Here is a 244,963-nt window from a genome sequence, read left to right as displayed (position 1 = left end):
AAAAGTAGTTAAATATATATGTATATTAATAAGGAATTTGAAGGAGGGTTAACATTTTAATGGCATATGCAATTAATGATGTCTTGCATAAAGTCAAAACAAGAAAAGTCTGTGAATGACCTTTGTATTAAAAAAAGGCAGGCTGAAATGTCTTCAGTAATTATGTTGGCTGCATAAAGTCTGAAGCAATGAAAGAGGTTTCAAAGTGCTTTTACAGAACCCATGGGACTCAATATAATTCGCAAGCAGTGAAGTCTTGGGAAGAATTATGGCAAATTATTTAGATTGAAATACGAAAACTTGTAATGACATTATTCTAGTCGTAGTGGTCATGCACAGCCCACCTTCATCAACTTCGTGAAACAATTAAAAAACAAAAACTTTATCTTGAGTTATTCTAATAATTTTGATCAGCTATCACTAGTCTATAGGAACACAAATTTTTTCCTAAGGTATTTTATCATGGCCTTTATTTATCAGCCAGTAAATATTCCTTATATTTACATACCAATTAATCTTTCTTATTTCTTAGGAATATGAATGCAACTAGATAGGCCATGACAGTGCCAAGCTTTTCACACTGTCCCTTATTTGTTAATCACGCCTAAGATATTTTTGCTAGTTAAGAGCAGCACTTAGGTTGAATCCCTGGCCTGATTCATTCCCAAACAGAAGAAATGTAGAGCACCCCGGACCAAGCATTTCTCCCAGCACGTTAAGGCCTGTTGTAGCATTCTTGTAGCTTTTGTTATTTGTTCAAATATATGCAAGTAAGTTGTGGAGTTTAGCTCACATGTGTCCTTGGCCAGTTTCCTTTGCCCTACACCCCTCTCTACTACTTAGAGATTCACCTCAGCTGCCTCTTCCAACTCTAGTCTGAGGAGTGCCCTTTGTTGCCCTGGCTGTCTACCAAAGAAAGGCCAAGACAAACAGCACCATTGACAGACATTACAAAATGGCTGTCGCTTAGCCAGGAGCTCCAGCAGACTCACAAGCCCTCAGAGGGCCTCTAGGGGTGAGATGAGTCAAACATATAAGTCTCCAGACTTTCTGGAACTCTCTGCTGCCTAAGGACCAATGCTCTTCTCATAAGCGGGAGGTGAAGATAATTTCAGGGTAACTTTTCTGACTCATTTACAGAACTTGCCCGTGATCTCTGAGTATAAGAGAGGTAAAGACAATGTTCCTTCAAGAGGAGACAGGTAGGTAAACAAATGGCTGCCCAGTCTTACCAGGCAAGCAACATCTCTCCAAAAGCACTGGGCTATGCCTGTCCACTAAAAACCCACGGTGTAGTGTTTTTAAGTAATGTTGGACTTTACCAACAATGGAAAACCATTGGAGGGCTTTAAGAAGAGGAGCTGTGTTTTTAGAAGTTATTGTGTCTGCTCTACTGAATATAAACTGAAGAGGACAAGAATGGGAGTGAGCGGATGAGTCTGGAGTCCATTGTAATGGTATAGGTAAGAGAAGATTGTGACTTGGTTTAAGGTGCTGGCATGTGGGGAATTTCTATAAGAAAACAGTGTTCCATGTTAGAAGGGCTTACCTGAGGACCATCTTTGTGGCAATAATCACATGGCAGAGCTGATTAAAAGGCCACTTCTAATACCCCAAAATACAACTGTGTCACCAAATATAACAGCGTGCCGATTAGCTAACCACTCTGTGCTTCAACTTCTTCTTCCATAAAATGGGTTGATAGTAGTACTTACCTCATGAGGTTGCTTTGTGAATTAAAAGCATTAATACACATACAGGTCTTAGAATAGAGTTTTGCACATAGAAAGTATAAATAAATACAGCTATTATCATTAACTTTATATTACAGAGAGACAAATGGGAGGGCACAAATCAAAGTCTCTCAGAATTTACATTAAATCATTACATTTTACATTATAATGTAAAAAGAAGGATAAAAAGATAACCTTGCTTTACCCCACAGGTAAATATCTGATCTATGATAAGCCAGTCCTTCTACTTCTGACTCCGGTCTTGCAACATGATGAATGTCTCTACTGAGCAAAATTCAGTATAGCTCATGGCTGATTCCTGCCCTCAAAGTCAAACACAGTCAAAATAGTCAAAGAGGAGGCTTTGAAGGACACAAGCAAGATTTTGTTATCCTACCAGAGTTTTCCTCACAGGGAGAAGTTAGGGTATTTCTTCCCTTCTCTCCTTGTGTCCTAAGGAATCTCCGACAGTGCCCATGGCTCCAGCTCCTGTTAAGCAGCACACCCACCCCTTGCTCTCAGCAATCACTGGTCCACTTCGCATCATGGTTCTAGCTCTAACCTGAGCACAGCCTCTAGTTTCTGGTAACCACACATTCATCTGCTGTCCTTCTAATCTGAGGGTGTTTAGAGTTTCTCTGGGTTGCCTCACCAACCCATGTTTAGCTTCTTTGTTTTCTATCACCTGGGTGATCAATTCCCTGTATTAATTCCCTCTGTTTGAAAGATTGAGGGTGGTTTCTGTTTTCCTGGCCAGATACTGAATGATAGACTATTCATGGAGTTGACAAAGGGGAACACATTGGCAAAGATCAGAGCCCACTATTCACAGCATTACATAAACATTTGGAGGCAGAAAATTTGGGGGTGGGTGCTTTATCTACCAAGGGCTTTCAAGATAATTTTAAATGATGATTCAAGTTTTGTTATAAAGATAATAGCTACTTATTTTAGGAAAAAACAGAAAAGTGTCAAAAATAAAACCTTTTCTATTAGTTACTGTTAATATACTTCTTCTGTATTGTACTTGGCCGCTTCGCAGTAGTATTTGGGATAGGGGGCAGGGAAAGGTAGGCAGTATTTATGTTTAACCAACTAAATTTCAGCTCCTTAGATTTGAGCCATTTAAGATAGCATAGATACCAATTTAACATTAACTCTGTGACAGCAGAGCTTGAGAGAGGTGGGAAGGAGTGGAGTAAGGATCTATTAAGACTCATTTGACCCCCTTTCCTGCTAAATCAAAGACCAGCAGGAGACAGTGACAGTTACTAAGGAGGAACAAGCAGTCTTTGTAATCCAGGACTTTCTATTAGCATGGAATAAGAAAACACAGAGGACAGAGAGAAGATAGTTCCTTCCAGGGCCAGAATGGATATATTCCTTTGAAATACACTGAGATATCAAACTTCATATTCCACCTTAATTCCTAAATAATTTTCTTCAAAGACCTTTCTCTTGAGCTTTTTTTTCTTATCCATGAGTGCAGAGCACTGCTTGTACACTACATGTGATAAGAATATCAAGATGTCGTTCACATGACTTTAATTAAATCTCACAAATCAATTATATTCTTCATGATAATTGATACATTCCAAAGACCTCAAAAAATATAAATTAAATGTTCCAGAATCACTCAATTTGAAAGAACTTACCTCCAAAAATATAAAATATTCTAGAATTTGAAAGAATGTAAAGAGTTGATTACATCTATCATTAGCCCACCAAGAATGTCTATACGCCAACCAGCCATCATCATGAATTCATCTATAAAAATCATCATTAAAATGCATTCTTTAATTTCCCTTCATTACTTGCTTTCTTGTTAGTCAGTGTCTATTCTACCACCTTAAGATTCCAGGAAGGGATCAAATGGCAAATGAGGGTTTTGTCCTCAAAGGCAGAACTACCTTAAGTTTTACAAATACTATAGGCGGCCCACCTTCTGTGCTAGCGGCTAGAGGAGACCCAGGCAAAGTCATTCCCCTATTGGTAAGGCAGAGCTGGCAGCTGTCTCTTAACAACTGAATTCTAAGGCCACATAGATCTACAATCTCTTGTTGCATCAGCCTTAGTCCTGTGGAGCGTGTTTGGACTGTCCCATTTTTAAAAAGTGGTAAAATAATAATATATTTTACAACTTTCTACTGTAGTCATTTAAAATCAGAATATATTATCAAAGGCTACCTTAGTTTGAGGATGACAATAAAGCATCAAAAAGTGTTGCAAAATTATAAAGGCCAACAGGATGTTGAGGAAATATATATACGGTGTAGAGTATTGGCTATGTATAAAAGAACCGAGTTTAATTATATTGCTCTTGTGTCTGAAAAAATACTTGATTTTAAATGCATTACATCTTAATTCCTAAATAATTTCTCTTTGAAGACTTATCTCTTGAACTTTCTCTTCCTATCCATAAGCACAGAGCACTGTTTGTACACTACATTTAAGAATACCAGGATATTACTCACATAACTTTAATTAAATCTTGCCCCAAATCAATTATAATAATTAATATTTTCTACTGGAAAGGTTTTTCTCTCTGTCTTCTTCTTCCCTTCTCTTTCTCCTCTTCTCCTTTCTCCCTTTCATTCTACTTCTCTTCCTTTCTGTCCTCCTCTCTCTTCTTCTTCATGTCTCTTTATTTAGCATAAACCTGATCCTAACATTCCCTCAAGTTCCAACCCCAGTGCTGATATCCACTCCTCTCCTTCTCCACAAAATACCTTAAAAACTTATCTACACTCACTTCCTAGCTCTTTAAACAACTTGAAATCGAGACTTCACCACCGCCTCGTAAAATTTCAATTGTTATTTGTGAAAATTAGTGACAATATCCCAGTGTCACCAGCAATTGACAAAACTGACAATAACAATGTTAGAGGATTATTAAGAAAATTCTTCAACTATTGGAAACAAATTTTGATGTACAATATCCAAAATGTAATCTATCCACTATACTCAGACTATGATCAGGTTTGTATTCACATAACAAAGTTTCTGCAGAGTTCAGAATAACTCAGATCAAACCAAATTTGAGTTATTTTGTGGTAGACTAGTCAGGGCCACAGGCTCACGATGCATGAGGCTTAGGCATCCCTCAAAAGAAATTAATATTTCCACTGTCAATCATGGGAAATGAGGAAGTGAAGCCTAGGGGAAGGAGGCCTTATGATAGGGTGAGGCAAAAAAATCTTTACTCTTTCTCTGGGGCTGGTGGTCTGTTTGGACTCTCAGCCTCAAAAAGCCATGGAAATTTTGGTGGTGAGGGGGAACTGCCCTGGTCATGTGGAGGCCAGGAAGGAAAAAGCTAGAAGCCAGTGGGTCTGGGCCTAGAATAGTTGTAAATATTCTGTGTGTTTACCTTTCATTGCATCATGCCCTAGTCTTTTGTTTCCTTTAAGGGTATAACCTTGTCTCAGTTGTACAATGAGTAATTAGAAAAAGATCTGTGCCTGGGTAGGGAGTAAAGCAGTGAGATCAGCGTTTCCTCCCCTAAGTCTGGAATGAGCCGAGTGACAGTCTCAGCAGCATGAGAAGCAGCAGCTCAGGGGAAAAGATGAAGAGACAGAGCAGAAGAACCTACTGGAGGGCCTGGTTTCTAAGCACCCACAAGGCAATAAACTGAGAAAGTCTCAGAAAGAGCTGAGGGAGCTGGTTTCTGACAGGCCCAATAGGAGCCCAAATTGTTGCGTTGGGTTACATTTACGTCCAGATCAAACTTAAAGAAGATTAAAAATAATTCGCAGAAGTCTCGATAATAGAAAACTATACAATAAATGTTATAGATTTTAATCCAACACTGTAATCATTCATTCAACGTTTTTTCTGTATAGGGAAGGAAGTTACAGACCATGTTCTTGAGGAATTTACAATCTACTAAAAAAATTCCAAATAAAAAGAGGAAATCATAAGCTCCTTAAAAGGAGCCCAGAATTTTATGGAAGTACATAAGAAAGAAAAATTTATTTCTGAGATGGGGATTCAAGGAAGGTTTAGTTTTCTCCATGAAGGACACAGTGATGATGTAGTTTAAAGGAGAATCCGAGTGACACAGATCTAGGTATGAAATCCATTTCCATCAAGAACCAGTAGAAATTATGACAAGTATGAGCAACAGAAAACCCAATGTATAAGTTAACCAAATTAAGCTTTAGTCTTTTTACCCAACAAGAATTTCTCAATAAGTGACAGTACATCAGGTTCCAGTACTGTCAACGTCCCAGGCTCTTTTCTTGTTTTTGCTCTACCTTCCTTAGTGTTCAGCTCTCAACTTGATAGTCCCAAGATGGTTCCTGCTTCACCAGGCGCCTTAGCCCTGCTTCCTGAAGAATAAGGGAGAAGGAAGAGACAACAAAATATTGCCAAAATCCCCAGCAGACGGCCATTTAAGTCTCCTTGGCTAGAACTATGACAAAAGGCTCACTCCTTGCTATAAGGAAGGCTGGGATATGTTTTTTGTTATCTTTTTATTTTAGCTGGTCACACTGTTACTCCCCTTCCAAAAAAAATCAGGGTTCTGCTAAAGGAAAAAAGAAAGAGCATTAGCTTGGTAACTACCAGGATGTGCCACCTACCACTTATGAGTTGTACAGCCTAGGGTAAAAAAATCACTAACATTCCTGAATGTTAGTTTCTTCACCTGTGAAATGGTTATCTTCCTGGTAAGTGTCTAGGTGGGAATTAGAGATTATGTGTTTGCGAGGTTCAATACGGTCCTGACGTGTCAGGAGTGCAGGGCACAGTGTAGCTGCTGTTATTGTTGTTTGGTTGGTTGGGTCATTGGTTGGTTGATTAGGAATTGAAGGAGGAGTCTGATTTCAATAGGTAGATATTGGAAGAATAAAATTTGAAATGAAGGAAACAAGTTTGCAAAAACATGGAAGTAGGAAAAAAATATGTAAGAAAATTGAGAGTGTGTTCAGGAAATTTTGTATAGTTTAGGAAGACTGTCATCCATGTGAAAGCGAAAAAAGGGATAGTAAAGCTAGAAAGTCAGGTTGGAACTGGGTCATAGGATGAGTGTTGGCAGGTGGGGGGAGAGAGGGCTGGAAGAGGCAGGTCAAGGAGTTTGGACACCTCGGCAGATAGTGTAGAACCACGGAAGCTTTCAATGAACAATTAAGTCCAAGCTGTGCTTTGTGCTGACCACTCTGACAGCAATGCTAAGATACTTGGGAGCTGGAGAGAAACCAAAGTGGGGAGAAGAATAAGGGATTTAATTTATATCCAAGCAAAACATAATAAAAGCCCGAAGTAAGATAGTAGCAACAGGATGGAGCAGAGAGACTGATTCAGGAGTCATTTTTAAAGCATTAATTACAGACTTCGGCATCCAACAGAACATAAAGGTCAGGAAAAAGACGGTGCCAAGATAGTGAGCTAAACTTCAAGTTTAGTGGTGTCATTACCCAGGGCGGAGGGGAGAGAGCAGGCCAGGAAGAAAGAACTGCATTAAAAAAGTGAGAGCAAAGAATGGAGAGGGAAGTTAAAGGGAAGAGAGAGATGGAAAAATACTGAGTAGAAATGTTCATTCATGTAAAATAAGATGTATAAAAACGATTATATTCTATGGGGTTGTTTAATCCCTAACAGGGGTTTTCTCAGGCAAACTAATGAGTCTGTAACAGCTAGACGCCTAATCCTAGTCAGGCGCTAATCTGGCTGTGTGGGGAGGCACCACCCTGAACACTTTAGAACATTTACTTGCTGTTGCAAGTGCATTAGCATAGAAATAGTCCAAAAGTATGCAAACCAGTTTCTGAAGGAAATTCCTGCTCCTTAGTTTTTCACTCTCATTAGGATGCAAAATTATTCCTCTGGAAATACTTGGGCACAGCCTGCCCTTCCTAGAGGCAGAGCGATGAGTTCCTTTACCTCTTGGGTATGGCTTCTTGCAAGGTTCAGATCGTGTGATCACGGACTCTGGGCTCAGTTTCAGCAGTTAACGGTCACAATGGAAACCCAAGGAGAAAGCAGACCGGGAATCGCGGCTGGAATCAAGGCGCTTTGTCACTTTGAGAAGAACAGAGTAAGGAATATAAAGCGGTCTATTGACGGAATTGTTTGCCTATCATTTTTAGCACTAGACATTTAAAACTGGGCAGGAAACACCTTTGACAAATGATAATTCCAAATAGTTCAGAATTAATAGAGAGCTTTCATCTTTCATTTCTGGGATTTGGGGTCATTTTCAATTTTAACATTGTCTACAGCCTCAAATCATCTAAATACATTCTTAAGGTTGCAGAAAGGGGTTATTAGATTCTAGAATCAAATTTTTGAAGAATTATTCTGAAAATGATCTTAATGAAAGCTTTTATACATACAGAATTCTTTTCAGTGATTATTCAGTATTATTTCAAGTAAAATATTAGTTCATTTTAAGCTTCAGAAACCCCTTTTAAAAATGTCCTATGTGTTTTCTTGCAATATTTTGGTTTACCTTAGAGATAATCATTTCTCTCTAAATGAAGACATGGGAATTTACTACACTACTATTTAATTTGTTAGCTTCTCTGCCTCAGGCACTTAATTAGCACTGATATGAAAAGGCACAATTTTATTATGCTAAATCATCTCACTTGTAATGTGTAATTAGGACTAAATTGTCTTAGGAGTCAAAGTGGTTGTAAATAAATTCGTGTTAGAGAACTGAATGATTGGAAATCATGTTTTTCTCATCTTTTTGAATTTTATTACATGTGAGGTTACAGCACCCATGAGGTTATGGCACTTAACCTAAAAGCACTATAAATGCTAAGCTGGGTATATAATGATGTTCATTAGTCACCTTATAATAAAAAAAGACTGTGGCACATCCTCAAGTTGGCAGCTGTCTGGAATAAAACTAAGCACTTCTCTTTCCTCTTTCATATTCTTAGAAGTACTCTGTTGGTCTGCATCTCACTCTGAGTTTCCTAACTGCTAAAGTAATAATGTCTTGAATGTATATACAACCTTCCTTGAAGAGTTTTTTTTTTTTGTCATAAATACCCATGAAGGAAATAGGAGATATCTGTTAACAATCTCCTTCTACGTTCCTATAACTACATATTTTATAGACTTAAAAAGTAAGGGTTAAGTCAAGGTCATGCAGTTAGAGATTAATTTTTTAACACAAAGTCTAGTGTTCCATTTATTACCTTATCTTTATTACCTTAAAAATCACACGGCGTGCATTATAAGTTTAAACTTTGTAAAACACTGGTTAGTATCTGATTCAAGGTATCATGCCCCACAAGCAGCTTGCTTAATAAACCCATTTGCTCAGGACATAATGCCAAGTTAAAAGAATTCAAAGAACTCGGATTAGATTGCTTTTAGTAATTCTTATTATGACCTACTAAACTAAATTACAAATTGAAATGCAGCTGAAATAACTCTGTAACTGGTGGTGTTGTGGCTAGTGAAAAGGTTTCAATCTCTAACACCCGTCTCTGGAACATTTATTTTCATGAAAGTGAGCTCCAGTCACCCAGTACTAATGAGACATTTGTGAGGCTAAAACTTTGTGCTTGAATTCTTAAGAAAATCACAGCACCAAGCTCAGGGAGGTGTGGGATATGCATGGGATTCCAACTAATTAGCACCAGTTTTCGTTAGTGCTATTGATCTCCAGCCAGAGCCTATGCAAGACCCATCATGGACGTTATGACATTTAATTCTCCCTCAAACATGGTGGGGGAGGCATGGCAATCTCCACTTTACACATGATGAAATTTCACTTAGTCTGATGTTTTGTCCATAAGCTTCAGAGTAGCAAAACAGGTTGATGTTGTCTGTACCTTGCATTGTGGCCCATGGATAAGCCAGTAATGATGAAATTCTAATATTTATCATGAATTGTTTAATTCTTTTATAAATTGGCTGATATTATTAGCAAATCAATGAACTTACACTTGAATAACATGAAACTTCAGCTGAGCTGTGGCAGTGGAACATATTGTGGAACTTTTTATGTTTTTATATTGTTTTTTTTTGTTTGTTGGTTGGTTTTTGTTTTTGTTATTTGGTGAGGAAGATTCGCCCTGAGCTAACATCTGTTGCCAATCTTCTTCTTTTTTTGCTTGAGGAAGATTACCCCTGAGTTAACATCTGTGCCAGTCTTCCTCTATTTTGTATGTGGGTTGCCACCACAGCATGGCTCACGAGTGGTATAGGTCTGTGCCCAGGATCTGAACCCTCGAATCCCAGGCCACAGAAGCGGAGCATGCCAAACTTAACCACTATGCCACGGGGCTGGCCTCTATATTGTTTTAATTGTTTATTAGAGTAAATATTAACTGTAACTAAAAACAAGTAAACTATAAGAAAACTTTGGTTAGAATTCTTTAAAATCTGGCAAAGTCCACTTATTTCAATTTGATTCCAGGTCTCCGTAATAGGTGTGGCAGAAATCAATAAGAATAATAATAGCAAACATGTGTGTTCTATATATTCAAACATGTTACTACATGCCATGTATGTTCTGTATATAAGTCATTTAATCCTAACAACTCTTTGAATTGGAGTTTATTATTATCTCCATTTTAGAGATGAGGAAATTGCAGCACAGAGAGGTTAAAGAACTTCCCAAATTTATAGATATAGAAAGTGACACACAACCCAAGCAGTATGCCTCCTGAATATAAGCCATTTAACCCCTAATCTTGTTTGCCATAACTGTTTGAACTCCCCTATATTCTAGTTAATGACCTGTGAGGTAATCTATCATTTTAATAGTTGTACTTTGGCATTGAAGTCCCAAATTTCTAATCCTTACCTGATTTGGCAATTAGAGAACCAAATTACATTCAATTCAATTCAACACATATTTGTTGAGAGCCTGTCAGATACTAGACAATCTTCTGGATGCTTAAGATATATCAGCTACGTTTGGGTAGCTGAAGTGGTAGAAGACAGAGAGAAAAAAATTCTTCATAGAGCAGAGCCTGTGACCAAGGCTTAACTAAGTGCAAGTGGTTAATTTAGGAGTGTGATCTCAGTGCAGAGGGGTTAGGAACGGGGGGAATGAAAGAAGAGTGGTGGAAGACTCCGTCAATGGAGGCATTAAGTTGACCACTACTCTGAGTAACTAGCTGTTCTATCCCATGGGATGCTTGGTGAAAAGCATCCAGGAACATCTGCCTGAGGGAAGAGAATGCCCACCTCTCCTTTGCCAAGGGTAGCCCTGCGAGATTAACTCCTCACCTTCAGGTTACACTAGTTTTGTACCCAGCATGTTCTGAAAGGCAGTCTGCAATATCAGAGGAGCCCTAAAGCAGGAATTTAAGATGTGGGTCTGAGGCGAGGCACTATCAGTGTATAACTGCTTGCAGCTGGTCAAAACCTGCAGGGGACCAGTGGCCACTGCCAAAGCTGGAATCCTAGGTGGGGCCAGCAGGATTGAAAGCTGTGCACAAGCTGTGTTCAATACAACAATGAATAAATGTGAGTCAATCACATGGTATTTGAGAAAGTGACAAATGCTATTGATAAAAAATAAAATAAAGCAGTTTAGAAACAATTAGGCTGGAACTTAAATACATTGGTCAGGGTAGCCTTTGTTAAGAGGAGAATTATTGAGCAAGAACTTGAAGGAGGTGAAGGAACAAGACAGATAACTGAAACTTAAAAATAATCTGAATACTATCAATTATTAAGAACCGCTGAATAATTTCCTTCTGTAATCTTTTTACTTCAACATTTATAGTTGGGGAGGGATTTTAAGTGCTCATTAAAATCTATTATTAACTAGAACTTTTGGGTTGTTTTCCAGGCATTCCATTAACTTCTTTCCATTTACTCTGTTTTTGTTTCTTTCCTGTCAAAAAGACAAGGTTTCATTGATCCCCGGTAACAAATTAATGTGGTAATAATGTAAAGAATGTATCTTTCCAACCCAGACCTCTCCCTTGGACTCCAGACCTACAGACCTAACTGCTGACTTAACATCTCCACTGGATGTCTAACAGACATTTCAAACTTATCATGTCCTAAATGAAGGTGCTGATATCCTCCTCATCCTAAATGTGCTCATTTTTATTTTTCAGTTCAGTACAATTCCATTTCTCAAGTTTTTGGTACCAAAATCTTGGTGCCATCCTTGATTCTTTTCTTTCTCTTACATCCCACATCTGGTTTGTTCTCAAATCCTGATGTCTCTAACTTCAAAATGTATCCAGAATTTAGCCACATGCTCACAGCCAAAGGCTTGGTTGAAGCCACCACCATCCCTCACCTGTATTACTGCAATAACTTCCAGTGGTCTCCTTACTTCCCCGCTTACTCTCTTCCAGACTGTGAAAACTTGCTTCAGATCACATCATTCCTCACCTAAAAGCATCCAATGGCTTCCTGACCCACCCAGAATAAAAACCAAAGTCCAACTCGGACCTTCAAGGCCGTGTATGTTCAGACTGCCCATTGCCACTCTGACCTCATCTCCTACTCCTTTCTTGTTCCAAGCAGACACACTTCCTGCCCTTAATCCTTTGAACTTGATATTTTTCTCTGCCTGAAATGGGCTTCCTCTACATATTGGATGACTAACTCCTTCAATTCCTTCAGATTTTTCTCAAAAGTCACGTTCTCAGTGAGGCCTTCCCCACCTATGGAGAACAGCACAGCTTCCCCACCCAACTCTTCCCGTTGCTCTTCTCTGCTTCATTCTTCTCCTTAGCATTAATCACTTTCTCATACCTGTCTTATCTCTCTCATTTATTGTCTGCCTCTGTCACTAGCATGTAAGTACCTGAAACGGTACCAAGCACATAACATATGCTCAATGCATTTTTGCTGAATGAAGGAATAAACAAATGGTTTCAGAGGTATCCATTTGCCTCTAGGATAGTTACAATGAATACAGTAGAAATCCAAAGAAAAAGAAAACTTTTGGTCTCTATTTCATTTATTTCTGCTCTGATTTTTATTTTTTCCCTTCTTCTACTGATTTGGGGCTTTGTTTGTTCTTCTTTTTCCAGTTCCTTTAGATGCATTGTTAGATTGCTTATTTGAGATTTTTCTTGTTTGTTGAGATACACAATGGAATACTACTCAACCATAAGAAACGATGAAATCCAGCCATTTGTGACAACATGGATGGACATTGAGGGTATAACGCAAAGTGAAATAAGTCAGAGGGAGAAGGTCAAATACCGTATGATTTCCTTCATTAAGTAGTAGACAATAACAACAATAAACAAACACATAGAGACAGAGATTGGATTGGTGATTACCAGAGGGGAAGGGGGGAGGGAGGAGGGTGAAAGGGATATTTCGGTACATGTGTGTGGTGATGGGTTATAATTAGTATTTGGGTGGTGAACATGATGTAATCTATGCAGAAATAGAAGTATAATGATGTACACCTGAAATTTTTACAATGTTATAAACCAATGTTACTGCAATAAACAAAAAATTAAAAATAAATAAATAAATAAAAAAGAAAACTTTTGGCTTTTGACGACCAAGGCATAATTTTTCAGCTAGTCAATAGTCTTCAAAATCAAAATTTATTGAGAAATAAAATATTTTCCAAATTACTTTAACTCTCATTAATGTATTAAGAACGAAGTTGAGCAAATTGGATGGCAGGGTTTTATTATATACCATAGGGAAGAGGAAACCCATGATCTAGCATCAGCAAGTTTCTTTCAGAAAGAAAGAAAGAGCAGAAAGCCTTTCTCTTCCAGGAGAAGTGATATTGGGAAGGAAAAGAGAGGCAGAGAAAACACTCCTTCAGATGTATGTTATGATCTGCCTATACCTCTCAGGATTAAAATCATGGGAGATGGGATTAGTTGGGTTGACAGGAGAGCCAGAAGCAGGAGATTTGGCCCGCTCCCACTTAGTACCCTGGGAGTAGGTGCTATCAGATCGTCCTCACACTGATACTGGGGCAGGGAAAGGAGAGTTGTAGCATTGTTGAGGCAGTGGAGAGAAGCGGTTAAAAAGGTGGTTACGATGAGGAACTCACAGCACTCCTATAGCAAAGAACTTTGAGGCATGCACTTAGACGAGGTAGCAAGTGGGAAACACACCCAGAACAAATGGGGGATCTGTAGTGCTGGGATCAAGATAGTACATAGTTAAAGGGAAAACAATTAATTCCTGACTTAGTCAAGGTAGATCATAATTTCTTAGCCATAGATTTCACTCATGAAAACTAGCAAGACACTCATGAACTGGACCAGACTGACCAAAAGTCAGTGGTTATTAACCACCAACCATTGCAAATCCAAGAGCCAGACCATCACAAAGGCCATCATGAGGATCCTAAACTCTCCCCACCTCTAGATGCCCTCTTATGAAGGAGGCAGGCACAGGACAAACAGTCCTGATAAAGAGTTGATCTTTGAATTGATTAAATGTTTACCTAATAAAATTGTTTTAACTAGAAAGAAACTGTCTAAACTGAAAGAAAATGATACACCTTGAATTGGCAAATTGACATTTTATTCCCTACCCCAATTAACTGCCCCCCCACCACGCCACAACCTGCCCCCCACTCCCGCAGCTGAGTGAATTGAGGTCTCAGGAAAATTTTACCAGTTATAGATAAATAAAAAGCCATACATCCTTTGTGTGTCTGTATAATAATGAATTTTTTACCCTACGACCACAGGAGGTTCATCACCCCTTATTTCCCTAACCAGTTCTGGATTAAAATACTATGGCTGATCCCAAACCAACCTAATTAATCAATTCTTCATGTGTTACTTCATACTGATCATTATAGGGACCAGATAGAATTTCAAACCTGTCCAGGGTCTTAGAGTCTACACTTCTGAGAAAAGTTATGTAGACAGGAAAAATAAGCTTTCATAACAATGGAAATGTTGATTCTTGACATAATCAGAAGTGTTTCAAACACAAAATTATATACGTATAAAAAAGATATACACATAGTTTAGTCTACTTTCTTCTTCTCCCATGGTTCCAAGGAGATTCAGGACATACTTTCCTCTATATTCATCATGCAGTCAATCAATATCCAAAGTAGGAACTGACACCCTGAAGTGTTTCCAAATGGAACACCAACCAAAAATATGGTTGTGTGACTTCAGGTAAAAAGTATGAATCAGGATATCCCTTAACAAATGTAATACTTCTGAATGAAAACATTTTCTTTGAAAACCATGTAAAATATCTTGTTTTTATTTAATGGCAGTTTCTTCCTTTAACTCCATGTTTATCTGGGAAAGTCTAGTTCAATGTCATCTGTAATAGAATCTCAGCTTTTGCATTGATCATGTAATAAAGGAATTTAACCTGTGATTTGCTAAATTTAATTGCTACTTTGAAATAAAAATAAGGAGTTATATCCTGTTGTTGTTTTTATTTGTCAGTAACTGATTAGGAAGAGTTTCCTGGCTAAACAATTAAGCTAATGCCATAGTAATTACTTAAATTATAGATTGGTGTCTAAGACCTGCTGGGGAAAATTGATGGTCATGAAGACTTATTGACTAACCAAGATCAACTGTTCTATCCATCTTATAAAATCTCTCTCCAGAATAAGACAGGCAAGAATAATTGAAATATCATTTGACAAAATATAATTTGATCTAAGTATTCAAGTCATTTAAAATACTATAACTGGTTTTAATGTGTATATCAAAATGAAAGACATTCTATAAGACATCCAAAGGTAAAGTGGAAATATACATATTTCAATTTTTTCCCATGTGCAGTTTACTAAAAACAGTTAGCTCATTTGCCTTATGGAAAATAATTTTTTTTTAAATTTCCTTTCATTGCTAATACCGCTATCTACCTATTGTTCCTACTGACCACAGTCTACACTCAACCGTTGATATTTACTCTTCTCTCTTCAGTACCAGCTCTCATTTACCAGTTACAGTTGGTAGCACATCATAAATAGTAGCACATCATACTCAAAAAGCATGCTCTCTCAGGTTTCTTTAATGTAAAAATGACTAGTAGTGAATGTAGATATCAAAGTTAGCAATGAATTTACTGATTGGAAAATACTGTTGCAAAAGACAAGTAAGGAAATAGTAAGTTACCAAGAAATAGATCTGGTGATTTTTATGTTCGAACAGAATGATAATCTAAATTAACCAATTGATTTAAAGAAATACAATATTTTCCTCTCATTTAACATTACAGAAATTTCTGAGACCAAGAGCAAGGTAATCATTAAATTATAGCAGAGTGTTTCCTTTAAGATTTTAAAAGTTAATAGTTTAAGAAGAAAAGTTAAACAAGCTTTATGTTGGAATAAAATCCCAAAGTTAAAAATTATCAATCACAGTAAAATTATAAAAAGTTAAGTATAAAACCTAAAGTGGATTTAATTATATTTTTGATAGTGTGTAATTTTCGAAAAGCTGAAAACACAACTCTAATACAAATATAGAATAAACATGTGTCAAAGATTTATTTAGCTCATCAATGAAGGAAACAGGATGTTAAATCTGGTTCCAAGGGCAGAAATACCAAAAATTACTGGTCCAGATCTCAAAAACTTGCTCTTTTCAGTGGGCAAAAAATATTTTCCAATTCACTTGAATTCACAAATATACAAACAAACACGAAACAAATAATCCCCAAAGATTATTCTTGGAAACAAAAGAAGGCTGGTCTCATTCTATCTTGACATGTGAGTTTAGCATGAGGCACTAATTAACCATATAAACCTTTCTGCTGAGGTCAGCTCATCTACAGCCATATAGTGTTGAACAATTACATTGTAAAATTAACTTCTGTGAAAATTTCATAAAGAATCTCAGATTGCATTTTCAATAGCCTCTATTATTCCAGGTACAGTTTTTAAATTTTTCTTATTGGCTGTTTTATTCTGAGACTAAGAAACCAAATCCAAGAAATTCATCTCAACAAAGTTTACCTGTAGGATCTATAAATTTGGGTAAAGTCTTCTATCCTCAAAGCCCATAAAATACGAGATTTCTGACTTGCCAAGAAGTGGCATTATTTATAGCCTATAAGTTCTAGAATGCATATCAGACCAATTTCTTGAGACTGTTTTATGGACATTGGTTTCACCTATGAAGTATAACGTTTGTTCCTTCATGGTGGACTGATCAGAACTGGTGAAATGAGCTTTATTCTCCTTTATGACGCTTCCAGATATGGTCTTGGTTGCACAATCAATTTATCCAACTATGTCCTGGTAAAAAGGAGGACAGATACCAATTAACTATCATTGCCATAAAAAAAAGCTAAAAGACTTGGGAAAGTATTTGTTTCTGAATTCTGAAGCCTCAGGGAGAATAAGTTTCCATTTAAAGAATGTTTCATTTCAAATTGCAAAAGCGTAGTCTCCTAAATTGAGGGCCAGGGAGAGATCAAGAAAAAAGAAAAAAGCTTCCCTCATATACCCAGTCAGGAAAAAAACATGAAAAATAATGTCAACAATTAGATTTCCCTCCTGTCTGAATCTTAGATCTTAGGTCAACAGTCTGTTTTGTGCAGTTGTCCTTCTCAGGACTAAAAGGAGTGTTGAAAATCCTGACGTGGTCTTTTAGTGTCATCTGACAGTTGTCTAAGTAGTGACAGTTTAAGATCCATATCCTATTCCTATAGGTCTATATCTTGAAATGTCAATAGTTAAGAGTACATGGTATAGTCCGTATTTGTTCTCTACTGCTGTATAGTAAATTACCACAAATATAGCAGCTTAAAACAACTTCCACTTATTATCTTATAGTTCTGTGGCTCAACTGGGGTCAATACTCAGGGTCTCACATGCTGAGATCAAGGATTTAGCTGGGATGGGTTCTTAACTGGAGACGCTGGGGAAGAATCCCACTTCCAAGCTCATTGAGGTTGTTGCCAGAATGCACTTCCTTGCAACTGTAGGTCGGAGGTATTTTGTTGGCTGTCAGCCAGAGCTCACTCTCTGCTCTTAGAAACTGCCTGGGTTCCTTCTCACCTAGTCCCCTCCATCTTCAAAGGAGCGACAGTGAGTGGAATCCTCCTCACACTTCAACTATCTCTGGCTTTCCCTTCTGGTACCAGCTAGAGAAAACTTTCTTCTTTACAGAGCACAAGTGATTCAGTTAGGCCCACCTGGATACTCTCCCTATGTTAGCTCAACTGATTAGTAACCTTAATTACCTCTGCAAAATCCCATTTGTCCTGTAACATAACTGAATCACAGACCAGATAGCTTATGACATTCATAGTCCTGAGGATTAAGAGGGAAATCTTGGGGGTTGGAGGGGTAGCACTTTAGGCTTCTGCTTACCACATAATCCTTTTCACAAGGCTCTGGGACTTTCTTCCTTTCATTCTTTCTAGCCTACACTTTAGAGCAGAACTAACTTTCTTCAGAGAAGGAAGAGAGGAAAGGAGAAGCTACATGTTGATTATATGACAATGTTAGAAGTTAATATCAGAATGGAAAAGAGTAAAATCTTCTATTTAGGTGTCACCTATAACTATTTCATATGGATTTGATCAATGGATTTCTTCAGAAAAAAACGTTATGGACAATGTGGGAATTGACAATTCTGCATAGAATTATTCTGAGTATTACAAATGAATTAGTACTTCATGATTTCACACTCAATACTCCTTATCTATAAATGACATTACCCGAGCAGTTAGAATCATTAAAAAATAGCAGTGTGGGAGATTTTTACATGTTTCATATTGTTCTTAAACCTCTCTCAACCACATAGAAGATGCTGAGTTTGAACACCAACCTCTTTCCCAATTCACAGCTTCCTTTCTCCACACCCCACAAAAGATTTTAAAAGAGAAAAAGTAGTTGAAGGTTTAGCTACACTCCATTTTCTTTTTTGAGTTCTTGCTATTAGAGTCACACCAAATCTCTATTTTCTTTCGAAAAACCAATCAGGTAACAACGATTTCTGTTCGGGAATAGCTTCTTTGTTAAAAGGAAGAAATGTTGCCCCCAACGCTCCTATTTTATTGTCCTTCATGCTCTTCTTTTCCTGTCTGTGTCTCTAATTTTTAATTCACAATTGTATTATCCCTCCACATCATCCACAGAGCACAAAATGCCCTATATTAGAATAAAACAAATACTGTTGTTTTTTTTTTTAAAGCCTTTAAAAATGTTTGAAATGCTCAGATTCACTGAGAGCCCACAAGGTAAGAGGTGCTTCAAAAAAAGGTGTCATCTTTGTTTTCAAAGATGGTGCTACTAATTACTCTCAGTGGGACAGTCAACAATAAATTGTTACTCCAACAGTGCTGACGAAACTACATAAACCCACCTACAGTTTATACCCTATATTTTTATGACTGCTGTCCAGAAGTCACCATGAAGTTAGAGAACATGAAACAAAGTGATCCATGCGAAGTAGAATCTATAGCCTAGTAAAACAATATGTGGCGTTGGACTTCTTCATTGTCTTTCCCCAGACATGTATATTTTAAAACATTGCGCCTATGAAATTGTATCAGATTTACACAATATAAACGTTAAAAGAGAAGATTTGATATGGCATATTGACATGATAATTCACTATACCAGGGATTGGCAAGCTTCTGTAAAGGGCCAGATAGTGAATATTTTTGGCTTTACAAGTCATAGTTTCTGTCTCAGCACCTACTTGATTCTGTTGTCCCATGAACACAGCCTTAGACAATATGCAAACAAATCAGTATAGCTGTGTTCCAAAAAAATCTTTTTTTATGGACACTAAATGTTAATTTCATATAATGTTAATTTCATATAATTTTCACACATTACACAGCATTATTTTTCTTTTGCTATTTTTCAACATTTATTTTTCAAAATATAGACACCAATCTTAGCTTGCAGTTTGTTCAGCCCTCCACTATACCATCTATTAGGCAAACTGTAAGAGTGCTTCTCAAGCCAGCAACGAGGAGTCAAGGGGACAGGGAATGGAGCATTGCTCTCATGGAACATTGCAGCCACAAATCCTCTCTTTAGGATTGATATAAGAAGGGAAGTCTGTCATCTCCATTTCTTGGGTCATTTTCTTACACGGAAAAGTCAGTAAATGTTAGTAATTGCTATTATTATATATGTACGTCACTCGTTCCCAGATGTTATTAGCAGCTACTATGTACAAATCAGTATGATAGGTACTTTGAGTGCCTGACGTCTAGGGTATATATATCAAAAAGGGATAAGAGAAGCAAAAATAAAGACAGTACAAGACATAATAAACTAGGAGATCGTGCAGCTAACAATAAGGCAAGTTCTCATCTGTTTGGGGTTGGGGAGTGGATTTTAAGGAAGGCTGCCTGACAGAGGTACGATTTGACCTGAGCTCATAGGAGAGGTACGATATCAAAGTTAAATATTGAAAAAGGACGTTCTAGTTATAATTTAACTAACGAAGTTGCATAAAAAGCCCTGTGCACATGTCCCAATCCCCTCTTTTTTTAACAAACCATACTTATCCATTAATGATCTGTGAACTCAAATATTAGAAAGCGCAAAGAGAAATACTTTAAGCACCCTAAAAGCCCTGAAAAACCACTGTATAGTCACAGAAATACTAGAATTTATTAATTACTAAACCCAGAAAAATCCATCTACCTTTCCGTTCAATTCAACCCAGTGTCTAGAGCAACGAATTTCCATTTTGCGTTTATCTGTGTAATACTTCCACAGTGGTTAGATTTGTGCTGTGAGCTTAGCATGCAAATAATCCTAGCTATATGGGGACGTTTGTACCAAACGATAACAATAAACTAGGTGCTGTGTAAATAGATAAGGGTTTTCATTTGTACATTGTATATTTGATTTTGCTCTACGCATTAGATGTATTCCATTAACATCTGGGTATGATTTCACATTTTTTCACTGACTTATAGCAACGTTTAAGAGACACTTAAACACTGAAGAAAATTTATCCCAAAATATTGTTACAATACATTTAATCCTAGCATTTACTTTAAAAATCCTTCTTTATACACATATTGTACCCATTCTCAAGATTTGCCTACATTTCCGCTGACATTTTTCTCTAAATTAAAGAAAGTAGCTAACCTTTGAAAAATCTGATTAAAATCAGTCACGCTAAGTTATGTAACAATGTTAATTTCCTATAAGCACTGCTTTAGCTGCATTCAACAAATTTTCAGCTGATATATTTTCATTAACAAAGTTTGAAATATTTTCTAATTTCCCTTTTCATTCATGATTTCACTTTTCACCCATGAACTATTTAGAAGTATATTAATTTCCAAATATTTAAGATTTTCTTTAAGTATTTTACTGTTACTAATTTGTAGTTTTATTCTGTTGCAGCTGGAGAATATACTCTGCATGATTTCAAATCTTTTAAATATATCAAGGTTTATCTCATAGCTCAGTATATGGTCTAAATTGGTGAACATATCATGTACATTTGAAAATATGTATTCTGCAGTTTTGGGGTATATTGGGCTATAAATGTCAATTAGGTATTAGTGGTTTATAGTATTGTACCAATCGTCTATTTTTTTTTTTTCGCCTAGTTAATTAGAACTACATGTAATACATCTCCCTTCTTTTGCCCCAGTCAAGTTCTTATAGGTGCCATGTTAAAAAGGAAAAAAAAAGCAATATAAGAGAGCAATAACTAGCTTTGGAATGAGTTTAGAATAAAAAGGAAAAAGAAATGATTCATACATTTGTTGAAAAATGGCATTTTGGTTTTGTGGTTTGGTTTTTTGGTAAGAAGCAAGCAGCTGTTGGAGTGTTTCTGAACTAAAAAAACTCCAACAACCAAAGACATCAAAGAAAGCCACCCTTGCGTTCTCAGCCAAACCTCTCCCAGTTTACAGCCAGCCAAACCATGTCAAGTTGAAAGAGGACAGTTGAAAAAGGAGGCTGAGGATGGAAACAGCTGCACACAATCAGAGGGTTGGGTACCAACTTCCTCGCTCTTTTTTCTCTCTCCAGACTGCAGCAAGCCGTGGTTGATCATCTCTTTCTCTGCCCTGTCCAGAATAAGCACATTCTGCTTGATGCCTCTGTGGAGGGATGGCTGAATCATTCCAATCCTCAAGGACTCCCACCTGTGAGTGACATGGCAGGAGGATGATGAAGTAATTTTGCTACTCCATGATCACTTTTAAATGATTCCGTCTCTTTCAAGTAAATGTTCAGTTTTTTGTATTTCTATCTCTACAATGTGGCCTCTAGACATATAGGGGCTTATGTGAACTCATGGAGGAAAGGGACAATAGTGCCAGAGTTGCACACATGTGCTGTCTTCTGGATTCTGCTGGGCCAGACTGATCTCTGTACTTGTTAGTGCTATGATGCAACTGGATGCTCATTGCATTTGAGGCATCCTCATACACTAGCACTCTTTGTCCTGACCCCAGGTGTTGAGAGAGCTAGCCTCATAACTCTCACAACACCTTCTAAGAGCTTCTGGCCAAGGAAGACTGTATGAAGGCAGGAGCACTGTGTTGAGCTCACTTATCTCACCAATCTCTTACACCCAGGACATGCCACGAAGCTGGCTCCTACTGGAGGCTTCAGAATGCAGGCCACATGCTTTAGTTTTCTCAGGCTATCTTGTACTTATATGAGTATTTCTAATGTATTCCCCTTTCTGGAATTTCCACCTTTCAAGAGGGTTGCTGAGGACACACATATCTGACTTTCTCCCTCTGCTTCTATCAGTTTTCCTTACTTCCCGGGCTGGAAAAGCTAAGTTTTCTATTTCCTCTTCCTCTCTAGCAAGCACTTCCATCTAGTCATAGCTTCTTTCTTCAAGGAACACTTAGCTTTTGGCTTAGCCTTAATGGTAGGTGTTGTGTTTCTCCACTCAGTGGAAGAAACCCTATGATCTGGGCACATTAGGCATGAGCTCAAAACACAAGCTGCTCCATCACCAGGATCTGGAGGTGACTAAGCATGAAGATACATTGGTCTTATGCCAAATATAATATTTCTGTTACAGATGTTTAAAGTTTCCAGCATCTGGGAACACACTTGCTTTTTAAAGTAGGGTGAAAATATTTGTTGGGGAGACTATACCGTTGACTCTTTCTTTTTCTCTTAAAAGAGGAGGTTATGGATTATGTGAGAATGAGAGCTATTTGAGTAAGTATGTATCAATATGCCTCAAGTAGTTAAATTATATGCAATAGAAAACCATACTCATTCACATTTATTCATTCATTTCTCAAAAACGTATTGAACACTTATGAATTTCAAGAAAATTTACATTTCTTTAATTTTTGTGAACTGAATTGAACCTCTGCCAACATTCCCCAGCCCACCTGGAGGGAAGCCCATCACCAGCCAACTGTTGGGTTACCCTCATGCCATCTCCCATTAGCTGGAGCAGAACACATGGACTTAAGCAACCCAAGAAAATTAGGGGAGGGCGCATCCTTGGTTTGCTTTGGTCAGTGGTGTTCCTGTAGCTTCTTTCTGCTCAGGATCCTTCTGTTGTACAGGACAGTGGTTCCTCAGTGTGAGCCAGGGGACAGACTCACAGGTTCTTTCCAGGTGCTATTTGAAATGCTGGAGGTAAAGCAGTGTAAAAAGCAATTAGAGCTGCTGCCCTTAAGGAGCTTTCATCATGTGAGCCAGGGAGGTGTACACTGAACAAGCACAGAGGCATAAAATATAATATCCTTAGGACTTCATTACGTTACTGTAGGAACCATGGAGAGACGATTTCCAAGGCAACTTTATATTATATGGCCTTATAGGAGACACAGCGATCCTTCTAGGGAAGTTAAGTTGCTATCAAAAAATATTTTTTTATCTCCTCCCTTAATGGGAATGAAGATGCTAAAATGTCTTTCCTGACCACTGTAATAATTGTAAAGTCATTTCCTGTCCCCGGGTGAAGAGGCTGGCAACAGGTTTTACTAAAATTAATTTTTAAATTAATTTTGGTGAGGCATGCCCTACTACTACAATAATAAATGTTTGCTAAATATTAGCTTTAATTATTTGTTCAATGCCATCACATGCAAAGTGATGTGAACCAAATATCAATAGACGTAAGGATTAAAAACTTGAAGTATTCCTGAGAAAAGGGAAGAGTCAGCAATAGTTGATAAGAAATTGGAAAGAGAAATGAAGACATAGATTTCAAAAGCTGGAGGTCTAAGTTATTCAAAGGACAATGATTTATTGGTAATGGGACAAATAAGAAAACAGTGATGAACTCAGATTTCAACTTGTGAACGTTCATAATTTCAATATGCAATATATTAAATAATTTAAATTATTGTATATGTAGACGTAAAATTGGGAGAACTATTGGTGTTGATTTGGGAGTTATTAAAAAACAGATGCTGGGTGAAGCCATGACAGTGGATGAATTTCCACAAGAAGTGTATATGAAACTGAAAAATATGAGTCCAGTATTAAAATTGAATCCATACATGGGAAAAATAAAGTCAGCAAAGAGATTTTCATTTATTTAGAAGTAATTCTTTCACTCTCTGTCAAACAAGGGTGGAAGTGCTCAAAATTATTAATTAATATTGATAAATATTAGATGTAAATTATTAATGAATTAATTTATGCCTTTTTTCTGACAAGGGTTCATCAGCAAAAAGAATGTATATTTATTTTCACCTTCTTTCTAACAAGGAGTGTTTCTAGACTCTTCATGATCTTCCTCAGGTAGGGTGGGGAGGAGATGCTATTATTTTGTTCTGGAAGATTATGCCTGTCAGGGAATTAATTTGAGTTGGTCAAGAAAGGGAAGGGCATGGATGCTGGTACATTGAATTGAACTGGATAAGTAGCTCAAGCCCATTAGCCTCTAAAATAAGAGAAGGGCTGGGATCGCGAGATTTATTCAGGTGCCGGGAACCTGGGAGTCACTCAAAAAGATGATGCCAGAGGAAGCATAGTCTTTGGGAGCTGATAGTGCATCCGACTTGCTGAAAATGGAAAAGAACCTGTGGGTCTGTCCCCTGTCTAACACTGAGGAACCACTGTCCTGTACAACAGACGGAGCCTGAGCAGAAAAAGCTACAGGCACACCATTGACCAAAGCTAGCCCTTCCCTAATTTTCTTGGGCTGCTTAGGTCCATGTGTTCTGCTCCACCCAATGGGAGACGACATTAGGATAACCCAACAATTGGCTGGTGATGGGGTTCCATCCAGGTGTGCTGGGAAAGGTTGGAAGAGATTCAATTCAATTCATAAAAATTAAACAAGTGTAAATTTTCCCACAATTCAGAGAAGCTATACAAAGTGATTTAAGATATAATCTCTGCCTGCAGACAAGTATGGTGCCTAGACAAGTATGCGTCTGGACAAGTATGGTGTGATAAATGCACAGGATACAAAAGAAGAAACATGTCATTGCTTAAGAAAATTGCAATGAAAAATATCAAATACCGAAAACGATGACTGTTAACATTTTGATATATTTGAATTTTAAAGAGGAATCTGCTTTTTCTGGCCCATTCTCCCTATAGTCTTCTTGCTCATGATAGTAATGGTAGCCAAGGAGGCAGAAAATTTTTTTGCAACTGTATCTGCTCTTTGTAATTTTGAAATATGTAGTAACTCAGGGCACAGGCAGAAAGAGAACTCACTTGTTCTGAATTGCATCACATTATTTAAGGGGATAAATATTTCACTTCTTTAAATAAGATTCTAAACTTCAACTAGCATTTCATTTGTATCTTGCATACTAAAAAACTGTAAATCTTTTAGATCTCATCTATGATTGCAAACCCTGAAGCAAGGGATAAAAATAAGAGGAAAATACTGGAAAGAAAACTCACCAAAGAGCCTTGTGTAATGCCATAAAAAGGAAATATGCAAATTGTATCTTTGCATTGAAAAATTCCATAAATTGCACAAAGCACATATTGACTCTTTTACGGTCAACTCCTGGCCCCCAGTAGCTAAAGGAGATTAGAATGGAGTTTATGGACACTAAAGAGAGGAAAGTATGGGAAGGGGTGATTTCTTAGGAGTACAGAATTGATTTATCTCTTTTGTGTCCTAGAATATGAATACTTCTACCTCATCAAGGACCAGGTCTGGGATTATAGAGAGGAGGTAGAAGACTTCAGTGGGTATTAAATTTATGAGAGAGTGATTAACTCCCACTACTATTAAGCTCACTTTATACATATTTTTATATAAATGGGAAATAATTAACATAAAAAAAACTTGAGACACATGAGGAGCTTTAAGCCATCTGATCTGAAAGACGATTTCCCAGTGCCACTGGATCTTTTTGTTTCATTGACTTGTCAATTATTTCATCTTTATATACAACAGCACAATTATATAGTCAACCAGTCCTAAGAGATAGCAGCTATCTAAACTGTGTCACCTCCACATTCTGTTTGTTGTTCTTGTTGTTACAAAACAGAATAAAAAACTGAGTTTAAACCAGGGTAAAGGATCTAAAAGTTGCAGTTATGCTGATATGCCATATATATCCTATACGTAAATATATATGGCATAAGCTAGGCACCTGGTTTTGGCTGAATAGAATATCCAGTTTTATTCTCACAAGAAGTAAGTTAATAACTAAGCAACGTGGATAATTGTTATAGGGGAGATTATTATCCTAAACCATAGCTAAAGTTACATCAGGGTTAGCTTTTGGCTGTATTAGAGTTGTTTACGGAGTAAGCATTTCCATAACCAGTAGGAAAACAAAAGACTGGTTATCTTGGTTACATGTGATACATATCAGAATTGGCTTGTTTACCTTTTCACATTCTGAATCACAATTATTCATAATTATGTTAAATACTAGTAATCATAAATTGGCAAGTACAAACCAGTAGTGGCATGACCATGACTCATTTTCACGTGTACTTCGAATACGGCAAAAATCTTTTGGTGGAGGGAAATGTTTAAGTTGCCAGAAACAAGGTATTAAACTTTAGAGTCAGAAACATCTACCGGAATTTGTCACTAACTTGACTTTATTTTTAATCTTATGATGGATCTTGGGAATTAGACAGCTTTTCTTATTTATTCAGTGTACAACAATAAACACAAAACAATATTTGCACAACTTTGCACTCTTGAGTAGATTGATACCTCAGGTGCAGCAGTACTACATGAAGAAAAGTTATAATCTCTCTCAAGGAAAACTCATGTCTCATATATATACATAGAATGGTGCACAAGTATAGTCATTTATGCATTTTTTGTTGAATGAATGTTACTTCTTTTAATAAGAATGATTAATATTACACATTTCCTTACTGAGAAAAATAACAATCAGAGCAAGAAGATATCTACGTGGGTTTTTGTTTGTGTTAGAAAGAAATCTTTAAATATAGTCACAAAATAATGTAACACACTTTCTTATAATTGTACAGTATAGTATTGAGACTGGTGGACGGAATTTAGACTGCTTGGTAATAGAATTCCCACAAACCCCTATCTTACAGGGTAGTTGAAAAGGACTAGGCATCTCTTCAATAAAGACCAATAATTTTGGTAACAAATCAATACAAATAGAGACCTCTCTGAAATTTTTCTTTGGGTAACCTTTAAACTTACTCCACAGTAAAAGTGTGGGCTACGTCCAGTAAAAAATGGACAGCTATAGAACTCATCTGAGGGCACTAAGCCCAGAATTACACAATAAAAGTTCAATTACATATTTAATTTAATAAGAAGTTGGAAAGGAATAAATGTCATTTGTTTCCATTTTGTGTGACCAAAACTTCCTTTACCTAAATATCTTATGTGAAGGCAATCACAGATATTTGATGAAAATACAGTTGGATGAATGTGGGACAGAAATGAAAAAGGTTAGTGAAGGATCTGTCCTTTATTTGCCTGTCATGGGCCATAGCCTTCTTTTCTTGAATATGAAATGCTCTGAGTCAATATTACTATTTATATAAAAAAATCAGTAGCATCTTCTAATAAGAGCCTATTATAGCTACCCCACCTTATATTTGTGAAAAAAGTACTAGTGGTTCATCCATATTATACTATAATATTCTGAAGTGCTTTTTGCAATAGTGATTATGAGTTTTCTCATCAGTAAAAGAGGTAATAATAACCATGCTATATTTTTTTGACTTTTAAATAATGTCTACAAAGTGCTTAATACAGTGCCTGGAACATGGTAAGTCTCAAATATATGGTAGATAGTTGCTATTATTTTCTTGGCTTCTTGGCAGAAGACAGATGATTTGAGATTTGTTTGAGGAAATCCAAAAGACTGCTTAAAAAGTGACTGTAAAGAAGCCAACTTAGAAGATCTAAATAGTCTTTTCGAGTCTTGTCCTCCCGGCACTGGCTGGCACTATCTATTACGATTCATTATGCATTCCTATTGTTCACGGTTGCATCAGCGCTCTCTGTTCCCACACGCAGCCCTTTCAAGTGCCTCAGCAGAATCTCTCTCAGAACAGAGTCCTGTGAGTGCAGCCACAATCTTCGAGCACAGAGTGGCCAAAGAGGACAAGTCTGAGTTCTTTAAAGGAGTCGCAGCTTGCAAAATTATTTGAACTTAAATGGAAATTTCTTAAATGAAAATTCTCCATTATTTTTCCAGGTATTCAAATATGATAAGGTAGTGATATCCAAGAAATAAGACTTTTGTGAAAATGGGTTCACTTTTTTTCCCCTAGGAATCATAAATGTGTAATTTGAGTCAGAAACTAATAAATGCATGTGATTGCCTGTCTTAGCCTCAAGTTCATTTCAATTTCAAGAGAGAAAATCTTTGCAGAATCTTCATAGCTAGTTTTTAGTACCCTGTGGTAAAGCAAATGTGAGTTTGTGCCTGGTGAGGCTCATCTCACGGAGCAGTTTGCTTAGGTATCGTCGATGGCGATCCAGAGAGGAGAGGTAAATCTGCCAACGTGAAAACTAGAAGAGACATTGAGATGAGGAAAGACCCAAAGAGTGTGAGATACAAAACATTACAGGGCACATCAACTTCCATTTTAAGGCAGGGTGGGAGAGGATGAGAAGACTAGGAATCAATATTTTTAACATGTACACCAAGGGAGTATGTTGCTCAGCCAGGTATGAAATCCTCCGTCTTTGATAAAGACCAAATCCTAGAAATGTCACAGGATTATTAAATTCCATAATTGTGGCCTTATCTAGATCCTTCTTTTAACCCCTGCTTTAAGCAAGATTTTATTAACATAATTAGTGGCCAATGATAAATTAAACATTTTGAATTTATATTTAATTACCAGCTCTGCCCCTTAATCTGGGAGGTTGGGCATGGTATTCTACCTCTCTGAGAGTCAAAATGGGGATTGGAATAATGACCCTTCAGGATTTTTGCAAAGACGATACTTGAATCTTGACATTATTGGTGTAAATCATTATAGCAGGTATTGATCAAATACCAAATAGGGTATGTGGTTCAGGTCTGGATATTAATTTTCACTAATATATTTTTATTAAATAACTAAGTAGCAAATGTAAATAAATAGTAAGTATAAATAAATAGTAAATGCATAATACTAAATAGTAAATGTATAATACTATTATAATACTAAAATGTAGGTAAAACCAAATGTATAATACTAAATAGTAAATGTATAATACTAATAGCATAAAAATAGTTACCAGACCCTGCAAATATTCCCACTCACCACCCAGCTGTGGTTTTAACAGCTCCTCAATCTATCTACGTTTAGTAACCAAAACCCCCCAAAAGTACTGGGTACTTGTTATCATCTCCTACGAGCTTTTACTCAATGAAGATAGCTTTAGTAAACTTGAGTTAAGAGAATTAAAGAAAAAAATATTGTTTGTCTAAATGTGCCATCTACTTATGAAGATAACTAATATGACAAGTGAACAGCATTTTGATATATTCTTTTAAAAAATGATTTATCCATTAGTTCTTTCCTAAAGGATTTCAAAATATGTAGTTGATTTTGAGATCTAGTTTAAGGTTTAAAAGACTTTAAATTATCTGCATATTGTACTTTTCTTTTGATTCATCCTGAGCTAATATCAGTTGCCAATCTTCCTCTTTTTGTACGTGAACTGCCCACCACAGCATGGTCACTGACAAACAAGTGGTATAGGTCCATGCCCGGGAACTAAACCAGGGCCGTCAGAGAGGAGTGAGCTGAACTTAACCACTAGGCCACTAGGGCTGGCCCTATTGTACTTTTCTTATAAAATAGTACATTTGGATAATGCCATCCTGGAATGATTGATTATTTTTATAAGAGAAATTTGAAGAACATTCTAACCCATTTTTACTCTGTTTTATTAGTTTTACAGTGATTCTAATATCATTGATTAATTATTATTAATTAGAATAACCTTAATCTGATATTAAAAATGACTGAAAATAATACTTTATTCCTTAAGTAATTTAAAAATAGTTCTTGGTGTTAAGGTAAGCTAACATACTGTGTTCTTTACTAAAAATGTGGAGACTTAAGCACTACTCTTCCGCTAATTTGTGTGTCCTTGGGGTAATCCTATAATAAATTTGAGCTGCATTTTATTCATCTTTAAAATAAGAATAATTATGCCACTTCTTTGCCTTACAAGCATATCACAAGAATTAATTACATCTTTAAAATGTGTAGAGCTCTTTACCACCTTACAAGTAAATATAACAAATACCAAACATATTATTACTGTAACATTAGTAAGAGATTTTCTCTTTCCTTATAGCTTGCTGGAAGGCACCGTATGTTGTAGTTTGCATTCTTAATCAAATCTCTTCTATAGAATTTTAAGATCTTTTATTTTTGATCATGTTTTATTATTTCATATTTCTAAGGAGTACTTTTATAAAAGAAAGTTATAATTTGGAGTTAGCTACAATTACTAAATATACACAGCTCTCAAAAACAAAGCTTCTTAAATTTGGAGGGTATCAAAAACATTGGTCCAACTTCCCACTAATGGAAGGTATCATCTCTATAACCTGCCCGATAAATTGACTTCTAACTCCACTTTAACCTTTTCCCAGGGATCACTTCACAGAGCAATGCATTGCATTTTAAAAATTTGGAAATAAATATGCAGTGGAGATCAACAAAGCCAAAAGTTGGTTACTAAAAAACTTTTACAAAATCAACATAACTCTGACAAGATTAAAAAAATAAAAGAGAGAAGACATAAATAAATGCATTTGGAATGAAAAATGCAATGCAATTACAGCTTTTTAGAGACTAAACAAATAGGATATTATTAATTTTATGTTGATAATTTTTTTCCCCTTTTTCTCCCCAAAGCCCCAGTAGATAGTTGTATGTCATAGTTGCACATCCTTCTAGTTGCTGTATGTGGGACGCGGCCTCAGCATGGCCGGAGAAGTGGTGCATCGGTGCGTGCCCAGGATCGGAACCCCGGGCCACCAGTAGCAGAGCGCACGCACTTAACTGCTAAGCCACGGGGCCGGCCCCTATGTTGATAATTTTGAAAATCTGTATAAAATGATTAAATTAGGAATTTATATGAAAAGGATAAATTTACTCAAGGAGAAATGGAGAAGCCTAAGAATTTTGGTGACCTCACTGGGTAAGGCCAACTCAATAGGCCCTGCCTCAGTTTCCAGGAAGTCCCCTAAATGACATCCCTGTCTGCCTCTGCAACTGAGGCTGGTTAGTACACTAGCATTTCAGTGCTAAAGTCTTGGATTTGTTTATGTTACACACAAAAATGAATAAAGGTAGCTTGTAGTGATAAACAAAAATATATTATAAAATAAGTGACAACAATCTAAAACATCAAGTTCAGATTAGAAGAGAGCTATAAAATGATTATAAAGGATTCTAATTCTTATTTTTTCTTAGTTAAGATTTAATTACACTTAAAAATGACCTTAATTATTGCCTAAAAGTATTCAGAAAACGTGCCTTAAGGAATGGCTACTATTCAGTTCTGGTTAACAGTGATGTCCAATTGAGCAACTCATGTTTTAGCAAAAATAAAAAAAGAAACTCTGATCTTTAAATGTGAGCACTTTTCAAATTCTGAGAGAATAGAGTTATTCAGAGCTTGGTAACTAGAGTCAATAGATTCAGAGGTTTCCATTTTAAATGATTAGACTGTTTTCAGTTTCCTATGAAGTTAAGGTTATGAAATATGGTTATTTTGCTTTTCTAAAACATTCTAGTATAGAACTTAATCCCTTGTAGGAGTGATCTGTAAACTCCTTAACTATTCAGATTCTATTCCTGCATCAGCATATAGTTAGCTACACGCCCTTTGAAAAGAATTGTGATACCTCTATGGGTAGTGTTGCCAGATAAAACACAGGATGCCCAGTTAAATTTGAATTTCAGATAGACAATAAATAATTATTTAGTATAATTAAATGGCATGGTACATACTTATGCCAAATATTATTCATTATTTACCTGAAATTGAAATTTAACTGAGCATCCTGCATTTTTATTTACTAAATCTGACAATCCTATTTATGTCTCAATTTTCTAATAAATGTAATGGATGGCCTCTTAAATCTTTCTCAGATTTAACATTGTACGATCCCTATCTGTTACAGTTAGAATTTTTTTATAGAGTACAATCATTTGTTATATATATTTGTAATTCAAACCTTGCAACATAGAATATCAGCTAGTTTATCACCATCTTATTGATGAAGAAACGAAAAATTACAAATTACTTTCCAAATTTTCCTTCAGATATGGGATTATGAATTCCCACTAATAAAACTATGGTAATTGTAAAATGATTAGCTTCACTGAATTGACTTAACATTGCAGTTTAAAGACATGTTAATGCTGAAATAATTAGGTAATTGATTGTTTTTGCTAGCCTTCTATAGACAATGTCAATTGAAACACAGAACTCACTAATAGAAGAATTGTATTCCAAAACCACCACTAACATATTCCACCAACTTACTTCTTAAGTTCCTCAACTTCCTCTAACATTGTAAAAATAAGATGAGACATATCAGAAAGAATTAGAAGAAAGCACTTGGGTGTTGAAATAGTGTTAGTAATAGCTAGGTTTGTTCTATAGCATTGACAGATTGCAAAATTTAATTTATAACATGCATAAGAACGATGCCTGGAGCTATGAGGCAATACTTAATCCAAATCAAAATATATAGAGAGGAAAGTAGCCTTACATTTGCCAGATGTAAAACTATGTTTTAGTAACATTCCAAATAAAAGGTCACTGATTGCCGTAAATAGTTCCTACGAAGTCAGGGAATTCAGAGGTTAAAACGGATGTGGTTGCACGTCATTTCCTTTAGCACCCTCAGAAAGAACATCTTAACCCCATTTTTATGTTTTTATTCTAAGGACAACTATATATTTACTTAGTACATTCTTAGATCTCTGTGTGAGAATATTCGTTCCTTGCTGACCAAAGTCATCCACTTTATTTATTACAACAGAAAATCATAATGATCTGGAAATAGCTAATACTATCCCTGAAATTTACACAATAGCTCCTATAAACATGTAATCATATAAAAACATACCAAATAGGAAAATCACCTTACTCAAGTAATTTTATCTTTTATCTTCTTGTTCTGTGATGTCTGATAAATACTGTAAGCCTAGAAGAAAATATTTCAGTCAACAGTGATCTGCAAAACTCTTTCTAGTACTTTTAATTGCAAACTTGGACTCATATGGCCAGAGCTGCCTGAGTGTCCTCTGTGTGCTAGAAGTTCTTCTCAGTCTGTTAATGAAATAGGCATTATTTTTCCCATTTACTAGGTGAGCTTAAAAAAAAAAGACTCAAAATTGACATACTCACATATATACAATCAGTTTTTAACTCCATTCTTTTCTGCTTTCCTACCACATCTTTCCACTTCTATTACAGTCACCAGGGCAAAATAGCTAAAATAGCCAATAATTAATATTCAAAAAATTATAAAACAGTACCTGATATGTGCCAGACATAGTAATTTCTACACACTAGATGGATGTTTGGTGCTGTGCTCTTTGCATCCTAACATCAGTATTCCAAATATACATTTTGTGAGTTATTTTCCTTGTCTGGCTGCCTTTGTGTATCCAGAAAGATTTTTTTTTCTTGTAAAGAGAGAGAAATATGCAGTGTAAGTAATTCAGCTACAAATCCCTCAGACCTCAATAGGAATACAGAGGGATCTAATTCAACTCAACCCTGTTCTGTAGCATTTTCAGAGTGTCTTGGGTGGTTCTGCGATCCCACAGTAGAACATGGATTATTAATAACAGGATTTCACATTTTATAGCACCTTTGTTCTTGGTTTGGTCAAGGGTAGCTCACTCCAGAATGCATCTGAATTTCTGATCATCCTTGAATTTTTCTGTTTTGTTTCACTGACCTTCATATTCCTTGTGTGAAACTGGAAACACCCCCAATCTCCAAGTATCCCCACAATAAAGTGGCTCCTTTGGGACAAGGCAGATTTAGGTAGCCAGTACGTTTGACGCTGACTTGCAGTTCAGAGATGGGAAAAGATGTTCAGCATGCTGTTTACACAATAGTGTTAATTTGCTTAAAGAAAAATTTGCTGTCCTTGCAGCAAGGTAGCTGTAACATCACCAAAAAAAAAAAGAAACTAGAGACCAGAAGAAATAACTTTTGATCCTGGTTTTGCTACTTCACTAGTATCGAGGCTTCAGGCAAGTCATTTGCTCCAGTTTCCAAAACTGTAAAGTAGGGATTTGAGTGTCTATCTCTGCAGGCTCTTAAAGGGCTCAAACTAAACTCAGTAAATGAAAGTACTTTGCAAGGTATTATAACATGAAGTCTTGTAATTAATTGTCTATATATATAAATTCAATAGTTTTTAACACAGTGAGTTTGATTATTTAACGTAGAAAAAGAACTCAGAGATCATAGAATATTTATAGACTTATTATAGAGAGAAGAAAATTGAAGATTCCATGGTTGAGTCACTTGATCAAGGTCATCACAGGCACAAGAAGCCAGAGCTCCCAGCTAGGTGTGGGAAGACTTCTGCTTCACAGCCAGCGCCTTAACCAAGACACAGGTGGATCCCATTTGTAACATTCTTTAAAAAAAGGGGTCTCAGGGCCAGCCAGTGACATAATGGTTAAGTTCATGCACTCTGCTTCTGTTGGGCTGGGGTTCACATGTTGGCATCCCAGGCACGGACCTACGCACTGTTCATGGAGCCACACTGTGGCAGGCATCCCACATAAAGTAGAGGAAGATGGGCATGGATGTTAACCCAGGGCCAATCTTCCTTAGCAAAGAAGAGGAGGATCGGCAACAGGTGTTAGCACAGGGCTAATCTCCCCCCCCCAGCCCCCGACCTCCCAAAATGGATCTCCATTACCCTCTTCGGACGCTTTTTCTTTGCTAGGAACAGTAACTCCCCTAATGTCACCCAGATAGTAAGTGGCGAAGCCAGAGATGTATACCCAAATCTGTCTGGCTCCAGAAGCTGAGCTCTTAACAGCTGGGGTACTTAGTTAGCCACACACATGCTCAGCCTCCCAAGAGAAAAGGCAGAGGAGGGGAGGGGGGCCCTGTCAGAAGGAGATATGCTGAGACTTGTTAGGTTTTATGCCTGGAAAGCCAGAGTCAGCGGCTGCCTGGCTCAAAGTTGTACATTTTGAAATACATGAAAACTGACAAGCACTTAAGAGTTTACCAAGCTCTTTAAGACTTATAAAGGGAGAAATGCAGCTCCCAGTTGTAGTTACAATTTAATAGGCAATATTAAAATGCTAAACACCAAAACTTAGTTAATTGTATCATATCAAATAGATATAACTTGAATTAATTTTTTCATCTTTACGCTGTTCGGGTTTTTTTTTTTTTTAAGAAAACAGAGGAAATATCCATATGTGAATGGTGTTTAAATTTTAAATCACGAAGGTACTTTTAACAGAGCTGATACTATGACAAAAAAGGGTTTATTCTCTTCCAATGAGTAAGAAAATTACTGCCAACCAGAACAGGATTATAGAATCCAGAAACAGAAACTCATTTTGACAGAAGGACATCTTAAAGAGGGAATGAGAAAGTGGATTTTGGACAAGTTGGTGCTGATATATCAGAATCTGTAGCCTGGTATTTGAATGGGCACTGAAAGCTCTGCCCTCCTGCGTGCCCATAGTACTATATAGTTTACCTGTCTGCATGCCCATGCACGTTTCTCCAGGCCTCACCTCTATCCTGGAATGTGTGCATGTTAATAAGAGTGTCTTTGCCTAGAAATGTATATGATAATATAGAACTATAGTGCCGTTTATAAGAGATGTAGCCGACTAACTTCAGGCATTTCTTCGTTTGAAAATTAGGATTGAAAAAATGTTTAATTTTATTTTTTGGAAAAGAGGTAGAGGATCCTACACTGATTGCTGACCAATTTCCTTTAGATTTTCACTTGGCCAAAGTGCCACAAAAGTATTATTGATGAGCCCAGTGGTCTTTGAGCCCCTCCAGGGAAGAGGCAATATCTCTGCCATCTTTGTTTCCCTACCCCAATGCTTGGTATTGAGGACATTCAATAAATATTCCCTTTATTGAAATAAAATGTAATTCATGAATATATAATCCACTTGGAAAGTCTATTCTAAGAAAATGCACAGTGGTTGTCCCAGTTACAATACATAAAATCTGATGAGTTAAAAGCTCATTAAAACTAACAATAAAGCACATCTGTTTCTACTTTTAATCTCTAGAATGCTTGGTTATAAATGACCTCCCACAAAAGATAAAAGGTATAACATGAAAATACAATTATAATTCCAAACATAGGGCCATGAAACGTGCAATTTACATTTTTACTTTATAAATAGTATTGTTTTTATTTTCTTCAAACTCCAATATAAGTAAATATTAAATTTCATAGAGGAAAAACAGGGGTTTACTTATATTTTAGGAATTTAATAGACAAATATGACTTCTCTTTCTTAGAAGAAAGTAAAATAGTGTAAAAAACAGTGTAAAAATAATATACAGAAATAAATATAAAAATATAACATCCTCCACACTCAAATACTCTCTAAAAACATACCTGTGATCTACAATAAAAACTAAAGAGGAGGCATACAGTATAGTAAACACTTAATAATATGAATAGTTGTATTACCATTTCATTTGAGAATGTCATTTATTTTACATATTATAAACTTCATGAGCATTCTTTACATATAAAAATGGCTATGACTACCATGGTTGTTAAAAAATACATAAACAATATAGCCTTTAGTTATTTTATTTGCCTTTAAATAAATTTAATTAACAATTACTCTTGAAGGAATTTCAATAGACAAAACTAGTTCTGTAAGTTTTTATTATAATTACATACATTAGACATTATACTAAACGTGCAATCATTTAAAAACTGTTAATAACTTTTCATATTTTCCCGCATATATTTCTTTCTTCAATGTAAAGAGGAAAAAGTTTGCCAACCAAACAAAAAAAATCAAGAGAATTTTTCATAAAATAGCTATTTCTGTATTAAAGAAACTATAATATTTCAACAAATACGTGCCTATTGAATTTATTTATTTACACCTATGAAACAATTATTGAGCAGTTTGAAAGTAAAAAACATTAAAATAAGATTATAAATAAAAATATGAGGGGATCCAAAAGTAGATATGCCAATCTTTGTAGATAAAGATAGAGGCAGTAGTGACTAAGTAAAAAACCTGACCCAGGATTCCTGGCAGCCAAAGAAAAAGAAAGATTTTTGGTACTTTGGGATAAAGCTCTCTCACTGAGCTTTACAGGGAACACTGAATTCTAACAACGCTTTCTATGTTTTAACTCGTGTAAGAGTACTCTGTAAATTATAAAAATATTATATGAAGATGAACTGGTAATAAACTGTTATGTATAGATTCCAGAGTTGGGAATAAAGCCACAATCCTGACTTTTAGTTGCTGTCATCAATAAATTCTTATACATAAAGACTTTAATAAAAAATATGCTTGCCTGAGATTAAGTAGCTTCTGTGAAATACGAAGTCTGAAGGAAGAGTTTCATTAAAATTGAACACTACCATGCAACATCTCTGATCTTGCTATGTAAAACCTCACACACACACATAATCTAGGAAGACACAAAATAAGCACTTCCTTTAGGTTGTAATATGCAAAAGTGAAATATATAGGAAGATATTCACCACCATCTTTTCAGTGGCACTTATACTTGAATAAAAACTTACTTAAATATTAAAAAAAGTTTTTCATTGTTCCAAATAATTTACGAAATATTTAGACAAACCCCAATTCTATTTTTCCAACAATTTTTGCATTGCCCGCTTTAACCAGTGTATGTCTGCTTCTTTTTATATAAGCACATGCCTATTTAAGTATGTAAAACTTTTTCTCTTTTAATATTCTCTAGCAGAACTCTGAGACCTAAATTCTCATTCAAAGAGTTATATAGCTAAATGGACCTTCTTTCTACCTGGTGACTTTGAAACCAACCCCATCAGGTAACCATGCGGAGAATAACTTCTCTCTCTAGGAGGACAAACTCACCTTCCATCTGTTCCACTTAAAATGGTCTACCAGGCCCTTTGAATTGAAAACCCCTTCCCTGACTTAAGGTTCCACTTCCTCTTACAATTCCCCTGAGGCGTGGAGTCCTTAAAGATTCCTTCACTTCTTTCATTCCACAAATATTTGTAGAGAGCCTCCTGTGTTCTGGGCATCCTTTCAGGGCACAAAGGATTAGACATGGCCCCTTAAATTCAACCTCTGCCCCCACTCTGTTACTATGTAAATAAAAAACTGAAACAAAGTTTTCATGGGGCCTTGCCCCACCTAACAGAATTTACTGGGGGCTAAGAAAGGGAAGGGCTACTTCTGTAGCCCTGTAGTCAGGAAAGTCTTCCAGAGGAGATTATATTTGAGCACATGCATACAAATTATTGGATGGAGTGGGGGAGGGGAGATTTCCAAAGAAAGAGAAATTAGGAAAAATCTTGGAAACTTGGTGAATTTTGCTATAGTTCAGCGTAACTAGAGGGAGGGTGCAGTTTTCTACCATTATGCAAAAAGATTTATAGCAACTTCAATTACTAGTTTGCTAATGAACTATGTAACCAGCGGACTGCAGGGGAGATAGTTTAGCAACATATGAGAAGAACACCAAGTCTAGCCATTAGTGATTCTGAAAGTTGTCAAACATTATTATACCTAAGGTAGGCTAAGTCACGCTTGGCAATAGACTGTTACCCAACCAAAGTGGGTTCACTTCCTGGCGAGTTAAAATCAGACTCTCCACCAGAAGTAGTTGTCACACAAAGTAGAGTTTATTTGCAGCAAATAGGAGACCACGTGGAATAATTTCCAAAGTCATGGCTCTCCCCAGGCAGGGGACAGCAGGGGACTTTTATGTTGGATGGGGAATGTATATTCAAAAGAGAGAGGTGAGTATTGGCTTGCGCAGGCTCAGTTGGAAAATATGCTTCCACATAATATGGCAGGTTATGGTAATAAGGCCTAAGCTCCTCTTGGAGCAGAGATCTTAGCATTAAAAATAAGGCAAAGGTCATCTCTTGGGCACGGTTCAGCCCATCTTTTTTTGCATGTGTGTGTGAGGAAGGTTGGCCTTGAGCTAACATCTGTGCCAATCTTCCTGTTTTGTATGTGGGACACCGCCACAGCATGGCTTGAGTGGTGTGTAGGTCTATGCCTAGGATCCAAAAGAGCAAACCCCAGGCCGCCAAAGCAGAGTGCGTGCACTTAACCACTACACCACCAGGCCGGCCTGCAGGCTTTGTTCTTGTGGTGTTTAGACTGGTTCAGGGTGGTTGCTGATTGCATCTCTTAACATAACAAAAAAGAAAAAAGAAACAATTTAGAGAAACAGTTAATTGCTTCCAAAACCTCCCTTGAGTTCCTCAGGGCAATTAGTTGGTGACAAGACCACTCCAATATTTCAGTGACTTATCCCAACACAAGTTTATTCTGGCTTATGCAGATTCTGTTGCAGGTCCTGGGGCTCTCCAGGGCAGCTGTGCTCAGGGTAATAGTTTAGCATTCCAGGATCCTTCAGTCCTGGGCCACCTCCATATTAATACGCACTTCCGAGATTGCAGCCAGGGAAAGGAGCACAGAGTCCCTGTGCTCTGGCCAGAAGGGCCACATCACAGAAGGGCACTGGTCCTTAAGCGATTCCACCAGGAAATGAAAGGTTTCACTGTCTGCTCACATTTACTTATCAAAACAAGTTACATCACCACACCTAATTTCAGTGGGGTGCAGAGTGCAATCCTCCCCTATGCCTAAAACCAGGAAGGAGAGGAAAAATTGGTGAGCAATGAAAATGCCTTTAGCAGTTATAAAGTGTTATGAAAACGTATGATGTTTCAGATTAGCCTAATGGAGTCAATAATATTACTAACTTGTCATAAATTAAGATTGAAACCAATTAAAGGTTAATCTTGATCTTGTGATTGAAAGTTAGACTTTAAGTAGTTTCACTATTACTCAATGTTTGCATTATTGTCTGTGCAAGCAACTGTAAAAGCTAGTCTTTTAGAGGCATAATTGATTCATGAAATTGTTTAACCTGAATTGTTTAAAGACTAAAATCCAGACACATTTATTTTTTTTTATTTTTTTATTTTTTTTTGTGAGGAAGATCAGCCCTGAGCTAACATCCGTGCTAATCCTCCTCTTTTTGCTGAGGAAGACCGGCTCTGAGCTAACATCTATTGCCAATCCTCCTCCTTTTTTTCCCCCCAAAGCGCCAGTAGATAGTTGTATGTCGTAGTTGCACATCCTTCTAGTTGCTGTATATGGGACCTGGCCTCAGCATGGCCAGAGAAGTGCGTCGGTGCGTGCCTGGGATCCGAACCCAGGCCGCCAGTAGCGGAGCGCGAGCACTTAACCACTAAGCCATGGGGCTGGCCCCAGACACATTTAAATGAATTGATTTGATTAATATTAGGTAAAATATTAAAAAGCAACTTTTTCTGATATGGTTCCAATATTGTAATCCAAATAAGCCACTTTCTTTTTCCTTTTCATATGTAAAGACACACTAAAAGAAATATGTTACGCACAGGAAGGAATAAATACTAACGACTGCCAATAACAAACGGCATATTACTAGGTATTTTATTTATTTATTTATTTAGAGGAAGATTGGCCCTAAGCTAACATCCACTGCCAATCTTCCTCTTTTTCCTCCCCAAAGCCCCAGTACGGAGTTGTATATCCTAGTTGTAGGTCTTTCTAGTTCTATGTGGGATGTCACCTCAGCATGGTTTGATGAGCAGTGAGTATGTCCTGGCCCTGGATCCGAACCTGAGAACCACAGGCCTCAGAAGCAGAATGTTCAAACCTAACCACTGTGGGCCATCAGGCTGGCCCCTACTAGGTATTTAGTATGTTACTTAGTTTCAGCAATCTTTTTGGTTGCTACAATGCATAAATAACTAAAAGAGCATTTAGTCAAGTATTGGTTCTAAATATCAATTTAATTTTTACCACTTACCAAATGTTACCCTATCAGTAGGGTGAAGTGGCTAACACAGATTTCTTACTTGATGCTAATACAACAGTAGAGGCCTGCTTCAGCATGCTGTTTCACCTAACCTCTCTGTAAGAGTTTATTGAAATATTTTTATTTTTAAACTGTAGTTTAAATTTCTTAATTAATTTCACGTTATTTTCCTGAAAACAAGGATCCTCAAAAATGGCATGCACCTTACAACAATCGTCACTTATAATAATACACAAGATATGCAAATACATCTGTTCTTCAGGCGTAAAGAACCATCTAAAGAGCATGCACGTGGGAATTAAAACATACAAACAAGCACGCAGCTGTGTGTGATTCTTTATTCTTGTAAAACTTCCCAGAAGTGAAGAAATGTTTCATTCGATTCTTAGTTTATAGATCGTCATCAGACATAATATCGTTCAATCCTCATGTCACAGCTGTTACAGGCTTAAAAAAGAAAATATTCCTCTGAAGACAGGGCAAGCTTAAACCTGCCACTGATTAGAAAGATCAGTATCACAGGTACGCTTTTAACAGAACAGCAATCTTAGAGGTCAGGTTGAAAAATAAAACATCCAGAATGTGGAAAGTCAGACTGCAGGAAGGGCAAGCAGCAGGCCCCGTTCTGCGAGTTTCTCTCCCCACTTCCGCGGCGGCCCGGGTCCTCCCCTCCGGTCCTCGCAGGGCAGGTACCCTCCCTGCCTCCCCACCTGTCGGGGTTGGGCGCGCCGGGCTTCCCGAAGCGATGCCCTAGCGGTGGGAATGGGAACACTCCCCATGAGAGCTTCCTTTCCGTTCGGCTGGCCCAGCCGGACCCCAAAAACCCGAAGCCTTGGGAGAAGGAAATTCCAACCCGGTCCCCGGCCACCCCCGCCCCGTTTCTCGCTCCGGCTCGCTGCCTCTCTCGCTCCGATGCCGCCGAGCCTCGTCGCCACTTCTGAGTGGCCGTCTGGCGGAGGTGGCAGCGAGCTCCCGGGCTCTGGGCAGGGGAATGGGGCAGGGTGAGTGAGCCAGCCTGGGATGCGGCCCCGCAGCGCTCAGCGAGCGCTCGGCAGCCCGCCCGCGGGGCGGGAGGAGGCGCTGCCTCGGCCGGGCCGCGCTGGGCTGAGCCTCGGGGAGGTTGCCGCTCTCTCCTGCGTTCAAGTCCAGGCTTGAGAGCCGCCTGCGAGCGCGCGGCCGGGGGAGGGAAGAGTGGGAGAGGAAGCCGCGGGAGAGAACAGGCGAGCCACTGTCTCCTTTTGAAAAGAAAGTAGGAGCCCTGGGTGGGAAAAGAGAAGTCAGCCCTCCCGACTTTTCTCCGCGAAAAGTTTTCCCAGGGCGTTTTGTTTGTGCAAGCTGGGCCGGAGGAGCCCTAGGGGTGCGCTGCCGGCGTGGCGGCCGAGCTGTGCGCCTCGCCCCTTGCCCCGCTCCTCCTCCTCCAGCCTGGGCAGCTCTGTTCCCTCCCCGCAAGGCGCCAAATGGCTACCCAGTAAAGCCCACGGGGCGGGGGCTGCAGCGCCGCCTCCTGCCTCCCGCAGCTCCAGGCGGCCGCGAGAACCTGCGGCGGTGGCGCCCGCCAGCTGGGAGCCGGGCCCGCAGGTGGACGCGCACCCGGGAGGCGGGCCGGCCCGGGGCTTGGGTGGCTCGGGCGGGCTCTTGACGCGCGCCAGCCGCGCTCGGGCCTGGGGAAGGCGCGCGTCCCGCCCTGACCGCCCGGCCTCTCCCACTCCAGCAGTGACGCGCCGCCTCGGAGCTGGAGCCCGCGCAGCGCCCCGCCGGGCGATGGACGGCCGAGCCCCGCGCGCGCAGGACGTCCCGGCGGCGCCCACGCCGCCCGCCGCCCCTGCAGGGTAAGCCGCGAGCGCCGCGCCGCCGCGCCCCGGGGAGGGCGAGGGCAGCGAGGCCTCCACCCGGTTACCTGGCTGGCGACTCGCTGCCCTGCCAGCGGCCTGACGCCCTGGCCGCCCGACACGCGGCCGAAGAGGCTGCTGCTTCCCGGCCTCCTCTGAGGCCGCCCGGGGTGGGGGCTCTGGCAGTGTTTGATTGCCTTCCTACTGGGGCTGCCCTGGGTTGCTGAAGGGCAGCTGAATGCCAGGAATTGGGTGAGGAATCTGGGAGCAGAAAGGGTAACAAAGGGCCCCTTTGTTGGGGCTCTGGAAGAGCGGCGGGCGATACCTGTAAGTGAGCTCCTGGAAAGGGAGGAAAAAGTTTCCTTGGCCATGGGCTGAGGCCCAGGCAGGTGAGCAATGTCAAGGTGACTGTAAGGAAGGGGCTTTTTGCGGGCGGGTGGAGGGCGACAGGAGGGTGTGCCAGCTGTCAGCCCGCTTGACAGTTCCGGGACCCGGCGGGCTGCGCGCTCTGATTGGGGGTGTGTGTGCCTGTGGCCAATTGCTGGTGCCAGAGCCTAGCGCAAAGTCAGACTGCAGACAACGAGACTTTTCTTCGTATCCTCACGTGTTTGAGGAGAGCCTGAAGGGGAAGGTGCTGTCACATGGTGAGTTAATATTAACTGAAGTATGTCTTCCTGCCAGATATGCTAATAATCACCTTGCTAAGCGTTTGGGTAAACAGTCATGAGAACAGGTAGTTCTGCAAGAGATGGAGAGAACCTGAAAATAACCTCCGTCTTGGTTAACATTGAAGACTTAACCTGGGTGCTAGCTGAGCTTCTGAAGTGGGAAACCCCTTTGATGTTGCATAACTTTTTCCTACAAGTGTTGCCCCAACTCTCTTTCTTTTCTGATAATCTCAATGCAGAAAAGCCCTAAAGAGAATACGAACATTCCAGAAAAGAAACGTTAAGGAAAAATCGACTCTGTAACTAATGAATGAGAGTGGTTGTACAGTTTTCCTGGTTTAAGAGTAGAGAAGTAATTTTTCCCTGGAACATGACAGGCATTTCCTTAGGAGCAAGTCACAGCATGTTTATTCATCAGAGACCATGTGAACATTGGCAGTTGTCTAGGGGAAACATGGAAAAGTCTCAAAGAAACATGACTAATATAAAAGATATTTCATATAATGCTTAGATAGAGGAAACATGTAGTGTATGAATTAATTCTTTCATTTTGTTCCAATTAGTTAACTTCTCCCCTCTGCAAATAGCCTTATTACTGTTGACTTCCGACCCCATTCTTCCCCAGTTTTTTCGTTGTTTAGACATTATCATATATTCTTCCATATATTCTCACATTAGGATGTAAGAGTAAAGAAATACATTGGTAGAAAGACATAAATGATAAATGTGTGGGCCTGTAAATGGCGCTGCAGAGTTATGTAAATGGAAGATGAGAAAACTTTCAGAAAGACTACTAAAATGTATTCAGGTACCCCAAAATAGGATAGTGTTAAATTGGTGGATTTGAAAATGGATTAGGTTAAGGTACTATTTGAAAAAAAAAAAAAAAGAACCTAGCATATGCACAAACATGAAATACACAGGGGTGTTCAAAAATCAAATAACAGTTTTGAGTAAAATAGGTGAGATCAGGTGGCTTTCGAATGAAGGAAATGGAAAGATCTTTCTAGTGATAAGCACGACTATAGTGAGATACTTCGCATTTTACTGTTGAGAATTTGAAGGTTAAACTGATAAATTCTTTACTTCAAAAGAATGTACAAAATTGCTTTATCTAATTTCTCCAAGATGAAGAAAATAGCTTTAAGGAAATTTTGCCCTCCTCTCTCCAAATTGAAGGAGGGACATCTGGAGATGTGCTTCTACATCTTACCTAAAATAACACCCCCCACCGTGTCATTTTACCTTGCATTATTCTATTCAGAGAAGTTATCAATATTTGAAAAGTATAAACATAGAAAATTACTTCTCTACTTTGTCTTCTTTGACTTGTCTATCTTGTCCCTTGGTATATCCCAAGTGCCTATGGTATGATATTTGTTGAATATTCAGTATTCCTTTTGTTCTTTTGCTCAAAGACCCAGAACACTAAAAAGATTTTAACTGTGGAAAAAAAATTATCCTAGATATGAGTATTTGGGAGGCGGCAGGGAGCAATCTCAATCAATATGTTATAATCAATTGTTAGGTTTGGAAAGTAAATTTCTTACTATAAAAGTAATTAGGGGCCGGCCCGGTGGCGCAAGCAGTTAAGTGCGCGCGCTCCGCTGCGGCGGCCCGGGGTTCGCTGGTTCGGATCCCGGGCGTGCACCGACGCACTGCTTGGTAAGCCATGCTGTGGCGGCGTCCCATATAAAGTGGAGGAAGATGGGCACCGATGTTAGCCCAGGGCCGTCTTCCTCAGCAAAAAAAAAGAGGAGGATTGGCGGATGTTAGCTCAGGGCTGATCTCTTCACAAAAAAAAAAAAAAAAAAATAATAAAAAAAAAAAAAAAAAAAAAATACACCAAAAACACTAAAAAAAAAAAAAAAAAAAAAAAAAAAAAGTAATTAAACCATGACTCATTACTCTAATAGCCTCTGAGGCCTAGTTTAGTCCTTATCCTTGGATATTACTGCTCTAAGGAATCCTTTGGTAATTTTCCAGGTTTTACATTGTTGTAATGACATTTCAAAGAAATTTAGTGCAACTCCATATTTTGCAAATGAGAATCTGAAGCCTAGAGACACTGAGTGACTTTGCTGAAGTCCCAGATCAAATTGTGGCAAAACCTGATGGAAAACCCAGGACTGTAGTTGCCTAGTTCCTTGCATTAATTGCTTTTAATCTTTTCTTGACCACAATATGATACACTTAAATTTCAAAGAGTCAGCGTAGGTACCTTATCTTTAGAACTACTAGTGCTTGAGTTTTTTACTTGCCCAGACAGATAAGCTTTTTTTTTTTGTTTGAACTCTTTGAAATTTAAATGTCAAGAGTGTAGTTGACCTTGCTTTGAGGGACTTGAATGTTTTGATCTTGAAACAATTTTTCAAGAACGGACAGGTGAAAAAAGCCTACTTCTTGAAATTTTTGCGGCTTTGGAGCTATGGAGTTAATTGAAGCTGTGGTAAAAATTAAGAAATGATTTAGCAGCTGCTTTCTGAAGCTTTTATTTGGATGCATTATTGGTTCCAAAGTTTTGCTGGTTGTATAAACTGAGTTCTCGTTCCCTAACATTTATTGAGTACTTAGAAGTTGAATGCCTTAGTTTCCCTTGAATGCTGAAGTTTCAACATGAAAATTACCTGGGGATCTTTAAACTATACCCACCCTCTCACACCCCTACATATTCTGATTTTAATTGGCCTGGGCTGGGCCAAGGGCATGGAGAGTTTTAAAATGCTGCTAGGTGATTCTAATATACAATCAGAGCTGAGAACCATTGATGAAGTAGATATCAACAGCTGAGATGGAGATGAAGCCATAAACGAAATGGGGGCCGCTATTAATCATTTTTAGGGAACTCAAGATCCTAAATTTCACCTTTATTTTGCTTTTCTAAAGATTCCGTTTAGGTGCTTTACAGTATTATTATGGAAAAAACTTTTGCTACTCTTTTTGAGGAAGCATATTAAACTTCATCATGGAAACTGGGGTTCAGAGAGCTTAATTTTAACATACTCAAGGCCACATAAATCTAAGGGATGAAAGAGTATTAGAAACAAGGTCTGATCCCCAAGCCTATGTTCTTTATCACTAGGCCTGTTGTCTCCCAGGGTGTTTGCTACTATGGATTATACTGCATGGCTAAAGAGTATTTTTATTTAAAGTGGCTTTCTAGATGCATTGTCTTGATTCTTTTTAAAATCATGTTTATATTATATTTTTTAGAACTCCTACAAATTCTAATGCATGTGAAAAAACCCAAAGCCTAGCATTTAAAGGAAACTTAAATATTTGGTTTATGTCTTCAAAATCATATTTAACATTTTCATGTGTTTGGGTGATTTAATTTAACTCATAGTAAATGGACAGCCTTCTTTTGTCATATGACAATCTGTACTTATTTTTGCTATTAGGCAGCTATCAAATTTATTTATGGCATAATTTCAAAAGTATGATTTGAATACCAAATAAGAAAAATGAAATTGTTTATTAAGATAATGCTAGACTTTTTGTTCAAAGTCTAATTTCCTCTGAATGTGTTAGAGGATAATTGAATAACATTATGACCTTACCTTATTGAAATGCCAGGTGCATTTATATAATAATAAATGTCAAGCTTCCTGTTTTTGAGACACCTTTTTTCATTTAATTATTCAAAACTTGTAGCCCTTATTTTATGTAAAACACATTTTTCTAGGCACTGGGAGATTGGCTTCTGATCTTAAGAGGTTTACTAAAGAAATTATCTGTAATTATGCAGGAAAAAACAAAGGAAAATGTTAGTGTAACAGTGGTACTTTGATGTCAACTTTAAAACATTGTGTTTACACTTAGGACTTAAAGTGCAATAGCCTAACTCACCGGTCAGCAAACTATGTCCAGAAGGTCGAAGTGGGCCCTCCACTTGTTTGGTTTTTTTTTTCTCTAATTATTTTTTTATTGTGTACATTTTATAACATAAAATTTACCATTTTAACCATTTTTAAGTGTACCATTCAGTGGTATTAAGTACTTTCATATTGTTGTGTAACCATCATACTATCCATTTATTTTTTCATTTTGCAAAACTGAAACTCTGTAACCATTAAACAATAACTCTTCATTCTCCTCTCCCCCCAGCCCCGGTAAACCGCTATTGGACTTTCTATCTCTATGATTTTCACCACTCTAGGTACCTCATATAAGGGGAACTGAACAGTCTTTGTCTTTTTGTGACTGGCTTATTTCACTTAGCATAATGTCCTCAAGGTTCATCCATGTTGTATCATATATCAGAATTTCCTTTTTAGGGCTGAATAATATTCCACATTTTGCTTATCCATTCATCTGTCAATGGACGCTTCGTTGCTTCTGTATTTTAGCTATTGTAAATAATGCTGCTAGGAACGTGGGTGCACAAATTTCTCTTTGAGACCCTGCTTTCAGTTCTTCTGAAATGGAATTGCCGGATCGTAGAGTAGTTCTATCTTTAGTTTTTTAAGGACCGCCATACTGTTTTCCTTAGTGGCCGTATCATTTTATATTCCCAACAACAGTGCACAAGGGTTCTGATTTCTCCACATCCTCTCCAGCTCTTGTTATGTTCTGTTTTTTTGATAGTAGCCATCCTAATGAGTGTGTGGTGGTGTCTCGTTGTAGTTTTGCTTTGCATTTCCCTAATGATTAGTGATGTTGAGCATTTCATGTGCTTATTGGCCATTCGTATATATTCTTTTGACAAGTGTCTATACAAGTCCTTTGCCTGTTTTTCAGTTGGGTTTGCTTTTTAAATGTTGCGTTTTAGGAGTTCTCTATTTTTTCTGGTATTAATCTCTTATCCTCTACCTGTTTTTGTAGTGTTTTATTGACGCACAGCCATACCCACTCATTTGCATATTGTCTATGGCTGCTTTCACATTATAGATGGGTAGTCCAGACAGAGATCATATGGCCCACAAAGGTAAAAATATTTGCCCGCTGCCCATATATGGAAAAAGTTTGCTGAGCTGCTGGCCTAACTTGTGAAATCAGTAAATGAAGCAGTGATTATTTAATTCAAAATTTATTTACGGGGGAGGACTTCTAAGTATTGAACTTAAAATATAAATCATAACAAAATGATTCATATTATGCTTGCATAAAGCAAGATATATCTTACAGTAAGAGATTCTGCAGAATGGTGATAGTGATTGATTTTTTTTTTTTCAAGTAAAGACTTAGGCTTGGCCCCTTGGCAAGCATTGTAGAATTGAAACATTTATATGATATTGGAATATATCTTAAAAAGAAGTTCTAAACTTCTGAGCTAGAGACACTTTCACAAAAAATGACTGTACACGGTTAAGATGTTTAGAAACAAATGTGCTTAGGAGGAGCTGGACCACAGGTGGAAGGAGTTCCTCTCTAGTTTCTTGAGTCTATACCTCTTTTATGAGTTAAGTCAAACTGTCTTTATAATTTCCAGCAAGTGTTTTTGTTATTGTTATTAAAGATATTTCATATCCTTAAGCTTTTAGTGTTCTAACATTGCTATGATTGTTGTAAGACCTTCTTTTTTTTTAATAACTTTGCTTTGCTAAATTTTTTTCCCATCTGTTACAGTAAAAACAAACTAAAAGTATGGGAGAAAGAAGTTTCCCATGACTATTTATAAAGGGCCAAATGTCTTCAGTTTTGCATATAAACTTCATATCTGAGGAATGAATCCCTTGGAAAAAGCTCTCAAAGACTGACTAGTCTTTAGAAAAATGCTAGAGTGAACTTGGGTTATTATTATTTTTTTTCATATAGTTTAAGTTCACAGTGCGCTTATAAATTTAAATAAGTTAAAACTATTAACTGACTTTAGACATAAAAAAAAAAACCTGTGAGGCTGAATTATGGAGTAGTTTGACAAAGAAAATGCTTTAATTGGATGGTCATCTCAGTATGAAGACAGCAAAGAAGGTAAAGGCAAGAAAAATAGTTTAAGCTCAAATCATAGAAAGCTGAAAACTTAGTATTATTTGTAATTTTTAACGCATTTTAAGTAGTTATAAATCTTACAAAGATGAGAATTTTCAAATTTCATAGGCGATAAATGAAGGTATTCGGGTTTCCTATCCATGGGGTGCCCTGCGTTGAGCAATGTCCTGGTTACATCTGTGCCTTTTCATGCTCTATAGCTAAGGGATCTAGTTCAGAGGCAGGCCTCCAGGAATTGGGTGGGAGGAAGGCACAATACACTACAGAACTGGGTTGCTGCTTAACTGCCTACTCTCTAGAAAAAAATGTAGCCTATTAGGACTTTCAGGTTTGTGGTTGTGAGGCAGTGAGAAAGGGGGTGCTAGGTGAGCAGGGAGAAGATTTACTTCTGAATCCCTCATTTTAATTTCCTCTAGTTACTATTGTTCTCTCCCTATTGAAACCCCCCATTGAAATCAGAGCTTTAGAGATAATATAAACAATTATTTTTAAAAAAGTATGAGTTAATAAGACAGAGATTTTCCTTTGTAATTGCCTCAGACTTGTAGAAAATTGCTTTGGAGGGAATTAAGAGTGAGAATGCCGTATTTGGGGGGATTTGATTTTTTTAAATAACCAAAGTGGTTCAGAGGCAAGCCTCTGAAATGGGGTTGAAAAAGAACCTAAGTTATAATAGTTTGTGTCCAAAATATGGCTGTGCCTATAAAATAATGATTCTGATTTTCTTGTGTGGGTTGTAGGTTGACTTTGAATAGGGTTCAATGCCAAAGGAGTCAGAATATGTTTTTAAAATGATAGTATCATTGGAAAAAGTGCATTATTTCTCAATGTGATTAATTTGAAAGATTAACACCAAGTAATTTGTATGCATTTTGGTATATTTGTTGAAATTAAGTACACCATTTCACTTTGTAGACTAACATTACAGCTTCTGTACTTACACCAAGATGTATTTGTAAGGAAGTAGAGTTAAGATGCTCGAACCCAGGTGGGACATTTATTGCCAGTCCTTGAGGATTTTTGTCTCTCTAACGTACACACATGCCATTACATGCACACGCACACGTGCTATGATTTCAGGAAGAATGGAAGTGAGGAAGTATGAGATGTGCCCAAGGGGATAGTGGTGACAGGAGCCAGAGTTTTAACAGCTGCTACAGTCATGTATCAGTTCAGATATGCTGGAAAAACAGGAAATTGAGTTGCTAAATCTGAAAATGGCTACCACCCTGCCGTTCCCAGGTCTGATGGATGTGCCGTAGTTTCTAGACCAATCGAGTCAACAGTTATCAAGATAATGATAAGAGCCATTGAATTTATTTTCTCCGTGCTGAAGTGGATGCAGGTTTATACACAAAGTGGAAGTGTCAGAGAGAGGAGCAACACTTTGTTTCTCCTTTTTTTATGCCTGATAGTCAAGTATCACTGCTTTACTAGAATTAGGAAAGAGACGGGCTCACTGTCTTAAAGGATGGCATCTGTATTTTGTGGTCTGAGGCAGCTCTAATTATTCTTAGGTATTCATGATTCGGTTATTAGTTGGCAGCAGAACTACTGAGCAAAGTGTTGTACCGAATGGTGGGAGTGGTTTCTTCCTATGTTTTGCCTACATATGATGTCCATTCCCAGAGAGCAGCTAGATGTTTTAACTTAAAGCAAACATCGTTTTTCTGTGCTTCAGGAGAGCAAAGCTGAAAGTGGCAGAGAAGAATGTTAGCAGGTGAAAAGAAACTAATTTTTACATTTTGTGTTGTGATCCTTTGCTACCAGGCTTCTATCTTCAGTTTTCTTTTTCTAAAAGACGATAAGCTTGACTGTGATAGTTTATTACCTATGAACTTTGTTTTCCCCCTCTAGGAAAGTTAAGTGTGACTTCATTTGAATGAAAAATATTTGACACTAGTGACCTGAAAGGGGAAATATATGGATTTTTTTTCCCCTCACAGTTTAATTGGGACAAATTTTGTATCTAGAACCTATGCCAACCTGTAATTTATTCTAGTTTATCATATATCATTTTTGAAATACAATCTGGTTCTAAAGGAGCAATATCCAAGAGTAGTTCACATTGTCTGTTTGTGATCCTGTATGTATGTAGAAATACATGGGAAATTCACTCTTAGATGATGCTAAGAAAATGCAGTCTCAGGGCTGGCCCAGTGGCTTAGTGGTTAGGTTCCCATGTGCTCTGCTTTGGTGGCCCACAGTTCACAGATTTGGATCCTGGACACAGACCTATGCACTGCTTATCAAGCCAAGCTGTGACAGTGTCCCACATATAAAGTAGAGGAAGATGGGCATGCATGTTAGCCCAGGGCCAATCTTCCTTAGCAAAAAGAGAAGGATTGGGAGAGGATGTTAGCTCAGGGCCAATCTTCCTCACCAAAAAAAAAAAAAAGAGAGAGAATTCAGTCTCGAAGTTTGTGCTGGTATCTTTGTGAAGCCTAGGAACATGTTTCCAACTAAGTGAATGGTTATAAATGGTATAGCCTTGAATTTACTTAGGGGCATTTTAAAATTTTGTAATCAAATTCAGGATTTCGTATATATATTTGAGGTGCAAGACTTTGAGATTTTCATTTTTTTTGTGAATCTTAGTTATTTAAGACACTAAGCAGATTATACAAGCTAGACTTAGTGGCAAGTCTAACAGTTATCTGAAGGTGTTGAATATTTGCTATAATTTTTGGTAACCCAAATCCATTCTTTTTTTGTATTCTTCCAGATACTAAGCACACCAAAAGTTGAAGTTGGCAGTAATGAATATTTGAATATCGTGGGTTTGGGGCCTTCACAGTTTCCATATATCACTGTAAAACCTAGGCAAGGTAGAGACCAAGTTTCTGGAACCCCACAGATAATTGGAATGATTTGAACACAAAGGTACCCAAATACCATTGGTATTAAAGGAACAGCCCTGGGGCACCAAGAAATGATGTGCCATGCTGAACCATACACGGTTTAGGAGGCAAAGAGTAGAACAGTGATAGCTACTTAATTCCATCACCGACACCTTTTACCACCTATCTGTCTTCACAGAGTATTTCCTAAGATTTCCCATCAAGAAGCAATTTTTAAAAATTCTGGCACTTAGCCATTCTGTTTTAATTAGTTAAAGGCTACCTAGCATTCTTTGCTCTCTGAATCAATCATTGTCAAAGCCTCTGTTTATCATGATGATCATTCATTCCGGCGCGTGGTTTGCATGACTGGTGAGGAACCTGTCTCACTCAGGGGCTGAGCTGTCCTGGATGGCTTTGCACCTGTTATCTCTGTGGCCCGAGGAGTAGTTCCTCAGAGTGGTACTCCCCAACGCAGCCCCGTGTCAAGCATTCTTGTGGAAGTGGAAGGTGAGTGAGTGAGAAAAGGGGGGAGCGCTTTGCAGTTGAGAATGAGGCTTTTTTCTTCCTTAATCCTGGAGAACCAACCAGCTTTAAACTTAACACTGCTAATGAGAAACAGTTTTTGTTGATATATGCATTTTAAGCTCTAAAATTGGCTATTGTCAAAGCAGAAAAAATTTTTAAAGTGTTTATTTTTAAAATAAAATGAGAAAATTTGGAAGAAATGGTAATATCCTATGCATATGCAATTTGATTTTTCATTTTATATTTATATACATAAAGTATATCTCAGTTGTGTATATAATATTCATTTACTCCCTTTCCTAGAGGCCTTTGTGATCTGCTTAACGTTTTTACACTACTGCTTCATGGAAAAAAATTAAATTTCATGGGTTGTGAAGGGGAGAATTTTCCTGGCTTTTTTCCTTCTTTGGTTAGCCAAGTAGATGCATCCTGTGCTAAATGGAAATGTAGAGATAGTTAAATTTTTATTTGGGGATGTAGATGAAGAAAGGAACAAGAAAACAGGCAAAATATATTCAATGAATGGGCAATTGCAAAACAGAACAGTCTCTGATGGCAGAAGAAAAGGCGGCCGTGCTAAATGCTAGACTGTGCTGGCATTCATCTAGCAGTATGAGGTTGGAAGGCTTTAATCTCTTATGTTCAATTTGTAACTCTGGTACTGCTAGTTTGTGAAACACTTCTGTGATCTTAGGTTATTAGAAAGCATTTTCTGCCAAAGGCCATATATAGAACCTCTTCAGAAGTACCATAGATGCTTTTTAGGGGAGAGATTCCATCCAAACGTACATGGATAATTATGTGATGACAGTAATTCTTTTTTTTTTTTTTTTTAATAATTTTATTCATTTATTTATTTTCCCCCTAAGCCCCAGTAGATAGTTGTATGTCATAGCTGCACGTCCTTCTAGTTGCTGTATGTGGGATGCGGCCTCAGCATGGCTGGAAAAGCGGTGCGTCCGTGCGCGCCCAGGATCCAAACCCTGGCCCAACAGCAGCTGAGCGTGCTCACTTAACCGCTAAGCCACGGGGCCGGCCGGACAGTAATTCTTTATAGTGGTGTTTATAGGTCAATCATTTATCTATTATTTTTCTAATAGGCAGTATAGTCAAATGGCACAAAATTCAAAAGCAAAAAAGGACAACACAGTGAGGAATCTCTCCCCAGCCCCATGGCTTCTGTCCCCCAGGTGTTCTCCCTAGAGATAGTGTTACCAGTTCTTGTGATTCCTGCTAGGGTGCTCTATACCAGTGCTGTCCAGTGGAAACAGAATTGCCGCAAATTCAATTTTAAATTTTCTAGGTGCTACATTAAAAAAATCCATTTAAATAATATATTGCACGATGCAATGGTTAATGTGATTCTAGTTGTACAAAACAATGAAACTGTCTTTAATACAAAAATATTTTATACTGAGTCAGATTTGAAATTTATATTAATTATGTAAAATTTAAATTTCAGTTTCTGAGTCACACTAGCCACGTCTCCAGTGCTGAAGAGCCTCATATGGCTGTGTGTATGCGTATTGTTTCTTCCTCTTTTACACACAATTAATGCCGCTTTGTACCTTGCTTTTTTACTTAACAATATAACTTGGTGATCATCCATTTCATTACATAAAGGGCTCTATTTTTTTTCCCTGGCTCTGTATTATGTCTCTGTAGGGATGAACCGTATTTGTATAACCACTCCCCTATTGATGGATACTGGATTTATTTCTCTCCCGCCCTCACCCCCTGTGCTATTATTAAGTGGTCATTTTAGCATCCTTTATGCAATTTACAATCTACTGTGCTAATACTCTTTCCTGGTATGTTTGATTAAATTAGCTAGATTGTGAAACCCTAAAAAAGCAGAGGCCATATTCTTGGCTACTTCTTTTGTGTATACTGCTGGGATTAATTTAATTTCCTGCACATACCTAGACACATAATTATCAGTTATTGGATAGATATTGTTTGAATTTGTGAGAACTTGAGCAAGATGTCACTACTGGAGATGGAGACCTGTGAATTACTCATCCACTAGCGTAGCAGGTCAGTTACGCCAAGTATCGAACTGAGTATTTAACATTCATTTTTGCAGCCATTAACCAATGAGTTGTTGTTAAGCCACCATCAAATGCTACACCATTAAAAGGGCTGTTGTAAATCTCTCAGCACTCTATTATAAAATTCCATTCGTGGTTTGAGATTCTCTTTCAAGATTATTCCCTGCAGTGGTATTTATAAAAGAAATGTGCATTTCATTAGTAGTATAAGTGAAAATTCTGAGTAATGTCATTACCATCTCAAATTTAGAGGAAACAAAAAGTTTGCCCATCGCAGGCAGGGTTGTTTAACAGGACATAAGTGCTATATTATTATTTACCGCCTAAATATTCCTATTTGAATAGTGATAGCAGAGTAACATTTGATTTATAGAAAGTTATAGGTTTTGAGAACAGAGCAATTAGTCATTAATTGATTAATTGGTGCATAAGAATTCTACTCATTTGTGTCAACGCTCTGAAATCTAAATTGTCAAGACCCTTGCTATTTTGATCTGGTTCTTCTATTGGTAGAAGAAATTAGACTTTTGATGTGAACAACAACCGTTGAAGAACAAGACCAAACAATAAAGGGTATTTTCTTCCAGCTCATGAAAGAAGAGATTGAGAATTGAGAGTTAGCATGAATGGAAGAAATTAAATTGTTAAATAGGCACCTAAGAAAGAAAAATCAGTCTGAGTGTTCCTTCTCCCAAGTATTTTTGGGAGTTAGACTTGAAAATAGGTACAAAACTGCAAATATTATAGTAGGAAACAAGTTTGTCTATTTTTTTCCTAGGAATGTTTTTGGCAACAAGTTAGCATTTGGCTAACTTGTCCCAAAATAAGATAAAATTTTGAGTCAGGACTCAACAGAAAAGAAAGACTTTAAAAAATGATCATTTAATGTAAGGGCAGGTGACACAGCATTCCATAAAGTGAGCCCAATACTCTCCATTTAACTGCAGTCTACCTCACAGTTGTCCCCTGCAGTGAACCAGTGCACTTGGCTCTCAGGCATTTAACAGCATTAGTTTTGGTTTCAAATAAAACTGGTCCAGGCAGAAGTCAGAATAGCACTCAGCAGGCCTCTGTTGCAGAATGGATTTGGAGACAGAGGACCTGGAACGGAATCTCGGCTCCGCCACTCACTGGCTTAGGCACCTTCTTTCCCCTCTTTGGGCCTCAGTTTCCGCCGTGGTGGAAGAAGATAATTATACAGAATGAAAGTGTGGAATTACCACCAGCACATATCAAGCATTCGGTTTATTTAGTTTGTTAAATTTTAAATATTGTCGGCTTTGTTAGAAACAGCCTTTTGTAATGCTGGCATCAATATTATACTAATCGGAAACCAAGAAGGGAGGGAACACGCCCTGTTCTCATTTTCCTCTCCCAGGAAGTGGAAAATGGGGTTGATTTTCTTCATAAGTCCACTGTGCAAGTCCCCGTGCCAGGTGCAGGGAAGTTTTCTTGGAATGCTGAATACAAAATGGGTACTCATCCCAATGAAAATCACATTCCCTTTTAGAGGAGAAAAATGCCCCCTCTGAGATTAGGAGTATGCTACCAGGGTGATTGTAATTCTGATTGTTTCCTCAGTTCACCATTGTGCGAATTGCCTTATGTTTTAATATTTCACTTTTCTTCTATGTAAGATGAGAGTAACTCTAACTGCATTTCTTTGTCTTTCTTAGGACTGATAGGTGGTGACTGAAAATTTTCAGTTGTAATGTCATACACAAAAGCATTATTTAGAAGAGGGAGTGGGAATTTGAGTCACTGTTCTAATCACAGGCTATCATATATTGAAGAGAACTGGTTTTTTTACACATAGATCAAAATCAGATCTTCCACCTCCTATAAATAAGATATTGAAGTATTATACTTTACCACAAATGCTATAGAATTAAGTGGCAATCTAGAAACTAACTTTAGTTATTGATAAAAGAAAGAGAAATCCATACGTCCTGATTCCTTCATCGTTAAGGATGACTGTGACTGTATCATTTAGCACAGGGGAGGCGAGTGGGCACGTGTCGCAGGTTGTGTAAAGCTGTAACTCGTTAGGTTCTGATAGTAGCATAATGACGTAGTCTGAAAACTAACCCTGCACACCCTTGAGTGAAAGCCTTTATTACAGCAAATACAGGTAAATAGTCTTATTTATTTATATTTTCTGGATATGCATTTGTAATATAGGAATATTTTCCACATTCTTGCAGGTAAGTTTTGATGTCAAAGAGGAAAAAATAATTCAAAATTTCTTAACATAATTAAGACCTACTTTTTCTTAGTAAGTATAATGAAAATTTTCAGGCAGAATGAATTATACCCATGCACAGGCTCTGCACTTGGAAAGTTTCTTGAGCATTAAGGTGTTCCTGGTAAATTTACTTTTAAATAATGTGTTTTACAAGATAGTGTGTAAAGTTGTGTGGAGCCTTAATTGCTTCAGAGATTGAATGAATATTTGTAAATTCATTCAGATTTCCACTAATTAAAAGGATCAGGGTCACTGTGATTTAAGAACAATGGGCAGTGGCTTGTATGATTCTGGTCATACAAGTAACAAGCATTTACTGAACACTGTCTATTCACCAGGTACTGTGTTAAATGCATGACTTGTGCTCATGCATTTAATAGTCAACAAGCACTCTGTAAAGTAGATGTGGTCATTATCTAGATTGTGCAGAAGAGAAAATGGAGGCTTAGCGTGTAACTCGTTCAGGGTCACATGGCCAAGCAGTGACAGGTCTGAGATTGGAACCCAGGTGTCATTCAAATCTGGTTGCTTAGACCACTTTGCATTCTACTCCTCTCTCCCTTGCCCTGTCCCCTAGAACTGCCAGGGGTGGTGAAGCCGTCATAATAAATAATAGTAGGAATGACATTAAATGGGACTAAACATTTTGTTTTGCTGTTTTTATTTTATTTTTTTGATTACAAAATTGACATGCTTATCACAGAATACTTGAAAGCAATAGGAATGTGTAAAGAAAAATAATCATTATCTAGGCTACCTGGAGATAACAACTGTTAACATGATTTGCATTTTAGCATTTTCCAAGGTGCATTCTTAATAAGATACAAGTTAACATGTTTTCTGCAAAAACAACTTCCATGGTCAAATAATCTTGCGAAAGTCTGGGATAACAAAATTAAACTGTTTTCTTCTCTTAAGGTCTTTTAGGGATTTTAATATGCTAATATGCATAGTGGGATTCCACAATGGAAAAATAGAAAGTAAAAGTTTCCAAACTTATTTATCAGAAGAACACTGATCTATATCTTGAAACCAGTGTTCTTTTAGAAATAGTTTAGATAATGCTGTGGATAGAATGCATCCTTCTAGACTTTTAAATAAGCATTTAGATTTTTAACTACATACATTATTTTTGTAAACCTTTTCTCCAGGATTATATTATAGGTTCTTTCAGTTATTTAAAACTCATTTAAAAATGCTTTTTGAAATAGTTATATAACAAACCATATTGTGTGTCTATGTGTGTGTTTGCGTTTTTTTGGTTTTTTTTTCACCTTTCACCTGTTGTTAAACATTTGGGCTATTTCCAATGAAATCATTAACTGTGAAAGAGTATGAGTTTTATATTTGGGTGAAGGTGATTCCAGAACTGAGGGACTGCAAAGTCTGCAGCAGTGAGGAAACTAGCCCCAGGGCTTGTTACAGCTAGAAACTGTGAATGCCATCACAAGTCTCAGAGAAATCTGTGTGGGATGGCTCTGTGACTTGCCATCAGGGAGAGACATGCCAAAGAAAGGACATTCTTAGGGAAAAGTAGGAGTAGTCAGTTATTAGAATAAGCTGGGAAGTTAGGTGTCTGTGTGTGTAATTAACTGCTTGGTTTGGGAATATACATTTCTTCAAATGCAGCCTGTGTGGTCCCCAGGCCAGGCTTGGTCTCCTCCCAGGAGCACTGGGGAAGCCTGGAGGCCTGGAGAGTTCTGGTTATTAATCTTTGCTGTGGTCAAGGAGGATAAGAGGGCTGGGAGTCTTAGGCTCCGTTGAGGAGTGAAGCTGAGCTTGTGGATGGGTATGGATTTTGAGAAGGGGAGTTTTAGACTTGGGTTAGTTGGGGAAGATTGGGTTTGAAGCTACTTAATAGGTAACCCATTGTAACAACAAGAAATCTTCCTGAAAGAATCAACAGTTCATGGGTTTTTTCTTTTCATTCAACAGATATTTTTGACAGCCAGCTATGTGTCAGGGAGTGGGCTGGGCACTGACAGCTAATTGTATTGAAAATATTACTGTACAGTACATGGAAATTATATTCATGGAATAAAATCACTTTGGCTGGAATGAAAGCATGATTCAATCTTATTAAAAATACACATCTTTGAACCTCCAAGGCAGTGTAAACAATACTCTCTCTGTTTTGAAATAAGGAAAGTCCAAATCTCTGAAATGCCAGTTACTATGCAGCTTCAAATACTTTTTTTTTTCCCTTGGTTAACATTACATCTGGTCCCTCAGATATCTTAACATTTTCAGAGTGTTTACACGAATATGGAACTTGTAAATGTGTATGTGCTCTCTGCCTACCCTCATCGAACTTCTCCCTGAGATTAGTTCTTCTCATTGGGCTCCGGGAAGTTGTTAGCATTGACTTTTCTTGGCCAGAGCTGAGTATCAAGACTGCCTCTCTCAGCCTAGGATTATTAATGGCAAGTCTGCCTCACTAGGGCAGTGGACTGCAAGGTCCGATGAGGTGCCAAAGGGAAAATTCCAAAAGGGAATATCCAACAGCCCAGCAAGCCTGAGGATCATTGCTGTGACAGCAAGAGGTGGTTGGCTCTGGCCTATTGCTTCCATGCCTGGGGTCTCAGGGCCCCCAGCTCAGCAGGCATGGGGGCAGAGCTGCCAGTTTGACATCAGGCAACAGTGGACATTATTCTTCATCTGACTGGACTCCAGCAGTCACCTTTGTTGCCTTAAACTTGTGACTTATCTATGTGGTGACAATCAAGAAGCCCCGGGAATAGTTTAAGGGGCACAGACTTGGCATTTCAGGAAGACCTGGTGTTGAATCCTGGCTCAGCCATTGAACAGACAGGAAATTTTGGCCACATTGTCTAAACTCTTTGCATCTGTTTTTTTTTTCTTTTTTTTCATTTGAAAATGAAGATAGCTATCTAATAGGCTCACGCCTGGGATTAATTGGAAGTATTCCATGAAATATTGACAAAGTAATAAAACTCTCATTGACTATGATTTTAATTTCACAGTTAAATGTACCTAAATTATTAAAGTTTTTGAATATCAGCCATATGAAAAATTCACAAGATTGGTTTAAGCTGTCCACTCTTGGTTTCTATTCAGTAAATTAGTAGTTGCTATTTGGTGATGGATCATTGTTTCCTAAATATAAATAATGCTGTTTTGTAACTTCTTAGTTCATAGGAGGTGATTCTCTGTAAGCAGATTTTCTGGCCCTTTACAGTCATTAGAAAAGGCTCTACCCAGTAAGATGTGTCGATAGTGAGCACACAATGTGTATATTGTAAACTTTTATTCCTTTTTCTTCTGGGAAAGAAAATAATTAACCAAGTATATTCTCTCACTGGACTTTATTGTTGGCAATGGTGCCTGATGAAAAGACCTTATCTTTGAGCCTGTAAGACAGTCCTCTCATGTATAAGAAGACTAGATTTTTATTTTGTACCTTCCTATCCACAGCTCAAGTTCCATCCCTTTTTCAAGAAGCTGCAGTAACAGAATATAGGCTGGGAAACTCTCACCATGTGGTCACATACTTTCCACATCTGTAAACTACAAATAGCCCCTTTACATTAAAAGTGATATGTTAGATGAGAACTGCTTATGACTTTTTTGTTGATAATACATGTCTGGAAATGAAGTGATTCGGTTTGAATAGGTTATGCATTTCCTTTCTAAATTCTTGATGAGGTTGGTTCTCTTGACAGCACAGATTCTCTTGGGTATGGAGTGTGAGCTGACATCTGCATGAAGACGTTCTTTCTCATGGAGCTTGTTGGTGCCATCTTCATGTCATGCCAGATTCATTTCCACATGGATACTCATCCAATTAAAAATTGTCAATGCTATTTCTGAAGGAAGGCAGGTTGTTACTTTGGTCATAAAGCAAAAAGCTGCATTTTGTCCTTAAAGGTATCCCAACCAGGTTACTACTGGTCATAAACGGTTGAAAATCAATGTGAACCCTCAAGGTCATTGAGAAGGAAGATATCGTCATGGAAGAGGGTAGACTACTAGAGTGTGTTCACATTTTGAACTGGTGTATTTTCTAATAAACGCAAGCATTCTTATTGAAACTGGCTGTTATTTGAACTGTGTAAACACTTGTCATACATAACTATTTTGTGGTTTCAGCGAAGTAGGCAATTTTAAAGATTTGTCAAGCGTCATTGACTTTCCTGACAGGACTTGTATATTTTATGAAAATAATAGCATTTTACTCTTTGCACTAAACTGTTCTGAATAGAGAAAGAGTTCATGAAGTTAAAAAAAAAAGAGGCAAAACTAGCTGTTCCTCCCCACCCCCCCAAAATAACTAAATAAAAACCTGTAAAATTTTTCCATCTTTTTTAGTCAAGGACCCACTTTAATGAGAGTGGGTGAAAATCTGGCCTCAAGATTATAAACAGTAGAAACATATCCAGTTTCTGAACAACTGTTTCCATCTCCACTTAACATTCATGTTGTGTTCGACACTTGGGCACATTTCCTAACATCACTGAGTCTTCATTGCATTTTTCCAGTTTTGAGTTTTATTAAAAAAAATCACTTTCTACATTGTCAAACCTTGATGGTTTCCAGTCTGATAGGGGAAAATGATTATGATTATTTAAAGTTTTTGTTTCTTACATCATTCATGATGTATGAGAAGCTCTTAAAATGTTTAATTTTCATTTGCTTTTCTCTTAAAAATTCATTTCATCCCCTTTATCTCTTTTATGTTTTTATATTCATCTTTCTCTTACTGATTTTGTAAAAGCTCTTAATATGTATTTTTCTCTGAATATGTAAAACCTATTGACTTTTTATGTTTTATGTTCTAAATATTTTCCCAGTTTTATCATTTATCATACAGTTTTGTTTTTGGAAACATTTTAAGCATTCTAATTTCATATTATTTTAGAGACAGTTCCAAGGGTTTTCCTTTGTCTTGCTTGGAAATGTATGTACATTATAAGTCTTTAAAATATTCCCTTAAGTTTATGATAGATTAAGTATTTGATGAAAACAAACTGAAGTTTATTCTTTTATGGTATGAGATAGGGTCTAAATTGAAAGAAAGGTAATTGCCTCAGCATTGTCTATTGAACAATTGATCTTTTCCCACTGATTTTAAGTGGCACCTTTATTATATATTTATTTTTATTCATGTGTGTGTTAGTGGGCTTTCCATTCAGCTCCATTGATTTTTCTGCTTTTCTATCAATCCAAAATGTTTTGCTTGCAGTGTCTATCAAGTGTGTTTTAATGATTTGGTAGGGTAAGTCATCATGGCCAGTGTTCTTTTGAGAAATTCTCCTGGCTGTTCTCAGGCATTTGTTTTTCCATGTTGAATGTAGAATTGGGAATGAGAATTGATTACTTGCATTCAGTTTCCATATAAATTTTTAAGGAGTTGGTATTACTACTATACTGGATTTTCCCATTCAGGAAAATGTCCCCAGCACTATTTTCTTCCCCTGAGTCTCAGCTCTCTGTCATAGAACATAAGATTTTAGGAAGGTATGCCTTCATAGGTGCCCTCTGTCAAGAGCAAATCATCTTGAGGGCTGTTGAATTAACCAGATGTCTTCAATTAAGTAACTTACTTTATCATTGTGGTTTTCAAAGTGCGGTCGCTGATGAGCAGTGTCAGTATCAAGTGTGAATTTGATAGAAATGCAGATTCTCAGACCCACTTCAGACCTACTTAATCAGAAAGTCTGGGGATGTATCCCAGCAATCTGTTTAAATCACCCTCCAGGTGATTCTGATACATGAGAAAGGCTGAGAACCTCTGGTGTAGTGTATAGTGCATAGGCTTTGGAGTCATATAGTATAAAATCCCATTTTAGCCCTTTACACCAGTGTAATTTTGGATGTTACTTTTATATTTAAGTCTTAATATCCTCATCTGTAATGTGGGCTGTATCATAAAGAAGGGGTATAGATACTGAGTAGCTGTTACTGTTTCTAATAAGCAAGGACTGAAGTAGCGCACAAAATAAGTATTAGATAGTAGAGGTGGTGTTTAGAGGAATGGAGGGGAAGGTCTGGAAAGTAAAGGGTGTTGCTGGTTTTGATGGGTTCTAGATAATGGATGATGCCAAGAAGGGCATAAAAATTGCTGGTATGGGACGGTGAGAATAAACACTTTCAGTCTTGTTCAGGGTTGGTACTTTTTAAGTGGGCAGACACACAATAGCCTACTGTTATTGAAATCCCTGAATTTCATGTTAATGATAGGTAGACGATTAAATTATTCCAGTTCCACTGTTATATTGAATAAAATAAAACACTTCTGTCATATTTCTCTAGTTTTAAAAAACTATCATAACATATTTCTATGAAATTGGGGGAAGGGTAACTAGAATATGCAAGTGAAATAAGGACTAATATCTTCATTCAAATGGTAAAGGTTAATATGATGCAAACATAAATAAATACATAAAACCTTATCAGTTATTGTGAAACTAGGAAAATGTTAATTTCATCAACATATTGATAAATTATTTTATGCCAGAAACTGGGATCTAAGTGGTGGGCATAAAATAATAAGTTTTAGATGTTGCTCATGAGTGGTTCATAACTGGGTGGTAGAAATAGCCAAGTGATGTGGTACTATCAATGGCAAGACTAGGAATAAAGGCAGACATGGATGGCTGTGAGAGCCCCAAGCCTTCCTGGAAGAAGAACTCTTGAGCTGATCTTGAAGGACAAGTAAATCTGGGAGAGGTATGTAGAAAATGCTGAAGGAACTCATTGGGTGATTAGTTCTGCTTGAAGGCACCAAGAGTCTTACAGTGGAGGTGACTTGAAGGATGAATGGGAGTTACTGAGCCAGAAAAGGATGATGGATATTCTAAATGGAGACATAAACACACCAGAGTGCCCTGAATATTGTAGACTATGGAGGAATCCAGCATGAGTAGAGCATATGGGCTGGGCAGGGGCAGATGAGGCTATGGGTGAAGCTAGGCCCAATTGTGCAAGTTCTCCTACGATTATGGTAGATTGAAAGACCTTTTGTTTAATATTTTGTCTTGTTTTTGGATAAAAGTATTTTATCTCAATTGGTGCTAACTCTTCATCTTTCTTTTTTTTTTGTAACCTATGCCATTACACTCATATCAGATAAGGAATTTAGGTTAGGAGTTCAGAAAAACATTTGTGTTACAAGTTCATGTTCGTATAACACAATTTTAGCCTGAGTCCTATTCTGCCTTTCTCAATATAAATGACTTTCAACCTGTGGGTTCAAAAGTTTGTTAGTTAATTTAGACAAAGCCTCTTCCACCAGTGTGTGTGGCCTGGAATTATTCTTGCTACCTGAAGCTTCCTTGTTAAGTGTGCTCTCAACATCCATATATCCAGGACTTCCCCACTGAGCCCATGGATGTTTCTTATGCTACACTGGAGTCCTGCCCTGAACTTCTGGTCATTTGGTTGGGCCCTGACTCCCTGGCTAGCTAATTTTTTCCTCTTGTGGCCTGGATTTCTGTGGCCTCAGTAACCAGTTGTGAGCCTGCTATGAATCTGAGAGACCCATTGGGAACCTTCACATCCCCAACCTGACTTCTACACATAGCACAAATGCCTTGAGAGCTTGGCTAGTGTGTTTCATCCACCAGCTGATACCCCTTTACTATAGTATAGATACCCCTTAAAACCAATATTGAACCTATACTTAGCAACTGTTGGGGGTTATTTTGACTTTTGGTTACACATGACTGGTCAGCCCCTCTTCTCCCAGCCCCACTCAGCCTGCTATTGACTTGCACTCTGAGTAGAGGAAATGTATTTATGTATTATAAGCATTATAAATTGCTAAATCCTGTGGGCTCTTAAAATATAATGTCCTTTTTTATTTCCATTTTTTGATGTCCTAGTTTAGACTTGGACTGTTTTGATAACCCCTTCTTGCCCCTAGTTTTTATTTTTTAAGATTTAATATACTACAAGGTTATTTCCAAACCATGAGTCAATTCATATCAAGCTCCCCTGCTCTCCCCAAAAAAGTCTTTGCTGTCTGTTCAATAAATGCCAGACTCTGTGGTAGGCATTGAGAATGCATGGATGCCTGGTCCTAAGTTTCCTTTCTGGCCTTGTCTCCTACCTACATTCTTTTTTTTTTTTTTTTTTTAAAGATTTTATTTATTTATTTTCCCCCCCAAAGCCCCAGTAGATAGGTGTATGTCATAGCTGCACATCCTTCTAGTTGCTGTACGTGGGACGCAGCCTCAGCATGGCAGGAGAAGCGGTGCGTCGGTGCACGCCCGGGATCTGAACCCGGGCCGCCAGCAGCGGAGCGCGCGCACTTAACCGCTAAGCCACGGGGCTGGCCCCCTACCTACATTCTTTTCAGACCTGAGAGACAGCCTGTGGCATCTCCTGAACTCTGGGGAGTTTCAACCTCCTTGCTTTTGTCTAGTGTTTCTTCAGTGTGGAATTCTACTGGCCCAACTCACTGCTCAGAGGAATCCACACATTGTTCAAGGCCCAGTTCCAAATTCCACCTTCTCCTTGAAGCTTTTATAGATCCTCGAGCCAGATATATTTTTTCTTCCCTTTTGCTTTCATGGTACTTTGCCTCTAACTCTGCCAGAGCATGTATTACTGTCTATCTTCTGTTTTGTTTGTTTATAAGCTCATTTTCTCACTAAATTGTAAGCTTTTTAAGAGCAAGATTTAGTTAATCTTTTTATCCACAGCAGCACTTCCTCACATTATTTTGTCCATATGAGTTTTCAATAAATGCTTTGTCCATATTAGGATTTCGATGGTCTAAGAAACTTTGCTTTTTACAAAGAGGGGTGCAGTGAAGGAATTTGTGTTTTTCAAATAGTTACCTATTTCTTCTAGCTCTTTCTTTCCCTTTCTCCCTCTTGTACATGTCAGATAGAGGAATTGGGTGAATGCTTGTGAATGCTTGAGGCTGTGTGAAAAGGAATGGTTTGGGAAGGAACACTCTCCATGGACCTTTAACTAGTTAGGGTAGTTGTAATGCTTTGTTTGAAAATTGCTTGAAAATAGATCATAATCCTTGTCATTTATTGATATTATTAATATAGAGTACCTATCTTGGTTTACTTAATCCTCCCAACAACTCCACGGGGTTCATGTTTTATCCCTTTTTATACAGAAGGAAACTCTGAGGCTCATACAGTTTTCTTAACTGAGATTAAGGAAGGAATAGAACCAGGTTTACATGTCAGGTCTGTCTGATTCCAAAGCCAATGTTCTTTATCACTGTGCTCTCCTGCTTTACCTCAGCATTTGGAAAGTATGCAATTCTGATCCCACCTTCCTGCTACAGAGATCAAATCAAGTTCAGCTTCAAGATCAGCTCACAGTAGAAAAAGTGACTTCAGTGTGTGCTGTTCTCCAAACTAGTGCTTATCAGCTTTTAGATGCTTAAGATGTCAACAGGGCACATTAACCTAACAAATTAAATTATAAATAAGAGAAGGAAGTTAAAAACATAAATATTGGTATAAAGACATTTATGTCATGTGTAGTCAGTCAATGGACAAATAGAAAGAATTGATTGATTTTGGCTCTTCTTTGTTGTATGGTTAGAAGACTGGTAATTAAAAGGGCCTGTTGGAGGGTGGTAGAAGATTTCAGAGGACATTAAGAATTTATACATTTTTCTAGAGTTGGGGGTGATTTACTTTCAAGCGGAGAAGAAAAAGCTGTGAATTGAGGTATTTTTTGCATGTCTGCCTGGTTTTTCTTTACATGTTGTATGGACATTCTCGGGTTGTTTTTTTTGTTTTTCCCTCTCTCTCTAACCAAGTAGGACTTCCTATGAAGGATCTTTTGTCCTTAAAGAACTTTTGAATCCAGGGATCATTGTGGAGAAAAAGAAAGATCAGCAAAAGGGATAACTTCTTAGTTAACTGTCCATCAATATTTATACATTGAGATAAATGTGAATGGAAAATTATTAGTTGATTTATTTATTCAATGACTATTGAGCACTTACTATATTCCAGATTCTCTATTAGGACAGGGGATAAGACAGACCCAGTGACTTTCTCAGAGAAGTCTCAATTGGTGACCCGGCAGAGAGTAAAGTGTCTAATTTTACATATGACAACAAGAATAGTAATATAAAAGTTGACTAATATTATTAAGACCTTATTAGATGCTAGGTCTTATGCTCAGTGTGTTAAATGTATTAGAGCATTTTGTCTTTACCTTGCGTGCGAGATACTGCTATCTTGGTCCTTATTTATCAGATGGAAAAAAAACCTGAAACAATGAGAGAGGAAGCAACTTCTCCAAGATGGTATTTGGTAAACTTACTACTGTGATCCATCCATTAAAAGTAAACATATATGATTTTAGTATGTACCATGTGAAAGTGAAAGACTTTCTTTAAAAATTAGTTTTCTGAAACTTCTTAAAAAATAGCATTCTGTCTGCCTGTTCTGACTTTGTCATGTAGACTTGGATCTGAACCAAAGATGTGCCATTTTCTTATTGGTTAACTTGGGCAAGTTACTTAACCTCTCTGAGCCTCTGTTTCTTTGGCCATAAAATGGGGATTAAAAACACATTTTTCGTGTGTGTGTGTAAAGAGCATGGTAGTAGGACCCTAAAATCTTACTTCCCATTTCTTTTCCTCTTTTACTTTTGCATAAAATGAAAGATAGTACTGAATTTTTCAGCTTGACCACTAACAGTTTTCTTGTAAACAGCTTGAGGAGTTCCAGCAACTTAATAAGTTCAGTTGTGATGTTGGAGAGTAAACATGGGACTTGAAATTGGAAGTCCTGTATTTAGTTTGCTACTTTGTGGTCCATTCCTTATTTTAAGGGGGATGGAAATGCTTTCATTTAATAATTAGCTCATGACTTTTTACTACTTGTTGATGCTTGAAAGGGCTACTGACTCTGCAGTCAGGCCAAGAGCAATAATCAACCCTTGGATGTTCCATTTGGATAATGGGAATTGGTTACATAATAGGAATAATGCTGTTTCTATCTCTTTAGCTAAACTAAACAACCATGATTCTAGATAAAATCTTTCCTCACAGATAAGTGCCCAGTTTGACTTTATAATTTCATAACATTTGGTTACCCCCACGAGGTCTTTTGAAGGTAGCTGGTTGTTTATTCAGTGGTTAAAGTAAATGCATGACTATGAAATCTTTGTTGTTGATTAAACAAAGATGTCGTATGACAGTGTGGATTCTTTTAGGGTATTGTTCCCTGTAGCTGGGCTGAGAAACTAGATTTAAAGTAGCAACTGACTACAGTGAAGTTGTGTATTACCACATTAATTTAACGTTTCCACGTACGTCAATCCATTTGATGATATGTGCATATGAATCATAATTAGAAGTATATACCACTTTCTAAAATACAATTCTGGAGAAATTGCTTAAAAATCAAGTTTATTAAAGTTTGGAAATTTAGTTTTGGTCTTATATGGACTGAAAGAAGTTGTTATTTAAAGGAATCAATGGTGAAATCTTTGATGAGGTGAATAATCAAGTCCTAATTTATTTGAGTTTGCATCAATGGACTTCATTTTGTTATGCCGTATTTACGGGGAAAATACAAAAAAGACGATTTACTTCTATCTTGGTATACAATGGATTGCAACTGCATAATAATACTTAAACAATGACTTTCTTTTTTATAAGGTCTATTCTATATTGAAATGAATCCAGGCCCTAATTTTTAACATAAAAATCAGCTAACAGTTATCAAGTGTGTACTATATGCTAGGCACTGCACTAAAAGCATAATGTGTGTTTTATTTTTGTAGCAACTCAGAGATGGGTGCTAAGATGCTTGTTTTACAACTGGAGAAATCCAGGCAAAGAAAGGTGAGATCTTGCCAAAGTTACAGGTTTGGAAGGTGGTGGAAGCAGCAGTATGGACCCATTCATATTCACTTAACCACTAGTCTACCATTGCTTCTGTAGTATTACTAAAATGTTTGTTCACCTTTTTATGAGATTTTTTGTGTGTGTGTAAATGAAATTTATCTTTAATATTTTATTCTAGAATATAAATAAATAATAGATGTGAACTAAGTAGATTATAAAAGCCTAGGAAGACAGGAACAATGTATCCCTTACCTATTGCTCTACGTAGATCACACATGCCTAGCACACAGTAGGCCAGTTAATTCCTTTTTTAAAATTGAATCAATTAAAATATGTTCTTTGTAGAAAAGTGATGTGGAAAAAAATCGTATATGATGATTTTAATTTTGTCTGTAAAACAGGCATTCACTGCTGAAAGGCGTTCAGGTGTTCTTGGGTGACACCTGATCTAGTTTCTTATATAATACAATGAGTGTTAGAAACAAAAATGGTTTTGTTCTCTTTTATTTGTAGTGCTGGATGTTGGTGAAAATACATCTCAAAATACCTCCAGCTAGTTATGATGTCTGACGAAAATGCTACCATAGAGGATTATGAATTTAGATTAATAGTTGTGAGTAGATGTGTCTAGAGTTTGACTTGGAGAATATAAATGAAAACATTTTTTTTCCTGAACTTTTGCAGACTGTTGCTCGAGTGCTTCATTTATTCTTAGTCTTAATGACAGAAACCTGGATTTACTTTTTGAGTGTGCCATTTCTTAAACTTCTCTGTTATTGATTCTATCCTTAATGTCTTTCAGATAGGGATTTTTGAACATCTAACTTTGATTTTTTCTGTAAGTCAGAATACTTTTTTAAAAACAGTTGTCATAGAGCCAAGGAAATTGAGAGAGAAACTGGTGCACGTATTTGCATTTTGGTATGGAAAGTAGAACCCAATATAGAACACTGGTCACACGTGATGGATTTTAGCTCTCTAATAGAGCCAATCTTTAGACATACTGTACTTCCTTGAATCTAGGATGCTATCAAATTTCAGATTCACCATTATATTATGTACCAGTAAAAGAAAAAGCTCTTCCAATTAAATTGATACAATGCTCTTAAAATTTTTTTGTTAAGGCATAATTTATATATGCTAAAATTTATCTAGTTTAATGTGCAGTTCTGCACATTTTGACAAACCCATGTGGTCATAACACACCATCACAGCCACCATCACAACTGAGATATAGAACAATTCCCATATACAATGTATTATGAGTTAGTTTTTTATATTACATTTAATGAAATTGAAAGGGATTTTAAATTAATTTCACACATTTTCATTGTATTATTCTCGTGCAATCATAAAATAGGAACATATAAACAAAATAATTTTGAAGTTTTTCTTAAACTTCATAGTCAGAGTATGACTCTTCTTTTGACCTCAGAGTTGTCAGTGACTGTTATTTCACTCAATCTTGTCCTCTGCGGTAGAAAGCATGGAAGATATTACAGCACTTCTGGAAATATTTTACTATTGCTCCTGGGATTTTCTTTCGAGTTGATCATGTCCATTATACAAGTTTCAGCTCCCATTTTCTCATTTTAACAACTTGAGGTTGTTTTTTCCTCAATTGAGTAACACGTCACTGGAAGTTAGGTAGCTTCTATTCAAAGTCAGTAGGAACTTTCTGACAAATTGATGCTTGAAGCCTTAACATTAGCCTTGCTGGACTTATGAAATGATTGGTCTCCTCATCAGCTGTTTGTTGCTTTCAAATATCTTCATATTCTCCAAAAGATTTGGCAGTTTCTTTGCCTCTTGTTGTTTTGCTTGGTTGGCAGTACTAACGTGTAGCAGCAACGATGCACATAATTCTCTGGGGTTGATGACAGCGTGGACACCTGGGACCAAATATGGGCGTGCTTGCATCATGACTGTCATCTGGGCAACAGCAATTGAAAGATGTCACTGAAAGTAAGATACAACTAGATTTCACCCTTGTTAAAAAGTGTGGCTTAGAATTGGTAAAATATGGTTTTTAGGTCCACCACTTAACATTTTTATGCATGAGGAGATTTAGGTACCCAGGGATTAGTTTGGGGTGAATAGAACTCTTTGGAAGCAAAGCTGGGACCAGACACTGGGTTTCTGTCTGCTAGCTTGAAGTGCTTTACATAATACTCCTGGGAGAGATGTTTTGATCTAACAGGAGGTATGGTGTGGTAGCAAAAGGATTGGCTCGGCGGTTAGAGAGACTGGTTATTTGCATTTTGGTTCTGTGCTTACAGACCTGTGACTTTGGAAGTTATTTACATTCTGAGTCTCCTTTTTCTCATCTGAGAAAGGGGATGATGATGATATCTACCTCAGAGGATTGTTACGATTAAGTGAGTACTTGCAGAAAAGATTTCACGCATTATCTCTCTTTTAAATCAGTATTAAAAAAAATATTCTCTTTTCTCTACATGTCTTCCTTTATATGAAATTAAATCTATTACCCCAAAATGAATGGTTTATAACTCCTGAGACTTTTAAGCTTCTCTATCATCTTCTGAAATTCTGTGTCCCTGCGTGTGTAATGATGTGTCCTGTTACGACAGAAAAGTCCAAAATGAGTTTGACCATTGACATGAAATATACACGTGGAAGTTCCTTCCTCAAGTTATGGCAGCTACCCGATTCAGTAAGTGGCTTTAGCAAAATACTTCTCAAATGTTTAAAGGATTTTTAAAATGTTACACTCTCTGTATTTGTTCAAAATTAAAGGCAGATAAATTCAGAAAATATAAAACACACTCAAATTTCCACCACCCAGAACTCATTTAACATTTTTTTACATCATTCTATCATCTTTCTTTAAGAAATAAAATATTACAGATAAAGCTAAAGTCCCCTTTAACCACCACTCCTGTCCTATTCACCTTCTAGGAGTGACCAATATCACTTAATGGCGTGCATCTTTCTGATCTACTTTTTATACTTATATAAACAATATATGACATTGAATGCTTTTATAATTTACTTAATTGGTATATGCTTTTCATATATTTATTTATTTTCCTTTATATTTATTTTCAAACAACTTTTGTTTAGGATAGAATTGTTTTTTTAAAGCTCTCACTGTGAACCAGATCTCTGACATCTGAATTCCGTTTAGAGAACTGAAGAAAATTTAGCAGTAAGAATTTTGAGCTTTGGTGGTTTGGAGAATTATAAATTTTTAAAATCTATTCATGGCATAAATAACAATAAGCAATTAACTTCAAGGTTACCATTAAAAGATAACCAACTATTTTGATTTTAAGGTGTTTCCTTTACTTGTTTTAAAATTTTAGAGCCTATATTTTTATTTTATGACAATCATAACTACTTCTACATTGCTTCAATCTTCATCAACATTTTAATAACTACATCATATTCAATTGCATTGATGTGTCACTTATTTAACTCTTATATGACACATACGTCATTATATAATTACTTTTGAATTACTTTCTAATAACTTGGATTTTTAGAAATCAAGCTTTTAAGGTTCCTGATAAATATTTGCTCCGGAAATATGATATATAAGGCACACATATTTTTAGAACATAACCCCCTGAACCCAAATCTAATTTTCAAATCTCTTGTTAAGAAAAAAGATCTTGAATTGAATATATCTCAAATACTAGAAAAGGAAAATATTCCATAGGCGAGCGTCCAAAGATATGTTTCTTTTCATTAGAAGTATAGGTAATGAAAATCTTGATTATAAGATGATATCCTTTTAGGTTGAGATCAATAAAAGTGAATAATTCATGTTTTTCTTATCCAACTATATTTTTCGCTGTTTCTAAAAATGAAAATATATCTAGTGATATTAAGTTGATATTTTACTTTTTTCTAAGACAGGTAAAATTTTCTGAACATCTCAAAGTGAAATGAGATACATGATTTTCAATGAATTATCTGGCATTCATTTTGAAGACTTTTTGTTAAAATTGCTTACTAGAGAGTTTAAGTGAATATTATTAGAATTTTGTGGCTCTTTAAATACAAAATTCTAGTTATATGTTGTTAATGTCATGTGAATATATTTATTGCATAAAGTATTGAGCTGAAGTGTGTAAGGTACTTACGTTTGAAAGATGATGTATCATGATCAGCACAACTCAGAGTACTAGAAAGATGCTGACTGTGGGTGTTTAAAAAGTAATAAATAGTTTTGTGGTATATTTAATGAAAATGACTGAGTATTATAGTCTGAAATTGGACAATTCATTCATATACTTAAAAAACAGTATTTGTATATAACTTTGAAGTTCAGTTATGTAACAGTACAAGAATATGCTGTGTCCTCTTCTATTATAGGTACGTCAATACATTTATCTTAAAATGATAATAAGTGACATCTCTGAATTAAAGAATTGCAAGTTTGTTTTCTCACTATTTATGTTCTTTAGAACCAAATACATGAAATTTACTAAATGATAAAGTCAGTTACTTAAAAGTTAAATATCTTTGTCATTGTTGTCTTTGGATTTCTTAACACTCAGACTTGGCTGTTAATTTCTGAAAGACCAATTCCGTAATTTTGAGCTGTTTTACATTTAGCTTAGGCACCTAATCCTGTAGAATTTTATTTTATTTTTGTGAGGAGGACCAGCCGTGAGCTAACATCCAATGCCAATCCTCCTCTTTTTTGCTGAGGAAGACTGGCTCTGGACTAACATCCGTGCCCATCTTCCTCTACTTTATATGGGACGCCGCCACAGCATGGCCTAACAAGCGGTGTGTTGGTGTGCGTCCGGGATCTGAACCGGCGAACCCCGGGCCGCCGCAGTGGAGGGCACGCACTTAACTGCTTGTGCCACCGGGCCGGCCCCCTGTAGAATTTTAAGCCATGAAATGATTTTTATATTAATCTTCTGATTTTACAGATGAAGAATAGGGACTTCCCAGAATGACAACTTTGGAAACAGGGATTTTGCTGTGTAGGGGCATTTTATTATATAATGCAGAAATAATTCATCATCAGGTGCTATTTAATAATGAATATTTATTTCCATTGTAGTTGGGTATTTTTTAAATGACTTATATAAACATACCTACCAGAATACTAAAATATATAAACTTCACATATCTTTCAACTTTGTGATTTCTACAGAAATGTGGGAATAAATTGCTGAAGGTTAATTCTTTTCTTAAAATTCAAGTACAAATTTTATTCATATCTAATTTAAATGATAGAATTTATCTTTAAGTCAACAAAATGCTGTTTTAGACAAAAATAGAAATATTTAAGGTATTTAATGTATTGGTATTTTTTGAAGATGACTTTGATGAAGAAAGAGTTACAAGTGTGGTCTAGTGCTCTTGTCTAATGTACGTTGAGACTATTTAGTGAATGTTGTAGAAAGTGCCACATTGTTTAGCTATAAAAAGAAACATTGTTCATACTTTTTAAGACTATGTGAGTGGGGCAGCAAACCAGCTATTTCTGATTTAAACAACTTCATTTTAGTTAGTGATAGTCTCTTTCAAATGAAGTGATATAGAAAAAATTATACTTTAAAATACTGTGGACTTTTGTGCTATATACTTAACACAAAATTTTAAACTTTTTAAAAAACAATAATGCAGTATTTTAATTTTTTCAGTGTACCTAAGTACTTTAAAAACCTTTAAAAATGAAGTACTTTAAAGTGTTTTGCTGATCTTTAAATACTAGTTAAAGTTACACTGTGCCTTGGAAAACTAAACTGAGAACAAGGAAGTAAGTAAATAGCATAAGGTCAGAGTAGCTAAAAAAGATATTACAAAGTTCAAGTGTTTTTCTCAAAGGGCACTAGCAGATTCCTTACTCAAACTTTATCAGATTTTATTTAACATTTAATTCTTTTTTATTTTATTTTTTTATTTTTGTGAGAAAGATCAGCCCTGAGCTAACATCCGTGCCAATCCTCCTCTTTTTGCTGAGGAAGACCGGCTCTGAGCTCACATCTATTGCCAATCCTCCTCCCCTTTGTCCCCCAAAGCCCCAGTAGATAGCATGTCGTAGTTGCACATCCTTCCAGCTGCTGCACATGGGACGCGACCTCAGCGTGGCCGGAGAAGCGGCGCGTCGGTGCGCGCCCGGGATCTGAACCCGGGCCCCCAGTAGCAGAGCGCGAGCACCCAACCGCTAAGCCACGGGGCCGGCACTTAACATTTAATCCTAATAGATATGACTATTTGATTTCAAAACCAAAGGCACATGCTAGAAGTAGTGATTTAGAAAAGTGGAGATGGACTGCTGAAAGGGTGACACATTAACAGCAAGTAGTGATGGCTGAAAGAAAGAGAGGAGACAGAAAAACTATTAGAATTAGACCCAAGAACTCCACAAACCTTACCGTGAGGGCCCATACACATCAGTAAACCCCTAACGTGTTATGTAATCCAGCAAGGACTAGCACTGAAAATAATATTTACCAAGTTAAAAAAGAGACTATCAGGCACCAAACTAAGGTAAAATGTCTTAGTATATTTAAGAAGGTTGTAAAATTAATTATAGACTGGGCCAGAAGGAAAACCTAGTTCATTTCCACAAATATGAATTGTACAGAGACATTCTTTGACCCAAAGATATTATTTAAAACAAAGCTAAAACAAAAACCACTCAGCCACATGGAAATAATAATCAAATTATCCTGAACTCAGAGTAAGAAAGAAGAAATAAAAATAACAATTACAGACTATTAAGAAAACAATGCTAATAGAATAGTAAGCTGTATTCAGAAGAAAATACGTAAGTATATATACTGTAAAGTGAAAAATGAGAGAACATGAACTAAGAAATTCAACTCATGATGCTAAAACAAAACAAATGAAAGGAGGAGGAAGTAAATAATACATATATAAGCAAAAATTAATGATTTAACAAATATAGAAATGAAAAACTGTGTAGTTATTCTTTTGGAGAGAAGGGCAACACAACTCTCTTGCAAATTTGATGAAAAAAGAGGAGAAAACAAAAATATTATAGATTCCAAGAGTTTTTAAGTTATAAGAATAATAGATATAAATTATGGTAATAGGTTAGAAATTCCAGATGAAATGGATGACTATCTAGAAAATATATAAATTAAAAATTTGAATCAAGATTTAAAGTTGTTAAATCAATTGATCATAGAAAAAAATGTGAAAAAGTTATCAGAGGGCTATCCTACAGAAGGTTCTGGGATTACTCATGGAGGCAAGCCTATTTGGTCTTCTAAGGAATAGGTACATAACATTCTTTGGTTTTATTTTTTTTTTTTTTGGTTTTCTCATTGAGTCTACTGGAAAGAAATTTTTCTGTGTTTAAGGTGTACAGCATCATGGTTTGATTTACATATATTGTGAAATGATTACGGCAATAGGTTCAGCTAACATCCATCTTCTCATATAGATTGAATAAAAAGACAAAAGGAAAAATGTTTTCTCCTTGTGATGAGAACTCTTAGGATTTACAATCTTAACAACTTTTCTGTGTATCATATAGCATTGTTAGCTGTAGTCATCATGTTGTACATTACATCCCTGATACTCATTTATCTTATAACTGGAAGTTTGTGCCCTTTGACTACCTTCCTCCAATTCCCTCTCCCTTCACCCTCCACCTCTGGTAACCACAAGTCTGATCTCTTTTTCTGTGAGACTAGGATAACATTCTTTAAAGCTTTACAGAGCATAGAAAAAACTAGGACGTTTCTGAGTTTATTTTACATAGTGAGCACATCCTTACTGACATTTTGCAAAGAAATTGCACAAAATGAAACAAGCCATCCTCTCTTATGAGTATAGCTGTAAAAATGCAAAGTAAAATTAAATTCATCAGGAGGCTGACCCAGTGGCATAGTGGTTAAGTTTGCGTGCTCCGCTTCTGTGGCCCGGGGTTCATGGGTTCAGGTCCTGGGCGCAGAGCTACACACCGCTCATCGAGCCATGCCGTGGCAGTGTCCCACATAGAAAATAGAGGAAGATTGGCATAGATGTTAGCTCAGTGACAATCTTCCTTAAGCAAAAAGAGGAAAATTGGCAATAGATGTTAGCTTAGGGCCAATCTTCCTCACCAAAAAAAAAAAAAAAATGCATCAGCGATCACTCTGTCATTAAGTAGGATTATTGTAGAAATTTAAAAATGGCTTAATAGTAGGAAACTTCATATATCACATTAATAAATCAAAGGAAAAGTCACGCTCAAGGTTACAGAGTTTGTTTGTGGCAAAACTAGATGTCAAACTCAGTTTGTGATGCACAAATCAGCCAGTTACTATGCATCCCTGGAAAGTCACTCTTATTTCTCCTTACAAATTCAAATACATACCCTAGGCTTCTCTGAGGTCCTCTACCTGCCCTGTCTCCCAGTTTTATCAAATGCTTATCTCATTCATGCTGAAATGACTCCAAGACAAGGGGCTCACAACCTTCTGAGCCAGTCTAGGTCCATGATTGCATGGTTGTCCATTCATCCTGTGACGGGTTACTGAGTGCCTGTTCAGGACCAGCCACTGTGCTGGTGTCTGGGGAGACGAAGGTCAGTAAGAGGGTTCCTGCCTGGAAAAGCACTTGCTCTATCTGAACTTCTCAATACTGTAATAAACCGTTTTTGAGAGGACATAATTTTTTCTTTTAATGGTCATTTTTATTCTACTCCATTAGAAAACAATAATGTCTATCAGTTCATGGGCTTGATATGTTATTGCTTAAAACAAAAGAAATTAATTTGATTAAAATAGATAAATATTACTATTACACTAATATGGCAAAAATTTTGAAAAGAAACAAAGATTGGGAAAGGTTATATGGTATAATAGGGCAGCTTAGAGGGTGAGAACACATTCTTTATGGAACTGAAGTGTGTGTTATTATAACTTCTGCTGTATAATTATATATAGTTATATAGTTACATATAATTCTTTCCTCTAGAGAGATAAAACATTAAATCTGGTACTTCTGGCCAATGAATAGCACTTCTCAAAAGATGATGGAAAATTGAAAACTTAGAAACCTAGAAATGGAGGGATATTGATTAAACAATTAATTAAACATTATGTATATTAAGCCAATAGAAAACATTGTAGTTAATGATGAAATATTAGCAGCTTTGTCTTTTAAATCAGGAATGAGTCAAAGATGCCTGTCATCATCATCACTAACTTTTTTCGTGAAAGTTCTAGATAATGCCATTAGATAAGATATGTAAATCTGAGATATACAAATTTCAAAGGAGTATACTTTTTTCCCCTCCCCTTTCTATTTTCTTTTTTTTCCCCCCCTTTGGTAAATAAGCTGCCTAACACCTAAGATAATCAAGGGAAAAAATTTACAACCCCATGAAAAGATTTAGAAAGTTGTCTGGATATAAAAATTAATAGGCACACACCTTTTAGAACGGCTAAATTCAAAATACAACACCAAATGCTGACAAGATTGTAAAACAGCAGGAACTCTCATTCATTGCTGAAGGGAATGCAAAATAGTACAGTCACTTTGGAAGACAGTTGGACAGTTTCCTACAAAACTAAACATTCTTTTAACCATATAATCCGGTCATCACACTCCTTGGTATATATGAGTTTCAAATGAGTTCAAACATTCTGTCCACACAAAAACCTGCACAAGATTGTTTATATCAGCTTTATTCATAAATGCCAAAACTTGAAAGCAAACAAGATTTCTCTTAATAGGTTAATGGATAAATAAGTTGTGGTATACTCATTCAATGCAATATTATTCAATGATAAAAATAAATGAATTATCAAACCATGAACAGATATGAAGGAAACTTAAATGTATATTGCTAATTGAAACAAGACAGTGTGAAAAGGCCACATACTATATGATTCCAACTGTATGACTTTCTGGAAAAGGCAAAACAATGGAGACAGTAAAAAAAAAAATCAGTTCCCAGAAGTTTGGGATGGGGGAGGGAGGAATGAATAAGTGGAATATGGGATTTTTTAGGGCTGTGAGACTATTCTGTCTGATATAGTAATGATGGATACATGTCATTACACTTTTTGAAACCCATGGAACTGTACAACACAAAGAGTGAACCCTAATGTAAACTATGGACTTTAGTTAATAATGATGTATCAGTATTGGGTTCATCAATTGTAACAAATGTACCACACTAACACAAGATGTAAATAATAGAGGAAACTGGTGGCAGGGAGGTGGCACAGGGTATATGAGAACTCTTTGTAATTTCTAATCAATTTTTCTATAAACTTAAAATTGTTCTTTAAAAAACTCTGTTACTTTAAAAAATTAATACGAAAAAATCTGCGTCTTTGCCCCTTAGCCACTTTAGGCCGTCAGCATCTGCTTCCAAATCACTGGAATCTGTAGGGAAGAGGGGAATAGAACATGACTCACTAGTGTGAGAAAGAAAATATTAAAACTTCTATTAATATATAATTTAAAAAAAACAGAAGTTAAGCTTTATCAATATTTAAAACATGAATAGGCACCGAGGACATTGCTCAGGTTGTGGGTCAGAGAGTCTGTGTGGGTGTTGGAGTCATGGCAGCAAGAGAGGGTGAGCATGCTGTGCTGGGGCCACCTTGTTAACCTCACCTGATTATTACCTTTCAGCACATTGCAATTTACATGTGCCTGGTAAATGTTTTACATGTCATGTTCTTTATAAACTAATCTTCATGATGGACAGGTGTGCATGTCTGCAAAGAAATCGCACATTGAATATGATAAAAATACAAGCACAATGAACTACAAGGACATAAAAAAGTTGACAGTTATCATCTTAGTATAAGCTTTTTGTCAGCCATGTTATAAGAAACAATCAGATCTGATAAGAAGAAGCCCCAAAAGCAGTTTCAGACTACTTGAAATAAAGATTTGCATCCACTTTTACTAATAATATACTAAAAATATATATAATATATTTATTAATAAATAAAACATTTAATGTTTGTTTCATTTTATCATTTATATTTTTAATTTCCACTTTTAAACAAGTGCTCATGAATGCAGCAACACGTTACTTATACTTATGAGTTGCTGAGTGAACTTTTTCCTTTCACTGGTAGAGTTGTGTGATGATAAAAGTTTGGAGATTGCTGGTCTGGATTACTCCACCTGGTTTTCCTGCCTCTGGTCTTGCTTTCCTCCAATCCATCCTTATCAGCCAGGGGAAGCACCCTAAATGCCACTCTGATTCGTCACTATTTTGCTTAAAACACTTTCTTTCTATTTTTTTTATGCTAAAGGCCAACTTTGGTCCTGTAAGATAAGGTGGTAGGGGTCCTGTCTTCCTCTTCAGGCCTTACTCCTTCCCGTCTGTGTCCCTAAAGGATCTTTCTCTCCCTTACCTGTGCCTCCAGGACTTTAGTCCCCGCCTTCACTAGGCTGTGTCTTTCTCATTATTCGGGTATGTTGAGCTGTCGCTGCTTCCAAAAGACCTTTTCTACTTCAAACCCAGGTGAGGTGCGCCATTATGCAGCCCATTGTCCAGTCAGCCTGGCCTAGACTATTGCTGTTTGCTGGTCTCCATTGTGACACACTTCACCGAGGATCTCTAGGACTTACCACCATGACTGTCCTAGTATGTGTAATGCAAATTTATAACTAGATAAATTGATTAAAACCATGTTTTAGAAGGGAAATGATATGGGAAAAGGACCCTGTACAATGTTAATTGATAAAAGACATTATAAGCCTGTTTAACCCAAAATGTATTAGATGAAGGATTACAAATAATGCTAGTTTTGTTTGCCAAACTTTGTTTCTTAATTCTTTTATGACTGTTTTATCACTTTTTAAAGACAACATCACATATTGTTACTAATAATACATTTTTTGAAAGGCAGGGAAATGTGCAATAACTTAACTTACTTAATGTAAAATAGTTAAAATAAGAGTTACTTTCTAACTTCCTCCAAAAGTTTCGGTCTTTATTCTATGACCAGCTTTACAATCTATGATAAGATTACTAAGGCTTTAGATAACGAGAAACTTTTTTTCTTCTATTTAAGGAAATATTTTTGTCAGAAAAACTGAATTAAAACTCTGTGTTGTAGCCTTTAATCCTTGATTGAATTGGCAATTTCTGTTGTTCAGAAAGGGAAGGACCATTTAGCACTATTCTGTTGCCTGATAATTATTTAATTTTGGACAACTTCTAGTCATGTCTTTCCTTAATTATTCATTTCTGTTTGCCTTCCTCTCTCCTTCCTTCCCATTCCTTCCTTCCTCCCTCTCTTCCTTATTTTAAGTTTGAGTTGATTTTAAAATGTTATTCCCAACTTGTTGGTAGTAAATCTAATTGGATGTTTCTCAGGGAATTGTATAGACCTTAAAAATAGTTACATATCAAAATACTGGTATTTCAAAGAAAAAAACCTGGTAATATTAAAATAAACCACCTCTGAATTCTATTTTAATTTGTTGCAATTTCCTATAGCCTACATCCCTGAACGTATTTATGCTCTGATGTCCTCCATCACATCCTCCAATGGACCTTACTTGGAAAGTAAGGCAACACCATCTGATGAATGATACAATGGAAGCTGGGCACACAACCTTCTCTCGACTTCAATAACCCCCATCCCTTGCTTTTTCCTGCTCTACTGGGCCAAGTGAACTCAGTTCTTCCACATTTAGTTCATCCTCTGCCCCTAAATTCATTACTGGCAGGTGCATGTGCATGTTTATATGCATGAATTATTAAAGCTTAGCCTTCAATATAGAGGTTCATGTTTGAGCTATGGGCTCTACGTTGGATATTCCTATTCAGTGCTGTTAGATAATGTCTTATGGAATTATGATGAACACATCCCATGTGCCATCCCATAGCTGAATGCTATGAGGTCTACAAAAATACAAGTCTTTTTACTCCCTTTTTGCAGATTCTTAACTTTAATTTCTCTAAAATTTTACTTTTCTTTTTGGTGCTAGCATTAATTTGTGGATGTTAATTTGCTGTCTAGATAGTTGAGAGTTGACTATAAATAACAAATATAAAAGATGTTAAATATTTTATGTCCATTTTTTTGCATAAAGTTTGACTTAGTTACTAAACTCTATTTCTGCGTTCTAAGCTAAATTGAACTTTCAAATTTACTTCAAGTGTTACTAAAAAGAATCAGGAAAATACATTATTATGTTCTTTTTTTTTCTTTTTGAATGCTCAAGAAATAAAATATGTGATTCAAATGACTAGCAGTGTCTGTAGGAGTTGGTACTATAGCCCAATCTTGTCCTTTCAGCCTCTGGAGCCCATCATTCTGATAGAAATATATAGCATGTTCACAGATAATGGAAATAAATGTGTTATTTGCTTGTGCAATTGCCTTCTCCTGCCATGGATATTTTTAAAGTGGAGTGGAGGCAGAAACAAATAGAAAATCATATGGCAGTCTGGATATCAATAAAGGCCATTCTATTAAAAATTTTTGATTAACATACAGTAAAATTGACTTTTATTGGGAGTATAGTTCTAGGGATTTTGACCCATGCACAGATTCATGAAAACTCCTCCCCAAACAGGACACAGAACAGTTTCATCCCTCCAGAAAAATCCCTCTTTGTAGTTAGACCCTCTCCCATCACTAACACCTCGTGACCATTGATCTGTATTTTCTGTCACTATAGTTTGACTTTTTAAGAATGTCATAAAAATGGAATCATGACCTTTTGAGATCATCTTCTTTCACTCAGCGTGATGCCTTTGAGATTTATCTAACTTTTACCTGATTGGTAGCTCCCTTCTGTTGCTTAGTGCAGTATTCCCTGGTATGGATGTGCTACAGTTTATCTCTTCACCCATTGAATGCCATTTGAGTTGTTTACAGTTTCGAGTCATTATGAATAGAACATTTATGCACAGGTTTTTGTGTAAACACTGAGTTTTCATTTCTCTTATGTCCGGGAAAGTGATTGTTGAGCCATATGAAAAGTGTGTGTTTAACTTTATAAGAAACTTCCAAATGATTTTCCAGGGTGGCTGTACCATTTTGCATCCCACCAACAATGCATATGAGTTTTATTTGCTCTATATCTCATCAGCACTTGGTATTGCCATATTTATTTTAGCCATTCTCATAGGTGTGTAGTGATCTCTCCTTTTGTGTTTAATCTGCATTTCCCTAATGGTGCTAGGTGTTAAGGAGCTTTTCATGTGCTTAGTTGCCATCTGCAGATCCTCTTTAGTGAACTAAGTCCTTTGCTGATTTTTAAGTTGGGTTGTTTGTTTTCTTTTGGTTGAATATTCAGAGTTATAATATATTCTGAATATAAGTTCTTTGTCTAATATGATCTGCAAATAGTTTCTCCCAGACTGTGGCTTGTCCTTTCATTCTCTTAACAGTGTATTTTGTAGCACAAACGTTCTTAATTTTGGTAAAGTCCAATTCATAAAATTTTTCTTTTGGGGGTTGTTCTCTGCTGTCTTATCTAAGAACCTGTTGCCTAACCCCAGATCGTGAAGATATTCTCCTATTTTTTTTTTTTTTTTAAGTTTTACAGCTTTTCATTTGTATTTAGATCTAGTATTCATTTTGAGTTAATTTTTGTTAAAGGTGTGAAGTTTAGGTCTAGATTTCTTTTTTTTTTTTTAGCATACAGATGTCCAATTAGTCACACATCATTTGTTGAAAAGACAATATTTTCTCTATTGAATTTGAACTTTTGTCAAAAATAAGTTCTTCATATTTGTGTGGCACTATTTCTGGGCTCTATTGTGTTCCATTGATCTATATGTCTATCTATTTGTCATTACCACATTGTCTTGATTACTGTTGCTTTATAGTAAGTCTTGAAATCAATAGTGTGGGTTTTCCAGCTTGATCTTCTTTTTTAAAATTGTTTTCTGTTTTCCTTCCTTTGCCTTGTCTATATCTACAAAAATCCTGCTGGGGCTTTTGTAGGTAAAATTGGAATTGTGTTAAATGTATAGATCAATTTGGGAAAAATTGACCTCTTTACTGTGTTGAATCCTCTAATCCATGAACATTGTCTGCCTCTCCATTTAGTTAGGTCTTCTTTGATTTTTTTTGTTTATCAGTGTACTGTAGGTTTCAGAATACAGATCCTGTATTCTCTTTTTATTTTTTATTTTGATGGAGTTATACCCAAGTAGTTCATTTTTGTGGTATTTTTAAATGACTCATTCTATAGAAACACTTTTGGTTTTTGCAAAATGAAATAAAAAAGGCATTTTCCTTCTTTCAGTGCATTAAAAGACTCCTTTCCTGCTCCTTGACCCTGAACTACAGGGCTGCTCCTTGACCCTGAACTACAGGGCTGCTCCTTGTACTCTCTCTTTGTACCCATTGTCTGCCTCTGAGCTTTGGGCTGCCTTGAGTCCTGGCTGGGACATAGTGGAGGGAAAAAATGGTTAACTCACTGCCAGTTCAGTGGTAATTTGAGTTCTGATCTTCCCCAATCAACCTGCTCCAATTTACTTTCAGAGTCCTCAAAGGGATGCTTCGTGCCTTCTGTCCGAATTTTACAGCTGTATTCTGTTGGAAGAGTGTGCTTACCTCATGTTTCCTGAAACTAGGACTAAGACCAATCTCTTTTGCAGTGACTGAAATTAAGTATGTTTAATCACATCTCAGATTTTGTTTGCTATTAGCAGACAATCCCCCTACGTGTTGAGATCTTGTAACATTTCTCCCTTGTCTGCTCCTTTTCAGGAAAGTTACAGTACAACTCTTTGCCCAACACTGAATACGCAGCTCCTATTTATAGTCTTAAAATATCTATTAGAGGAAAATAAAAATTTTTGGTTTGAAGAATTATAGTTGAATATATGATGCCAGTGTAACATATTTGTGACAATTTTCCTTATAGAAGAGAAGCCATGGTAGTATCTGAAAAATTATGTTTCAGTTATTTGAGACTGCTTCTGCTGGCAGCCTTGGCAAACTTAAGAGAGGATTGGAGGATTGATATTTTAAAAACAAACTTGTGTATGTGAAACAAATTATGTGAAATTTTATGTTACACATCTAAAAAATTTTATGTAAATGATGAGATGTAGAGGCAGATATTTTACAGAAGGAATAAACTTTCCTAACTTGCATAAGAGTCTCAGATTTTATTTATTTTTTATTCACTGCTTTAAAAACTGCTGATTTATCTAGCCAGGAATTCTGCAGTGAGAGCATTGACAATTTCTGTGTTGAAATTAGGGCAGATACATTTTCTTTTCAATTTGTTGTTCACTTTTGTGTTTCAAGTTTGTTTTAGCTATGCCAAGCACAAGCCAATTTAATCATTAATTTCTGACCTCATCTCTAGTAATAACTGATCCTTTCAGTGTAAATTTTAATAATGCTGTAGCCCAGCATAATCATTGGGGTAGAGTTATATAGTTTCAGTTTCAATCTGGTTTCGTCTGAAACTGAAAATACTTAGTAACATTTGTATCTGTATCTGTTACAGCATGTTCTTGCATGAAGAAAAAGAAAGCAAAGGAAAGGTCAATTCTGTCATGGGAGAAGAAAGTGCTCACCTGCTTTTTCAAAAGTGGGTAGAGCCTTCTATATTCTTTCTTGCTTTTCTTGGAAGAAAAATGTACCATAGTCTAAAAAAATATAATCAGAACTTCTTAAAAAGACTAGCTGACAAAATATTTGTTATGCCTCATTTTGATGAAGGATAGGAGTCTAAGGGAGGAATGGGTGTAGAGTCATGATGAAATGAAAAGGCATAGACTTTGAGATTAGAAAGACTTGGGTTTGAATCTAAGCTCTGTCGCTAAAATGATGGATATGTTGCTTAACAACCAAGTTTCTTCTCTTGCGTACAGTTGATTTACCTACTTAATTCTTGGACTTGTTTGATGAATTCAAGAACATTTGTACAGGGACACAAACCTGTACCTGCCATGTGGTGGTATACTCATTAAGAAATAGTGCCCTTATTGTGCATTAGCTACAGCAAAAGAGTAGGTAGTACAGCTCAGAGCTTTCTGAAAGATCAATTGCTCATATTCAACTTTGATGACTAGCAAGGAAAATGAAATGCTTATTTAATAGGGTGCCTAGTTTTTGACCAGAGTATCCCAATTTGCTTACATTCCTTAAGATCGAGACACAGAGCAGTAACGGGTTTAGAGTAAGGTGTGGGCAGGATAGTAGCCTTGCATCTGCAGGTTAGCAGGCTCTTTTTTGTTCATCTTCTTTTAACTTTTCTCTTGTGTGACTACATGAATGCCATCTCACAAACACAAATGTTGTAGGCCCCCTCTCATCTGTATCACATGATGGTGTAATTAGAGACCCACAGAGGATTTATTTAGACATTTTAGTCTTTAAGGTGAGCTTGTGACGATATTAGACTGATACGAGAAGTGGCAGAATAAAAAGTAATAGGCCAAATGGTGATTATATGATCTTCTCACTTGCATGTGCCTGAGAAAACTGACCATATAATTTGGCATCTCTAGCTGTTTCAGTCCAAAAAGGAGATAGAAAACACATAGTAGGTTGAATGGGAAATGTAATAGAAAGAATTATTAACTATGATAAAAGAGTAACTTTAATATATAAGGAAACACTATATGGTATCCTAGGACAAGGAAGAGTCACCGAGGAAGAACAAACTCGCACAGGGTTCAGCCCTCCTTGGAGGAGGTGTGGTTCAGCCCACTAGAGAGCAGAGAAGCTTGCTGGTTTTGCCAGGCTGGAGCTGGCCTGGAGTTGTTGGGCGAGTAGTTCACCCTCTGCAGTGCAGGTGGGGAGCAGGCGTTCACATGCAGTGGAGTCTGACCGCTGGAGAGGACAGAAGTCCTTCCTAATGCATGGCATGGTGGGGATGGGAAGGGTGGGGGTGGTGAAGGTTTGTGGGGGTTGTAGAAGTAGCTGCTGCTCAGAGTGTGACCTTCCAGGCCACAGGTGAATTTGTGCAGGCCACGAGGTGCCCTGCCAAGAGAGTACAGACACCAGCACAGGCAAGAGGCCTTCAGAGCATTTCTATGCTCTTCAGAGCATTTCTGGTTTCTATGTCAAGAGGGCCTTGGAAAGGTTATTTCCAGGAGGAGGCTGCAAGATCACAGGGGTAGTGTTTTATGCCTGTGGCTGGGGCTGGTTCTACCAGATATGTTTACCCCTATCCCCTGACCCCCCAGCCCAGACTGGAAATTCCAGGAAGCCCCTGTCTTTGCAGTGTCCCTCCAGTACCTTCTACACAAAAGCTTAACATCATGCCTACTTTAAGGGAGAGATGCTTAAAGGAATTCTGTCGTTTATTACAGGGCCTGCATTGCAGGGTACGTTTGGAACTGAGAGGTAGCAAACTGATAGCTCACATAGCATTTTTCACTTTGAAAAAGTGAGGGGTTTTGCCAGCATATTGAATCTATAAACTATGCAAAATGTTAACTTGATACTCATTTTGCCTTGCATAGAATTTCCTATCTTCTGAAGGAATGATTTATAAAACTGATGCGAACTTAAATCATACCAATGGTACATGAAAGACTTGCTGAACTTGGATCATAACATCCCTGGCATCTGCTGGAAGCTGTTTAGGTTTGCAGCAGCTGATCTCAAGTTATCGATGGTTATCTTGGTGGCAGAGGGTGTTTTGGTGCGTGTTTAAGGGGAAAAGCTTCAGGTCCATCTTTTCCTCTCTGTTCCCTCTTATCAGCCCCTCTCCCACCTCGCCTGGCAGAATTCAGCCAGCAGGGACCCAACGTTGCCTACCTTGGTAATGCCTGCACGTGAAAAGACTTTTAGTTACATTGGCATTTTATATGTAACTGATAACATCAACAAGATTTCTAGAAGTAATGCCTCATTTTCCTTCTAGCCTTGTGAATAGCTTTGACTTTTAAAAGCTTTATGGGCAATCCTAGATGTGAAATGATTTCAATTAATTTTTTTCCATCAGACAATTTTATTACCAAATCCTTTTCCTTCTTTTTGGAAGGCCAGCAACTCCATCTGTCATCATGCACCATAAAATTTTATAAGAGACTGGTTGCCTGGACAGAAACTCAACCTCTTTTTAAAGTTTTTATTCATTATAATAAATTTATATTAATATTACTTTGTTATAAATAGCATATATCCAGTGTAGAAAGTTAGAGGATATTAATAAGCAAAAGTAAGATAAAGCAACATTTTCTTTCTTTCTTTCTTTTTGCTGAGGAAAACTCGCCCTGAGCCATTTGCCACCAATCTTCCTCTTTTTTTGCTTGAGGAAGATTAGCCCTGAGCTAACATATATGCCCGTCTTCTTCCACTTTGCATGTGGGTTGCCGCCACAGCATGGCAGATGAGTGGTGTAGGTCTGCACCTGGTACCGGAACCCGAAAACCCAGGCCGCTGAAGCGGAGCATGCCAAACCCAACCACTAGGCCATGAGACCAGCCCCAACGTTCTCTTTTCTAGAGATTATTTTATTTGTACGTCAGTGTGTAGAATTCTAGATCCATTTATTTCCACATAATTTGTTTTTAGCCAAAGGAAATGCTGTTTTGGTCATGCTGATTTTTCAACTGCTTTTTTCTGTTAATGCTCTTCACCTTTCCATGTCGATACATTTTCATCTTATGTAATACCCAGTTCAGTCTCACTTTGACTCAATCGCCCCTAAAACATTTACAAGTACTTTATTCTAATTAGGATCTAGTTAGGAGTTTGGTTTGCAGCTGGTATGTCCTGTAAACTTCCTCATGTAATGACACACTTTTTGAAGAGACAGGGCCAGTTGCCCTACAAAATATTGCACTTTCTGGGTTTTTCTGTTGCTTCCCTGTGGTGGTGTTAGCTTGTTCTTAAATCCTTGCATATGGAAAAGTTGGATGTAGGCAATGTAGATGCAAGTTAAATGGCTTTTGACTAGAATATATTGTAGGTGGTGTCATTTTTTTTCAGGATATCACATCAGGAGGCACAGTCTCCAGAGGGGCCACCATTCATGTGGCGTACTCTTTAGACCCCAATGTCAGTGCTGCTTTCTAAGTCTGTCAAGCTTCTATTTCTTGTATTTGACGTTACTACATATTAAAGATCATAATTTTTCAACCTTATAAGACCTTTATACATTCCCTTTAAAAATTTCTTTTAGTGTCTCTTGAGTGAAACTGAAATTTATTTAAAAAAAATATACATGTTAAGGTTATCAATACACTATTGCTTCTCAAAGCTTGCTCTAAGATTAGGCATGTATTATTTTAGACTTCTTCACGTGAGATCTTTGGTCTCAAGAAAATAGTAAAGTGTCTTAGATATTTTAGATTTATGTTCTGTATGATTTTTAAAAAAGACATAGTATGGCAATTTAAAGCCCGTAAGAGGCTATGATGAAGATGTTGCATACAATCCTGGAGAGAATTAATTTAACTGGGAGGTAATTTATTTGTCAGTCTATCTACTCCAGGGGCAATAAAGGTTTAAAAGATATTTGCAGTGATAAGTTTAATAAAATATAATGAATTAATGTAAAAAATTAGTAGTAATTCCATGAAAAAAATTTAAGTGGCATTTAATTAATTTTCTAAACCTTGAGGAAGTTGCATATTTGTATCATAAGTAAGGTATCATTTTTCCGTTGCAATTTCTGTCTCTGTGTGTGTGTGTGTGTGTATATATATATACACACACACACACACACACACACACACGTATTCCTCTTTTGTTGAAGAATTATCAGTTTATATCTTTTTAGACTTGTGAGTGCTTCAAAATACTGTGTTGCTTTTTAATAACATTTTAAAGGATCTTCTTTTAGAATGTTGTTAAAAGAAGTAACTTGAAAAGAAACATCTAGGGTAGTTTCCCTTTCCAAATGAACGTATTTGATTACTTGATATGTAGAAGCAACTTTTCCCTAGAGATGAAGATGAGAAGAGTCCTAGAAGGAAGTGGGCTTAGTGAAGACTGGTAACTGTGATAAGTATTTCTCACAATTCACTTTTGTTTGTATTGGCTCTCACTGTTGGCATTGATTTAGAAGCTTAAAAATTCATATTCTTTGATTTTCTTAACAATACTAGGCCTTAAATACTAGTACTTGTTGGGTGGGGAAAGGATTTGTGAGTTTAACAATGTCTTTTGCTCTTATGTATAAATGGTGTTGACTTAATAAGAGAACACTAGAGCAACCCCGGAAGGGGAGGGTGGGAAGGGAGGTGGAGGGGTGCCCATGTCTTTGAACCATCAGCCTTTGTGTAGGGGGATGAAATTTCCTTGTGATTCCTGGGGAGTTCAAGAACCTGTGCTGTACATGTACTGAGCCCCAGTTAGTCCGGTTCTTTCTCCTCCCTTCTGTGCTCACTGCGTTGTTCAGGAGCTTGCACCTGACTGAACAGTGGAATTTGCCAAATGGCATGAAATTTGCTGGACCACCCCTGTGCCTAGTAAAGGGTCATTGAAATGTCAGAATTCTAAATATGGCATTGTATAATTCTTCAGGGTGTGTCTGCATTTGCCCTCATCTGATTTTTGTCTTTGTACCTGCCTCACCTCACCCCACCCCCTGAAATGACCTGAAATGAACTTTTATTTGCATACTTCTGAAAATTCTTACCAGGACCTCCCCCAGGTATAAGATACCTCTCAAACATAACGGCATTCTTTCTACCCTTCATATGTAGCCTTTAGACAAATGCAGTTTTCTTTTATCTTATATCTGTGAAATGATTTAGGGTATGCGTAATTTAAGCCTTACAATACCGCTGTAAGAATAGGTGCTGCTATCACAGGATGCAGATGGGAAGCCTGTGGCTCAGCTCCCACCCCTTCAGTTTTGAGGTTTGGGTTTTCCTTTCAAAGAGATTGGCACATTAAAAAGGCAATTTTTGTGCTTAACACAGAGAGGTCTGCTGTGTCTTCCTTCAAATTCATTCTTCCTCTTCTAAGTGTATATGACCTTGTGCTTGTGAATAGAAAAACATATCATTTGAGGGGGCATGGTTCTAATTATAATTAAATAATTAAATAAATTATGTAAAACCTGTTTTAACCATCCGGCAAAACTGTCCATAATATGAATTTTAAGACACACACACACACACACACAAATCTCTAATCTGTAATTGAAAATTGTTTTTCTAGGGGCTGGGCTGCTGGCGCAAGTGGTTAATTGCGCGCGTTCCGCTGCGGCGGCCCGGGGTTCGCAGATTCGGATCCCAGGCGCACACCAACGCACCATTTGTCAAGCCATGCTGTGGCGGCGTCCATATAAAGCAGAGGAAGATGGGCATGGATGTTAGCCAGGGCCAGTCTTCCTCAGCAAAAAGAAGAGGATTGGCAGATGCTAGCTCAGGGTCAATCTTCCTCACAAAACAAAAAAAAAAAGAAAATTGTTTTTCTAATAAATGACCCTAAGGATTTTCGTGGTTTATAACAGTTTGCTAAGGAAAATATTTATGGGCTTATTAGTTTTCCAGATAAGCAAAATGATACTAATCTCAGCCTACTATAAAATAGACACTTATGCTTGGTTTCGAATTGCTGAATGGTTCCTTGTACAAATGTCTTTTTTATTCCAAGACATACTAGGATTTTTTTTTTTTTTTTTTTGCATTTTATTTCTTGTCACCTGTAGACCCATTAATATTGGAAGGGAATTTCACATACAACTTATCATGGAAGCTATAAAAACAAAAGTCTCTAAGTACAACTTGTTTCCAGGTCACTAATGATTTCATCCATAAGGATCAGGGCAAAAACATAGATGCATTAGGACAAAACATTATTGTAATAGTATCTCACTTGTTTTTCCTTTAGTATATTCCAGCAAAAAAAAAAAAAATTTGTCAAAATTACATGTGGAAATACTTGAAATTAAGTTTTGTTAACTGAAATATATCACTTTTGTAAAAAAGTTCAGTTTTGGTAGTACTGGAAATCTAAGATGGTAGGAAGTCTCTTCTTTTTAATTTTTTTTTTAAAGAAACGACCTGAAACTCTTTCTTTAAAAGAGTTTATATAATCACTATCATGTAGCAGAGTTTTATTCCAGCTGAAAAAAATGATCCATTTATTTCTACAATTTAAATAGTGTACAAGTCACCTCAGAAGGAATAAATTGGGTGTTTCAGAGATCTGAATCATATTTAACTGGGAGGTGGGTCTGGCCCCTAAGGGTAAATTTAAGAGGAGCTCTAGGGGTTTATTATCTCAGGACTGCCTTTTGGAAGTAAGAAGCAGATGAGGTTGGTGATTCTTTTTCCCCAGGCTAAATAGTGCTCCCTGATTGGAAATTTAGTGGAGTTTTATGGTAAGAATGTTTATGGGTGGGAACTGTAGGGTGTGTCTTCCCATGGAATGTGCACTCCAAGGAGAGATTCCGAGATATAACAGGACTGGAAGGGAATCAACCCTGGGATGGAGCAGCAGTAGGTCACTTAATCTTCCTAAATATTGATTTTAGGGCAGGAGTTTTTGAGGGACAAGATTTCCACAGAGAAAGAATATATGCCTAAAAGTGTTCTCTCTCTATACAAAACACTTGTAAAAAATTGATGTTTCAAAAATTTAAATACTCCTAGAAGTCTTATTGAGCCAAAAACTTTTAAATGACTTGAAAAGAGAATTTTTTTCCCCATGACATCTAGTGCTTGTTCAGGCACTTTGTATATGTAATTTTAATACAAACACTACATGATTGATAATACTCAATTTGAAAATTGAGGAAATTGAGGTTTACAGAGGTTAAATAATTTGCCCAAATTCACATAATGAGTAATGGAGTCTGGAATTGGCTCTAGTCTGGATTTGGCCCCTTTTGAACTTGGGTTATGTTTCTTAGTCATGACCCTATTGTGAAAAGCTGACCATTTCCAGTTATGAGATAACCGAGATCCTAACTCTGTTCTTTCAGGAGCCAATGGGAATTGGTTTGGGAAGTGTATTTACTCCTTACTTAAAATAGCATCTTTTATTGTGTTTATCAAGGAAAGATTTGGATTAAAAAAATAAAATGAGCACTTATCTGATCCTTTTTGATATCTTACTATAAATGTGTATCATCAGTTTTTAGTTTCAGAACATAAAAAACTAGCTGTTTTAAATAGAAAAGAATTTAATACAGAGAATGATACTTACCAAAATGTTGGCACTTTGCGGCCGCAGGGCCTCGGCTAGCCCTGCAGGTGTGGTAACGCCGTTCGTCTGGCACTGCCGCCTCTCTGCCCTCGGGAAGGTGGAGACGCTGCCCTAGAGCTTAGCTTAGACCCGCGAATCGTGAAGACTTCATCCCGAATGGTGGCTCCGGAGCCACTCTGTGCATGTTGGATTCATTTGCGCGAAAAAATGAGTGCCTCATGCTTGGCTTTTTTACACCCGTGAAATTAGTGACTGGACAACGGAGTGCTGCTGAGGCGAAACCCAGTGTCTTTGTGAACCCCCCTTAGCTCGCTTTCTCCTTCCTAATCTCACGCCTGCGAGTCCAAACCCCTAGTTACAAGGGAGCCTGGAAAAAGAAACGTTTAGGGTTTTGACCTCTGTCATACAGGAAGGCACACAGGAGGGAAGTTGCTATGAGGGCTGAGCACCAGTCCACTCTATCCACCCTACCATTACAAAAATTATTGCAATAGATGAGACTTTGCTTTATTTTCCATGGTCACATTTCCTGACTTTCTTCACCTCCAGCCCTCATTAAAATGTCACCTTTGGCCTTTCTGGTCAGGTGTCCTGTGGAAGATTTTTCGACTTTTTCCTTTCTAATGTTTTGAGTGTGTAGATATATAGGTGACAAGAATTTTTTTTTAACCATGCCATTAGAGACATTCTCAGTGAATAAACACTTTTAAAATAAATGTTTGATTAATGTATGTAGTGATACTTTTTTTTTTTAATTTTGAGAAGTTAGATATTATAGCAAGTAGAGAAAGGGATGCTGGAGGTTAAGCTCTAGCTCTTAATGCCAAAATATCAGGAAAAAAAGTAGTTAGTGGATATAACTCTAGGACAGTGTTCTAAATCTGTTATATCTCTGGGAGAGTATTCTGCAGAGTACTTTTTCAAAGGTAAGCTGCAGAGAATCAAGAGTGTGTATACAATATAAACATATGTTTATATATTTTTTTCTGAATGGAAAGTAATTTAGATGTGAATTTTCCTGGAGATTTCTGATGAGAGTTATCCTTTGGAGAAAACATGAGGGGATATGCAGAAGTGTGGAAAGAAAGGAAGTTATTTCTAAGCTAGAGTTGTGTCTTTTGGCATTGTTTTTAGATCAGGTGCCTAAAATTGTCAAAAGTTGAGTTGGTTTCTAGAGAGAAGTAGAGTGTCTTCCAAAGCACTGTCTCTCAATGGTTGATGCTATATTATGTAAACCATATTTTCTTTTCTGGAGTTTCTTGTGTGATCTTTCCATTTTCCTATCTTCTTAAAGGCTTTTATATTTAGTGAGCAAATACATGATACCAGTTTATAAGTTAAGAGAAAAAATTGAACTAGAAGTCTTTGTTCATGTTTAATTAGAAAGAGTATGTGTATTTCATATTTTTATCTTGATATTTATATTTTTATTTCCTTCATCTGTTTCCTCTCAATGCATTTGAGTATAAGGAGAAAAAAACAACTGGGAAGCGAAAAAAACCAGCTGGCTGTTTTGGAAGTATTCACAGTGATGTAATCAGCTCAATATGTGTAAAACATCCATCAACTTAAGGGCAGGAAAGTAAGTAGTAATCTTAGCTGAGAATTATCCAGTTGCCCTCAATTATTACTTATTTTTGAAAATGTTCTATGAAAGGGGTAGTTGCAGAGAGACTATCTGCAATTACAATCTAGATTTTGATATGAGAAATAGGCTTGCTGATTATAGGTTTTCAGGTAGATATTTAAGTAGTAATTAAATTAATCTTAAATTCTCACCTATTCTGAAATCTGAATAGAAATAATACAATGCTAAAAATATAGGCTTTTGAGAATTAATGGATTAGCTCTGTATTCAGCTGTACCCTGTGGACCTCTACTATATGACAAACGCAACTTCAACTTCACACCTCCCTCTGCTTCCTCACATTATGCTCATTCTTCAAGAACATTGCATTTCTTTTGGAAGATATTCATTGTCCTGAGCACAGAGGTAATATTAATATTGGCTTTTCCCTATGTCCTGTTTTTGCTTCATATTATTCTATATTCCTGTAAGACAAGATATAATAGTCAAGAATTCTCACTACCCTGGAGATTGATAACATCTGGCCAAACACTGTTGATCACCTTCAGAACTGCCCATCCCCTACCAGTTTTTTCTCAGACCCCTTGCTCAACCCGTCATCATGATCTTCATTAAGATGGGGTGTTTGACTCATTCAGTACCCTATCTCAATGTTTTGTTTATTAAAAAAAAACAACAAACCAAACTTCTATTATATTCCTGCAAACTATCTCCCTTGATACTAACTGGAAATTGCTTACCTCTGAAATGATAAATTCAGAAATGCTACTCACTCTACAAATTGTTATCTTCTTCCCTTTCCTACTAAACCTATTCTACTGCTCTTTACAGCTCTTGAACATTTTTTATTTTTCTGCTTATCTGGGTTCTCTTGCATTTATTTCCGTGTTCTTTCTAAACTCCAGGGTCAGTCATTTTAACTCCTTGCAATAACTGGCTCTTCTCCCTAGACAGACTTTTGCTCAACATGCCTCTGACCATAAAACTGAATCAGCCTACTTTTCAGTTCTCCAGCTGATGTGTGCTACTGGAGAAAGTGGGCCTGGATAACCTGGTGGGAGAGCATTTGTATCTCATGTAATTTTCATAACCTCCATGGAAGCTATTGCTATCCCCTTTTTTCAGATTAAAAAAAAAAAAAAGTTGGTGTAAAGTTGGATTTGAATCCAGGCCTTCTGATGCATGACAGCGCAGTGGAGACAGTTCCAAATGTCACATCCGTACATCAATCTTTCTTGAAGAAGAAATTCTCTCTTCTCCTGGGCTTCACTCTGGGCCAGCTTTGAGCCAGTTTCCATAGCAGTTCCTATGGCCAGAGTCATGCCAGCCTCTAATTAGTTTGGTCTTGAGTTATTGCTAATCACAGTAGTAAGGTTGTGTGATTTCGCTACTTGTTTTAGGCCAATTAGGGCCCACTTATGTGGCTAGCTTATGGGAATCCATCCAAACTGATCACTAGGACTGCTAAACTGTGCAAGAAGTATCAAATGGATGCTGGGGAAGCAACCGACAAGAATCTGTTAAGGTGGCTGATATTTTTATTCAATATAAACAAAGGGCTTCTCACATTTTCAAATTCTCGTAGTTTATTTCAGGTTTGGTTACAGAAATGTAGAAAATTTCTTTAAATCATAAGAGAACACAGTCTGAAATCAATAAGGAAACAATTTTGCGGGGTTTACTTTCTTCAGAAGTCTCATATGGGAGTAGAGAAAGTATTATTATAGTAATTCCAAGTTGGGCTTCTATGAGCCATATAAGCTGGAGGATCAAGGATGTAAAGTAATCAAGATTGTAGGTGAAAGCATAGCTCCGGTGATTTGCCAAGTAATCTATGTGGATGGCAAGTAAATGAGGCTAGGGTATTTATTTGAGGAGTCGAGTACACAGAGCGGGGGTTATAGGAGTGGAAAAGATATAAGAAGTTATAATCAGAGGATGGGGTATTAAAGTTTGATATTTCTGATGTGGCAGTATTTCAGGCAATAACAGGGTCATGTGGTGATGGAGTACATGTGTGAAGAGGCCAGTGAACTAGGAAGGATGTTGAATGGACTATCAATGTGAGCAGTAAAATTTACAGAGTAGTGACAGCCAAAGGAAAGGTAAGTGTACCGTGAGCCAGGTGTCAAATTCCTCACTATTTGTAAAAGGCAACGTGGAGTTAAGCGATTAACAGGGACTAAATGGCAGTACACCTAGATGGCAAGCCTCTTGGAGGAAAAGGAGTGTTTGTTAATGAACTAGAGTAATACATTAGTGTGGAAGGTGCAGAAGGGATTCAGGAAAATGCTGACTCTGCTCCCTTTCCCTGATCTGCAGAGGCAAGGGGAAGATGAACAGACTCCATCTGAGAAGTTTATGATGGAGATGGCATAATTGAAGAACAAGCAACATACATTAAGACAAGGAAATAGAAGGGATCTTGGTAGAAAATGTTAAGAATGGTGTACCAAGCTTCTTGGGAATTGGGTAGCAGTTCCAGAAGTACAATAGAAAGGGGTGTAAGCTGGGGTTGGTAAGAAAGAACCTGGAAAAGTGACACTTAAGCCACTCCAGGCAGTGATTATGAATTGTGGGCCTGAGAGAGATGGAGCTGCAAAATAAAGACTCTTCATTCAGGCTCTCTCTGCTGTGATTCGAGACTATTTTTTTTCTTTTAGTCTTATCATGGGCTGTTGCTTAGCCACTCCTCCTAGACTGCCCCATAAACTGAGCTGCTTACTATTCTCCAAGCCCCGTTTACGCCTCCCTCTGCTCATACATCCAGTTTTCCAGAAATGTCTCTCTTAGTCCGTCTCAGTCCATAATCCACCTCCCATAAGACCATGTCAACCCTCACCTGCTCCAGGAAGGTTTCTTCATACTTCTTCCCAGATGTATATTCTGTTTTATTTGGCATGACTTTGAAGATGCTTTGCACCCGTGCTATTTTATGTCTGTTCATGGCAGGACTGTACATTTCCTGTACTATCTAGCATGGTGCATTGCCCTTTGTGTGTGTAAAATACCGTTGTGAATATGGCAGTCAAAAGGGACTCCAAACTCAGTGTAGGCAGAGACCTCCAGATTCGTGGAACTTTGGTCCACGTGTTTATTTTTTGATTTCATTTTATTATGTTTTTTTTTTTGAGGAAGACCAGCCCTGAGCTAACATCTGATGCCAATCCTCCTCTTTTTTGCTGAGGAAGACTGGCCCTGGGCTAACATCCGTGCCCATCTTCCTCTGCTTTATATGGGACGCCACCACAGCATGGCTTAACAAGCGGTGCATCGGTGCGCGCCCAGGATCCGAACCGGCGAACCCCGGGCCGCTGCAGCAGAGCGCGTGCACTTAACCGCTTGCGCCACTGGGCCGGCCCCATCCATGTGTTTACACAGTCCTGATTTCATTTCTCTATGCAGCAGGGTCAACTTTGTAACTAGAATTATTTTTATATTTAGAAAAACTATAAATTTAATTTAAAACATTATATTCATCTAAAAAGTTAGATTTATTATCCTTTTTTAATGTCACTGCTTCATTTCAGTCCCATTATCACCTTTAGCTGACTGTTTTATACCTTTCTGGTATAAAAATCCCCCCTTTTGGGGAGGGCTTGGGGATTTCCTCTAGCTATTTTATAATCAAAGAAGATCTTAGCTGTAGCCCATGTAACAGCTTCCTATTTTCTTCCTGGAGAATAAGGCTCAGATGTTATTTCTCCTTTCTTGGGCTCAAACATCATTGAAAATCCCCAGCAAGTAGAAAGCGTAGTTAAATGATGACTGGAATATGTGTATAACGTTTATTTTTGCTACCATAGCAACTACCAGCAGTTACATTGTCTCTTACTTTTTGGAGCTCCTAGCTCACATGAAGATGTTCAGTGTAACTTTCCATATTAAACCCTGCTGGAAGTTGTGGCTCTCTCCTTGCTTCATCATCAAGAGCTTGCAAAATAATTATGTATGTGGATTAAGCACCTTCTATATGCTTTAGCAGCGTGGAAGGAACTTGGGGGACTATAGAAATACCTATGAATTATTCTTTAAAGGAAGGAACTTAAAATTTAGTTAGAGATATAAAATGTAGACACAAAAATAGAACAATAAGACAATCTAGGATTATAAGCGTAGCGAGTGTTTATTGAGGGACTTTTGCACGCTGTGCTTGTGGTGACAGTATTCCCTTCTTTGAGGATCTTAAAGTCTATTTGAGAATGTAAAACATGCCTAAATGAAAACTTAGCATTTTAGTCAGTCCATAAAATTAATATGAATGAAGTTAGAGATGAGTGCTATGAACACTGTAAAATGAGAGAAATCATCATGAGTTGAGGAGAGAAAGGAAGCCTGAGAAGGCTCTAATGGTCCACTTGGACCTACTGCTTCTCCTGCTTGGATCCTGGTCTTGCCACCACCTCCTTATGGCCTAGTTGAGCACCTATAGAGAGAGTGTGACAATATCCACTCCCATCAGTAGTGTTTGATTGTTTTAACTTGATTCTTACGTCTGCTTACAATATTAAAACCTCTGATGCCATTCTTTCTAAATCTTGGATGTGTTTGGAATGTCTGGGATAGAGGAGGAGATTTTGGTGTGTGGTTCTGGTCAGCCCAGCCAGGACATGTGTTTCCTTTTTTTTTTTTTTTTTTTATAAGCGTGACAGAGGCTGTGTATGCTCTTTTTTTTAAGATTTTATTTATTTTTTATCCCCCAAAGCCCCAGTAGATTGTTGTATGTCATAGCAGTGGTGCGTTGGTGCGCGCCCGGGATCTGAACTGGGGCCACCAGCAGCTGAGCGCGCGCACTTAACCACTAAGCCACGGGGCCTGCCCGGCATGTGTTTCTGATGCTGCTGATTGACTGCATGGCCTTTGTCAGGGCCACAGCCCACAACCTGAGTCGTGCATCTTGCCTTTCTGAAACATCTGCGGGATTTTGGCATTTATTGTTGGATAATTGCTATGCAAGCCCAAAATACATAGTCGTCATAATCACATACTGGAGGCTTAATCTTCCCTTTACATAGTATAAGAAAAAATGTTGGAGAGTTAGACAAGCTACTGAACTATTGATAACATTTTAAACACAACTGTTTTGTTTTGTATCTTTCCTTGGGGGAAGTTATAATTTTCTGGAAGATAAAACTGTACTTGTAATGGATTTTCTTAATATTTCAAACATGCTCATACTTTGAACTTTTGTTAAACATTATTTAATATGTAATATATTAATAGATGTTACTTTTATATCCTAATTGCTATTATGAAGTGTAAGTCTCATCAGAGATCTACTCGTTATATTAAGAGCAGTCATAAAATATCTGGCTTTTTTTTTAATTGTGGTGAAATACACATAAAATAAACTTTATCATTTTAACCATTTTAATATGTACAATACAGTAGCATTTAGTACATATACAGTGTTGTGCGACTATCACCACTATCCAGTTCCAGAACATTTTCATCATCCCAAAAGGAAACCTATACCCGTTAAGCAGTCGCACCACAACCCCACTCCTCCACCCCCTGGCAACCACTAATCTGCTTTCTGTTTGTTTTTTGATGTAAATGCTTTGATGTCATAGCTTACAAAATAGTGGAAATACGATGGTTTGATCTTTCACTTTCAGTTTATATAGTGGTATAATCTTTTCTATTCAGATTGTTAGACTAATTTTCTGTTTTTATTTAGGTGAGTATTTAAAAAAGAATACATTAACCAATATAGAGAGTTTATTTAGGGATGAGGGGCTCTACTGCAGAAATTTTAATACTAAAACATTAGTAATTAATGGAGTAAGCAAAACTTACAAAATTAAAAATAAGTAGTAATAGAATAAAAGTCAGGCATTTTTTTAAGGTTTCATAATACTGAGAATTGACTGCTATAATCACTCCAGCCATCAAGATTATTCACACGTTTGTCATCTGTGGAAATCTAAAATTGTAAAACATAAAAGTAAAAGGCAATGCAAAGTAAGAGGAATAAGAAGTATTGTCTAAATGAAAAATGTTCTAAATTATAAGGATAAAAATTCCCTTTTTTCTCCTAAATAGTCTTCTCTGAGGCTAAAGAAAAAAACACCATTAAACAAATAGTGCATGGCTTTGTTCAATTTTAAAAATTGTATACACTGATAATTAATAGTGTTTTCAATTATTTAGGGAAGCATTTTTACATTTTCTCTAAAAATCAGTAGCGAAATGTAAATACCTTTTTATGCTTCTGATATCTGTTGAAAATAGGTCTAATTTATTGGTTTTCTCTGTGCATGTAGTTCCCTTACACTTTTTTCTTTTTTTTAAATGTTTTGCGTACAGAGTGCTTACGTACTTAAGCTGTTTCACAGAAAAGGGCTTTGAAACAAAATCAGGTTGGAAGATGTAATTTGGAGCACATGTGAATTAGATTTGACTTTAAGTTTAGTGGATAAGCATGCAGGTCTGGAGTCAGACTGCCTGGGTTCAAATCCTGGCCCCAGGTTACTACCTCATTGACTGACTCTCTCAATAGTTCTTAACCTTAGGTATCTTGCGAAGAAGTAGAATGCCTGTTTGTGGGTTGGTGTGTGAAAGGAGCCCCTGAAAAGCACTTTACAAAGAGCCAGGTCTGCAATATGTGCACAGTGAACGGTAGCTGCTGCTGAGGATTGTGATCATGCCAAAGCCTCCTTGAGTCTAACAATTGAAACGTTAGCCCAACACTTCTACAACTTGCTAGGAGCAATTTTATTTTCACCGGCCTTTCACAAAACTCTTCTACCTTCTCTCTCTAAGTATTCACATAATTTTTTTCTTTGGACATGGGCCATTATGGTGCTGTTTTTGTGATATGGATATGAGGCACCTAAATAATTGAAGACCTTTTGATTAAAAAAGAGCATAATAGGGGCCGGCCCGGTGGCACAAGCAGTTAAGTGTATGCGCACCGCTGCGGCAGCCCGGGGTTCGCTGGTTCGGATCCTGGGCACGCACCGACGCACTGCTTGTCAGGCCATGCTGTGGCAGCGTCCCATATAAAGTGGAGGAAAATGGGCACGGATGTTAGCCCAGGGCCAGTCTTCCTCAGCAAAAAGAGGAGGATTGGCAGATGTTAGCTCAGGGCCGATCTTCCTCACCAAAAAAAAAAAAAAAGCCTAATAATTTAAATCAATGCAAAGAAGACAAATGTTTGTTTTCTCTATGTGGTATTCATTGTAAACTACATATGAGGTGTTGAATCTTATTTTCATGCTTTTGATTTTAAAGTAGGGAAGATTACTTTTACAATTAAAATGCAACATTATGAAATTCAGAATATTACAGAGGAAAACACATTACTCACTGCTGGTGAAATTCTGAAGGGATGTGTGTGTGTTTAAAATTCTCCCAAGATGAAGGAAACACCCAGGGGAAAATATGCACATCGCAGACAAGGTATTCTTAAAGGGTGTCTGTTCTAGAGTTGGACTAAGTGGAAGAGTAAATTACTGGGTGAGAATTATATTTACCCCTTGCCCAGAGACCTCACAAGGCGACAGCATGTCTTCGTGAAAACACAGCATCTCCACTGTGTCTTTGCTCACCCTGCCTTTGCATTTCCACTGAGCCAGGCAGAGACACTGGCAGCACCGCCCAGGGCAAACACCATTTGGCTTCTAAATAAGGCACAAAGCTGAAAATACACAAAAGTGGAGTGGTTGCTAAATAAATAGGAGTGCTGCAGCTCCTATCCGTACTTGGCAGTGATAGTATCTATGTCTCTGTAGCGCTCATAACCCAATATCCTGCCAAGGAAAATAATATTTAGCTCTTCAGTTAATGTTAGTTATTAATTATTTTCCAAGAAGAGGCCACAATAAAAAACTTGGTCTAGAAAAAGCCCTCATGAAAAAATCTCAGATCTTTTCCATGTGACTCACTTAGTAGCCTTAAAAAATATGTGTGTCTCTTTAAGTTTAAATTAACTAATTACTTATAAATGTAAAATTTTTAACTGATTTACCTTTTTTTTAAAGAGGGGATTGCGTAGAATTAATTCATATTCAAAAATATTTGCTACAAAGGCCTATTTATGTTCTCTTTGGGGGCATTACAACACTCAATTAATGTTGGCTATTTCTTGCTGCAAGCACTGTGCTGGGGGCTTTCTCTATATTAGCATATTAAATTTCCACAGTAAACCCCTAAGTATGCATTATTACCACTCCATTTTACAAATGAGGATCTAAGAGTGAAGATAAGTAACTTGCCTTAAATCACAGAGCCCGTTAACAGCAAGCTGTGAATCAGCCTGGGTAGTCAGCTCTATCTTGCTAGACTGCCTCACATTTAGCAAAAGTAACACTTTGCTTGAATTGTTGGATAGGTGAGGGGTGCTGTCATTGTGAGGAATAAGAGTAATCATATCATATTTTTACCTTTTAAAATATAAAAAGTGCATGAGGCAAACTGTGTTCTCAATAGGCCTCATCTCAGGCCTAAGTGCAACATGAGAATGTTCCCATAGATGAAGGCCTAACTCACATTTTCAACTCGCTCATCTCTTACCCTCCCTTTAATTTTGCATCTAAACTAGTGGTTCTCTATCACCTCAACTCTTCTTCTTTCCTCCTAGACTGAATTATTGGGACAGTGGCCGGTGGAAGAACCCTAATCTGTGCGGTCTCTGTTGCAGGAGCTGAAAGGCCTTGTTGGTGGAGGGGCTCACAGGGGACCCTCCTGCTCTGACAAGACAGGCGTCAGTGTCTGTGGGAGGCTGGGAGGCATCCCGCTGTGAAAAGACTGACAAAGTGTCTCTTCTCAGAATTTAGATTCTGGGGGGACCAGGGTTTGGGGAGGACAGCCAGACAAAATAAATAAAAGAAAAATAGCAGTGATAAATTCTTTGAAGAGAATTAAAATAGGGTGATGTGATAGCAACTGGTTTGCTATGTTAGACAAGATCCCTGAAACTCTTTATGAGAAGGTAACATTTAAACTGAGATCTGAGGGATGAGGAAAGCTCAAGGGGAAAAGAATTCTAGGTCTAGGGAAGAGCAAAGGCAAAGCTCCTGAGAGGAGGAGGGCTTATGGATAATATACCTACAAGGAAGTCCATGTTGCTAGAGCACAGTGGGCTAATGAAAGGGTTGTGGGAACCCGATAGGGCCAATTTGGTTGAGTTTCATTCACTAGGATGAGGCTTTTGGGATTCATTCTTATAGCCATAGGAAGTCTTTGGAGGATTTAAAATAGGGAATGAATTGATAGAGTTTATATTTTAAAATAATCACATTAAGTTTTTGGAAGAGATTAGATTACAGCCTGAGAGTGGAGGTAGGAAGACTATAATGGTGGTATAGGTGGGAGGGGATGGTGGATTGACCTGGGATGGTTGTAGTGGAGATTAAGTGTATGGATTCAGCATCTATTTTGAACTGAATGTGGGCAGTGAAGGAAAGAGAGGAGTCGTGGTTAATTCTTAGATTTTTGGCTTTCATAGGCTGTGTATTGAGATGGGGAAGACTAAGAGAGAAGAGGTGAAGATTTCACTTTTGGTGTTGTCAAGTTTGAGATGCCTAATTAGACAGCAAAGAAGACATGTAAAGAAAATGGGCAATAGTACCCCAGGTAGCGTGACGATGTAATTGATTGCGCAACCTAGGACCCATTTGAGAGTGAATCGGGGGTGTGGTGGGATTGGGGTTTTAAATATTAAAGCAGGGACAACAGAGGCAAATTGAGACTCTCTTGGCAAACTGGAATGTATTACATGTAGGAGTCTGGTTCCGGGCAAAGACTTCAGGACTGGCAATTTCAGATGTTTAGACTAGTGCTAAGAAGTCAAACGAGATAAGAACAGAGAAGAGGTCTGTTTTTCAATATCCAGAGGAACTTGAGGGTCATTAGTGATCATAAAAATATAGGACAGCCTCAGTGGGGTTGGGGGTAGCAGCCAGATGGGAGTGGACTCAAGAGCGGATATGAGGTAAGGAAGTAGAGGTAGAAACTATAGACATCCTTTTAAAGAGGTTTTGTTGCGAAGAGGAGGATGTAGGTGAAAAATACCTCAAACTCTATAAGAGACCATTGAGTCTCATCAAGACTGGAAAGGAAGTCCCAGTGGAAGTTCTTGTTTTATTTTTGGCCGTAGCTGCATCAGAGTGAACACTGCACGTGTGGAAGGAGAAATAATGCTTCTAATTGTGAAAATAATGGGATATGTAATTTTGGATCATAGTTTCTATTGCTGTTATTTGGATAATCTGTATTTGATTTTAAACATCCTAAAAAATATGAATTGTTGCAAAGATGAGCTTTCATTTATAAAAGGACTGACTATAAAATCTAACCTTTCAGATTCTGCTCCATTCACTTCAGGGCCATATCCCTCTGGACTAGTAAGGGTGAAGCTGTGTAACTCAAGTATTAGCTTCCATTGGCTGTGTTGGGTGGGGTTTCCATGGTGGAAAATGGTATTTGCCTTGAACCAGCTGGGAGAAGTCTTAGAGAATTTACCCGTTTCCTCTTTACAAAATTAAATGCCTGATCTTTTCTCTGAATTTTATTTTCACACGCCCTGCTTTCTTCAAACTATCATCCTACAAGTAATGTTAAGATTTTTCTTTAATATTAGACAGATGTGTTTCTTAACACTAACATCTAATGATTAACTAAATTATCTAGTGAGATGTTGCTTAAAAATTAAAAAAAAATGTTTTGTATATGTTGAGAATCTGTGAGCATTTAGAACTTTATGAAGGAGACAAAAACATTGAATTCTCTAGTCTTTAAACTGCTTGATAGGGAGCTATTTTTTAAAACTGCTTTGTAAACCAATTCTCTTCAGAGAAAAGACCTGTGAAAATGTTACATGATCATTCCCGGAATGATTTTGTAAGACCAGTGAATTCCTTCTTGTACGTATTTGCCAGAGGTAAGAAGTGCCTGGCACTTACACACGATAAACAGTGGAGTTAGTAAGAGAACAGGACAGTCGGTTTAGCATTATCTAAGGGTAGATAGCCACAGGAACGGTACTGTTTCAGAGAGACATTCTGAAAGAACTGTAAGTATATACGATTTGTAAACTTAAAATAATTTAACATTTTCTAGTCATCTGCTTTTAAAAAGGGTCTAATATTTTCATTTGAACTATTATTACTTTTAAACGTTTTAATGTTTGAGGACTCTCAGTCAAAATTTTTATAGAAAAGCTAAAGAACTTATGGTTTTGTGAATTGATGTTTTGGAGAGTAAATTAAATTATTTTCCTTCACACACTAAATATATGTGCAATGATGTAATTTATGCTTTTTGGAGAAGAAAAAAAATATAGTACTTAATCCATTCAACTCCGTGTGTATATAAAATTCATTGCTGCTGTTCATTATGTTCTTACTTGATACACTTTCAGGCTTTAAGATGTGGTGAAGTTCCTTTCAGATTATCATGAACATTTCAATAAGCAGTATGATAATTACACTTATCTAGGGTTTTCACTTTTATAAAATACTAATCATTAGCTTTTTTAATACTTACAAGAACCCTATAAAGCAGACTTTGGATATTTTCTTCATTTAATATCAGTAAATAAGTAAACTGAGATTCAGAAGTGATATCAGTTACTTAACAGAGAAATTCAAACTAGAATCAAGCATTTTGATCTCTAGATTGGTGCTCTTTCCTCTATAACATCTTGGCATAGGGCCTCTTTGTATTAACACCCCTTTAGGTAGTGAGTAAAAATAGCATTTAGTCAAATTTACGTGAATTAAAAAAAAACAACCAATCCTTAACACATTTCTCTTAGAGCAGACCTTGCATCATGTAATATTAACTCTGTCAGCATGGACGATGAATAAGAAGATTGCTAGTGGAAATTCTGACTTGGCTAGTACTTGATTACATATGACTTGGCTTCCTTAACTAACCGAAGAACACAATCTGACTCATAACTTTGCTTATAGTACTGTACTTCTTTTGTAAAAGTGTGTGTGCTGAAACTTTGTTCTTTTTTTAAAGACCACACTAATCTCATCCCTTAAATAGATGCCTGATGTTATTATGTAATCTTAGATGAAATGTGAAAATGAGTCTTTTTGTGTATGCTAAAATTTTGGGGTAGAATATCTGTGGATAATCAAAATGCTCCCTTTGAAACTCCAAATTGTTCCCATTGGAGGTTTGGTGACTTAAAAGAAATAATAAGTTGAAGAAGAAAATGTGAGCTAAGATTGTCTTGTGGTAGAAATTTTTCTCCAGCTTTATTGAGATATAGTTGACATATAGCATTGTGTAAGTTTAAGGTGTACAATGTGTTGATTTGATAGACTTATATATTGCAAAATGATTACCACCATAGCTTTAGCTAATACCTTTATCACGTCACATAATGACGATTTATTTTTTTTGGCGAGAACATTTAAGATCTACTGTAGATAGATCTACTAAGATCTATTAACTATAATCACCACCTGTACACTAGATGCCCAGAGCTTATTCATCTTATAACCAGAAATTTGTACTCTTGGACCAACATTTCCCCATTTCCCCCACTCCTTAGCTTCTGGTAACCACCATTGTAGCCTGTTTCTCTGAGTTTGGCTCTTTTAGATTCCACACATAGATGATATCATACAGTATTTGTCCTCATCTGTCTGACTTAGCATAATGCCCTCAAGATCATCCATGTTGCCACAAATGGCAGGATTTCCCTCTTTCTCATGGCTGAGTAGTATTCCATCGTGTGTGTCTATATGTGTGTATGTGTTTCACATCTTTTTTATCCATTCACCCACTGATGGACACTTAGATTGTTTCCATATCTTGGCTATTGTGGACAATGCTGTAATGAACATGGGAGTGCAGATATCTCTTTGATATCCTGTTTTCATTTCCTTTCGATATTTACCCAGAAGTGGGATTGCTGGATCATCTGGTAGTTGTATTTTTAATTTTTTGAGGAACCTCCATACTGTTTTCCATAGTGGCTGTATCAATTTACCTCCCTACCAACAGTGCATGAAAGCATTTCTTGTAACATAGCTGTTTAGTATTTAAAGAAGTCTTCTTAGAAGTGATAAGATTATAAGAACCATAGAGAATCGATGAGAAGTAACAATTGTTTGTACCTAGGAAAGATTCTAAGTGTTCAAATTATAAATCAACTTGTTATTATAAAATATATCTAAAACTTGAAAAATAATTAGGTCAATAAAATCAGAGTGGTTATATTTTTTTTTAACAAGGGCTATGTTCCTAAATACCTTGTAGAAATCTGACCTGCATAATTCAAATTTAGTTTTCCCATGGAAATAAACACATGAGATTTTTGTTTTTCAAATTTTACTCACAAAGAAACCTTATCACATTTAAGGTTCACGTAAAACAAAACGGCAGAAAATGCAATCGCATCATATTTTATTTTAAAGATCAAAAAAGATATATCAAGTTATTATCTGCCTCTGGTTAATTGCTGCTAAGCACACACTGAGGATTAAAAACTGAACAAATCCATTTATCCGTGTAGGCCATGAGGTCAGATAGTTGAGACTATAAATAGGCAGATTTAATGATGTCATTAATAAGGAAGAGGAGAATGTACCTCTGGGGTGTCTTGTTTACTTCCACTAAGCATATGTTCTTTAGTAAGCAAATTACTGAACCAGATGGAATAAGGAAAAAACTAAGGTGAGTAATGGAATTATTTAACATAAACTTATTATACATTCAACATTAAGAGTGTAATTATATTCCATTTTTATGTTTGAAATGATTATGCATTAATCTTTAGAATTAAATTTGGGCGAGTGTTTTCTACAGAATCTTGGAGTTATATAGTTATGACTCTAAATGGAGGGTTTGGATGCCTTTCTGTCACTCCTTAACCTTGTCAAAGGAAAGAGGATAGTTATTCATACAAAGAAAAAATTCGGTGGTTAGTTCGTAAACCATATATATGGAGATGTACCACTAGAAAGTCATTCCTTCTAAACCCTACTGTTTCAACCTTCCCACAATGCTGTGCCTGCTAGTGACCCCTCCCCCACTTTTTAACTTCAGTCTGTTGTCATTTATGTCATAGAACTCTCAAGTCGTATGGATAGTCCACTGATGATTCTATTTGTTGGGATAACTTGTTTGTTAAAGGTTTTCACTTTTTGTAAAAAAGTTACTAAGTTCACTTTTTTTCCCGGAGAGAAACTCTAGAACATAATATAAATTGTTGTTTAAACAAACAAAAAAATTTGATGGAGTATTAAATTGATGACCAATAAAATTTGGTGGGTTTTTATTTTTTTGAGAGTTTCTCTTGCAGAATCACATAAAGATAGTTTTCCAATTTTCATAGTGAGTTGGAAAAAAGTTAAGTTGTTGGTCAAAGTTAGCTCTCATTTCTTAAAGTGCAAATATAAGATATCCTGTGAAATTCATGAAAATAAGCAATAGTGTCTCAAAGAGAAATAGGATGAAGGATTAGTTTTGCTTTTGAGATAAAATATAAATAATATTCTTTATCTTTTCTAGCTTTTATTTTTTACCTTTTTACTTTTCCTTAAGAAAAGTGGTAGATAGAGATTCAGAAAATAGAGTAAGAATAACATATGAATGGTGCTTATGAAATTTTGGGGACAAAAAGTAGAATGTAATCTTTTTGTGAGATCATTGCAGTGCATATATCTGATTGGTTTTTATTTTAGGATCAAAAAGTGAATGTCAGTTATTATTTTATCTTGGCATTCACAATAACAGGACCACACCTATCATACCAGAATTCTTGTGCTAAAAAAGTTGTTCTAATGGCTTTGATGTTGTAAGAGGTATTTTTGAACAAAATCTTTGCTAAGACTTTGTGCTGTGTTGACCACCGGTACTTGGCATGTATATATGCCTTTGTTTCTAGACCCTCCTATTTCCTCAGGGAAAGTTTGTATAAATGAGGCTAACTGTATATTTCTTTGTCATTTCCTTCTGTTGTTTCTTGGAGGAAGAACTGCAATGGATTTTACAGTGTTTCTACACTAAATTAGCAACTTTTCTGTGGAACTGAAATATATGGTGGTTGGGAGGTCCGGGAATGGTATTTTAGGTTGTTTAAACCAGGTAAATGACACATAATTGAATTTTTAGAATGTGGGTGATTTCCTTTGTTTGAAAAGACTGACTATAGTTTTATAGATCGTGAAAGCATGGTTTTGGTGAATTGTTTAGCATACACGTGTCTCATGGTTTTCTTCTGGTGAGTCAGTGCTTCTGGTAGATGTTGTTCCAGAGAAAATAATAATAAATTGTGTTTGTTGGGTAGGTTCACACATGTCGGATTTTTTTTCAGTCTGTCCCTGCAAATAGAATTTTAAGGTCTCGGATAGTTGTTTCACCACCGCTGGACAAACGCAGGAGGAGATTCAGTAACAGATGGCAGTGGGGAAGGAAATGGGCTTGGAAATGAACTACGCTGGGTTTAAAACCTAAATCTGCAGTTTACTGACTGACTGAGGACGAGTTAATTCTCCTCTCGCTAATTCGTTCTTTACGCTGTGAAATACAGATAACAGCGACTCAGAGGGTTGTTGTTAAGAATTAACTGTAATGCATATGTAGCTTCCTGCCCATTGTAGCTTAATAAATTGCACTATTGATGTTATTATGGGTGCTTCACCAGTGCTCAGTGATTGATCAAACTGAAGATACCCAAAAGAGAAAGGGAGAACAAGGTAACATTTGGGGTTTTTTATGTGTAGTTGAGTAAAATTGTAAAATAATAAACTATTAACTTTTGAGTGTAGGAACTTTTGTGTTCATTTCTCTACCCAAAGCCAGTGTAGGTGCTTTAATAAATGCTCGTTGTGTGGGAGTGTGTGTGGGAAAACTCATGTTTCTTTACCTCCTTGTTCTGAGTTCTTTCTCACACATCATTACCTTTAACTCTGGACAATTACTGTATTAAGTGAGCTCATTTTGTTTAACCTATAATTTGACCTTTTTCACAAACAGGAATATAAAATACATTCTTATTTTCTGATGATTGGGGGAGAATATATATAAAATAATTTCTTCAGAAGAGTTGTCAAACTAACAATGTGAGAAAATGTTAGTCAAAGGTAAATCACTCTTTATGATAGATGGGAGGAGGAAGAGGAAACTCTTTTAGTGGGATATAGATGTTAGGAATCCTAATGTTTGATTGGTTAGTTTCATACATTGCTAAAAGGTAACCAGATTTTTGTATGACTGAGAATAATTTATTCCTTATGCAAGTTCTCCTTGTTTTCTGAGAATCATGGTCAAATGGTGAAAGGAAACTGTCATTTCATACCAAATTCATCAAATGTCCTATCCCAGCATGCTTTTAAAAAATTAGGATTTTTTTTTTTCTTTTTGTGAGGAAGATCAGCCCTGAGCTAACATCCATGCCAATCCTCCTCTTTTTGCTGAGGAATACTGGCCCTGAGCTAACATCAGTGCCGATCCTCCTCCACTTTATGTAGGACGCCACCGCAGCATGGCCTGACAGGCAGTGCTTTGGTGCGCACCCAGGATCTGAACCCGGGCGGCCAGCAGCGGAGCGCACGCACTTAACTGCTATGCCACGGAGCTGGCCCCTAGGATTTTTTTTAATTGGTAAAACATTTGAGCACCTGACTCTGTGTGTGTATATGCACACGCACATGCCAGTGTGTGTGTGAGAGTATTTATCTGAAACAGAGAAGGAATTCATTCATTCAACAGTATTTTATAAAGCATCTTCTTTGTGCTAAAAAATATTCTAGATCCTTCAGCATGTAGCACTAAACCAGAGAGTTAAGGTGCCAGGACTCAGTGAGATTCCATTTACTAATCAGAATTCACTAATTTGAACTAGTCACTAATCAGAATTGTGGCCGTTTATAATAAGCCATTTGAACATTACTGTTGCTGTAGGAAAAGTATATGGTATGTAAACAGGGATTTCTTTGCTTAGTATGCCATTGTGTGCTTGTAATAAATAAATACCTAAAAATAATTAGGAAACAGAAAGGCCATCTCTTTCACAGAGATTTTTTATCTCTTTGTCAATATTCTTTGTCAATAAATATTATTTGATTTCCAGTTTCACTGTGATTTTTCAGTTCTGATGGCACAAATAAGAATTTTTGAGTAGATTTTTTTATTTCCTTTTTATTAAATTGTTTTATTTACTTTGGGATTGAAAATAGTCATGAAATCATTTAATTAATAGAAACGGGATAGCTCCAGATCATTTCTTCCCCAGATAAAAGATATTATTTCTATGAAAGGACAAAAATGATGGTTTCTGGAGAGTTATACTTATGTGTTTATATCTTATACTGCTTAGGTTATTATTCTGTTTGTTACTGCACAAAACTGAGGTTCTCTGGCCTGATGCGCGTAAATGGCCAATTAATTATAGCATCAGCCTTTGGGAAAAGAGATCAGCTTTATTCTGTGAGATCCACCTGCAGGGAGACAGGGGGCGTGTGACCTCAGATCTGTCTCTCCCATTCAGGATTTGGGGCAAAATTTAAGAGGTTAGGGAGAACAGGCTGGCATGTGGAAACACTGCCAGGACAGGTTTTGATTGGTGGGCTTCAAGCATTTATGATGAGGTTCTAAACTTTTATAATAGGGTTCTAAGCATTTATGATGAGGTGGGGTCGGAATTTTAACACCAGTTCTTCCTGAGTGAGGGACCCTTCCTCGCTTCTGATAAGAGTCCTACTTTCAAGTTCCGGTCGTGTCCCAATCCTTTGGTTCCAGATCTTTGGTTCCACAGTCATTTCAGGTCAAGATTTCTTCTCCTGTGCATGCTCTGGCTGTATGACTTTGCATATTTTCTGAAAGACAATTCTGAATCACCCTGTTCATAAGAGATTGGGTTAGTTGAACTGGTCTGGAGGGCCTGTGGTTACATATTGAGATAATTATTAGTATCATTTCTGGCATATGTGATCTGATCCACGAGGTTCTCATGTTTTACTACCTTTCTTAAAAATCGTGTAATAAATTAAGGGGTAACTGGTGTGTTTTCTGCTTGCCCTGTAAGTGTTTGGATGAACTAAGAAAAGAGTTCAGGCCGTGATTTTTTCAAGATTTGACAGTGTAAGGATCAGAGTTCTCCAGCAATCCTACATGTAGAAGCTCTTAAACTTAAGTCGGCTCACTCACTGGGTCAAATAAAATTTCCAGTCCCTTGGTAAAATATGCTCAATGGCTGTCCTTGGCACAACAAACTCCTAAAGCCAGTATGCTACTTTCTAGATTGCCTGCTTATGCCAATGGTTATATTTTATTAAAAATTTTGTTTTGACTGTTTTTTAACTTATTAAGGCCTGTTTTTACAATTACTTATTGTAATAATGTAATTTAACTAAATATTATAAACATGATTTGAATTCAGTAAGAGTTGTTTATAGAAAAGCAAGGTTAAATTCTTCAGAAAGACTCTTTGGTGAGCCCCACTCACCCTCAAAGAATGTACTGTTGAATTAGATGTGAATGAGACAACTAAAAGAATGAAATAAAATTATGAAAATCAAGGAATTTGCACTCAAATTGCTTGTAATTGTCTTGAAATTCTTGGCTCACTTTAAAAAATTGGAAGTGGAAAGTAAGCCTTTGTGTGCTACTTATGCGAGAAGGGCAGGGTGAAAATCCCATCAGTGGGTATGTTTGCAAATATAAAGCTTTCACTACATCAAAGATCAATGAATGAATTTACATCTGTGTATTTTAAGTTAAAATAAAATATTTAAGGTTTACATGAACTTTTGATTTCCCACTTTAAATGACTTTATTATACCCTACTGATTAGAAATATTAGAGGGTTTTTGTTAATTTGCCGTCCTTTTTGATCATTTTCTTAAATCATTATTCTCAAACTGTTTTCCATCAGATAATGCTAATATCCATTCTATTTATATATTTAAGAACTCAGATTTTTTTCCCAAAATGAATTTATTTAAATATGTAAGATATATACTGAAAGCATTGATGCAGTTTTATGTGTGAGTGTAAGAGTACAATTTTGAACTATACATTGTTGCATAAGCAACACTTATGGAGGAATCCCATCTTTTCTGGGTTTAAGTAGTGAAACTAGTATGTAAGTTAAGTGCAGTTTTTCATCGTACCAACTACCTCTGTCTTTGTTAAATATATTAGTCTATTCAATGATTGCTACTTTGCATCTTGTCTTAAAACAAACGTGTTTAATTATATTATTCATATATTTATTGTACATTTAATATTTATACTAACCTACTAATCTGTATTTGAAAGAATGGCTTAATGGAAAAGCAGAATCTTATGGTTTTTGAGCTGTTTTAATCATAATCAAAATGTTTCTTGGATAATCAGTTTGTGTCTGAGGCTATGTTTTGTATAGTCTAGGTGTGGTTTATAATTCTTGAATATCTATTGGTCTTTCCTGAATATGTTGTAATTTTAAATGCTAGTGACTTCAAATAAGTTTGGGGAATCATGGCTTTATAATATTTCTGTGTATCTGGAGGGAAGTGGGGGGAATTACACTGAGTACTAGGACCACACTCTATTAGTTTCATTGCGAAATCTTAACGAGAATGATATACCAAAAAGAGTGTGTACAAAGACTTGCGTGTGAATGTTCATAGCAGCATTCTTCACAATAGGCAAAAAGTGGAAACAACCCAACTGTCTATCAACTGGTGAATGGATAAATAAAATGTAGTATAGTCATACAGTGGAATACTATTGGGTAATAAAAAGTAACCAAGTACAGACATGCTACATCATGGATAAACTTCAAAAGCATTATGGTCAGTGAAAGAAGCCAGACACAAAAGGACACATGTTGTGTGATTCCATTTATGTGAAATGTCCAAAAAGGCAAATATAGAGAGACAGATAGTAGATTAGTGGTTACCTAGGGCTGGAGATGGGTTAGGGCAAAGATATTAGAAAGAAAAATGATGACCTTTGCTTATTTAAAGCACTTACTAGGAATATTAGAGTGGAGGAAATGTCACAAAAGTTTTTGCACAGCCTCTCATTTTACATATGAAAAGACAGAAGTGACCTTTATTTAGGAAATAATATATATTTAATCTAAATGTATTTATTCTAAATATATATTTTTGATTAACCTGAGTAATTTCTTTTGTTTCAATTATTGTTTTCTTTATTTGTGGCATAGAACCTAAGATTTTTGTTTGTCTTACATTAGTAATTCTCATACACGAAAGGAGAGCGTATTCTTTACTCCTCACCTGGCTTCAAAAATCACTAACCTTTTGCCAATCTTGCTTTAGATGTCTCCTTCCCTTCCTCCACGTTCTTCTCCTTTTTTCTTTTTCTTGTTTTTTTGAGGAAGATTGGCCCTGTGCTAACATCTGTTGCCAATCTTCCTTTTTTCTTTTTTCTCCCCAAAGCCCCAGCACATAGTTATGTATCACAGTTGTACAGTTGTAGCTCTTCTATATGGGACTCCACCTCAGCATGGCTCGACGAGCGGTGAGTAGGTCCGCGCCCAGGATCCAAACTGGCATACCCTGGGCCACCGAAGCAGGATGCGCGAACTTAACTGCTATGCCGCCGGGCCAGCCCCTCCTTTTTTTCTTTTTAAGAAAATACCACCCATAGCCATTTTATTCATAAATATTTTGTTATATATCTATAACCAATAAAGACTTTTGTTTTTAAGTGTACTTTCTGTGATATTATTGTATCTAACAAAACTAACAGTTCCATCTGAGTATCCTACTGCCCAGTGTCTGTTTAAATTTCTCTAACAGTGAGTTTGTCCAAATTGGATTTGGTTTCACACATTACTTTGATGGTTATGTCACTTAAATCTTTCATTCTATATCAGTTCTTGCCCCACTCCCATGCGCCCCCTTTTCCCACATCATTGGTTTGTTAGAGAAACTAGGTTATTAGTCCTGTAGACTATCCACATTCTGGATTTTGCTGCTTGCTTTCCTATGGTGGTGGTTATGTTGTTTTCCAATTCCTCATATTTCCTTGATTAGAATCAGATTAGATTTTTTAGGCAAGAGCACTTCATAAGTGATACTGTGTACTTTCTGTTGCACCACATCGTGAAGCACATGATGGCTGTCCAATATTTAGTGATGTTAAATTTGAAAAGTGGGTTCAGGTGGCATCCATCTGATTCTTCTATGATTACTTTCTCCATCAACTTAGAGTCCATTGATGAATGGTTGCTTAAAGCTATTTTTGATTAAGGGTTGAAACCAATGATAATTTAATTCTTTTATTCCTTCTGTAGTTTATTCACTGGAATTCTTTAAAGAAAAGCTTCACTCATCAAATATTTTATTTCTATATGAACTGTATTTCAGGCAGCATAAATGCTTGATTCTTTCCTTACTCAGAGATTTTTATAAATTTTGTGTGTTTCAATGTAGTCATTTTTTGATGTTCAAATTGTCCTGTGTTAGGCCGGTGAGAGCCCTTTCCAATTGCCCCACAAGTCCTTTTGACATGACCTCACTAGCCTGGGATAGCTTCTCTGTTCTAGAACATCTTGTTTGCCAAAAAGGTCTTTTATGCTTCCTGGCCCACACCTGGAGTCAGCCATTTTTCCAGGGAACCCTGGTTCCTTTGGTGGAAAATGTATTTACGGACTATATGGACATGCTCATTGCTAATGAATAGTTACTTTTCAGTGGACAATTGGATAATGTATATTTTTGAAAGAAGGAAATCATGTCCATACTAATATTTTTAACCAAATTTAAGATTACAGCGTTTTTTGTTTTTTGTTTTGTGAGGAAGATTGGCCCTGAGCTAACATCTGCCAATCCTCTGCTTTTTGCTGAGGAAGACTGGCCCTGGGCTAACACCCGTGCCCATCTTCCTCCACTTTATATGGGATGCCGCCACAGCATGGCTTGACAAGCGGTGCGTCGGTGCGCGTCTGGGATCCCAACCGGCGAACCCCAGGCCGCTGCAGCGGAGCGTGCGCACTTCACTGCTTGTGCCACCGGGCCGGCCCCGATTACAGGGTTTTTATTTAACTTCCATCTTATACATTTATCTCTTTTCATGAAAAAAATCTTAATTCTTAAAAATAATGCTGCAAGGAATAACCTTGCATATAATTCATTTAATAGTTTTAGCTGGTGTATCTTTGGGATAGCTTCCTATTAGTAGTGTTACTGGGTCAAAGGAAAACCTCATATTTGATTTTGTTAGATATGGCCAAATATTTCTCCATAGAGAAAATTCCTCCCCTTTCCCCTCCCACCAGCAATGTTTGAGAGTGCTTGTTTCCCCAGTCTCACCAATAGAGTGTGTTGTCAAACTTCTGATTTTTTTTTTAAGTCTGATAGATGAGAAGTATCTCTGTAAAACTGAGGATTTTTAAATTGTATAATAGCTTTGTTATCAGAGACGTGACCCTTGGATATCAGGGATCAGTAAGCTTTTCCTGTAAAGGGCCAGATAGTAAATATTTTACACTTTGCAGTCTGTACAATCGCCATCACAATTCCTCAACTCTGCTATTGCCACATGAAGACAGCCATAGACAATAGGTAAACAAGTGGGTGTGCCTGTGATCCAATAAAATTTTATTTAAAAAGTGAGTGATGGGCTGAGTTTGGCCTGCAGGTCATAGATCCAACCCCTGCTTTATGCCATCTCCAAAAATGTCGACAGTTTAAAATGACCAGATACTTGTACCAAGCTAGCTAGTTTGTTCTCATATAATAGACTGTGCACTTAACATCTTCATTTAATGAGTCAGACTCAGTGTGTGTTAGATTGATACTAGAACTAAAATTTACTGTCTCGTAATGTAATACTCTTTTCTTAATTCCCCACTGCCCCTCCTGGTTTGTTCGGGACTCAGTATATTGGATTGTGTTTCATCTGTGGTAGAAGAGAGGGCACTACTGGCCAACCTTACATTGAAAGTACTTTTTGAGTTGTCATAGACTTGTCCTTCTTCAAACACGCATGCTCAGTTGGCTTTATTTTGCCCAGTGATGCTCACTTTTTTCTGGCTCGGTGGTTGGCACTGTCATCTCTGTAGCCAAGGAGCATGGTCAGGTTAGATAACCCCATAGGGAGGGATTAAGCCTAAGACTGAAGATTCCCTTGAAGCCAAATTAAACAGTTGAAGTATTTGAGCATAATCAGAAAATGACTAATTTTTCATCCAAAAGAATTTATTTTTCCACATAGCTGAGAGCAAATGAGCTAGTATTTAAGAGCTTGTGGTAACTGTTTAAGGTAGAGATTAGCAGCATTTCAGAAATGGTGTTCTAAGACTTTGGTTTATTCTCTGTTACATTGCTACATTTCTTCTTGTAGTAAGATGGATGGGAGACAGTGGGAAACTGTGATTCATTCCTCCCTGAGGAAAGGTAAGGTGCTTGGCACAGAGATATCCAATGTCAATGTGAAAACCATGGACCTGGGGCTTAAAAACATGAGCTCTTACCCATTCCTGTGAACAGCATCTTAGGAGGAAATAATTAAAGGATTAATTGAAGCCACTTCTTGGGTTTTAACTCTTACTATGTTATATGTGGAATAATGTCTAGGTTGATCTTTTAATGTTTTTTTTTTCCTAACAAAGGAAGCTTTTAAATCAAATGCCTTGATGCTTATAGGTGTGTGTGATTTGCCAACAGTAATTATTTTACATAGAAGCATAGGTAAGGACCTTTAATAGACATTTAAAAATGTGACCCTTGCTTCTTATTGAGGATCTGTTTTCCCTACATACCTTTGCTTTAATAGCAGGGTTTTTTTTCTTATATTAGCTTTTTTACTTCTGTATTGATATATCAGATTCGTATTATGAATAATAGTAGTTGCATTTTTTAAATAGATCAAGAATTAATTTCATTTGCCTGTCTGTCACTCCGTCTATAAATGAGAGCCTCTTGGCTCCGTTATACAGTCTGTGAATGAGGTTCTGTGTAGGTAGGACTTCTTGAGTACTTAGCCACTAAGTAGAATAATACGTATTGATGGGGATCATCATTTTTCTTTCTAATACCTTTACCTTTTTTTTAGTCCAGTGGTTATCAAACTGTAATGTGCTGGATCACCAGTGTATATCACTTGGACCCCATATGCTGATTCTACTTAAATAGATACAGTGTGGGGCCACCCAGGCAAATCTGTATCAGAAATAAGTTCCACAAGTGATTCTAATGCCTATCGAATTTTGAGAATCACTACCTTAGATATATTTATATTGTGATTTTTTTTTTAAATAGTTTGATTTGGAAGAAGTAGCAAAAGTAGCACAGAGCGTTTCCCTGTGCCCTTTCTCCAAGCTTCCCCCCATAATAATATCTTACAAACCATAGTACATTGTGAAAACCAGGGAAGTGACATTGGTGTGATACTATTAACTCAGATACAGACCTTACTCAGATTTCATCAGGTTTTACACGCATTCCTTATTATTATTATCTATTTTGATTTACGATTCTAAGAAAGTTTACTACATGTGCAGATTTGTGTGGCATCACCATAACCAGAATACAAAGCTGTTGCATCATCACAAAGAAACTCCTTTGTGTTTCCACTTAACAGTCACACTCTGCTTCCAACCCCGGCAGCCAGTGATCTGCTGTCACTTTGGGACTCATATAAATAGAACCATGCAATATGTAACCCTTTGAGATTGGCTTCTTTCACTCAGCATAATGCCCTTGAGAGCATCCAAAATGTTAAGCATATCAAGACTTTAGTGCTTTTTTTTGCTGAGTAATACTCCATTGTATGGATGCATCACAGTATGTTTATTCATTCTCCCATTGAAACACATTGGAGTTGTTTCCAGTTTGGGGTTGTTATGAAGAGAGCTACCATAAACAGATTTTGTGTGAATATATGTTTTCATTTCTCTCACGTAAATACCCAGGGGTAATTGCTGGGTCACATGGTATGTGGATGTTTAGCTTTATATCACACTGCCAAACTGTTTCCCAAGAGGCTGTACCATTTTGCATTCACATTATACAAGCCACACATGAAAGATCCAGTTTCTCCACTTTCTAGTCTGCACTTGATATTATCAGTAGTTTCTGATTTAGGTATGTAGCGGTATCTCACCAAAGCTTTAATTTCGTTAATGGATAATGATGTTGAACATCTTTTCATGTGCCTATTTGCCATTCTTATATCCTCTTTGGTAAAATGTTCAAACTTTTTGCCCATTTTATGTTTGAATTCTTTGTTTTCTTGCTGTTGAGTTTAGAGTGTTCTCTATATATTCTGGACATAAGTCTTTTTGTTGGATATGTGACTTGCAAATATTTTCTCCCAGTCTGTGGCTTATTTTTTCATCCTCTTAACAGGATCTGTCACAGCAAAGTTTTTAATTTTTGATAAAGTCCAGTTTATGGATATTTTAAAAATGCTTTTATGGATTGTGTCCTTGGTGTCATGTCTAACAATCTTTTGCCTAAGCCTTGGTCCCAAAGATTTTCCCCGGTGTTTTTTTTTTGTGTGTGTGAGGAAGATCGGCCCTGAGCTAACATCTGCCAATCCTCCTCTTTTTTTGCTGAGGAAGACTGGCCCGGGGCTAACGTCCATGCCCATCTTCCTCCACTTTATATGGGACGCGCCACAGCATGGCTTGACAAGCAGTGCGTGGGTGTATGCCCGGGATCGGAACTGGCGAACCCTGGGCTGCTGCAGCGGAGCGTGAGCACTTAACAGCTTGCGCCACCAGGCCGGCGCTTTTCCCCTGTGTTTTGATCTAAACATTTGTAAGTTTAATGCTTTACATTTAGATCAACTTTAGGTGAATTTTTGTATACGGTGCTACTTTAGACTTTAATACTTCTAAACTTTGAGACACTATTTCCAAGTACTTCTAGCCAGTATTTAACAAAACTATAGCTAGAAAAATTAGTTTAGAAAATTCATTCCAAGGGCTTTACTTTTTCAGTATGCGGTGAATTTTGTGCTTGAATTTGGTTTACTTCAACACACACCACTCCCCGATGTAGGTTTAAAACTTTAACAGAGACTAATGACTAAATGCTGTTTAATATTTACCAAAGTACATATTTGAGAGTAGATTATTGAGATTGTGACTTGAAAGAAACTTTTGCTTTCATTTTATGGGTCATTAATCTACCAGCCTGCTTGCTTGGCTGATATACACATACCCACTATTTAATGTGAATATGTGCATATATTTTAATAATTATAATAGTCACATTTAATAATTTTTAGTTCCTAACCCAGCATGCTTTTGAAAATTGGGGAAACATTCCAACTAAGAATATTGTTTTTAGACTTAATTTTTTTAGAGCAATTTTAGGTTTACAGCAAAACTGGGGAGAAGGTACAGAGATTTCCCATATACCCCTTGCCCACACACATGCTTAGACTCTCCCATTATCTATATCCCCCACCAGAGTGGTACATTTGTCATAACTGCATTGACACATGAACCTACATTGACACATCATAATCACTCAAAGTCCAAATTAGGGATCACTCTTGATTCTATATATTCTATGGGTTTTGACAAATGTGTAATGACATGTATTCATCATTATAGTATCACATAATATTTTCACTGCTCTAAAAATCCGCTGTTCTCTTCCTATTCATCCCTCTCCCAGGCTCCCCAACTCCTGGCAACCACATCTTTTTATTGTCTCCATAGTTTTGCCTTTTCCGGGATGTCATATAGTTGGAATCATACAATATGTAGCCTTTTCAGACTGGCTTCTTGCACTTAGTAATATGCATTTTCAGGTTCCTCCATTTTTTTCATGGCTTGATAGCTCATTTTTAGCAATGAGTAGTATTCCATTGTCTCAATGTCTCAATAAACCATAGTTTATTCGTCCATTCACCTACCGAAGGACATCTTGGTTGCTACTAGGAACTTTGTAGCTTCCTAATTTTAGGAGTGGAAATTTCTTTCTTGACATTTTTTGTTTTATTATTCCAGAGAACATAATAAGTTAAAACAATACCATGAATAATTTTTTGTCTTAAATTTAATCAGTAACTTTTTCTTTGAATTTTTATAAGTATTTAACCTCTTTTGAAAAAGTGGAAATATATTTTTCTAACAAGGCTTTTTATACTCAATTTTTCTGTGGCAAAGAAAAAAGAAGCTCAAGAAGTTTTGCATAGTTCTCTTTCCCCATGTTTTTGTTAATCATTTTTGAATTTTTAAATTGTAGTGTCAATCACATTTATTACCTTTTCAGGCTAATTCTCATCAAGTGCACTGACTCTCCCACGTGCAGTGCATGTGAGGCAACAAATAGAAAGTGAAAAGGAAGCTTTCGGTAAATAATGGTGGCCCAGTTGCTACCGACGTTTCTTACTTACTGAGCAGAAGGCTGTGCACAGGGTGGATGGAGCAGCGAGTGAGCACTAGGTCGTGGTTTTGGAGTTTCTATTTGTTTTTGAGAGAAATTATTTGCTACTTTCTATAAATGTTGATGAATTTATTAGGGTACTAAAATATTTCTTTTAAAAAGAATGCTATTTGTCAAGGGATTACCAATGTAAAACATTTGCGCAATTCCTGGAACTAGATAAGCATTCAGTTAGTTTAGAATTTTTGGTAAGGTCCGTTGATTGTTTGGATTGAGTCATTTCATTTTTAAGTTACTGGTATCTGAGAACTCATATAGTATTTCTTTAATCTACTCGGTTTCTTTCTATGGCACTGAGCACACAGTGGGTGCCCAATAAATGCTGTTGACTGTCTTGTGACTCATTGTTGATGTTGCTTTCAAGTCTGTTTTTTCAACTTTGCTCATTTGTTTTGATTAATTTTTTATCTTTTCCTTTGATATGCCCATTTCTACTGGAGGCTTTCTTCATCTTTCCTCTTGTTGATGTTTGACTTTCTTAACTGTGCACAAAATAAACATCCCTATAAGATATTTAGGAAAGCCCAGAAACAGGCTGAAATTGTGGTGACATTTATGGGACAGATAGGAGAAATTTAATATTTAATTTTTAATTTATAGATACATTTTCCTAGTCTATATTTTAGTCCATGTGGTGGTTCCTTGAGTGTGTATATATATGTTCAAATGTATTCACTTATATTTATACAGTTTCTGTATATGTTATGTCGCAATGAAAAATATCAAGGGAAATTTATGTTTTCTTTCCTTTTATAGGGAATGTCCTTCTTTGATAAACGGAACCAAAAATATAATGGGGATTTGGATTTGAAAAAATTCTTACTAAACTTTTGCACTACTTTTAAGATGTGTTATGTTCAGTGATTCTGAGACCTTCCTGAATTTACATGAACTTGATCGACCTTCAAGCAGTGTTTCAGAGTTGACCAAGTTCTATGAAGGTATCTCATTTACTCTAATTGAATACCACCATGCGTCAGGCATTATGCTAAACCAGTGGGTCTCAAACTTGGCTGCACTTTAGAATCACCTGGGGAGATTTAAAAAAATCCCCACAAGCCAATTAAATTAGAATTTCTGGGAGTGGCACCTAGGCTGCAGCAGTTTCTAAAACTCCTCAGGTGAGTTCATTGTGTAGCCAAGTTTGAGGACCAGTGGGCTAGACAATGAATATACATTAGCCATTTAACCCCCTCACCACCCCATAAGGCAGGATATATTACCCAGTTTTGCAGCTGGAGAAATCTTTCCAGAGAGATTAAATGACTTAATAAGTACAGACCCAGATCTCTGACTCATTTCAAAATCTTAAATTCTATAAGTAACTCTTGGTGATTAATATGTAGATTTTTTCCTTTCTAATTGCAAATACATACCTTTTTTCTATCACCTTGTGCCTTTCTGGAATGTCTTAATGTTGTCACTGGAAGATTATACTGTATGTATCTAGTGAGCTAGATATTTTTGTTTTCCCCTTGCCGCACCATCCATACCACCCCCCACCAAAACAAGGTGAGAACCAAATTATGCATTTATTATCTAAAGCACTCTGTACATGTGTGTGTGTGTTTGAAAAAGAGTTTGACTTAGAAATGCTCAGGAGTAAACTCTTAACCTATCGACTTTCATAAAATGTGATATAGTTTGCAGTTTTTAGCTATTTCAGATATATAAACAAAATGAAGACTAGAAACTAGGTTTTTGGTATTGAGAATGTTATTGGATATCAATAAATGTTGAAAAATTTCCCCAGAAATTACCTAGTGATGAGTCGATGGGGGAGTGGGGAAAGTGAATTATGTTATTTAGCATCTCATTAGCTGGCTAACGTAGTGAATATGAAACTTTTTCTCACCAGAATTAACTTCAGGAAACTTTATTTCTTCTATTGGAATACACATCTGGTTAAAATAGAATAGGAATCCCCATTATATTTTTGGAAGCAACTGAACTATCTAATTTTATTTAAGAAATATCTGCTTTAGAGTTGATACTTAAGTTTAAAGAGTCCTGTCTTTATCCACATGACCCATTTATTGCATGAATTGGAATACAGAGCAGGTTATGTCTTTCTGGGTGTATGACAACTAAATCTCAACATAAACTTCATCCACTCATACTAACTTATCCTCAAAGACCGGGTGTTACAAAGAGATTCTATTGTGTCCCTGTATCTCACTTTAAGTAATTGCTAAGTTCCCAAAAGTAGTAAAAAGGGAAGATTTGAGAGGGATGTTACAAAAAAATGAATGAACCTAATGAAAACTGTAGTTAGGTAGATTCATTCTTTAATAAATAATTGAGCATACTCTGAAAAAGGTGAGGGTATTAATCAAAAATACAAAAATTGATATTCATGATTTCTGCCACCTTATCTGGCAGATAAGGTGATGTACATTAGAAACTATGCTATAAGACACAAGGTAGCCTGGGGTACTTTATTCCTGCATTGTATTAGTTAATTGGCTATTTCTTCACTCTTTCTACCATACCATAAGTGCTAGAGAAGACCTATGTCTTGTCTTTGGATGTACCCCACTTCACCTACACATTGTGATGGGTGTGATAGATCATCATAGCTACTTATTGAACAAAAGACTCTATACAAATGGCCTCCTATACATATAAACAAAATATTGAAAGAATTTAAAGTAGGAGGACTCCTATGTGTAAAACAAGAAAGGTTCGTGAAAGATGAGGCATCCAAAGAGAGGATTTTCACTGGTGGATTGCAAAGAAGATATCCTCTTGTACAGGTAATGACATGAGCAGTGGGTGCTTTGGAGCATAGCGTGTGTTTTGTATCACCTGAAGCTGAAACTGAGGTACAAGGTTTATGTAGAACTGTAGTTCTCCAGCTTGCTGGGTAGGGAGGTGAGGCTGCCATCAAGGTATCGGCTGGGGCTCAAGTCTCCTCTGGGGTGGGATCTGTTTCCGAGCTCACTCTTGTGGCTGCTGGCAGGCCTCAAGTCCTCGCTGGCTGTTGGCCAGAGACATAGGGCAGCTTACAACATGGCAGCTGGCTTCCGTTAGAGGGAGGAAGTGAGAGAGAGTACCCAAAGCAGATGCCACAGTCTTGGTAACCTAATTTCAGAAGTAACATCCCATCACCTTTGCTGGATTCTATTCACTGGGCATAAGTCACTAAATCAAACCCACACTCAAAGGGGAGGGGATTATACAAGGAAGCAGGGTCATTGGAGGCCATCCTAGAGGCTGCCAACCACAGTAATATATTTCATTTAACCCAGTATCTCAAAAAATATTATCATTTCAATATGTAATCAATATATAAAAATTACTAATAGGTATTTAATATTTTTATACTCAGTCTATGAAATACAGTGTGTATTTAACACTTATAGCACATCTCAATTCAGGTGCTATGTTTTCATTGGAAATACTTGATCTGTATTTTGATGTCATAACATTTACAGTTGAAAAATAGATCCACATACCTAAGTTGTTCCAAATAAACTTAAATGTTTTCCAATAACTGAATCAAGTATCAGTTTTACAATATAAATTAAAATTAAATAAGCTAAAAATGTAGCCCCTCAGTCACACTGGCCATGTTTCAAGTGCTCAATAGCCCCATGGCTTCCATGTTGGACCGCAGAGTTCTAGAAGCTTGGCTGCAAAAAAAAAAAAAGGAGGGAAATGAAATGAAATTTGGAAGGAGCAGGGTAGTAGAAATTAAGATAATAGAAATCTGTGCACTTTTTGTGTGTGTCCTTGGGAGAAGGAAAGAAATCTAAGATGATGGAAAGCCAGGGTAGTGGCTTTGGATAGTTGGTCAGATTTGAGTGGAGGTGCAATGGGGGCAAAAAAACTGATGTGATGAATGGCTCGTGATAGAGACCTTGTATTCTGGGTGTTGAAATGTAAAAGAATTGAGTGTGGGAGACTGAAACCAGAAGCTTTTCAAGACTTTCTTTTGAGTTCGTCACTCTGTTCATCATTTTTTCCTAGTGTGTATGCCAAGAGAGAGAAAGGCACTTGGAAATGGAAGCATTTCCTGTGAGCCTCAGAGGAAACCCTTTCCTGACCAAGACCAGAAGTGTTCTTGGGATAGGAAGAGTTCCCTGGGCATGGGGTCCTGTCCATGTCACTCTTTCAACCAAATGGTAATTGTAAATTAGCTTAGCTACAGTGTCCTGCCCCTAGTCCTAAAATATCTTACTGAGGCCTCCATTTTCAGTCTCTAAACAAAATTATTATGCACAAATTTCTGCATGTTAGAGATGGAAGGGACCTGAGATTATCTAGTCCAATACCTGTATTTTGTAAATGAGGGAATGGAGGACCAGAGAAATTAAATGATTCACTTAAGGTAACACAAGTGGGCATTTGGGACACTCCATGCTTTTTGATTCCCAATACACTGTTCCCGCAACTCTGCCTGCAGATGTAGCAGCCTTGGTTAGTGTGAGTGGGGCATTACACATCCAGCATCTGCATTCCTATTTCAGTATCAGGGATTATTTACATAGTCCTTGTTAAGATTATCAGGAGGGTTTGGTACTATCTTCTGTGTGCTTTGCGGCAAGTTTCTTAACCTCTGTAAACCCCAGTTAAGTGGCAATGACAACTGCCTCATGAGATTAAATAGAAAAAAAGCACCTACACAGTGCTTAGCAGCAGATATTGAATAACGGCTCATTTTTTTCTCCTCTACCACTTGGCTTTTGTTCATTCGTTTTTTTGTTGTTGTTGTTTATTTTGTTTGAATGTTTCAGCTCCCAAAGGAACGATATAGTCTAGCAGTTAAGATCACTGGCTTTAGAAGTTGACAACTTGGATTTAAATCTCCCCTCCAGCACTTAAGGCTAAGTGCCTTAACCTCTCTGTGCATCAGTTGCCTCATCTGGATCATGGAGATGGTAGCACTTACCTCATACAGTGCTGTAAGGAGGAGTTAGTATGCAGAAAACACCCAGGACGATTTCCAACACGTAGTCAGCACTCAAGGGTTAGCTGTTGTTGTTGATAATAAGGTAGTAAATAGGAAAAAGCCATTTTATGTTTCGTTTGTGTCCTCATTGGAACTTACTTTGGGGACATGAAGTCACTAGCATTTAACAAGTGCTTACTTTGATGTGAAGAATACCCACGGCCTCTTCATTTGGTACATTATGCCAAATGTACCTGAAAGATGAGTTCCATTTTTAAAAGTGAAAAGGTTACACAGAAATAGGTTATTCTTTCCTGGTATTAATCATGATCCTCATTGGTCAAGGGAAGCTACAGCTAGGACATCTGAGTTCTGACCCACAGGTTGGTTACGTGTCCTCAGGTGAGTTACTGAACATTTGGGCAAAATGAAGGAGGTGTCTTTCCACTATAGAATTCAGTGTCTCCCAATTTGATCCCTAACTCTATTTTTTTCCCCCAAATAGGCAGAAGATTTAGTATCTTCCTGAGGATTAATTACTTTTACCTATGTGGGTCTCTTTAGACTTCTTATACCTCTGACTCGTCACAGAATAGTTTGTGTTACACAATAGTTTGATTCTTAGCAACCCACCAAGCCCTTACTCTCCTATGAATTCATGGAACTGATATAATTATCCCTCTCTTCCTTCCTCAATTAAACCAGCAAACACTTAGAAAGCACCATCTCTTGTGCCAGTTAAATTTCTAAGTGCTAGCAGAGAAGGAGACAGGCCAGGTCCCAACTCTTGTGGAATTTTCATTCTAGAGTCTAAGGTCAAATAATAAACAAGTAAATAAATAAATGAACAGGGTGATATATGTGATAAGGACAAAACAGGGTTATATGAAGAATAGGCCAAGATGGGTGGGGATGAGCATTGGCACCTCTTTTGAGTGGTTAGAGAATATCTCCATGAAGAGGAAATATTTGATCTGAAGTCTGAATGAGCTCAAGAGGCAGGCAATTTGAAGTTCAACGGTTAAAAGCATTTTGGGCAGAGGGAACAGCTGTGCAAGTCCCTCAGATGTGAAGGGGCTGGGTCTGTTTAGGAAGGAAAAAGATGCCAGTGTGAATTACACAGGGAACTGAAACTGAGAGTAGTAAGAGGGGAGCTCAGAGGTTGGTAGAGGCTAGTTCAGTGGTTTCTTAGACTTTAGCTTGCATCAGAATCACTTGGAGGGTTGTGAAATGAGGATTGCCAGGCTCTACTCAGTGTGTCTGATTATATAAGTCTGGCGTAGGGCCTGAGAATTTGCATTTCTAACAACTTGCAAGGTGCTGGTGCTGCTCTGAAATCACACTTTGAGAACCATCAGGCTAGCTCATCTAGGGCCTTGTAAGCCAAGGAAAGGAATTTGGGTTTTATTCTCAGTGTACTGGGAGGCCAATGAAGAATTAGAGATGTGATGTAATCTGATTTACATATTTAAAAGATCTCTCTGACTACTACAGAGAAGAATAGATTTTAAGGGGCAAGAGGAGAAACAGGAGAGACCGGTCAGAGCAGTCCAAGCAAGAGATGATGGCTTGATTGCTGGGGTTGGTAGCAGAGGAGCTGGTGAAAAGTACACAGATTCAGGATATGTTTTAGAGTTAAGAGCTTACGGGGCTTGATAATGGATTGGAAATAGGAAACAGAGAGAGAAAGTAATCAAAATATGCCTAGGATTTTTGCTTGAGTTAACGGGGCATTTAGTGTGGTGCCATCTGCAGAGATAGGGAATATTGGGGGAGGTTTGGATGAGAATAGTGATTGGGGATAGAGAGGAGAATTAAGAGTTTTGGTTGTGAGAAACCCATGGGACATCCAAATGGAGATGACCATGAGATTATTGGGCGTATAAATCAGAGCTCAATAAACAAATCAGGGTTGGAGGTATGAATTTGAGAGTCTCTGACATGTAGGTGATATTTAAAGCTATGGGGTTTGATGAAATCACCCGGGTGGTGAAGGTTGTAGAAAGAGTAAAGAAGAAGACAGAGAAGGAGCCCTGGGGTGCTCCAACATTTGGAAATCAGGCAAGCAGACGAGGGCGTTGGAGACAGAGGAGTGGCAGTGAAGAGTGAAAAACGTAGATTGTGTTGTCACATAAAGAAGCTAAGGGAAGAGAATCCCAAGCAGAGAGCTTGGGCAGCTGTGAAATGTGCCCTTATTGGAACTTAGGAACTTACTCAAATGTGACCGAGATAGATAATTGTCTATTAGATTTGGACACACATAGGTGATTGGTGGCCTTGACGTGAGAAATGTCAGGCAAGAGTCATATAATGCCTTGAATCTCTCCTTGTTGCCTTTCATTATTGCTTATCTTTTAAAGCCACTTTTATATATTCACTCTGATTTGATATTAGAAAGAAAAGGGACCTTTTGTTGTTCTTAATTGTATTCCTTCAAGCACATAGCACAATGTTGTGCCCACCATTGGAACAAATTTTTTTTTTTTTTTTTTTGCTGAGGAAGATTTGCTCTGAGCTAACATCTATTGCCAAATCTCCTCTTTTTTTGCTTGAGGAAGAGTAGCCCTGAGCTAACGTCCGTGTGAGCTAACGTCCGTGCCAATCTTCCTCTACTTTGTGTGTGGGTCACCACCAGAGCATGACTGACAAGTGGTGTAGGTCTGAGCCTGGGACCCGACCCCGAGAACTTGGGCCACTGAAGTGGAGCATGCCGAACTTGAACCACTAGGCCATGCGACTGGCCCTGGAACAAATTTTTGTCTAATAAAATCTTCTCTTGTTTCATCAAACCCAGAGAGAGACACTAAGAAATTGTTTTGAGGAATCAATCTCCATTTTCTAGTTGAAATACATAGTTTAGGGGCCCTGAAAACATTGCCAGTTACTTTGAGGGACAGCCTCCTCAATGCTTATCACAATGCATTTTCTATTGGAAGGTCTTCTGAACTGAGAGAGGGTAGCTGTTAAATTTCTCTTTGGTCATTAGAATTTTAAACTGTCTATTTTTATATAGTACTCTCTGAGTGAATCTATAAGAATTCTATATAGATATAGCAAACACATGTGATCCTATTGGATTTGAGTAGCTTATTAAGGATGTAAGTATATCTCATACACAATTTAAGGCTTTTTTCCAAGCCAAGAAGAGGTATTTGAGTAGATTTCTGTTGTTTTGCTGAGCTTCTCTTTTATTCCGTCTTTTCATTTATTTTAAGGATATTAATATTGGCAAGGATGAGATAATGATTACAAAGGACACATGATTTTGAAGAGCTTTGTAAATTAAATGATAAAAAGACCAATCAGTAGTAATAGCAGGATGCCAATTGAAATTCTGTGTTAAAATTGTTTTGATATTTTTTTAAATATATTACTGCATCATGTGAAATTTTACCTTAATTTTCATTATGAAAATTGAGTGTAATACTGAGATAATCTTGATGAATAAAGCAGTAATTTACTTAAGCAATAATTTACTATGGCTTGTTGTTTTTAAGGCTTGATTAATGAATTTTTGCCCTGACCTAGAGAAGTTTTCTGTTTCAAATATCTTTTCAGTATAACCTCCTCTCCGCTCACCCTTGTGTGAAATTTGCTTTTGTTTACTGTTAAGAGTAGCAGCCTCCAAGGAATAGAAACTGATAGTCAAAATAGGCCACTGGTGACGAAGAGCTTATGTGAAAATCCCTTGGGTAGAAAAACTGCACGTTCCTGTTTAAACAGGGGTGGGGGAGTTCAATGGCAGTTACTGTGATTTTAAAATCTTAAAGAAAACTAGTATTCTTAAGCAGTAAGTTATAGTTATTATTGCAGGTTCATGTGTTAGTTTTTTTTTTTTTTTTTTTACATTCCCAGAATTTCCTATACTTAAATAAGTTATAACCTTTGATTATTTTCACTATATCTTTGGCTTTTGGTGACATTTAATTTAATTTTATTATGGCTTCAAAGCATCTCAATCAAAAAATTAAGAATATTGGGAGAGATGTGAGTAGGTAAAAGGTATTTTAAAAATTTTGCTGGTGAATAAAAGGTCAAATAAGTTAACAAAGTCTTAAAGCTACTTAGGATTCAGGCCAAATCCAAGCCTCTACCTGGTATTCTTTTTACTCAACTATACTATGTAGTAAGCAAACTTTAACTAGATAGACACATTCCTAAATTTAATGTAAATAGATCACAATTGGGAACTAACATATACCTGATCCTACAGGCTCTACCTGTCTAAATTCTACTTTCCTTTCAAGAACTGAGTCACATGTCTCTTCTCTTTGAAGTGCTCCTCCACTCCCACAGAGCTAGTTTCAGCTTGTTGTCATTGCTCTGAATTTTCAAGGTTACCCATCTGTTTAGTGACACCACTTTTTTGCTTTGCATTCGTTATTTAACTACTTACACATTGCGTCTTCCCTATTGGATTTCTAGTTCAGTGTGGAAGGATCTTGGTCTGATTCACATGTGCTTTCCAACTTTCAGGACCAAGGTGACAAATGCTTTTTTATTTGAAGTAATACTAGGGAACATTAAGATGTTCTTAATAGAAGTTCTATGTAAATAATATTTCAACTAATGCTTTGTTCTGCTTTCCTTTTTTAAGTAGGCTTAACTTTAATAATTAAAGATGGGTTTTCATCACAGCCTCAAAGTACCTTAGGAAATGAGACAGTCACAATACACAGAACATTAAAACTGTGAGTCAGAGGAGTTCATTGCGGTGAGCAGTAGACAGGGAAGATGTCCCGAGGAATTGTGACTCACTCTGAACCTTGAAGGATAGATAGTATGTGTAAAGGCAGAGAGGACGGCGTTCAAATGGAGATCATGATGAGCACCACTTGAAGATGGGAAGGTGCCTGGAATGATGAAAGCAGGGCATGGGAAGATCCTGGTGGCAGCAGGAGGTGCCCATTAGACCTCCTTCACTGCTGCTCCTCTTGAAAGCCAAGTCCTCTGGGGACAGAGTTCTTCCTGCTGCCTTACCTCTCTGCCTGTGGCAGCCGGGCTTCTCTTCTGGCCTCCTCCACGAAACTCTTTTAAAGCCCTAAGTTCCCAGTTATCCCTTGCTAATAAATCTAGTGTGTATTTGTCAATACTCATCTTTTTAAAAATAAAATATAATCAATTAATTTCCAAAAATCCAACACAGGTAATCCTGATGTAAAAATTCATTTTCTTCCTTGGTGGTAAGAGCATTTTTCCTTCCCAGTTATATACTTAGGTTCCTCATCTTTGTGGGAAGTATTCACTGAATTCATTCGTTCAGTCAGTAGGAGTGCCTACTATGTAACAGGCATTGTTCCGGAGATTCTATGCATTTGCAAATATGTGTGACACGTGGCAGTGGAGACAAGTCCCTATTCTCATGGGATGGATTACTCTTTAATGGAGGGAGACATGATAAACAAGTGTGTTAGTGGCTGATAAGCCCTAAGGCAAAAGTAAAGCAGAGAAATAGAGCTGTTATCTTAAGGTCCGGAGCCAACTCTGTAGAGGGTCCTGAGTCAGGGTTGTTCGAAGTGTATTCAAGGAGAAGGCAGAGTCATAGGATTGGAATGCCGTGAGCCTTAGGAGAAAGGGGGAAAGAGGAGACTGGAGAGGCTGGAGGTAAGGGAGGACAGATTATAGGACGCTACATCTTATTTTGAGTGAGGTCAGAAGACATTGAAGGGTGGGAGAGGAAATGTGGTGATCCAACTTACATTTTAGGAGGATCAGTCCAGCTGCTATGTTGAGAATAGAATATAAAGTGACAAGGTTGAGAGCAGGGAGACCAGTTAGCAGCTTGAACAGAGGTGTTTGGTGATCAAGGTTGTTGGTGGATTCTGGGTCTATTTATAGAATACAGAGCTGGCAGAATTTATTGATGGTTTGGATTGTGAGTGTGTGTGTGAGAGGGGAGTTTTGGCCCAAGGAACTGAAAGAATTGTGATTTACTGAGATGGGAAGACTTGGAGAGGAAAAGATTTGGTTTGGAGGAGCTGGGGAGAGGAATCGGAAGTTAAATGAAGTTGGAGATTCCAGTTAGTCATCTGAGTCCAGATGTCAAGTAAGCGTTGGATTTACGTCTAGAGTCCAAGGGAGAGATCCAAACTGAATATTTGGTGTTTAAGATTTCCTTCCTATAGATTTTGCAAAATTCTTGTTATATTTATTGTAACAACTTTTAAAATTCATTTTTGTTGCTATTGTAAAAGAATTTTTTTCTTTCGTTATACTTTCTGACTAGTTTTTGCTTATGTTTACAAAGACTATTGACTTGAGTTTAACTTTGTTCCAGGCCACCTTAGCGAATTCTCTTGTTTATAAAAGTTTTTTAATTGATTTACTGATTTTTTGTCTCCTTTGACTTCTCTGTGGAATTTTACCGAACTGTTCAATTCTAAGTACCACTTTCTTTCATGGCTCCATCTGCTTGCCTCTGCCTGAAATATCAATTATTTCTTGTCTTTTCCTGTGAGTTTCTGTTCATTCCCCCAAAACCAGCTCATGTTTCTCATCTATAAAATGTTTCTGGATTCCTAAGAAAGTTTTTGTTTATATGAGCATTAGCTGTACCATCTGCGTAACTATATTAGAGGAATTATCAAACTTTGTTGGAATTTTGTGTATATCTGTCAGTTCTTTTTGGGGTATAAACCCTTTAGGGGTAGAAACTGGATCTTATCATCTTTACATCCCCAGTGTTTAGCTGAATCTGCTACATGATTGTCTGTTATAGGGTAAATGTTTCTTGAATACATGAGTAGTCAATTTCTGCAAGTTAAAAATGTTGTGAAATTAGATCGAGTTTTCTTCGTATAGATTTTACAAGCTTGTTATATTTATTGTAGCAATTTTAAAACTTCATTTTTGTTGCTATTGTAAAAAAAATCTTTTCTCAAGTGCAATTTATCTCTGAAATTTTACTCCTAAATATTAAAGGCCTATAATTGTAGAAAATTAATGTACAATATGGGAACCTTGCTTCTGTTTTTTCATGACGCTGAATGTGTAAATGTGCTTGGATTTGTGAGACCTTAAATTTTGAAAATACTGAATGGCTAGATGTTACACATGTACTTACAAAGAAGCCCTTTTATCTTGTTTGGTTTTTATTTTGCCTAGGAAATGGGGAGAGGGAGGAATTAAAATTTATATTTTTCTGAATAGGAAGCAGTAGTATTCTTCCAAAAGCAATCAGCCTTTCATAAAGGTAACATTTTCAAAAGCTCTAATTTGTAGTACTTTAAAAATATATATATATGTCATTACTTGTAGTTACTTTATATTTATTTTCATGTTTCAACCCATCAAATCACTGAATTGGCTCATGTGAATTTTTTCAGAATGTTTACTACCTATTTCTGTTATAAATCAGTTGAGGGGGTCATCCTAGTAAGTGACACTGAAACATATTTATTAGAATAATTATTTGTAACATTTTTCATTGAGACAGAAAAGTAATTTATCAAATAACCAGTCACAGTTCATTGTTCATTGCTAAGCATAGTAGGAAATATAGCATGCTTCTTTCTTGCAGGAAATTATAAGTGTCGGCAAAGAGATAAAACTGGTACCCAGGAAAAACAGAAAAAATGTTTCATTTGTGAAATCTGTTGAATGTGCTCTATAGGGAGAGACTCTGTGTTAGGAGGTGGGTGGGAGGGGAGAGCGTGGTTTCAGCTAGACTTTGAAGGATAGGTAGGGTTTATCTGGACAGAGAGGCAGAACACACTAGATTGGAAATAAATAGAATGAACGGCACAAAGGTAAGAGCTATTATGAGGTGTGGAAATGAGATTCTGACCTCCATCCTGAGACAGGAAGGATTTTTATAACTTATCTCATCAAAGAAAATGTTACATTTTTGCTTTGCTATAGTGAACACACATTAATTGAACCTACTGGAGTGAATATCAAATCTCTTTATCATGTTTCTTTTTATTACCAAGTAATATAGGCATACTGTCAAAAACAAACAAACAAAAATGCAATTAAGAAAGGAAAAAAAACCAAAATCCTCAATTCTATCATCCCTAGTATACTAACAGTTAACATTTTGGTGCATTTTTTTTTCTAGGTGTGAAAATCATATATACACACATTTTGTGTTTTTATTAAATTTCATCTTACTCAAAAGTTACTTTTAAAATACGTATGTTTTATTTTCTGTGTTTTGTTTTTATTTTAGGAAAAAACCAAAAGCCAAGGCACCACTTCCTCCAGCTGAGACCAAATACCTTGATGCCTCTTCAGTTGATGATTCTGTAGAATCCTCTGCTTTTATCATGGAACAGAAGGAAAACATGATAGATAAAGACATTGAACTCTCAGTGGTCCTCCCTGGGGATGTTATCAAATCTACTACTGTTCATGGCAGGTATGATGGGGCGAATGAAATACCAGGATTTCTCTTTCTTCTTCTGTCATTGAAACCCTCTGTTGTGTACTTCTTGATTTTTTTCTTTGACAAAATACTTCATTTATCACTTAGTTATCTGTTAAAAAAATGCTAAAAGGTATTAACATTTTTCTGACAATGTTTTAGTATTGATGCTGTGAATTCCACACCCGCTGTCAAGTGACTCTTGAAATTTAGAACTATTTTATATTTTGTTAGTCATTTAATAAGTTTTTTAAAAATAGCCTTTCCCAGAAAAATGGTTATCAGTTACATTGATTTTGTAAGACAAACTTACAAAGCAAGTCAATGACCTATAAGAAAACCCTTTCCCTTCCTCTCCAAATTATTCTTTCCCTTTTAAGCTGCTTCTCTGAATTTGATTTTGCAGAAGTTACTAACTACTCTTAAAATCGAATACTCTATTATTTGTCAAAACAGATAAATCTATCGGTAAAACTACCAGGATTTTTAATTTCATTAAACGATTTAATTAATTTATTAAAAATATGGATAAGTTTAATAGAAATGTAAAATTAAACTTGAACTCAGAAGTGAAGTAGTGATTTAGGAGACTTATTTTTAATCGCGTAGAAATTGGAAAAATGGAATAAAGCCAAGTGTAATTTTCCATTTCATTTTGAAGTGGAAAGTTACAGGGGTTGTGTACTTGGTCCTTTTCCACCTTTCACCTTCAACTGCCCGTTTGTTATCAGGAGTCCTGTTGTAGAAATCTAGGCTGTTTTGACTTTAGTATAGTCTCTGTGTGTGCACGTGTGTGTGTGTGTGTGTGTGTGTGTGTGTGTGTGTGTGTGTAGAAAAAAAGAATAAGTAAGCAACATATTGGATATTGCATTCTTACAATGAGGTTTTATCTAGAGGGACCTCATTCAAGATAATCTTAATCATAAGATTTATCATCAAGATTATGTGTAACTTTACAAATTATTGAAAGTACATGAAAATAGAAAAGCTCAGCGTTAGCAAACAATACATAGTATTGTGTATTAAATTCTCATTGAATGTAAGTAAGTTGTGTTTGGCCATTTGTTTTGTGTTGAAAGCAGTTTTGGAGATCACACCTTGCAGCATATTTATGAGGTTGAAAAACCTGTGACTGTCCTTGGGGTCTTTCTACATAAAAGGCAGGTAATCACCTGGGTTCTTCCTCTGCTTGATGAGGAAGGCGTCTTGTAAGTCATCATCTTCAATCCTTGAAATAACACCATTACCCTGGTTTTAAAATAATAACGATAATGGATGTGGCTGAGGGTAATAAAGGCAATTCCTTTAATTTTCCCTGAATTCAAAGTAAGTTACAAAAAAAAAAACTGCCTCATTTTTCCTAGTTTTTCCCTGATGCTGACAGGTGACAGTGTTTTCATTATCAGTACTCTTCAAAATTTCTTCTTGGACGTACCAGTCATCTCTCTACACTGCCGTCTTCTCTGCTTTCAGCCTTCTGAGTGCTTTAGATTTTTTTTTTTTTTTTTCGGTGAGGAAGATTAACCCTGAGCTAACATCTGTTGCCAATCCTTCTCTTTTTGCTGAGGAAGATTGGCTCTGGGCTAACATCCGTGCCCATCTTCCTCCACTTTTTATATGTTAGATGCCTGCCACAGCATGCTTATTTTTTAACTGTGCGTAGGTCCACGCCTGGGATCCGAACCCACGAACCCCGGGCCGCCAAAGCGGAGTGCTCGAACTTAACCACTACACCACTGGACTGGCCCCTAGATTTTTTTTTTCTTAACTTTAATGACTTCAGCATTAGAATCTCGGTTTTCCTGTCTATCCTGTCCCCCATCATAATTATTTTAGACTTTTCCACATGCTACCCTGAGCTAACTTTTCTTCTCTTTCCTTAACTCTGGGAACCTACATCCGGAGTCTACTTCCCCTGTCTACCAGGATGGTTGTGTCTCATCACTTTAAAGCTGTTCCATTCCTGAGGTGTTAGGGTTCCCTCTTTGAACACAACCTTTTTGATATCCAGCTTACCCACTTTCTCTTTCTTAATTGGATTTGTTCTTCATCCTCCTTCTTAAGTCTACTTTATGGCTGCTCTTCAGGTTGCTGCATTTTTCTTCGTGTTTAACTGGGATTCTGCATCAGTCATTTCTACTACATTCTTATTTACAGGGACCCTAGATTTTTCCTCACCCTTCTGACCTCCCAGCATGTTTGCCTGCCAGGTCCCTAAACCTGAGTAATTTTTCATCAATCAGCTTTTTGCTTTTGGGCCACCAACTGTTGTTGAATTACCTCATTTCTCTTATCTATAAAAATGTTTTATAACTGAATTGTTGTTAGGATTATATAAAATACTATCAGTGCCTGGCACATATGGGCTTCCTCCATTTTCTCTTGAGAACTGCTTTCCTTATCCCTGGGCTGTCTCCATTTACCCTCCACCCTCGGATTAATCTGACTGAAACACCCTCTGTTTGTGGCACTGCCTTGATAAAAGACTGCAGGAACAGCAATTCAATACCAAATTAGGGAAGTCCAAACTACCAGGCCTGGAGATTGGGACATCTTATTTTCTTCACCTCCAAAATTAAGTAGACTTTTCCTTCAATACTCGCCTTTGAATATCTTAAGCTTTCCGAACTCTTCTGACACTTGATACCATTGATGGTTATCATGTGGTATATGTTCTATGCTATAATTTATGCGTATATCTTATCTTCTTGAATAAACCACCAGATCCATGTGGGCATCATTACTTTTCTTCATAGTGTTTAGCACAGTTTCTTGCAATGTGGTAGGCATTTAATAAATTCATTCAAGTCTCCCTAAACCCTTGTATGTAGAAGGAGGTAGCAACTTAAATGGGGTGCTTTGAAGAGGCATTTGGATGGGCCCTAGTTGCTTTCCCAGGATCTTTTAAAGATTTTATTTATTTATTTTTCCCCCCCAAAGCCCCAGTAGATAGTTGTATGTCATAGCTGCACATCCTTCTAGTTGCTGTATGTGGGACCCGGCCTCAGCATGGCCAGAGAAGCAGTGCCTCGGTGCGCGCCCGGGATCCGAACCCGGGCCGCCAGCAGCGGAGCGCACGCACTTAACCGCCAAGCCACGGGCCCGCCCTCAGGATCTTTTGAATAAAGATATTTTCTCCAGGTGGAGAACAAGGCAAGAATGAGCAGAATGCAGAGGCCCCAAATTCTGATTGCTTTTTAAATTTTGTTTAGGGCTGAAAAATTCTTCTGAGGGTAGAATTTGTTTCATATCAGTGTTTTTAGTAGGGAGTTTGATGTAAAGACTTTGTTCCTAATAGTTTTATTCAGGAATGAGTCATGTTGTAGACGCTATGACTAACTTTTTTATGTTAAGCGTTTATGATTAAAAGTGGTTGTGTGACTGAATATCTTAGGCGTGTGATTCTGGATAGCTTAGGAATGATTCTAGATCTTTTACAGTGTGATTCAGGAAATCTTACAAGTGTGATTTGGGATATAGTGAATGCTGCAGCTACTGCTGGCCCATTGTTTAAAATAGAAAATAATGTTTAACAATAACAACAGCAAAAATGTTCAGAAGTTCTATTTCTGAAAATATATTCTATTTCTGAAAAATGTTAGCTATCTAACGTGAAGACCTGTGACAGATAACTTAAATTGCTTCATGGCATTGTTACTACAAATGGAATAGAAAGCTTTCAACAAAATGATGCAGGAATTTGGTGGGGGCCTGGGGAAGAGTAATTTTAAATAAGTTTAAGTGCATAAGGTTTTCTTAAATCAGAGTTCCGTACATCACTGTGAAGGGTCCCTAATATTTTTTGAGACCATCATTTCTTAATTTGTCTAAATATTCCTTTATAATTATATTCCAATATAAATCATATTCCAATATAAATATATTTATTTTGATAGTATTATTTATATGCATTTCCTTTGAAGAATAATATCAATATTAGACTGAAATAAATATTTAGAAAACTTATCATACGCTTCATTTAACTTTTCACAAATTTTTTTTTGCTCAAAATATGTTCTTGGAGATTTTTAGAAAGCTCCTCTCTGTCTTCTTATACCACTCATGCAGAGGTATGCTCAGAATGTTCCATTTGCAAGAATGTGAACACACAGCACTATCTTCAGAAGAACGCACTTGTTGTACATTGATTTTTCACCAAATAGCTTATTTAGATTAGGGAATACAATAAGGTTGGAGGTGGTAATAGACTTTATGCTCAAGGGAAAACTAAAAACTTGCTATCCTGAATTAGGTTGGTAGCCTTCTGCTGGCTTAACAATCTTTTGGTAGCAGAGCTTAGTGATACTGCATCTTTAATGACTGAAAGTCACCCTGTGTCTGCCATCTTGCCTTTGTGAACCTTTGCAGGGCCAGCCTAAACTCTTGAGCATTTCTGTGTATCCAGATGTCATGGATGATTGGATTTCAGGAAGGAGCAATGAAAATATTTTATTTATATATAACATATAGTAGTATGCTGTAGTATAGGTACAGGTATATATATGTGTATGTATATAGATGTGTGTGTGTGTATATATATATATATTTATGTATATATGTGTGTGCTGGTAGAGCAAATGACCTTTTTCACTAGACACAGCAGCTCTGTGCCTTACTAAAAGTGAGCATTAATGGTTACTGCTGTTAGAGACAAGCTGCCTAGAGGCTGTCCTCCTCAGAAAATGCCACGCTACACAACAGCATAAGTGGTGGTATCTACCAGTACTTGGGAAAAGTTAATTTTTAATGAAAATGAGCTTATAGGCTAAACCGTTGCAGACATTACAGAGAATAAGGAAATACGTGGGTTCATTTGTACATCACGTCAGGTCCTTACCTTGTAGCCCAGTATGTAATGATTCCACACTGAATAAGTGTTCTTTCCTTTTTCCTCTTTTCTCTCTCTCTGGGACACGTTAAAAGCACTTTTCATTTGGGAAATTTGATAAAAAGTTGACATTAATCCTCTTTGTTAGCCTATGGGGAGAGCATTCTATGGCTCTACTAGTGCACTCTCTCCTACAAAAGGGAAGAATGGAATTAATACCGTTTAAACAGAGGAAGATATTTCTCTCTTTTATGCCCATCCCATAAATAGGAATTTGTTTTGATTTGAGCAAATCTGAGAATGACATGAATGGAAACACAAATAAAGAAAGCAGAGAACTTGAAGTTAGAAATCCCAGGCCCTTGAGTTGATTCCATATCTTGCTGTGTGATCTCAAGCAAGTCATCCAACTCTCTGGCCTTTGCCTGTAAAATGACCCAGAGACATGTTGTACATGGTTTGTGGCCTGATTGGCCTGTCTAGTAGCACAGTGGATAGCAGAGTTGAGAGTAAGCCCACAGCATTGACTGGCACTGGGTGGGTCAGATTACTGTCTTAGGAGCATTTTACATGGACTACAGTGCCACCTATTGGAAAAAAGGAGGCTATGAAAAATGACAAGATAATACTGGATTGATGTGGGTCGATTTTGTTTAAAAAAAACTAACACAACAGTATAGATCTCGAAGAGTTTCAAAATTTCCTTTCATACTTATATTTATTGAAAAATATCAAATGACAAATGTGTGGTAAACATATTATATAATAAATAGGCTAATAGGTTTCAAGAACACACTACTAAAAATCTATTGCGTGGCACAAATCATGTTGAACTCCATAAAAATGCTTAAATTTTGGTTTAGATACTTATTCAATGGTAGCTGCTTAAAGTAAAAGTTGGAATTTTAACTGTTAAGTGTATTTAAGTGCTGGCTGAATTTTTTCACTTGGGAGTGAAGAATCCTGTAATCTAGGCTCTCGGACTGCCCTCCACAGCCCTGAGCCAGGGAGCACATAAGCCTCTGTTGGCTGATTGCTCTCCTGGTTGAGAAAGGGTGACAGAATACTCACAAATGCCCTCTGAGTGTAGTTCTAGGAGGGCCACCCTCTTCTCTTTACTTTCCTGGCATCTTCGCTTTGTAACAATGACCCTTGTTAATTTTATTTTTAATTTTTTGTGACCACAAATGCAATAGTTGAATATTATAGAAAGTAGAAAAATACAGATAAGCCTAAAAAAATTTTAAGCACCATGTCATTATTAAGCAGGCAGATTACAACTATTAACATTGTGGTATATAGCCTTTTATTCATATCTACACGTATGCCTAGACACACACACACAAATATATATACACACATATATAGGCACTTTTTTTGTTTTTTACCAATATGGCATCATATTGCACATACTATCTGTTACCTGCCTTTTTTTTCAGTCAATGATTTCTAACTTTCTTGTCAATAAAATTTTATCATATACTTTGTCCATATTTGAATTGCCCCAATTGCAGTGAGATATGTTTGTAGTATTTCTGTTTTTATAAGGGATGTGTATGTATGTTTAATTGGTATGTTCTTTAATCACAGTTTTTATGAAGGTAATTATAATTATGTCTGAATATAATATCCAAGATAAATGACTAGGCAGAGTTTAGTCTAAAGTGGTGAATTTCAAATTTTTTTCTACTTTTAGAAATACCTGTTTTCAGTATTTGATATAAGAACTTTTGTCCATTTAATACTGATCTGATCTATTGTCTTCAAATCTTTGTTTTGTGTTACTTTCTTCAAAATGTTTCTTATAGCATAATTCAATAAACGTTCTTTGAGATTACGTTTATTTGTTTTATGTACCTGATCCACTTCATTTCATGCACACAGGTGTAGTTAAGAGAGTATTGCTTCATTTCTGAACTCATTACTGAACTAGGTGGGTTAGCATACGATAAATAGACATCAGTAACAATAGGAATGTTCTAAAAATTCCCATACTATCATTGGTCTAATTGAGTTGTTAGTGTGCATTTGTAAGGGACAGCTGGAACCAGTTCAACTCAGCTCAGTTTTGAGGCTGTGTTGAAAATGGGTAAAATACTTTATTAGATACTAGGAGAGATTTAAAGAATCATAATAAGGAAGACTCTTATTTGTAGAGTTCAGCCCCTTCTCAGATGCTTGAAACTCATCTACTCCTAATAAGTACTTATCATCATGCATCCTCATTTTCCTATGACAGTCCCTATTTGAACCTGTTATCCCAGAGTAATTACTAATAATGCCCCCTTTCGCTCTCAGGTGTCCCAGGTTGGATGATAAATTACATAGCCACCCTATTGGTAAGTGACTTTGTTTAAGCACCTTCAGAGTTTGGAAATTCACCAAGGCAGTTGTTGGACTCCTTGCTGATCTGAGAGCTCTTTGGGGAACTATGATTTTCATTTTTGATACCCATTTGGATTTTTAAAACACAAAAATGAAAGTCTTGCATTATCTATCAGCTAGCAAAACTAAGACAAGATTACGCCTAATATACGTCATGAATGCAGAAAGGGTCACCAGAGGATTTAGGGGGTGATTTAATGATGTCATTAATCCATGAAGTAAAACTGCAGCAGATAGCCTTTTGCAAACCATCCACCCCATCCTGAAGCCTGATTTATGGTGTCATGAAGCTAAATGTAGCTGGATTAAGAGTCAGGACATTCTAATCCTCACTGTTCCCTAATTATATAGATGCTCTTCATAATCTGCTCATGTAACTTCTCTAATCTCAATTTTTTCGTTCATAAAATGGGAGTAGCTTTTGTGGTGGTTGTAAGATCAAATGAGGTAACAGATATGAAATTAATATACGGGATTGTTATTTATTTCTAAATGGAAGTGGGAAATCTCATAGGGATCTTCATTTCAAAGAAGAGTTTTTAAAGAGTCTTAAAAAAAAATCTGCCCTCCAGGAAATCATTATTTTACAAGAGAAAAAAATATGTAAATAGTATTAGTACAAAGCAGACTCTGTTAAGTAATATAATAAACCCAAAATTCAAAGTGACTTGGTGGTATAGAGGAGGAAGAGACTGTGCCTTACTTGAATGAGGAAGTGATGCTCAAGTTCAGCCAATCCTTTTCAACTTTTAATCACTTGGCTCGGGTTTCAGGTAGACTGCTGGCATGTGCTCCTACCTTAGCAAACAAGAAAACAAGCATCCTTCCTGTGGTGATCCCGTGGTTGAACCTGTTAGCCAACTGCTGTTTGGTGCATCAACTCTGATAATTACCCTCAAACCAAAATGGTGGTCTTTGGTTGTAGTAATTTGGCATCCAGGTGGATAATTCTGAACAACTATACTCAAGAGATGATTTCATTTTCTTTGGGTGCACTCTGTGACTAGATATCCCCACAGCAGCCCCAATGGATACAGGGCCTGCTTAAAAGTTAATGTCCTACTTTTATAGGGTTATGGCTCCTTTATGGTAGAGCTGGACATAATGAGGGTAATCCCCACCCTCAAAGTCGTCTAGGTCAGGGTCATCTCTTCTGTGCTTTTAGTGCCAATGGCTGAGGTTTCAATTAAATACTTCAAGCATTGGAACTGGTCTGAGGCTGTTTTTGGAAAAAGTCTTAGCCCAACTTAATGCTTAAATCCCACCTCTGTGTAAAGATGTCGTGGCTTTAGACACAACAAGGCTACTAGTCAAATTTGTTAATTAAAAAAAAAACAGCTTTCACACTTATATGTTTTTTTGTTTTTTTTTTTTGTGAGGAGATCAGCCCTGTGCTAACATCTGCCAATCCTCCTCCTCTTTTTGCTGAGGAAGACTGGTCCTGGGCTAACATCCGTGCCCATCTTCCTCCACTTTATATGGGACGCCGCCACAGCATGGCTTGCCAAGCAGTGCGTCGGTGCGCACCCGGGATCCGAACCAGCGAACCCCGGGCCACCGCAGCGGAGCGCGTGCACTCAACCGCTTGCGCCACCGGGCCGGCCCCCACACTTATATGTTTTTAAAGCCTGTGAATCTCCTTTCAACAACTTTGCCTTTTCATGCGTCACATACTATACGGCGATCTCAGTTGTATATTGTCTGCCATGTGTTTGAGCTCATGGATATTTAAGCAGAATTACCTCGAGATAAATAGTGGCTGGTTCCTATAAATTCCTCATTCAATGACATTGACCTCACTATGTGCCTGACATTGTATTAGGTTCTGGGAGTAAAGATTGCTAAGAGGTGGTCCTGCCAGAGAGGAGTTCATATCTAGGTAGAGATGGAACCCAGATACCATCTTGAGGTCACTCTGCTCCTTAAGGTCTAGATAAGATTGACCTGAACCCCACCTTGTGGAAAGTTCAATACCCTTTATAATATTATTATAAATTCCCAAGGGTTTGTGTTCTTGGAGCCACCTCTGGCTCTGACTTGATATCTTATTTTGGGATTCTTTTTTTTTTTTTTTTTTTTGCTGAGGAAGATTGGCCCTGAGCTAACATCTGTTTCCAATCCTTCTCTTTTTGCTGAGGAAAATTGGCCCTGAGCTAACAGCCATGCCAATCTTCCTTTATTTTGTATGTGAGCTACCACCACAGCATGGCCGCGGATGAGTGGTGTAGGTCTGCGCCCGGGAACTAAACCTGGGCCACTGAAGTGGAGTGCACCAAACTTAACCACTAGGCCACAGGCCCAGTCCCCTTATTTTTGGATTCTTCTTTTTCAGTCTCTACCTTCTGAAATTGATTTAACCTCTCCCAAAGCTACTAGGACTTTGGTGATGGTTTGTGGGTCACCAGGGAGAGGTTAGTAAGCATATCATGTAGCAAATAATTTAAATTAGCATTTGAGGCCTCCTGTTGGGTCCTTTCAGCGATCTTGCCACTTTGCAGTGTCCCTGCAATCCTGGCCTCTGTCCACTGGCTGGCTCCTCTTTCTGTCTCTCGTGTCTTACCCTTTTCTTCTTGCACTGCCTTTACTCTTATCAGCTCCTACAGAATAGATCTGGAATCTGACTAGTCTAAGCCACCACCATCTCACACCTAAATTTTTGCAATAGCTTTGTAACTGCTCCCCTGGGCTATTCTGAACACAACCATCAGAACATAATCCTTTTAAAATGTAAAGTAGATCGCATCACTCCTCAGAACTCTTCAGTGATTTTCTATCTCACTCAATAAAACCCCAAGTCTTCACCAGACCTTTAAGCTCTATAGTCACTCTGATTTCATGCTTACCGTTTTAACCCTAGAGGACTGGTTTCTGTTTTTCCTTAAACACATGGAGCACACTCCTACCTCAGAGCCTTTACACATGACAACTCTGCCTGGAATGCTCTTTCCCCAGATGTCCCATTCCATTCAAGTCTGTAGTCTAATGTCATTTTTTCAGTTAGGACATTTCCTAACCTCCTTCCTTATCTTGTTTTTCATGTGGCATTTATCATTATCTGATAGACTATATATTTTACTTGTTTGTTTATCCTCTTCTCTCTAGATCACTAGTTTGAAAACCGAAGTGTGCATCAGAATCAGGAAGAGTGCTGGTCAAAGCACGTATTGCTCTGCTTCACTCTCAGAGTTTCTGATTCAATAATCTGGGCTGAAACTTGACAATTTACCTTCCTAACAAGTTCTCAGCAATACTGATGCTGCTGGTCCATGAATCACACTTTGAGAACCAATGCACTAGAACTACTCTGCCCAATACAGTGGCCACTCACCACATGTGGCTACTTGAATTGAGTTGAAATGAAATGAAAAGAAAATTCTGTTAGTTAGTCGGCTAGCTCAAGGTATTTCAATGGCTCAATAGCCGCGTGTGATGTGTGGCCACTGTACAGGACAACAGAGATATAGAAAATTTCCGTCATTGCAGAAAGCTCTGCTGGACAGCACTGCTCTAGAGTGTAAACTACATAAAGATGGATTTCTATTCTGTTCTTTTCCCTAGAGCTTTATCCTCGTATTTCTATATCTCATCCACTTGGAGCTTATTTTAGTGTAAGAAATAAGGTGGATACATAACTTGTATTTTTCATCACATCGCTAGTCAGTTTTTCCAGTATCAGTTATTGAAAATTCAGTTCTCTCCCCAGAAATTTGAAATATCATTATCATATGCAGTATTAAATTCCCATCTGTATTTCTGTTCTGTCTGTTACAGAACTTTCTGGTCTGTTGCATTTATCTGTCTGGGAATAGGAATATTTTCAAGACAAAATTGGCTTCTGGAATTATTGAATAAAGAATTAAACCTGGAATTACAGAAGATGAGAATAAAGTCATAACGAAGTTCTATGATTTTTAATTGCCTTTCAAAGAGGCGTTTTTATTAGAAAACATTTAGGCAGTGTTGAGTTCAAAGGTCATGATATAGCTCTAGTCAGCATGCAACCTTTTGCCATGAAATCTGGTATAGTGTACAAAGATTACAGATGACCAAGTCGACTGAGGGAATAAGACATTATTATAATATTCTTGGTCCATTATCCACTCCATTTATTAAATTAGAAAATTAATATAACAGATAGAAATACAATAATTGATTAAGGCATATCAGAAGGGTTAAATAAGTGTACATTCAGAGTGCTAAATTGTTCTTACCTTTTAAAAATGGAAAATAACGGGGCTGGCCCGGTGGTGCAAGCGGTCAAGTGTGCGTACTCTGATGTGGTGGCCCGGGGTTTGCCAGTTCAGATCCCAGGTGGGCACTGATGCACCGCTTGTCAGGCCGTGCTGTGGCGGTGTCCCATATAAAGTGGAGGAAGATGGGTATGGATGTTAGCCCAGAGCCAGTCTTCCTCAGCAAAAAAAAAAAAAAAAAAAAAAGAGGAGGATTGGCAGATGTTAGCTCAGGGCTGATCTTCCTCACAAAAAAATAAATAAATAAAAAAATAAAAATGGAAAATACCTTTTTATTTAAATGTTTGTATGTTTGTACATAAGAGGATGAAAAATGGTGGCACAAAAATTGGGATTAACAAAAAGAAAACAAAACTTTACACTAATAATTATTTTTGTCTTATTAGCTTTTGTGTATTTCTGGCAGAGATTCTAAAGAACTGTATATTTAGGAAGTAAAAGATGTTTGAAGTATAAGCTTTAGTGTTTTTACATTTATTACTTGGCACATTTATATATAGAGAAAAAGAGAAATACAATCTGAACATATCACCATTTATTCATAGACAACAGTGGACAGCTCTCCATTCAGTTGGCAGTGAAAGTTCTCTCCTCTTCCAGCTTAACTGTATTTATAATTATATTGTATTTATGTAGACATTACCTAATCCTTCTTAACTTTATTTACTATCAGAAAAAGAAGGTAACACTTCCAAGTCTAGAATTGGTATGTAGCATCAAATTGCTCTTAGGGCATACTATGTTATTAAAAACATAAACTTCAATAATACCATTAAGCTAGTCTCCCTCTGGGTGGAGTTTAATATGTACTATCCAAAGCCAAAATTTGGGCAATTATACACAAATTTATGTATGAGCATACCAGATAGCTCAAGAGAAGCACATAAAACTCCTAAATTTTATTGTGCAAGCATCTAATAAAGACGTAGGGAACACATTTTGAGGACTGAAACATATTTCAGAAAACTTCTTTTTTACTAAGGGACTTAGAGTATTTTATTTATTTATTTTTCTTGGTATATGTATAATGGGGTGCTCTTCTATGTGGGGGAAGAGAAGAGATGTGAGGGTACCATTATGAAACATACCTCTTGAGATTGGTATGTTTAGGCAATCTTGTGGCCTAAGATGGGCAACAGCCACAGAAGGTGAGGATGAGGTAGGGGGCTGAACACAGGGAATGGTTTGAGACTATATATAAAGTGTTGTTTGACCCCAAGACCACGCAGTGTCAGACAACTAACCCTTCCCCAGCAGGAGACTGCCTCTCTGGAAAAAATGAACCAGAGAGGCTACAGACCTGGGAACTCCACTTAGGAGAGTGAGGGTGAGATGCATGTGAAAAGATGTACTAAATTAAAAATAGCATACTGATTGGTGAGATTCCTAGCCTCATTTCCCTGTCAAGTTCCTGAAAGCCAGTAGCCAGGTGCGTATCTCTAGTCAAAAAAATCAGAGAATTGCTTTTTATTGACATTTGTATTTCCCAATGGAAAAAAATAGCTGGCCACCTGATTACTCTATAATGAAGCCCATCAACCTATACCTCAGTCCATGAAAATATGACTTCTACACAGTGTTTTAGCGCCTCAGTCTTAAATATGAACCAACAGCTTAAGATCACCAAACACTTGAGGAAAGCACATAATACAAAAGATTTCTTAGTGTGCTTTCCTTCAGGGCTGACAATTAAGCAAGACTCAGAGACCATATTGTTCTGTTGTTGGTGTGAATGAAAACGTGAGTCTGTGTCAACAATTAGAGTCTATGGAGAGAGAAGCAGAAAGTTGGGAAGTGTCTCTGAATCTCAAGTTGGGCATGCAATTTCCTATAGAAATAGGCTCTGTCTTACCCTTAGTACTTAACACTTAATTACTATTTGAAATTATCTCATACATTTATTTGGTTACTTTTTTATTGTCTAACACAAGAGCCCATAAATTATTTCTGTCAAGGGCCTGGGAGTAAATATGTTAGGCTTTGTGGGCCATAGAGTCTCAGTCACAGCTACTCAAATCTGACATTGTAACACAAAAGCAGTTCCAGATATTATGTAAACAAATGAGCATGGTTGTGTTCCAATAAAACTTTATTTACAAAACCAGGCTATAGGCTCCTCTTGACCTGCAGGTGGTAGTTTGCCAACACTTGGTCTAGTCCGTCTAGTTGAGTAGTATATCTACGAGGGCAAGTATGCCATAACACTTGTCCTGTGTCTTCAGTGCCTAGAAAATATTAACTATTGTTTGAATGAATTAAGAAATCTGTACTATACTCTTCTTTAGGATTTTGTGGGCTTCCTCATGTAAATACTCACTATGCTTTCTAAAGCCCAAAGGGCGATGGTGGTTCTTAATGCTTTTATTCTTACGAGAACTTTGGAATATAACCAATTCATAAGCTAAAGACTGCTAGTATTCAAAATAATGTTATGAAGCAGCATCTGCTAAACTAAGTCGCTGCTCAGGAAAGGACTTCTTCTCCTAAAAATTATAATATGAAGACAATTTGACAGATAAAATATAGGTAATTATTAAATCAACACTAGGATCCAAGCTCTCATGAGTACTACTCAGAACTTTTTAATTATTGTAATTTTGTCTGAAAAATATATTGTAGTTAGATTTTTAAGCTGCTTTCACAAATACTATTTTATGGCCTTGTATCTACTGAAGACAAGAGATCCCTAAGAAAAATACTTGAAACAATAACTTTAACAGTTAATGAAATTGTTTTATGGACCTTTATGATCAGCATTACTTTTGTTTTACAGTAAACCTATGATGGACTTGTTGATATTCCTCTGTGCACAGTATCACTTAAATCCATCAAGTTACACAATTGATTTGCTGTCAGCTGAAAAGGACCCCATTAAATTTAAACCGAACACACCAATAGGAATGTTGGAGGTGGAGAAAGTAATTTTAAAGCCAAAAATTTTGGATAAGAAAAAACCTACACTTTTAATACCAGAGGTAAGAATTTCACTGTAGATTTTAATGTCTTGTGGCTAAAATACTAAGTTAATTTTTCAGTCATTATCTGCAGCTCATTATAAATGAAGTAAAAATTGGCTTTCCTGGTTAAATTTGATGTGAACATGGCTATCATGTTTTCCTAGGCCACTTTGTTTAGAATTCATCTGGTTATTGATCTTTGGATTAACTAGAATTTGGGGAATACTTAAGATTTTGGATGCTCTAAAGTGATCTATATATGACCATATCAGAATCTGACAGTTATGAGTGATTTGTATTTTAAGCCACTCTTTTAAAAAGTAGTTTATATTTAAAGGAAGGTTTTAGAATCTTTTAATGAAAATTCCCTTATTTATTAAGATAATTTTTTGGCTTCTCTGTACTTGGTAAGTGGTGGTTATAATTTATTAACTTCTAAATTATTGTTAATTTGAGCTACACAATGACTCAGTTTTCTTTAATATATGAATTTTAAGCAAAAAATTTTAATCACAATGATTCTAATATCATCACTTCTTTATAAAATTGTTCTGTTTCTATAAGCAATAGGGGTAGAACTTTATGAGTTTCAAGAATACTCTTTCATTAGGAACATCAACCTTTTTTTTAACTTCAGAAAATATATCAAGTTATATATACTAAATATTATCTGTATATTAATAATCTATGTATTAATAGTCTATTTACATATGATGAGTACATATATTCTCACATTTTATTCATATTATGAAGCTTTTTATTAAAAAGTTAATTTTTTTATAATATTAAAACATTTGTTTTCTATAAAATGTGAATATTAAATATTAATTCGGATATTGGGCTATTTTCTATGTAGATACATACGCTGTGTATCTAAATGGACATCATATTATTTATGCTTTAGCATGGGATTATACATGGTATTTTAGTTTAACAAATACACGTTAAGCTTTGAGGATCTGCAAACTGTAGATTTTACTTAGCTTGGTCACATGTTTCTAAGTTATGTTTATGTACAGGATTTAATTCAATTACACTAAAATGATGTTTAAAATCTTCTCAATAATTTTGAATTAGTATTGTTAGATATCTAAATAAGGAATATTTTAATATTCTTTAATGATATATGAAAATTAGCCAAAGTAGTAATAATAGTGACAACAATAGGTAGTCACAATAGTTAATGTTTATTTATTGATAACGTACTATGTGCCTGACACTGTGCTGTGCTCTTTATATGGATTATCTTATTTCCAGTATAGAGAAGCATAAAAATTTTATATTTTAACCAAGATACCCCTTTTTTCATTGAAACTACTCACAAACCAATAGAAAGATAAATATTCTTCAACTCAAGGGTAGACTAAAACATGTATAATTCTGTATTATTATGTATGTTTGCTAATTTTAAAGTAAATTTTAGGAAACAAAACAAAAATATCAATAGTACTAGATGAGGCTTTTGTGTTCCCTGTTGAAATTAAACCTACTTAATACTTTACTGTACAAGGGTAGTGAATTTAACCTAAATTATATAATAAGCAAAAAGTTTCCAAGAATCTGCTTTGGATTTAGGAAATAACATTGATCCAAAAGAGAATTTTACACCAAAACAGAAAAATACTGTTTATTGTGTGAATATATAATTGTAGATTATCTCATTATTCTAGACATCACTGTAGAAAGTTTGTTTCAGTAAATGAATTAGGGCATAACTATGGCTTTAATCTGTGTTTCAGAAAACTGTGAGAGTAGTGATCAATTTTAAGAAAACACAGAAGACGATAGTGCGAGTTAGCCCACATGCACCACTTCAAGATCTTGCCCCCATTATATGCAGCAAATGCGAGTTTGATCCGTTACATACACTGTTGTTGAAGGATTATCAATCTCAGGAGCCCCTCGATATGACAAAATCTCTTAATGACCTGGGACTAAGAGAATTATATGCCATGGATGTCAGCAGAGGTAAGACTTTTTGTTTTATTAATTGACAAGATGTGCATATATGTATATGTATGTGTATTGTGTTTATGTATAGGTTTTCTCAAGTTCATAATGGCAAGTTAATGGATCCTATACCTAAAAGTCAATACATGCCATTGGAAATAAGAAGAGAAAACTAAATGTAATAAAATTTAACTTGATTTTTGTTATTTAAATTGGAATAAAAACTTGTCTTTCTTAGCTATCATCCACATTTTACACTTTTCCATCTACCCATGAATATTTTTTGGTGGAATTTAACTTAATTCTTTGTGGCTTTAAGATTTAAACAGAAAATAAAAATTTACATGTAAATTCTTTGTTCTTGTTAAATGTGAATTACCGTAGACTCACTATGGTTGTTTTCTGAGTCTTAATTATCATTCAGATTTGGAAGTTTCTTGACAATTTTTTTTCTGAGTTCAGCACCCAAAATCAACTGGAGTATAAAATGAGTCAGTCAAATTCCCAAATTTTCTAAATAGAAATAGCTTGCAGTATTAACCTACAGAAATAATGTATTAAAATTTGGAGATCTTAGATAATATTGATTTCTATGATGTCTAATAGATAAATGCAAGCTTATTTATTCAACACGAATTTGTTTTATTAGGAGAAATAAAAGTTTAGTGAAGGATGATTACTTACATCCTCTGTGCATAGACAGCTTCAAACTTTATCCTAAAGTTGTGGCTTTATATAATCCATAGATGACTATTTAAACTCAATGATGTTTTATACTTGAACAAACATCATCTTTACAGTCAATTTACCCTCTTTTACCCCCTCCTTCTGTAGCCACTTCTGTTACTGCCTTCAATAAATCATCTTTACAAGGTAAGGCATATGAATCAGTAGAAACAAGTTATAACATGAAATCTCTATTTCTGTTGGGTAAATTGAAAATAAGCTTCTAATTTTACCTGTTTTCTTAACATTACTAAGGTGTACATTCTGTAAGAGATTTTAACCTAGAGGGCTCTTTGGTTTTTATTTCCTGAAAAATAATTTATATGGCCCCTCCTTGACCTCTCAATTTAATACCATAATTATGTTTCAGTAATTGTTTAAAAATTAACATCATTCTAAGAATCTGTGAAACATATTCTTAACTCTCAGACAAGAAAAAATGATTTTGCTAGGATCTTTATTGGATACAAGTGCTGACAGTTTGGTGGTATCATGGAAGGATCTCAGATTCTTTCCATTGAACAATTATTCAGAATAATCAAAGTATATCAAGGTATATCAAGAATAATCATAGGAAATTTTTGCAGCCATTAAATTGTGAATATTTTGTAATAAGATGGAAAATGCTAATGCTAAAATTAGCTATTAAAGCCTTTAAGTGTGTTTAATACAGTGTGTAAAAAAAAACTTTTACATGAAATGTCTGAAAGGAAATATATAAAAAATTTTAATAGTGGTTACATTTGGGTAGAGGGCTATGAGTGACCTTTTTGGTTCTTCTTTTCTTTATATTACAGAATTTTACAGTGGGAATATATTGCTTTCATAGAGGAAAACTTTTTAAAAAATTAGCCAATAATATTAAAGTCTAGAGTCTTTTCCTACCATTTAAAAAGGATAGGCTCAGACAACTGATTACTGTAATAATTACCACCCTATTAAAAAAAGTTTAATAAACTGTACATGTTATGTGTTATTGGAATCTTCTTTCTTCACCACTTCCAATTTTCCCATAGCACAATGAGCCTCTCTGTTACAAGATTTAAGCCCATATAAGTAATAGTGTGTTTATTTATTATTGGTGGCTATCATGAGGACTAGTCTGATCAAAGGAGTTGGAAATTCTTATGGTCATAAAGTTTATACTGGCTAATAATCAGAAGACAGGCAGTTTAATTCTGAGACTATATTAGCTGTCAAGCTCATTTGGCAAGCTGATAGGGCAAATAGCTTTATCCGTCTAGATCTCACCTTCACTTCTGTAGTAAAGAGATTGGAAAAAGTGGTCTCTGTGGCTCTTTCCAGTAACAGCATTCTGTTACTTGTACTGGCTTTTGCTCCTAACTTTGCCACTCTCTACATATATAACCCAAAGCAAATTCCATAATCTTGTTGATCTCATTTTGAAGGTGATGAATGCATTGATTTCTAATATCCCTTCTCGCCAAAAATGTAAGTGTAGTTTATTCAGAATATTAAATGTTATGAACATAACCTTAAGAGATTGGAATAGGAAAATTAAGAAAGCTCCTTTTACTGTGTCAGAATCTACAAAGTCAATCCAATTGCTGTAAATGCCCCTGCCTCCTAATTTTGTCTGATATTATCAGAAGGCTTAGAACTTTGCATGCAATTACTTATAACATCTATTCTGGAAACAGGAAACTACAGTAGTTGAGTTGCTTTCTAAGTAAACTCAAGCCCTTGTTTGTCTTCGTGTTTAACTCCCACTTGCAGTGATCCCTGACATCGAGTTTTAAGTGAAGACTTAGGGTGAACTAGTGTGTAAGATGACTGGGTGCCTGGAAATTGCTTTACCAAAAATAACTATATGAAATACTCTGGTTACATTTATTGCACTGCACCACCATGTGAATTTTCCATCTACTATTCCAGCTAAACTTAATTGTATATCTGTATTCAATTAGTGGAGGATTCTGTTTTAACATGGAACAGTAGCATTTCTACAAAAAAAAAAAAAAAATGGAGAAAAGAAAAAGTCAAAGGTATTATAAATCATTTTTAAATGGATACTAGTTTCAGTTCTACCATTTAATGCCTCTATATTGGTGCAAGTTATTCAAACTCTCTGGTCACCTAGGTCCTCAGATATGTAATGGGGTGATACCACCTGCTTCCATTTATTTACATCCCCCAACTGAGAAAAAGGGCTCAAAATGATAACTTACGATACCTGCCTCACAGAATTGTTCTAATAAATAAATTAGGCATGTAAAAAAATCTTTAACCATAAGGTGCTGTCCATATGTTCATTATTATTAGTTAGCATTGTCAATAAACTCATTGTACAGAAAGCATACTGCTTACTCAAGATTTGAAGCCTCAGATTTATGAAGTTTTATTTTGTGAAATATAGTTCTCCTTTATTATGTTATTGAGGCATATTGCATTAATAATATTTATTGGTGTTAACTATCTTTGCTGTCGTGGAATAACCCCTACTTTGTCATAATTTAGTTTTTTAAACATTTCTTTTAACTAAAAAGACTACACATTTACCCATAAGTGAGGGATAGTTGTTTAAGATTTAAATTTATTTAAGACTATACATTTACCCCTAAGTTCTACTCTACCTCTATCCCACAAATTTTGATATACTGTGCTTTGTTTCCAATGTCACTGAAATTATATTGTGATTAACTTAAAACCCACATGTTTCTTTGTAGAGATGTTTTTTAAATTTACAGATCCCCACTCCTTGTCTCTCTAACTTTGTTTTTTTAATTTGCTATTTATTTGTTGAAGAAACCAGGTCATTTGTCTTATAGATTTTCCCACATTCACAATGTTGTTGGTTGCATCCTGTGGTGCCACTTAGTGTGTTTCTCTATCTTCTCTATTTCCTGTAAATTGATTGTTAAATCTAGAGACTTGATCACACTTCAGTGAGATATTTTTGGTAAGAATACTTCATAGGTGGCATTGTGTACTTCCATTAGCAGACATGTAATGACAAGTTATGTTTTTTGATGTTAGCCATCAATAATCATCACCTATATCTTAGTTAATTAAGAGTTGAAAAATGGTCATAATCTATTGCAAACATTCCTTTAATTATTTGTTGAGATATTTCTAAAAAAGCAAATTTCCCCACGTCAGCTCTTTGTCTACCTAGGTAGAATTCATTCAGGAAAGGCAAGATAAAAGTGTGATTCTTTCCCTTCATCAGTTTTTTAAAACAATGAAGTGGTTCCCTACCAGTACACAAAAGTGAACAGTGAGGATGAGTTATTATTTTGGTATCACTATGAATGCATGGAATTAAACATATGTGATATATTTCAATTTATTGAGCTATTCTTATGACGCCCAAATTGTCCTGACTTTTGCCACTGGAAACCATATCAGATTGGTTCCTGAGTCCTTTTAAAATGGCCCCAGTAGACTTTGCCTTTTCTATGATATGACTAGATATTCCAGGCTCATCTTGTACATTCCTTGATATTGACAAAGAATCAACCATTATTGAGCAATCATGGTTCCTTTTAGTGGGAAATGGTGTTTAGAGACAATCTGGGCCAGCATAGCTCAGCACTACTGGATTTATCATTATTTATAGGCCCTTTCAGTTGACATTAGGGGAGACTTTTTGGAAAATGAAGTATTACATATGCAGCCTTGAGCTGGACATTTGCCATTCTGATTAAAGTGTGATTTCTTAATTTCAACATTATTGAAATTTGAGGCCAGATAATTCTTTTTTGTTGGGGGGCTGTCTTGTGCATTGTAGTATGTTTAGCAAAATCACTGGCCTCTACCCAGTGGATGCCAGCAACGTACTCTCCCCATACTGCGTCCAGTTGTGACCACCAAAATTGTCCCAGACATTTCAAATGTCCTCTGAGGGGTGAGGAGGTAAAAATCACATCCAGCTGAGAACCACTGGATTAAAGAAATAACATTTATAAAACATTTAACAAAGTACTAAGTAATTATAATAACTCATGTTTTGGAGAATAAAATATTTCATGATAGTTTGGCTCTGAGACAAAATTATAATTCAAAATAAACAATGGGACAAACTATATGACAGCAACTTTGAATTGTTTAATTTGAAGTGTCTTTTTACTTCTGAAATGTTGGTAATTGTGTATAGAACACAGACTCTGAGTCACAAAGAAATGAGTTTATGTCCTAGCTCTGTCATTTCCTGATTGTTGGCCTCAAGTATGTATTTTAGTTTCCTATTCTGTGAAATAGAAACAATAATACTAAATTTACTTGTTGCTTCAAGAATTAAATAAGATATAAGGTGCCTCACAGAGTGCATGGTTCATAGTAGACCATAATTAGTAGCTTTTATCATTAGAAAAGTTTTTCAAGGGAAAGTAAGTGAGGGAAACCTTGAAGGTGAACACAGAATTCTGTATACAAAATTAAGGTGCTTTTCTTCTATTTTAGAGTCCTGCCAAATATCACAAAACCTAGACATTATGAAGGAGAAAGAAAATAAAGGATTTTTCAGCTTTTTTCAACGCAGTAAGAAAAAGCGGGAGCAAGTAAGTATTTGCTTATCAGATTTTTCTAATCTTTTTTAAATTGCATGTGCTTTTTATCCTGAAATTACATATAGATTTTGCCTTTTTATTCTTTATTAGACTGCAAGTGCCCCTGCAACTCCCCTAGTAAGTAAGCATCGCCCAACTTTTATGAGGTCCAATACCGTTTCCAAACCTTATATTTCAAACACCCTGCCATCGGATGCACCAAAGAAGAGGCGGGCTCCATTGCCTCCCATGTCGGGGTCTCAGAGTGTCCCCCAGGACCTTGCTCACATGCAGGAGAGGCCAGCTTCTTGCGTAGTGAAATCCATGAGTGTGGATGAAACAGATAAGGTGCGTAACTTGGTTTTGTTTTGTGTTTTTAGGATGGGGCTGGGAACCATCTATTTTTCCTAACTTGTCTTTTTGCACATAGACTACTAATAAGGTTAGTAACAATTACTAATATTACAATAAGATGAATAACTAGTTACTAATAAGATTGGTACTGAGAAGAGATTCTCTATATATGTATAGTTCTGCAATGTAGTAAAGAATAAACATGTCAATTTTAAGTAGCTTTCATATTCAAGCAAATAAATCATCCATAAACCATAAAGTCCTGCTTTATTAAGGCCCAACCAGAGGCTCTTGCTTGATGCATATATTAGGAATGAAAATACTTATTTTTGAACAATTTTTTTTTTTTTTTAGCAGCGACAGTCTTTGTGTTGTGTTCATGTGTTTTTAAGTAGATATATCTTCCTGACCAGACTCTGAGATTCTCGGGGCGGGGGCGGGTGGGAAATCCTGGTGTCTGCGTCTGCTTGGTACATAGATACTCTACAGTAAAAAAAAAAAAAAAAAAGTTTTTTTTTATATAGAATATATTGCAGTTTCTCTTAGATGCTCTTATGTTTAAAACACTGTCTAGGTGAACATTTTTCCCAAACTTTCTTATTATTGCTCCCCTTTAATCCCATATTTTCCTGGAGTATGCTGTTTTGTGGAAATCCATTTTGCAGACTACTCTTCATGCCTATAAAATCTGTACATTCCTTGCTTTATTCATGTGGACTATAAATGAAGTTTTAAGTAAATGCAATTGAGCATGAGACCGTGTATTTTGTTGCTTGTAATCAGACAAATGATTTAGGTAACTTTAAGAGCAAATTTTATTTAGAGATATTTGAGACACTGAGAAGTTTTCTTACATCTCATTGAAAGATTTTGTTTCCCCCTTCTCCGTTGGAAACTTAGTAAATTCAATGCTCGAGTAAATCAACTCTTCCCAACCAACTAATAAACATTTCTGTGCTTCCTAAACTATCATATGCATCTTTAGAAAGTAAATAGTAACTCGAGTAGATAGAAATGAATCCCAAAAATGCTGAAACTCACTAGTTACTTGGAAAATTGTCTATTAAGCTGCCTTCTTATTTCTGTTAAGATTCTCTTGTCTAATGGTTGTGGTATAAAATCTCACCAAATCATGAGTATAGTTATTTTTTCAAATGATAGAATCATTTACTGACAAAGTTTTCCAGGGTGACTGCTTGGTAGCTGGGTGAAATGTCACAATCTTAAAATGTGTGGGATTGTGTTAGTCAGGCAAGGGGAACTCTGTTCAAAGATGCGAGAATGTGAAGAGTATGGCATTGCCTGGGCCTGAGCAAGAAACAGAGATTGAAACTGAGGTAGATAAGCAAAGACCAAGTCAGGGTCTGTAACTCCTTTACATTTCATCATAGTAAGTCCTTTAAAAGGTAGCACTTTCAGAATTGTTTTATGTTTTTAATTACCGTAAAACTATACTCTAAAAGCGTAAGTTATTCTACTCTTGAGAAGTTACCAAAGTCTGTCTTTTTCCTTATTCAGAAATAAATCTTAGCCCCTGCTTACAAATTTTTTGTCCTCATCCAATCTATTCCAGTAAACTTCCTTTGTGCTTGGATCCCAAAGACGTCTACGTTGTCTTTCTAATAATCCGCTTCTTAAAATTCTGGACCGCGCTACCCGTGACCTCACCGAAAGCTATTTCTTTTGATTCTCACCCACTGCTCTATGACCAGTTGATGCCCCCATGTTAAGTAATCTTTTTTTTAATATGTTGCCTTTGGCAAACTAGACATCTTTCTACAATTTTCTAATTATTTTTTTCTTTTGATCTGGACATCTGGATAGATCTTTGATGTATTGTTCAGTAGGACCCAGAATTATTTGTTTTTCCCTAGAGAAGCTGAGGAACTACTTTTTATTTATTCATTACAAAAATTCTTTAACAATTAAGCTGTGGTTCTGTTTGTGAGAAAGCGAGTGTGTGTGTGTGTGTGTGTGTGTGCGCGCGCGCGCGCGCGCGCACACACATGGGCATGGTCATGTGAACTCAAGCCTTCCTTGGCATCTCAGCACTTATTTCCTTAACTTCTTGGCCATACTTGATTTGGTGAATCACCCCTTGGTCTTGATTTTTCTCTGTTTCTTGGCCTTGATTTGCTTTTTATATCTCAGCTCTCTTCTATTTTTTTCCTTGCTACCACTTCCTTTACTCATTTTCTAAATTTGGACGTACCTGAACCCATGGTCTTAGCCTATATTTACTATACTGTTTCAGAAAAAATATCTTTTCTTCATCGAGTTCTCAACTGTAGTGGTTTTAATAGTGTCTCCCCAAAAGATATATCCAAGTCTTAACCCCCCATACCTGTGAATGTGACCTTATTTAGAAATAGTTTTTGCAGATGTAATCAAGTAAAGGATCTTGAGATGAGATCATCCTGGATTTAGGTTGGGCCCAAATCCAGTGACTGGTGTCCTGATCAGAAGAGGAGACACAGGCACAGAGACACAAAGGAGAAGGCCATGTGACAGTGGGGACAGAGCTTGGAGTTAGGCTGCCACAAGCCAAGGAATGCCAGGAGTCACCACAAGCTGGAAGAGGCAAGGAAGGATTCTCCCATACTGCTTTCAGAGGAATATGGCCCTGACAACACCTTGACTTGAGTCTTCTGGCTTCCAGAACAGTGAAAGAATAAATTTCTGTTGTTTTAAGCCATCCAGTCATGGTAACTTGTTATGGCAGCCCTAGGAAACTAATACATCAACTTTGTAATTCCAATCCCAATATTTTCCAGTTACAGTTTGAATTCACCATTGTTTAGTGACTCATCACTACCTGGAAATCAGCATATTTAAAATCAAACTCATCTTTTTTCTCCCAGATTGAAAAGCTCAAGATCATCTTTGATGTTTTTTTCTTTTTCTTTTCACATCTAATTAGTGATCAATCCTTCATTCATTCTCCCTTCATAATGTCTCCTGGTCCCTTTCTTCCATTCTGTCTGCTGAAGTCATGCCTTAGAGAAATCCGGGGAAAAGAGTAAGGAGAAGACCAGTACTTAACTCATCTCCCCACTTGTTGTCTTCAGAATACAAAGAATGTGGCAAGCCGCCATATTTATATTTTGTAGTTATCACTTTCCAGTTCAGAACCTTTACATTTAAGGTCCTCTACAAACTGAGCACCATTTTTGGGGGGGAGAGAGGGTTCTACTTTCCTTCCTTCCCTCCTTCCTCAGCTTTATTGAGGTATAATTAACAAACAAAATTGTAAGATATTTAAAGTGTACATTGAGATGATTAGAAATACATATACATTGTGAAAGAATTCCCACCATCTAGTTAACTAACACATCCATCAGCTCATGTATTTATCTTTTTTTTTGTAGAGAACATTTAAGTTCTACCATCTTAGCAAATTTCAATTATACAATGCAGCGTTACCAACTGTAATCACCATGTTTTATATTAGATACTCAGACCTTATTCATCTTACAGCTGAAAATTTGTCCCTTTTTACCAACCTCTCCCTATTTTCCCCACCCCTTAGCCACTGCCAACCTTTTCTACTCTCTGTTTCTGTGAGTATGACTTTTTTACATTCCACGTATAAGTGATAACATGCAGTATTTTTGTCCTTCTCAGTCTGGTTTATTTCATTTAGTGTGACACCCTCAAGGTCCACCCATGTTGTCGCAAATGGCAGGATTTCCTTCTTTCTCATGGCTGAATAATATTCCATTGTATATGTATATGTACCACATCTTCTTTATCCATTCTTCCATACATGGACACTTAGGTTGTTTGCATATCTTGGCTATTGTGAACAATGATGCAATAAACAAGGGAGTGCAGGTATCTCTTCAATATCTAGTTTTCATTTCCTTTGGATACATACCCACAAATGGGATTGCTGGATCATATGGTAGTTCTATTTTTAATTATTTGAGGAACCCCTATACTGTTTTCTATAGGTGCTGTACCAATTTACATTCCCACCAACAGTACACAGGGTTTTCTTTTCTCCACATCCTTGCCAGCACTTGTCTCTTATCTTCTTGATAGCCATTCTAACAGGTGTGAGGTGATATCTCATTGTGGTTTTGATTTGCACTTTCCTGATGATTAGTATTGTTGAACACCTTTTCATGTACCTCTTGGCAATTTGTATATCTTCTCTGGAAAAATGTATATTCAGTTCCTCTGCCCATTTTTTAATTGCCTTGGTTATTTTTTTGCTATTGAATTGTATGAGTTCTTTATATATTTTGCATATTAATCCCTTATCAGATATATGATTTGCAAATATTTTCTCCCTTTCCATAGGTTGTCTTTTCATTTTGTTGATGGTTTCCTTTGCTGTGCAGAAGCACAATTTTATTTTTAAACTTTAATTCCTCATCATTTTCAGTATGCTTATAACTCTGACACAAGATTTTTTTTTTTTTCTTGAGGAAGATCAGCCCTGAGCTAACATTCATACCAATCCTCCTCTTTTTGCTGAGGAAGACTGGTCCTGGGCTAACATCTGTGCCTATCTTCCTCCACTTTATATGGGACGCCACCACAGCATGGCCTGACAAGCGGTGCGTCGGTGCGCACTGGGGATCCAAACCCAGGCCGCCAGCAGCGGAGCACACGCTCTTAACCGCTACGCCACGGGGCCGGCCCCTTGACCCAAGATTTGACTTCTTGCTCATCAAGATCCTGTTTCCTATCCTTTCAGAGTAGGGTCACCCCCCAGTTCCATCAGCTTCATTTCTACTCACCCATTCAAATTAAAACTGTTCTTTTACGTTCTTCACAGAGGATTAACTAAAGATTCCAGCCCAGAGTGATCTTACTTTCTCTGAATTTGTCTCTCATGTGCCTTTTTATTCTGTTTGTTTTAATTTATGCATATGTGTAGGTAGTATATTCATATGATATATATTTCTAAAGATAAAAAGGAGAATACAGTGAAATCCTCCCTACCCTGCCCCTAGCCAAATTCTTCTGCCTAGAGGCAACCACTACCAACAGTTTCTTGTGTATCCTTCCAGACATAATCTATGCATGTTAAAGCCAATATTCATGCTACATATTATTTTTTTTATCAAGTGGTCATATGCTACATGCACTATGTTATACATCACATTTCGGTACTGAATGATGTATTTTGGATATCCTTATCAGTACGTAAAGGGCTTGCCCTTTTTAAAGGCTGCATAATATTCCATTGATGGATATAATATGATATGGGATAAGTTACCTAATCCTTTGAAGATAAACATTAGTGTTAGATTATTGTTTAAAGCTTATAACATTGTTAATTTTTCCCCTTTTCCTCTCTGCAACAGAGAGTAGGAATTGTGTTCCCCAGCAAAATTCTGTAACATAGTAGGTATTCAAGAGAATCAATAAGTAAACTTTAATCACAACTTTCACATAGCCAGGAATAGTATATATAATGAGATTGTCTTCACACAGAATATCACATAATATAGTATTTCATATGTGTATCTGGTAAATTTTCAGAAATACTTGGATAACTTAAAAATTGCTTACATTTACTTTTATAGTAACTGGCCCAGGTAATTCTTGGCAATATTTTTCCTAAGCTTTTACAGAAAATCCAGAATTTTAGCAAGATTGTAATGAAAGCTTAAGGACCAACAACTAAAATGTAGCGTGCATTACATAATGCATATAAATAAAATTGACCCTTGAATTGAAATTGTTTATATAACTAGATGCAAATATTCAGGAAATTCAGCAAAGCATATAAGTTTATGGGTGAATTTTACTTATTTTACTGCTTGCTTGTTTTAAATTTAAAATTAAAGATAGTCATCATCACTGTAGACATTTTATCTCTATTTTAACAACTTAGTTTTGAATTTGAAATTTTAAAAAGGTGCTATTTTTAATGATTAAAAGTAATAGCAGGCTTGGGAAAAAATAACTGGGGAAAAAAAATAAACAAAATCATTTCCAAGTCCATAAGCATTTTGAATACATTCTTATCCTGTAATTTTTATTGTTTAGGAGGCAAAATGAACCACAAGGGTGCGCTGTTTAACAGAACTACAGCATTCTGATTTTTCTAATTTTTTCCCCAGCGCATGCTTTAATAAAGCAGAAAGGAAATATTGGAAATAGTTACATTATATTGGAAATAGCAAACGCTTATCTCCTGCAGGTGAAGTGCCAGAAAATAGAGCTCAAGAGATAAATAACAGTAATGCATGACAAAGTGATTTATAATTAGCCTAGTTTTATTCATTTTGAGCTTTTATTTCATTTTAGTGTTCTAACTAGTCATTGACATTATGTTTGCCTTAGGCAGGCTTACGCATAAGTCAGTCTATCTGTAGCTTGGAAAAAATTTTGTCAACCACATCTATTTTATACTTTTTGGCTGTCTATATTTAACAATGTACCTCATTCCTCTAAGGCATTTCTCAATACTGGCAAATTAAGGTATTTGGATAGTGATTTTGGAGCTTAAATTGAAAATATTCACATAAAAGGCTGTTGATTTTCTGAGCTAATTTTGGCAACCGATTGTGCAGTTTCCAAAGAGGATTCAGTGACGATCCAAGTTAGTAAAATAATTTATCCTAACCTTTTTGGGGACATTTCTGCATCTAAAATTATTTTATCCACCTGAAGAATTTATTTTAGAGAATGCATAGTTTACTGTCATTGCTACAGTGTCCTTTTCATGTCCCTGAATTGCTCGGTACTCTCTTTCACATGATTTCAAGCCCTGTGTCATTTTCCTTTTAAGGGTGAATATACTGTCTTCTATGGAAATGTTCATTTGAAAGAAAACTATCCAATTAGAAATTTTCTGGCGGTTTTTCTTGGTACTTTTTGAGCATTTTGTGAATATGATTCTGCCGAAAGATTTGAAATGCCATTTGTGCAACAACATATGTAATAGCTGGCTCATGCTGTTATTTACATGAACCATATCGCATGTATTACTGTATAAAATGTGTATAGTTATTTACAAAAGATTATATAGTTATTTACATAAGATTGTCATTATTTCATACATGACACAAGTCAGAAATGCAATGACATTGACTTAAATTGAAAATGACTTAGAATTCTGGGATTGAAACTAAATTCAGAAATCCAGTGTCTGCACCATAACTGCCAACCAAGTGTCTTGAAAAGCACGTTGAATAAAATCAGTGTCCAAAGGATGTCTTAGCATTATTGACAAATTAGCCTTTTAAGCTAATTTTTAAGCATCTGAAGAAGAGGAAGAAGAATTGGAAAGAAGTTGTGGGTAATCTTGACCCATAGACTTCACGGAACCTTTTGAGAATTCTTCATGTTTGCACATTTGGTGTGGCTTTGCTGCTTCAAGTTATGTGTGTATACAACAGCGAGCAGCTTTTCCTGGGCTATTAGCGTGGTACCGCATTTTCTTTAGGATATTGGCTTTGGGCTGGAAACACAGTAAGGAATTATCTTGATTGGGTTTTTCATTTGGTCTCATTTTGCATTCTGCTGCAGACAAACACTCAAATATTGAGAAACTGAAATACTTTGCCATCCAGTATTATGCAAGTGAAATTTAATACTTAGAATGTTAGTTTTTTGACAACTGATTCGATTGTTTTTAAAAAATGTTTGACATTATTCATCTTTTACCCAATTTTATCTTTTAATATTTATCATGGTTTACAAGCAGATAAGATGATAGATTGTCATATGTTTATGAAAATGTGCAAGTATATATTTGGTATTAGTTTCACTTAATGAGTTTTAATCCTAGTTTTATGCAGAGTGATTAAGGTTGTTGTAATAGAGTAGGTATTTGTAATCTTTAAGATACCTCTTTTTAGTTTTTTTCTCCAAGGTATCACATAACAATTGATTTTCCTCTCCACTCTTCACTTATGTTTATTGCATAGAAAGTGGACCACAAACATAATTCTACAATTGCCTAGGAACAGTGGTTGCCATGGCATTTTCAGTTTGATATACAGGATACAGCTGTCTTTACTTCCAAAAATATGACTTGTTTCATTCAGTAGAGAAATGCAGCAGCACAGTACAATATTTAAGCTACTTCCTTTTTAAGGCTTTCCCAGATATAAGATATACTTTGTCATTGTAGTTTTCATCAGATTTTCAAAGGATCATAATCACAATAGCAAAAGTAACAACTAATGCTTATATAGGTTTTACTAATGTTCCAAAGTTCTAAGCACATTACTCATTTAATGCTCACAAAAATCCTCTGAGCCATTACTTTTTAGGTTTCTCCCAGCTTTACCTCTGACATAAATGTAAAGAACTGTGCTCATTATAAAGTTGTTAAACTTTAAAGAACAATACTATTCAAAGAACAATAGGTCATTTATGGAATTAGTATGGATTTCTCTTCCTTATCTACTAGTATACAAAAATTGTACCTCTCTGAAGTGCATGCTCAGTTAATAAAATATCAATGAAAATAGTCAGTGTTGGGAGTCTTCTTTACAAGGTCTCATAGTATGAAGTTTACTTAGCCTTTTTACCACTGTGACATTTGGGACCTCATGGGGGAGACATGCCTTTCTCTGGTAACTAGCATGTATTAATAGAGGCCAGGGCAGAGAGAAGCAGGCCTCTTTCCTGGAGCCATAGTGATAAAACTATGGGGTCACTTGGATGACGCCTGCCATACAGCCTTGCCTCCCTCTCTGGGAAGAACTGCGTTGGTCCCAGTTTGTTCCCTTGATTGCTTCTTTACTCTGGTTGAGGCCTTACACTCAGTTAACCTGTAGATGTTCAGTATTCTCCTACCTGCCTCTAAGCACCTCTTGTCCCTGATCACTATGGCCACAGAGAACCATGGTTACTACCATCCTCTGTCTTTTTAACTTGATCCTGAGCTCTTTTCTTCTGGTTCACCTTGTCTTTTTTCATCCAAGATGTACTACTGAGTTAGGCCCTCATCTTTGAGCATTTAAAAAATGTTATAAGTAAGGGATGACCACTAATAAGACTTACGTACTGTCTCAAAGTATTGTAGGTTGATGAAATGAAAGCATAGATTGGCTCAGGAGGAGAAATATAAAAACCTCCCAACGGTATAGCACAGGTTGTAAAATTTTCTTTGTTTTTTCCTGATCTGCACGGAGAAGGGTTGGAAAGGAAGTATATTGTGGCAGAAGAAGCCTTAGCCTGGCTTGAGAGACAGTCTTGTATCTACTAATAGGTCTATTATATTCTTCTTTGTACCTTTTATACCTACTAATAGGTCTATTTTTCTCATTCTCTTATTCATCTTCTACCTTGAAGAACAAACCATTGAACTTCTTTATGGGTTGGGTTTTGCAACTAAATTTCCAAAACTCTCTTCCAACTCTAGTATTATAAAGTTATTTTATTCTTTTGTTGTTTTGTAAAATTGACCTTTAACAGATGAACCTGCTTTGTTACATGGACCTTCGGTTTGATGAGTGTTAACCAGATAGTGAGGCCTAGTCCTGGTCTTATTCCTCTGAGGATTTTTGAACCCTCAAGTACAACAACAAAATACGACCTTGACTAACTGACATCTTTATCCCTGAACTCCTGACTGTGACATAAAAGTCAACGCAAGTGCTGTGGGCATCACTAAAACGAGGTAGAAAATATAAAATTTGAGGAAGATATGCTCAGGTTAATGAGTTTGTTAGCCAGATAATACAGATGTTATCGTTGACTAATGATGAGTTTAAAACTAGATGATTTTGAGAGAAATCTAGTGGCAAAGCTCAGCCACTCAGAATCCTTTGAAAGGATTTAATTTGTTACTAATTCAAAAAGGCACCAGTTACAAGTGGTGGTGATGGTGAGACACCTGTAAGTGAATCCAGCTCTAGTCTCAGTGCTTCCTCTTGGAGAATTTATTTCAGGAGATTGATAGGCACACCTTAAAACTGGCAGAACGGATGACTGCTTACAGAGTGTGGATTGAAGAGCTCCAGGCTCGAGTACTACTGCCCTGTTTCTCCTTTCCCTAAATACAGTTGTCTGGCACCTGAAATGTCACCCCTATTTCTCACACTTCTTCACTGATAGGATTTTTTAAAATTTAAGTTGGCCTATACAGGCTAAGACTTTCAGTGCTATCAATAAAGGATCTTAAAACAGGATTATGTGGAGAATAAAAAAAAGAGAATACATAAGTCCTAGATTTTTAGGAGTTAGGAGGAAGTGCCACCCAAGAGGGAAAGGGGTCTAGAACAAGGAGATTCAGGGCAGCAAAATAAATGTGCCTTGGCCCACTGAAAGATAGCATTTCATTTTTATTTTCATTTTTTTAATTAATTTATTTTTTTGCTGAGGAAGATTGTCCCTGAGCTAAGATCTGTGCCAGTCTTCCTCTATTTTTTGTATATGGGACACCGCCACAGCATGGCATAATGAGCGGTGTATAGGTCTGCACCCGGGATTGGAAACTGTGGACCTTAGGCCACCAAAGCGGAGTTCGAAAACTTAACTACTACGCCACTGGCTAGCCTCCAGCATTTCATTTTTAAAAATGTCATAAACAAAGAAACTGGCATGTATACTTTCATCCACTAGGAGCCAAAATAGACATGTATGTGTATACAGGTATAAAGAATATGTATCTGGGGACCATCCCGGTGGCGTAGTGATTAAGTTTACATACTCCACTTTGGCATCTGGGGTTCTTGGGTTCAGATCCCAGGCGTGGACCTGCACACCACTCATCAAGCCATGCTGTGGCAGCGTCCCACATACAAAATAGAGAAATATTGGCACAGATGTTAGCTCAGTGACAATCGTCCTCAAGCAAAAAGAGGAAGATGGGCAACTGTTAGCTCAGGGCCAATCTTCCTCACCAAAAAAAAAGCACATGTCAAAGGTTGGAGGACACCAAAACTTCTATGAGATGACCTACATTTGTTGGGATTAACAGTGATTTTTCTTTTTTTTCTCATCAGTGTATGCATTGTTTGCATCTTACATGAGATTGTGCTCATTTTATGATCAAATTGATGATAAAACTGATTTTATTATGATTAAAAAAAAACTTGCCTTCACAGCTTTGCCTATTTTTCAAATTCAACACAATACCTCATACTTCTATATTACATTTATTATATTATAATTATATTCTGAAGTTTAAGAAAATTGATTTGTTGTCTAAGTTGTAAAATTATTTTAGAAAGAATTCTTCTATCAAGAGTTAAAAGAGTTCAAGCTTAACCTTCAGTTATATGAAAGTTCAGTCACTGGGCTGTAATTCATAGTAAATTAAAAAATATGTCATGGTATTTATAGAGTATGTCCAGATTGGAGAAGGATAATGTGAGTCTGTCCCTTAAGAAGAAGAAAAAAAATATGAGTTTTAAGACAATTTTAAGAGATTTCTTAGGTTCTCTTCTCTAACCCTAACCCTCCCCACATGTGGAAATCATATTAATAAGCAGAAATAAAAAGCTAAAAACGTCTAATAAAAACATTTAACAACATCATTGAGGTTGGGCCACTGTATTTCTATCTTTTGATTCCAATTTTTTCTTATTGTTCTATTTGTATTCTTTCATTTAACTTTTTTATCCAGAATATATTGATTTCAATGGCCCATATCTTATAATTCAACTATGATTAATAAGTGATCTAATAACTAGTATAGGGCTAACAGTCAGTAAATCTATTGAATGCCATTCAATTCTATTTTCTTCAGCTAAATTTAGTTCCATTTTGAATGAGTGAATGCTGATCTGGGTGTGAATTCTGAGGGATTAAGTGTCTGGCATGGTTTTCAACTTGACCTTGCCACTTTCCCTGGTATATTCTGTTTCTCTATGCGGTATTTTCCTTTTCACAGACCGTAAAATTTAGTGATGTGCATTCCTGTTAGAGATGCAGTTTTCGATAAGGGCAGGCAGACTTAGTGACTCTAACTAAAGTAAATAATTGAATATCTCTAATAATTAACCAAAGCGTTTTTCTGCTGGTAAGTAGAAACCTCTCTTGTTTTCTTGTTTTGTAAACCCTTTGGACTTAAATATAATCTAATCTCAATCCCTTTTTATTTTATTTTTTATTTTTTTATTTTTTTTTAAAGATTTTATTTATTTATTTTTTCCCCCCAAAAGCCCCAGTAGATAGTTGTATGTCATAGCTGCACATCCCTCTAGTTGCTGTATGTGGGACGCAGCCTCAGCATGGCCGGAGAAGCGGTGCGTCAGTGCGTGCCCAGGATCCGAACCCCGGCCACCAGCAGCGGAGCGCGTACACTTAACCGCTAAGCCACAGGGCCGGCCCTCAATCCCTTTTTAAAAATTTCAGTCACAGTTTGACCAAAGGAATTCTATCTTCGTGGTAAAAACTAACAGTTCTAAACAGTTCTTTCACTTAATTGTTCATATTAAATTTATAAATATTTCAAATTTATATGCTATAATACACATCCAAAATTGGTGTTAAATATTTAGCTTTTATTAAATTCCTTTAAAGTATGATGGAGCTGCCTGAGGTGACTTAAAGGTGGAATTTTTCCGCACAGTGAATTACACACAACAAATTTGGCTTCTGCAGTGGACCAAGCACAAGTTCCTGAATGTTGGATACTGTCAGGGTTTTAAGGTTGATTATAACTGAGACCCATACTAATAGGACTCCCACCACCTCTGTCACTAAAGAGCAAATACAATCTTACAATAAATACTTCCTTTTATCCAAACTTTTTACTCTAATCTCTACATTATAATGATCATTTGCTTATTTTATTTACAGAGCACTTCCACATCCTTTAAAATAGACAAATTACATGGAATAATATTAGCTAATATTTATGAAGCGTGTACTGTATGCTAAGTACAGCACTAAGTATTTCACACATGCCATTCCACTTAAGCATCCAGCCCCTTTTGAGGTGTAGATACTGTGACTTTTCCCACTTTACAGACGAGGAGGCTGCGGGTTGCAGAGACGATAAACACATGCTGCCTGGTTCAAGCCCTGGCGTTGTCTCCCAAGCTCATCTGTTTGGTATCCATTATACTGGGCTGCCTTCCAACTTGCAAACCCTCTGGAAGCCTCTCTCCAATTAGACAAACTCACACTCAAAAAATACTGGGTAGCTCAACCATGACTAATGCAAGAGTAGAACTAGTGGGAGCCTATTGGGAGCACACTCTTGAGGTGCAGAGAAAAAAATAGGGTTTAAGAATGCTGCTGGTTATGCATTGGTGGCCTTCCTTACCTTTTTTCTTTCTTTTTTCAACATTTTATACAGGAACTTATGATACATTTACTTAAATAACTGTGGTAGTTCAGTGAATCTGCTTTTTAGCAGTAGTCATTCTTGAGTCAGGAGCCTCTCCGATCTTGTGTGCTAGATATGTATGTTCCGTCCATATTCCTGAGTACACGCCGGTTTTCTTGGCTGCAGTCTATTTAGGAGAACCTAGATCTTCTAACTTAAATGCCCCTCCTTTTCCTACAGGCTTTTACCCAAGAGAAGGATGTTTTTAGTACATACAGAACATTTCTTCCTTAAGGCCTAGGGTTCCTCCATTTTGGTCTTAAAAGTGATGTTTTAGGGGCCGCCTGGTGGCGTAGTGGTTGGGTTCACGTGCTCCACTTCAGCTGCCTGGAGTTCGCACGTTCAGATCCCAGGCGCGGACCTACACACTGCTCATCAAGCCACGCTGTGGCAGCATCTCAGATTAAAAAAAAAAACAGTAGAGGAAGATTGGCAACAGATGTTAGCTCAGAGCCACTCTTCCTCACCAAAAAAAAGAGAGGTGATGTTTAGTTAACACAAAATAACTCCAAGTATGATTTTTATTACCTTAACTTTCCTTGGTTGCTTCTTAGCTGATTGGAATCCTTTTCTAAGAGGCATTTAAAAAAAAAACCTCTTGCCTCTCTGTCTTAAAGGACAACAAGAAATATATATTAAGCTATTTCCTTAAGTGATAACACTGATATCACTCATATCTCAGGACAAAACTTAATTTTTGTCATTAGTCTGTTGCTCTTTATCGAAACTCACCACTCTCATTCTTTGAAAACTCCTGCCTTTGGCCCATCTTACATCAACTGTTAAATGTATGTTTTTGTCATAAACTTAATAAGTTTCAACCATTAATGGTGGATGGAATCTAGTTATGACCGGTCACATACCTGGTATTGCTCAGTGATGATCGTGCTCTCTTCCTCTAATGTCTTCGTTCTTAGTCTCTGATTCTATTGCTGCTCTAGAAACATACGTCCATTTACTTTCGTGATACATCCATACAACAGGGTAAAGGGGGTAAGTCTTAGAGAATAAAGTTATAAAACATGTGATCCTTCAAAATGTTTATGTCTTTGCCCTTCTAGTCCCTCAACTGTCTTCATAGATGCTATTGAAAATTTTTTGGCTTTTTTTGTGTGTGTGTGAGGAAGATCAGCCCTGAGCTAACGTCCATGCCAATCCTCCTCTTTTTGCTGAGGAAGACTGGCCCTGGGCTAACATCTGTGCCCATCTTCCTCCACTTTATATGGGACACCACCACAGCATGGCCTGACAAGTGGTGCATTGGTGCACGCCAGGGATCCAAACCCCGGCCGCCAGCAGCGGAGCGCGTGCAATTAACCACTACACCACAGGGCCGGCCCTTTGGCATTTTTAAAATAGTTCATTTACTGGTCTTTTCTATTACCTGATAAAAGCAGGCATGACATGAATTTCTCAGACAGTAGTATCTGTTTAGGAGTTAGAGCTCTTAAATTTTGATTATAATATAATAAAGCAGACAATATAGAAATAAAAAAGGGAAGAATTTATATACACAGACTCACAGATGTATATGAACCTATCCATAACTCAAACACAGAATAAAAATAGACTCATGTATTTCATTTATGATCCTAGAGGTCTTAAAATAAGCTAACATTTTTGTACAAGATATTTATATTTCTATGGATAAAAAATTTAAAATTTGTCAAAATATACAGATCAGTCAAAATGTGGGAAACAAGTTTTCAGCATGGAACCAGGAGATTCATGCATTCAGTAGTTACTTAATGGCCCCCCCACTGCATTCTTCCTGATACACTAGGCCTGTGATGGGAATTCGGCATGCTTTAACAGGGCCTTACAGAAGTACATTCATCAAGAAATAAAATGATATTTCTACTGCTTCTGATTTTTAGATCAGTATTTTAAAAAGTGAAGTGCCACATTGTTTTAGGAAAATTTTTGGCCTTCTTCCTAATGATCCCTAAATATGTTAATTTTATAAGATAGCAAGTGCAAGTGTCTAAACACAGAGAAAAAACATCTGTAAGAGGGTTTTTATTTAAACTGTACATTCTACTCAAAATGATATTTAAATACTGCTAATCCAGCTGTATTATACTACATTTCTTTCTCAACTCTTTATGGCCAAGATCCCTTCTTCTGATTACTTCAAAAGTCCAACCTGCAATTGAGGCTCTGTCCCCACATCCACTCTGGAAGGAGGTGGGGACGAGGTGGGGGGGGGGTGTGTGGAGGAATGACCCTCAGATTTCATCAGAATTGCAATTAGTGACTTTAAATCAATCTGGGTTTGAATGGCAACTTTAACTCTTTTATTGCTGGATTATGGAGAGGTCTGAAGCGTTCTGGAGGAGGGACCAGAGTAATGAGGGGAGAGGAGGTTGGTGGCTGCAACTGTTTACCAACTGGTATGGAAAAATGGTTTAATGGTTTGACCACCAGTAAGGTCAGCCCGGTGCCACCCCATCCCACCCCCTGGTTAGGAGGAGTTAACCTTAGAGAGAGATGTGTTCAGTCAAGTGCCTGCCACTGTGGACCTAACTCTGCTTCTGTCCCTATGAAATGACCTACCTTTCCCTTTAGTTCCTAACACAGCTGCCAGGGATGACAACTAACTCAAACTTTTCTCTTTCGGGGCAGGCTTCCTTTCTTCTCTGGCAGATATATTACAAAACTACAAAATAGTCAATTTACTAAATTTTTCTTGGTGTACAGCAAGACATAAAGACTGAAAAACATCTTATGAGCTAGGCTGCTTCCCTTAGGTGTACTTGCATTGTCTCATAAGATTGGAATGGCCCAAGCTGTACACGCCCACCTAGTGCAAGTTTATCAAGGCCTTTTATTTATAAATGAGGAAGGCAGTATTTCATTCATTCATTCATTCCCTCCACAAATATTTATTGAGAAACTTCTATGAGCCAGACATTATTCTGGAGATACAGCAGGAAGCATAACAGGAGGAAAAAAAATCTCTGCCCTTGTAGTCAACTCTAGTGGAAGGAGAGAATAAACAAGGTAAATAAGCCAACTATATGGTATGTTAGAGAGCTATTAAATGCTGCTCATAAAGATAAAGCTGGGAAGAGGGATAGGTAGGAAGTGTTGGGGGTCAAGGAGGAGCTCCTTGAAAAGGTGATGCTTGAGAAATGACCTGAAGAAAATGAGGAAGTGAGGCATTTTAAGTTATCAGAAGAGCATTCCAGGCACAGGGAACAGCAAGCGCAACCACCCTGAGGTGGGGACACTCCTGGCACATTTAAGGAGCAGCCTGAAAGGCAGTGTGGCTGGAGTGGAGTGAGCTGCTCCACACTTGGAGAAGGAGGCGTTCAGAGATCAAGGGGCCAGGTTGACAATTGCCTTAGAAGTCGTTACAAGGACTTTGGCTTTTCTGTGCCAGTTGGGAAACTATTAGTGGGTTTTGAACAAAGGGATCTAATCTGACTTACATTTTAATAGGATCCGTTTGCTGCTCTGTTGAGAAAGGGCCGTAGGGAAGAAATGTTGAAGCAGAGAGTCCAATTAGAAGGTTCTTGATGATAATTTGGACTATGTGGTAGCAAGCCAACAGGGTGGACTTGATGCAGAGTGTGAGAAAGAGATGAGTGACTCCAAAGTTACTGGCCTAAACAGATGAAGAATGACTTGTTCTTTATTGAAACAGGGAAAACTGTGAGAACAGGATTATTTTTGACGGGGGAGGAGAAAGGAGGGATTATCAGGATCTCAGTTTTAGATACCAACTTTGAGAGGGCCTTAGACATTAAGTAGAGATCAGATAGAGGTCCAGGATACAGACATAAGTTTGGAATTCGTTATCATATAAATAGTACTTGAAACCAAGGGAATGGAGGAGATTACCAAAAGAGTGAGCATAGATAACAAAAGAGAATGTGTCCAAGAACGGAGATGAAAAGGAGCCAAGAGAGAAAACAGAGTTTGGATCTGTGCAGGGTAAGGAACGTGGTATCCTGGAAGTAAGACAAAGAGGATTTTAAGAGGATGGTCAACTCTGTTTAACGCTGCTAATAGGTCAAATAAATGAGTTCTAAGAAGTAACCACTGATTTAGTCATGGGGGAGGTCATTGATGATTCTGATAGAAATAGTTTTAATGGAACAAAGATTGAGAAAAGTCTGATTGGAAGGGCTCCAGTGGGAGATGAGAAATTGGGAGACAAAAACTATGTATAATACTTTTAAGCAGGTTTATTGTAAAGGGAAAGAACGAGATGACATGGCAATGGGTCAGGAGGCACCAGGCAGCCTGCTGAGGCAGGATTGTCTTAGGATCTACGAATGGTCACATGCTATGAGAGTGAACATTAGCTGTGTATAGAGTCAGTGACCTCAGATGACCTTGCCTTGGATAGACATATAGATTTTTGAAATGTTTGTCACTGATACATTAGTGCTAAAAAGAGAAAGATTAATCAAGCCAGCTGTCTTAATGTACAAATATTCTTCCCCATTTCACCTCTTTATATCCAATATTTTCTCCAGATTTCTCTTTGAAAGTTAGTTTTTAACTGTATTGCTTATGAGTCCTCTACGTTATAGTTAATTGTTTGCATGTCAGCCTCCAATCCTAGCCTAAGTTTCTTGAGAAGGACCATATTTTATTTTTCTTTACGTATCCATCTCATAGCCTAGCTCCTGGCACATGGCAGATACTCCATAAATGTTTTTTGAATGAATGACTGTTACAGTTCCATATTGGCATATGAAGTGTTTGACATAAAGGTCAGAGTCTTCCCAAAGTTTGCTATTAATTTCTAAATGGAGATTGTGTTTGGTCATTTTGTTTTCCATAGAGTTCCTGTGGAGCAGGCATAGTGAGGACAGGCTCACTGCAGCTCAGTAGCACATCCGTTGGGAATTCGTCTTTGAAAAGGACAAAGCGAAAAGCACCTTCCCCACCCTCCAAGATACCCCTGCATCAAAGTGATGAAAATAGTCATGCGACTGGTAATGTTACTTTTCCTGTTAACATTACGTTTGTATTGTACTTCGTTTAATGCAGACAGTAGAAATGATACACGTTATAAATCATGTCTTTTTATTAAATAATAGTGCTCAAACTTAGGCTTATAATTAATTAATTTTAATAATAATACTTAGTCCCTGATTATTCTCAACTGCATTTTTAAAATCTGTGACATAACAATATAAAATGAAAAAAATGTACAACTCCATGAGCATGTGATAATGTGTGAATTTATTCAGCAAGAAACTGCCTTTCCAGGATTGACTACATGTAGGATGGGAATCTAAGTAGACTTTAGTTGCATTAAAGCTGGACGGTAAAATGGCTTCTAACAAGGTTAGGGCTATCTCTTTCTGAATTACATAAAAATAACTAAGTTAAGCTACTAAGGAATTGATTCATTTGTGAATGTGACTTGTTTAAAAGATGCGTTGCTTCTGTCTTCTAGCCCTGGAGTCAGTCCCTTCAGTTCCTACTGACAGTGTTTCAGAAGCAAACTCTCCTGAGGGGCTGTCCAGCCCAGGTATGACGCCTTTACTCCACATCCTGTAATTACTAAAAAAGAACTGTCATGACGGTTGAGGAATGAATCTAGTTATAATGCTCTGTATATGAAAGAGATACATATGTGTTAACTCCATTTCCCAGATTTTATGTTTTTGAAATGAAAAACTTCCCTCCCTGTGTTTAGAGTATGAAACTGGCAGAACTCCAAATTTCAGTTCTGCAATGGTACCTTGAGTACTTTCCTTATTAGGTCTCTTGTTTCTCTTTATGCAATGTCAGGTTACCATTTATTAATCTCCTTCCCAAGGGGAATGAGACACCTTTGTTAGGAATGTACCTTGGTGTGTTCAGAAGAAAACCGACATGAAAGTGAACAGCACCATTCTTTATGCAACTGTCCTAGGTATGAATTCAGTATACGTAGTGTCCTAATCTAATGGTAAAATGTTATCATGAAATATTTTCTACTATATGGTCTCATTTTGGATTCTCCACAAATAAATAAAATTCCAATAAAAATAAAAGAATTCAATCTAATACTGTTTCCTAATATTTTTAATAATAGCTATTTAGTAGCTATTATGAGAATAAGTATGATAAAATTTCTTAATCCTAGACTTAATTTAAAGTTAGATATAAATGAATATGACAGACTAATAATGTCTAATTAAAAATAGAATATTACTATGTCAGTACTTTAGCATGGGGGTAATTTGATAGATATAAAAATTGCTTAATGTAACTCTACCTAATTTTTATAATTTGTATTCACAAATATAGGAAAAACTCACAAGCACCCAAATGCTCCCAAATCCTTAATCCTTGAGTGATATTTAGGACTTTGGGATTTTGACACATCTTATGTAAGAATTCTTTCTTCTGTGATTAAAGATATTGCTATTAGATAACTAGTAATGATTTTTCTTAACTCCAACCCAGAATAATATCAATGATACTGTTTTGTTTGACAAAGACAATTGATTAGATAATATCAAACTGTATAAGTGAAATGAGAAGATTCCGAAGTATTAAATAAAAGGTGTGACTGCTATTTAAACTTTGCTTGATATCTATTTCTCTTTCTCTTCCGTTTGTTTGTGTTACCTCTTTTTGTTTAATGCACTGAGAATTGTGAGCTAACAATTCTTATTTCTTCCAAAATGCCTCTCGATCTCTGCTTGCCTTAACTCTGTTGTCTAAGTGCCATTTCCATGGATTTTACTTCTTTGGCAGAAGCCTCCCTTAGCCTTGGGCTCCCCGGTCACGAACAGTGCCCTGTGCTCAAAGTGATGGATGAAGCCTCTCTCTCCGAGTGCCCTGGAACGCCCGAGGCAGCTGTAGCCTCTCTGACATGTAGGTGACCAGACCTTTCCTGCCTGGTGCTTTGTTTAATGCAGATTAAGAGGTCATCACATGTAGATTTGGTTACTTGTTCATCCCTTGTGTAAAGATGTCTTGTAAACAGTCGTTTCCCCCTTTTCACTTGAAATTTTATTACAGGTTTGGAGTTTGATATTTTCCCTTACTAGACAGGTGAATATGGCAAGATGTAGGATGAATAAAATCAGTGACTCTGAGAATTTCAGCTTCTCTTCTGTTTGGCTTACTGCTTTTGGCAAAACTGTTTGAACTTTATTATTTCCAATGTGTAACTATATAATTATAAAAGAATATATATATTTCTTCTTTATTGAACTACTCATTTGTTATCTAGGCATGCCTTATTTTCTATAGTATTGCTTTTGATTGAGATTTTTATTTTTAAATTATTGAAATTATTTTATTACCAGATGGGAAAATTTTATAGTTAGGTAATACTTGAATTTTATCATAAATAATTTTGCTCAATTTTTCAGTGACTCAGAAACAGCCCTTATCACCTCAAACCAGTTATTTAAAATTAGTATATTATTTATACTGCTTATAGGAATGCAAAATTGTGTGGCGCGTTTGGAAAATAGTTTAGCAGGTTTTTTTTTTAAAAATAAAATTTAAGCATTCATTTTCTATACCAACCAGCAATCCCACTCCTAGGTATTTTCTCAAGAAAAATGAAAACCTATATGCACACAAAACCCTCCATTGTGTAAATTATTGTGTAATTTTTATTCATAATTGCCCCAAAAGGGAAGCAACCCAATGTCCCTAAACTGAGGAATGGATAAACAAACTGTGGTCCGTCTATACATACATTGGGATACTACCACCTAGCCGTAAAAAGGAACAAATAACTAATACATGCAACAATGTGGCTGATCTCAAATGCACTGTGTTAAATGAAGGAAGCCAGACTTAAATGGCTAGATGCTGTATGATTTCATTCATATGACATTCTTGCAAAGGCAAAAATATAGGTATAATGGTTGCCAGGGGCTGGGGTTGAGAGAGGGGTTGATTACCAAGGGGCAAGGGGGAGTTTGGGAGATGATGGAATTGTTCTATATCTTGCTTATGGTGGTGGTCATACAACTATATATATATCTGTCACATTGTATTCCAAAAATGATCAATTTTACTGAATATACCTCAGTTTAAAAAAATGAAATAGAAAACAACTCTGGTAGCAACTATAATACTGTCTGACACAGTGAGCATTTTTTGAATGAATGACTAAATAAATTTTTTAAAAAAGTAGTTCACCAGAATAGATTTAATTTAATACAATTCTATTTTAGCAAAGAGTGGTATTAGTCAGACAGTTTTGCCATTTTAATTACCTCCAGGAAAAATATACAAGGTATCCCAAACATCTTAGTGAAATTTTAAGCTTTAATAACTTGCAAGTAAAATGCTACAAACTTAGAAAAATGTCTCTTGAAAGTTTAATTATTTAAATTTCTTTTACATGTATTAAATTCTATGAATTTTAAATAATTTTGTAATTTTTTTAATTCAGTCAATTTTTCTATCTTTAGAGGGACTGAAAAAATTAAGATAAAAAATATGCAAATTACATGAAGCTAAATAAGTGTAAAAGAAATTTCAATAATTACACTTTCAAATGATTTTTTCTGTAATTTTTTAATATTTATACTTTAGAAGTTGTTAAATCTTAAAATTACACTAAGATCTCGGACACTCTGTGTTCTTTGAAAGTGAATATTCTTCCTTTAGAACTTATGAAGCTGAAATACGAGAGTTGTGATATAACACTTGTGAAAATTATTCATTGTTCACAGCGTCCACCCCAATTTTTTTTTTTTATCTTAGTCCTAAAATTTGGCCATTGTATCAGTCTGTTAACACATACAAAACAAATGTGATTTAATATTTTTCAAAGCTTGGAAAAATCTGTACTAGTCAAATAGCAAACTGTGAAAGTTCTCTTGGATGATTAGAACTTTTTAAAAGAATCACAGCCTTTTCTAAGACTTTTAATGATAGGAATACTTTTCAAGCTAGTAAAAAAATATATATTTAAGCAAGACTATATGATGCTTGTAACTACCAAGTTATAAAATCCCAGAAAAATAATTTGAAAAGATTTTTGAAACATGTAACTCATTCTCCATACTTTAATTAACAGTTTCTCAGTGAGGGTCCATAGTCAAAGAAAAGTTGTGTATCTCTGAAATACTCACGATGGGCAAGAGAAAAATATGTATGATGATCAATACTTTGCGAAATGTTACCTTAGTTAGTTAGATTTCCAAAAGAGCTTAACGTATATCAGGGAGCCATTTATAAAACACATTTGCATCTAAACCAGAGCAGCCATTCATTTTTCTCAATACACAGTTTTCAAATTATATAAACACACTCTTACTACATAGATGTAATATGCTATCGTAGACACATAATATTGTACATTGGCATCATAACGAATATTTCACATGTCATAATAAACAACATTTGCCAAAATATATATATTTAAAAATTCACTTAAACTCAAATTCTTTATATTTTTTCTGTTGAGTAATCTATTTTTTATTTACAAGAAAATGCCATTAAGATTCCCCATATTTGTTTATTAAAGAGCACAAATAGCACACTTTCTGTCTATATGCCTAAAGATAAAATTAAATACATTTTAAGTACTTTAAATAGTCTTCAAATATGTTCAACTTTTTATTAAATTTGTAGATGTGCTGATCACTATAATCCAGTGCTATACTACTCTTCTTTCCCCCTCTTTTTGTGGTAAAATTAAACTTTGTTCAGCTGCTATTGTGTAAATGGAAGTGTTGAATTATATTTAAACAAACAAAGATCCAGAACCTCATTCTTTGGTTTAAATTTACTTTCACAGCTATTGTGGACACTAACTGCTTAGGATATCTCCTTCTCTTTTACCTTGTTGGCCATTTGCTGTTGGTGCTAAGGAATAATAATAAAACACATTTTTATACAATGAAATATTAACTATAGCTATTGAAAAGAATCTCTCTTTATCTCACACACACACACACATTGATATGGATGATCTTTAAGATATAGTAAGTGGAGAAAAAAAAGGTAGGTGGAAAACATGAAGTATAGTATGCTTCCATTTACGTTAAATAATGCAACAAGAAAGAAAGAGAAGGAAACGTGCGTATGCATGTCTGCTTATATATGCTCATTATACTTTCTGATAATATATAGGAAAAAACTGTTAAAGGAACTTGCCTCTGAGAATCAAACTGGATGGGAATAAAAATTAATTTTCACTGTGTAATACTCATTCTATTGTATTTTTAAAAATTATGTTAAGCATCTAAATCAGTGGCTTTTAACCCTGGCTGCAAATTAGAATCACCTGAGGAGCCTTAAAATCTTGGTCCCACTCCTTAGAGATTCTGATTTAACAGGTATGGTGGAGGGAGTAGGAAGCATCAATATTTTTAAAAGGGGCTCAGATAATTCTCGATTGTGGTTAGCACTGATAACCACTGAGCCAAATTTTATAAAAGTGCACTTGTAGACAATATAAAAATCTCATGGTTTTTTTTTAATTTGTATTTAGAGCTATTGCAGAACATGAAAATCATTTAAACTGAAAGATATATTCTTAAATGAAATACATAACTTGAAGTTTATTAGTTTAAATAATCTCTTTTTTCTACCATGAATAAAACCTAGAGTGATATCATATTATTTTTAGACGTACATGTGTCTGAGATAATCTGATTATATGTTAACATGATTAATCACCATTAAAAAAGTATTTCACTATTAGTTTTGAACCAGAATTTAAAAGAGCTCAGCTAATTATTATTTTAAAAATTCTTTCCTTGCCAGGATTGCATAGGATGAATGAGGCAAATTAATATTTAGTATTATATCTTCATTTCTTTGTAGCTGGAATAAGCTCTGATTATAGCCTTGAAGAGATAGATGAAAAGGAAGAACCGAGTGAAGTGGCTAAAGATGAGGCTGAAAATATTTCTCCGAAGTCACAAGATATTCCTTTTGGATCTACTGATATAACAAATACACTGAAAAATGATCCTGACTCAGCCCTTGGCAATGATACTGGAGAGTCCTCACAAAACTCCAAAGAAGAAAAACAAGAAGCTAGAAACACAGATGGGCAGTAAGTCATCTGTGTGCCAGAAGTGTTGGTAGCGGTTTGTTTAATTAATACTAGTCTTCTGAAATATAATTCTGATGTTTTAAACACAAATATAGTCATCCCTTTAGTTTAGACTCTATCCCTTTTACCATTATTATAAAAATATTTATTAATAAAGTATTTATTTGCATATAATTGTTTTTAAATAAAATCAAATTCAACAGTTTTGGTATCCCTGTGTCAGATAAACCATAACATGTAATGAATTTGTATGACTCAAATATAAAAATTTTTATTTGTATTGTATGTGTTTTGCGTATTAACTATTTGACCTAAATGAAACATTTAATTTTTAATTTTGACCAAGTTTTCCTCAAGGATTTTCACTGACTGATGCATAAAACAATTCTGCATATTACAGTATGATGTTGAATTACTAATATTATTTTTACAGTCAACTTTATGATGTAGAGAAAGCACTTTCCACTTGGTCCTAGGAACTGAAAGCTATAGTACAGTACACTTATATTATGTTAGAAATGCCACACCATGAATAAAAATGAAATCATCTAGGCAAAATAAACCATCTTCATCAAAGTTTTACTATAATTTGCATGGGATTGTCTTCAAATTAAACTCTTCTATCACCAAAAGACCCCAGTGAGTTCAATCCACATCCTGATTTGCCAGAAGTTGACCTTGCCAGATGCAAGACTAAAATGTTTCATTTAGGGGGCTGGCCCGGTGGCTTAGTGGTTAAGTGCACGCGCTCCGCTGCTGGCGGCCCAGGTTCGGATCCCGGGTGCGCACCGATGCACCGCTTGTCCGGCCATGCTGAGGCAGCGTCCTACATACAGCAACTAGAAGGATGTGCAACTACGACATACAACTATCTACTGGGGCTTTGGGGAGAAAAAGGGGAAAAAAAGGAGGAGGATTGGCAATAGATGTTAGCTCAGGGCCAGTCTTCCTCAGCAAAAAGAGGAGGATTGGCCACGTTAGCTCAGGGCTGATCTTCCTCACAAAAAAAATATATGTATATATTTAATTTAGTTTCCTTTTTTTTTTTAAGAGACAATCGATAGTAACAAAAAGACACTTTTCTTGGAAAAGTGTCCATTTTCCCAAGCTTCTTACGTCTTTGTCTGTAATAGGACCACCATATGAAAGGTAATGTTTCATAGCAGCATTTCCTCTCAGCTGTATTTTTTTCTTTGCTATTAAATTTCCAGTATTTGGCAAAAAAAAAAAGATGATTATTTCAGTCCATCTGTCTTTAGAAATTATTGCCTGTTTTCTCATTGTGTAAGTGTGTGTTTGAATAACATCAATATATAACATACAATATTTCGTATTGTATGTCACATATTTTACAGGGGACCACACAGTATGGTGTATAATGCAAGCAATGAAGAGAGGGTAGTTGACAGTGTAAGAAACTTGAAGTCATTGGGCCCAAACCAAGAGAATGGTGAGTTCTACAAACACTAATAGCCAACACTTTCATAGCACTTACTATGTGCCAAGGACCATTGTAAACACTTCAGTCATGTGTCACTTAATGACGTTAAGAGGATACTTTCTGAGAGATGTGTCAGACGATTTCACTGTTGTGCAAACATCATAGAGTGTACTTACACAAACCTAGATGGTATAGCCTACTACACACCTAGGCTATATGGTACTAATCTTATGGGACCACTGTCATATATGTGGTCCATCATTGACTGAAACGTCGTTATGTGATGCATGACTGTATATTAACTCATTTAATCTTTATATTAACTCATTTATGAGTATTATTATTTTTAGTCCCATTTTATTGATGATGGAGCCCCAAAGATATTATGTAACTCACCTGAGGTACCACAATTACTAAGTGATAGACCTCAGGTTTGAACTCAGGCAATATTACTCCAAAGTGTGCTTTTAACTACCGTGTGTACTACTTTTGTTGTTGTTAAATCTTAGAAGTTATCTGTCTTAGATATTGGATCTTAAAGATGTATACTCTATGCATCTTCTTGTGCTATATTTCTCTTTATTCCTTCTACTGACTCCCTAGTCCAAGCCTGTTTTACTTCATACCCAAGTTGCTATATCTTGGGTGAAACTTGTCTGCCTGATTTTAAGTCTCTAATCATCTAATTATGTAATGTTCTTTACCAGTATTTCCCACTACCCAGCCTCATATCAAGACAATTTCTTCTCTTTCTCATGCTATATTTCACTCAGTTTTATCATTAGGCCTATGTTCCTTTTTGTCTGCATGGAAAGCAATTTTCTACCTATCGTCACCCGTTCAACTACTATCCAAATCCTGCCACTTCCCTTATTTTGTTACTTGATCACTAGAAGCCATGTAGTTCCCTGATCTTGACTCCTCACCCAGATTGGACAGTTTTGGATCAGAGAAATTATATCTGATAATTTGTTTGAACTCCTCATAGTACCTAGCAGAAAACTGAGATACTGTTAAAATACATACTTAGGATTGAATTTCAGAAAAATGATATTACACAAATAGAAGATGCAAGGAATGCACAATGGTATTTTAAGGGAATATGAAGGAAGTGACTTATGGATTCTCATATTCCAATCTATTATGTTAATATACAAAACTAAGTTAACATTCTTAGAAAACATAGGGATATATATATATTCATATTTGGATAAAACATGGATTATCCCAGTGTCACAAATGGATAGATCGATAGATATAGATATATGTCATTTTACATATGTAGTATGTGTTGGTTAATTTGAATATGTAGGTCTCTGATTCAGTGCTATCCCGAGATACAATACTAAGGTCTAAAAGTATACAATTTCCCATTCTTTTCCTCTTGATTCAGTTTTTTACAACATATGCTACGATGACAATAGCATTTCTATTGAGAAATCATGATTTAAAAGCTGTTTCCTTCTTTTTAAAATCATAGTCACATTAAACCATTTTTGCTAAGATTTTGGCATCAAGTTAGTGCTGGGGTCACAAGTACATTTCCATAATAGTATTTATTTTGATTTGCACTTGATTTGCAATGACCTTTGTCAACTCTGGTTATTTTTAAAATAAATAATTTCTGTTATCCTTAAAGTAGTTTAATCTGTTTTTCCTCCTCCTTTTTTTACCCACCCTGTATATTTATCTAAATCATCCTTTTGTCAGGTTGTAGAGGTTGGTGTCAGTTTTGAGTAAGGGAAGGACAGGATAGTACAAAATATACCTTCTCCCTCTACTGGCCATTCTTGGAAAATGGCGTAACCATTCCTTGACACTTCGTTAGCATGATTATCAGTTTTGTATGAGGATGGATTAGCTAATAAATTCAGTAGTAATTCTAGGTTTCCAGGCCTGACAATCATTGGGAATAATCATGAAACTTTGATGAGAGATTCAGAGTTAGACAATGATAAAGTAGGTGTAATCCACTGAAAATGTGAAAAATAGAAAGCTGGAGTTCTAAAACCAATAAATTAGGATTTGTTTTAGGAGATTTAATTTAAAATATATTTTTACGTTGATTTACTTCCTTTTGGAAAATATTTCTATTGTGTAGCTGGAATATATCTATAGTCAATGGAAAATAAGAAATAAACAAGAGAGAAGGAAATACATTTAGGCTCATTTCCTGGTGCCAGAGACCATTTCTTATATTCTTTTGTGCTCGTAGCAGTGTTGAGAGTAGTATTTTTCATATCGATATGAAAAATAGATATGATATAGATATGATAAAAATAGATATGATATTTTTCATATCAATATGAAAAATACTTGTGAACCAAGTAAATAAGTACATAGGCAGAAATGTGCCTCTTCCGTGGTTCCTAATCACATATGTCCTTAACTATAAATTACAAAAGTTAATAATTACTAGTCTTTGAGAGAAGTCACTCCTACAGACAACACATATTCTGATCATCAGTTGCATTTTATTTGGGAAGAATAAAAATGAATTCCATTTTAAAATTATATATTTAATATAGGAACCTTGCAACATAATAAAGTATAACTACTATGACCAAATAATTGTGCAATTAGGCAGGATTTAAAAATATGAAGATATTTTAAAAAATTGTTTCTACACAAATTTATCTGGCAACATGATTTTTTATTTGCATGCATATCTTTCTTTTTTTCTTTTTTAACAGAGGACGTATTTTAAGTAGCTTATGACATTTTAGTCAGTGAACTTGATCTTTATCTTATAGGTGAAAGTGAGTGATGATAAAACTTTAGAGAAATACTTGGCATTCATTCACAATTGCACTCCCAAGGCCCACATTTCGCTCTCGCTGTACAATCTACCATATCTGAAAGGGGAGACCACTAAGGATTTGAAGGTGAGGGCTAGTTGGTCATTCAGGAGAAATGATTCTTCCGGGCATTTTACTAGAGGAGCACAGTATATACATCACTTCGCTCAGTATAGACACATGGTGCGCACTCATAAAACCTGTGTTTCCTTCCAGATGCCTCATTCCAATTCTTTGCCATCGTGTTATTGGCTGTCAACTGTTGCTCTGTTAACCTAGACACTGACAGATGATGTCATTTTCAGGAGGTCTGAATTAGAATTAAGAGGAAAAGTAGTGCAAAGAAGAGGGAGGTTATTTTCTCTACTTGGACTCTAACACGAGAAGGATAAGGATATCTTTCCCACAGAGAAAAATCAAAACCCACGTGATTGTTTTCGTGTAATTGAAGTCACCCATAGTATGACTAAAACCAAAGTCCTCTAGAAGTCTTTAGCAAGGACATTTAATTAACAAGACAATCATCTTAGATTCTATTTTTACTTCAACTCTTGAAGATAATGTTTCTGTTGTCTGCCTTAATTAAAACTAATAAGATTTGCTGAGATTGTTTCCCTTTTAATGTTAGGTATGAAATATAAATACACTAAAGGCTATAGAAGGACAGAGGGAGAATCAACATGGAAAAAAAACAGAAGAATAAAAAATATATTTTTTGAATTTGTCAATATCTTGTCATTCTTAACAATGACTGAAATGTGAAGTCTTTACTTATAAGAAGAAATGTAGCTATCTTCTGTGGAGTGCTTATTCTGGGTAATACCCTATCCTAATAAGCACATCATGTAAATGATATATAAAATATAATACCTATTTTTACCTTTTTACATCTGAACAAACTGAGGTTCAAAGGGGTTAAGTAACATGCTGTGGCCACAGATTGTAGTTAATCAAGCCGGGTTCCAGACTCAGGTCTCTATGACACCAAAGCCCATGTAGTGTTCTCTAAATGCCACTACCTTCTTTCGTATAATTAATGAGCTGAAAATTGTGTGTAGAATTCAAACTAACCTTTTTCAGTTTCAGGGAGGCAGGCATTGAAAACTTGAGGTTTTTTTACTTTATTCATATACTTGATGACTTTTTTTTTCTCTCAGTAGATCAAAGTGAAATAATTATCATTCCAACGAACACAGAAGGTAATATGAAAAACAGAGTGAGGAGAACAGAAATCAATGCAGGAGGTGTTGCCAAAAATAACACTGTGGACGTGGAAGCTGACAGACCATCCAACTGTGAGGCACATAAAACTAATACTGCTAGAAGTTACAAGGAAAATCATCCAGTTACTTCAGTAGTACGAGATCAAAAACAGAATCAACCCAGTGCAGAAAAGACAAAAATGCAAGATGCAGCAATTCAGACAACCCCTTCCTGTAACAGTTTTGATGGGAATCACCAAGATCGTAATTTGTCTGACTTCAAAGTTGATGAAAGTGTGCAAACTTCAAGTAACAACAAATCAACTCAACACTCACCTTTAAGTCCACAAGGTTCTGTAGATACCTCAAGAAAATTCAGGAGTCAGGGCCCCCTAATTGAACATTCAGAAGATCGACTCACCATAAAAGACCCAATTTGTGCACAAGGTAATGATGACCTTTTGCCTCCTGTCGATGGGATTGATAAAAATTCAACTGCTTCTTATATAAAGAATTATCCACTTTACAGACAAGAGTACAATCCCAAGCCAAAACCTTCAAATGAAATTACAAGAGAGTACATACCCAAAATTGGGATGACTACTTATAAAATAGTGCCTCCCAAATCCCTGGAAATATCGAAAGATTGGGAATCAGAAACCATAGGGTATAAAGACAATCAGGAGATACATACTTTAGGGGAAAAGCACACTCATGAGAATGTAAAAGAAACTGCAATCCAAACAGAAGATCTTGTTATTTCTGAAAGCCCAAAGGAGCCACAGGCAGACCTTAAAGGGAAGCCTACCCCGAGAACAGAGCATCAGGGGCGCAGTGGGCAGAGCTCTCCCCACAGCACCACCGCGAATCCTCTGAAACCTACTCCCAGAATGACGAGAGACACTGGCACAGCTCCTTTTGTGCCAAATTTGGAAGATATAAACAATATTTTGGAGACGAAATTTAAATCTCGGGTTTCAAATCCTCAGACCAAACCAAGTTCTTTTTTCTTGCAAATGCAAAAAAGAGTTTCAGGTCACTATGTGACGTCTGCAGCTGCCAAGAGTGTCCACGCTGCCCCTAATCCTACTCCGAAGGAACTAATAACGAAAGAGGTGGAAAGGGATATAACACCTCCTCCAGAGCAAACTCTTTCTCCCTTAAGTAAAACAGCTCACTCTCCTCCACAGCCCCACATGAAAAACACTAATGATGACATCATCAGTAAGAAGCCTCCTGAAACCTCTCCTCCTCCCGTAGCTCCGAAACCTGTTCCTCTCCCCGCGAGTCAGTTGGCTGCGCTAAATCTGAAGACTTTGAAAACTTTTGGCGCCCCGCGACCTTACTCCAGCTCTGCTCCTTCGCCGTTTGCCCTCGCTGTGGTGAAACGGTCACAGTCTTTCAACAAATCACGCAGCGAGTCGTGCGATGAGGGTGCGTCCTCCCAACCTCCAGCGGACACAGAGGAAGGGAAGACTCCTTCTGTAGATAAATTTGTGGACATCCCACAACTAGGTGTGAGTGATAAGGTAAATGTTACCTTTTTAAAAATAAGGGATTCTTATACAACGTGGTTTACATGGGGGTTAACAAGCTTGTGGGTATGTTTATTACTTATGTCTGCATTCATATTAATCTGATATCAAGCTACTGTAAGGAAAAAAGTGGTAATACGTAGAATCCAATTATTCACTCAGAATTATTATAATTCATATAACTTGATCGAATATTACTGTAAGGTCATCATTATATAATTGTATCCTTAGCAAATATTATAATTTAATGTTTCTCTGCTCATACATTCGTATAATGTACTAGTTTATAGTTCTGACTATATTTTCCTGTGTTTTGCTATCTCAATCTGTTTATAACCATTCTGGATGTTCTGGTTTACTTGATTTTCTTCTCCAATTCTACATAATAGCAAAATTAATAGTTTCAATTATATAGAAGCGTAAGCAGTATCAAAGACTAGATAAAATAACCAAACATAGCTACACATTTTCTATCCTATACATTCAACCTCAGCTTACCAAACATTTTTACATGTAAATAATTTAAATTGAAACCAGAGTTCAAATATGTAATTTTCTTAATTTCCCATTTTGTTAATTCAGTGTCAACTTTTCCAATTATATGTATGTTGACCAAAATATCATTTAACTACAATCTAACCTTAATAATTTACAAAACGGGGGATTTGTTGACTTAGCATTTGGTTGACTAAGCGTTCTAATTTCCTAGGTTCAGATAGTATAGTCAAAGGAGAAGATGAAATTCACATATGAATTATGATAATTCACATGCGATTTTTAAAAAATACTTTGTGTACTTTTACTCTGATAGTGTTTAAAGAATACTTTCATATTTGTGTGACAGTTCCAGAAGTATTTTATACTACTTTTTCAAACATTCCTAGTGTAACAGAACATTAACCATATTGCCAAAAAAAGATTTTTCCATAATTTTAAAGCAATATTTATCTTGAAGAATATTTCTTCATATATTTCACATTTATGTTTATTACTTTGTTATAATGTCAGGAAGAGATGTATGGTATAGAGATTAATTCTTTACTTGGGAGCAAAGCCTGCGTTTTTTTCTTGGGATGGAATATCATTCCTAAACAACGGAAGCTTGATTTAGAAAATACAGTTTTTAAGCCATTGCCTGAGCTCTGTTTAGCTCATCTTTTGTAAAGATATTTATTTGGCACTTTGAAAAAGACATTTTTAAGATTTTTTGATAACAGTTGCCAGTTAAATCAGTTACTAAATATTCTTGCCTAAGAAGTTTAATTAAATTTTTGATTCTTCAATTTGGAAATTCCTAATTTTTATTTTTAGTCTCATGGGAAAAATAAGGAAACATGGCCAACACTTAGTCCCTGTGACTTCTAGAGGCACAAAATAAGCTGTTACATGTAGCATAGTAATTAATATTCCTTTATTAGAAGATATGCTAGATTCAACCAATATGAAATTGCCAATATTTGTCCATTTTGTACCTTCAAAAAATAATAATTTCACAACCTAATATGTTGGAACTATGACAATGGGTTATTTTTTAGTCTGTGGAATATTTTTATTGTTAATTTGGCTCTTCTAGCCAACGCCATTGGAGAAATTAGCATTATTTGACTCAAGGACAGTAAAATTACCCCCGTGTTCATGAAACAAAGAGAGGTACCACTTTTCTTCCTTAGCCCCCTGGGTTCAAGAGAAGGGAAATTAATGCCCTCATCTTCCGACTGAGCCTTGGCAGCAGAGATAATTCAGTGGGTAAGGAAATAGAGCTTTGCCTAGAACAGCAGTGTGGCAAATGATGATTTTTAAAGAACAATTGATAATGAAAATTGTTTGAAAAATGGCCCGTTCTTTACTTGGTATTTATATAAATATTTTGCATTTATTTTTATAGGAAAATAACTCTGCACATAATGAACAGAATTCCCAAATACCATCTCTGACTGACTGCCCATCATTCACCCTTAAGAGACAAAGTTCTTTAACATTCCAAAGCTCTGACCCAGAACAGATCCGACAGAGTTTGCTGACTGCAATCCGTTCTGGAGAGGCTGCTGCCAAATTGAAAAAGGTAAGTTTTCTTTATCAGATGGATGACAGTGGGTTTATTTTCAACATTGTCAAACTAATGCTTAGGGGAAATTGTTTTCTGGCATTTAAATCTGAATAGGGAAGATGGCAGAAGTTGCTTTTTTATGTCAGGGGTCATTTTTGAAGTATAAGCTGGGAGAGTCCAGAGTCTTACACATGCTTAAAAATATGTCAGGTCTATTTTCCACAACATGGGCCAGGTGCAGAACACGAGTTTTGCTCATTATTATGTAACTCTATATAGAAAGTGCCCTGGACTCTTATTTTAAGAAATCGTTAGCACAGCAAGAAGGGTTCTTTTGAAAAGAAAACCCCTCCCTATTTCAGAAAAACTGCCCTAGCGATAAGAACCTGCAAGTTTTCATTCATAGCTCCTATAGTGGTCAAAGTTACTACCCTGTGGGAGGTTGTGGGAGTGGGGAGTAGTTTTATAGGTTAAACCAAAAAATGTAGGGAAAATCTAGAGAAGGTAGATGAGACCTAGTGCAGAAATGCAAGTCTTAATCATACCCGGCCAGAGTTGTCTGTCTCCTCCTTACTGAGGGGTAGGCAAGCTTCAGGGGAGGAGGTGTGCTGCTTCTCAGGGCAAGTACCAGCAAAGGTCTCAGGGGACTATATGCAGAGGAGTTTCCTCCCTTTGTCACCGTCATCCACCGAGAGAGGAGGTGGTGAAGCCTGAAGCCTGGCATCATCACTTGGACTTCCAGAGGCTCTAGTCTCCCTAAATGTCTCTCTTGTTCTCCCCTTAGTCATCTTGGTTGCAAGTTCCTCAACACCCAACACAAGAAAAGTATTCATTATTCCATTGACTCCCTAGGCATTTCATTTTGTGAATTCCTTCTCTCATCATTTTAGAAGCTATATTTAGAGAAGAGTAAGAGACTTGTTGAGCAAAACACTGAGCTCAACAGAAATGAAATCTGCGAAGGAATAGGAATGCTGCAAAGACAGAAAGAAAGGGGAAGGCATCTGGGCACATCTACATTGGCCGGCCTTGCCCCCGCCAGTTTCCTCTGTGTGTTTCAGTAGAGCCATGAGAGCCGTTTCATGGCAGCTGTTCTCAGAGAGGGCTTGGCATTCCCATCTGGGCAAACATGGAGACAAGGCAAAATATTGCATGCTGTCTAGAGTGGAGGAAATGTGAAGGAATGATTCAGGGGATTAGGTTTGCATTTTATAGATTATTTGTAGAGTCTGAATTTAGGTGCCAAGCAGCAAAAAAATTTGGTATACCTTTGAATATTAAAATTGGTACTTGACAGGTCATGAAATTTATATTTTTGTGGGGAAATATGCCCCTGTTAAATCATACTTTCTCATTTATAAAAATATTTCTATTTCTAATCTTGTAAATTAAGGATGAGTTTCAAATCAATCATTTCTGATCTAAAGCTTTTTCTCAATTCAATAAATTTGACAAGCTTTTTTTTTTTTTTTTGAGGAAGATCGGCCCTGAGCTAACATCTGCCAATCCTCCTCTTTTTGTTAAGGAAGACTGGCCCTGGGCTAACATCCGTGCCCATCTTCCTCTACTTTGTATGGGACACTGCCACAGCATAGCTTGACAAACAGTGCGTTGGTGTGCGCCCGGGATCCGAACTGGGGAACCCCGGGCCGCCACAGCGGAGTGTGTGCACTTAACCACTTGCGCCACTGGGCCAGCCCCTTGACAAGCATTTTTTAAGCACCTAAGGACCAAGCACTGTACTAGATACTAAGGATACCAAAATGAGTAAAATGAAGCCTCTGCCTTCTGGGTGTTCACAGCCTGGGACTGAGAAACAGTGGTACATCAGGCCTACAGAAGAACCAGGTACCTACACAGAAAATAATTGCAGTGTCTTTGTATTAAGTCAGTGGATATATTGATCAGTTTCAATGAATTAATTGCAGAAAACAGTGCATTAAGTTGGAAATGCCTTTTAAGCCAACAGAATTGTACAGGCAAGCAGCTGTATGCTTGATGTGTTAGGGGCCCTGATTTGGCAGTCTCTTCACATATAAAACTCACATTGCTTCCAGAATGAGCTGGATGTGGATCAACACAAAAAACAGGCCCTAAATGATGATCCTATAATTGTATCCTGTTTATAACTCATTACTTTAGGTTCTATTGAGTCTAAATTTTCTCTTTCAGTAGAAGGTTATTGATAGCTCTGAGTCTATAAGTCTAAATAGGGCCAGCTCCTAAATTTTATTTAATGAAAATTTCTTATATAATCCATTTTATTCCACTAAAAATTGACACAGGGTCTAGTAAAGTTCACAGTATCCATACTCCATGATCAGCATTTTCACTTCTAGTTGTATATGCTAAAATGGTGTGTGTTTGTGTACCAGGACTCACATATTAAAAGAATATCCATGGAATATTTTTTGTAATAGCTCCAAATAAATATAACCTCAACATGCAAAAATAGTAGAATAAATAGTAATATATTCAAAGAATGCACAATCATATAGCAATAAAGTGGAAAAAATACAGCTAAACGCAACACTGTAGATAGAGACATATAAAAATATATGTGTATACTGGGCCAGCCCCGTGGCTTAGTGGTTAAGTGCGTGTGCTCCGCTACTGGCGGCCCGAGTTCGGAACCTGGGCGCGCACCGATGCACCACTTGTCCGGCCGTGCTGAGGCCGCATCCCACATACAGCAACTAGAAGGATGTGCAACTATGACATACAACTATCTACTGGGGCTTTGGGGAGAAAAAGGGAAAAAAATGAGGAGGATGGGCAATAGATGTTAGCTCAGAGCCAGTCTTCCTCAGCAAAAAGAGGAGGATTAGCACGGATGTTAGCTCAGGGCTGATCTTCCTCACAAAATAAAAATATATATATGTGTATAAAGTTTGACAGCATGCAAAACTAAATTATATTATTTAGTGATACATGTGTAGGTAGCAATTATTTTTAAAAGCAAAGAACTAATTATAAAAAGCATGATAGTGGTTACTTTCAGAGGGGAAGAAAAGGGGTTGTCAGGGGCTTATTGGAGCACGGCAGGCACACAATTTAAGGGGGAACCAAAAAAACTAAGTAATCAAGATAAATCTTATCTTAATGCAATATTTTTTAAATGTCCAAATTAATGCAAAAATCCATGATGAAGAAAATGTCAAAATTTTAACTAAAGACAAGATCCATGGGGAGCTGGAAGTATTCTTTCTCTTGACCTGGGTGGTGCGTTATACACATGTTTGTGTTTGTTTTTATTGGGCTGTTTATTTAAGTTCAGTGCATTTTTCTGTACATGGATTATATTTCAAAAAATTGCAAAAGGTGGTTAAAGATGGACACAAGAAGGCTCTCATTTCTTGTGATCTTTGCTTAAGTCCCATATTTCTGTCCTGTACTGAACCTTTCTCCTGGTTTGTTTTAAATTCTAACATTTCTTTTATAGAACAGCACTTACAGTGCCAGATAAAATCTCCAGTGATTTTGACAGTCAGTTTAGATTGTTCATCAGAAAGTTGGCTCTGTGTTTGCCTACATTTTGGCATCCAAATGTTCAATTTAACTCCAGGTACTGACCTGCCTTATGGCTCTGGTTCGTACCCGAGCAATTAACCTTCATTATAATGGTTGGTTCACATTAGAACAGTTATCTAGTTGATTGCTCCAATGTAAATGTAGTCATGAACATGCTATGTTTTTTCATGTTTTTTAAGGTTTTTTCCATACCTTACCCCTACTCGACCCCCAGGTGGTCACAGAAATTTGCCTTTTCATATGAAGTATTAATAAAGCTAGCTCAGTATTTTATAAAATGTTTGATGTTAAGATTTATATGTGAATCAGCAAATTTGTTTTCAGAGAATAAGACAGATTAAATAATCCATTATTGTTGACTTGTGTTGACGCAAGAGCTTCTTTGGCTGGTTTCAGTTCTTGATGGTGCTTGAATTACTGAAGATTATTACGCTATTACAAGTAGAATATAGGTTTGTAAAAATAAAGTTGGAAAATAAACTAATGAATGATATTTAGTACTTGAGATTACATATTTCCTCAGAATGTAAAACTTATATTTGGCTAGATAGAAATCTGGAGGGAAGGAAAAAACTGGATAAGTCATCCAGAATCTGGATGGTTTGTTTTGTTTTGTTAATTGGTCTGCTTTTTATTCATATTTCCTTGAATTTGAACAATCTCAGGGTTTCAGGTTGGCAGCTCTTTCCATATATTTTTAAAGGAAACATAAATGATAGTTTCATAGTTAACATTCCTTCATGGAAATAAGAAAGCTATGTGAATATTCCTGAAAATTCTTTAAACGTCAAGGGTAGACAGTCAACTAGTAGATGCTCATTTCAGTAAAGTCTTAAATGTTATTTTTTAAAATATCTTTATTATAAGTATCGTATGTTTATTCAAAAAATTTCAGCAATACACTTTTACTTTATAAATGTTTGTAAAAAATAACCATATTCCATTCAAGAAATATTCATTGATCTACAGTGTGCCAGACACTAAAATAAACATGATTATAAAGTGACATTAAAATAGACAAGGTCTCTGACCTCACAGAATTTATAGAAAGAGTCTTCTAATGATGTCTTCTCATGTTTGAAAGTTTAGTAACCAAATTTTTAAATATCAAACATAATACCACTTTCCCCACAAAGTAACTGCTCTTGATAAATTACAGTGTAACCTTCCAGACCACTTTTGTAGTATGTAAACATATTTAATTTAAAAAAAAATAGAACTCTCTATAAAACATTCATAAACATATATCTCTTTGAAGCTTTCCATCTTATTACACATATATCTATGCTATTTTTTAAGACTACATAATATTCAACTATATGAATGAACCACAGCTTATTTGCTCCTTCTTGGTGGACATTTAACTAGATTCTAGTTTTTCACTCTATGAATGGTGCTACAATGAACATCTTTTACTTGTAGAAATTTAGAGCCATTAGTGTGTTTTTTAAATGCTTAAAACAACTTTTTTCTCTTTCACTTTACAAAGAATTATGAGAACTGCCATTTTGGTAAGAATTACAAAAATAACTCCTACACATAGAGACTTTTCAGACTAGATTACATAATGAGAAGTTATTACCTGTCTGTTGTGTGTTGGTTCTACTTGGAAAGAAATTCCACATGAATGCTAGACAGGATGCACATGAGTTTTCCTACCTCTGGTGGCAACTTTGCTTCTTAGGAATTTTATGTCAGGTGGATAGTGTCAACTGCTCTACTCCAAACTGGATTGATAAGATAGTCAAGAAAATTGATTAGCTTAGATGACCAATCTTCGTTTAGTAAAAGGCAAGAAATGAAGTACAAGAAAACCAAATCCAAACTAAATTTGCCAGTTTTATTTTCCTTTTCACTAACTTCCTCTGTTGTTAGGCAGAATCCGTGGCCTTTCTTACTTTAGTTCTCTACTTATGAGAAAATGATAGTTTTTGGTTATGAATCTAAACTAGTCCAATTATAATCTAGAGATAAAGCATTTTTCTTAAAATATTGTCATTATATGTTATGTATAGAATTTCTACGTATTATACCTATTGACTATTCAGAATCCAAATGATTTTTCTTTATGTTCTTCTAAATAGTACTGGAATTTCAAGCTATTTAGAAAGTTTTTATTTGAGTGCTTTTCATTCACGTACAGGTTGCAAATAGGAGACTTTGCCATAGAATTTTGGAACTTAGGAGTTTATTTACTAAGAAAACAACAACAACAAACAACTCCTTTTCATTCTGCCATTGTTTTGGCAGAACAGTCATAGATTTGACTTTTTTAGCTCTTTGTACAAAAGCATTTTAAAAACCAAACCTGTTTTGCCTTATAAATAAGGGGTACCTGGGAAGGCAGCTTCAAGTTAATATACACCATCAGCACAAAAATTTTAAAATTCATTGCTATGTGGAATTCACTTTATTTTTCTACATTCTCCAAGGCGCTTTGGGAAGCCAGAATTAATGTAGCTAAAGATGCTGTTAACAGCTTGGCCTGCAGTCTCTCTGTGCTCTTGCCCTTTGAGTTGATTTGGTAATTTTGTAAAGACTAAGATGTGTGAATGGTTTATTTACCTTGTTTGTTGTGAAAATAACTCTCTCGTTTTTCATTTCACAGTAGAATGAACATTTATTCTTGATTATTTGTAGTTTATTGAATAAAAAATACTAGATATTAGCATTTACAATTAAGCAGAAGTTAAAATGTGGTAATTGTTGAAAATTGAAAATTAGACGGCTGTCCCATTTTAAATTGATGGGTGCAAAGTGTGTTTCTTTCTCTTAGGTGACTGTTCCATCAAATACAATATCTGTGAATGGAAGGTCAGGACTCAGCCATTCCATGTCCCCTGATGCCCAGGACGGCTGTTAAACGTTGCCCTGCCATACTACTCTTCACCCCTCCACTTCACAGAACAGCTTCATACTAATGGAGAATGTTGGCAAATGTATATTCAGATGTACACTAATATATTATCAATAGAAGTGTAAGAATTTGTGCTGTGGCTTTGAATGCCAAGAGAAAGAATTACTAGAATTTATAATTTATAATAATATTTTTGGCCTTTTTGCCTTAAGAGCTGAATATGCTGCTTTAGAACTTGAAGACAAGGTGTTAATGGTTTTCATTTTTTTCAAATGAGAAATAGTCACCTTTTGTTGATTCCACTTACTTATTGACACCTTCTCTACAGTGGTGACTTAGACAAAAGGATAAATTAAGATTCATAGACTTATATTTGAATGACATATGAATAACCAGGCAAACATAGATTGACATTGGCTGCCTCAATGTCACAGTTTAATTGGAAACGTTTATAAGTTTTGTTAAAACCTGTTTTGTGCTGAAAGTATGATCTAGAAAACTAATTATATCAAGTAAGTATATTCAGTTCAACAGTTAATTTCAGTGATGAATCACTTAGTGTGCAAGTCTTATCTTGCGTGTTCTTTATGTAATCACAAGATCAGTGTCAAATTTATGGGAAGCTTATAGTATTTTAATATTTTATCAACATGGAACACTTGGTTTTTTAATCTTTAGAAGTTCAATTGCACAAAGAGAATTTTAAATATTTTCTGTATATAATTATGACATTATTGTCACACAGATATTACACATTTTATGTGCCAGAAGCCTTAAAAATCTTCCTGTGAAAATGTTGATATATTGTGACAACTGTTTCACATTCAATATGTAGAGAAGAGTAGGGGTTAGTTTATGTCCATATTGGAAAACTTTAAAGACTACTTGGAGGTTCCAGAAATCCTGGTTTTAATTAAAGTAAAATGATAAAATAAAGTCAGTATGTAGTTCAGATGCTAATATTCTAAATAATAATATATATTTACATTAAAGCTAAAACTGTTAAGCAAAACAATGCCTAATTTGTTGGCTTATAACTGTTCTGGGGTCTAGAGCTTGTTGATGTTCTATTTCTACTTGAAGAATTTAATTGCTCACTTATTCTAAAAGTTTTGTCAAACATGCTGATGTTAAGCTGGTTTTCATTAAAGCTACTGGGTTATCTGCCTCTGGAAAATGTGTTGATTTTTTTGCCCTATTTAATAAAAGCAAGTTATATATTTGGGATGCTTTTTCTTTAATGCAGTTTGTGTCAACCAGCATATTTGTGTACTTCACCTCATGACCACATCTCTATCAGCCAGTAAACAAACAAGTATTAGTAAGGTCTGCCATTTACCATGGCTTCCCATGTACATTTAAGCCAAGGCATTCCAACTCCAAAATGCATATCTTAGCACGTAAAATGCCTGGCATAGTTCCTGACACATGGCAAATGCACGTTAATTGTTAAAAGTTGTTGCTATTTCTTTGAGTCAGACTTGGAGAGACCTGTATATAAGGAAGCTTAAATTATGTCATTATAAACCAGTATAAAAGGACTGGCTTTTTGAAAAATTGTGTTTATATAATTGATTTTCCTCTTGGGGAGAAAAAAAATTGGATCCCTACCTCAAACCATAAATATATCTGAGTTGGATTAAAGACACCTTTTAAAAATAATATTTTAAAACTTAGATGAATATATTCAGCATTCTTTCAGACCTCAGCATGGAAAAAATTATTTAAATAGACACAAAGGCACATAAGTACAGTCATAAAAAATAGATATGATAAATTTAAATATATTAAAATTTAAAACTTATGATGTACATTAAGTACTATAAAAGTGAAAAAATAAGCCACAAGATGTTTTTAATGTATATAAGGGTTAATTTATAAAAATGTAAAAATTCCTATAACAGTAGAAATATACACACACTGAAAAAACAAATGTATTGCTTACAAGAGGAAATCTGAACGGCCACAAACATATGGCAAAAGTACTCTTCGCTAATAATCAAGGAAATACAAGTTAAAAACACAAAGTACCACAGCACACCCAGCAAATTTTGACGCGAAAATGTGTTAAAAGAGCAAGAGTTGTCAAGGACAATGGAGCAATGGGACCTCTTCTACTGTTGGTAGGAAAATACATTGGCATCAAATTTGCAATATCTAGTAAAATTAAAGATCTCTTACCATGTTACCTTAAAGAAGTACTTATGCACGTGCATAAAAAGACATATACAAAAGTGTTGATGGCAGCTTGTGTACAACAGCAGAAAGGAATCCTAACCGGCACTCAACAATGGTAGTGTATTGTGACAGACTTCTGTACAACAGTCAAAATGTACAAACTACAGCTATGCATGAAAACATAGATACATCTCAAAAATAATGAGCAAGAAAAGCAAATTGGGGAACAATGTGTGTTGTATGATAGTAGTTATATATAATAAAAATATACAAAATGATACTATTTGTTATGGCTGTGTACATAGAAAAAATAAAATACACAGGTTTTACAGTGGGAACCAAGAAATGAAGATTGGATTGGGGAGATTTACAGGAGGCATCAATTGTGTTTGTAGTATTTTATTTTATAAACTGTCATTTGAAAACAAGTACTTATTTTATTCCAGATTTTAGCATGCTTGAAATAGTTTATAATTAAAATATTTTTTTTGAGGTTTTATTTATTTTTTTTGTGAGGGAGATCAGCCCTGAGCTAACATCCATGCTAATCCTCCTCTTGCTGAGGAAGACCGGCTCCGAGCCAACATCTATCGCCAATCCTCCTCCCTTTTCTCCCCAAAGCCCCAGTATATAGTTGTATGTCATAGTTGCACATCCTTCTAGTTGCTGCGTGTTGGACGCGGCCTCAGCATGGCCGGAGAAGCGGTGCGTGGGTGCGAGCCCAGGACGGAACCCGGGCCACCGGCAGTGGAGCCCGAGCACTTAACCGCTAAGCCACGGGCCGGCCCGTATAATTAAAATATTTTTAAAGATCACATAGGACTCGGGGGTATGTACATGAACCATTAATACACACACATTCTGAAAAAGTTGCCTTATCCACATAATTTCAGGAGAAAAACACATGCTATTCTCTCAATTGGGAAAGAGATTTGTGGCAAGTAGTTTTCACCAGTCATATCTCAAATAATAGCAAAATTAAGATACAAGAATGATCTAGAAACTTTTGATTTTCGTATTTAATTTTTGGCATCTAGGCATTTTGCTTTTCCTTTTTTTCCCCCATCAAGTTATTTCTTTATAGTACATATTTTAAAATTCTCGAGATTCTATGTAAATCGTAGGGTACGAAATTAAATACCCTCTTTTCTGTCTCCAGCATCCCAGTCCCCTCTCCAGAGATAACTGCTGTGAACGGTTTGATGTGAATCTCTATGTAGATGTACTGTTTATATCCAATACGTATCTATAGGTTTGTTTTGGGCTTTGATGTTTTCTGGGGTGAAGGTGTTACTGTTTTTTTTTTAACAATAAAAAAAATCAAACTCTAATACTCTTTAGCAACTTGCCTTTTACACCAGTGGTGTTCTGGAATCCCTTGTCTTTTTGCACAAAGAGATCTACTATATCATATTTCAGTTTCCCATTCTTATACTATTTGTTTCTTGCTGTGGTACACAGTTCTGTCTAGAGTCAATATACTTGGGTTCAATCACAGGTCTTCCACTTACAAGTCATGGGATCTTGGGCAAATCACTTATTTTCTTAGGTCCTTCATTTTCACCTCTGAAAAAATGAATTAATAATATACCCTCCTCGTGGGGGTGGTTGTAAGGATTAAATGAATTTTAAAAGTGTTTGGCACATAATTCATTTTAAAAAGCTGCCTATTTTTAATACTACTATTAGAGAACAGGTATTATTTATTTAATATACTCCCCACCCTTCTGAAGAGTGACCCTCCCCCCCATTTGAAGGCCAGATCTGGCCTTGGCCACCAGGCCTGGGAGCAGAATCCACACTCTGCCAGCTAATCCAAGTCCTTGAACGAGACCAGTCTTTTTCCTGAGACCTAAAGTTGCCTATAGTTGAAACTGGAAGAGTCCCAGTTGATACAGTTATTTGTCTAATGCCAGTTCATTTTCTACCCACTACCGGTAGAGACAGTAAATACAAAAAGAGCTAAGAATCAAACTCATCATTTTTACTATCTATTGACTTTGATAAATGACTTGAAAGAAAAGGGAACTTGCAATTAGAGGGCACAATGAAGATTTCCACAGACAGAGGTTTTTTTCTGAGGTTCTTTTTGATGTAAAAATATCTCATTTATTTGGAGCTTTAGAGTTTACACAGAACTTTTATGTTATTTGATCCACATATGGAACAAAAAAGTACACAAAGAGATTGCTACTTTGCAAAGGTCACACAACCAGACAAGTGTCAGAATCCCAATCTGATTCCCAGTCTGCTCTTTCCAATGGCCAGACTTTGCAAATGATGAAGAAAATGGTGCTAGATTTCAAGGGACACCAAAATAGTAACCTGCTTATTCTGGATCTTCAGTTGGTCTTCTTTTTCTCTTAAATGTTACCACTTTCCTGCAAGTTTTCATCCTTAACACCTCAGACTGTTCACATGGATAGATGTATTTTGTTTATGGCGAGAAAAAAATGCCACCATGTGCTCCCTCAAATGAAGTTTTCTACAGGTATTTCAAGAGGAATTGTGAAACGTTCTGGAAATTTGTGTAGAACTGCTGACATTTCTGCTTCACAAACTGGAGAAATTCATTTGGAAGTCTTGCAAATTACTCATCTTGGAGAAGAAAAAGTGCTACAATTCCAAATAAATTTGTAGTTTTCAAAACAAGCAACTTCTTTACTTCCCAATTTGTTTTTATGTTCCTACCCACCCCTTGTGGTAGATTATAGTGATTGCCCCAATTCTTTACCTCACCTGCATCCATGCCTTTTGCCATGTGACTTTGCATTTCCTCTCACTAAAGAGACAGAGCCTATTTTCCCACCCACAGAAGCAGGTTTTGTGACCAGTAGAATGAAGTGAAAATGATGCTATGCCAGTTCTGAGACTAGGCCTCAAAGGTTTGCATGTTTTTGCTTGCTCTCTCTGTGCCTGAAATGTTGCTGTGAGAAAGACATCTCTGAGTTACCTGAATGGTCCTTAGAAAAGGATGAGGGGGGCATGGAGCAGAACTTGCAACTGAGGCCAGCCTAGAGCATTCTACAGACATGAGCAAGTTCAGCCAAGATCAGCAGGGCCACATAGCCACGTCCCAGCTGACTCTGATGTATGAGCGATGAATGCTTACCCCCCTTTTATGGCTGATTGTTATACAGCATGAATATGGCAATAGATGCTATACACCCTCTTAAACTCATCGAAGGGGAGGAAGACTATCCTCTACACGCTCTGGATCCTTTCTGGCTGGGCTACAAATTAAATTGACATGAGACCAAGTAGCCCGAAAAAATCAAAAAAGCTTTACAACGTGTTGTCAGGGAAGAGAAAGAAGCCCCCTCCACCTTTTCCCTTAAGGTTCTTATGGCTGGCCAAATAATCAAAAGACAGGTTAGCAGGAGAAAATAATACCAAGTTTAATAACATGTATACATGGGAGAATCCAGGGAAACTGAGTTTCTCAACAAAATGGTGGAGGTTCTCGTCTTAAATACTATCTTCAGCTAAAGACAAAGGAGGATGTTGGGGGTGGGAGGAGTCAGTTATGGGAGATTACCAGAAAAGCACAGTAAACAAGAGTAAGGTTATTATGCAGATTTAAGGCCTCACCTTCCACATTGATATGTTTCTCGAGATAAGGTCATCCCCCCTCTTCCCAGTACAGAGAGGGAGATACCTTTACAAATGGAGATTTCCCTTATAAATGTAAATGTTTGTCTGACAACCCTTTACAGGGCCACCTAGAGAATGCGGCCTGGGAGAGACAGAATTTTTGATAAGATGGGCTTGTTGGTGCCTTTCCCATTGTAGCGTCTATTTTACAGTTACAGTACAGCCATCATATGGTAGTGGCTCCTTCCTGAAACAGGCCTTCTATGTTAAATTCTTTAGGCAGTTTGGGGAAGGTCAAATGTCAGAGAAAATAATCAAGGTAAAGAGATATATTTCGAGGTGGTCAATTTTGATCTCCCACAATGTACACATGGGAGAAACCAGGGAAACTGAGTTTCTCTGCAAATGGTGGCTATTTTCACCTTAAATATCATATTCAGGTAGACAAAGGAAGATGTTGGGGATGGGAGGTGTCAGCTATGGGAAATTACCAGAAAGCACAGTAAACAAGAGTATGCAGATTTAAAGCTTCGACTTCCACACTAAAAGTTTCTAGAGATGAGGTCATCTCCCCTTCTTCCTGGTACAGAGAGGGAGATACCTTTACTAATGGAGAGTTTCCTTATAAATGTAAATGTCTCTTACAAAGGATGACTTCTACTTTTACTTGGAATGGGCTTAGCAAGGACTCTCTCTGTCTATTCATACCCGGAGTTAAATTCTTTTAGGCAGTTGGGGGGGTGGGGAGGTCAAAGTTTCTTTCAGAGAAAATAATCAAGGTAAAGAGACATATTTTGAGGTGGCCGATTCTGATCCCCCACATCATACACATATGACTCTACCCCTAATCATAAATCCATTCGATTTGTTTAAGTCCACATACCCTTTTTCCCCCAGAATCCCACAGACTATTTACTAAATCCAAAATATATACACCTCAGAGTCTGTCTAGCTCCCAACTATTTCAAAACAATTCTAACTTAATAATTCCTTTATTATTTGTGAGAGAAATATTTTCTCTCCCTTTCTCTATCATTCTCTCTCATATTAACTTCAGACCTGGTAGCATGAGAGCCCAACTATCCAAGAGATCCACAGCCCCCTTGGAAGCTCTTTGGATTTGTTTATTTCATAGAGTTGCCAGATAAAATATAGGATTCCCAGTTAAATTTGAATTTCAGATAAACAATGAATTACTTTTTTGTATAAGTATGTCCCATGCAATATTTGAGACATACTTATTCTAAAAAATTATTGTTTATCTGAAATTCAAATTTAACTAGGCATCCTGTATCTTTGGTTGGGAAATAAATTGGGAAATAAATTATTGCCACACTCCTATTATAGCAACCAGCTGCACTATACACATCTGGGGAGGGAGAGATTTAATTTGTGATCATTTGTTTCCCTTCCACCAATTAGGAATTTTAGGCAAGTCGGGATAGATGATGCAATGCAAGTATTCATTTGGCAAAAGCAACTTGCTGTTAGCAAAGTTTATTGAAGTGTTTTATGGTTCAGTCTTAACTAAAAAACAAATACTCCAAGATCTGACTTAACACAGCATTATTTGTAAGAGGGAGGAGAGAAGTAAGGAAAATAAAATTTGTTAATTGTTAAAGTTTTTTAACTCACCTATACACCATCTACTCTGCTAGGTGACCCTTGAGACAGGTTTTATCATCCATTTTACACATGAGGCCCAGAGCAGCTAAGGAACTCACCTACAGTGGTGCTGAGGTTGAAGACAGATATTTGATTCCATGGCCCCCATTTTTTCCACTATACTCTGCTGCCTTTTTCCAGTCATAAGTTTGTACTTGAACAATCTTCAAAAAGTTTTTTTTTTCTTTGCAATGATTATCTCTTATAGAGCACATCCCTAGCCTTTGTAACCTGATCTCATTTGCCTGAACCTGGGAAAAATCAAAATGAAGTGACCAATGTTTCTCTGAGACTAGTTAGTCTGCCATTTTGAAATGTGAAGGATGGCTGTTAATTTTACTAGGTCTTATGTGACATCCCCAGTAAATATTAATTGAGCACCTCACAGAACTGTGCTAGGTATTTTGAAGAGTATGGCCCCTGCCCTCAAGGAGTTTATAATCTAAGCCAGAGAGAAGTGACACAGATGTGAAAACATGGAGTAACACAATTCAACGTACAGTAACACAATTCAGTCGTGCATGAGGTGTCCCAAAGGAACATCTGGTAGATGTGAGGGGCAGTGAAGACTTGATGACATAAAGAGGATTGTGATCTGGCCTTCCAAAGATGGATAGCAGTTGGTAACCAGAATATAGGAGGAGAGATGTTTAAGCTGAGAATGTGAGCAAGAACTCTGAGGGTAGTGGGCATATGGTGAGTTTTGTTAATAGAGTGTACATTATTCTGGAAGGGCAAACTTGCTCGTTTATTCAGCGAACTTTTATTGACCATTTTCTTTCCACCAGGCACTGTGCTGGGTGATAAGGGAACAAAGATAACTAAGACACAATTCTAGTCCTCTAAGAACTATCAACCAGCGCGAGTTTATGAAACATGGTCATGAAAGAAAAGTATGCTAGAAAATTAAGTTCCCCATTTTTCTGCTAGGTCATTTGTCTTTTCCTTTTTAATTTTTGGGAGTTCTTTATATATTCGTGATACTAGCCCATTGTTGGTTATATGCATTGCAAATATCTTCAATATCTGTAGCTTATTGTTTCCTATTCTTTGTGTTTTTAATGAAAAATTCTTATTAAAGTAATTAAATATATCAGACTTATGGTTAAGATTTTTTGCATCATAATTTAAGAAATCCTTCCCTAACCTGAGGTCAGAAAGGGGTATTCATTATATTTTATTCTGAAAGTTTTAAGGTTTTGTTTCTTAAATTTGTTTTGGATGCGTCTGAAGTTGCTTTTTTTGTATAGTGTGAGATAATCTATTTCCCCTTTTTCCCCTATATGAAGAGTCCATTTTTTCAGCTCTATTTGTTAAATAACCATGCCTTTCCCCAGTGACCTGACACACCAACCCCACCATTTTTGAAGTTCTGTAAATGAATAAGTCTGCGTTGGGGCTCTTTTTTTCTGTTCCATTGGTCAAGATGTGTATTCCTGCACCAATATCACACTGTCTTCATTACTATAGCTTTATAATAAGCTTTATATAGTGAAAGAAAGTCACTCCTTTTTCTTCTCCTTCAGAAATGTCTTGGCTATTCTTGGCTATTTGCTCTTTTATATAAATTTTAGAATAAACTTGTTAAGTTCCACAATACATCACTGGGAACTTTACAGAAGACTTAATGTGTCTGGCTAATAAACACAAAGAATAGCTTAACTTCATCAGTAATCGAGGGAATGCAAATCAAGACCACAAGGAGATACTATTTGAACCTATTGATAAAAATTCAGAAATCTAATAATACTGTGTTGAGAGGATATGGATCAACAGAATCTCTTATACACGGCTGGTGGAAGTATAAATTGGTACAAACACTTTGGAAAACAGGATGGAATTATATAATATTTAACATTTGCATATATCCTTTTACCTTTCTAGATCCAATCTCCAGCCTTCTCCACTCTGCTCTGTGTCCTCGGAATCTGACCTTTATAGACTTCATCAATGGGTTCTTGCATTCTGGCTTCTGGTTGTGTTCAGCCAATGAGAGACCCTGGCAAGACATTGCAGAGAAAGGTGGAGAGTAAGGTCAGGGTTTTTAGTGAGATCAGCTCTCTCTCTGACAGGCTGTTGACTGGCTGAGTTCTACTGAAAGCTAGAGGTCTGTTGGGTAATCCTCTCCTACAGCTGCATCTGTCGTCTTTGGATTCCAATAATTGCTCTCTCCCCTTACCTCTTCAGGGATAGGGATGGTTATGGCTCCCTGTCCTTGGTTTCATTATCCTGTAACAGTTCTTTTATTAAACTTTCCTCAATTACTACACAATTTGATCTTGTTCCTGCCAGGACCCTTACTGGTACAACCTAAAACTCAACAATTTCACTCTAAGGCATATACCCCAGAGAAACCAAAGCAGGAATGCACTCCAGGAAACATGTTCAAGAATGTTTGCAATACACTTTGGTAATAGCAAAAAAAAAAAAAAAGGGAAAGAACCCAAAGCTAATTGTGATATATTTGCCCAACATAATATTACACAAAAGTGAAAATTAATCAGAGCAGGCCCCATGATGTACTGGTTAAGTTTGGTGGCCCCAAGTTCGTGGGTTTGGATCCTGGGTGCTGGACCTATGCCACTCATCAGCCATGCTGCGGAAACGACCCACATGCAAAGTGGAGGAAGATTGTCACAGATGTTGGCTTGAGGCTAATCTTCCTCAAGCAAAATAAAGGAGGAGGATTGGCAAAGAATGTTAGCTCAGAGAGACTATTCCTCAGCAAAAAAAAAAAGGGAAAATGAATCAACTGTAACAACATGCAACAACATAGATGAGTCCTAGTAACCAAATGCCAAGGAAAAAAAGTTTGAAGCAAGCCATAGAAGGCAAAATATAGCATGATAACCTTTTTATAAAATTAAGGATCTATTATTTATATGTATATATATGTGCTAAAACTTTTAAAAAGTGAGGCTTGATAAACACCAAATTTAGGACGGTGGTTACCTCTGAGACGGAAGGAGAAGGATAGGATTAGGGTAGGCAAGGAGCACGTGGGTAAGTTATTGGTAATATTTTATTCTGTTATGAATTGGATTGTGGACTCATGGGTTAAAATTAATTAATAAATCAGTTAAATAAAAGTTAATGTATAATTGATTTCTCTTAAAAATGAAAAGCAGGTTTATAAAGTCTGGAATTCTACTCTAAGAGTCTAAAATTTATCCTCTAAGTGATCCTCTGAACTTTTTAAGCAAAAAAGTGACATAATTATAAATTTAAATTAATCTGCCAGAAATGGACAAAAGCAGAAATTCAGAAGTTAAAGATCCTTTGCCAAAATCCAAGTGTGAACTAATGGAGTAGTTATGGCCCTAGTCATGGCACTGGCATCAGAAGAGAATGGGAAGGAAAGAGAAGCAGGGCTAAGAATTGATAGTATTCTCGGTGGAAATACAGAGACAAAAGTAAGAGAGAACCGAAATATGAGGCCAAGAGTTAATAATCCAGGACAGATTTTCCACAACAGAATTTTTGAAACCTGCATTTTAAATATAGTCTTTTAAGGAGATGTGAAGAATTTCAAATCAATTGATGCTGTCTCTATAGTGGCTAAATTTATGCTAAAAGATATGGAATGCCTCCATTTCTCGGGCTCTTCCCAGTCCTTACTATTTACTGGGAATTGAATACAAGACCAAAGCTGTGACACTCCAAATCGTAGTTGGGTTTTAGCTATATCTACTAGATCGGATATTTTTATCTAGCTGATAGATATTATCCACATTTGGTTTTTTGTGGAATTTTTTTGTAGTATTTTTGTTTTTATACTGGGAGGAGTTCTATTAAAACATAAAAGGGACATCTCAGATAATAGAAACGCTATTCAAAATTACAGTGTAAGTTGTCACTGCTCGAATGTCAATCATTATTAAATTCAGAACACACTTCTATAACCAACATTTCTCTTAAATATTTTAACGGTATCCTATTTCCTGCATTTGATAAAAATAACCAATCTTATTAGTGAACTCAATCCTGCAGGTTGTTAATCCCAGTACTCTATTTATACAATTATTTTTCAACTTTATTTCCTATTTTTATCTCGTCCTTCAACTGCAGTATAGTTCAGGGTTACCTATTTTTAGCATACTCAAGTACCACACCGCAGAAATGCTCTAACACTTCACTCTATACCCACAGCAGTCCTGGACGGCACCTTCCCTCCTAGCAGGCGGCCCAAACTTATGTTATCTGTGTCTTCCAATTTAAAGGGTGAGTCCAAAGCTTCCTATTCACCTATCAAAGAATATCCATGTTGTTGCAAGAAGAAAAAAAAGGAGCAATAAAATATTTTGATTACCCCTGTATTTTAGAAGAGACCTCAAAAACCTTGTCTGAAAATAAGATAAGACTTTTAATACAAGTGCCAGAGATAAAGTAAATCATTTTTAGTAACCCTGGAACAGCTAGCTCAGTCTTTGTCCAGCCTTGATTTTGGGACTCCTAATGTGAAAATCGTTTTCTTTCTTTTTTTAAAAAAAAAAATCAGAGAAATAAGCTTGACTTCTTGACGAATCTTTGACAGCTTTCTTTTCTTTTTTAAATCCTTGTCTAGATGAGCTGTCTGTGGAACAGCCAACATTCATTTAAATATGGATTTAAAATCTGCCTCAGACATCTTTGATATCTGAGTGGGGGCCAAAATGCCAAGTGTGTTTAGGGACATCTGGTTAATATTTTTGCAAATTATTCACATCAGTCTGAGAAGTGGGATCAGAAGAAGAATAGAAATGAGTATGTAATTATGACGTGGTGTTGTGGAGTAAGATGATGGTGGTTGGGTAAATGGAAATGTATGTTTCTTCCTTCTGAACCGTCAGGCTGTCAATGCCATCTGTTGCATAATGTGAGGAACAACTGAGTTCCTCTTCAACAAACACTGGCAGTTGGTCTTTTTATTTCTTCCCAGAACTACTCGTTCTTATCGGGACAAAGGTCTGGAGCATCACAGAGATTTGTGCCTTAAGGAATACAACAAAATGAAATTAGGATTGCTTTCTTTAAACTTTAAGTGGTCATACAGAAATAAGAAGAAAAATGGAAAAATTAATTATTCCAGGGGTGTCTGACCAACACAATGTTTGTGATGGGAAATTCCACTTGCTGTTTACTTGAAAGAGTATGATTTACCCTGGAAATATCAAAGATTTAGAGACAGTCACCAGGGTGTGGAATAGCATAGTGAAAGTAGTTTCGCTTGGCTCCAAAGCAGAAGAAAGTTACACGTGAACATTTAGAGAGATGTTACATCCGTGTTACGTTATTCATACTATACTTCCCTTAGCACTTAACAAAATAGTAGTTTAAAAGTTATTTATCCAATTATTTATTTAATGACTATTTCCCACTACTAACGTTTATTCCCCATGAGGACAGAATGATATCTATCTTGTTTATTCTCCATCCATAGTCCATAACACATAATAATAACAACAGCAGCTAGCACTTATTTTGCCCTTAGCATATGCTCTTCAAAACACTTTATTGATATTAATCACTTAATCTGTAACAACAATAGGTAGTATTATAATTACCTCCCTCTTACAAATGAGAAAGCTGAGGAACAAATTACCCAAGATCACATATCTAGTCGATAGAAAACCAGAGCGTAAACCCGGGTACTCTGACCCGAGTCCTCCTTCTTCTATATTACCGGTCATATTAGGCATGCATTATAAATATTTGTTGAAAGAACAAATGAGCAATTCAGTGAACTACTTTTTTTTTTTTAGCTTGGCTGAGTGAAATAGATCATATGAATTTTTCTTCTGCTCTCTCATTAGAAATATGATCTACCTCCTTACAAATGTAAGAAAATAGTGGTAGCCAATAGTATTGACAGCTTAATAATATGACAATGGCCAAGCTTCAATCTTGATACAACTATTGTAGAATTTTCTCAAATTCTAAGGAGACATCAAAGAAATGTTGGTCATTTAGATTAAATTTGCCCAAAGTAGTCATGATTTCCATTTAATCATATCCTGCCATAAATACACACAAATACGTTAGAAAGCACAGAACTCTTTCATAGTACTTGTAAAAGTGGCTTACAAACTTAGAAATTCCTATAAGCGAGTTCACTAATCTATCTGAAAAACATTCATTAAGTGCCCACTCTGTAAAGTACTATGGCTTCTAACCGATTCCCCACCTCTCCCAAAGCTTTTATTTTTAATTCTGGGGAGGAGAATAACCCTTGAAAGGCCACTTTCTCTGAATTTGTATTTATTGTGTATTTTAAGCTTGACTTGATTATTACTTGTTTCCATTTTAATAGATTTCCACAAGGGAACAGACAAATTTCACTATTTCATAAATAATAAAATTATTTTAGAATCATAAGCAATAACAGATATTATGTGTACTAATAAATATGTTTGCTTGTTCCAAAATTCTACTTCATGATAAAAGTATAGTAACATTTGACCGAGGAGAGATTTCATTGCCTTTGGTAGAATCAGTTACATTTGGAGGCGCACAGTGTCTTGAGTAAGGCACTGAGGTTTGCATGCAGGACCGCGACACCAGAAAGCTGGGTTCTAATCCCGGTGAATCCATCAATTTACCTGCAGATCTTATCCAAGTCACTTAACTTCTCAAAGTCTCAATTCCTTGATTAGTAATACTCAGGTTTTGTTAAATGACCCTTGTCTCTTCCAGAAAACGTATATTTTAATGAATCATCACACCAAGACTGTGAATTTAATAGTAACATATTTTAAAGTAGCTATTTTAAGGGAAAAAAAAAAAACTATCCTTTCTTGAAATCTAGATTCCATCTAAGTGACACTGTTTCTCTATGAAGAAATGGAATGAGCTATGGTGAAGTGACTTGTGTAAATGATCTCATTCGGAAGGCACCGAGGGGACAGAGACTTGTCATTGCCAAGTAAGTCACATTTAAATTCCCTCAAGCCTTGAGAAATAATGTGAGGGAAAGTGCAAAAATAGCACAGTCATTCCTTTGGACCAAGTCGACTCCTAGGCCTCCTGAGAGTGCGGCAGCTGTGTATTCATCTATATGCAAAGAGAAATCATAAGAATCATCTATATTTGGCACATGGTGCTTTTCTATATACCAGTGTGCTCATCTATCAATATATTTTACGCGAAGCCTTTCGATGAGGGAAGATCCACCATGCACTCTGTCTTGTGCACAGTTACAGACACATATTAAAGATGCTTTGTACCCCTGCAATACGGAAAATTCCAAGAGCACACAGCCACACTAAACCATCCAGGATGAAAATAGAGGCAGCTGTATCTGATTGAAACTGTGGCGAGAATTGAGATTGACAGAGTTGCAGGGCTAGGAGGTTAATGAGTCCATAGTCCTGCCTCCAGGCAGAACTGTCCTGAACCATTCCAGGCAAATGACAGCTCAGCCTCTCGGAAGAAAAAATTTTCATAACGTGCTTCAGTAAGATATTCCCCTGTCTAAATGTCCTTATCCTCATAAAGTTATGAAAGCAATATAAGTCCACACTCTTCTCTGTTTAATCTCCGTGTTGACAGATAGATAGAATAATAAATTGACAGAAACGTCAAAGATGATGAGAGCCTTAGACATGGGTTACAGAATTGGTGATCATCGCCTTTCCAGAGACCTCAAAGGAGAGAATAATTAGCAAGTCTGTGAATTGTGGTTCTAGTTATGGTAATATTATGGGTCTGACTATTAGTTTTTATAAATAAGATCAACTATTTATCATGAGTCACTAAATTAAATTTTGCCTTGCACTTCATAGCAAGGACCATAGATTTAGCAAACACTTTCTTGAGCTGAAACGTGTAATCAAAAAATAGGTTCTTACATAAAAAAGCAAAGGAAATCCAGACTGGTGTGTCAATAGACCCATGCTTCTTTATTTACTAATTTCTTTGTTAACAGTATTCCAATTTATAGATACTTTCTCCCACACAACATTTCTAATAGATTACTGCCTGTCTTTTACTTCTGGGCGTTAGGAATGATGAATGTGTTCTCAGCCTTATATAGAGACCAGGGTTCAAATCCCTTGTCTACTGCTTATTATCTGCAGGGTTTCGAGTAACCTGCTTGATGTCTGAGCTTTTCTGCCCTCACCTGTAAGGTGGGACTAGTAATACCTGTTTCACACTGGTCTGGGAGTACAAAATGGGATAATACTGGTAAGAGCGTCTAGGACCTGGCGGGCACTAGAATAAATGTTAGTTGACCATGAATCTGATCTGTCACACACTGCCTTTCTTTCCTCCTCTCCATTCCTTTTAAGTTCTGGAAGTGAATGAGTGAGGGAGAAACCTGCCTCCTCTGAAAGCATCACCAGGCTGTGTCTCTGCTTCCATTGGGCCTGTCTTCTCCGTTGCTGGTCCCCATGCAAGCTCATGGGGGGATTTCCCTTAGGGACATAAAGAGTAAGAGCCAAGAGACCTAGTTAAACCTGATGCTGGATTTCAACTTGAATTTTAAAAAACCTGTGTATGGTACATTTGTGCTAAGCACAAGTAGATGGAGTTCAGATTCTAAAACACTAGATTCATTTTTAGAAAGCTGTAATAGAATTGTTTTGTGCAAAGGATAAGAAGATTCATTTGAAGATAGACTACTTTTTAGTTCACAGGAGTGAGCAATAACAGTAACTATTCTTCATTGTGAAGTAGAAATGCTAACATCTACACCATTCGAAATAGATTAAAATAACTTCTTATTATCAAAGAAATATGTTCTTATTACATAAAACAGAGATAAATGTAGAGACATTTTAAAACATCAGTCCTAATTTTATAATCCAGAGACAACCAGTGATAATCTTTGGGTATATTTTCTATTTTTTCCTGCACATATTCTGATAAGCAGGACTGCTTTCAGGTTCAAGTTCTGCCACTTACTGGGTGGTCTTGGGCAAGTTATTTAGTTTCTCTAAGCATCAGTCACTGCGCCTACAACTGGTATCAACTTTGTAGAGTTATTGTGATGATTAGTGAGAAAATGCATACAAAGTACTCACTCAATACTGTGTGTGATACATAATAAGCATTCAAGAATGTCAGCTCTTCTTATTATTATCTTTGTTATGTATTACATTTTAAATGGAAAAATGACAATTCAAGGAGAGGAAATGAAGGTCACTAGCAAACTATTGTGACTTGGGCTTTTGGAGTCTGTGCAGTATAGAAAGTCAGATTTCTCACATAACAGCAACAGCAAAAGAGACAATCTGTTGAATGCCTTACTGTATGGTTTCAGACACTGGGATATCATAACTCATTTAATCCTCACAACAGACCTAGGTGGTATTATTATTATTATTATTATTATTATCATCATCCTCATTTTACAGATGAGTAAACTGAGTCAAAGACAGGTTAAGTAACATGCAAAGTCTCACAGCCAAGTGACAAAGCTGGGATTTGAATGTAATCAATCCAGTTCGAGGGTCCATTCTTGTAAACAGATATAGAAGTTTATTATTGAGCAGGTATTTTTGTAAATATTACAGTTTAAGTCAAACATTCTAAAAAGCACATGATTTGCAATTAATTAGAAAAGGATCAGATAGATAAATACCAAGAAAAGAATTAGCTGGATGTCCTATTCTTTTAGATAGAATGTTTTGCAACGTTCCCCATTGGCCCATTATCCAGCAAAGTTACAGGACCTCACATTTGATTCATTTCTTCCGAACTTTGTAGGTAGCTAGAAATGGTTAGGCAGCAAGCAGTATTCTTAGAAAAATAGATTTTTATTACCCTTGGAAACAGACTGTGTTGCAAGAAAGTCTTTGGCATACAACAAGGCTGAGTATACACAGTTGTCTCTCAGATGGTGTGGGTTTGGAAACATAAGTGGACAAGCCAAACCCTTTAAGTCTTTCTTTTCCTTTGAATTGAATTCCAGAATGTGTTTTTTATGTCACTATGCAGCATTTGTGTTTATCCTTATTTATTCCTGCATAATATTTCATTGAGTGGATATAACAATGGCTATTGAATGAAAACAAGATTCCTCAGTCATTCCAAACTAAGTTAGTTAAAAGTTCCATGCTTTCTGTGTTCATTTATTCATTCCTTTTGGATAGTGAGAAAAAAAGAAAAGAAAAAGCATCCCAAATCACAGGTATGGCCAAATGACAAAGCAAAATTGCTGTCAACTTGTGGGGGAAACTGATATGTTCAGATATTGCTGATGAAAGTGTAAAATTGGTATATTCCTTTTAACAATTTGGCAACACTTACAAAGTGTATTATAAATGTTCATGCCATTTGGCACAGTTTCCCCTATTCCTGGGAATTTATCCTAAGGCAGTAATTAAAAAGAAAAAACCCCCATAAACGTAGAGAGAATTCAAATGCAGAGTTAATTATAAAAAAAACCTAAGGAGCACACTGATTGTTCAGCAATAGACAAATAGATAAACAAATATCCATGGAATATTTTATTCCTTCAAATAATTATAAACATGAGCTGTATAATAACATAGAAAAATAAAAAGTTAAAAAGCAGAGCACTAAATGATCTGTATACTTTGATTCTACCATACGATGTGAATAAACTGGCAGATAACATTGTATAACAGAAGTAATGGTGTTAAAATAGAAATAAGGACTCTGAATTTTTTCTTCTTAAATTTTTTAAAATGTTGCTTGAAATATGCAAAAGAATTAACAAATAAGATAAATAAGTGGAAGAAAAGGTTTCTTTGTCATTAGAAGAGCAGGTAAATCTTCCTCTACACACACACCCCCACCTCCCCCCCAGTGATGGATACCATCAATCAAATACATCAAAAACTAAGCTCCTTGCCATGTGCCTTCAAGAAGAGCTGGTAATTTTAGGGCTTACATATGAAATAGCCACTCTAGCAAGAAAAGAGACTGGGAATGAACTTCTGGAGTAAGGTCTTCAATTTGCAATAAGATTTCACTTCAAAAATTAGATTATACCTTTTCTTTCTTTTTCTTTCTGTCCTTTTTTTTTTTTCAATCCTACAACAGATGCAGATATTGCTCCTTTTCTCCTTCCTCTTGTAAATTGCTTTCCCTTGTCATCAACGTGGCTTCAAGTCTCCCTTTCTAGTATCTTTTCATACATTTTTTTTCCTTCAACTTCCATCTTGATATAATTATTTTACCTGTCATTTCTATTTGTTATTCATAGTTGATTCTCTAATGTACTTGACTCTCCTCCTGCTTTGTGTCTTTTTTAAAGACAACTTGGCTGACTGGCTGTATTTCCATTTTCAGTAGTGCACATAAATAAAGGTTAACTCCACTCCAGCTCTTAAATAGCACTTTATTTGGTTAAATAATTTCTCAGAGGAACCAAATGAGAATGGCTTTGTGTCACTAAGAACATCTTCTCATTATTCCTGTCTTTTATTCAAATTCTCTGCTGTAAACAGAGGAAATGCTTTAAATTTCTGTACGTGTATTAAGCATAAACAAATGTCTTGTGAGAAATTAACAGTACTGTTTCAACTGCTGTTAAAATAGTTTTTGTCACTTAGTGTATACAGTTTGTCTCATAGTTGAATAGTAATTCTATTTTTCATTCATGTTGGAGTAAATGAGCAAGGCGTCTACTGTTTAGTCTGTCTGCAGTCATTGTACCCCCATTTTATATTGTTAGTGATTCAGTTTCTGAGTTATTCACATTGAAACATTTTCTTTCCAAGTGGATCGTTGCTCTAAGGCAATTTTCAACTTAAATATAAATATTAATTGGGCTTTTCATTTTTGTTATGAAGTCTTAATTATAGGCAAGGACTCTGATTTGACTCTATCCTTTGACTTAGTTCTTTTAGCATTTGAAAATACCAGATATTGGTACAGAAACTTACGCTTCTCCACATGGGACTGTAACTCCATGTTTTCATAGGTGACATGTAAGTGCACTTCTGAGGGCTAATTTAACCATCATAGGTGAACATGTGAGCAGTGTCATCATGGAATAATATGTGAATGCTTCGCCTTCATTTACCAATACTCACCTAGAACCTACTATGTGTTAGGCTCAGTGTGGGACCCTGGAATACAACAGTAAGCAAAATCTTACCCTCTCCACATCCTGTGCTCTTCACCTACAAAATGGGAAACTGTTACTTCAACTATAAGGGCCATTCTAGGTGTAAAGTCTCTAATAAATATGATTATTTTTATTTCAAAAATCAGAAAAGATTACACATTTTAGTAAAAGCAAAAGTTTTTATAAAAATAAAGATATTTTAAGTGATGCTTGGTTCAATATTTAGAGCTTACCATGGTAGACAATAACTGGTGAATGTTAGGGTTATCTTTGAATATGGCTATAGATACGTGTATTTACATTTTCAAAGATATGTGTATTGCACAAAAAAATATAAATATATAAGTCGCCCTATGCCCTCAGAAAACTGAACAAAGGCAATGAAACATGATAAGCACAACAAAACAGAAGTTAGAGGTTGTACATATAGACTAAAACTATTCCCTGAAAAATTCATTGCATACATTGAATATTTTTACTACCATGATACTGAAATGAAAAGATGGCCCCATAATATTATGCACCAACTCTTCAGAAAATCCAATATTAAAAATTTTAAATACATAAGAGAAGTAAGTGCATAAGTTCCATGATGCACAAGGAGTCGTTTGTAGATTTTCTTTAAAAGGAACCATTTATGATCCCTCCACTAGTACATTTATAACATGATTCCATGTGCAAGATTCTCATTTCCACAGTTTCTCAGTAACAAATCTATTGTGTAAAACATGGTCTACTTGTAATCTTCTTATACCATGCTAAGTAAGCCGGGCTGAGTAGCCTCAAGGGCATTCAGACTGGTGTTTGGCTTCTGTGTGAAGACAGCCCCAAGCTATTTAAGGAATATCTGGTTGTTGGAGAGCTTGGAGCCAAATTTGCAGCTCATCACTAGCAACTGTATGTTTTTGAGATATTAACCTTACTCCTGGCTCCATTTAACTTTTCCATTCTTATTTTTCCTTTACCTTATTTAAAAACACTTACTAATTAAAAAAAATTTAAATCTTTACATATTAAAAAAAGACTCTCAGTAATCTCCTCTAAATTGGTTTTGGTGCATATCTGGATGTAAATAAATAAATAGGGGCTAAATAATTTGTGTGATGATTAGGTAACCCAAAAGACCAGAATTATGAAACAGTCTATTGTCTTAATTCTGTTTATGCTAAAATAGAAAATGAACAACCATAAAAAAGCATCACTTTTTAACAGACATTAACTCGTGTTGATAAACAACTTATTTAAATATATGGTTTTGGGCCGGCCCCGTGGCTTAGCAGTTAAGTGGGTGCGCTCCGCTGCTGGCGGCCTGGGTTCGGATCCTGGGCGCGCAACGACGCACCACTTCTCTGGCCATGCTGAGGCCGTGTCCCACATACAGCAGCTAGAAGGATGTGCAACTATGACATACAACTATCTACTGGGGCTTTGGGGGAAAAATAAATAAATTAAAAAAAAAATAAATAAATATATGGTTTTACTTAAAGTAATCCTAATAGTACTTATTTATCAATTAAATTCTAAAAAGTATATGAATGTGCATAAGTAGACTGACATTTTGAAAACTCTGCTTCAGTCTTCAAAGTGGTACATTAAAGTTGATTTACAGCCTGATCCTCATAAAGATACCTATGACATCTACATTAATACACAGTGAAAGGATAGTAATCAGTGAAACTTCTGTGATTTCCACATGAATCAACAGTGGTGCATTGCTTAATGTAACACTCAATTACATCATGTTTAATTTATGTGGAAATGTTTGGATATGCTTAAAATGTCTGTGGTAAATCATTTTGGGATCTTAATTGAACGATTTTCTGTGATAAATTACTCTGTAAACACTGAAATAATATTCTTACATAACTACCAATTTATTTTGAAATACTCCAACAACCCCAAATCATTATATTATTTTCTTTGTATGATCCAAAGTTTGTATCCTTCAGGAATTTATTTTCCTATCCTGTAGCAAATAATTCTAACTTTTATAAAATGCTTATTTTTATCCCATAGCTGGTTATTATTTTTTAAAACTCAAAATATTTGTTATTTTAATATATTAAATAATATCATGATGAGCTATAGTCTCTTCAATAATGAAAAATGCTTAGAATTAAAATTTAATAGTCTTTTCCCCAATAATAAGCTACTTAATTTAATATCCTAAAGTAATAATGCTTGTTTCCAGACTCAATTACTTTATTATCAAAAATCTTTAAGAAGGAGTTCAATTTCATGGTGGAGACTAGTTGGAATGTCATTCTTATAGTTACTACAGGAAAATTTTATGTGAAACTGAGAAATAAATATTTTTAATCATAGAAAAAACTATCTAAAAATCAATAACTTCCCAGGTACAGTCTCTACAACCATAAAATCCAGGAATGAGAACCTCTCTGGGGCTTACATCACTGCCTAATGAAATGTTTATATCAAATAAACACTACTTTGAAATTTTTTGTATACCTGTTTTCTTGAAATATATTTCTTCCTAGAGCTCTAATTTATTTAAGTAATATAATTTAATTAAAATAGATACAAATTTATATTATGCCAATAGTTTTAAACTTAAATTGGGACTACTGCTTTTGTATCATTTAACAGAAAAATGAGTCAACAACAAATTAGGAAACTGTATCAGTCAGAGTTCTCCGTTAAAAACAAACAAACAAACAGTAACCACAACAAAGCAGCATGATACAGCAAAAAGGGACTATGGGTGCTACTGAGCTTGTTCTTCAGCTGAGGCCTTACCTGGATTTTTGTGATTCCCCTCCTCCACTACACTTTCCTTTGCCTTCAGCTTGAACCTCAGGGGGTCATGATTCTTGACCCAGTATGGTGAGGGATCTGAGCCCCCGGTGGCCTCACTTAAATCAGGTTGCAGCAGACTGACATTTTCTTCCTACCCACAAATGTGGCAATAACTCTAGTTTCCTTTAAGGAGAATAAACAAACACAGTAACAGTAATAACAGTAACAATCTTCTTCTTCTTCTTTTTTTTTTTTTTGTGAGGAAGATCAGCCCTGACATTCCATGCCAATCCTCCTCTTTTTTGCTGAGGAAGACTGGCCCTGGGCTAACATCTGTGCCCATCTTCCTCTACTTTGTATGGGACGCCGCCACAGCATGGCTTAACAAGCGCTGGGTCGGAGCGCGCCCGGGAGCAGAGCCCACGCACTTAACCACTGCGCTACTGGGCCAGCCCCAATCTTTTCTTTGTTTGTTTTTGTTTTTGCCTGCTTACATAAGGCATGAAGAACCCAAATTGATTAGGTACATCCTTAGCTTCCAATTCAATGGAATTGCTATTCTCATGGTGCTATTCTATCAGAATCCAAAATCTAAAGTATAGAAAGCAAACAACTGGCAAGTGAGTAAGTGTAATCCTCAGAACCTCCATCCCAGTTTTGAACCCTAGGATTCTAGACTTGTAAATTTTGGCCAAGGGGAAAAAGAACTCCATGTGATGGTCATTAGTTCTGAGCATAAACTGCATCCTGAAGGACAGCACCTCAAATCCCAGGTTGTTGGCCCTGGGTTAAGCTCATCTGAATCTTTATTGACCACGTCCTTCTGAGTAATGGGGTATGCAATAATACCAATAAATCCCTTGAACATTAGCCTTGCTTGTTTCTTTAGAAAATTAGTTTTTTTAAACTGAAGTTATATCATGGCCTTGCATAAGGCAACCAATTAACCTACAGATAGTGTAATGACAAAAATGATCAGGGAAAGCAAAAACAAATCCAGAATAAATATCTACTGCAATAAGGAAAAATTGCTGCTCCCCACTCTCCCGCCTCCCCACAAAGATGATAGGTATCCTGTGTAGACAACTTGACACCAAATACTTCTTTGGTTCCTCAAGGTATAATGCTTTTTTCAGGAGCCCTTGATCAGTTACTGATACTAGAAAATGGAGCATTCATCAAGGCTGTAACCAGATGGCCATTGATGAGAACTCCATGTTGTTGAAACTGTGGATAATCTTCATTCCTTCCTTGGTGAACATTTGGGGAATGTGAACATTTGGTGAACATTTGATGAATCCACTGGCATTGCTGAGAAAGGAAGTTAACCTATATCTACTGAGTGGGTCACCTTGTCCACACTAGAGGCCTTGTGGTGAACATATAACTTCCCAAGAAATACACTCACATTCTAGGGCTCATTATGAGAGGTCATATCCCTTCAACATACCCTTTCCCCACACTCCCTCCACAGTCCTCTGGTCCTGCTCTTTCCAACTGCCTGCCCATCCAGCTAGTTCATTAGCCACTCAAGTGGTATAGGTTCCTGTTCTGCATCTGTATCTTTGCTGCATAAAACAATTAACCAACAATTTAGCAACTTAAAACAGTCATTTTATTATGATCATGGATTTTGTGGGTAAGGAATTCAGGTAGGACACTGGGGGGCTTTTCTCTGCTCTGCAATATCTGCTGCCTCGGCTAGGAAATCTTGAGGCCTGTGCATGGCTCGATGGCTATGGGCTGGAACCATCTGAAGGCTCATTCACTCACATGTCTGATACCTCGACTGGTCTGGCTCAAGGACTAGGACTGGTGGCTAGAGCACTTACAAGTGGCCTCTCTCGGCCACCACATAGCATGATGGCCAGAGGGTAGTAGGATTTCATTTCCAGTGACCACAGGAAAGAATTTAATTAGCTGTTTCAATTTTGCATACTAGAATCAGGCGGATATAAATTTTATCCCTAAAAGGACTAGGATTTTAAATTCCTTCACCTTCAGGCAGGCCAGATACAAGCCCTAGATTCTGCCACTTTCACTGGAAGCTCTGTGCTGCAACTCACTACTGGAAATAATTTCTTTTTAAATCGGGGTCTTGGTTGCACCATGGAAACTGACTCTGGTTCTACTAAGCAGAAAAAAACTACATTGGAAGAATATGGGTTGGCTCAGATAGTCCATAGGAGGGCTAAAGAACCAAGCTCAGAAAATGGGCCTGAATTCGAGACTAGGAAGCAGAGAATGTAGCTAAGTTCACATCTCAGGATGAACCTGGGTAGGACATTGTCACTAGCAGTGCCACCACTGGATTCTGCCTGCTGCTGCTGCTGTGACATAAAGGCCTACCACCACTCTGACGTCACTGCCCTGCTGCCCCCAGAACAACTCCTAACTACCCCTGATTCTGTCACTTCCTACAGATCCAACATTCCTGCATAGAGCTTACTGCTGGCCAAAACTAAGTGACATGCCTGCGTCTTAGCTCTCGGGGTGAGAAGAGGAGATGAATGTTCCTTCCAGTTCTCTAGAGGGAAGTGGGGCTTTGCCTCACCACATTTACAAACAGAATTCCTACTGAAGAGGAAGGGGGCTTAGATTATGAGCAGATACAAATAAAGCAATTACCCATTGAACATACTTAATCTGATTGTTTACTAATTAAAATGAATGAATGGGAGAATTAATAGTAAGATTTAATTAGTTCAAGCAACTACTTAATAAAAAGAGCCCCAAAATTCTAGCCTTGGTGTTGTTGTGTGACTGGGCAAATCATTTAACCTCTCTAGTTCTCTTTGCTCATATATAAAATGAGAGTTTGACCTCTGAACTTTATAACTACTCCTTTTTAAAAATTATTGTCAGTGTTATTTGTGGAAGCTCATCCACATGGTGGAGCCTTATGCCTAGGACTTGGCAGTACCCACTGCACTAGTTTTAAAATATTCAAGAAAGTCTTAGTGAACCAAATTGGCTAATTTTTTAAAAATTACAATGGATTGTTTTTACATTTGTATATAAACATATAATGAAAGATTATTGAACAAAGTTGGTTAAATTTAATGGTTACGCATCTAATTTTCCATTGTGCGTGCAGAAATTTGGGGATTTTTTTGGCATAGTCTCATTTTATTTTCTGAACTCCAACACAGCTTGATTGTCTGGAAATAGCTTCAGGTCTGGAGAACAGCAAACTCAGGAAACACCCTTCCCAGGAGAGTGTGGGTTCTTGGTACAGAACTCTTCATGAGAGACTTATTTCCAGGTTCTCTATGAGGAAATTTGGGGACTTTCCATTTAATTTACCTCATCTGAGTCATTCCTTTAGTGGCTTAGATGTCACCTCTGAGGATGGTCCAGACTTTTCAAGACAACACAGAATCTCTTCTTTCCACTTTAGGAAAGATAACAGATATTCTTTGGAGGAAAAGATGATGGCATTCCAGAGTTGTCTGGCTTCCCTTTTCACAGTGTATCTACTAGAGAGTTTCCCAAGCTTACAGGAAATCCCCCTGGATCCATCTTTTGGCATCCAATACTGAACCAGGACCAAATCTTCAGAGAAGATTTCACTTGCAATGGCTCGTACAGTCCTCCTATGTGAATGGCACAAAACTTTCACAGTGGAGCAATGTCTTGTGAATTCAGAGAAGCATGTTTGCCTTTTGGACAAAAAGATAATTGACCAAAATTTTGCACAGTTTGCTATGCTGTTTACTATAGGATGGATCCAAATTTCCAACTGGGGTTACAATAGAGAAATCAGACAATTGGAATAGGCATTCAGAAATGGCTGCTCATTCAGCAATATGAAATTCCCATACTTGGGGACTTTTGGTTTTATTTACCTGACCTGAGTCATGCCTGTGTTAAAGGGAAATTCCCAGCGAGGTCCTGGATGTGACCACTGGGTGTGCTCCAATCTCCTCAAGCCAATGCCGGATCAGAACAGGACCTCATTCAGTGACGCTTACAGTCAGACTGGCTCCCACAATCTTGCTGTGGGATTGGCTCCATGGTTACAGGGAAGTTCACACAGCAGGAATATGCATTCAGAAGTTGCTTTTCCACCAGCCACCCTAAATCCCCATATTGTGGCAGCCAATGGTTGTTGTATTTTATCATAGACACAACTAAAGATTACTGGTCAGTTGAATATACAATATGGACAGTTGTTGGGTAAATTTCATAAGTGATATAGTGTTGTTCGAAATATTTTAGTTTTCTCATAATGCACCAAGATTACAAAAACAAAAAACGAAAAACACACAGCTGAAGAGACCGGGAATAATGATCTGCTTAATGAGCCGATGGAGGAAAATATCAAGAAGATAGTAAATGTTCACACTTGTATTGGGTTAAAATTCTTCACACAGGGCCTAGCATAAAAAGATCATAACAATGAACTAACATTTATATTAGTTAACTTTATGACATGGGTATATAATTACATCTACTTTCTAGAGAGAGAAACTGAGGTGCAAAAAAAAAAGTTATTCAGCTAGTTACAAATGGGTTTGAGGTCTGAACTCAGGTCTTTTCCTATCACAGCCCACGTGCTTGGCCACACCACTGCCTGTGATGGATGCAGGCTGAATAAATATTTTTTTATGAAATAAATACATTCAACCCATAAATGATAGAATACATAACTCCTTTTTGGAATATTAATTTTTAAACCTCTTCATTCCTATATCATTTTATTAATTTATTTTGTTAGTGTCTAAAATTCAGTTTAACAAAAGATATTCTTCTTAAACTTTAATGCAATCTGTTGGTTAATATAGACATGACCTGCCTTTTTATACATGTGCTTACCTATGACGTATACACTGTGTAATTGACTTAATTCTCAACTTTGTGTATATGTAAACAAAAACAAAAACTTTTATTTTTTAAAAGGTTAAGTGAAGTTATAGAGTCCACCAATGACCTATGTAAATACAATAGATTTGCTGAAGAAACTGTTTCAGTGGTCTTTATATACTGGGGTCAAGTTCAATCTGGCATGGTAAACTTATTCCAAAGATACATGTCATTTTTAGGGGTCCCATCTACTGCTCAAGGGATATTCTTATGTTCTGTAAAAATGACAGTCATTTTATATAGACCTTTTTATACATTTGTTACTATTCTCTGTTCCTTTTAGAATTTTCAAGGATTTTTATTTCCTACTGTATGTCCAAACCAACCTCATTGTGTCCCTTCAAAAGAACTTTCCAGAAAAGTAAACAGAAGTCAATAAACAAGCAATAACATATTTTAGATAAGTTTTCTAGATTGTTCAACTGTCACATATGCCACAAAAATCACTCTTTTTGTATAGACTGGTAATTAAGTGACATGATAATGCATTTGGGAAATGAGTTGTTCTATTCACTGTCATATTATGTTATTATATAGGCATCAATTGTTTTGGATAATGAATACTTGCAAATATGTAATTAAAAGGTCTTTGTCAAATAAGACGAAACTCACTCTAGTCACAAAATCAGGGGTTGACAAGTTTTTTCTGTAAAGAGCCGGATATTAAGTATTTCAGGCTTTCTTGGCCATGCGGTCTCTGTTGCAAATAGTCAGCTCTGCCATTGTAACACAAAAGCAGCCGTGAACATAAACAATACATAAACAAATAGTGTGGCTATGTTCCAATAAAACTTCATGGACAAAGAATTTTGAATTTTATTTATGTTTCATGTCACAAAATATTATCCTACTTTTGATTTTTTCAACCATTTAAAAATGTGAAAAGCATTCTTAGCTTATGGTCTCACCAGCTGTAGTTTGCTGACCCCTGCAGTAAACTATGAAATCAGATGTAGGTCACCTCATGCCTGTCAGAATGGCTATTATTAAAAAGACATAAAATAGCAAGTGTTGGAGAGGATGTGGAGAAAAAAGAACCCTTATACATTGCTGGTGGGAATGTAAATTGGTGCATCCACTATAGAAAACAGTATGGAGGTTCCTCAAAAAATTAAGACTAGAACTACCATAAGGTCTGGCTATCCTACTTCTAGATATTTATCCAAAGAACATGAAGATGCTAATGCTAAAAGATATATGCACAACTATGTTCATTGCAGCATTATTCACAATAGCCAAAACTTGAAAACAACCTAAGTGCCCATCAATGGATGAATGGATAAAGAAGATGTGGTATACATACACAATGGAATACTACTCAGACATAAAAAAGATGAAATCTTGCCATTTGTGACAATATGGATGGACCTCGAGAGTACTATGCTAAGTGAAATAAGTCAGTTGGAGAAAATCAAATACTATATGATTTCACTCATAAGTAGAAGATAAAAACAACAACAACAGCAACAAACAAACACACAGATATAGAGATTAGATTGGTGGTTACCAGAGGCGAAGGGAGGAGGGGGGAGGGCAAAAGGGGTATAAGGACACGTGTACGGTGATGGATGGTAATTAGTCTTTGGGTGGTGAACACGATGTAGTCTACACAGAAATGGAAATATCATGATGTACACTTGAAATTTATGTAACGTTATAAAGCAATGTTACCTCAAAAAAAATCCTCCGGTGGAATGATTTTTTAAATGTTGATGATAAAGATACAAAGATAGTGGCATTTTAATCCTTCTAATTCACTTTTACTTTTTATCTCTGCTGGGAATTTTCATCTTAAACTCATAATTCACTTTTCTCCTTTTGTTACTCCTTCTGAACTTACAATGTTTTCCAAATTCACTATGTTTTTTTTTACTGTCAACCAACCATTTTACCTTCAATCTTGCATGCTTCAAACCTTGCTTTGATCTGCTATATTCTTATTATTTATATCAAGGAAATAAATGATAGATATTATTTATATCAGGAAGATAAACGATAACAAAGAATATGTTAGCTTTTTCTTTATCCTTGCCTTGATGAAATGCATCATTTTATGTTTTAGGTTTTTATAAATACAACATGTGTTTCTCTGTCCTTTTTTATTTTATTAATTTTCTTCCCTCACCTTTCCCTTTACTGATAGAATATCCTTCAAATATGGCTATGTACTGTCACAATTTTGGCTGTTCTAATAATAATTTAATCTAAAATGGAGATTAATGGCTTTTTATAACATTGGCCCTGAACATTTGCCCTGGTGGAACTGGTCAGAATATGGAAGATCAGAACCAAAAGGACAGGCAGGACTATAATTTGGGTAGGACTTGAAATATGAACACACAAGGATAGTTGTTTTAAAGATAAGGAGGGGAAGATATGATATTGAAAGAGAGTTCAAAGCTTGGCCATACATCTGAGGAAAAAGGACAGACACATCATGAGAATAAGTGACAAAAGTTCTAAAAGTTCAAAAGTGTCTTTTCAAGGATGGAGTAGGCTGTTGGACATAACTAAAGAATACTAATGAGTTGACATTTTAAAATGGTTAATGGGTAAGATTCATAAGCAACATCATGTTTGAAAGATGTTATTTTCTCATAATATCATTAATGTTATGAAAAAAAAAATCACAGCAGAAGAGAAGAGACCACTAGGTATGAACAAGTTAATGTACCAATAGATTGGTTTGGCAGCTGGTAACATGGATCCTGAGCTAGAGAGGCCAGGGTTCAGAACTACGTGAATCACAGATATTGCAGAGTGGAAAGCCCAAGTGTAGAAACTGGCACACATAGTAGGATAATCAGAGACGAAGTAGAGAGGGGAATGGGATCGAGGAAGATGCTCACAACCTAGAATCTGAGTTATCAAAGATAGACTGAAACTTGCAGCAAAACCACCTGAATTTTGAGTTCCTGCCAGTGTTGGGAGAACACAGTCACAGACAAGGTTCTTCTGATAAGGAACTAGAATCAGCAGGAAAAAAAAAGAGAGAGAGAGCTGTACTATAAGCAACATGAGGTAAGAATGAATTAACACCAGAGTTAGATTACATGTTATTTTTTATAAAGTGAAACCTAAGTCTTTCAATTTCTTCATTTAAATTATGTCACCATTCAAATTAATTTACGTGTCATCATTTAGAGATTAGTTGATATTTGTTTTAGTCATTTTAATTAAAAGTACGGTCATAGAAAACGCATATTTGATTGTATATGTCCTGAAAGCTAGTACTCACACCACGTTTGGAGAAGCCCTGGTGACATCCTCGGCCTCACACCTTATCAACCCATCGCTAAGTCCTGTCCCAGCCCCTGAACAGCTCTTGACTCATCTGCTTCTTTCTTTCCCTGTTGTCTCGACTTAGTTCAGGTCTTCAGCTTATTTCATGTGGATTACTGAGATGTCTTCTCAAATTCTTTCTTCACATTCAAACCAGAATGATCTCTATAAAACCAAAGTCACACTATGCCTCTTCCCATTGCTTTTGGAGCCCAGCTCCATTACCGCCTACTGTGCAACTTTGGTAGAGTATTTTTAGTCTCTGTGCCTCCGTTTTATTATCTATAAAATCTGGAGTAATAATAGTACCTAGAACATACGCTAGTTGTTAAGACTCAGCGACATGCGTTTACAACAATGCAGAGCCCACAGTAAGCACTAGAAATGCACTACATATTACTCTTGTTAGTTAGACATCCAAATGGACTTATGACATCCAAATTCCTTTCAGGGCATTCAGTACCCTCATGATCTTGCCCTTCCTTTCCTGTCCAGCATTAACTCTCATCACTCTCCATACCCTTCTCTCTCTGGCACCAGCAACGCTCAGCTCTAGACATTCTGAACTACTTGAAGTTATTTCTAACCTTCCATTCTTTCTCCTGGATTAAAGCCTTTGCATGCAGCTCTCCTTCTGTCTGGAAAGTCCCATCCCACATAATTCGCCTGATTAAATTCAATTCTTCTTTGGGACTTAGCTTCATGGTCATCTTCTTTGCAAAGGCTTTGCTGGTCTCCCATGCCTGGACCAGGGGCCCTTTCTGCCCGGATGCCCTTTAGTATCTGTGTTCACACCGGCCTTCATAAAACTCCATGGTAACGGCTTGCTTCTTGGAGCCCATAAAATTCTCGGAGTCAGAATTTTCTGAGGGCAGAGCCTATGACAGTGCCCATGCAATAAATATTTGTTCCTTTTTGAATGAATGGGTTGTTTATGACATAATATGGTTTTTATTTCAAAACTGAAACAAAGCAAAGCAAAATACATGGGTGGCAATTATGTAAGCATCCTATTTGTTTCCTTCCCAAAATGTTCAAACACACAAGTAAATGTGGTATTTGGAGTATAAATATGTCTTATTTAAAATGGAAGTTTGTAATCATTATATATCACACATTTTCAAAATGTACTGTAAAAATACACTTAACGTTACAAGGTACAAATTATTGCACCAGATAGGAAAAATCAAATTGGCAAATTGACTAATTATATTTCTACATAATTATTTCTGACTCTTTTTTGTTTTTCAGTTAGGGCCTCTGCCTTAACTTTGAGATAAACGTGCTCACTGAGTCTGTCTTACAGGACTGTAATCCAGGACCTATTGAATCGAAATACACCGGGGAAATACAAATATATTTTTACTCATCATGGCAGATGCTCTTTGAAACTTGAATTGTGAGAACAGAAGGTCAATTAATGTGTTTTTCATTTGTTCTTCTGACAGATAGAGGCCAAATTACACAGTGGAAAGATCCTCAACTAAGTGTCAAAAGAAAACCTCATGTACTAGAGTCTTTTTTGCCACTTACAATAGCCTTGTTGCTGTAAGTGCATCAGCGAACATCTCTGAGCTCTAGAAGCGGAAAACAAAGACATTTTGTAAGTGGTGCACATGAGTGGTGGAAAGGCTCTGATACTAGGTGCCCGGGATGCTGGCTTTGCCACCACTACTTGGGTGACCACTGAACAATTGGTTTCTATTTTCACTTTTACTCATTTACATGCTGTAAGTGTTCAGCATACACTAACACTTTGTTAGGGGTTCAAAAATAAAATATGTGATTCTCATCTGGAGGAGCTGAGAGTTCAGTGTATAAGACAGAAATCCAAACCTCTGAACATATCATCTCTAACAACACATCTGAAACTTTTATGTGCTTAAGAATCACCTGGGGATCCCCTTAAAATGCAGATTGTGATTCAGTAGGTCTGGGGTGAAGCCTGAGATTCTGCATTTCTCACAAGCGCCCCGAGTGGGGAGACTGCTGACCCGTGGACCACAGTTTATATCTGCATTGAGATATAAACAGAGAGATGCTAGAGGAGCACAGAGGAAAGGAAACTAACTCAACCAGGAAGCCTCCACAGAGTGAGTGTAATGGAGTTGAGAGATGAGTAGTAGAAGGTGAAAAGGAGTGTATTAAATGCATTTGAGTAGAGGGAATATTTTATATAGGACACGGAAGTGTGAATGGCCATGGTACGGGTGTCGAACAAAGATAGCAAATTGGTGGAGGCATGTGGAAGGGAAACCAGTTTCCATGAAGTGCAATGCTCCTGTGGGGGATGATGAGGACCTAAATTACCTTAATGTGTTTGTCTGATGATTCATAGCTCAGTTTTGTAGAAGGTGTGCAGTGGAGAGGGCCTAATGAAGGTGGGGAGAGTGGGGATGCAAAAAGAAATAGACTTCTCCCAGTATATTTATGAGGTAAAAAATGACAGGACCAGATCCCTGATTGGGTGTGGTTGAGCGTGCAGGAGGCATGCAGCGGTGTTTGTAGCTCAGGTGACTGGAAAATAGGATTGTTTTTTAGCTCGGGGAATCCAACAGGAGAAGCAGGTGTGGATTTGGTGGGAGAAGTGAAAAGTGAAGATGAAATGAGTTTTGAACACGTAAAATTTAATGACCGAGGGACAGGGCTTCACGTCCGTTTAGGTCTAAAGATCTATTGTTGTTCCCTTTTCCTAAGTCCATCGTCCTTGAGTACTGCACAGTTATGACTTTCTGTTTAGTAATAAACAACAACTTTGAAGAAGAATTAACGTTTTACCTTCATTTCATGAGTCCCTTCAGGGATTTTCTTTTCTCACTTATTTGTAAATTCTGTGTATTCCTTAAAAGTTGACTGTTATGACTTTTAATAGTATTAATTTTTTTTTCTGAATACAGCATCTTTTTGTCTTGCCCGTGGGTGAGTCATGTAATACAATTCATTTTTTGTGTCTCTTCCTCTTAATTACTGCCAGCAGCACTTCAGCTGCTTTTGTTGAAAAGCGATTATTGACCTTATTTTCTGCTTTGACACCACATTTCATTTCTGAAGGGCTATATCTGATTATATTCCATACTCTATAAATAAGTCATTCTGAAACAGTTTGTCATGAATAAAGTCTTTTTGGTAGTAAATAATATTGTGAGTCTGAAAGAAAGATTATACAATAAGATGAATTTAGTAAACTTTTATCTCTATCTGTAGAGCTGTTTCTTTTGTTTTTTTTTTAATGACAGGAGTTGCAGAATCATAAGTCGTCAGGGACAGAGAGGTAATGTAGTGGAGAGAAGTGGGCTGAGTGTATAAATTCTGGCATTTTGTTGCTGTCATAATTAACGTTCAGTACTGAAGTTGAAACCTGGCCTTGGTTTCAACTGAAGTTGAAACTTGGGCAGGAAGACATTAGTGATCAGTGCGGAGTGTGGCAAACTGAGAGCACAGGCCCCATGTAAAGGGGCAGCTATATCTGTTAGTTCCAGGGGATTGCTACCACGGGGGAAGGTAGATCATCTCTTTCAAGATCTTTTGACTTTTCAAGAGAAGGAGAAATCTGGATTTTTATTTGAAGTCTACTTTTATTTGAAGTCAACATCTTATCAGTGTTGCCTCATATATTTAAAAAATACTATTCATATTTGTTATGGGTTGAACCGTGTCCCCTAAAAAGATATGTTGAAGTCCTAACCACCAGTACTTGTGGATGGGACCTTATTCCAAAATAGGGTCTCTGCAGATGTAATTAAGTTAAGATGAGGTCATGAGAGTGGGCCCTAATACAATGTGACTGGTGTCCTTATAAGAAGAAAATAGAGAAACATACAGGGAAAATGCCAAGTGAAGAAGGAAGCAGAGATTGTAATGATTCATCTACAAACCAAGGAATGGCAAGGATTGCTAGCCATCATCAGAAGCCAGGAAGAGAGGATGGAACAGATTCTCCCTCACAGCCTTCAGAAGGAACCAGTCTTGCTGACTTCTAACCTCCAGAACCGTGAGACAATGAATTTCTGCTCTTTTAAGCCACAGTGTGTGGTACTTTGTTACAGCAGCTCCAGGAAACTAATACAGTAGTAAATAAACATGCCTGTGTGTTTTGTATATAGTTTGCCGCCATATAATATTAAATAATTTTGTTACAGATTAAAAAAACTCAGGAATTTGTAAAAGTACATATTTTGGGCTATGCTTTTCTGGAATACGGCAAGTTACTTTATGTCATTATCAACATCTCTATTTTCATCTGATGTCTTAATCAATAGATGCCCAGAAAGTTAAATATTTGAATTTATTCCCTCAATAAATATTATGCAATTACTAGGTGCCAGAGACTGGACTAGACACAATGGGTAAAACTATGAATAAGAACAGCCCTTTTCTTCAATAAATTTAGCATTGTAGCACTAGTTATAATACAATAACTGCAATGATGGGAGAGGAGCATAGATTGCTATGGGAAGACAGAGGAGGGGCACCTAACACCAACAAGAGGTCAGGAAAATCATCCAGTTGTGGTGTGCACAATTAATTGTGCAGAAGGAGTGACAGGTCAGCTGATTTGGCTTACAACTAGTATATAAACTGAACTGGCATTCCAACCCAGGACGTCTGACCCAAATCTCTTTCTACCTCACCACACTACTTTGGTTTTTTCATCTCAAAAATGAGGATAATCTTACTCCTTAAAGCTCTTGTGAACATTAACTAAAACATATGAAGCTTGATGCCTGGTCATGGCAAATCTTACTAGTACCCAGCAGAATCTGGTTCTCCTACCTGTCCTGGAGACTTGGAAGACTATATTTCCTAGAGTCCTTGCAGTTAGATGGAGCCGTGTGACTAATTCTGGCCAATGTGTCAAAGCACGTAAGAGTCAGGGTGTGATTTTTCATGCTGTTTTCCCCTGATACCGGGACCGGGAGACCATGTGTTCTAGATGGTTAGGCTGCAGATGATGAAGCTTCTGTCAGCCGGGGTCTGTGAGCAACAATTAGAACAGAACTCCTGCCGCTCATGATGGAAATAAATCTTTGGTTTGTTAAAATACCGAGATTTGAGAGTAAATTTTTTACAGCAATTTATCTCAGTTTTTCCTGCTTGATACACTGGTCCATAATATATGCTCCACAAATTTTCTTCTTTCCTTTGACAATAATTTAGGTCACAGGGTAATAGAAATAAGATTTAAATTAAATATATACATATAAATTTAGGCCATGTATTACTCAGCTGCATATATTTTTATTCCAGATCTTCAAACAAACCAAAAGCAGCTTATGATAGTTGAGAAAATAACTGCGTCCTAAGACCAGCTGAAATGAAAAATCCATTCGCTGTCAGAAAAAAGTCACCTCTCATTAAAGATCATTTCTCTCATTCCTCCAAACCAAATTATTTAAGTTTAAAAATAGCAGAAGTATCTTATGAAAAAACATATAAATGCTAAAAATCCCAGCTTGAGGTTTCAACCACTATTCTTAACATAACTTCAGAGGGTTTTGACTGTCATTACTACAAATAGAAGACTTCCAGGAAGGAATTATTCAACAAAAAGAAGTCTTTTATTTTCTCTACAAATTTGGAACATGGGGAGAAAGATGAGAGTAAATATAATTCCAAGTTCTCCGCTCAAACAAATCTAAATGCTTCTGTCTAGCATTCAACGTCTTGATGATATGTTCTCATTTGCTAACTAACCGCATTTCTCAATTTTTTCTAACATAGACTCCATTTTAATCGTCTCCTCTAAGTCTACAAACAAGCCATATTCATCCTTTCTTTATGCCTTCATCCATTTGCCTGAAATGCCCTTCTCTCTCACTTGGAGAATGAGCTCGAGGTCCACTTCCTATAGTTGTATTTTGTCCTCTGAGACTCAATGCCTTTTTTTCTTTTATTTGTTGATTTTACTTTATCTTACCATTGCTTTTTTTTTTTAAAGAGATATAATTGACATATAACATTATGTTAGTTTTAGGTGTGCAACATAATGATTCAATGTATTTATAAATTATGAAATGATCACACAATAACTCTAGTTAACATTCATCAATTTTTTTTATGCCTATTAATTTTGTCTCTTATCTGGACTATAAGTTCTCCAAGAACAGGAATGAGTTTTTACACTTCACATCCAAATTCCCAAAGCTCTGGCACAGTACCGAGTACACCATCAGTGGTAAATCAATACTTCTTGGTTGATTGGTTTGCAAGTGCATCTGGAAGTGGATGAGTAATGCAGTTTGAGCAGGGAGCATGGAAAACTGAAGAAGTTCCAGCAGAAGGACTTGTGATTTAAGTCAAAATCGGTGTCTAGGGGTGGGGGAGGGGGGACTTGAAAATAATCTTCCGCAGCCTTTTTAAAGCTGAGTATTACCAATTAGGGACCATTTGACAGCAGGCTTACCACAACTGCCCCCTAGAGAATGAAAGGAGGCAATGAGTCACTTCAAAAACTTTCCTGCTTGGGACTAGCTCCCAGTGGCTGGAGAAAGAGGCTCTAAAAATGATACTGTTCGAATTTTAAACATTAGGCATTGCATTCTCTGCTACTGCCTCCACTTTTGAGAAGCAGATATGTGATCACAGGGTACATTGTATGTATTATGTCATTTCACCCAAACGGTCACCTAAGTTATAGATGCAGCACAAAGATGTTTTATGTAACAATGGAGTTTCAGTTAGTTAATTATGTTGTGATACATACTCATGTGAAGTGTATTAGCACCAATAAATACAAATATTTAAGATGTTTGGGTAGGTTTTTCTCTGCTGCCTAGTTGTACTACACTATCCTGTATCTTGTTATGATTGTAGTTTTCAGATAAATCATGTTCAACTAGGTGTTGAATTAGACTTGACACTCCTAAAAAGGAAAGGTCACATGGTAGACAGGCCATGAAGTGAGCTGCTCAAGTGGAAGTAGAAGAGGGAAGGATTGAGGTAGATGTTAAATTGAGCTCAATTTATTCATTCCATAAGTATTTCTTGAATGCCAGGCACTGCTCTAGGCACTGAGGAGCTACAGGTGAACAAGACAGACTTGCCCTCTGTAACCACGGGGCTTATATTCCATTTGGAGTGATAGACAATAAACAAATGAACAAATGATCAAGACAGAGTCAGACAGTAAATGCTATGAAGAGAATAAAACAGGGTATTGTAACAGAGTAGTGAGGGAAGGAGTGGCGAGCAAAGACTGTCTGGGGAGGTGACACGTAAGCAGAGGCCTAAATGACACAAGGGAGCAGCTTTACCCTAATGTGAGGAGAGTGTCCCAGCAAAGTCTTTAGGCTGGAGTGAGCTTAGTAGGAAGGAACAGTAGGAAGGCCAGTGTGATAGGAGCATGGCAAGGAGCAAGGCGGGAAGGGATGAGGCAGGAGAGAATGGGATGAGTGAGACCTGTAGTCCATGGAGGGAGTTTGGGGTTTAATTTAGTTAAAAGACTGGACCCCTCACTATCTGTTTTACTGATTCTGGTAGTACTCGCACATATGCTGCCTTCGTTGTCCACCGAGGTTGTAGCTTCAGGTCCATTTTCTCTTCTTTCTCTTGTCCTAGCTGCCCTTCTGAGGAATCCACCATCTTTCAAACAGGAAGACTTAATGTCTTTGAGGGATTATTTGGAGAAAACACATACCCTTGTGGCACATTAACCCTCCCTCATAAAGTATACCTGGTCCTCCTGTGTGGCTATTTTGCAACAAATAATGTACTAGTTCTGAAACTGAAATCTGAATATGAGAAGCTTTATTTCATGTCTTATGGTGTTGGAGCCAGGGTCAACTTATCCATGCAGCACTGTACTTAGAGCCGACAATACTTTTAGGGGCTCATAAAAATGTTTTAATTTATCTTAAAATCAGAAGAAAAAAATGAACTTTTAGGTTCATTAGAGGAAACAAGTAATATTAATACATTCATCTTTATACCAATGCAGTCATAAAATATAATTTTAAATATTTTTATGGAACAAAAGGCCCATGAAAGCTAAAGTGCCTAGGGCTCATGAAAGTCATATTGCAGCCCTCGTTGGTACTTACGTAACAGACACTAAGGTGCTGTTTACTTTTTAATACAATTATTATTCTCAGAGAAAAATATTTTATTTTGTTCATTCCAGTTTATTAATTTAGTGGACTCTAAACTATATGAATAGTAAACCCTTAGTATCCCATAGGTGTATATTTATTTATAAAATATATATATACCTACTACTGTACTATTATATTTTATAAACTATAACATATACATAGTTATAAATATATAGATAGAAAAGTTTAAAGGGTAGATTAAAGATAAAATAAATAATGTTTCAATAATTTTTAGTGTTATTAATGATGTATAAAATCTTTGCTCTTCATAAAGTTATTGATAACTGTTTTTAGTGAAAACAATAAAATTGAATATGCTGAATTTCTATGAAAGTCTTATTTATTTTTTTAAATTCATTTTTTATTATTGATAGTTTAGAAAAGTCTTTTTTTTTTGGTGAGGAAGATTAGCCCTGAGCTAATGTCTGTTGCCAATTGTCCTCTTTCTGCTGAGGAACATTGGCCCTGGGCTAACATCTGTGCCCATCTTCCTCTACTTTATATGTGGGATGCCTGCCACAGCATGGCTTGATAAGCAATGCATGGGTCCACACCCCGGATCTGAACCTGCAAACCCCAGGCCGACAAAGCAGAGTGTGTGAACTTAACCATTACACCACTGGGCTGGCCCCTGAAAGTCTTATTTTATCATTTAGTGATCTGAGAGTCAAGTTAAATGTTCAGCTTTTTAAACTTGGTTTTAAGGGCTAACATATAGCTGAAAAAAGATACTTCACAAAAAAATCTGTATATTCCAATGAATGAGTACATCAAGGGAAGCACTTAGGAAATCGTGATACTAATTTTTCAATCCCGTCTACCAATTATGCAAACATTTTGTTGAAATTCGGCAACTTGGTGTCTTCTTTGGTAGCAATCACTTGTTTTTGACACCTAATCAGAAGTTGTTGTGTTGTTATATTTTTAGCAATGAGTTCAAGATCCACTGAAATCTTCATTTAGAAAATTTTTAAACAGATTATAAAATGTTATTTTTTTAAATTAAGGAGCAGTTGTTAGAGTATTCATAGATGACATATTTACATCTGCTGTTAAATTGCAGCAAAATCACATAACAATGGAAATATCTCCAAGATTCATTTTCAAAATGTTTTCATTATACAGATCTTCCTCAACTTATGTATGGGGTTACATTTGGGTTACTGATAAACCTATTGTAAATTGAAAATATCATATGCATTTCCTATACCTTAACCTACTGAACATCATAGCTTAGCCCAGCCCAACTTAAATGTGCTCAGACTACTTACATTAGTCTATAGTTGGGCAAAATCATCTAACACAGAGTCTGTTTTATAATAAAGTGTTGACTGTCTCATGTAGTTTATTGAATACTGTACTGAAAGTAAAAAAATGGGTACAGAATGGTTCTAAGTGTAACAGTTGTTTACTTTTGTGATCGTTTGGATGACTGGGACCTGCGGCTTGCTGCTAATGCCCAGCATCACCACAGAGTATAGTATCATACCACATATTGTTAGCATGGGAAAAGATCAAAATTCAAAATGCAAAGTACAGTTTCTAATGAACGCATGCATATTGCTTTCGCATCATCGTAAGGTCAAAAAGCAGTAAAGGCCAACCATTGTGAGTTGGAAACTGTCTGTATTAATGAGTTTCAAAAACAGTGAATCACTTACTGTCAAAACATCAACTTTATCTTGATGGGATGGATTAAAATATCTACAAGGCAGCATTCTATTAAGACCACCTATCACTGCAGCAAAGTTCAGCAAATTTGGAGCACTTACTAACTTGTAAAGGAAAAATGTATAACTCACCTTTTATTTCAACAACCACTTCAAGTCCTTCAATAAGATAACTAGTGAACCTCTTTGTTGGACAAAACAATTTTGTGATCATTGTCTTCCTTGTTACAAAGTATTGAAAGGTTATAATACTTAATACATTTTAAAATCCACTTAATGTGACAAGGAAATTGCAATACATGGCAAAATGCTAAAAGGGAACCCAGGAGTGGTGGAGTAATTCTCAAAGAGCTTTCGATGTCACAATATGCTCTCAGTATGTCTTGCACACATTGTATGATCCATGCTTTCCTGATATGTATAGGAAGTGAGGGTACCAGTGTAAATATCTATATTAAAGATTGATACAGCTTAATTTCTTTCCAATTTTTTAGACAAGAAATAATTACAAATAGGAGGCTTGATATTTTCATCTTGCACTATAATGGATTATTTGAATTTGGAGACCACTCTGTTAAATTGCCATTGGGTGTTTCTCATCTTTTTTTTTTACTTTTTATTCTAGTTGTCTTCTCCTAACATATTTACTATGACATTGATTCCTTTTCTTTTTTATTTTGGTGAGGAAGACTCACCCTGAGCTAACACCTATTGCCAATCTTCCTCTTTTCACTGAGGAAGAGTCACCCTAAGCTAACATCTGTTGCCAGTCTTCTTTTTGACTGTGAGCTGCGGTGATAGCATGGCTACTGACAGACGAGTGTTGCAAGTCCCCACCTGGGATCCGAACTCCCGAACCCTGGCGCCGAAGCGGAGCTCCGGGAGCTTAACCACTATAGCATAGGGCCGGACTTTCATTTTCTTATTTTTGCCAATCAGAATGTTCTTTAAAAATAACTAACAAATAAGCATAGAGATTACAGACACTTTCTAAATAGTCTATGCAATTATATGGATTCTTTTCAGGGTTTCTCATATCAGTTGAAATTAATAATAGAGAGTAATTGAAGAAACATTCTTTCTGCAATTAAAAAGCAATTTTCCAACGCCTCTGTTTATTATTCAAAAAGAACAAGCCTAGATTAGCAAAAAATACTCAGAAAGCTATGAAACATACATATTCTTATTAAGCCTGAGCAAATGAGCTTTGATCTAGAGCAATAAAGTTATTTTTTCACTTTTTGTTTGCTTTATATAAAAGTATTGCATACTAAAACAATAGAAATATGTTGTGTGCTTATCAACTACCTGAAGATAGAACAGTATTTCTGCGGCTTTAGCATTATGAAAGGACAGAGAAACAAATGTTAGTTAAGTCAAATTGGAATTTTTAAAATGTAAAATGACATTATCTAACTGGTTGGAAATCAGAGGGCAAAGAGGGATCAGAGACAAAATAGTAGAAAAATAAATGAGTATATTAATGGCTGAAATAAAGTCATTCAATTAATTGACTATTTTCAATTCAAAATCCACTATAATATCAATTGCTAGGAGTTCAATTCACATTTGAATCAAGTCTAAAACTTAGCTTGAAAGAATATTCCTGAATGTTTTAAGAATTTACTAGGAATCCAATATCCACTAGTATTGCCTGTTACTTTTATTCAAAATGGGGGGGAAAGCCTGGGAAAATAAACCAGTTTTGAAGTAGCATTGTAAAAAAAGTTTTAAAAGTAAATGGCCACAAAAAAAAATTCTAGTCAGCTCATCAAATTTGCCTTGGCCTAGTCCATATTTACCAACTTACTTCCTCCTAGCTATTTTCATCATCTTCTATCATTAAACTAAGACAGTAGTTCTCAGTCTTGAAACTAGCAGAAATAACCCCCTGCGGGAAGTAATAACTACCCACCTCTTTGACCGCACCTTCTCTGTCTACTTTGAGGCTTCTTCTTCCTCCTTCTGCCCCCTAAATGTTCCTGCCTGAGGTTTGTTCAAGTCTTTACTCTTTACTTTTCATACTCTTGCCTCTGATAATCTCATTTACCCTATGATTTCAATTATTGCCTCCCTGCAGAAGAATCCCAAATAGGTGACTCTAGCTGAGACTTTTCAAGCTACAGGCTCACATTCCAACTTCCTACGGGTCATCTACATTTGGATATACTACAAGGAATACAAACGTAACATCTACAAAACCAAAAGCATGGTCTTCCTACATCATCAGTTTAACTCTTTCATTTCTGTTAATGCTCCATACCCCTACCTACGTTGCCTTGAGACTCAGAGCTCTTTGAATCCTCTGCCTCCTCTCTCACTGTGCCGCACTTACTCTCATCACATACACTATTTTCAATAACATCTTAACTGGTCTCCTTACTTCCAATTGAGGGACATCTCACCTTGAATCATCATTCTAAACCATGGCTTTAAGATTCCCCCCCCCCGCCCCAAAGCCCCAGTAGATAGTTGTATGTCATATACATATGTCATATACTGCACATCCTTCTAGTTGCTGTATGTGGGATGCGGTCCTAGCATGGCTGGAGAAGCGGTGCATCGGTGCGCGCCCGGGAATCCGAACCAGGGCCGCCAGCAGCGGAGTGTGCGCACTTAACCGCTAAGCCACGGGGCTGGCCCTAAACCATGGTTTTAATCATGTTTCATATCTTCTTTAAAAACCTTTGTTGGCATCTGATTACTTATAGAAGAATGTTCAAATTCTTCAGTGTGCCATTCAAGAATGTAATGATCTATCATACTTTTCTAGATTCATTTCCCACTGTGTTGTAAGTTATAGCTTACACACTAAAGTTGAACTTTATTACTTAATATTTTCCCAATATAACATGCATATCTTGCCCCTTCACCTTTGCTGATTTGGCGTATCCTACCTCTAGGTTGAATTTCCGCACAACCTTCAAAACCTAGTTCAAATTAAATCTTTTCCAAGAAGCCTTACCTGATAGCTCCAGATTAGCAGTGATCTCTAACTCTTGATTTATTTCTATGGGTAGCATGGTGTAATGGAAAGGGTAAGGGCTTTGGAATTCTGTACATCTAGGTTCCAGAGTCATTCTGTTAGCTTCGTGACAATAGGAAAGTTATTTAACTACTTTAAATCTCGGTTTTCACATCTATAAAATGAGAATAATACAGCTTACCAAGTTCAAAAGAAATCCTGTGTGATTGATGTTACCAGGAGTCAGGCCAGACTTCTTGAGTGGCTACCAAGAAGCCAGAGAAGGTAGAATTTTCATTTATTCACATATACCAAATGCCAACTAAGCACCAGACACTTTAAAATAGAGGGTGATGAACAAGATAAACATACTTCCTGCCTTCATAAAGCTAACAGTCTTAGAGTCTAGTCCTCTACTTTGCAGACTCAGAAATGACTTGGAATTGATTGGATTAATGGATATGAATCTTGCTAACAACACCCTTAACACTGATATACGAAACTAGAATAACAATTCCTTACTTATACTGAAAATGTAACTGTCAAACAAACTGACGCCTGAACATGGTGTAACCAGGTAGCTGTATGGAATCAGACTGAGAAGGGGAAAAGAATCAAATATGTGATAGACTTCAGCTCTGATAGCCAGATAGGTCAATCTCTGAAATAGGAAGGTAGATTTTCTTTCTTAATACATGTGTATCAAGAGATGGCATCTGGAATATCAAGTTCAAGAGAGATTCCAGAATGATACCGTTCTCCTATTTTCCTAAAGAATTTGCAGAAAAGGTTCCCAATATTCCTATGGATCTTAAAGATACGGATGGAAATGTTTGCCACAGATCTCTGCACAAGGTGGTATCTCATGGTGAGGCTGGGAGAGAGGGATAGAACTCTGAACTAAATTTTGAGCAGGACTTATGAATTCTCCTGTGGCAAAGAGAAATCACTGGATAAGAAAGAATGAACTCAACTGAGTATCTGCCATTAGGCAAAATAGCAGCTCAGGGTCAAAGACTAGATTTCAGTGTCAAGCCAAAGGAAATGTCATTATTTCCACACTTATTTTTAAGTTGTGGACTGTACTCCTAAAAAATTATGTACTTGCTAATATATTATCTAAATTTCTTGAAGGCAGAGACAAGGCCTAGTTTGGCCTTCTATAAGAACACCATACCCAATAGACAATACACTCTGCATCAATGCTTATGAAAGGAATGAATGACCCATCTTATCCTTAAATAAAGGGCATACATATTATCCACGCATCATTTGCGCATTGAACAAACTCCCTTATGAGAGAGACATTTGGAGATTAGAAGAAGACATGTCAGACTTAAGTGGTACTAGGTTGGCACCAGAAGGGAGGTTGAAATCTTATCTCTAGCTTCCTCCTATCCCTTTGTTATTCGAGTGTCCAATAAAACAGAGATCTCAAGACATATTGGCTGTGCATGGGTGGAAGGGAAAGTATAGTCAAAATAGCCTTAACAAAATATCATCTCTCTGGCTTTTTCCGTACCGACTCTGCAGACCATCAAGCCCCTCACAAAACCACAGAGTACACTGTAATCATTATAAGCTGTTAACTATTATTAGTATATATCCATCTATCCATCACTAGCTTCATACCAAAAAATATTTGAGGTGGTTTGCACACATACAGCACGATAACAATAAAAATAATAGCAACAACCAAAACATACAGAAAGAAGTCATAGTCAATGCTGAGAATAAGAAAATGAAAACTAAAGCCAAGGGCAGTATTTATACACAGAATGCAGGCTTAGGGGATCTATATACTTGCTATAAATGGACTACAACAGTGACACTGAGGTTTCTTATACAAGCATTTGCCCTTTGCAGGTGTACACTGATTTCCTTGGAAAAATCCAAGTTCCTTAGAATGTGAGCAAAAAGAGAATCTTTAAGAAGGCAAGAGGGCATATTAGCATTTCTTTAGGCATACTGTCTGATTTCCTTAGGCCTAAACCCATGGTGCATTGCTGGTTTAAAAACTGTTACCTGAGATTTCAATTCCTGCATAATATTCCTTAAGTGAATTGTTATTTCTATTTTATCTTGCCAGTATCCCAACGATTTTCTGTTTTCTTTTTTCTTTTGAGTCTAATCCTGATGCTTGCTGAAGATATTCATTCAAAGGCTAGTCTTTGGCTTTACTGGCTTTGCTGTTTAAATAAGAGACACCTGATTTGTTTATATTTCCAAAAAAATGAGAAGAGAACTACACCCAACCACTGAAAGTAATAAAAATTGAAATATAAAATAGCTTCACTTCACACTTTCACATAAAAAGCTGGTGGCAGAATCTCTGTGGGCCATCTAGAGCTCAGGAGTCTAAGAGAGTACACATTTTTGATCTAATAAAGGCAGGCGTGCACAGGTGTGCTGATAGGCACTCACTAAAAGTCATGCTTCCAGGGCTGGAGAATAAAGCATGCTACCTGGAGTACTGTTGTGGTTTTCTTTTCCACTTTTTAGAAAATAATATTGTACTGAATGTAGCTCATAAAAGCGTCAGACTGATAGTTTTAGAGCTCTAAATTTCTTCCTATAAAGCAAGAACAACACAGGCAGGAATATTACAAGTTGCTGAAACGTTTTTAGTAATGAGACTTAATTGGGGAATTATAGGAACTTATAAGCATGCCAAAATTTTTACCTGAATCAGATTGAGCATCTGAAGGCTATGGTAGTAGATAAATTAATAAATTCATAAGAAGTGCAGGTAGCTTTGCATATCAATTCAATTATTTCTCCTAGAAGTTTCATTTTTAATTAGGCACAAAGATTAATTAAAATGGCCATTCATGGCAAAGGAGCACTTAATAGAAGATAATGGGATCTCCAGTAGATGGTGCTCCTATAAAACAGGTCCTGTACTAGCTGGCCACAGTGCCACCCTCCTATCTTAGAAGGACTTAAATTGTTACTATTATTCTCCTTTGCTTTATATTACTCAGGTGTGGACTTTACCTTCTAAAAGCCACTGAAAAAAGGGGCCGGCCCCGTGGCTTAGCGGTTGAGTGTGCGCGCTCCGCTGCTGGCGGCCCGGGGTTTGGATCCCCGGCGCGCACCGGCCCGCTGCTTCTCCGGCCACGCTGGGGCCGCGTCCCACATGCAGCGACTATAAGGATGTGCAGTTATGACATACAACTGCCTGCTGGGGCTTTGGGGGGAAAAATAAATAAGTAAAAGCCACTGAAAAAAATGTATAGCTCCTAGATTAGATAAAAGATGCTTAAGCTTTTCCCCAATCACAAATTGCTTTGTTAGCATAGCTAGCTATAAGCAGGGGGGCTACAGAAGTACTGTTTTAAGGGAATAAAATACAAAATAGGTTAAGATTTGATGAAGAGGCTTCATCAAATAAAGCATTTGTCAATTCTAGAGGATAGCTGAAGGCCTGAGCAACTTTTTATACTCTTGTGAGGGCTATGAAAATAGAGCACTATCAAGGTGGAGAAAGGAGTCCTGGTTAACACCCCTTTATTTAGGATGGGTCACCAAAATGATGTACTCTAGTGGTAATGGCAAATCAGAAGTAGGTTAGTCTTTAGAGGACCTGGAGCTCAGCTTTGAGTCATCTCCAGATGAGGTAACTGCAGAGTGCTAGTGCTTCCAGGAACCAGGCAGAAGCAAATATAATCAAATATAATCCTTTCTAAAGGAAGCTAGCACCATCCTAGGCCTTCAATTATTTCTAAAAGTTATTTTGCAAATCAATGTCAAGTAAGCAATAAAAGTAAACAACCAGATGCTCAACGAGACAATAAGACATGAATAAGATAGAGCAGAAACAGCAGACAATAGAGACACACAGGGTCTTCAAATATTGGCATCATCAGATACATATTCTAAATAACACCTATTATTTTCAAGGAGATAAGAGACAAGATTGAGAATTTCAGCAGGTATTTAGAAACTAAAAGTAGGATAACCAAAATTATGTGTGAATGGATGGGTTTTTTAATATCTTGGACTCATCTGAAGAAAGATATGTCAGGAAAAATATACCTAGAATAAAGCATGGAGAAATAAAAAATTTGAGAGAGTTTAAAAGACAAGGAAAGCACAGTGATAAGGTCTAAGATATGTATAATTAGAATCCCAGAAGAGGAGAAAAGAGAGAAAGGGGAAGAAGCACTATTTGAAGACATAATGGCTGAAAACATTTCCAAATGGACAAAAAATAATATGTGACAGATTCAAGAGCACTTACAAACTGGCAGAGGAATAAATAAAAAGAAATCCTCACCTAGGTAAAGGTTTCAGTAAAATTACTGAAAACCAAGAAAAAAGGAAACCTTAAGAGTAAGGGGGGTGGATAGGAGTCAAATTACTTTCAAAATAAATGACAATTACACTGAATTGATTTCTCAGTATAAACAATTAAGCCAGAGCAATCAAAGAATATATTCAAAGCTTTGAAAAACAGTAGTGCCAAGCAAGAATTCTATAGACAATAAAATGTCCTTAAAATATGAAGGCGAGCAGAAAAAAACATTTAACAATATTCTACACTTCTTCATAATGAAAACACTAAAAAACTAGGAATAGAAGTTAACTTTTTCAACTTGATAAAAGGCATCTATGAAAACCCATAGCTAACATCACACTTAATGCTGAAAGATTGAATGTTTCTCTCCTTAAAATAAGGAACAAGACTAGGATATCTTTTTTCACTACTTGTATTCAACATTGTACTGGAGGTTCTAGCTGGGGCAATTAGGCAAAAAGAAAAAAAAGAAAGACAAAATAAAAGATATTCAGATTGGAAAAGAAGAACTAAAATTGCCTCTATTTGCAAATGACATGATCTTGTATATAGAAAATCCTAAGGAATTCACTAAAATTAAAAAAAAACTATCAGAACTAATAAATGAGTTTGGTAAGGTTGCAGGATATAAGATCAATATACAAAAATCAGTTTTATTTATATAAACTAGGAATGAATGATCCAAAAATGAAATTAAGACAATCCCATTTACATTAGCATAAAAAAGATAAAGTACTTAGCAATAAATTTAAGAAAAGTAGTACCATGTTTATAATCTGAAAACTACAAACATTGTTGAAAGAAACCAAAGAAGACTTAAAT

At 36.6% G+C, this 244,963-nt stretch overlaps 1 protein-coding gene across 8 annotated transcripts; it reads left to right on the top strand.

Annotated features, from left to right (window-relative positions):
- The first annotated feature begins 42,377 nt into the window (after window positions 1–42,377).
- Window positions 42,378–197,980, top strand: COBLL1 (cordon-bleu WH2 repeat protein like 1). Of its 8 annotated transcripts, XM_058549132.1 has the most exons (16): window positions 132,786–132,819; window positions 133,923–133,965; window positions 134,944–135,132; window positions 149,375–149,576; window positions 151,298–151,526; window positions 152,343–152,381; window positions 156,657–156,754; window positions 156,854–157,090; window positions 175,150–175,303; window positions 175,771–175,845; window positions 177,063–177,182; window positions 181,110–181,344; window positions 182,700–182,794; window positions 186,741–188,314; window positions 190,206–190,382; window positions 196,675–197,980. In XM_058549132.1, the coding sequence occupies exons 3-16, from the start codon at window positions 135,041–135,043 to the stop codon at window positions 196,759–196,761; spliced, it is 3,414 nt and encodes a 1,137-aa protein (XP_058405115.1). In that variant the 5' UTR covers window positions 132,786–132,819; window positions 133,923–133,965; window positions 134,944–135,040; the 3' UTR covers window positions 196,762–197,980. The 8 variants fall into 8 exon arrangements, with proteins under 8 accessions (XP_058405112.1, XP_058405111.1, XP_058405118.1 ...); XM_058549129.1 differs by lacking the exons at window positions 132,786–132,819; window positions 133,923–133,965 and adding an exon at window positions 42,378–42,873 and having other exon boundaries at window positions 186,744–188,314; XM_058549128.1 differs by lacking the exons at window positions 132,786–132,819; window positions 133,923–133,965 and adding an exon at window positions 42,378–42,873.
- The last annotated feature ends 46,983 nt before the right edge of the window (window positions 197,981–244,963 follow it).

This window comes from Diceros bicornis, chromosome 10 (genome assembly GCF_020826845.1).
Source record: "Diceros bicornis minor isolate mBicDic1 chromosome 10, mDicBic1.mat.cur, whole genome shotgun sequence".
NCBI lineage: Eukaryota > Metazoa > Chordata > Mammalia > Perissodactyla > Rhinocerotidae > Diceros > Diceros bicornis.
Note: the sequence above shows the minus strand (reverse complement) of the source record. Positions and strands in the feature narration are given on the sequence as shown.

Excerpts from the sequence above, each read along its gene's own strand:
- COBLL1 (XM_058549128.1), top strand. The coding sequence starts at position 42,806 with ATGGACGGCCGAGCCCCGCGCGCGCAGGACGTCCCGGCGGCGCCCACG. Across the intron at positions 152,382-156,656 it reads CAATAAATCATCTTTACAAG|AGTCCTGCCAAATATCACAA; the intron begins GTAAGGCATATG and ends CTTCTATTTTAG. Across the intron at positions 156,755-156,853 it reads GTAAGAAAAAGCGGGAGCAA|ACTGCAAGTGCCCCTGCAAC; the intron begins GTAAGTATTTGC and ends ATTCTTTATTAG.